The sequence below is a fragment of the Ranitomeya imitator genome, chromosome 1, assembly GCF_032444005.1.
Source record: "Ranitomeya imitator isolate aRanImi1 chromosome 1, aRanImi1.pri, whole genome shotgun sequence".
Lineage (NCBI taxonomy): Eukaryota > Metazoa > Chordata > Amphibia > Anura > Dendrobatidae > Ranitomeya > Ranitomeya imitator.
The window spans coordinates 1,138,376,890-1,138,589,674 of NC_091282.1; the positions used below are offsets into that span (position 1 = coordinate 1,138,376,890).

Below are 212,785 nucleotides of genomic sequence, written 5' to 3' on the forward strand. Positions count from 1 at the left end.
TTCAATTCCAAGTTGTGCGGTGCGCCCTAACAGTGGTTTACCCCCACATATGGGGTATTGGCGTATTCAGGAGAAATTGCATAACAAAATTTATGGTTACATTTCTGTTTTTACACTTGTGAAAATAAAAAATGGTTCTGAATTAAGATGTTTGCAAAAAAAAGTTAAATGTTCATTTTTTCCTTCCACATTGTTTCAGTTCCTGTGAAGCACGTAAAGAGTTAATAAACTTCTTGAATGTGGTTTTGAGAACCTTGAGGGGTGTAGTTTTTACAATGGTGTCACACTTCATTATTTTCTATCATATAGACCCCTCAAAATGACTTCAAATGTGATGTGGTCCCTAAAAAAAAATGGTGTTGTAAAAATGAGAAATTGCTGGTCAATTTTAACCCTTATAACTCCCTAACAAAAAAAAATTTTGTTTCCAAAATTGTGCTGATGTAAAGTAGACATGTGGGAAATGTTATTTATTAACTATTTTTCGTGACATATCTCTCTGATTTAAGGGCATAAAAATACAAAGTTTGAAAATTGCAAAATTTTAAAAATTTTCGCCATATTTCCGTTTTTTTCATAAATAATCGCAAGTAATATTGAAGAAATGTTACCACTACCATGAAGTACAATATGTCACGAAAAAACAATCTTAGAATCAGCGGGATCCGTTGAAGCGTTCCAGAGTTATAACCTCATAAAGTGACAGTGGTCAGAATTGCAAAAATTGGCTCTGTCACTAAGGGGTTAATAATGGATAGGTGTCATAATTGATGCCTCTCCATTATTAATTTGGCTTAATGTCACCTTACAATAGCAAGTTGGCACTAACCCTTCATTACCCCATATCCCACCGCTACACGGGAATGGGAAGAGAGTGGCCAAGTGCCAGAATAGGCGCATCTTCCAGATGTGCCTTTTCTGGGGTGGCTGGGGGCAGGTGTTTTTAGCCGGGGGGGGGGGGGCAATAACCATGGACCCTCTCCAGGCTATTAATATCTGCCCTCAGTCACTGACTTTACTACTCTGGCGGAGAAAATTGCCCAGGAGCCCACGCCAATTTTTTCCGCCATTTAACCCTTTAATAGCTAGAATGCCCAAATTTTGCACATACACACTACTAACATTAGTAGTGTGGAATATGCAAAAAAAGGGGGATATGAGATGGTTTACTGTATGTAAACCATGTCTCATACCATGTCGGGTTTAGGAAGGAGAGAGCAAAAGCCGATAATTGAATTACCGGCTTTAAAGTTATCTAGCGCTGTATGAAGTAATAATATATATACATATATGTGTCTCACTGACATATATATATATATATACCTATTCTATGTGTCCACATTTATTCTACCTATTCTACTGTAAGCTGTCAGTGTGATTTTACTGTACACCGCAATGAATTGCCGGCTTTTCTCTCTAACACCGCTGCGTATTTCTCGCAAGTCACACTGCTGGTCCGTGTGTAATCCGTATTTTTCAGGCTTCCATAGACTTTCATTGCCGTATTTCTTGCGCAGTACGGTGACAAACGCAGCATGCTGCGATTTTCTACGGCCGTAGAAAGCCGTATAATACGGATCAGTAAAATACGGCAGATAGGAGCAGGGGCATAGAGAATAATTGTGCCGTTTGTTTTGCGAGTTTTACGGACGTATGTTCTGCGCTCATACGTCCGTAAAACTCGCTAGTGTGATGCCGGCCTTAACTGTTTACTCACTGCAGGGCAATATGGCAGAACACAGTCAGCCTGGACCTTGTGATAGTCCAGAGGCCATTATCACTATTCTGGGAGCCGCACTGGGGGTAGGAACTGATGTGACAGTAAAGGGAGTTTTTCACCTCCCAAATGACTTTTAGACAAACTGTAGAATGATATAAGGGACTTCACCGCTTATAGAAATCGTACTAACTCTCTGCTACGGTGGATGTGAAAATAACTCTTGATCCATAAGCAAATGAGGGTGTTTCGGTGCACCCATGCCCATTGCCATAAGCTGGGTGCACCGTTATGCCCCCTCAATTTGTCTATTGGAGACTGCCCTACCTTGTGATGGACAGCGCTAATTGTGGGGGCATAATCGTGTACCCAACTCATGGCATAGGGTGCACCGAAAACCCCTTGTTTGCATCTGGATTAGAAGTCATTTTCGAAAGCCCTGTACCAGTAACAGGAAGAGAGTTCTTAGTATGATTTGTACACAGGTCAAGACCCCTGTTATGAACAGGTAATTCAGAACCACAATGGACCTTGAAGTTCAGAGCACACAAAGTGACCTGACATTTACCAAAAACATAGGACGAGCTCTGAGACGTGGAAACTCTGCTGACCGCAATCCCTAATCCTATCACACCACACTAGAGGTAGCCGTGGATTGCGCCTAACGCTCCCTATGCAACTCGGCACAGCCTGAGAAACTAACTAGCCCTGAAGATAGAAAAATAAGCCTACCTTGCCTCAGAGAAATTCCCCAAAGGAAAAGGCAGCCCCCCACATATAATGACTGTGAGTAAAGATGAAATACAAACACAGAGATGAAATAGATTTAGCAACGTGAGGCCCGACTTACTGAATAGACCGAGGATAGGAAAGATAGCTTTGCGGTCAACACAAAAACCTACAAATAACCACGCAGAGGGGCAAAAAGACCCTCCGCACCGACTAACGGTACGGAGGTGCTCCCTCGGCGTCACAGAGCTTCCAGCAAGCAAGAAAAACCAAAATAGCAAGCTGGACAGAAAATATTGCAAACAAAAGTAACACAAGCAGAACTTAGCTTATGCAGGATAGACAGGCCACAGGAACGATCCAGGAGGAAGCAAGACCAACACTAGAACATTGACTGGAGGCCAGGATCAAAGCACCAGGTGGAGTTAAATAGAGCAGCACCTAACGACTTAACCTCATCACCTGAGGAAAGAAACTCAGAAGCTGCAGTACCACTCTCATCCACCAAAGGAAGCTCATAGACAGAACCAGCCGAAATACCACTCACGACCACAGGAGGGAGCTTGGCCACAGAATTCACAACAGTACCCCCCCTTGAGGAGGGGTCACCGAACCCTCACCAGAGCCTCCAGGCCGACCAGGATGAGCCACATGAAAGGCACGAACCAGATCGGCAGCATGGACATGAGAGGCAAAGACCCAGGAATTATCTTCCTGACCATGACCTTTCCACTTAACCAGATACTGGAGTTTCCGTCTCGAAACACGAGAATCCAAAATCTTCTCCACTATATACTCCAATTCCCCTTCAACCAAAACCGGAGCAGGAGGATCAATAGATGGAACCACAGGTGCCACGTATCTCCGCAACAATGACCTATGGAACACGTTATGGATGGAAAAAGAAGCCGGAAGAGTCAAACGAAAAGACACAGGATTAAGAACCTCAGAAATCCTATATGGATCAATGAAACGAGGCTTAAATTTAGGATAGGAAACCTTCATAGGAATATAATGAGATGACAACCAAACCAAATCCCCAACACGAAGTCGGGGACCCACACAGCGCCAGCGGTTAGCGAAACGTTGAGCCTTCTCCTGGGACAAAGTCAAATTGTCCACTACATGAGTCCAAATCTGCTGCAACCTATCCACCACAGTATCCACACCAGGACAGTCCGAAGACTCAACCTGCCCTGAAGAGAAACGAGGGTGGAACCCAGAATTGCAGAAAAACGGCGAAACCAAAGTAGCCGAGCTGGCCCGATTATTAAGGGCGAACTCGGCCAAAGGCAAAAAGGACACCCAATCATCCTGATCAGCAGAAACAAAACATCTCAGATATGTTTCCAAGGTCTGATTGGTTTGTTCAGTCTGGCCATTTGTCTGAGGATGGAAAGCCGAGGAAAAAGACAAATCAATGCCCATCCTAGCACAAAAGGCTCACCAAAACCTCGAAACAAACTGGGAACCTCTGTCAGAAACTATGTTTTCTGGAATGCCATGTAAACGAACCACATGCTGGAAAAACAATGGCACCAAATCAGAGGAGGAAGGCAATTTAGACAAGGGCACCAAATGGACCATCTTAGAGAAGCGATCACAAACCACCCAAATGACCGACATTCTTTGAGAGACGGGGAGATCCGAAATAAAATCCATAGAGATATGTGTCCAAGGCGTCTTCGGGACTGGCAAGGGCAAAAGCAACCCACTGGCACGAGAACAGCAGGGCTTAGCCCGAGCACAAATCCCACAGGACTGCACAAAAGAACGCACATCCCGCGACAGAGACGGCCACCAAAAGGATCTAGCCACCAAATCTCTGGTACCAAAGATTCCAGGATGACCAGCCAACACCGAACAATGAACCTCAGAGATAACTTTATTCGTCCACCTATCAGGGACAAACAGTTTCTCCGCTGGGCAACGGTCAGGTCTATTAGCCTGAAATTTTTGCAGCACCCGCCGCAAATCAGGGGAGATGGCAGACAAAATTACCCCCTCTTTGAGAATACCCGCCGGCTCAGGCAAACCCGGAGAATCGGGCACAAAACTCCAAGACAGGGCATCCGCCTTCACATTTTTAGAGCCCGGAAGGTACGAAACCACAAAGTCAAAACGGGAGAAAAACAGCGACCAACGAGCCTGTCTAGGATTCAACCGTTTGGCAGACTCGAGATAAGTCAAGTTTTTGTGATCAGTCAAGACCACCACGCGATGCTTAGCTCCTTCAAGCCAATGACGCCACTCCTCGAATGCCTACTTCATGGCTAGCAACTCTCGATTGCCAACATCATAATTTCGCTCAGCAGGCGAAAATTTCCTGGAAAAGAAGGCGCATGGTTTCATCACCGAGCAATCAGAACTTCTCTGCGACAAAACAGCCCCTGCTCCTATTTCAGAAGCATCAACCTCGACCTGGAACGGAAGCGAAACATCTGGTTGGCACAACACAGGGGCAGAAGAAAAACGACGCTTCAACTCCTAAAAAGCTTTCACAGCAGCAGAAGACCAATTGACCACATCAGCACCCTTCTTGGTTAAATCAGTCAATTGTTTAGCAATACTAGAAAAATTATTGATGAAGCGACGATAAAAATTAGCAAAGCCCAGGAACTTCTGCAGACTCTTCAGGGATGTTGGCTGAGTCCAATCATAAAAGGCCTGAACTTTAACAGGGTCCATCTCGATAGTAGAAGGAGAAAAAATGAACCCCAAAAATGAAACCTTCTGAACACCAAAGAGACACTTTGACCCCTTCACAAATAAAGAATTAGCACGCAGGACCTGGAACACCATTCTGACCTGCTTCACATGAGACTCCCAATCATCCGAGAAGACCAAAATATCATACAAGTATACAAGCAGGAATTTATCCATGTACTCTCGGAAGATGTCATGCATAAAGGACTGAAACACTGATGGAGCATTAGAAAGCCCGAATGGCATAACCAGGTACTCAAAATGGCCTTCGGGCGTATTAAATGCTGTTTTCCATTCATCGCCCCGTTTAATATGCACAAGATTATACGCACCACGAAGATCTATCTTGGTGAACCAACTAGCCCCCTTAATCCGAGCAAACAAATCAGACAGCAGCGGCAAGGGGTACTGAAATTTGACCGTAATTTTATTTAGAAGGCGGTAATCAATACGAGGTCTCAGCGAACCATCCTTCTTGGCCACAAAAAAGAACCCCGCTCCCAATGGCGACGATGACGGGCGAATATGACCTTTCTCCAAAGACTCATAGCATAGCGGCGTGCTCAGGTACAGATAAATTAAACAGTCGACCCTTAGGAAACTTACTACTAGGAATCAAATCGATAGCACAATCACAATCCCTATGCGGAGGTAGTTCATTGGACTTGGGCTCATCGAATACATCCCGGTAATCAGACAAGAACTCTGGGACCTCAGAAGGGGTGGATGATGAGATAGACAGAAATGGAACATCACCATGTACCCCCTGACAACCCCAGCTGGACACAGACATTGATTTCCAATCTAATACTGGGTTATGGACTTGTAGCCATGGCAACCCCAACACGACCACATCATGCAGATTATGCAACACCAAAAAGCGAATATCCTCCTGGTGCGCAGGAGCCATGCACATGGTCAGCTGGGTCCAATACTGAGGCTTATTCTTGGCCAAAGGCGTAGCATCAATTCCTCTCAATGGAATAAGACACTGCAAGGGCTCCAAGACAAACCCACAGCGCCTAGCAAACTCCAAGTCCATCAAATTCAGGGCAGCGCCTGAATCCACAAATGTCATGACAGAATAGGAAGACAAAGAGCAGATCAAAGTAACGGACAAAAGAAATTTCGACTGTACCGTACTAATGGTGGCGGACCTAGCGAACCGCTTAGTGTGCTTAGGACAATCAGAGATAGCATGAGTGGAATCACCACAGTAGAAACAGCCCATTCTGACGTCTGTGTTCTTGCCTTTCAGCTCTGGTCAAAGTCCTATCGCACTGCATAGGCTCAGGTTTATGCTCAGATAATACCGCCAAATGGTGCACAGATTTACGCTCACGCAAGCGTCGACCGATCTGAATGGCCAAACACATAGACTCATTCAGACCAGCAGGCATAGGAAATCCCACCATGACATCCTTAAGGGCTTCAGAGAGACCCTTTCTGAAAATAGCTGCCAGCGCACATTCATTCCATTGAGTGAGCACGGACCACTTTCTAAACTTCTGACAATAAATCTCTATCTCATCCTGACCCTGACACAGAGCCAGCAAATTTTTCTCTGCCTGATCCACTGAATTAGGTTCGTCGTACAGCAATCCAAGCGCCAGAAAAAACGCATCAATATTACATAATGCAGGATCTCCTGGCGCAAGGGAAAATGCCCAGTCTTGAGGGTCGCCACGTAATAAAGAAATAATGATCTTAACTTGTTGAACTGGGCACCAGAGGAGCGGGGTTTCAAAGCCAGAAATAGTTTACAATTATTTTTAAAATTCAAAAACTTAGCTCTATTTCCAGAAAATAACTCAGGAATAGGAATTTTAGGTTCTAACATAGGATTCTGAACCACTAAATCTTGAATGTTCTGTACTCTTATAGTGAGATTATCCATCAAAGAGGACAGACCCTGAATGTCCATGTCCACACCTGTGTTCTGAACCACCCTGATGTAATGGGGAAAAGAAAGACAGAACACAGTGCAAAGAAAAAAAAATGGTCTCAGAACTTCTCTTTTCCCTCTATTGAGAAGCATTAGTACTTTGGGCCTCCAGTACTGTTATGAACAGGTAATTCAGAACCACAATGGACCTTGAAGTTCAGAGCACACAAAGTGACCTGACATTTACCAAAAACATAGGACGAGCTCTGAGACGTGGAAACTCTGCTGACCGCAATTCCTAATCCTATCACACCACACTAGAGGTAGCCGTGGATTGCGCCTAACGCTCCCTATGCAACTCGGCACAGCCTGAGAAACTAACTAGCCCTGAAGATAGAAAAATAAGCCTACCTTGCCTCAGAGAAATTCCCCAAAGGAAAAGGCAGCCCCCCACATATAATGACTGTGAGTAAAGATGAAATACAAACACAGAGATGAAATAGATTTAGCAAAGTGAGGCCCGACTTACTGAATAGACCGAGGATAGGAAAGATAGCTTTGCGGTCAACACAAAAACCTACAAACAACCACGCAGAGGGGCAAAAAGACCCTCCGCACCGACTAACGGTACGGAGGTGCTCCCTCTGCGTCTCAGAGCTTCCAGCAAGCAAGAAAAACCAAAATAGCAAGCTGGACAGAAAATATTGCAAACAAAAGTAACACAAGCAGAACTTAGCTTATGCAGGATAGACAGGCCACAGGAACGATCCAGGAGGAAGCAAGACCAACACTAGAACATTGACTGGAGGCCAGGATCAAAGCACCAGGTGGAGTTAAATAGAGCAGCACCTAACGACTTAACCTCATCACCTGAGGAAGGAAACTCAGAAGCCGCAGTACCACTCTCATCCACCAAAGGAAGCTCATAGACAGAACCAGCTGAAATACCACTCACGACCACAGGAGGGAGCTTGACCACAGAATTCACAACAGTCCCCGATATCATTGTACAAATACTGATGTAAATTACTGACCAAATACTAAATGTGTGAATGTGGCCTAAAAAGTGAGGGTGACAGACGGCTCAGCCATAGTATAATGTCAGGATCTCTCTTGTATTATTTGTATGGCTTTATATAAAATGTTTCCTGCCTAGCGCCAGCTACTGCGGGGGTGGTTTGTTGGCTGGTGAGTGGCTGTAATGCCGACTACTTATTTAAGGTCAGTACCAGTTATCTAACCTGTTATGAAAGGCAATTCAGTACCACAATGGACATAGCGGTCAGAGCACATACAGTGATCTGACAATAACCCAAAATCATAGAACGAGCTCTGAGTCGTGGGAACTCTGCAGACCGCAATCCCTAATCCTCTCCAAACAACACTAGAGGCAGCTGTGGATTGCGCCTAACTCTGCCTATGCAACTCGGCACAACCTGAGAAACTAACTAGCCTGAAGATAGAAAATAAGCCTACCTTGCCTCAGAAAAATACCCCAAAGGAAAAGGCAGCCCCCCACATATAATGACTGTGAGTTAAGATGAAAAGACAAACGTAGAGATGAAATAGATTCAGCAAAGTAAGGCCCGACTTTCTTAACAGAGCGAGGATAGAAAAGGTAACTTTGCGGTCTACACAAAACCCTAAAGAAAACCACGCAAAAGGGGGCAAAAAGACCCTCCGTACCGAACTAACGGCACGGAGGTACACCCTCTGCGTCCCAGAGCTTCCAGCAACAAATTAGACAAGCTGGACAGAAAAAACAGCAAAAAAATAGCAATGAAGAACTTAGCTATGCAGAGCAGCAGGCCACAGGAATGATCCAAGGAAAAGCAAGTCCAACACTGGAACATTGACAGGAAGCCAGGATCAAAGCATTAGGTGGAGTTAAGTAGAGAAGCACCTAACGACCTCACCAGATCACCTGAGGGAGGAAATTCAGAAGCCGCAGTACCACTTCCCTCCACCAACAGAAGCTCACAGAGAGAATCAGCCGAAGTACCACTTGTGACCACAGGAGGGAGCTCTGCCACAGAATTCACAACACTAACCCTGATGGTGGCCCTAACTAAATATGTATAAGCCTGGGATCACCCCACCCCCATCCGACATCCAGACCTGAAAAAAATCAGTCTGTACTCAGATGTCATCTGAGTGCGGTCCAAAGTTTTCCACAGTTCTACACACTGTGTGTAGAATCATTAGGCAAGTTGTATTTTAGAGGATTATGTTTATTATTGATCAACAACTATGTTCTCAATCAACCCAAAAGACTCATGAATATCAAAGCTTAATATTTTTGGAAGTTGGAGTGTTTTTTTTTAGATTTGGCTATCTTAGGAGGATATCTGTTTGTGCAGGTAACTATTACTGTGCAGAATTATTAGGCAACTTAATAAAAACCAAATATATTCCCATCTCTCTTGTTTATTTTCACCAGGTAAACCAATATAACTGCACATAATTTAGAAATAAACATTTCTGACATGCAAAAACAAACCCCCCAAAAATTAGTGACCAATATAGCCCCCTTTCTTTATGATGACACTCAATAGCCTTCCATCCATAGATTCTGTCAGATGCTTGATCTGTTTATGATGAACATTGCGTGCAGCAGCCACCACGGCCTCCCAGACACTGTTCCGAGAGGTGGACTGTTCCCCCCCCCTGTAGATCTCACATTTTATGAGGGACCACAGGTTCTCTATGGGGTTCAGATCAGGTGAACAAGGAGGCCATGTCATTATTTTTTCTTCTTTGAGACCTTTACTGGCCAGCCACACTGTGGAGTAGTTGGAGGCATGTGATGGAGCATTGTCTTGCATGAAAATCATGTTTTTCTTGAACGATATCGACTTCTTCCTGTACCACTGCTTGAAGTTGTCCTCCAGAAACTGGCAGTAGGTCTGGGAGTTGAGCTTCACTCCATCCTCAACCCGAAAAGGTCCCACAAGTTCATCTTGATGACACCAGCCCACACCAGTGCCCCACCTCCACCTTGCTGGTGTCTGAGTCGGAGTGGAGCTCTCTGCCCTTTACTGATCCAGCCTCTGGCCCATCCATCTGACCCATCAAGAGTCACTCTCATTTCATCAGTCCATATAACCTATGAAAAGTCAGTCTTAAGATATTTCTTGGCCCAGTCTTGACATTTTATCTCATGTTTCTTGCTAAAAGGTGGTCGTTTTTCAGCCTTCCTTACCGTGGCCATGTCCCCGAGTATCGCACACCTTGTGCTTTTTGTTATTCCAGTATCGTTGCAGCTCTGAAATATGGCAAAACTGGTGGCAAATGGCATCTTGGCAGCTTCACGCTTGATTTTCCTCAATTCATGGGCAGTTATTTTGTGCCTTTTTTGCCCAACACGTTTCTTGCGACCCTGTTGGCTATTTACCATGAAACGCTTGATTGTTCAGTGATCACGCTTCAAAAGTTTGGCAATTTCAAGACTGCTGCATCCCTCTGCAAGACATGTCACAATTTTGGACTTTTCGGAGCCCGTCAAATCTCTCTTCTGACCCATTTTTGCCAAAGGAAAGGAAGTTGCCTAATAATTAAGCACACCTTATATAGGGTTTTGATGTCATTAGACAACACCCCCCCTCATTACAGAGATGCACATCACCTGATTTACTTAATTGGTAGTTGGCTCTCAAGCCTGAACAGCTTGGAGTAGAACAACATGTATAAAAAGTATCATGTGATCAAAATACAACTTGCTAATAATTCTGCACACGGTGTAGGTATGAACAGGCAAGTGCTATACAATTATCAGAGGCAAATTGTGCATACTGCATTTTTCATCCATCAGTCAACCCGGTCTGAGGAAAAAATCGGACATGTGCATGACGTCATTGAATAAAATGGGGAGAATTTATACGGTTGTGTGCACGAGCCCTAAGAGTGGGGTATGTGTAGCCATGTGTCTGATCTCAGGAACCCATAGGTTTAAAGTCAGTATATGACAAAATGTTTTAAATAGTCCCTTGCCTATATGTGGCTGTGTCAGACTGTGTTCCGGCTGTTATGCCCCACCTGTGGGTGTCCTAACTAACAGCTTCATAGATACCCCCAAAAAAAACGGCCAGCATTTATTTAAAGGGATACTCCCAAATAGACTATAAAACTGATAAATAACGGAAGAAAAACACCCAAAATAATATATTCCATATAACCTCATATTCAGCCGACCTGAATATAAACTGAGGCACCTAATTTTGCCAGAAAAAACTGTGAAAACATATTGACTCGAGTATAAGCCTAGGGTGGGAAATGCAGCGGCTACCGGTATGCATAGTCAACACTGGGTTCAGATAATTATTAATAAAAAATAAAATATAGCAGACTAAGTACTGTAAATAAACATCCTGTATATCCAAGACCAGTGATATACCGGTACTTGTATTCAGCAATGCGTGGGCGGAGCAAGGGGGTGACCAAGCATGGTTAGGACTATAAAGGCTACAAAGCCCTGGAGAAGAAGAGCCGCCACATCCGACATCCATCTGACAAGATGCGGTGCACCCCAGCGGCACACGGAAGCGGGCAGGTTCTTGCCCAGTACAGCACAGACAACACAGAGGCTGCGAGCGTGCAGGAGAAAAGAAGAGCGGTGATATCGGCAGTCATCGGACCACCAATAAAGGCTGCAGGCGCCCGCAGATGAGTGGGAGAGACCGCAGAAGACCCGCACTGCACCGGAGAACCGGTAAGTAGGACACTCAATTGAGTATAAGCCAAGTGGTTTTTTTAAGCATAAAAATGTGCTGAAAAACTCAGCTTAGGCTACTTTCACACTAGCGTCGTTTGGCCTCCGTCGCAATTCGTCGTTTTGGATAAAAAACGCATCCTGCAAAGTTGCCCGCAGGCATTAGCGACGGATGGCCACACGTCGCATCCGTCGTGCGACGGATGCGTCGTGTTTTGGCAGACCGTCGGCACAAAAATACGCTACATGTAACATTTTTTTGTGCGTCATGTCCGCCATTTCCGACCGCGCATGCGCGGCTGGAACTCCACCCCCTCCTCCCCGGACCTTACAATGGGGCAGCGGATGCGTTGAAAAACTGCATCCGCTGCCCCCATTGTGCTTTTACTTCACAGCATGCGTCGGTACGTCGGCCCGACGCACTGCGACGGGCCCGTACCGACGCTGGTGTGAAAGTAGCCTTACACAGAAGTATATACGGTATATCTTTATTGATAAGTTAAAAATATATCTAAAAGTTAGTGTATAGAACTAAGGATAATAAAACACTTCCCCAATAATCAACTATATGTACAGCTCAGCCCAGGGGGAAGTGATGTACAGACACGAAACGCGCATTGGGGTCTGTGCGCCACTTTTTCCTGGGCTGAACCTTTGTTTTCATCTTCTGCAGTTTGTGACCTGCCGGATTGTTCTAGTGTTTGCTGGCAAATCTGGAAGTCACCAGTAAGCCACCAGTAAGCAGCACTGTGAGAATTGTGCCCAATATAAAATGTGATTGCTGTAAATAAAAATCTGCTTTTTTAGTTTTCATAAAACCCTGATACGTTGGGAGATGTAGATAATCCACATACACGGAAAGCGGAGAATGTAGGTGTCATCTGGGTGAAGCAAATCTGATCACAGTTTTGATTCTCATTTCTGTATAAGTAATTACAAGCAGCAGGACACATTCTATTTTTTCATACAGTAATACATTCACATCCCGGTAGTCTATATCCGAGGATGCCTTCTGGTGAGATATGAGCCAGCAAGAGAAGATAAATCAGGACATCGTACAGCAAGATCCAGACTGGCATGGCCGGTGGCTGAATTATTGCAGGATATTATTTAAGGAATGCAATTTTTGTCACCTCATAAAACATCACCTTTCACATGACTTTATAAATATTTCATCACAGGGAAAATTGTAGTTACTAATGGACGAACAGTGAAGCTCCAGGCAGGGCTCCGTCAGGAAGCAGGCGGTTGATGCAATCAGTCCATCAGTAGTAAATTGACCGGCTTGCCTTCTGACGTATGCTCTCGGACATGTCGTATATTTAATCTAAGGCTGATGGGTTCTGGAATATAGGTGCCGACATGATGGAGAGCAGAGCAATAATGAATATGGCGATCTTATCATATTTATTGGCAAGGATGTTATTTGTCTCTGACGTGAAAGGCATCATTATGTAAAAGATGTAGAGCATCAAATAAAAGTAGAAAGATATATAGCTGCCACGCCTTACATGTGCTACTTCAGCCAAGTATCCAATCTTAAAGGAGTTGTCCAATTTAAAAAAAAAATGATACATAAATGTGGTTAAAGGGGTTGTCCAGTCTTGGGGTACAAGTCTGCAGTCGCTCTGTCACTCTGTGACTGCTGACGTGTGAATCTTCACATTGCATGCACTGCGCGCTGTAAAGGTTCTCCGCTGCTCGGAGGTGCAGGTGCACAAGTATGTAATTTGCATACAAGCGGTTACATGTCAACAATATTGGCACGGCCTCTCAATGAAAGTGTATTCAGCAACGCGGGATACAGTCTAGTCAGAATGTGGCCAGGAGTATGTAAATCACATACTTGTGGTCTCATGACCGCCTGGCGCCGGCACGAGAGAATCCTCACAGCGTGCACTACACGCACTGTGAAGATTCACAAGTCTGCAGTCACATAGAGAAACTGCAGACTTGTAGCCTAAGGCCGGACAACCCCTTTAGCCTCCAAAAGGGAACCCCTCATTAGATTCATGCTGCCTGAACCACAGATAACATGAATCAGAGTCTGCCTGCACGATTAAGGCCAGGTATGCTTTACTCTAAAATGCTCCAGTTGATTGACAGGCATTGTATATATCTGTTTTGCAGATAACAAGGGCATTAGTGGAATGGACGAGGTCGTGAGCATGATTTAATTAACATTTATTAAAGGAGTCTGTGTCATTCTTTCAATTAAAGGACTGTTTTCTGTGTGTGTGTGTTTTATACGATATGACTATGGAGTTAGTAATGGGGGCATCTTATTGACTCCATTACTAACCTCGGGGCTTAATGTCACCTGATAATACAAAGTTGACATCCACCCCCCAACCATCATCCCACTTGCCACCGCTAAAGGGCAAGTGGGAAGAGCAAGGCTAAGTACCAGAATTGGCACATCTTAGAAATGCGCCTTTTCTGGGGTGGCTGAGAACTGATGTTTTTAGCCTGAGGGGGGCAGAATCCATGGCCCCTTCCTAGGCTGTTAATATCATCCCACAGATATCAAGATAGCCTTGTCATGTCGGACGCTGTTCACACTAGGGCGTCCAACAGACAGCGGTAATTCCACATTTGTCCACTATACGCTCAGTGGCGCCGGCTAGATTTTATCCAGGTTATCCAGGGTTAATCTGGCTGGTAATCTGGTTGGAGGCTGGGTCGTGCCCGTGGCCTTTAAATAGTCATTCTGGACTTTGGGCGTCGCCGATTATAGCTTGTGTTTTGTGCCTGGTGATCTCGGTCTGGAGTGGTGGTCTAGGAGTTGAAGTATCGTATCTGGTGGTGTATTATCCTTTGTCATATTTCTCCTTCCTATATTTGTGTTTATTTTTGCCCTGTGCACATTATAGTGTTTTCCTGTGTGTCTGCGGCGAGGTGCGTTTTTAGTTTTCCCTGTCTGTACTTTCTGTGTAGGTTGGTGTGTGGTCTTATCACTGGGTGGCGGGTGGAGGTTTCAGCATAGGGCTGAAACAGGAGTCAGGGTCAGGCCTGGCAGCCCAGACAAGCACACCATCAGTGTAAATTCTGGGAGAGGGACAGACAGGGTTTTCCCTAGTCTGAGAGATATCGCAGGGGCCCGGGCAATCAGCTTTAGTCTACTCAATACCCCCCTGACAGTAAATGACTTAGAGAATTGCTCTATGTAAAAGCTCATGTTAAAAATCGCACTGCATTCGGATGTAAATCAGATGCTAGGTGTGAAAAATCAGATTGTACTCACATGCCACTCGAATGACACTTGCATTACACTCTTTTGACTCTCGGCAGGGAGACAAGGACCGATTTTCATACGTTTAGTATGATTCCAGCCTAAAACAACTGTCAATACAGTATGCCCTAAAAAGCTCAAAGAAGTCCTTGCTCGGACTTTCCTATAGGAGCCATACTGGAGGTCAGATAGACTCGGGATTTTGGTGTATTACATTGGTGACCATAATCTGGTCACCTTGCTGACCACTTTTTCCCTAGGTAGAGGCAGCTTTGTCTGCGGTTGATGCCAGGGGTGGGCACCAATGAAAACAGTTGATCTCCATCTTATAAGACCATCAGATTTCTAGCTCTATCTGCTGCCCCTGTGCCATGTTCTTGTTATCGTGGGTATGATCACCAATAGTGTTGAGCATTCCGATACCGCAAGTATCGGGTATCGGCCGATATTTGCGGTATCGGAATTCCGATACCGAATTCCGATACTTCCCGCGTATCGGATACCGGAATCGGAAGTTCCCAGAATTCAAACTGAACGCAGCAGCCAATGAGGAATGATTGGAAGTGTGGGCACATCCTGTTTAGCATGGTGGGCATGTAAGTACTGGCAAGGCTTGGATTGGCTGCTGAAATGATGTCACTCTGCACTATAAAAAACGCTGCCGCCATTTTGCGCTCACTCTGCTGTGATTTCAGTTAGGGACAGGACGCTGTGTTCTAACTGAGGGCCAGTCGAGCTAGCTAATTGCTTTATTTTCCTTTCCAAAGGCTAATTTAGCAAAACGCTGTGTGTTCTTCACTGTTCACCTTGCTCTTGCCTTGCAGCGCTGTTTTAACAGCGTTCTGCAAGGTCTCTGTGTGTGTGTCTGTGCAGCTCACTCTGTAGTCTGTGTGCAGCCATATACCCGGTTGTATTCAGCTCAGGGGGGGTTCACACTGCCTCACACAGTTGTCCTTTTTTGCTCTTAGTGCAGCCTGCTGCACATTTTTTCTCAAATTTCCTATTAGTGTTTTTCCACCAGTCTCCAGCTCTATTGTGGAAAAACACTACATAGGATAACCTAGAGGGGGGTTTTTGGGCCTTGCAGCGCCGTTTACGGCTGTCTGCACGGTCTCCGTGTGAGCCCAGCTCGCCCTGTAGTCTGTGTGCAGCCATAGCCGGTTGGATTCAGCTCAGGGTTCGTTACTGGCTCATACCTTGAGAAAAATTTTACTTTTTTTCAAATAGTGCAGCCTGTTTAACCCCTTCATGACCCAGCCTATTTTGACCTTAAAGACCTTGCCGTTTTTTGCAATTCTGACCAGTGTCCCTTCATGAGGTAATAACTCAGGAACGCTTCAATGGATCCTAGCGGTTCTGAGATTGTTTTTTCGTGACATATTGGGCTTCATGTTAGTGGTAAATTTAGGTCAATAAATTCTGTGTTTATTTGTGATAAAAACGGAAATTTGGCGAAAATTTTGAAAATTTCGCAATTTTCACATTTTGAATTTTTATTCTGTTAAACCAGAGAGTTATGTGACACAAAATAGTTAATAAATAACATTTCCCACACGTCTACTTTACATCAGCACAATTTTGGAAACAAAATTTTTTTTTGCTAGGAAGTTATAAGGGTTAAAATTTGACCAGCGATTTCTCATTTTTACAACGAAATTTACAAAACCATTTTTTTTAGGGACCACCTCACATTTGAAGTCAGTTTGAGGGGTCTATATGGCTGAAAATACCCAAAAGTGACACCATTCTAAAAACTGCACCCCTCAAGGTGCACAAAACCACATTCAAGAAGTTTATTAACCCTTCAGGTGCTTCACAGCAGCAGAAGCAACATGGAAGGAAAAAATGAACATTTAACTTTTTAGTCACAAAAATGATTTTTCAGCAACAATTTTTTTATTTTCCCAATGGTAAAAGGAGAAACTGAACCACGTACGTTGTTGTCCAATTTGTCCTGAGTACGCTGATACCTCATATGTGGGGGTAAACCACTGTTTGGGCGCACGGCAGGGCTTGGAAGGGAAGGAGCGCCATTTGACTTTTTGAATGAAAAATTGGCTGCACTCTTTAGCGGACACCATGTCACATTTGGAGAGCCCCCGTGTGCCTAAAAATTGGAGCTCCCCCACAAGTGACCCCATTTTGGAAACTAGACACCCCAAGGAACTTATCTAGATGCATAGTGAGCCCTTTAAACCCCCAGGTGCTTCACAAATTGATCCGTAAAAATGAAAAAGTACTTTTTTTTCACAAAAAAATTCTTTTAGCCTCAATTTTTTCATTTTCACATGGGCAACAGGATAAAATGGATCCTAAAATTTGTTTGGCAATTTCTCCTGAGTACACCGATACTTCACATGTGGGGGTAAACCACTGTTTGGGCACATGGTAAGGCTCGGAAGGGAAGGAGCGCCATTTGACTTTTTGAATGAAAAATTATCTCCATCGATAGCGGACACCATGTCGCGTTTGGAGAGACCCTGTGTGCTTAAACATTGGAGCTCCCCCACAAGTGACCCCATTTTGGAAACTGGACCCCCCAAGGAACTTATCTAGATGCCTAGTGAGCACTTTAAACCCTCAGGTGCTTCACAAATTGATCCGTAAAAATGAAAAAGTACTTTTTTTTCACAAAAAATTTATTTTCGCCTCAATTTTTTCATTTTCACATGGGCAATAGGATAAAATGGATCCTAAAATTTGTTGAGCAATTTCTCCCGAGTACGCCGATACCTCATATGTGGGGGTAAACCACTGTTTGGGCACACGGCAGGGCTCGGAAGGGAAGGCGCGCCTTTTAACTTTTTGAATGGAAAATTAGCTCCAATTGTTAGCGGACACCATGTCGCATTTGGAGAGCCCCTGTGTGCCTATGCAATGGAGCTCCCCCACAAGTGACCCCATTTTGGAAACTAGACCCCCCAAGGAACTTATCTAGATGCATACTGAGCACTTTAAACCCCCAGGTGCTTCACAGAAGTTTATAATGCAGAGCCATAAAAATAAAAAATAATTTTTCTTTTCTCAAAAATGATTTTTTAGCCTGGAATTTCCTATTTTGCCAATGGTAATAGGAGAAATTGGACCACAAATGTTGTTGTCCAGTTTGTCCTGAGTATGCAGATACCCCATATGTGGGGGTAAACCACTGTTTGGGCGCACGGCAGGGCTCAGAAGGGAAGGCACGCCATTTGGCTTTTTAAATGGAAAATTATCTCCAATCATTAGCGGACACCATGTCGCGTTTGGAGAGCCCCTGTGTGCCTAAACATTGGAGATCCCCCACAAATTACCCCATTTTGGAAACTAGACCCCCAAAGGAACTAATCTAGATGTGTAGTGAGCACTTTGAACCCTCAAGTGCTTCACAGAAGTTTATAACGCAGAGCCATGAAAATAAAAAAAAAAAATTATTTTCTCAAAAATGAATTTTAGCCCGCAATTTTTTATTTTCCCAAGGGTAACAGGAGAAATTTGACCCCAAAAGTTGTTGTCCAGTTTCTCCTGAGTACGCTGATACCCCATATGTGGGGGTAAACCACTGTTTAGGCACATGCTGGGGCTCGGAAGTGAAGTAGTGACGTTTTGAAATGCAGACTTTGATGGAATGCTCTGCGGGCGTCACGTTGCGTTTGCAGAGCCCCTGATGTGGCTAAACAGTAGAAACCCCCCACAAGTGACCCCATTTTGGAAACTAGACCCCGAAAGGAACTTATCTAGATGTGAGGTGAGCACTTTGAACCCCCAAGTGCTTCACAGAAGTTCATAACACAGAACAGTGAAAATAATAAATACGTTTTCTTTCCTCAAAAATAATTTTTTAGCCCAGAATTTTTTATTTTCCCAAGGGTTACAGGAGAAATTGGACCACAAAAGTTGTTGTCCAGTTTCTCCTGAGTACGCTGATACCCCATGTGTGGGGGTAAACCACTGTTTGGGCACACGTGGGGGCTCAGAAGGGAAGTAGTGACTTTTGAAATGCAGACTTTGATGGAATGGTCTGCGGGCGTCACATTGCGTTTGCAGAGCCCCTGGTGTGCCTAAACAGTAGAAACCCCCCACAAGTGACCTCATTTTGGAAACTAGACCCCCAAAGGAACTTATCTAGATGTGTGGTGAGCACTTTCAACCCCCAAGTGCTTTACAGAAGTTTATAACGCAGAGCCGTGAAAATAATAAATACGTTTTCTTTCCTCAAAAATAATTTTTTAGCCCAGAATTTTTTATTTTCCCAAGGGTTACAGGAGAAATTGGACCACAAAAGTTGTTGTCCAGTTTCTCCTGAGTACGCTGATGCCCCATGTGTGGGGGTAAACCACTGTTTGGGCACACGTGGGGGCTCAGAAGGGAAGTAGTGACTTTTGAAATGCAGACTTTGATGGAATGGTCTGCGGGCGTCACGTTGCGTTTGCAGAGCCCCTGGTGTGCCTAAACAGTAGAAACCCCCCACAAGTGACCCCATTTTGGAAACTAGACCCCCCAAGGAACTTATCTAGATATGTGGTGAGCACTTTGAACCCCCAAGTGCTTCACAGACGTTTACAACGCAGAGCCGTGAAAATAAAAAATCATTTTTCTTTCCTCAAAAATGATGTTTTAGCAAGCAATTTTTTATTTTCTCAAGGGTAACAGGAGAAATTGGACCCCAGTAATTGTTGCGCAGTTTGTCCTGAGTATGCTGGTACCCCATATGTGGGGGTAAACCACTGTTTGGGCACACGTCGGGGTTCGGAAGTGAGGGAGCACCATTTGAATTTTTGAATACAAGATTGGCTGGAATCAATGGTGGCGCCATGTTGCGTTTGGAGACCCCCTGAAGTGCCTAAACAGTGGAAACCCCTCAATTCTACCTCCAACACACCCCTAACCCTTATCCCAACTGTAGCCGTAACCCTAATCACAACCCTAACCCCAACACACCCCTAACCACAACCCTAACCCCAACACACCCCTAACCCTAACCACAACCCTAATTCCAACCCAACTCTAAGGCTATGTGCCAACGTTGCGGATTCGTATGAGATTTTTCAGCATCATTTTTGAAAAATCCGCGGGTAAAAGGCACTGCGTTTTACCTGTGGATTTACCGTGGATTTCCAGTGTTTTTTGTGCGGATTTCACCTGTGGATTCCTATTGAGGAACAGGTGTAAAACGCTGCGGAATCCGCACAAAGAATTGGCATGCTGCGGAAAATACAACGCAGCGTTCCCGCGCGGTATTTTCTGCACCATGGGCACAGCGGATTTGGTTTTCCATATGTTTACATGGTACTGTAAACCCGATGGAACACTGCTGCGGATCCGCAGCGGCCAATCCGCACCGTGTGCACATAGCCTAATTCTAAAGGTATGTGCACACGCTGCGGAAAACGCTGCGGATCCGCAGCAGTTTCCCATGAGTTTACAGTTCAATGTGAACCTATGGGAACCAAAAATCGCTGTACACATGCTGCGGAAAAACTGCACGGAAACGCAGCGGTTTACATTCCGCAGCATGTCACTTCTTTCTGCGGATTCCGCAGCGGTTTTACAACTGCTCCAATAGAAAATCGCAGTTGTAAAACCGCAGTGAAATGCGCAGAAAAACCGCGGTAAATCCACGATAAATCGGCAGCGGTTTAGCACTGTGGATTTTTCAAATCCGCTGCGGAAAAATCCGCATAGGACCAGAATACGTGTGCACATACCGAAACCCTAACCCTAGCCCTAACCCTAACCCTAACCCTAGCCCTAGCCCTAGCCCTAACCCTACCCCTAACCCTACCCCTAACCCTAACCCTACCCCTAACCCTACCCCTAACCCTAACCCTAGTTCTTACCCCAACCTTAGTGAAAAAAAAAAAAATTCTTTATTTTTTTTATTGTCCCTATCTATGGGGGTGACAAAGGGGGGGGGTCATTTACTATTTTTTTTATTTTGATCACTGAGATAGGATATATCTCAGTGATCAAAATTCACTCTGGAACGAATCTGCCGGCCGGCAGATTCGGCGGGCGCACTGCACATGCGCCCGCCATTTTGGAAGATGGCGGCGCCCAGGAAAGAAGACGGACGGACCTCGGGCGGCCAGGTAAGTATAAGGGGGGGGAGATCAGGGCACGGGGGGGGCGTCGGAGCACGGGGGGGTGGATCGGATCATGGGGGGTGGTGGATCGGAACACGGGAGGGAGGATTGGAGCACGGGGAAGGATTGGAGCACGGGGTGAGGGATCGCTGTGCGGGGGGGGTGGATCGGAGCACGGGGGGGGTCGCTGTGTGCGGGGGGGGGATCGGAGTGCGGGGGGGTTTGATTGCAGCACAGGGGGTGTGATTGGTGCACGGGGAAGCGGACAGGAGGACGGGGGAGCGGAGCACAGGACGGAGGGGAGCGGACCACAGATCGGGGGGCTGGGGGGGCGATCGGAGGGGTGGGGTGGGTGCACATAAGTGTTTCCAGCCATGGCCGATGATATTTCAGCATCGGCCATGGCTGGATTGTAATATTTCACCAGTTTTTTAGGTGAAATATTACAAATCGCTCTGATTGGCAGTTTCACTTTCAACAGCCAATCAGAGCGATCGTAGCCACGAGGGGGTGAAGCCACCCCCCCTGGGCTAAACTACCACTCCCCCTGTCCCTGCAGATCGGGTGAAATGGGAGTTAACCCTTTCACCCGGCCTGCAGGGACGCGATCTTTCCATGACGCATATGCTGCGTCATGGGTCGGAATGGCACCGACTTTCATGACGCAGCGTATGCGTCAAAGGTCGGGAAGGGGTTAAAATTTGAAAAAAAAAAATTCCTATTAGTGTCTTTCCACTCGTATCCAGCTAAATAGTGGAAAAACACTATATAGGATAACCTAGAGGAGGGTTTTTTGGCCTTGCAGCGCCGTTTACGGCTGTCTGCACGGTCTCCGTGTGAGCCCAGCTCGCCCTGTAGTCTGTGTGCAGCCATAGCCGGTTGGATTCAGCTCAGGGTTCGTTACTGGCTCATACCTAGAGAAAAATTTTACTTTTTTTCAAATAGTGCAGCCTGTTTAAAATTTGAAAAACAAAAATTCCTATTAGTGTCTTTCCACTCGTATCCAGCTAAATAGTGGAAAAACACTACATAGGATAACCTAGAGGGGGGTTTTTTGGCCTTGCAGCGCCGTTTACGGCTGTCTGCACGGTCTCTGTGTGAGCGCAGCTCGCCCTGTAGTCTGTGTGCAGCCATAGCCGGTTGGATTCAGCTCAGGGTGCGTTACTGCCTCATACCTTGAAAAACAATTTCCTTTTTTTCAAATAGTGCAGCCAGTTTAAAATTTGAAAAAAAAAATTCCTATTAGTGTCTTTCCACTCGTATCCAGCTAAATAGTGGAAAAACACTATATAGGATAACCTAGAGGAGGTTTTTTTGGCCTTGCAGCGCCGTTTACGGCTGTCTGCACGGTCTCCGTGTGAGCCCAGCTCGCCCTGTAGTCTGTGTGCAGCCATAGCCGGTTGGATTCAGCTCAGGGTTCGTTACTGCCTCATACCTTGAGAAAAATTTTACTTTTTTTCAAATAGTGCAGCCTGTTTAAAATTTGAAAAAAAAAATTCCTATTAGTGTCTTTCCACTCGTATCCAGCTAAATAGTGGAAAAACACTATATAGGATAACCTAGAGGAGGGTTTGTTGGCCTTGCAGCGCCGTTTACGGCTGTCTGCACGGTCTCTGTGTGAGCGCAGCTCGCCCTGTAGTCTGTGTGCAGCCATAGCCGGTTGGATTCAGCTCAGGGTGCGTTACTGCCTCATACCTTGAAAAACAATTTCCTTTTTTTCAAATAGTGCAGCCAGCTTAAAATTTGAAAAAAAAAATTCCTATTAGTGTCTTTCCACTCGTATCCAGCTAAATAGTGGAAAAACACTATATAGGATAACCGAGAGGAGGGTTTTTTGGCCTTGCAGCGCCGTTTACGGCTGTCTACACGGTCTCCGTGTGATTTAAACTAGCTCTGTAGCCCGATCTGCACCAAAAAAAAAGTTAAGTTCACCAAACACAACTTAACACTTGTGTAGGCCACATTTGAAAAATAATAAAGTTTAGTCCACAATTTACAACATTAGTGTTTCTTACACCTGTTAGGAGGAGCATTTCAGGAATAAGCACACTAAGGCCTTAGTACTTTTCTGCTTATCTTTATCTGTCAACCAAGATGAAGAGGGCAGGGAGTAAGGCACGTGGGCGTGGGCGCGGAGCAGGGAGAGGAGCAGGGAGAGGACGTGGTGATTCTGTGCCTGCTGCGGGCGCCGGTGACTCGTCGTCACTCAGTTTCAGCAGGGAACAGTCCTTCATGCGCAGCTTTGTCGGAGAGCGCCGTGCACCGCTGCTACGTGAAGACCAAATTGAAGCCGTTGTCGGGTGGATGGCAGCTAACGCCTCGGCATCGACTTCAGTTAGTGCCACATCCTCTCAGGCACAGAGCACTGGAGAGCAGCCATCTGTCTCTTCACCACCTGCCAAATTGGCCAGGCAGTCAGAGAGCCCAGGACAGGAGCCGTCTCTACTTCTGTTCTCTGAATCTCTTGGCTTGGAAACAGGGGGCCAGCCAAGCAGCATTGGAGAAATGGAAGAAGAGGCAGTGTGCAGTGATGCCCAAAAGCTTTATCTCTCTGACTCTGAAGAGGCAGGTGGGCCAGTGCCTCCGGTGACCACAGCGCAGTACGCATCTGATGATGAAACTCAGGTGCCGCTTTCTGATGCGTACTGTGCTGCCGAGACTACCCAGGAGGAGCAGTTGGTGGCAGAGGGTAGTGGAGATGATGAGGTCCTTGACCCATCGTGGCGTGAGGAACAGGAAGGTGGTGGGAGCAGCTCTGAGGAAGAGCTTCCCCTTACGGGCCAAAGAGGGAGAGGGAGGGGGAAGACTGCGGAGCCTGTAGCCTCCACTTTGGCACCCGTTAGGAGCCTGTCTCTTTCCAAAGCCAAAAAGGGCGCTCCCAAGACTTGCAGTGCCTGGTCCTTTTTTGACACAGTTGCAGATGACATTTGTTTTGTCAAATGCAAGCTGTGTCATCAGAAAGTAAAAAGAGGTAAAAGTGTCAGCAACCTCAATACCACAAATATGTGGAAACATGTGCGGAACAGGCACGCGGTGGAGTTACAGAAACACAGTGAAGACGTAGGCCAACCAACAGCGGCAGCTACCACCTCTTCATCTCGTGTTGCCTCTTCCTCCACTGTTGTCCAGAGACCTAGTGTAATTCCACCCACAGCACCACCTTCCCAGTCATCCTCACACTCCCAGTCTACTCTACAGCCATCGGTAGTCCAGGCATGGGAGAAAAGGCGGGCATTCTCGGCCAACCACCCCCGAGCACAGGCTCTGAATGCAGGCATTGCCAAACTGTTGTCCCTGGAAATGCTCTCGTTCAGGCTGGTGGAGACTGACAGCTTCCGTGACTTGATGGCATTGGCAGTCCCACAGTACAAGGTGCCCAGCCGCTTTAACTTCAGCAGGCAGGCTGTCCCTGCCCTGCACAGGCATGTTGAGGCAAACATAAAACATGCGCTACTGAACGCCGTCAGTAGCAAGGTCCACCTCACCACCGATGCGTGGACCAGTCAGCATGGACAGGGGCGATATGTTTCCCTCACTGCCCATTGGGTTAATGTTGTTGAGCCAGGTACAGATCGTGCGAGTGGCGCAGGACGTGTCCTGCCCACTCCAAGGATTGCAGGAATCCAGTCTGTATGCATCGACTCCTCCTCTTACAACAGTTCCTCTGATTCCTCTCTGCAGGATCCGTCACAGTCCACCTCCACATGGACCCGTGAACGTTTACCTATGACCGACATGAGCACAGCCGTGGCCAAACGTCAGCAGGCCGTCTTGAAACTAGTTTCATTGGGGCATCGAAGCCACACAGCGCAGGAGCTCTGGAATGCCATCAAGCAGGAGAGCGATGTGTGGTTACTGCCAGCGAATCTCCAGCCAGGCATGGTAGTGTGTGACAATGGCCGAAATCTGGTGGCAGCTTTGGCCCTTGGCAACCTCACTCACATCCCATGTCTGGCACATGTGCTCAATTTGGTTGTGCAGAGTTTTCTGAGGGACTATCCGGATCTTGATGCCCTGCTGCACAAGGTCCGCCTAGAGTGTGCTCACTTGCGGCGTTCCAGCTTGGCCAGATCCCGCATTGCTGCTCTGCAGCGCCGATTCCGCCTTCCGGAACACCGCATCATATGTGACCTACCTACCCGGTGGAATTCCACGTTACATATGTTGGAGCGGTTGTGTGAGCAGCTGCAAGCAGTTATGGAGTACCAGCTGCATCAGGCGCAAAGAAGTCGCAGTCAGCGCCGATCAGACTTCACAACCACAGAGTGGGCCACTATGAAGGACGTCTGCCAGGTTTTGCGTCCTTTTGATTATTCCACGCGGATGGCAAGTGCAGATGATGCACTAGTCAGCATGACTGTCCCCCTTATCTGCCTGCTTCAGCATACTTTGCAAGGGTTAAGGGATGATGTGGTGGAAGAGGTGGAGGATGAGGAGTCACCTTTTCCATCAGCTTCTGGAGAGTCAGCGCCACGTGGTTCCTCACAAAGGGGAACGCAGGGGCCAATTTGTGAGGAGGATGAGGAGGAGTCAATGGAGGAGGAAGAGCTCCGTCCAGAGGAGGGAGCGACACAATTGTCCAGTGGTCAGTGTGTACAGCGAGGGTGGGGTGATGACGAGTGGGCAGAGATCATGTCTCAAGCAGGGGACAGCGTTTCTGGGCCAGTTGGCACTCTGCAGCACATGGTGGATTTCATGCTGCAGTGCCTGAGAAACGACCGCCGCATCGACCACATTCTCAACATGCCTGATTATTGGGTGTTCACCCTCCTCGATCCTCGCTACCGGGACAACGTCCAAAACCTCATCCCTGCGTTGACCCGGGAGCGTAAATTGCGGGAGTACCACGACACACTGGTGAATTCCATCATCTTCTCCTGTCCAACTGAGAGGAGTGCTGCTAGTGCTTTACAAAGCAGCTCAGTGCGTCGAGGCAGTGGGGGAGGCTCTGCCCAAAGAGGGAGCAGAAGCAGTGCCTCTGCCCAAGGCAAGCCCAGTATGGCACAACTCTGGCACACTTTTGTGTGCCCGCCCCAAATGTCTACACCATCACCGGCGGCTCCAGTCAGCAGGAGGCAACGGTTCCGTCAGATGGTGACAGACTACATGGCTTGCCCTCTTACTGTACTCCCAGACGGCTCTTCCCCGTTCAAGTTTTGGGTCTCTAAGCTGGATACATGGCCAGAGCTAAGCCAGTATGCATTGGAGGTGCTGGCTTGCCCTGCGGCTAGTGTCTTATCGGAACGTGTCTTTAGTGCCGCAGGTGGTGTACTAACAGACCGTCGCATGCGACTATCCTCCGATAACGTTGACCGGCTTACTTTCCTGAAAATGAACCAGGCCTGGATCTCGCAGGAATTTGCCACTCCTCTGCCTGATTAAGTAATTGGGTGTCATCCAGGTCTCCTGCTGTGTTCATCTTTCTAACACCTGAACTGCTATTCCTGGGCTCCAACACCGCCAGTTGCGGCTCAGAAGTGCAGGCTGCACAGTAAAAACATACGACCCAGTGTTATTGGGTTTCAGTAACGTCAGCTGATCCCCAGCTGTGTAGCCGGCAATGTGTCCTGCGACCGCCACGCTGGCACAACAACCTAAATGTAAGGGAACCTGTCCCCCCCCCCCCGTCGTTTGTTACTGAAAGAGCCATCTTGTGCAGCAGTAATGCTGCACAAGGAAAAGGTAGCTCTTTTTTTTTAGCTCTTTGCACACGCAGAACTTAACACTTATAAAATGTGTTCACTGATACCGTTATACCGTCCCGGAGCTGGGACTTTCCTTCGTAATGTGACGCAGCACAGCCGTCATTCCTTCCCCCTTGGTGCCATGCGCTGCCTCCTCAGCGTTGTTTTAAGCTGTCACGGAGCCTGCGCTGTTCTGTTATCCCTTGGGCATGCCCTATTTGCGCTGCCTGTCTTCTGATATAATTTGGTGTCAGGCTGGCTGCGCCTGTGCGGCCGCGCTGCCCGAGATCCCGCCTCGCAGTGTCTTCTGATTGAGTCACACTGCGGGCCGGGGATCCATCGGCATGCGCAGTGCATATCTTCCCCTCGGGCTCTCGCTCATTTCCCTCCGCCTTCTTTAGACTGTGCGCCGTCAGCTGATCCCTAGCATGCCACGGCCGTGACACCGCACAGTCTGAAGAAGAGGGAAGGAGGGGAGTGAGAGTCGAGGTTATGCACTGTGCATGCCCATGGTTCCAAGGCCCGCAGTGGGATTACGTTAGACGAGACTGCGAGGTGGGATCTGGAGCAGCGTGGACGCACAGGCACTGACAGCCTGACACCAAATTATGTCAGAAGACAGGCAGCGCTAATTGGGCATGGCCAAGGGCTAACAGAACAGCGCAGGCTCCGTGACAGCTTAAAACAACGCTGAGGAGGCAGCGCACGGCATCAAGGGGATAGGAATGACAGCTTTGCTGTGTCCCATTACGAAGGAAATTCGCACCTCCGGAACGGTTTAACGGTATAAAGGGACACATTTTTAGTGTTTACTTCGGTGTTTGCAAGGAGCATAATTAAAAGAGCAACCTTTTCCTTTTGCATCCTTAGTGCTGCACAAGATGGCTCTTTCAGCTACAAACGTCTTGGGGGGGGGGGTTAAAGGTTTCCTTTCAACTTGCTCCAATCAGGCTTCGGCCTACACTCTGTTCCTCTGCTCCTCCTGCTGTCCCTGGGCTCTAACACCGCCAGTTGGTGCCTGGAAGTGCTGTGTGCACAGTCAACAGTCGCTCCTCTGTTATTGGGGTTCAGTAACGTCAGCTGATCCCCAGCTGTGTGTGCGGCAATACCTCCAATCTGCTCCTCCTGCTGTCCCTGGGCTCTAACACCGCCAGTTGGTGCCTGGAAGTGCTGTGTGCACAGTCAACAGTCGCTCCTCTGTTATTGGGGTTCAGTAACGTCAGCTGATCCCCAGCTGTGTGTGCGGCAATACCTCCAATCTGCTCCTCCTGCTGTCCCTGGGCTCTAACACCGCCAGTTGGTGCCTGGAAGTGCTGTGTGCACAGTCAACAGTCGCTCCTCTGTTATTGGGGTTCAGTAACGTCAGCTGATCCCCAGCTGTGTATCCGGCAACGTGTCATGCGACCGCCACGCTGGCACAACTAAAATGTAAGGGGACCTGTCCCCCCCCCCCCTAGGCGTTTGTTACTGAAAGAGTCACCATGTGCAGCACTAATACTGCACAAGGGAAAGGTCGCTCTTGAAATTATGCTCCTTGCAAACGCTGAACTACACACTCATGTAATGTGTCCCCTCACACCGTCCAACCGTCCCGGAGGTGGGACTTTCCTTTGTAATGTGACGCAGCACAGCCGTCATTGCTACCCCCTTGGCACCGTGCGCTGCCTCCTTAGCGTTGTTTGATTCCGTCATGGACCCTGCGCTGTTATGTTATCCCTTGGCCATGCACAGTTTGCGCTGCCCGTCCTCTGACATCATTTGTTGTCGTCCTGGCTGCGCCTGTGCGTCCACGCTGCCCGAAATCCCACCTCGCAGTGTCGTCTAATGTGATCCCACAGTGGGCCTGGTATCCATGGCCATGCGCAGTGCATATACTAGCCTCTCACTCCCCTTCTTCACGCTTCTTCAGACTAGGCGGCGTCAGCTGATCCCTAATAGCATGCCACGGCCGTGACGCCGCACAGTCTGAAGAAGCAGGAAGGAGGTGAGTGAGAGGCGATGATATGCACTGCGCATGCCCATGGATCCCTGGCCCGCAGTGGGACTACATTAGATGACACTGCAAGGTTGGATCTCGGGCAGCTTGGACGCACAGGCACTGCCAGCCTGACACATACATGATGTCAGAAGACGGGCACCGCTAACTGTGCATGGCCAAGGGATAACATTACAGCGCGGGCTCCGTGACAGAACCAAACAACGTTGAGGAGGTGGCGCCCGGCACCAAGGGGGTTGGAATGACGGCTGTGCTGTGTCACATTACAAAGGAAAGTCCCACTTCCGGGATGGTTTGACGGTGTGAGGGGACACATTATATGAGTGTGTACTTCAGCGTTTGCAAGGAGCATAATTTTCGGAGCCACCATTTTCCATGTGCAGTATTACTGCTGTACAAGATGGCTCTTTCAGCAACAAATGCCTGGGGGGGGGGGGTTAAAGGTTCCCTTTCAACTTGCTCCACTGCAGGCTTCGGCCTACACTCTGCTCCCCTTTGATTCCCTGGGTTTCAACACTGTCAGTTGCCACCTGGAAGTGTTGTCTACACAGAAAAAACACTAGGTGATGTGTCAGTGGGGTTCAGCACCGCCAGCTGTTCCCCTGCTGGCACGCTGGCACAACAGAACAAAAGCTGCCACCAGTGCAGGCTTCGGCCTACACTCTGCTCCTCTCCTCCTCCTGCTGACCCTGGGCTCAAACACCGCTAGTTTTTGCCCGGAAGTGCTAGCTGCACAGAGAAAAACACCAGCCAATGTGTTAGTGGGGTTCAGCAACGCCAGCTGTTCCCCTGCTGTGTAGCCGGCAACGTGACCTGCAAACGCCACGCAGGCACATGAACTGAAATTAAAGGGAACCTGGCCCCACCCCCCCAGGTGTTTCTATGTATAACAGCCACCTAGTACAGCAGTACTGCTGCATTTGTACAAGGTGGCTGACTTTTTCTCCTTGCCCACGTGGAACTCAACACGTACAAAATGTGTCTCATTGAGACCATTCCACTGTCCCTGAGGTGTGACTTTCCTTTCTAATGATACGCAGCACCCCCCTTGGTAGCGTTTCCCGTCTTTTGTCATCATGGTTAGCTGGCTGCGCCTGTGCATCCGCCCTGCTAGAAACAACGCCCCTCGTTGTCATATTTATTTTGTCAGCGAGGGTGTGGTTTATGGGCACGAGCAGTGCATATGTTCGCCTGTGTTAACTCATCTCCTTCCGCCTTCTTCAGACTGTGCGGCCTCCTGGCCGTGGTAGGCGATAAGGGATCAGCTGAGGCCGCCCAGTCTGGAGCAGGTGTAAGGACATGTGTAAGCGGCAAACCTATTTACTGCACAAGGCCACGAATCACAGCCACGCAGTGTGATTTTTTGAAAACACACTGTGGGTCTGGGATTCATGTCCATCGCTAACCGCAACGGCAGAAATGAAATGAGGTCAGAAGACAGGAAGCGCTCACAGCGCATGGCCAAGGGATCACAATAGCGCAGACTCCTGTACAGCAAATAACAACGCTCAGGAATCTGCGCCCAGTACCTAGGTGCAAATTTTGACACCTGTGCTGCGTCTCCTTAAAAAGACAAGTCACGCCTCCACAACTGTTTGACAGTATAATGGGCTAAATAGTGTACGTGTTTTAGTCAGCGTGTGCAAGGAGCAAAACAAATAGAGCAACCTTTTACTTGTGCAGCATTAATGCTGCACAAGGTGTGGCTCTTGTACCTTGCAACACCTGAGGGGGGTTAAAGGTAACCTTTGAAATTGGTTCAACTAGGCTTCGGCCTACACTCTGCTCCTCTCCTGCTGACCCTGGGCTCAAACACCGCTAGTTTTTGCCCGGAACTGCTAGCTGCACAGAGAAAAACACCAGTCAATGTGTTAGTGAGGTTCAGCACCGCCAGCTGTTCCCCTGCTGTGTAGTCGGCATCGTGTCCAGCACAACTGACCAAAAGCTGCCACCAGTGCAGGCTTCGGCCTACACATTGCTCCTCTCCTCCTCCTGCTGACCCTGGGCTCTAACACCGCCAGTTTTTGCCCGGACATGCGAGCTGCACAGAGAAAAACACCAGTCAATGTGTCAGTGGGGTTCAGCACCGCCAGCTGTTCCCCTGCTGTGTAGCTTGCAACGTGACCTGCAAACGCCACGCAGGCACATGAGCTGAAATTGAAGGGAGCCTGCCCCCCACCCCCAGGTGTTTCTATGTAAAACAGCCACCTTGTACAGCAGTACTGCTGCATTTGTACAAGGTGGCTGACTTTTTCTCCTTGCCCACGTGGAACTCAACACGTACAAAATGTGTCTCATTGAGACCATTCCACTGTCCCTGAGGTGTGACTTTCCTTTCTAATGATACGCAGCACCACCCTTGTTAGCGCTGCCCGTCTTTTGACATCATTGGTTAGCTGGCTGCGCCTGTGCGACTGCCCTGCTCGAAACAACGCCCCTCGGTGTCTTATTTTTTTGAACAGCGAGGGTGTAATTGATGGGCATGTGCAGTGCATATGTTTGCCTGTGTTCACTCATCTCCTTCCGCCTTCTTCAGACTGGGTGTCCTCATGGCCGCGGCAGGCGATAAGGGATCAGATGAGGCCGCCCAGTCTGAAGCAGGTGTAAGGACATGTGTGAGCGTCAAACATATTTACTGAACAAGGCCACGAATCCCAGCCACGCAGTGTGATTTTTTGAAAACACACTGTGGGTCTGGGATTCATGTCCATCGCTAACCGCAACGGCAGAAATGAAATGAGGTCAGAAGACAGGAAGCGCTCACAGCGCATGGCCAAGGGATCCCAATGGCGCAGACTCCTGCTCCTCTCCTCCTCCTGCTGACCCTGGGCTCAAACAACGCCAGTTTCTGCCCGGACATGCTAGCTGCACAGAGAAAAACACCAGCCAATGTGTTAGTGGGGTTCAGCACCGCCAGCTGTTCCCCTGCTGTGTAGCTGGCAACGTGTCCTGCAAACGCCACGCAGGCACATGAACTGAAATTGAAGGGAGCCTGCCCCCCACCCCCCCAGGTGTTTCTATGTATAACAGCCACCTTGTACAGCAGTACTGCTGCATTTGTACAAGGTGGCTGACTTTTTCTCCTTGCACACGTGGAACTCAACAAGTACAAAATGTGTCTCATTACAGACCATTACAATGTCCCTGAGGTGTGACTTTCCTTTTTAATGACACGCAGCACCCCCATTGTTAGCGCTGCCCATCTCCTGACATCATTGGTTGGCTGGCTGTGCCTGTGCGTCCCCCCTGCCCGACACAACGCCCCCCGTTGTCTCATATATTTTGACTGCGAGGGTGTGATTGATGGGCACGAGCAGTGCATATGTTCCCCTGTCTTCACTCCCCTCCTTCCGCCTTCTTCTGACTGTGCGGCCTCATGGCCGCGGCATGCGATAAGGGATCAGCTGAGGCCGCCCAGTCTGAAGCAGGTGTAAGGACATGTGTGAGCGGCGAACATATTTACTGCACAAGGCCACGAATCCCAGCACCGCAGTGTGACTTTAGGAAAAGCCACTGTGGGTCTGGGATTTATGGCCATCGTTAACCGCACCGGCCAACATGAAATGAGGTCATGAGACGGCCTGCACTAACAGGGTATTGCCAAGGGATAACACAAGAGCGCAGTTTCCTGTACTGCAAATAACAACGGTAAGGAATCTGCGCACAGCACCTAGGTGTAAATTTGTACACCTGTGCTGCGTCTCCTTAAAAAGACTAGTAGTCACGCCTCCACTACTGTTTGACAGTATAATGGGCTAAATAGTGTACGTGTTTTATTCAGCGTGTGCAAGGAGCAAAATTAAATAGAGCAACCTTTGACTTGTGCATCATTAATGCTGTTCAAGGTGTGGCTCTTGTACCTTGCAACACCTGAGGGGGGGGTTAAAGGTAACCTTTGAAATTGGTTCAACTAGGCTTCGGCCTACACTCTGCTCCTCTACTCCTCCTGCTGACCCTGGGCTCAAACACCGCTAGTTTTTGCCCGGAACTGCTAGCTGCACAGAGAAAAACACCAGTCAATGAGTTAGTGGGGTTCAGCAACGCCAGCTGTTCCCCTGCTGTGTAGTCGGCAACGTGTCCAGCACAAGCCACGCTGGCACAACAGAACAAAAGCTGCCACCAGTGCAGGCTTCGGCCTACACTTTGCTCCTCTCCTCCTCCTGCTGACCCTGGGCTCAAACAACGCCAGTTTCTGCCCGGACATGCTAGCTGCACAGAGAAAAACACCAGCCAATGTGTTAGTGGGGTTCAGCACCGCCAGCTGTTCCCCTGCTGTGTAGCTGGCAACGTGTCCTGCAAACGCCACGCAGGCACATGAACTGAAATTGAAGGGAGCCTGCCCCCCACCCCCAGGTGTTTCTATGTATAACAGCCACCTTGTACAGCAGTACTGCTGCATTTGTACAAGGTGGCTGACTTTTTGTCCTTGCCCACGTGGAACTCAAAACGTACAAAATGTGTCTCATTGAGACCATTCCACTGTCCCTGAGGTGTGACTTTCCTTTCTAATGATACGCAGCACCCCCCTTGGTAGCGCTTCCCGTCTTCTGACATCATTGGTTGGCTTGTTGCGCCTGTGCGTCCGCCCGGCCTGAAACAATGCTCCTCGTTGTCTTATTTTGACTGCGAGGGTGTGATTGATGGGCACGAGCAGTGCATATCTTCACCTGTCTTAACTCATCTCCTTCCGCCTTCTTCAGACTGTGCAGCCTCATGGCCGCGGCATGCGAGAAGGGATCAGCAGAGGCCGCCCAGTCTGAAGCAGGTGTAAGGACGTGTGTGAGCGGCCAAAATATTTACTGCTCAAGGCCACGAATCACAGCACCGCAGTGTGACTTTATGAAAAGGCACTGTGGGTCTGGGATTTATGGCCATCGTTAACCGCAACGGCCAACATGAAATGAGGTCATAAGACGGGCAGCTCTAACAGGGCATTGCCAAGGGATAACACAAGAGCGCAGACTCCTGTACAGCAAATAACAACGCTCAGGAAGCTGCGCCAAGCACCAAGGCGTTATTTGGGACACCTGTGCTGCGTCTCCTTAAAAAGCCAAGTCACGCATCCACTACAGTTTGACTGTAGAATGGGCTAAATTGTGTACGTCTTTCATTCAGCGTGTGCAAGTAGACAAATTAATAGAGCAACCTTTCACTTGTGCAGCATTAATACTGCACAAGGTGTGTCTCTTGTACTTTGTAACACCTGAGGGGGGGGTTAAAGGTTTCCTTTGAAATTGGTTCAAATAGGCTTCGGCCTACACTCTGCTCCTCTACTCCTCCTCCTGCTTCAACACGGGCTCTAACATCGCTATTTTTTGACCGCAAGTGCTAGCTGCACAGAGAAAAACACTCGCCATTGTGTTAGTGGGGTTCAGCAACGCCAGCTGTTCCCCCACTGTGTAGCCGGCAAAGTGTCCTGCAAGCGCAACGCAGACACAAATCTGCCTCCAGTGCAGGCTTCGGCCTACACTCTGCTCCCCCTGCTTACCCTTAGCTCCAACACCGCTAGTTGGGGCTCTAGGAAGACAATCTTTAATAGGCAACGCATCTGGGTTCCAGCACCGCCAGCTGGTTCTCGGCAGTGTTCTTGTCACAGGTACTCCCTCGTGCCAAGCCTGGTTTCAGCACCGTCAGCTGTTTCCGGGTTGTGTCAAGCTCACTGAGACGCCTATGCTTGCCCCATCGTGGTGCGGTCGGGTTAGCCAACTCCAGGGTGCCTCCAGTTTAGGAGCTTCCTATGTGGGCTGCGTGAACTGGCAGTCAAGGCTGGTTCTGTAGTGCCAGTAGGCCCAGCTCCCCCTGTAGGACTGTTGGGGTTCGGTAACTGCGGCTGCCTCGCGGCCTAGCTGTTCTCTCCTCTCCTGTGGGCCTTGGGGTCCACCACCTGGTTCCAGCACCGTCAGCTGGTTCCGGGCCGAGCCTTTGGCTTAGGTGCCTCCTCCTGGGTATCCGAGTTCCGCCAACGTCAGGCGGTCCTTGGTAGTGCTTTTAAGCGCGGGCACCTACAGCTTAGTAACCGGGTTCCAGCACCGCCAGCTGGTCCTCGGTCGTGCCATTGGCTCTTGCACACTGGGGCAATGCATCTGGGTTCCAGCACCGCCAGCTGGTTCTCGGCAGTGTTCTTGTCACAGGTACTCCCTCGTGCCAAGCCTGGTTTCAGCACCGTCAGCTGTTTCCGGGTTGTGTCAAGCTCACTGAGACGCCTATGCTTGCCCCGTCGTGGTGCGGTCGGGTTAGCCAACTCCAGGGTGCCTCCAGTTTAGGAGCTTCCGATGTGGGCTGCGTGAACTAGTAGTCAAGGCTGGTTCTGTAGTGCCAGTAGGCCCAGCTCCCCCTGTAGGACTGTTGGGGTTCGGTAACTGCGGCTGCCTCGCGGCCTAGCTGTTCTCTCCTCTCCTGTGGGCCTTGGGGTCCACCACCTGGTTCCAGCACCGTCAGCTGGTTCCGGGCCGAGCCTTTGGCTTAGGTGCCTCCTCCTGGGTATCCGAGTTCCGCCAACGTCAGGCGGTCCTTGGTAGTGCTTTTAAGCGCGGGCACCTCCAGCTTAGTAACCGGGTTCCAGCACCGCCAGCTGGTCCTCGGTCGTGCCATTGGCTCTTGCACACTGGGGCAACGCATCTGGGTTCCAGCACCGCCAGCTGGTTCTCGGCAGTGTTCTTGACACAGGTACTCCCTCGTGCCAAGCCTGGTTTCAGCACCGCCAGCTGTTTCCGGGTTGTGTCAAGCTCACTGAGACGCCTATGCTTGCCCCATCGTGGTGCGGTCGGGTTAGCCAACTCCAGGGTGCCTCCAGTTTAGGAGCTTCCTATGTGGGCTGCGTGAACTGGCAGTCAAGGCTGGTTCTGTAGTGCCAGTAGGCCCAGCTCCCCCTGTAGGACTGTTGGGGTTCGGTAACTGCGGCTGCCTCGCGGCCTAGCTGTTCTCTCCTCTCCTGTGGACCTTCAGGTCCACCACCTGGTTCCAGCACCGTCAGCTGGTTCCAGGCCGAGCCTTTGGCTTAGGTGCCTCCTCCTGGGTATCCGAGTTCCGCCAACGTCAGGCGGTCCTTGGTAGTGCTTTTAAGCGCGGGCACCTACAGCTTAGTAACCGGGTTCCAGCACCGCCAGCTGGTCCTCGGTCGTGCCATTGGCTCTTGCACACTGGGGCAACGCATCTGGGTTCCAGCACCGCCAGCTGGTTCTCGGCAGTGTTTTTGTCACAGGTACTCCCTCGTGCCAAACCTGGTTTCAGCACCGTCAGCTGTTTCCGGGGTGTGTCAAACTCGCTGAGACGCCTATGTTTGCCCCGTCGTGTTGCAGTCGGGTTAGCCAACTCCAGGGTGCCTCCAGTTTAGGAGCTTCCTATGTGGGCTGCGTGAACTGGCAGTCAAGGCTGGTTCTGTAGTGCCAGTAGGCCCAGCTCCCCCTGTAGGACTGTTGGGGTTCGGTAACTGCGGCTGCCTCGCGGCCTAGCTGTTCTCTCCTCTCCTGTGGACCTTCAGGTCCACCACCTGGTTCCAGCACCGTCAGCTGGTTCCAGGCCGAGCCTTTGGCTTAGGTGCCTCCTCCTGGGTATCCGAGTTCCGCCAACGTCAGGCGGTCCTTGGTAGTGCTTTTAAGCGCGGGCACCTACAGCTTAGTAACCGGGTTCCAGCACCGCCAGCTGGTCCTCGGTCGTGCCATTGGCTCTTGCACACTGGGGCAACGCATCTGGGTTCCAGCACCGCCAGCTGGTTCTCGGCAGTGTTTTTGTCACAGGTACTCCCTCGTGCCAAACCTGGTTTCAGCACCGTCAGCTGTTTCCGGGGTGTGTCAAACTCGCTGAGACGCCTATGTTTGCCCCGTCGTGTTGCAGTCGGGTTAGCCAACTCCAGGGTGCCTCCAGTTTAGGAGCTTCCTATGTGGGCTGCGTGAACTGGTAGTCAAGGCTGGTTCTGTAGTGCCAGTAGGCCCAGCTCCCCCTGTAGGACTGTTGGGGTTCGGTAACTGCGGCTGCCTCGCGGCCTAGCTGTTCTCTCCTCTCCTGTGGGCCTTGGGGTCCACCACCTGGTTCCAGCACCGTCAGCTGGTTCCGGGCCGAGCCTTTGGCTTAGGTGCCTCCTCCTGGGTATCCGAGTTCCGCCAACGTCAGGCGGTCCTTGGTAGTGCTTTTAAGCGCGGGCACCTACAGTTTAGTAACCGTGTTCCAGCACCGTCAGCTGGTCCTCGGTCGTGCCATTGGCTCTTGTACACTGGGGCAACGAATCTGGGTTCCAGCACCGCCAGCTGGTTCTCGGCAGTGTTCTTGACACAGGTACTCCCTCGTGCCAAGCCTGATTTCAGCACCGCCAGCTGTTTCCGGGTTATGTCAAGCTCACTGAGACGCCTATGCTTGCCCCGTCGTGGTGCGGTCGGGTTAGCCAACTCCAGGGTGCCTCCAGTTTAGGAGCTTCCTATGTGGGCTGCGTGAACTGGTAGTCAAGGCTGGTTCTGTAGTGCCAGTAGGCCCAGCTCCCCCTGTAGGACTGTTGGGGTTCGGTAACTGCGGCTGCCTCGCGGCCTAGCTGTTCTCTCCTCTCCTGTGGACCTTCAGGTCCACCACCTGGTTCCAGCACCGTCAGCTGGTTCTCGGCAGTGTCTTTTGCTCTTGTACCTTCTGCTCCCCATCCTGGTTCCAGTACCGTCAGCTGGTTCCGGGCAGAGCCTTTGGCTTAGGTGCCTCCTTCTGGGTATCCGAGTTCCGCCAACGTCAGGCGGTCCTTGGTAGTGCTATTTAGCACGGGTACCTCCTGCTTAGTAACCGGGTTCCAGTAACGTCAGCTGGTCCTCGGTAGTTCCATAGGCTCTTGAACCTTCGGGTAGCCATCCGAGTTCCAGTTCCATCAGCTGGTTCTTGGCATTTTCTCAGCCTTCTTGTACCTTCTGCTACATTTCCAAGTTGAAGACCCTAAAGTCGACGACCCGGAAGACCACCCCGATGACGACGACGACGACCCGGAAGACCACCCCGATGACGACGACGACGACGGCGGAGACGACGACGGCTGAGACGACGACGGCGGAGATGACGACACTGGAGACGACGACCCTGGAGACGACGACATGGAAGACCGAGAAGCAGAAGAACAAGAGGCTGCAGAACAAAGAGCAGAAGAACATTAAGCATAAGACTTAATATCAGAGCAAAAGATATTATCTAAATTATATGCAGAAGAAGACTAAGCAGTGTATGGGGGTGAGTCCGTTCCTCCTCGTGGTGCCCCTGGATAAAGCCTGATGCTGCAGGCCAAACTGAACGCGGACAAATGTAACTTTTGTGACTGGCAGAACGGAAGGTGTAATCTTCCAACTTTTATAGATATCAACTACGGGAATGCCTGTCACAAATGAGAATATGATGAAGAAGTAGAATAGGAAGAATAATAACAGTGGAATAAAAAGAATATGTAGAAAAGGAAGAATAATAATAGTTGAATAAAATGAATATGAAGAATGTAATAAAAAAAAAAATAGGTAGAAGATGAAGAAGAAGATGAATAAGGTGAAGAAGAAGTTGATGTCAAAGATGCTGATGATGATGAAGATGAAAGTGTGGGAAAAGTAAAAAAAAAAAAAGAAAAAAAAAGAAGGGGAAGGGCGTGGAATAGTGAAACATCAATATCTGACAAAATAAAAAAAAATTTACATACTCAATATCTTTTTCACTCCGAACGTCTTAAAAAAAACAAAAACATGCTATTCTATTTGATTGGGCTAAACCTCATTGCCTTTAATGTCTCCGCCACCTCCCACAATACATCCTACATTATTCTTAGTTGTTTTCCTTCATGTAGAATGAACCTACAAGGCAAGAAAGGGTTTATTTTAATTCCGATATTTTGGTCCCATTGACTTGCATTGGGATCGGGTATCGGTATCGGCGATATCCGATATTTTTTGAATATCGGCCGATCCTATCCGATACCGATACTTTCCGATATCGGAAGGTATCGCTCAACACTAATCACCATATATCCAGATAGGTCACCGTGTGATCAGATGATCCTTCTGGCTGGAGCATGTGTACTGCAACCAAATATAACCCAAGTATAAATAGCTCCCAGCTCCTCGGCCTCATCCAAACTGATAAACAGCACTTGTGTTTCTGTAACTTACATTAATTTAAGGTATGTGCCCATTGTAATCTTGTTCTGCAATTAACCCTCTACTCTGCTGGGGCCACCCTGTACTAATAGACCTGCGGCAGTGCAGGATGTGTAATAGTATAATAAGTCACCCCTCCCCTCCTCATTTTATGCTCCGTAATCTACGTCTATGAAATGTGACTCTCACCAATGAACAATCGTACATTTCGTAAACTACTTTATGACTTTTATTGTTACTTTTTTCAGCAAATAATGTTGACAATTAGGGTTGAGCGAAACGGGTCGTTCATTTTCAAAAGTCGCCGACTTTTGGCAAAGTCGGGTTTCATGAAACCCGATCCGACCCCTGTGCGGGGTCGGCCATGTGGTACGCGACTTTCGCGCCAAAGTCGCGTTTCAATGACGCGAAAAGCGCCATTTCTCAGCCAATGAAGGTAAACGCAGAGTGTGGGCAGCGTGATGACATAGGTCCTGGTCCCCACCATCTTAGAGAAGGGCATTGCAGTGATTGGCTTGCTGTCCGCGGCGTCACAGGGGCTATAAAGGGGCGTTCCCGCCGACCGCCATGTTACTGCTGCTGATCTGAGCTTAGGGAGAGGTTGCTGCCGCTTCGTCAGAAGCAGGGATAGCGTTAGGCAGGGTCCATTAACCACCAAACCGCTTGTGCTGTAGCGATTTCCACTGCCCAACACCACCTTCGGTGTGCAGGGATAGTGGAAGCTACATTTTTTTTTTTTCCCCTCAGCGCTGTAGCTCATTGGGCTGCCCTAGAAGGCTCCCTGATAGCTGCATTGCTGTGTGTACGCCGCTGTGCAAACCAACTGCTTTTTTCAAAGCACAAATCCTCTTGTTCCTTCCTTTCTGCACAGCTATCTTGTTTGTACACACTTTTTATTTAATTTGTGCATCAGTCCACTCCTTATTGCTGCCTGCCATACCTGGCTGAGATTACTGCAGGGAGATAGTAATTGAAGGACAGTTCCTTTTTTTTTTTTTTTTTGTGGGAGATTAAGATTGGCATTTCTGCTAGAGTGCCATCCCTGACTGTGTCATCTCTCACTCAGTGGGCCATAGAAACCTATTTATTTTTTTGCTTGATTTGGGTTCTAAAATCTACCTGAAAAAATCACTACATCAATCAGTGGGAGAAAAATATTGGCCTCAGGGCTTGTGTGCCACTCCTTACTCCTGTGTGTGCCATCTCTCACTCAGTGGGCCATAGAAAGCCTATTTATTTTTTTGCTTGATTTGGGTTCCAAAATCTACCTGAAAAAATCACAACATCAATCAGTGGGAGAAAAATATTGGCCTCAGGGCTTGTGTGCCACTCCTGACTCCTGTGTGTGCCATCTCTCACTCAGTGGGCCATAGAAAGCCTATTAATTTTTTTGCTTGATTTGGGTTCTAAATTCTACCTGAAAAAATCAATAAATCAATCAGTGGGAGATTAATATTGGCCTTTGGGCTTGTGTGCCAGTCCTAAGCGTGCCATCCCTCTCTCTCAGATAGTGGGCCATAGAAAGCCTATTTATTATTTTTTTTATTGGGTTTATAAATTTTCCCTGGAAAAAAAAAAAAAAGTGGGAGATTAATATTGGCCTCTGGGCTTGTGTGCCAGTCCTGAGCGTGCCATCTCTCTCACAAATAGTGGGCCATAGAAAGCCTATTTATTTTTTTGGTTGATTTGGGTTCTAAATTCTACCTGAAAAAATCAATAAATCTATCAGTGGGAGATTAATATTGGCCTTTGGGCTTGTGTGCCAGTCCTAAGCGTGCCATCTCTCTCTCTCAGATAGTGGGCCATAGAAAGCCTATTTATTATTTTTTTTATTGGGTTTATAAATTTTCCCTGGAAAAAAAAAAAGTGGGAGATTAATATTGGCCTCTGGGCTTGTGTGCCAGTCCTGAGCGTGCCATCTCTCTCACAAATAGTGGGCCATAGAAAGCCTATTTATTTTTTGGGTTGATTTGGGTTCTAAATTCTACCTGAAAAAATCAATAAATCAATCAGTGGGAGATAAATATTGGCCTCTGGGCTTGTGTGCCACTCCTGACTCCTGTGTGCGTCATCTCTCACTCAGTGGGCCCTAGAAAGCCTATTTTTTGTTTTATTTGTTTTCTACATTCTCCCTGAAAAAATCATTTTATTTTATTTGGTTTCTAAATTATTCCTGAAAAAATCATTTTTTTTTTATTTTTTTTTTCTAAAGTCTCCCTGAAAAAAAAAAAAAAAATCAAATCAGTGGGAGATTAATATTGCCCTTTCTGCTTGTGTGCCAGTCTTGACTCCTGGGTGTGCCATCTCTCTCTCTCCAATTGTGGGCCATAGAAAGCCTGTTAATTTTTTTGCTTGATTTGGGTTCCAAAATCTACCTGAAAAAATCACTAAATCAATCAGTGGGAGATAAATATTGGCCTCTGGGCTTGTGTGCCACTCCTGACTCCTGTGTGCGTCCTCTCTCACTCAGTGGGCCCTAGAAAGCCTATTTTTTTTTTATTTGTTTTCTAAATTCTCCCTGAAAAAATCATTTTATTTTATTTGGTTTCTAAATTATTCCTGAAAAAATCATTTTTTTTGTATTTTTTTTTTCTAAAGTCTCCCTGAAAAAAAAAAAAAAAATCAAATCAGTGGGAGATTAATATTGCCCTTTCTGCTTGTGTGCCAGTCTTGACTCCTGGGTGTGCCATCTCTCTCTCTCTCCAATTGTGGGCCATAGAAAGCCTATTAATTTTTTTGCTTGATTTGGGTTCTAAAATCTACCTGAAAAAATCACTAAATCAATCAGTGGGAGATAAATATTGGCCTCTGGCCTTGTGTGCCACTCCTGACTCCTGTGTGCGTCCTCTCTCACTCAGTGGGCCCTACAAAGCCTATTTTTTATTTATTTGTTTTCTAAATTCTCCCTGAAACAATCATTTTGTTTTATTTTGTTTCTAAATTCTTCCTGAAAAATTCATTTTTTTGTATTTTTTTTTCTAAAGTCTCCCTGAAAAAAAAAAAAAAAAATCAAATCAGTGGGAGATTAATATTGCCCTTTCTGCTTGTGTGCCAGTCTTGACTCCTGGGTGTGCCATCTCTCTCTCTCTCCAATTGTGGGCCATAGAAAGCCTATTAATTTTTTTGCTTGATTTGGGTTCCAAAATCTACCTGAAAAAATCACTAAATCAATCAGTGGGAGATAAATATTGGCCTCTGGCCTTGTGTGCCACTCCTGACTCCTGTGTGCGTCCTCTCTCACTCAGTGGGCCATAGAAAGCCTATTTTTTTTTTATTTGTTTTCTAAATTCTCCCTGAAACAATCATTTCATTTTATTTGGTTTATAAATTCTTCCTTAAAAAATCATTTTTTTTAATTATTTTTTTTTTCTAAAGTCTCCCTTTTAAAAAAAAACAAACAAATCAGTGGGAGATTAATATTTACATTTGCGCTTCAGTGACAGTCCTGCGTGTGTGGCATCTCTCTCATTTGTTGCCACCAACAACAGAGTGTGTAACATTGTGCCTGATTTTCGTTGTGGTCTCACTCACCTGTAAAGGGGTAGCTAAATCATACTGAAGTTATAGCTCACCGTGTAAGTTGTGTGACAGCAACAAATACCGTTAGTGTGGTAACGTTTTTAAAACAATGAGGAAGTCTGGTGGAAGAGGTCGTGGCCGGGGGCGTTCATTGTCAGCTGGTAATGAGGGTAGTGGTAGTGGTGGAGCATCAGGTGGTCGTGGGAAAAAAAAATATTGCACCTAAGTCGGGAGCTGTGGAGCCAGGTTCGTCGTCTGGCTACACAAGGCCTCGAACGCTCCCTTTTCTGGGAGTAGGAAAACCGCTTTTAAAGCCGGAGCAGCAAGAGCAAGTTTTGGCTTATCTTGCTGACTCAGCCTCTAGCTCTTTTGCCTCCTCTCGTGAAACTGGTAAAAGTAAAAGCAGCGCGTCGTTAGTGGATGTTCACGGTCAGGGACAAGTCGCTTCCTTGTCCTCTTCAGCAAAAACAACAACAGAGAAGAATGCAGCAGGCGACACAACGGGTTACTCCATGGAGCTCTTTACACATACCGTCCCTGGCTTAGAAAGTGAAGCAGTTAACAGTCCATGCCCATTACAAGTTGAATCTGACATGGAGTGCACTGATGCACAGCCACAGCCAGACTACTATGCTGGTCCTTTGACTCAGACCACAACATTGCCCTCGCAGGGTAATGATCAAGAATCAGACCCTGATGAGACTATGTTGCCCCATCACGAACGCTATACCACCGACCGACACGGTGACACAGACGAAGTTGCACACGAGCTACAAGAAGAGGTAATAGATGACCCAGTTCTTGACCCCGATTGGCAGCCATTGGGGGAACAGGGTGCAGGCGGCAGCAGTTCTGAAGCGGAGGAGGAGGGGCCGCAGCAGGCATCAACATCGCAACAGGTTCCATCTGCCGGGCCCGTATCTTGCCCAAAACGCGTGGCAAAGTCAAAACCTGTTGGAGGACAGCGTGGCCATCTGGTTAAAGCTCAGTCTGCAATGCCTGAAAAGGTATCCGATGCTAGAAAGAGTGCAGTCTGGCATTTTTTTTAAACAACATCCAATTGATCAGCGCAAAGTCATCTGTCAAAAATGTTCAACTACCTTAAGCAGAGGGCAGAATCTGAAAAGTCTCAATACAAGTTGCATGCATAGACATTTAACCACCATGCATTTGCAAGCTTGGACTAACTACCAAACGTCCCTTAAGGTTGTAGCACCCTCGGCCAATGAAGCTAGTCATCAACGCAACATCCCTTCCGGCAGTGTAGGGCCACCATTTTCTGCACCACCTGCAGTATCTGTGCAGGTTTCTTTGCCAGGCCAAAGCAGTCAGGGTCAGGGAATCACCAGTTTCGTAGTAGGAAACACTGCATCTAGGGCACCGGCGGCAACAATACCATCTCCCACCGTCTCTCAGTCTGCCATGTCCACCGGCACCCCCGCTAGTTCCACGATCTCCAGCTCTCCAGTCCAGCTCACCCTACATGAGACTATGGTTAGAAAAAGGAAGTACTTAGCCTCGCATCCGCGTACACAGGGTTTGAACGCCCACATAGCTAGACTAATCTCGTTAGAGATGATGCCCTACCGGTTAGTTGAAAGCGAAGCTTTCAAAGCCCTAATGGACTACGCTGTACCACGCTACGAGCTACCCAGTCGACACTTTTTTTCCAGAAAAGCCATCCCAGCCCTCCACCAGCATGTTAAAGAGCGCATCGTCCATGCACTCAGCCAATCTGTGAGCACAAAGGTGCACCTGACAACAGATGCATGGACCAGTAGGCATGGCCAGGGACGTTACGTGTCCATCACAGCACACTGGGTAAATGTGGTGGATGCAGGGTCCACAGGGGACAGCAAGTTTGGGACAGTTCTGCCTAGCCCACGGTCTAGGAAACAGTTGGCTGTAGCCGTTCGCACCCCCTCCTCCTCCTCCTCGTCCTCCTGCAGAAGCGAGACCTCGTCCACAGACCGCAGTCGCACAACCACTCCATCCGCAGCTGCCACTGTTGCACACCAGGTCTCCCATTATGGGGCAGCTACTGGCAAACGTCAGCAGGCTGTATTGACTATGAAGTGTTTGGGCGACAACAGACACACCGCTGAAGTTCTGTCCGAGTTCTTGCAGAAAGAAACGCAGTCGTGGCTGGGCACTGTAGATCTTGAGGCAGGCAAGGTAGTGAGTGATAACGGAAGGAATTTCATGGCTGCCATCTCCCTTTCCCAACTGAAACACATTCCTTGCCTGGCTCACACCTTAAACCTGGTGGTGCAGTGCTTCCTGAAAAGTTATCCGGGGTTATCCGACCTGCTCCTCAAAGTGCGTGGACTTTGCTCACATATCCGCCGTTTGCCCGTACACTCCAGCCATATGCAGACCTATCAGCGTTCTTTGAACCTTCCCCAGCATCGCCTAATCATAGACGTTGCAACAAGGTGGAACTCAACACTACACATGCTTCAGAGACTGTGTGAACAGAGGCGTGCTGTTATGTTTTTGTGGGAGGATACACATACACGGGCAGGCAGTAGGATGGCAGACATGGAGTTGTCAGGTGTGCAGTGGTCGAAGATTCAAGACATTTGTCAAGTCCTTCAGTGTTTTGAGGAATGCACACGGCTGGTTAGTGCAGACAACGCCATAATAAGCATGAGCATCCCCCTAATGCGTCTGCTGATGCAAAGTTTGACGCACATAAAGGATCAGGCGTCTGCAGCTGAGGAAGAGGAAAGCCTTGATGACAGTCAGCCATTGTCTGGCCAGGGCAGTGTACAGGACGAGGTAGCGGGCGAACAGGAGGAGGAGGACGAGGAGGATGATGGGGATGATTATATTTTTAATGAGGAAGCTTTTCCGGGGCCAGTGGAAATTGTTGGCGCGGCAAGGCCGGGTTCTGGTTTTTGGAGGGACACAAGTGACGTGGATTTGCCTGAAACTGCCCCTCAACCAAGCACAACCACAGATTTGAGAACTGGAACTTTGGGCCACATGGCGGATTATGCCTTACGTATCCTCAAAAGGGACACACGCATAACAAAAATGATGAACGATGACGATTACTGGTTGGCCTGCCTCCTTGATCCTCGCTATAAAGGCAAATTGCAAAATATAATGCCACATGAGAACTTGGAACTAATATTAGCAACCAAACAATCAACTCTTGTTGACCGTTTGCTTCTGGCATTCCCTGCACACAGCGCCCGTGATCGTTCTAACACGAGCTGCAGGGGCCAGCAGACCAGAGGTGTTAGAGGGGCAGAAATCAGAAGTGGCGTTGGCCAGAGGGGTTTTCTGACCAGGTTGTGGAGTGATTTTGCTATGACCGCAGACAGGACAGGTACTGCAGCATCAATTCAAAGTGACAGGAGACAACATTTGTCCAGTATGGTTACTAACTATTTTTCATCCCTTATCGACGTTCTCCCTCAACCGTCATTCCCATTTGATTACTGGGCATCAAAATTAGACACCTGGCCAGAATTGGCAGAATATGCATTGCAGGAGCTTGCTTGCCCGGCAGCTAGTGTCCTATCAGAAAGAGTATTCAGTGCTGCAGGTTCAATACTAACAGAAAAAAGGACTCGTCTGGCTACCCAAAATGTAGATGATCTAACCTTCATTAAAATGAACCACAACTGGATTTCGAAATCTTTTGCCCCACCTTGCCCGGCTGACACCTAGCTTTCCTATGTAAAGGTCTTGCCTGTGGACTATTCTGAACGACTTTTCCAATCTCGTAATTTGCAGCACCTGATTGTCCAGCATCCGACATGTTAACACCTCCCTAAATGGCCAAAGTCCCCACACGGGGCCGTGGTATCGCCACTTGGCGCCAGCACCCGTGAGAGTACTGTTTGTCTGAAGAGGTGGGTGTGCCCGCTTTTGGTCGACGGCACTGCCACTAGGTCCCTCATAGTACAATAAAGTGTCTGGCGGTGGTGGTGCGCACCCAACGTCAGACACACCGTTGTAATATGAGGGGCCCTGGGCCTGTACCGCCGGCCACAAGACAGTCCCCCCCCCCCCCAGGTCAAACAGTGCTCTACGACTTGCAAAATTTTCTCTCACAGCTCCACCAATGTTTAGTCTATGCGCTGACATCCTTCAATGCCTGGCACTGTCAATACCATTGTATTGACATTTTTCTTATGTTAGGCCTTCGAAGCCTGTCTGCGGTCACTCCTTCCACTAGGCCTCCACTGACCTGTCTACTGCTGCCCGTGTTCCCCTGGAACCAATTTTAAATTGCCTACAGCCAGCCCAATTTATTATGTTAGGGCTTCGAAGCCTGTCTGCGGTCCCTCCTTCCACTAGGCCTCCACTGACCTGTCTACTGCCGCCCGTGTTCCCCTGGAACCAATTTTAAATTGCCTACAGCCAGCCCAATTTATTATGTTAGGGCTTCGAAGCCTGTCTGCGGTCCCTCCTTCCACTAGGCCTCCACTGACCTGTCTACTGCTGCCCGTGTTCCCCTGGAACCAATTTTAAATTGCCTACAGCCAGCCCAATTTATTATGTTAGGGCTTCGAAGCCTGTCTGCGGTCCCTCCTTCCACTAGGCCTCCACTGACCTGTCTACTGCCGCCCGTGTTCCCCTGGAACCAATTTTAAATTGCCTACAGCCAGCCCAATTTATTATGTTAGGGCTTCGAAGCCTGTCTGCGGTCACTCCTTCCACTAGGCCTCCACTGACCTGTCTACTGCTGCCCGTGTTCCCCTGGAACCAATTTTAACCCCTTAGTGACCGAGCCAAATTTTTGAAATCTGACCAGTGTCACTTTATGTGGTAATAACTCTGCAACGCTTCAACAAATCCCAGTGATTTTGAGATTGTTTTTTCGTGACACATTATACTTTATGATAATGGTAAATTTAGTTCAACATTTTTTGTGTTTATTTATAAAAAATATAAAAAATTTGAGAAAAATGTTAAAAAATTAGCAATTTTCTAAATTTGAATGATTATCCCTTTAATCCAGATAGTCATACAACAGCAAACCATTAATAAATAACATTTCCCACATGTCTGCTTTACATCAGCACCATTTGTAAAATGTTATTTTATTTTGTTAGCATTTTAGGAGGTTTAAAAATGTAGCAGCAATTTTTCATTTTTTCAAAGAAATTTACCACATTTATTTTTTTAGGGACTTATCCATGTTTGAAGTGACTTTAGGGGTCCCATATATTGGGAAACCCCCAAACGTGATACCATTTTAAAAACAGCACCCCTAAACATATTGAAAATTGCTGTCAGGTAGTTTATTAACCCTTCAGGTGCTTTACAGGAATTAATGCAAAGTGGCATGACAGAAATAAAAATGTGTATTTTTACCACCTAAATGTTGCTAACTTCTAAACAGATTACTGTAGCCGTCAGACTCTAAGGCCGCTATTTGGTCATGAATTGCCATCGCAAACATCAGGACAACAAAATCATGATCTGAGGGCACCAATTGGGATAAAGAGGAAGCCCCCACACTCTGCTAACCATTTATAATGATGTAGTCACTATTGACAGCAGCATCTAAGGGGTTAAACAGATTTAGAAGGTGCAAATACTGATCGTGGCTGATACAGCAAGTTGTCAGCTATAGTGTACAACCAACAGATGCTGGATTGTCATCTGTATGGGGAGGCTATTCTCTTATATCTCAGGTCAGTTAAAAGACGTATTGGCGGTCATGCCTACAGCCAGCCCAATTTATTATGTTAGGGCTTCGAAGCCTGTCTGCGGTCCCTCCTTCCACTAGGCCTCCACTGACCTGTCTACTGCTGCCCGTGTTCCCCTGGAACCAATTTTAAATTGCCTACAGCCAGCCCAATTTATTATGTTAGGGCTTCGAAGCCTGTCTGCGGTCCCTCCTTCCACTAGGCCTCCACTGACCTGTCTACTGCTGCCCGTGTTCCCCTGGAACCAATTTTAAATTGCCTACAGCCAGCCCAATTTATTATGTTAGGGCTTCGAAGCCTGTCTGCGGTCCCTCCTTCCACTAGGCCTCCACTGACCTGTCTACTGCTGCCCGTGTTCCCCTGGAACCAATTTTAAATTGCCTACAGCCAGCCCAATTTATTATGTTAGGGCTTCGAAGCCTGTCTGCGGTCCCTCCTTCCACTAGGCCTCCACTGACCTGTCTACTGCCGCCCGTGTTCCCCTGGAACCAATTGTAAATTGCCTACATCCCAATTTTTGTTATGTTAGGCCTTCGAAGCCTGTCTGCGGCCCGTTCTTTCCACTACTACTACACTGACCAGGCCACTGCTGCCCGTGTTCCCCTGGAACCAATTTTAAATTGCCTACAGCCAGCCCAATTTATTATGTTAGGGCTTCGAAGCCTGTCTGCGGTCCCTCCTTCCACTAGGCCTCCACTGACCTGTCTACTGCTGCCCGTGTACCCCTTGAACCAACATCAGAAAATATAAAAATAAGTATTTTGCTTATAAAAAAGAAAATACTGGAGAGATATCAAATGCAGACATTTTAACATTAAAAACAAACACATACAACAAAAATCTGGTACAGTACTAAAAATGGCCACCAGCTACAATAACTTTCTCCTGCAAGTAGTTAACTGAAAGTTTTTTTCAATTTAAAACACAGATATGGCATCCACCGAGTGTTGTCCTGTCGCGTCTTCTTTATATTATTGCCAAGAAGATGCAAAACAATGAAAATAATAAAATCATTATTTACCAAAAAAATAGAGTAAGTCAAAACCACATTGCAAATAAACATTCATTACAAATAAAGAAGCAGGGCGCGTCCGAGGGTGAGTATATACCTAATAAGAATATAATCACCCTCGGACGCGCCCTGCTTCTTTCCGACAGCCTTCCTTCCTAAGAATCAGCCCTTCCGTGGTGTAGAGAGAGGGTGTGTTACACTCCAAGGTGTTCCCCAGGTTGCCTTTCCTGAGCTTCGATCTTCATGCTCTCGTTTAGTAGTTGTAGAAAACTACACTGCATTAGGCCTACAAAATGGGTATCGGGTGGAGAGAGATGGTGTGTTACACTCCAAGGTGTTCTCCAGGTTTCCTTGCCATTGCTTCGGTCTTCCGACTCTCGTTTAGTAGTTGTAGAAAACTACACTGCATTAGGACTACAAAATGGGTATCGGGTGGAGAGAGATGGTGTGTTACACTCCAAGGTGTTCCCCAGGTTTCCTTGCCATTGCTTCGGTCTTCCGACTCTCGTTTAGTAGTTGTAGAAAACTACACTGCATTAGGCCTACAAAATGGGTATCGGGTGGAGAGAGATGGTGTGTTACACTCCAAGGTGTTCCCCAGGTTTCCTTGCCATTGCTTCGGTCTTCCGACTCTCGTTTAGTAGTTGTAGAAAACTACACTGCATTAGGCCTACAAAATGGGTATCGGGTGGAGAGAGATGGTGTGTTACACTCCAAGGTGTTCCCCAGGTTTCCTTGCCATTGCTTCGGTCTTCCGACTCTCGTTTAGTAGTTGTAGAAAACTACACTGCATTAGGCCTACAAAATGGGTATCGGGTGGAGAGAGATGGTGTGTTACACTCCAAGGTGTTCCCCAGGTTTCCTTGCCATTGCTTCGGTCTTCCGACTCTCGTTTAGTAGTTGTAGAAAACTACACTGCATTAGGCCTACAAAATGGGTATCGGGTGGAGAGAGATGGTGTGTTACACCCCAAGGTGTTCCCCAGGTTTCCTTGCCATTGCTTCGGTCTTCCGACTCTCGTTTAGTAGTTGAAGAAAACTACACTGCATTAGGCCTACAAAATGGGTATCGGGTGGAGAGAGATGGTGTGTTACACTCCAAGGTGTTCCCCGGGTTTCCTTGCCATTGCTTCGGTCTTCAGACTCTCGTTTAGTAGTTGTAGAAAACTACACTGCATTAGGCCTACAAAATGGGTATCGGGTGGAGAGAGATGGTGTGTTACACTCCAAGGTGTTCCCCAGGTTTCCTTGCCATTGCTTCGGTCTTCCGACTCTCGTTTAGTAGTTGTAGAAAACTACACTGCATTAGGCCTACAAAATGGGTATCGGGTGGAGAGAGATGGTGTGTTACACTCCAAGGTGTTCCCCAGGTTTCCTTGCCATTTCTTCGGTCTTCCGACTCTCGTTTAGTAGTTGTAGAAAACTACACTGCATTAGGCCTACAAAATGGGTATGGGGTGGAGAGAGATGGTGTGTTCCACTCCAAGGTGTTCTCCAGGTTGCCTTTCCTGAGCTTCTATCTTCAGGCTCTCGTTAAATTGTGGTTAAATGGAACAACTGCATTTGGCGTACTAGTTGGTTTGGGGCCTACTAACAGTGTCTGCCGCTCCTTGCTGTTCTCCTGGTTTCCTGTCCTGAAATTCCGTTTTCAGGCGCTCGTTAAGTAGTTGTTAATGTTAGACTGCATTTGGCCTACTAGTTGGGTTGGGGCCTACTATCGGTGTCTGCCACTCCTTGCTGTTCTCCTCCACTGAACAAAGCTGTGCCGCCTGTTTACTACGGTTGCCAATTTTGAACTGCATTTCGACTACTTACTGATTTGGGCCTACTCTCTGTGTCAGCCTCTCATTCCAGTTGTCCTCCACTGCAATGCCCCCTGGTTATTCCTGTGTTACCAATTTTGAACTGCATTTAGCCAACTTTATTCTTTGGGCCTATATCTGTGTTTCCTCCTCATCCTGCCCATTGCCCAGCCAGTGATAGATGAGTCTGCTGGTACATTGACCCATAACGCAACATTCCCCGTGCACGCTACACAACAACATTGTGACCCTGCTGAAAGTCAGGTTGCTCTTCCCGCATACCATACCACCTTACACGGGGACAAAGAGGAAGGTGCAGATGAAAGTGCAGGTTCATTCATCAGGTGGGGGGAGGAATACTAGTTGGCGACGTCACTGGCACAGGGCCTCTCATAGTACGCAAAAGTGTTGCTGCCGGTGGGAGGCGCCCCCGCTGTGCAAACACACCGCTGTACTTTGAGGGGCCCTGTGCCAGTGCCAATGCCAACGAGTGGGCCCCCCTGTTGTGAATTCTGTGGCTGAATTCACTCCTGTGGTCACAAGTGGTACTGCAGCTTCTGAGCTTCCTCCCTCAGGTGTTCTGGTGAGCTCGTTAACTGCTTCATTACTTAACTCCGCCTGATGCTGCTATCCTTGCTCCTTGTCAATGTTTCAGTGTTGGATCTGAGCTTCTCCTGATTGTTCCTGTGTCCTGCTGCTCTGTATAGCTAAGTGCTTTTTGCTTTTTTGTTGTTTTTTTTCTGTCCAGCTTGTCTTTTGTTTTGCTGGAAGCTCTGAGACGCAAAGGGTGTACTGCCGTGCCGTTAGTTCGGCACGGTGGTTTTTTTTTGCCCCCTTTGCGTGGTTTTGCTTTAGGGTTTTTTGTAGACTGCAAAGTTCGCTTTACTGTCCTCGCTCTGTCCTAGAATATCGGGCCCCACTTTGCTGAATCTATTTCATCCCTACGTTTTGTCTTTTCATCTTACTCACAGTCATTATATGTGGGGGGCTGCCTTTTCCTTTGGGGAATTTCTCTGGGGCAAGTCAGGCCTATTTTTCTATCTTCAGGCTAGCTAGTTTCTTAGGCTGTGCCGAGTTGCCTAGGTAGTTGTTAGGCACAATCCACAGCCGCTTTTAGTTGTGTTTAGGATAGGATCAGGTGTGCAGTCTACAGAGTTTCCACGTCTCAGAGCTCGTTCTTGTATTTTTGGGTATTTGTCAGATCACTGTGTGCGCTCTGATCGCTAAGCACACTGTGTTTCTGGATTGCCTTCATAACACCTGTCATTAGCAAACATAACACCCCCCCTGCTTGCTCAGGTTCACAGCACTTGCAAAGTTGAAATACTTACCTCTCCCTGCTCCACTGCCGTGACGTGGTCCAGATTTCCTGGGCCCACTAATTACTTGAACCAGCCCTACCCACCACAACTTTAGCCAAATGACCCCCAATTTCAAATGCCTTCCAATTATTATAAGGTAAATTACGCTTGACAAGCTTCATTAAGAAGAATGGATGGTTTTGACATTAAAATGGGCACTCTAGGTGTTTTCCTGGCCCCCACTCACTGCCGACTATGCTGCCCCATTGACTTGCATTGGGTTTCGTGTTTCGGTCGATCCCGACTTTACGTCATAATCGGCCGATTTCACTCGACCCGACTTTTGAGATAGTCGGGTTTCGCGAAACCCGGCTCGACTCTAAAAAGGTCAAGGTCGCTCAACTCTAGTGACAATGTTAATTTTTGCTCATTTCTGTTCTTACTTTGATTTGTGATTGTACCAATTATATAAGTTTTTCTCTAGTCACCTTCCACGACGGCATATGGAGGTTGTCTCTTTGCCCTAATGGGGAACAGGAAACACAGAGAGGTTTAAAAGGACCTCTCACCTCCCACCTGCCAGTGTCTTTCCTGTTCCCCATGGGACAGGGAGAGGTCTCCAGGTGCTGTTGTGGCCGGCGACTGCGGTACCTTTGTGCAGGCTCTGCCTGTTATAGCCGGGCAGCTGATGGTCGCGCTCCGCCTCCTCCCCTGCTGCTCCCGTCGTCCTGCTATGCAGGTGCCTCAGGGACCCCCTCCCGGCCTTCCCGCGCCCCCACGAGGGCAAAGCAGGCCTGGGATCCCTCGCCGGGCTCCTCCATGAGCTGCTCGGCGTTCTCCCCCTCCATTGCCGGCTCGGCGTTCCGGATGTGACGTCGGCGGTCTCGCGCGTCACTTCCGGTCCTTCGTTCTCCTGGAGGCCGCTTCTTCCGGGTTCGCCGGCCGGCGTGTCGGACTGATGGCGTCCCCTCACATGGATCCCAGAGGGGGAGGGGGAACTGTTGATTGCTGGAGGCAGGTGCGGACAGCGTTCTTAAACCCTGTTGAACCACCACTGAGGTAAGACTATTTTTCCCAGTATGGATGGTTCCTTGTGCCCTGCATCTGCGGAGCCCAGCGCTACCCCTGCTACAGTAAGTGTTTTGCAGGGATAGGATCCGGGAGGTAGTACCTATAGGGGGTTTAATGTCCTCACTCCCCTCTCCCTTGTCATTTCAGGGAGAGAAGTCTGCCCCTAAAGCCGCTATTAAAAAGAAGTGCCCAGTCTGTTCTACTAAATTCCCTCTTAACTGGGACAAAAGACTCTGCCAGCCATGTACTGACAAGATTGTAAAAGCTGAGCAACCATCTCTGCTGGATGAAATTCGCTCCTTAGTAAAACAGGAGGTGCAATCTTCGTTAGCAGCTTTTACTACTCCTCCACCTCCGCCACCACATTCCCCAGCTAAAAAGAGAAAAATTCAGGTGGTCGAATCGGACTCTGATTCAGACCTCTCCCATACTTCATCTGTGGGCTGGGAAGATCCTGTATCACCTAAAGCTGAGGTCAGGAAATACCTCTTTTCCTCAGATTATATTGAGGATTTAGTATCTGCTGTCCGTAATACTATGGGCCTAGAAGAGGAATATGAACCACAGTCCGTACAGGATCAGATGTTTGGTGGACTCAGATCGGAGAAGAGAGTGGGGTTCCCGGTGCACGCTAACATCGTTAGTATGATTAATCAGGAATGGGAACAGCCTGAGAAACGCCTCACTACCCCTGCAGAAATGAAGCATAGATTTCCTCTAGAGGGTGAAGTAATCAAATTGGACATTCCAAAGGTTGATGTGCAGGTGGCTAGAGTCGCCAAAAGAACAGCACTCCCTTTTGAGGATTCTTCACAATTAAAGGATCCTATGGACAGAAAGATTGAAAGTCTCCTAAAGAAATCTTGGGAAACTTCTACGTCTATCCTTAAGGCCAATGTCGCTTCCACTTGTGTTGCCAGGGCCCTCTCCTGCTGGTTGGAGAAATTAGAGTCTCATATATCTCAGGGTACCCCGAGAGGTGAGTTATTAGATTCACTTCCCATCCTGCATAGAGCCTCTGGGTTTCTGGCTGACGCTTCTCTAGAATCTGTTAGAGTGGCTGCCAGATCTCTCGTACTCTCCAACTCTGCTAGAAGAGCCCTCTGGCTTAAAATATGGAGCGGTGATATCACCTCAAAGGCCAAGTTGTGTGCTATACCCTTTAAGGGAGATTATGTTTTCGGTCCGGCCTTAGACGATATTCTTGACAAGGCTACTGACAAGAAAAAGGCACTCCCGGAGCAAAAACAACCGAGAAAACGGTTTTTTCGTGCCCCACAGTCTCAGCCCCCTCAAAGAGGGAAAGGCAAAACCGGCAGGTGGAGTTACGCAAAAGGTAGAGGGAAAAATATTTTTGTCCCCCAGCAGCAGCAGCAACAGTCCCAACAGGACAAGCAATGACTCCGACCCGGTAGGGGGGAGACTCTCGAAATATGTGGGTCAGTGGGAAAATATCACCAGTTCCCACTGGGTCCTCAATGTCATCAAGGAGGGCCTATTAATAGAGTTAATTTCTTCCCCCCCTCAGGGTCTAAAAATTACTACCCTGCCGACTTCAAGAGATCACAGTTTATTGACTCTAGGTCTCAGGGATCTTATGAAATCAAATGTGATCTCCCCAGTTCCACTTTTGGAACAGGGAAAAGGACATTATTCCCGGCTGTTCTTAGTACCCAAACCCTCAGGGGATGTAAGAATTATTATAAACCTAAAGGGTCTAAACCAACATGTGAAATATCGCAAGTTCAAGATGGAGTCTGTAAGATCTGCAATTCCTCTGATAGGACATCACTCCTTTATGGCAACCATCGACCTAAAGGATGCATATTTTCACATCCCTATCCACCCGAGACACAGAAAATACCTCAGGTTTGCGATACAGGGGAGTCATCGTGTGGAGCACTATCAGTTTGGAGTCCTTCCCTTCGGCATTTCCTCAGCACCAAGAGTATTCTCCAAAATCATGGCAGAAGCAGTGTCATTTATCCGGAGTCAAGGTGTCTGCATAGTGCCCTACCTGGACGATCTCCTGATAGTAGCCCCCACCGAGATGACCCTGATGTCCCATGTGTCAACCACTTTGGAGATATTGAAGTCTCTGGGTTGGATTCCAAATATGAAGAAATCACAGCTTCAACCCTCAAAAACCAGAAAGTTCTTGGGTGTGGTTCTGGACTCAGCAAAACAGATGTCCTTTCTCCCAGACGATCACAGGCTACCATTAGTAGCAAAAGTCAGAAGATACAAGGAGACGAGATTTCCTACTCTTCGGGAGGGAATGTCTCTCTTAGGCTCCATGACAGCCTGCATACAATCAGTGGCTTGGGCTCAAGCTCACTCGAGAATTCTTCAAACCCACATTCTAGACAGATGGGATGGTCGTCCTGGCACTCTAATAAAAAGGATTCACACACCCGGTCGAGTGAAAGCATCCTTAACATGGTGGATGAATTCCACAAACCTCCTGAAAGGTGTAAGTTGGATTCAGCTTCCGCTAGTCACAATCAAGACAGATGCCAGCAGGAGGGGCTGGGGAGCCATAATAAATCATGTTCCTTACCAAGGTCTTTGGAACCAGTCAATCAGCAACAAATCGTCAAATTTCAGAGAACTCAAAGCGGTGGAAGAGGCCCTGTTGGCAGCAAGCCGTCAGATTTCTGGTCAACATGTCCAGATCTATTCAGACAATATGACCACGGTGGCTCATATCAAGCACCAGGGCAGTACAAAAATCCTCAGTCTGAAAAAGATCTCCGCTCGAATTTTTTATTGGGCCGAAAAACACTTGCTGTCCCTGACGGCAATTCACCTAAAAGGGACTGCAAATATTCAAGCAGATTACATGAGTCGCCAGGACATTCATCCTGGCGAATGGAGCCTGGATCTTCAGACGTTCAATATGCTAGTTCAAAAGTGGGGTCTTCCAGAGGTCGATCTCTTTGCCTCTTACCAGAACACAAAAGTCAAAACCTTCTTTTCCTTGAACCCAAGAGGCAATCCCAGAGGTCTGGATGCCCTAGTCCAAGATTGGCACTTCCAGCTTGCCTACGCATTTCCGCCAATCCCAATCCTGGCAAAGGTTCTAAGGAAGATACGATCAGAAGGGACTCCGACTATCTTGATAGCTCCTTTTTGGCCCAAGAGAAGTTGGTTCAACTTGGTCATCCAACTACAAGTGGATGGACCGGTAATATTACCTCAAAAGAACAATCTCCTCTCTCAGGGTCCTATTCTCCACGCAGACCCTCAGAAATGGAACTTAGCAGCGTGGTTACTGAAGCCCACGTGTTGAAAGCAAAAGGTCTATCGGACCCCGTCATAGCTACTCTCCAAAAGTCGAGAAAGCCAGTAACCAACGCCATATACAACAAAATATGGAAAAAGTTTTCGTCTTTTTGTTTACCTAACCTTCCAGACCCTCTCAAGCCTAATATACCTAACATCTTAGATTTTTTACAAAAAGGCTTAGAAATGGGTCTTAGGCCCAGTACTCTCAAAGTCCAGGTCTCGGCACTTAGCTCCTTTTTTGATCAAGATCTAGCAGGTCATCGCTGGATCAAAAGATTCTTAACATCAGCAACTAGGATGAATCCTAGAAAACAGATAATAGTTCCCCCATGGGATCTTAATGTGGTGCTTCAAGGTCTTACAGGCCCGCCTTTTGAACCTTTGTCCTCCTGCTCTCTTCAAAATCTTGCCTATAAAACTGTGTTTTTGGTAGCCATTACTTCGGCTAGAAGAGTGGGTGAACTACAAGCCTTATCTATAAGAGAGGCGTATCTTCTAGTGAGAGATGACTCAATAGTACTTCGTCTAGATCCTTCTTTTCTTCCGAAGGTAGTCTCTGATTTTCATCGTTCCCAAGAGATTGTTCTACCAACCTTTTGCCATAATCCTGCAAATTCGGAAGAAAGAAGATTCAACACTCTGGACGTCCGACGTATTGTGCTGCAATACTTAGATCAGACCCGTGCTTTCAGAATCGATCATAACCTCTTTGTCCATCCCTCTGGGCAAAATAAGGGTAAAAAAGTAGCTAAAAGTACCATTGCTACATGGATCAAAAAGGCTATAACGGAAGCCTACCTTGCTCAAAACAAAATACCTCCAGTAGGGATCAAGGCCCATTCAACAAGATCTACGTCAGTCTCCTGGGCAGAAAGAGCAGGTGCATCCCCAGAGCAGATCTGCAGGGCAGAAACGTGGTCTTCACTTCATACTTTCTCTAAACATTACAGATTAGATGTATTGTCCAATAAGGACTTAGTCTTCGGCCGTAAAGTTCTGCAGGCCGTTGTCCCTCCCTAGTGCCAAATTAGTTGGTATTCCTCCATATGCCGTCGTGGAAGGTTACTAGAGAAAATAGAATTATTCTTACCGTTAATTCGGTTTCTAGGAACCTTCCACGACGGCACTAATTTCCCACCCGATACATATTCCTGGACTAGTTCTGGGATTCAGAAGGTAAACCGGTGCTATGGTTTCAGTTGTAAGTCACTGGCAGGTGGGAGGTGGGAGGTCCTTTTAAACCTCTCTGTGTTTCCTGTTCCCCATTAGGGCAAAGAGACAACCTCCATATGCCGTCGTGGAAGGTTCCTAGAAACCGAATTAACGGTAAGAATAATTCTATTTTTTCCTATTGATAGGACACTATTTATTGATTGCTTGGGGTCCGACCACGTGGACCTCCACAATCCCTGTGTACCTGTGATACTGGTCACTGTCTCACAGGGGGCAGGTCAAGCATGTGCACCTAAGCTCTATTTATTCTTTATGGAACTGCAGAAGATAGCAGAGAGCAGTACTAGGCAATCTTCTACAGTCTCGTAGAGAATGAATAGAGCAGGGTGCACATGCTTGATCCATTCAGACGGGCTCTTCATTGGTGCTACTCTCAGTGCTACTCCTCAATAAGGAATTATCTCCTATCCTATAGGAATGACTTCAAAATTTTGTGCAAACTCTTTAAGAATGAAAGCAGATAATGCAATACAATACACAATTCACATCTAGCTAAAAGTTATCAGTGCATGCTGTCAGGGGCGTACATAGAAATAATTGTGCCCCATAGCAGAAGTCCTAGTTGGGCCCCTTCCCCACCACCCAACAATAAAATAATATTACGCAGGTCAAAGAAGAGAATATCTCACAACCTTGCTGTCCATACCAAGTAATTTTCTCCTATTCAAGCCCTAGATTCCCCTCTCATTGCTCCCGTAAAGTATGATGACAACAAAAGTGCACCCCAAACACAGTATGATACCACCACAGTGATTTCCTCCACAGTACCCGCCACAATATCCTCCACATGTAAAGTATAATGCCCCTACTGTGACCACAACACAATCCTCCACACAATATGATGGCCCCCACACAGCCATTCAAACAGTATAATAGTGCCCACATCCCTCCACACAATAAGGTGACCCCTGCACAATCCTCCACACAGTATGGTGGCCCCAACATAAAAAATCCACACTGTAAAATGGTCCCAACTTGTCCTCCATGTAATGGCCCCACTAAGCCTTCCAAACAGTTTAATGGCCCCCACACAACCCTCTACACAGTATGATGGATCTCATACAAACCTCCACACTGTATAGTTGCTCGCATACAGTATAATGGCCCCCACATAGCCCTCCAAACAGTATAAGGTTCCCCACATAGCCCTCTATATAGTATAATGGGCTTCATATAGTCCTCCATATAGTATAATGGGCTCCACATACGGTAGCTTTACATATAATATCATGGCCTTCACGTAGTGCTTTGTGTAGCATAATTGGACCCGACAATGTACTGACTCACAGGCCTCGTGGCGGCCATGTAGTCTACTACTATTGGCGGTACGCCACTGCATATTATTAATTCTCCATTATGTTGTGGAAATGTTGTAGATTTCACTCTTTGCAATGTAATGTGCTGCAAAATCGATGCTGCTACGTTAGTTTTGCCATTGAGCTCTTCCAGCGTAGCGACATAATTCATAGACATTACGATGTAGAAAGTTCTGATACAAATAAACAAAAAACAAAAAAATGGACCGGCACATCTAAGGTAGTGTGAACAGATGCCAACCAAAAAACATATTGCAAAACTATAAGGTTGCACCATACTAAGAATAATTACTCTAGAACATTGAAACTGCATTACTGCTGTAGAAAATGTGAAAAAGTTAAATAATGTATACATGAAATATTAATCTGCAAAGTTGCTATAAAAAATTACCTTAAAAAAGAAGGAACTTAGCGCATAGATGGGCCAATATATGTGAGACCAACAGCCAACTTCAAGGCGTCCTTCAAAGTTGGGTCCCTGCCCTGATATGTCACCTCTCCTGGGCAAAAAAGCCTACAATTTATGTAGCAGTATGTAGCCTCGAAGTTGGCAGTTGGGCTCACATACTGTATATTGGGCAATCTATGCGCTAAGAACCTTCTTTTTTTACTGTACATTTTTACAGCTACTTTGCAGATTAATATTTCATATATACACTATATAGCATTTTCCCATTTTCTTTGATGTAGAAAGTTCTACAGTCCTATGGACAACAGCAATGGATTTCACAAGCACCTTTTTAACAAAATGCTACAAACTCATTATTGGAAATGGCGGAATATCATGAATTCTGGTATCTGTGACATCCAGCTTTCAAACATAAACTTTATTTACACAAGGACAATGATGGCCGAGTGAAGGAACCCTTTCTCCATGTTCATTTCAATGCCATATCATAAATTGTCATCATGGTAAAAATGTATAAGAGTATAATTCCATGTGTTCACCGCAGCGCGCCATTTCTATGGTTATTCCAGAAGCTTGCAGTCACTGTACTTGAGATGACATACAGAGTCCATTCAGCAAGGAACGACACACTTTAAGCATCAAGAAAGAATGCCATCAAAGCGCCCTAGATGTATCGCCCCTTGTTTGATCCATTCTGTGCAGCGTCTCAGAAGCGGTGGATGGTCTGTAAACCGTCTGTACGGCAGACTTCTGGCAATACCCATACAAATGTCAGGTAGTACTAGCACCACCAAGAATTGTGCTGTACGACACTTATGTAATGTGCACAATGAACCTGTAAGCAGGAGAAATGTCCTATTAAGACTCCGCTTGATCATCAGGTCTCTCCCTATACACCAAAATCTAAATTACACCAATATGATGTGGATGAATTGTATTCTAATCTTTGAGAACTCCTATGAGCTTTCTTGATACATAATAGAATAGAAAGACCTTATATATTTCAATGATAGACACTATTTGGAACAGTATATTTTGTGGTTTGCTCAGCAGCTCACCACCTATAGGGGGAGACCATACAGAACGGCTGTTTCCCTGCAATGACCAAAGACTACATGTTTTTGTCTCAAAGTCTCACAGTCTTGCAGGCATTGACCTCCGCAGGTTAACACAAGTTAGGCTATGCCCCTCTTTTCGATTTCAACCTTAAGGCTATGTGCACACGATGCAAATTTAGTGCGGATCCGCAGCGGATTTTTCCGCGCAGAAACTGTACAATGTAAATCAATGTGGAAAAAAAAAGCTGTGCAGATGGTGCGGAAAGATCCGCGCGGAAACGCTACGTATTTAATAGAAGTGCATGTCACTTCTTTTGTGCGGATCTGCAGCGTTTCTGCACCCCTCCATTATAGAAATCCGCAGTGGTTAACCCCTTCATGACCTTGGGATTTTTCGTTTTTCCGTGTTCGTTTTTCGCTCCCCTCCTTCCCAGAGCCATAACTTTTTTATTTTTCCATCAATATGGCCATGTGAGGGCTTATTTTTTGCGGGACGAGTTGTACTTTTGAATGACATCATTGGTTTTACCATGACGTGTACTAGAAAACGGGAACAAAATTCCAAGTGCGGTGAAATTGCAACAAAAAGTGCAATCCCACACTTGTTTTTTGTTTGGCTTTTTTGCTAGGTTCACTAAATGTTAAAACTGACCTGCCATTATGATTCTCCAGGTCATTACGAGTTCATAGACACCAAACATGTCTAAGTTATTTTTTATCTAAGTGGTGAAAAAAAATTCCAAACTTTGCTAAAAAAAAAAAAAAATGTGCCATTTTCCGATACCCATAGCGTCTCCATTTTTCGTGATCTGGGGTCGGGTGAGGGCTTATTTTTTGTGTGCCGAGCTGACATTTTTAATGACACCACTTTTGTGCAGATTCGTTCTTTTGATCACCCGTTATTGCATTTTAATGCAATGTCGCGGCGACCAAAAAAACTTAATTCTGGCGTTTCCAATTTTTTTCTCGTTACGCTGTTTAGCGATCAGGTTAATGCTTTTTTTATTGATAGATTCTGAACACGGCGATACCAAATATGTGTAGGTTTGATTATGATTGTTTTATTTTAAATGAGCGAAAGGGGGGTAATTTAAACTTTTATATTTTTTTTATTTTTTTTCACATTTTTTTTACTTTTTTTTAAACTTTTGCCATGCTTCAATAGCCTCCACGTGAGGATAGAAGCTGGCACAACTCGATCGGCTCTGCTACATAGTAGCAATCATGAGATCGCAGCTATGCAGCAGAAATGCAGGTGTGCTATGAGCGCCGACCACAGGGTGGTGCTCACAGCTAGCCAGGATCAGTAACCATAGATGCCTCAAGGACCTCTATGGTTACTATGCAGAAGCATCTCTGACCCCCGATCATGTGACGGGTCGGCGATGCGCGCATTTCCGGCCCAATGGCCGGAACCGTCGGTTAAATGCCGCTGTCAGCGTTTGACAGCAGCATTTAACTAGTTAATAGCGGCGGGTGAATCGCGATTTCACTCGCCGCTATTGTGGGCACATGTCAGCTGTACAAAACAGCTGACATGATCCCGGCTTTGATGTGGGCTCACCGCCAGAGCCCGCATCAAAGCGGGGGTTCTGATCTCGGACATACTATCCCGTCCGAGGTCAGAAAGGGGTTAAAAACCGCAGAAAATCCGCATCAATTCTGCATAAAACCCACACAATATCCGCAGCAAATCTGCACCTGCGGTTTCTGCCAGGAGATGCGGATTTTGTGCAGACAATTCTGCACCCCATTCCGCAATGTGTGCACATAGCCTAAAAAGGTAGTCTGTCAGCAGGATTTCACACCCCACACTACTTATATGCATATGCAACTCTTTCAAAGACAAGTTCTGTTCCTTTGTTACTGAAAAAATCAACATTTGCATTGATATGAAAATGGGGCTGTTGATCTGTAGCCTCTGTCACTCCAGCTCTATTCACCGCCCAGTGCCTCCTCGTGCTTTACAGACAGCTCCTTTTCCTGAAGTTACACAGCATAAAGGCTGTCAGTCAAGTGGGAGGAGACAACTCTGCTGCGAGAATAGAGCTGGAGTGACAGAGGCTTCAGATTTACCATAGTCATTTTTCATAAGGTAATTTCTTAGTAAAGGAGGAACTGACTCGCCACATAAAAGTACAGCTGGATGCATCTTTGAAAGAAATACATGCACATATACGATAAATAGTTTGGGGTGTGAAATCCTGCTGACTGATTCTCTTTAAACAATCATCACAAATTCTTTATGCAAAATATCTATATATATACTTGTCTAAGGGTCACTTCCGTCTGTCTGTCTGTCCTTCTGTAACGGTTATTCGTTCGCTGATTGGTCTCGGCAGCTGCCTGTCATGGCTGCCGCAACTAATCAGCGACGGGCACAGTCCGATTAGTCCCTCTCCTACTACCCTGCACTCACTGCCCGGCGCCCGCTCCGTAATCCCCACCGCTCACACAGGGTTAATGGCAGCAGTAACGGCCCGCGGTGTAACGCACTCCGTTACCACTGCTATTAACCCTGTGTGTCCCCAACTATTTACTATTGATGCTGCCTATGCAGCATCAATAGTAAAAATATGTCATGTTAAAAATAATATAAAACACAAAAAACCTGCTATACTCACCCTCCGCCGCCTTTCCTGCTCCTCGCCACGCTCCCGGGACCGCTCCATTGCAAGCGGCAGCTTCCGGTCCCAGGGCTGATGTGCGACAAGGACCTGCCATGACGTCACGGACATGTGACCGCGACGTCATCATAGGACCTGCTCATACCAGCCCTGGGACCGGAAGCTGCCGCTTGCAATGGAGCGGTCCCAGGAGCGTGGCGAGGAGCGGGAAAGGCGGCGGATGGTGAGTATAGCAGGACTTCCAACGGGCCCTCGGAAGGTGAGTATATGTTTATTTTTTTTAAAGTCTTTATACTACGTGGCTCTGTGCTGGGCAATATACTGTAACTACGTGACTGGGCAATATACTAAGTGACTGGGCAATATACTACGTGACTGGGCAATATACTACGTGACTGGGCAATATACTACGTGACTGGGCAATATACTACGTGACTGGGCAATATACTACGTGACCGGGCAATATACTACATGGCTGGGCAATATACTACGTGACTGGGCAATATACTACGTGACTGGGCAATATACTACGTGACTGGGCAATATACTACGTGACCGAGCAATATACTACGTGACTGGGCAATATACTACGTGACTGGGCAATATACTACGTGACTGGGCAATATACTATGTGACTGGGCAATATACTACGTGGCTGGGCAATATACTACGTGACTGGGCAATATACTATGTCGCTGGGCAATATACTACGTGACTGGGCAATATACTACGTGGCTGGGCAATATACTACGTGACTGGCCAATATACTATGTGACTGGGCAATATACTACGTGGACATGCATATTCTAGAATACCCGATGCGTTAGAATCGGGCCACCATCTAGTATCAGATAATCACTAAACAGTATTTTCTGTGGGTATGTTGTAGAAGAACTGGTGCCAAATATTTTCCATTGTTCAGGGTCATGTATCAATACTTTCCTTTTTTTCAGGCAATAAACAGAAAAAATCCCACATCAATGGATCAGTTTGATTCCGATTTTTATCAGTCTGATTACGTTATTGAAGACACTGATCAAGGACTTTATGTTAGTGGGCAGAGCAGTGTGTATGGAGGGAATAGGTGAGTGCAGTTCTCAAGTGCAAATTTGTTTGAAATTAAGGGGAAAATTCACGTAAATCCATTTCCGGTCTCATCTTATAAATCATCTCTGGTTTAATCTTTGCAATAGTGGCAGTCCCAGCCACCAAATTGCTGATATAATTTTTGCCATGCAGAACGATCAAAGACAGAACTAAAAGACAGGCATCAAGGTAAGGAGGCTTATTCGCCATGCAATGCTCCTCTGGGAAATGGAGAGGAGCATTGCACGGCGAATAAGCCTCCTTACCTTGACAAGCCAGAGCTGGTATGTCACTCTCCATAAGGAGAAACGATACCCCTTAGACCCCAGTCCAGAGCCTCTCACCTAGCCAAATTAGTTCTCATGCTTCGCACTGACGAGGGCCAACAGCCCGAAACACCGTGTCTGCGAATTGAGATACTGATTTGGCTTTTATCCTAAGTCATATTGCACGACTCGTTAAAGAGTTGATTGTGACTTGTAGGATCGCTACTTCCAACAGGTGGCGCTATAGAGTTTAAGTCCTCTTTTTCTCAGAAGAGGCAATTTGCATACCTCTGGGAAATATATGTGCTGGTGGCGCTATAGATTTAAAGGGACACTGTCACCTGAATTTGGAGGGAACAATCTTTAGCCATGGAGGCGGGGTTTTTGGGTTTTTGATTCACCCTTTCCTTACCCGCTGGCTGCATGCTGGCTGCAATATTGGATTGAAGTTCATTCTCTGTCCTCCGTAGTACATGCCTGCACAAGGCAATCTTACCTTGCCCAGGCGTGTACTATGAAGGACAGTGAATGAACTTCAATCCAATATTGCAGCCAGCATGCAGCCAGCGGGTAAGGAAAGGGTGAATCAAAAACCCAAAAACCCCGCCTCCATGCCTAAAGATTGTTCCCTCCAAATTCAGGTGACAGTGTCCCTTTAAGTCCTCTTTTTCTCAGAAGAGGCAATTTGCATATTATATTTCCCAGAGGAGCATTGCACGGCGAATAAGCCTCCTTACCTTGACAAGCCAGAGATGGTATGTCACTCTCCATAAGGAGAAACGATACCCCTTAGACCCCTATACACAGCTGATAACGCAGGATCCACCAAGCAATCAACAAAGGCAATGTCACAGCGTAATAGAGAGGGGTTCTGGGAGGGAAGCGTCACACTATTACATCCATTAGGGCATATAGGTAGAAGATGTCTAAAGCAGACTACTTCTTCAGGCAAACACAAGGTGTTAGATGATACTCTTTGAATGCTATCGTTAGGCTTATGAGGATCCAGGTTGTGGGTTGCTGTTGACAGATTTTCAAGGCAATGAATGGGAATTTCAAATCTTCACATCCCTGCTTGGTTTTCTGTTGCTTCTGTGTGTAAAATGGATTACTATATTATAGTTTGCTTTATTATGCTGTATTTTTTATATACTGCTGTTACTTGGTTAAATTGTAAAGGTCCCACTGGCCGAGGTGTCTTGCTGCAAACATAGACAAGCGGTGGACTCCGCGTCTGGTGGTATACACGCCTGCACCTTATTCTCCTAAAGTACCTCTCTCCGCATATCACGGCTGCACCTTCCCTTCATAGATTTATTCTAGCCCGTCGACCAGGGCCGGTTTTAGGCAAAGTGGGGCCTTAGGCAAAAGTTTAAAATCGGGCCCCAAATGCTAACAAATTGCACCATCACACAGAAACATTTCGGTTGCAGTTACATGCGCCGATTTAAGGCCACTAAACAAGTGTGATTAACAATGTTGAAGTCATTCGCCGCTTGTTTCCAGCCACTTTACACCAGCTGAGGAATAATGATGGGGACAGAATAATCACTAGTAGATCAATCTGTCCACATACAGTACCATCTTAGCAGCATATATGCACATTTCACCGGGCGATGTGCTGCTGAGAACAATGATTTTTGTTGCGGCATAACCGATTCAATCACTCGATGAATATCTTGCATTTTGCACTCCCCCTAGTTCTCCATATAGTATAATACACTTCCATAGTCCTCCATATAGTATAATCTACTCCCCCTAGTCCTCCATATAGTATAATAGATCTCCATAGTCCTCCATATAGTATAATGAACTCCCTCTAGTCCTCCATATAGTATAAAGTACTCCCTCTAGTCCTCCATATAGTATAATGTACTCCCCCTAGTCCTCCATATAGTATAATAGACTCCACATAGACCTCCATAAAGTATAATGTACTCCCTCTAATCCTCCATATAGTATAATGTACTCCCTCTAGTCCGCCATATAGTATAATATATCATAAAGTTAGGGCCAGAAATACTTGGACAGTGACACAATTTTCGCGAGTTGGGCTCTGCATGCCACCACATTGGATTTGAAATGAAACCTCTACAACAGAATTCAAGTGCAGATTGTAACGTTTAATTTGAAGGGTTGAACAAAAATATCTGATAGAAAATGTAGGAATTGTACACATTTCTTTACAAACACTCCACATTTTAGGAGGTCAAAAGTAATTGGACAAATAAACATAACCCAAACAAAATATTTTTATTTTCAATATTTTGTTGCAAATCCTTTGGAGGCAATCACTGCCTTAAGTCTGGAACCCATGGACATCACCAAACGCTGGGTTTCCTCCTTCTTAATGCTTTGCCAGGCCTTTACAGCCGCAGCCTTCAGGTCTTGCTTGTTTGTGGGTCTTTCCGTCTTAAGTCTGGATTTGAGCAAGTGAAATGCATGCTCAATTGGGTTTAGATCTGGAGATTGACTTGGCCATTGCAGAATGTTCCACTTTTTGGCACTCATGAACTCCTGGGTAGCTTTGGATGTATGTTTGGGGTCATTGTCCATCTGTACTATGAAGCGCCGTCCAATCAACTTTGCAGCATTTGGCTGAATCTGGGCTGAAAGTATATCCCGGTACACTTCAGAATTCATCCGGCTACTCTTGTCTGCTCTTATGTCATCAATAAACACAAGTGACCCAGTGCCATTGAAAGCCATGCATGCCCATGCCATCACGTTGCCTCCACCATGTTTTACAGAGGATGTGGTGTGCCTTGGATCATGTGCCGTTCCCTTTCTTCTCCAAACTTTTTTCTTCCCATCATTCTGGTACAGGTTGATCTTTGTCTCATCTGTCCATAGAATACTTTTCCAGAACTGAGCTGGCTTCTTGAGGTGTTTTTCTGCAAATTTAACTCTGGCCTGTCTATTTTTGGTATTGATGAATGGTTTGCATCTAGATGTGAACCCTTTGTATTTACTGTCATGGAGTCTTCTCTTTACTGTTGACTTAGAGACAGATACACCTACTTCACTGAGAGTGTTCTGGACTTCAGTTGATGTTGTGAACGGGTTCTTCTTCACCAAATTAAGTATGCGGCGATCATCCACCACTGTTGTCATCCGTGGACGCCCAGGCCTTTTTGAGTTCCCAAGCTCACCAGTCAATTCCTTTTTTCTCAGAATGTACCCAACTGTTGATTTTGCTACTCCAAGCATGTCTGCTATCTCTCTGATGGATTTTTTCTTGTTTTTCAGCCTCAGGATGTTCTGCTTCACCTCAATTGAGAGTTCCTTTGACCGCATGTTGTCTGCTCACAGCAACAGCTTCCAAATGCAAAACCACACACCTGGAATCCACCCCTGACCTTTTAACTACTTCATTGATTACAGGTTAACGAGGGAGACGCCTTCAGAGTTAATTGCAGCCCTTAGAGTCCATTGTCCAATTACTTTTGGTCCCTTGAAAAAGAGGACGCTATGCATTACAGAGCTATGATTCCTAAACCCTTTCTCCGATTTGGATGTGGAAACTATCATATTGCAGCTGGGAGTGTGTATTTTCAGCCCATATTATATATATAATTGTATTTCTGAACATGTTTTTGTAAACAGCTAAAATAACAAAACTTGTGTCACTGTCCAAATATTTCTGGCCCTAACTGTATACTATAACGCAACCCCCATAGCATATAATGCAGCCCCCCATAGAATAAAATGCGGTCCAACAGAATATAATACTGTGTATTTGTAATAAACATATATATGTGTTACACCGTACATACATAGATACACATATATATATTGTACATGCAAACACACACATACTGTACATACATGCACACAGATACACATACATATACTGTACATACATAGACACAGATACACATACATATACCGTACATGCAAACACACACATATACCATACATACACACAGATACACATACCGTCATACATACACATACTGTACATACACACATGCATATACTGAACATACACACATATACCGTATATACACACACATATACTATACATACACACAGATACACATACATACAGTGGGGCAAAAAAGTATTTAGTCAGTCAGCAATAGTGCAAGGTCCACCACTTAAAAAGATGAGAGGCGTCTGTAATTTACATCATAGGTAGACCTCAACTATGGGAGACAAACTGAGAAAAAAAAATCCAGAAAATCACATTGTCTGTTTTTTTAACATTTTATTTGCATATTATGGTGGAAAATAAGTATTTGGTCAGAAACAAAATTTCATCTCAATACTTTGTAATATATCCTTTGTTGGCAATGACAGAGGTCAAACGTTTTCTGTAAGTGTTCACAAGGTTGCCACACACTGTTGTTGGTATGTTGGCCCATTCCACCATGCAGATCTCCTCTAGAGCAGTGATGTTTTTGGCTTTTCGCTTGGCAACACGGACTTTCAACTCCCTCCAAAGGTTTTCTATAGGGTTGAGATCTGGAGACTGGCTAGGCCACTCCAGGACCTTGAAATGCTTCTTACGAAGCCACTCCTTCGTTGCCCTGGCGGTGTGCTTTGGATCATTGTCATGTTGAAAGACCCAGCCACGTTTAATCTTCAATGCCCTTGCTGATGGAAGGAGGTTTGCACTCAAAATCTCACGATACATGGCCCCATTCATTCTTTCATGTACCCGGATCAGTCGTCCTGGCCCCTTTGCAGAGAAACAGCCCCAAAGCATGATGTTTCCACCACCATGCTTTACAGTAGGTATGGTGTTTGATGGATGCAACTCAGTATTCTTTTTCCTCCAAACACGACAAGTTGTGTTTCTCCCAAACAGTTCCAGTTTGGTTTAATCAGACCATAGGACATTCTCCCAAAACTCCTCTGGATCATCCAAATGCTCTCTAGCAAACTTCAGACGGTCCCGGACATGTACTGGCTTAAGCAGTGGGACACGTCTGGCACTGCAGGATCTGAGTCCATGGTGGCATAGTGTGTTACTTATGGTAGGCCTTGTTACATTGGTCCCAGCTCTCTGCAGTTCATTCACTAGGTCCCTCCGCGTGGTTTTGGGATTTTTGCTCACCGTTCTTGTGATCATTCTGACCCCACGGGGTGGGATTTTGCGTGGAGCCCCAGATCGAGGGAGATTATCAGTGGTCTTGTATGTCTTCCATTTTCTAATTATTGCTCCCACAGTAGATTTCTTCACTCCAAGATGGTTGGCTATTGCAGATTCAGTCTTCCCAGCCTGGTGCAGGGCTACAATTTTGTTTCTGGTGTCCTTTGACAGCTCTTTGGTCTTCACCATAGTGGAGTTTGGAGTCAGACTGTTTGAGGGTGTGCACAGGTGTCTTTTTATACTGATAACAAGTTTAAACAGGTGCCATTACTACAGGTAATGAGTGGAGGAAAGAGGAGACTCTTAAAGAAGAAGTTACAGGTCTGTGAGAGCCAGAAATCTTGATTGTTTGTTTCTGACCAAATACTTATTTTCCACCATAAAATGCAAAAAAAATGATAAAAAAACAGACAATGTGATTTTCTGTATTTTTTTTTCTCAGTTTGTCTCCCATAGTTGAGGTCTGCCTATGATGTAAATTACAGACGCCTCTCATCTTTTTAAGTGGTGGAACTTGCACTATTACTGACTGACTAAATACTTTTTTGCCCCACTGTATATGTTATGAATAGGTAATTCAGAACCACAATGGACCTTGAAGTTCAGAGCACACAAGTGACCTGACAAAAACCACAAAACATAGGACGAGCTCTGAGACGTGGGAACTCTGCTGACCGCAATCCCTAAACCTATCAAACCACACTAGAAGTAGCCGTGGATTGCGCCTAACGCTCCCTATGCAACTCGGCACAGCCTGAGAAACTAGCTAGTCCTGAAGATAGAAAAATAAGCCTACCTTGCCTCAGAGAAATTCCCCAAAGGAAAAGGCAGCCCCCACATATAATGACTGTGAGTTAAGATGAAAATACAAACACAGAGATGAAATAGATTTAGCAAAGTGAGGCCCGACTTACTGAATAGACCGAGGATAGGAAAGATAGCTTTGCGGTCAACACAAAAACCTACAAACAACCACGCAGAGGGGCAAAAAGACCCTCCGCACCGACTAACGGTACGGAGGTGCTCCCTCTGCGTCTCAGAGCTTCCAGCAAGCAAGCAAAACCAAAAAAGCAAGCTGGACAGAAAATATAGCAACAAAAGTAACACAAGCAGAACTTAGCTTATGCTGAGCAGACAGGCCACAGGAACGATCCAGGAGGAAGCAAGACCAATACTAGAACATTGACTGGAGGCCAGGATCAAAGCACTAGGTGGAGTTAAATAGAGCAGCACCTAACGACTTAACCTCATCACCTGAGGAAGGAAACTCAGAGGCCGCAGTACCATTCGTGACCACAGGAGGGAGCTTGATCACAGAATTCACAACACAAATACTGTCATACATACATGTACTATACATACAAACACGCATATACCATACATACACAGACATACTGTACATACATATACCGTATATACAAACACACACATATCCTATACATACACACATACACATACATATACCGTCATACATACATATACTGTACTTACACACATATACCGTACATTCATACACACATACTTGTACCGTACATACATATACACACATACCGTACATACACACATATACCGTATATACATACACATATACTGTACATACACACACACACAGTTATATACACATAGTATACACATACAGTTCACACATATACATACACATACTGTACATACATGCACATAAAGATACATATATACCATATACACATGCAAATATATCGCATATACACAGATACACACATATTATATACACTGTAGCATGGCTAAAGGGTTTGTGGTCGATGGGAGGTATGTGCCACATAAGTGCCTGATTGCTGTAATGTAGCCCAGAGTATTCCTTTCTTGCACATAATCTTGTATATGTGTTTCAGGACCTGTGGTAATGTCAGACCACATGGCTAATCATGTGATGGGTTACTGGGTGGGGTTAGCTCTTTATAAGACTGGCTAATCCTTTACACAGCAGATATGTGTGGAGGTGAAACCCTCCTGAGTGTGTTACGGCTTCAGGACTGAGCCAGATGAACTGGACACTTGCTTTTCTTTGCCTGAACCAAAGGCCCATTTTGCTTTCTGTTATTTGCCACATGGTTTATGAAGCAATAAACCCAGTGAACTTTAAAGGAACACGTCTCCTGAGTGTCAGCCGTCGCAGCTGAGTGAGTGAAATCCTTACAATTGGTGGAGAATGCGGGCAGCGTTCCCAGCGGAGACGTGAGTTTATTTTTGAATGTCCTGGGTCAAGGCTGTTGCAAGCCAGCAAGCATTGCCGGAGAAAATGGAGGACCTGCTGAAACACTTGGTCCAGATGCAGTCACAGCAGGAGCAAAGGCAGCAAGAGACCAACAGGCTGTTGATGCAGCAGATACAACAGAGCCAGCAGGAGCAACGGCAGAGTCAGCAGGAGCAACGGCAGAGTCAGCAGGAGCAACGGCAGCAGATGCAGCAGAGCCAGCAGGAGCATCAGCAGCAGATGCAGCTTCTGGCAACCGCCATCCAGGGCAAGGCGAGCGCCCCAACCCCAGGTTTGGCTGATGACACCCACGTCCGGAAGACGGTAAGACGCGCATTGCAGAAAATGACTCCCGGGGATGATGTTGAGGCCTTCCTGACGGTGTTTGAGAGGGTCGCTGAGAGGGAAAAACTTCCGCCAGAGCAGTGGGCAGAGGTACTTGCGCCATACCTGACGGGAGAACCCCAGAAGGCGTACTATGATTTGACCTTGCAGGATGCCAAAGAGTATCACAAATTGAAAGCCGAGATTCTCGCACGTTTGGGGGTGACACTGACTGTCAGGGCACAGCGAGTTCACTCCTGGGGCTATCACCGGGACAAACCACCTCGTTCCCAAATGTTTGATCTGTTGCACCTGGTCCAGAAATGGCTGCAGCCAGAATCCTCTGCGCCTGCACAGATGGTAGAACGGGTGATGATGGATCGGTTTGTCCATTCCCTCCCGAGGCCTATACAGTCTTGGGTTGCCCAGGGTGATCCCCAGAATGCCGACGAGCTGATCGGACTGGTTGAGAGATACCAAGGGTTGGAAGGCTCCTTCGGGAGGCAGCCCATGCCGTACTGGGGGTCCCAGAAGGCAGCTGAGTCCCAAAAAGGGGTGGTGCGTCCAAGGTCACAAAGGGCGGGGGAGGTGGTGCCCAAGGTCCCCACGGGTGATATTATTTGTTGGAGGTGCCACAAGCCAGGACATATAGCTGCCCGTTGTTCCCAAACCACTGAGCAGATGGACTGCAGCATGGGACGCCGTTGTTCATACTATGCGTATCCAGCCTGTAGTGTGAACTCTCCATCCAACGAGGGACCTCAAGCGTGTCCCGTAAAGGTGAACGGTCGAGCAGTAACGGCACTGTTAGACTCGGGGAGCCTAGTGACCCTGGTGAGGGCCACTTTTCCTCTCCACCTGCTCCCAGGAAAGAAGGTCGGAGTGCGGTGCATACATGGTGATGCAAAGGACTACCCTATGGCCAGGGTGGACATTGAAACGGCATGTGGCACTGAGTCCCACATAGTCGGCGTGGTTCAGGACTTGTTGCACCCTATAATTATTGGCCGGGATTTCTGTTTGTTTTGGGATTTGTGGGGAAATGGTTCTGAGCTCCCTGGCAGGGAACCAGTGAACCCTGGAAGGGTATCGCCACACCCAGAGGCAGACAGTTTTCCTTTTTGTGTTCTGGTTGGGGATGAGGAGGAAGTATCCCCTACATCTGACATTCTGGAGTTAGAAGTTACCGGTGAAAATTTTGGGACTGCCCAACATAGGGACCCCACTCTGAGGGAAGCCTTTAATAATGTCACAGTTATTGACGGGGTGGTACAGGAGCCGGGGGCAGACACAAGATTTCCCCATTTTCTGTTGAGGGGGGAGTTGTTGTACCGTGTCACGAAAATACGGGAGGAGTTGGTAGAGCAGTTGATAGTGCCGGGTCCGTATAGACGGAAAGTGTTGGACATGGCCCATTCACACATCTTGGGTGGACACCTGGGGGTGGAAAAAACGCAGGAACGGGTTGTGCAGAGGTTCTATTGGCCTGGGTGTCACCGGGAAATAGTGAACTATTGCAGGTCCTGCCCTACATGTCAGCTAACTGCTCCTACTCCTCATTTCCGGAACCCCCTTGTGCCACTGCCCATTATTGAGGTACCGTTCGAGAGAATTGCCATGGACTTGGTCGGTCCCTTAGTTAAATCAGCTCGGGGCCATCAGTATATATTAGTCATCCTGGACTATGCCACACGCTATCCTGAGGCAATTCCCTTGAGAAATTCTTCCTCAAAAAGCATAGCCCGCGAGTTGGTCCATGTCTTTTCCCGGACAGGTCTGCCAAAGGAGATCCTGACTGACCAGGGTACACCTTTCATGAGCAAGGTGATGAGGGAGTTATGCAAAGCCCTGAAGATCTCCCAGTTGAGGACCTCGGTGTACCATCCCCAGTCAGATGGCCTTGTTGAGAGGTTTAACAAGACCCTAAAGAGCATGCTGAGAAAAGCTATAGAGAAAGACGGTAGAGACTGGGATTGTCTCTTACCCTATCTGATGTTTTCCATTCGTGGAGTTCCACAGGCCTCCACAGGGTTCTCACCGTTTGAGCTTCTATATGGCCGACATCCACGAGGACTCCTGGATATAGCCAAGGAAACCTGGGAGGCCGAAGTCACACCCCACAGAAGCGTCATTGAGCATGTGGCCCTGATGCAGCAGAGGATTGCAAAGGTGATGCCTATCGTGAAAGAACACCTTCTCCAAGCACAAGAAGCTCAAGCCAGGGTCTACAACCGGTCTGCAAGAGTGAGGCAGTTCAATCCGGGAGACCGAGTTCTTGTGTTAGTTCCAACGGTGGAAAGCAAGTTCTTGGCCAAATGGCAAGGGCCATATGAGGTTGTCGAGAAACTTGGTGAGGTAAATTATAAAATTCACCAACCAGGAAGACGGAAACCATTCCAAGTTTACCATGTCAACCTCATCAAGCCATGGCAAGATAGAGAGCCGACAGCAACTCCATCATTGTTAAGCAACCCAGAAGGTGAGGTTGGAGCGGTTACTATAGCAGAGATGCTATCAAAGACCCAGAAACAGCAGTGCCGGGAGTTACTCCAGAAAAACAGGAACCTGTTTTCAGAATTGCCAGGATACACGAAGGTCATAGAGCACGAGGTCCTAACAGAGCCACATGTGCGGGTGAATGTGAAACCTTATCGTATTCCTGAGGCTCGTCGAGAAGTTATCTCCAAGGAAGTGGAGCGTATGTTGAGGCTTGGGGTCATTGAGGAATCCAAGAGCGGTTGGTCGAGCCCAATTGTCCTGGTCCCAAAACCTGATGGAGAGTGGAGGTTTTGCAACGACTATCGGAAGTTGAATGAAGTCTCCAAGTTCGACGCTTATCCCATGCCCCGTATTGATGAGCTCATCGAAAGGCTTGGGCACGCCAGATATATATCCACCTTGGATTTGACAAAGGGGTATTGGCAGATCCCCATGGCACAGGAAGCCAAGGAGAAGACGGCCTTTTCGACACCTGATGGATGCTTCCAATATGCCCGGATGCCGTTTGGCCTACAGGGAGCTCCGGCGACCTTCCAGAGGGCTATGGATAGAGTCCTTGCACCCCATAAGGCCTACGCTGCTGCGTACCTAGATGATATCGTCATCTTTAGCCCGGACTGGGAGAGTCATCTGGAGAAAGTCCAAGCGGTGTTGGATGCTATAAGAGAGGCCGGATTTACTATAAACCCGAAGAAGTGCGCCTTGGGTAAAGAAGAAGCTAAGTACCTTGGATACATAGTGGGTCATGGAGAAATAAAACCCCAAATCAATAAAGTGGAGGCAATCCAAACATGGCCAAAACCAGTTTCCAAGAAACAAGTTAAAGCCTTCCTGGGAATCGTGGGATATTACAGGAGGTTCATCCCAAACTTCGCCACGATGGCTGCGCCTCTGACTGACCTGCTAAAAGGGACAAAATCAGTAATGGTTAAGTGGTCCGAAGAAACAGAGTCAGCCTTCCAAGAAATGAAAAACGCTTTGTGTAAGCAACCCGTTCTGATGGCCCCAAACTTCAAGAAAGAGTTTATTCTTCAGACAGATGCCTCAGATGTTGGGGTGGGAGCAGTCCTTTCCCAAGAACTACATGGGGAGGAGCATCCTGTTCTCTATCTGAGTAGGAAGCTGTCCTCATCTGAAAAGAACTACTCAGTCGTTGAGAAGGAGTGCTTGGCCATAAAATGGGCAGTGGACACATTGCGGTACTATCTGCTGGGACGTAAATTTAGACTGGTATCTGACCATGCTCCGCTTAGGTGGATGAGAGAAACGAAAGGAAGAAATGCTAGAGTCACACGTTGGTTCTTAGCCCTGCAGGACTTCAGTTTCCATGTGGAACATAGGGCCGGAAAGCTGCACGGTAATGCGGATGCCCTATCGAGAATCCCTTGTTTAGTGAGGGAAAGTGCCAAGCCCCACGGCTTTAGGCAGAGGGGGGAGGTATGTAGCATGGCTAAAGGGTTTGTGGTCGATGGGAGGTATGTGCCACATAAGTGCCTGATTGCTGTAATGTAGCCCGGAGTATTCCTTTCTTGCACATAATCTTGTATATGTGTTTCAGGACCTGTGGTAATGTCAGACCACATGGCTAATCATGTGATGGGTTACTGGGTGGGGTTAGCTCTTTATAAGACTGGCTAATCCTTTACACAGCAGATATGTGTGGAGGTGAAAACCTCCTGAGTGTGTTACGGCTTCAGGACTGAGCCGGATGAACTGGACACTTGCTTTTCTTTGCCTGAACCAAAGGCCCATTTTGCTTTCTGTTATTTGCCACATGGTTTATGAAGCAATAAACCCAGTGAACTTTAAAGGAACACGTCTCCTGAGTGTCAGCCGTCGCAGCTGAGTGAGTGAAATCCTTACAACACACATACACACACATACTGTATATTGTACATGCGTACACATAGATACACACACTGTACATACACAGATGCACATACATACATCTACAAGCATATACAGTTCGGTCCATATATATTTGGACAGAAACAAGATTTTTTTCATTTTGGTTATAGACATTACCACAATGAATTTTAAACAAAACAATTCAGATGCAGTTGAAGTTCAGACTTTCAGCTTTCATTTGAGGGTATCCACATTAAAATTGGATGAAGGGTTTAGGAGTTTCAGCTCCTTAACATGTGCCACCCTGTTTTTAAAGGGACCAAAAGTAATTGGACAATTGACTCCAAGGCTATTTCATGGACAGGTGTGGGCAATCCCTTTGTCATGTCATTCTCAATTAAGCAGATAAAAGACCTGGAGTTGATTTGAGGTGTGGTGCTTGCATTTGGAAGGTTTTGCTTTGAAGTAAACATGCGGTCAAAGGAGCTCTCCATGCAGGTGAAACAAGCCATCCTCAAGCTGCGAAAACAGAAAAAACCCATCCGAGAAATTGCTACAATATAAGGAGTGGCAAAATCTACAGTTTGGTACATCCTGAGAAAGAAAGAAAGCACTGGTGAACTCATCAATGCAAAAAGACCTGGGCGCCCACGGAAGACAAAAGTGGTGGATGATCGCAGAATAATCTCCATGGTGAAGAGAAATCCATTCACAACAGCCAACCAAGTGAACAACACTCTCCAGGAGGTAGGCGTATCAATATCCAAATCTACCATAAAGAGAAGACTGCATGAAAGTAAGTACAGAGGGTTCAGTGCACGGTGCAAGCCACTTATAAGCATCAATAATAAAAAGTCTAGACTGGACTTTTGCTAAAAAACATCTAAAAAAGCCAGCACAGTTCTGGAAGAACATTCTTTGGATAGACGAAACGACGAAACCAAGATCAAGATCTACCAGAACAGGGCCGGCGTCAGCACCCGGCGCACCTGGGCAAATGCCGGGGCCCTGGGAAGAGAGGGGGGCCCACTCACGCTGTAATAGATACAGCTGGGAGAGCAGAGCAGGAGATAACATGCTCTCTCCTCCCACAAAGTCACTGCTGGCTGCGTTCTCTTAACCCCTATGTGCCAGCTCTGACACAAGCATCTTCTCATTCAGTCAGTGCAGCCAGGCAGGCACACATAGGGGTTAAGAGAAGGCAGCCAGTGTGATGTTGTTTGTGGGCGGAGAGAGCACATTGGCTGGCTGCAGTGCTGAGCTGAACTTATCAGGCAGATTCCGGAGGAGCTGCTACCAGCAACTAAGTGAGTGCAAAGGTATCCAGCAGTGATTGCAGTTGGTCTTATGGCTCAGTATGCTGCTGTCTGTCTCCGCTGCCTAAAAATGTGGGTGATGTCTGGAGGAGAAGCTGGTGGGGTGCAGCCTGCAATCTGCAGCCGCCCAGCTCACCAAGAACCCCAGAATACATGCATGCCACACCGAACCTGCACCAGTGGGGTAGGAAGAAGCTTAACCCCTTCCCATCTGTATGAAGGTTATTGCTAAACCTTAAAGATAACAATCCGACCCGCATAAATGGGGTTAACCAGATGCCAGGAGGAAGGGGAGCTGCTGAAATGGATAAAACTGAGCTGTGGGCTGTATGTTGGGGCCCCATGGCCCCAGGCTGGTGACTGGAGGGACTCTGCCCAGTGCTGGCATGTGGGTGATTTCTGCTCCGGAGTCTCAGCTTCTCTCCTCCACATCACACTGTGCAGTCACAGCAACATTGGTTGTCTCTGTCCAGGTCCCAGCAGCTGCCACTGCTCCCACCAAGGACATGGCATCACTTAACCCTTCCCCTGCAGCCACCGGGAACAAATCCACATTATTCCTTGATTAAATCAGGTTCCAACCCAATAGAGGAGCAGACATTTCCTGCTGCCATTAGGGTCCGGGAGGGGGTGACCTGTGACATTGGCTGCCCTGCTACTCTGTAGTGGGGGGGGGGGGGGGGGTGACAAGTGTAACATGGGGTAACGATGAAGGAGAAGTGCACAGGATAATAGTGAGCGCGACAGAGGGCAGTGTATGGTATGGAGCAGCCAGGGGGTGGGCTGCAGGATCCCCCCATACTGTACATGACTGCTCGGGACAGGGAGGCATTTAATGAGCTTCTAATGACGGGGCACTAATTGGGTCATTAGGGTTTGTGGAAAAGATTCAGCATCAGGTCCCTCATTAATGCCGGAGCCGCCTGTTACTTTGTAGCACAGATCTGTTAGGGCCGCAAAACCAAACAACGTTGTTTATGTAGAAAAGTCTTTGTTTCATAGAAAAACTCAAAACAGAAAAGATTTTCTGATACAACAACGCCCTGCTCACGACACTGCACAGCACCTCTCCTGTATATATAAACTGCACAGCACCTCTCCCCCTGTATATATACACTGCACAGTACCGCTCCTCCTGTATATATACACTGCACAGCACCTCTCCCCCTGTATATATACACTGCACAGCACCTTTCCTCCTGTATATAGACACTGCATAGCACCTCTCCTGTATATATACACTGCACCTTTCCTCCTGTCCTATATATACACTGCCCAGCACCTTTCCTCCTGTATGTATACACTGCACAGCACCTCTCCTGTATATATACACTGCACAGCACCTTTCCTCCTGTATATATACACTGCACAGTACCACTCCTCCTGTCCTGTATATATACACTGCAGAATTTACAATAGCTGTCACTCATGTAAGAAGTGAAATCTGGCATTGTAATATACATTTCTCTGCCGTATCTGTGCATCATAAAGCGGGGTATGTGTTAAAGGGGGGGCCCACTGAGACTCTTTCGCCCGGGGCCCTCGAAAACCTGGAGCCGGCCCTGTACCAGAATGATGGAAAGAGAAAAGTATGGTGAAGGTGTGGTACAGCTCAGGATCCAAAGCATACCACATCATCTGTAAAACACGGCGGAGGCAGTGTGATGGCTTGGGCATGCATGGCAGCCAGTGGCATTGGGTCACTAGTGTTGATTGATGATGTGACACAGGACAGAAACAGCCGAATGAATTCTGAGGTATTCAGAGACATACTGTGTGCTTAGATCCAGCCAAATGCAGCCAAACTGATTGGTCGCCGTTTCATACTACAGATGGACAATGACCCAAAACATAAAGCCAAAGCAACCCAGGAGTTTATTAAAGCAAAGAAGTGGAATATTCTTGAATGGCCAAGTCAGTCACTTGATCTCAACCCAATTGAGCATGCATTTCACTTGTTAAAGACTAAACTTCAGACAGAAAGGCCCACAAACAAACAGCAACTGAAAACCACCACAGTGAAGGCCTGGCAGAGCATCAAAAAGGAGGAAACACAGCGTCTGGTGATGTCCATGAGTTCAAGACTTCAGGCAGTCATTGCCAACAAAGGGTTTTCAGCCAAGTACTAGAAATGAACATTTTATTTAACCCTTGTCAGGCTGCATAATTTTACAACCTTAACAGGCTGCATAGGTACAATTGTACCTTCACATATACCTCCACTGTGGGAAGACTTTACTTGGTTTCAGAAACTAAAGTTCATTCAGCTACAAATGTTATGCTGATATCTATTGTTCAGTGTTGTTACTGGTCACTTATGTTGCTGTCAATTAAGTTAATTCAAACTGGGAGTGGCTTCTACTTGTCTTCCTGCCTCCCTCCTCTCATTAGCCATTTTGCTGTTCATCTCATTGCTGTGAGCACACATTTCTAGGCTTGTGAAGTCTTCAATTTCTTGGAAACGAAGGTAGGAAAGTCTCACAGCATCTAACAGCCAGTTATACCTTTATTCTCATTATGTGGGGACAGAACAGTCAAATTGTCTTTCAGCCTGGACTTGGCTTACATATATTTTGTATGAAACTTATCACTATAGGTATAATTTTTATACGAAAAATGGATAATAATTAGTATCTACATATTGTTTTACGATGTTTTATTTATATTCAGCACAAAATACGAAGCCAAAATTCATCTAGCAAGTCATCATGAGTGATAGTAATGCTGGATCTAGTTTCCGCCATAATCCAAGAAAACGTGTTTGCAGGTTAGTATAATTTTGTGAAAAGCCAATAATGTAGTATTTCGGAAAATTATTTATTTTACATTTTTTCATATTTACAGATTTACGTCTGACGAAATAATGCGAATGCTAGAAGAATCTGATTCTGAGCATGAGGATGAACCATATGTTCCATCTGATGATGAAAACTATGTACCACAAGTGGATGTTACTGAAGAAGATTCAGACATTGAACAAGAAATGGTCATAGAGCATGAAAATGAATACGAATCAGACGAAAGTGTTGAGGATGATTCTGTGCCTCAAAGTGCAGGCGACATTTGGACTGCTGAGGATGAAACTCAATGGTGCAGTAATCCACTGCCAAATGCACAAACAAAATCTCGTAATGTCCTACGACAAAGAGGTGGCCCTGCAGCAATCAGCAACCTATATACAGCAAAAGAGCTATTCAAGTCCATCATGACTCCCGAGATGTGTGACATCATATTACGGGAAACGAATCGAAAGGCCAAGAGAGTTTGTGATGCTTACAACAACGAACTGGTACAACGTTTTCCTGATTCTTCCAAACGGCCACCACAAAAAACATTCAAGCAATTTACTGAAACTGAACTTCATGCATTTTTGGGCATACTGATTGCTGCTGGTGTGCACAGAGCCAACAAAGAGAATCTGGAGGAAATGTGGAATGTTGCTGCTCTGCCTCTTATACGTGCAGCCATGTCTCGTGACCGCTTCAAGATGATACTCAGATTTATCAGGTTTGACAACGAAAATACACGTGCAGAACGTGTGCAAACAGATAAAGCTGCACCAATACGGGACATCTGGACAATGCTGAACAGTAATCTGGAGAGAGCCTACAAGCCATATCATTGTATCACCGTCGACGAGCAATTATTTCCATTTAGAGGTCATACTAAATTTACCCAGTATATACCTTCAAAACCAGCTAAATATGGCATAAAGATTTTCTGGGCTTGTGACTCATCAAATGCCTACCCTTTACAAGGTCAGCTCTACACTGGGAAACCAACTGATGGTCCTCAACAAGTAAACATTGGAGAACGAACAGTATTGGACCTAGTGAGCTCGTATAAAGGCTCTGGAAGAAATGTCACCACCGATAACTTCTTTACAACCATGGAACTAGCTAAGGTATTGAACTCCTGGAACATGACACTAGTTGGTACAGTGAGAAAAAAACAAAAGGTTCCTACCTAACAACATGCAGCCTGCCAAAGAAAGGCCTGTATACTCGACAAATTTTGCCTACAATCATGATGCAACAGTCTGTTCATATGTACCAAAGAAGAACAAATCAGTCGTGCTTCTATCATCTATGCACATGACGGGAGAAGTTGAAGAGACACTAGCAGCCAAGCCAGAGATAATAAAATACTACAACATAACAAAAGGTGGCGTTGATGTTATGGATAAAATGTTGGGAGAGTACACTGTGAAACGACGAACATCACGTTGGACTTTGGCATTTTTCTACAATATGATTGATGTCAGTGGGTTAGCATCCTACATCATCTACAGAGAACACAATCCAAGCTTCAGGGCAAAGGATCAACGAAGAAAGTTCCTGAAAGATCTCGCAAATCAGCTGTGTATGATTGCAATTGAAGATCGTAGTACAAACAAAATGATAATGAGAAACCATTTTCTTCGAGGTGCAGTAGAAATGGTGCTTGGACGATGCATTGTGGTAGCATCGCAGCCAGCAGCTGGCCCCAAAATACCTCATGGTAGTCGTGGACCCTCCCCTGTTGTTGGTAGTTGCTATGTCTGCAGAGACCTGAGGCGAAAACAACGCAAGACTAGAAAGTCTTGTGTGGTTTGTGTGAAACCCATTTGCGATGAACACTCTGTAGCAAAGCCAACATGCATTACTTGCAAAGAAAATCAATAAAAAAAAGTTTCTTACATTTTCTTTTATAATGTAAATGAACAGTTTTTTACTTGTTTATAATAGTTAAATAGCATTATCATTAAAAAAAAATTTATGCTTTTTCCCTTGCATTATCTTCATTCAAAATATATGAGGTACATTTGTACCTATGCAGCTTGTTATGGATGCAAAAAGATCTCGACCCCTTATCTCGGAAGCGGGTGGAGATATTTTATTGAAATTTGGCCAATATATTCTGGACCAAAAATGTAGAGATGTCACGAAATTTCAGCCCTCTACGTCTTTTCAAAAAAAAGTTATTGCAATTTTAAAACGGAATAGTTACAATTGTACCTATTCAGCCGGATAAGGGTTAAAATTATTTAATCTGTCCAATTACTTTTGGTCCCTTTAAAAATTGGGTGGCACATGTTAAGGAGCTGAAACTCCTAAACCCTTCATCCAATTTTAATGTGGATACCCTCAAATGAAAGCTGAAAGTCTGAACTTCAACTGCATTGGAATTGTTTTGTTTAAAATTCGTTGTGGTAATGTCTATAACCAAAATTAGAAAAACTTTGTCTCTGTCCAAATATATATGGACCTAACTGTACATACACACATACTAATCTTGTATATCAGGTGATCAGATGAGCCCTGGAGGAGGTCAGTTCATCTGGAGAGGGCTGCAGAACTCACTGTGGGGGATGGGCACAGAGCAGACAGGAATGATATCAGCCCCCTGGTGCTGCCCTGCTGTCCCGTGCAGTGAGCCTCCTCCCCCATCCCTTCACAGTGAGGAGATGCCGCAGCCTGCTGAGAACAGAACAGTGGAGGAAGCAGATATACAACTTAAGTCCTGCTCTTCCTCCACTGCTGTCCCTGACTCCCTGTGTGCTGTGCGGCGGGGCCCCTGACTGTAGGCGAGTACTCACCAGTAGGGTTGAGCGAAACGGATCGGCCAATTTCAAAAGTCGCCGACTTTTGGCAAAGTCGGGTTTCGTGAAACCCGACCCGATCCCACTGTAGCTATTAAATTTAAGGTTTAAATCGTGTAAAAAATTGGCATGGGCTCCCACGCAATTTTCTCCGCCAGAGTGGTAAAGCCAGTGACTGAGGGCAAATTTTTAATAGCCTAGAGAGGGTCCATGGTTATTGGCCCCCCTCTGGCTAAAAACATCTGCCCCCAGCCACCCCAGAAAAGGCACATCTGGAAGATTGCCTATTCTGGCACTTGGCCACTCTCTTCCCACTCCCGTGTAGCGGTGGGATATGGGGTAATGAAGGGTTAATGTCACCTTGCTATTGTAAGGTGACATTAAGCCAGATTAATAATGGAGAGGCGTCAATTATGACACCTATCCATTATTAATCCAATAGCATGAAATGGTTAAAAAAACACACACACAATATTGCAAAGTATTTTAATGAAATAAACACACAGGTTGTTGTAATATTTTATTGCACTCTCAATCCACCTGAAGACCCTCGACCTGTAACAAATTAAAAATAATAAACCAATAATATCTCATACCTTCCATCGATATGTCCCACAATGTAAATCCATCTGAAGGGGTTAAAATATTTTACAGGCAGGAGCTCTGCTATAATGCAGCTGTGCTCGTGCCTGTAAAACCCCAGGGAATGAAGGTAATGTAGGTCAATGACCTGTAGTTACCTTCATTCACGGTGATGCGCCCTCTGCTGGATGTCCTCATATGAACTCGAGCCTGGGAACTTTTCTGAATATTTTCCCACGCTCAAGGTCATATGAGGACATCCAGCAGAGGCGCATCACCGCGAATGAAGGTAACTACAGGTCATTGACCTACTTTCCATTCATTCGCTGGGGTTTTACAGCCACGAGCACAGCTGCATTAGCAGAGCTCCTGGGTGTAAAATTATTTAACCCCTTCAGATGGATTTACAGCGTGGGACGTGACAGATCATCGGAAGGTATGGGATATTGTTGTTTTTTTATTTTTCCTTTGTTACAGAGCGAGGGTCTTCAGGTGGATTAAGAGTCTAATAAAATATTACAACAACCTGTGTCTTTATTTCATTAAAAGACTTTGCAATAATGTGTGTGTGTTTTTAACCATTTCATACAATTGGATTAATAATGTGTTGTGAATTCTGCTCTCGGGCTCCCTCCGGTGGTTATAAGTGGTAGCGCTGCGGTCTTTGGATCGCAGCAGCCATCAGGTGTGTCCACTGATTGCAATTCTAACTGGGCTATTTAGTCTTGCTTGACCCTTTAGTTAGTGCCAGTTGTCCATTGTTCCTGGAGGATTCACATTCCTGCCTGGTCTCTGCTGCTTGTTGTTCATTTCATCTAAGCTAAGTTCTGGCCTTTATTTTTGCAGTCCACATGCTGTGGGCTTTATTGTTCAGTGCTTCCTCACGTTTTGTGTTTTGTCCAGCTTGGTCTGTATAAGGATTTGTTTATCCAAGCTGGTATCTCTGGAGATGCAGATATACCCTCCATGCCTTTAGTTAGTTGTGGAGATTTTTGTATTTTCTGTGGTGGATATTTTCTAGTGTTTTAATACTGACCGCATAGCACTCTGTCCTGTCCTTTCTATGTAGCTAGAATGGCCTCCTTTGCTAAATCCTGATTTCAGCCTGCGTATGTTATTTCCCTCTCCTCTCACAGTCAATATTTGTGGGGGGCTGTCTATTCTTTGGGGATTTTCTCTGAGGCAAGATAGTTTTCCCTTTTCTATCTCTAGGGTTAATTAGTCCTCCGGCTGTGTCGAGATGTCTAGGGAGCGTTAGGTACATTCCACGGCTACTGCTAGTTGTGACGTTAAGTTCAGGTCTGCGGTCAGTACAGGTGCCACCTTCTCCAGAGAAAGTCTCATGTTGCTCCTGGGCCACCAGTTCATAACAATAATGGATAGGTGTCATAATTGACGCCTCTCCATTATTAATCTGGCTTAATGTCACCTTACAATAGCAAGGTGACATTAACCCTTCATTACCCCATATCCCACCGCTACACGGAAGTGGGAAGAGAGTGGCCAAGTGCAAGAATAGGCGCATCTTCCAGATGTGCCTTTTCTGGGGTGGCTGGGGGCAGATGTTTTTAGCCAGGGGGGGCCAATAACCATGGACCCTCTCCAGGCTATTAATATCTGCCCTCAGTCTTTGGCTTTACTACTCTGGCGGAGAAAATTGCGCGGGAGCCCATGCCAATTTTTTCTGCGATTTAACCCTTAAATTTAATAGCTACAGCGCCCAAATTTTGCACATACACACTACTAACATTAGTAGTGTGGAATATGCAAAAAAAAAAAGGGAATATGACATGGTTTACTGTATGTAAACCATGTCTCATATCATGTGGGGTTTAGGAAGGAGAAATGAAAAGCCGGCAATTGAATTACCGTTTTTTCTGCTATATCGCGCTGAAGTAAATATAAATATATAGAGATTTCCCATTGACTTGCATTGGGTTTCGTGTTTCGGCCGATCCCCCGACTTTTCAAGATAATTGGCCGATTTCACTCGACTCGACTTTTGAGAAAGTCGGGTTTCACGAAACCCGACTCAACCTCAAAAAAGGAAAAGTCGCTCAACCCTACTCACCAGTCTCCATTGGGACGCGCCATGCAGGAGAACAGAGAGACAGCAGCCAATGAGCGCTCTCCTCAGTCTGGTGAGGAAAGCGTTCATTGGCCAGCGTCTCTCCCTGCATGACACGCCCCCCCTTTTGAACTCCTGCACTCCGCGCGCCACTCTCTCCCTGGCACTGGGTGTTAGCATGATTACAGGAGGGAGTCAGAGGGGCCCGATGCTACATGATACGGGGCCTGCCTGCAGCGGCCCCACTCCACCTCTCGGCCCCAGAGCAGTGGCACCAGCAGTATGTCTGCCCCTGGCTGGGGGCCCCTAGGGCAGTGGGGGCCCTAGGCAGCTGCCTAGTCTGCCTGCCCTTAACACCGGCCCTGCTGTCGACTTCTGGGCACATTCATCATATGAATCCCGCATACGTAACTGAAGAAGGTTCATGTTGAACCGAAACGTTTTGAGTGTACTGCAAAATAAAATTCTTCTGTTCAAGCATCCCAAGTTGAGTGCTAAGTTCTATGTTAATTTAGTATATGGCGTGGGAGCCTAACTACAGCACCACTTAGTAGCTGTGCTCAAGGTGTTGTTTCACTTGCTGCAAACATAGACACCAGTGAAGCTGGTTCCACTTTACAAAAATAAAATTATCTGTGAAACTTGATGGAACTTTTCCACCTTCATCCATGCTGGTCTCTTTTAATGCTGCCAGTTATTCCTTCTCTTTTGTGATTGTTACCGATTGTGCAGTGAGAATTTCATTTAGCAAAATCTCCCATCCTTCTTGGACATTTCTGTCCTTTGGAACATCCAGCCATTGGACCTTTCCTACCCTCGGTATGAATTCATTATATTCTGGTTTTGTGACGTCCAACCTTAAAGTCTGAGGCCTCTCTGGTCTTCCTCCTCTTGTAAACCAAAATTCGAGGATAGCATGATCACTGCCTCCTTAATTTCCTGACACCTTTACCTCCTCAACCATTTCCTCCCTGTTGGTAAGAAGTTGGTCCAAGATGGCAGATCCTCTTGTTCTGTCCTGGTCACTGTCCTAGTCACGTTTTGCCAGTTGTCCTCCAGTTTCTCAGCCATAGATTGGTATCAACATCAGTGTCAGTTTGGAAGTATGCTATCCTCATCCTTCCTTATTACGCCCTTGTGTGGTCTTGTCCTTATTTCTCAGTTTCACTAGCCACAACTCATTACTAACTAGGAAGCATCTTCCTTTTCACTCCTCAAACAATTCTCAGTTGCCTGGGTTGCCTAGCTGTAACTTCTTCCTGCCCAGACACTCCTCTGTAAATTTCTACTGTAAAACTGTGGGAAATGCATCAATCTAAGAAGGGATTGCAGTTATATAATATAATTCAGCAATATATCAACAATAGCGTTATCCATATTCCTCTTCTTTACAGGATCACAGCTTACAGGGAACCTGTCACATGAAAGAACCTGCAATTAACCCGCAGATATTGGGTTAATCTCGCAGGTTAATTGCATTCTGCACCTACCCAGTGCCAGCACTTAGACTCTAGCACTGACTCACAGCAGCTCAGCATTAGGGTTGGCATTGACTGACAGCAAGCTCTAATGCAGAGTTGCTGTCAGTCAGTGCAGGGGGCGTACTTACAGCCATCGCTCTCTATACACAAAGCAGTGACTAAACCCGTGCCGGTGCCACCAAGTTACTTTACTGACGGCAGCCGGGGCCTAAGTGTTGGTACCGGGCAGGGTCAGAATGTTATTAACCTGCAGATTAACTGCATATCTGCAAGTTAATAAAGTTTTTTTACCCAACAGGTTCCCTTTAATTTAGCTTAACTTTAGTGAAAACTGTCCTGCTAATGGTTGTGATGGGGCAACATGGGCCTTATTGTCTTAATATTTACAGACTCATCTTGGGCAATGCACTTTGAAAAGTAGAATGTCATAACATTTTGTTCTTGGATTTTATACTTTCTCATAGTACTGTAAAAAATGTTTTTATTCATTGGCTAAACGTGTGTCTTTTGCTGCACAGGACAAATAAATCAGAAGAACGTTTGCAGTCTAGAATGATGACCTCTACTCTGGATCAAATGGGCTATGTGTATGAAGAGCCCTCATATCCATCATATAACTTCCAGACAAATGACAATTTTGACAATGAGCCACCATTGCTAGAAGGTAATGATCACTCAGTTGGAAGAACTCAAAGAATGGTTTTGCCCCTAGATGCTATTATAATAGTTGCTACCAGTACAGCTGCATATTTTTACTCGTTGTCAGACCCAGAATAGTTGTGTAAAATGACTTTTCATATCTAAAAATATATCCATAGTTGTCATTAATTGTCTCATGGCACATGAAAATACATCTCCCAGTATCAGGGGCAGACCCAGACAGCCTGTGGCACCTCTGCCCCCCCTCCTTTTAAGGCGACAAAGTATATATATATATATAGCCACACACACATACATGTATATATTACATTGTCTCCTTTATTATGTATATTGCTGTCCCTTATACAGTGCCCTCTCTTGTTATGTACAGCACCGTCCCTTACATATTGGATTTTATAGAGCCCTGACTTTTATTACGTACTGTCCTCTCTTGTTAGCTGTATAATGCAATGACGGCTGATGGAGCATGGGAAAGCTTCTTTTCTAAGGGAGAAGCTGATGGGCTGGTCGTCTGGTCACTGCCTCCTCCATCAGCAGTCATTTTATATCTAAAAAGAGAGGGGACTATGTAATAAAAGAGGGCGCTGTGAATAACAAAATCAACAAGAATGCACTATGTAAGGGACAGCACTATACATAACAGCAGAGGAAGCTATATCATAAGGGATGGCACCATATATAACTAGAGAGGATGGTATGTAATAAGGAAGGGTGTTATACATGATAAAAGAGGAAACTATGTAACTAAGGATGGTGTTATACATGATAAAAGAGGAAACTATGTAACTAAGGATGGTGTTATACATAATAAGTGAGTACACTATATACTAAGAGACTGTGCTATACATAATAAGTGAGTACACTTTATACTAAGGGGACTGTGTTAGACATAATAATTGATAATAACATCTTCCTCCACCTTCCCCGTTCCTAAATCCATTAAATATCCCCCTTCCTTCCATCCCAATTCCCCACCCCTCTCATAGTCCTCCTCCCCCCGCATCACATTATTGCCCTCTCCCGCACTCCCATGATTGCCCTCTTCACCACCTCCATCATTGCTTTCTCCCGACCTCCCAATTATTGCCCATTCCACCACCTCCATCATTGCCTCCTCCCCACCACCCCATCATATCATTGTCTTCTCCCCCACCCCCATCATTACCCATTCCACGACCTCCATAATTTCCTCAATAATTAAACACGTTACTCCGTAGTCCACAATCAGAGTGCACAAAAAAGGATACCAATCCCAGCAGTATGTAGAAGAAAATTCTGGCACTCCCATTCAGCATAAAAAAATAGATATTTATTCAGAAAATAAATGTCCAAAAGGTTATATGTAATGTTTTGGTCTTTACTCAGACCTTCTTCAGACAATATACTGTATAAACCTTTGGAGGGACCCTATATGTTTGTATTAAGGGAGATGAGGAAAATGTTGCTTATTAAAGCAGTGCATATATAAAAGTGGTGTGGGGGTCCGGTGGTAATAGTGCTATACATCTAGTAATATAGTCTATTCTCAGAGAAAAGAGTGCTCTTTAATACAAACATACGGGGTCCCTCCAAAGGTTTATATATTGTCTGAAGAAGGTCTGAGTAAAGACCAAAACATTACATAAGACCTTTTGGACATTTATTTTCTTAATAAATATCTATTTTTTGCTGAATGGGAGTGCCAGATTTTTCTTCTCCATCATTTCCTCCTCCCCACCACCCCCATCATTACCCTTTCCATTACCTTCATCATTGCCTCCTCCCCCACCATCCCCATCATTGTCCTTTCCACTGCCATCATCATTGTCTTTTCCCCATCATTACCCATTCCATCACCTCCATCATTTCCTCCTCCCCACCATCCCCATCATTGCCCTTTCCACCAACACCATCATTGTCTTTTCCCCCTACCACCATCATTGCCCATTACACCACCTCCATCATTTCCTCCTCCCTACCACCCCCATTATTGCCAATTCACCACCTCCATCATTTCCTCCTCCCTCACCACCCCCATTTTTGCCCTTTCGCCACCTTCATCATTTCCTCCTCCCCCACCACCCCATCATTGCTTTCTCCCCCAACAACCCTATTATTGCCCTCTCTGTCAACCCAGTCATTGCCTTCTGCCCCATCACCCCATCATTGCCCTCTCCATCAACCCAGTCATTGCCTCTGCCCCATCACCCCATCATTGCCCTCTCCGTCAACCCAATCATTGCCTTCTGCCCCATCATGCCATCATTGCCTTCTCCATCAACCCAATCAGTGCCTTCTGCCCTATCACCCCCATCATTGCCCTCTCCTCCACCTATACACACACAGCACCATTCACCTCTCTGCATACACACACACACCTCACCTCTGCGCACGGTATCCTGAAGCCGCACTATTATCGCCGGCAGCTTCCTGCCTCGCACAACCGTGGTGCTGAATTATGATGTCATTCAGCCGCTGCTGTGTGAGACAGGAAGCACGGGCAGGAAGGAGGACGGATCCATTCCCTGTAGCTCCGATCCACTGCAATTTTCTCTTGTAGGCAGCGGAGCTGGAGGGATTGCTCCCTGCCCGCCGCACATGAGGGCAATCTGGCCAGGGGCCCCCCGGAGCCTTGGGGCTGGATAAACTGGCCAGATTGCCCTCATTATTAGCCACCCTGCAGAGGCCCCCTGGGGTCAACAGGTCCTGGTGCAGATGCAGCAGTTGAACAGGCGGTATGTCCGCCCATGCCCAGTATTGAAAGATATATAAAACCTGTCATCTAACCAAGTTATAATGTGAGTAAAATATGAAATCGTCAGAGATGAGATGGATCTTTTGAAAATCCAATTTTGGATTGGATTGGATTTGACAAATTTTCCCTAAAAATTTGATTTGCAGCGTATAAATTTCAACAAATCTAAATACTGGAAAGCTTATGATTGCTTGGAAAACATGGAGGAGAGAGAGAGAACTTTGCTAACCATAAAAGTTTACACTCTACAGGAGAGACAAAGGGCCCCAATGACAAAAAGATCTTACACTCTGCAGTAGAGAGAGGATCCCCCTAACCATAAGACCTTAAACTCTACAGGGGAGAGAGAGAGGACCTCGCTGACCATAAGCGCTTACACACTATAGAATAGTGAAAGAGAGGACTCCACTGACCATAAGAGCTTACACTCTACAGAAGAGAGAGGACCCTGCTGACCATAAGCTTACACGCTATGGAAGAGAGAAAGAGAGGGCTCTGCTGACAATAAAAGCTTACACTCTACAAGAGAGAGAGGACGCTGCTGACCATTAGCGTTTACACACTGTAGAATAGAGAAAGAGTGGACTCCACTGACCATAAGACCTTAAACTCTACAGGGGAGAGAGAGAGGACCTCGCTGACCATAAGCGCTTACACACTATAGAATAGTGAAAGAGAGGACTCCACTGACCATAAGAGCTTACACTCTACAGGAGAAAGAGGACCCTGCTGACCATAAGCTTGCACGCTATGGAAGAGAGAAAGAGAGGGCTCTGCTGACAATAAAAGCTTACACTCTACAAGAGAGAGAGGACGCTGCTGACCATTAGCGTTTACACACTGTAGAATAGAGAAAGAGTGGACTCCACTGACCATAAAAGCTTACACTCTACAGGAGAGAGAGGACCCCTTTGACCATAAGCTTACATGCTATGGAAGAGAGAGAGGACTCTGCTGACCATAAGAGCTTACACTCTACAACAGAGAGAGGACGCTGCTGACCATAAGCGCTTACACACTATAGAATAGAGAAAGAATGGACTCCACTGACCATAAGAGCTTACACTCTACAGGAGAGAGAGGACCCTGCTGACCATAAGCTTACACGCTATGGAAGAGAGAAAGAGAGGACTCCAATGATCATAAGAGCTTACACTCTACAAGAGAGAGAGCACCCTGCTGGCCCTAAGCTTACACGTTATGGAAGAGAGAAAGAGAGGACTCCACTGACCATAAGCATTTACACTCTAGAGGAAAGAGAAGACCCCTTTCACCATAAGCTTACACGCTATGGAAGAGAGAAAGAGAGGATTCTGCTGACCATAAGAGCTTACACTCTACAAGAGAGAGAGGACCCTGCTGGCCCTAAGCTTACACTCTACAGGAGATAGAGGACCCCGTTGACCATAAGCTTAAACGCTATGGAAGAGAAAGAGAGGACTCCACTGATCATAAAAGCTTACATTCTACAGGAGGGAGAAGACCCTGCTGACCATAAGAGCTTACACACTACAGGATAGATAGGACCCTCTGACCATAAGATCTTTCACTCTAGAGGAGAGAAAAAGCGAGGACTCCATTGACCATATGAGCTTCCAGTCATCAGGCGTACAAGACAGCCTGACATGCAGTCATGGATCGGATGTTCATCCTCTGTAACTTTTAGATTTCTGTCTAGATAAAATTGTAACAGAAAATGTTATAGAAGTAGGTGTGCATCTATTCGGACCTGACATTTAAAGGGACTGTCTCATTGACACAATTCCATCCATATATCCTAAAGAATTTGCTTATTATAAATCCTCTGCATTCTCAAGAATGGAGGCATTATAACTTCTATAGATTACTGCTCAATGCTCATTGCTTAGTTTACTGGCTGCAGGCTAAAGCAGTGACTGGTCTCCTAAGCAATGAGTACAGCGCTTACAAGCTCTTTCGATGAGATCTTGTAAACACTGCTCTGAAGCTGGTTCAAACAAGCTTCATTAGCACAGTGCAACCATGCCACTGGTCTGAAATGTCAATCATATTGAAGGCACTGCCCTCGGCAAGCAGGAAAAATGGGTTATGAGACAACCCATTTAAGATAGTAAGACAAACAAAGTGGACGTAATAATTTAAATAGAGAGGGAATCCATCTCTGAGCATCAACCATAAATGATAGTGACATGTACGTCCTAAGTAATGAATGGCAGACCATTCAGAAATGAAGAAACCGAGAAAAACTTAGGAACATGGGTCAAAACAGAAAATACATAGGGACAATATGAATAATAAAAGAATGCCTTTATTAAACAGTGGATTGCAATGGGCATTGTATACAAGAGTGCCCACACACAAATGTGATAAAAAATGGAGAGCAATAAAAAAGATGACAAATGTGTGCAGCATGCAACATATACTTAGTACGTATGAATGGGGGACCACTAACTGATGTTATAAGAAAATTGTTAAATAACCCATGTAAGCTGGTATATTAAAAACATTTTTTTATGAAAAAGTTCCTTTGTATATATAGGTGCACACTATTCCTTAAAGATGAAAAAATCTCCAGATAATTCAATACACTGAGGAGTGATTTCTGGAAATAGGTTCCTGGGGCATAAAAAATGCAATAAAAATAAGAAACACATTTTTAACAATCAGATGACAATTTATCCAAGATAATAAGCATAGCACCAGGAGATGCTGCCCTATAAGCACCCATGCAACACACGATCAGCCACAGTGTCAGGAGAATAGAATAATAATAAAAGCTGTAAATAGAGATAATGCATATGACCTGAGGCTGTTACCTGGAGGTGGTCTAGTGGTGGTCCTCGGTTTGAGGCGCGGCGCACACCCAATGGGTGTTTTGGAACTTCGTCCTTCTGTAAGGAGGTTGCTGTCCCTGCTCCTTACCTGGAACCACTTAGTCAGACAGCTGGGTTGTCGGGGGGGAAGACTTTCTGCTCGGGACACTAGGGACCATGTGACGGCTGGGGCAGGGAGGAAGAGATGGAGGTGTGGTCAGAAAAGTGCGGGAGAGCAGAGTGCGCCAGAGAGAGGGGACAGCTGCACAGAGAGAGGGCAGGCTGCAGCGTCGCGCTCCCCATTACAGAGTACTCCCCGTGAGGGCACTAAGGCTGGAGTGAGAGTGGGGACTTGGAAGCCTCCATAATCTGAGAAGACTATTTCCCTAACAGTGCAGAGACAGTGACTCGAGGGCAGCCCTGGTGACCACAGCCCTGGTGACCGCAGTGACAAGCAAAGATCCCTGAGTGTGATAAGTAACTGCCCAGTGTGTGTGTGACATCGTTACTACAGAGAAGCTGCCAGGGTTACAGAGACTCCTGCAGCAGTGACAGCCGGGACTGTGCTACTTCCTGGTTCCAGTTTCACTTTGAGAAGAACAGGCTGCAGAGACTTAACCCCGGAGTTTCCAGGAGATAGAGAAGAGACCAGGATCTCAAGCCCTGCTGGTGACTGTATCCACATTGGAAAAAGGACCCTCCAGTCAGGATCTCCCTGGGCTGATAAGTTACAAGAACACTCGTTAACCCTTTTGATTCCGCTTAACTGTTTACTGTTTGACTTGACTCTATTAAACCCCTGTTTACTCCCTGCGAGGAGAATTTTACCCCTGTTAATAAATCCCCTTCAACAGTTGGTCTGTCTGTTCCGTGGTGACATACTCCGTACCTGCATGCTATTACACAGGATGTCACACGGTAGCGTGGAAGGGGCAGACCAAGCAGTTGGGGGAGGCCCCAGGTCTAGCATTTCCCTGGGAGCCATGTTAGTTAACTTGCCAAAATTCTCGGGGAGTGATGTCATGTTGTGGAGTTGGACGGAACGCATCCGAGGGATGATGCGGATGCATCCTATGACACCGGCTCTGCAGGTGGAAATAGCTGTGATGGCCCTAGAGGGGGATCCATGGGACTCTGTTATGCTCAGACCCCCCCAAGCGAGAGATACCCTGGACAAAGTATTACGTATACTTGAGGAGGTGCATGGGGACCCCACTGACGTAGGGGAACTGCGCATGCGACTGTTCCGCTCGGTACAAAGAGAGGGGGAGACCGTGACGCAATATATGAACGCACTGCAGGAGCTTCATACTGCCATTATATGGAAGGACGGCGTAGGTGTGGGGTCAATTGACGTTGTGCTGCGGGACCAACTGGTGACAGGCTTGCGAGATGTGTTGGTGAAACAGGCCCTGCGAGAGCGCATGCGCGTAAAGCTAGATATGACTTTCTCTGAGGTCGGAAGTGAGGCACGCACGTGCGAGCAAGAGCAAGGGGTGGTAGTGCCAGTGGGACAGGTATGGAGCGGGGAGGTAACAGCCCCTCAATGGGTAGAAGACTTAGAGAAGGAGGTTAAGCGAGTCCATGAGGAAGTAGCTGAATATAAGAAGACCCCTGCTGCAGAGTACAGCCCTCCGGTGCGAGAACGAGAGACCAGCCGCCACAGTGAGACTAGTGCCACTCGGCGAAGAAGACTGCCTACATGCTACAACTGCGGAGCACCCAGTTAAAATGAAGAGGAGGCGATGTGGACCTGAGATTCCCAGCTGAAGATAAGAAGAATCTGGGAGGAGATTGAGAGTCTGGGGAAAGCCCTTACTGCCATTTTGGAGACCAGCGGCATACCCCGAGGTAACATGCGGAAGCCGCCAGAAAGAAATCGAGGAGAGGTGCGCAGCATGAAGAATGCTTCGGTGGTGGCACCAGAGTGTAACTCCGTATCCTGGGGTGAAGAGCAACTGCAGATGAGAGATGTCCCCAGCCGAGGTCGACGATCCAGACTGAAGCGCCCTCCAGACAGACGCAGACGTGAGTGCTGGTCGTGCAGAAAGGTGGGACACATGTCCAGAAATTTCCCTACCCGAGAAGAGCGGTGGCAGAGATCCGCTCACCCCTCTGAGGGTCCTGCTAACTGGAGAGAACATCGCCCCTGGAGAGAATGGTACGGCCGGAAGAGAAGAGTTCCACCTAAGGCAAGGCAGTACCACAATGTCGGACACCAAGAAGAGGTGGAGAAGGTGTCGAGCATCTCCGGTGGAATGACTTCGCTGTCCCAAGGCGTGAAGGCGAGCCTGGTGGATCTCCAGCCTGGGCCTGAAGGTTCTGAGAGACTCAGTTGTGAGACTCAGCCCGGAAGAAAGGAACGGACGTTCACTCGAGAAGACCACCGAAGTACTTTACTACCTTGCACAGCACGAGTTCCCGAAGAAGGAGAGAAAGTGCCAAGTGTTCCGGCGACACTCGTTTTCAAGGTCCTAGCCGAAGAGAAGGAGGAACCACTGATGTCGTCCCCTGAAGTGAAGAATGTGCTGGCTGTCAGCTCACCAGTTCCTGATCGGACAGGGGAAATGGAACAGCTGTGTGAGACAGGGCGTGTGGCCCGAGAAGCCCTGGGAAGTGATGCCCGCAGAGCCCGGCGCAGATGACAAAGACTCCGGCCTGCATGGTCTTAATTCATCTGACTCAAGTTTTGATGGGAATGCTCCTGTCAAAGAGAGGGGGAGCTATGGAGAAGAATTGCTTGTACTAAGCCCCCAGACTGAGGAACCCGAGCAAGAAGCCCCTACGCAAACACCTGCTACTGGCAAGGCTAAGAAGAAGAAGAAAAAGAAGAAAAGGTCAGCAGTTGTTGATGAAGCAGAGAAAGCATATCTCAACCTGACTGATGAGCAGCTCCTAAACCATTTAGTTTGGGAGTATGTACAAGAAGAAAGGCAGAAGGAGATGCGAAAATCGCTAGTATCTGACTCCCCTCAAAAGAACAAAGAGAAGCACGAAGAGTCCTCGCCCGTGGAATGGCGAGCTTTAAGAGAGGGGGAAATGTAAGGAGGTTGCTGTCCCTGCTCCTTACCTGGAACCACTTAGTCAGACAGCTGGGTTGTCGGGGGGAAGACTTTCTGCTCGGGACACTAGGGACCATGTGACGACTGGGGCAGGGAGGAAGAGACGGAGGTGTGGTCAGAAAAGTGCGGGAGAGCAGAGCGCGCCAGAGAGAGGGGACAGCTGCACAGAGAGAGGGCAGGCTGCAGTGTCGCGCTCCCCATGACAGAGTGCTCCCCGTGAGGGCACTAAGGCTGGAGTGAGAGTGGGGACTTGGAAGCCTCCATAATCTGAGAAGACTCTTCCCCTGACAGTGCAGAGACAGTGACTCGAGTGCAGCCCTGGTGACCGCAGCCCTGGTGACCGCAGTGACAAGCAAAGATCCCTGAGTGTGATAAGTAACTGCCCAGTGTGTGTGTGACATCGTTACTACAGAGAAGCTGCCAGGGTTACAGAGACTCCTGCAGCAGTGACGGACGGACGGGACTGTGCTACTTCCTGGTTCCAGTTTCACTTTGAGAAGAACAGGCTGCAGAGACTTAACCCCGGAGTTTCCAGGAGACAGAGAAGAGACCAGGATCTCAAGCCCTGCTGGTGACTGTATCCACGTTGGAAAAAGGACCCTCCAGTCAGGATCTCCCTGGGCTGATAAGTTACAAGAACACTCGTTAACCCTTTTGATTCCGCTTAACTGTTTACTGTTTGACTTGACTCTATTAACCCCCTGTTTACTCCCTGTGAGGAGAATTTTACCCCTGTTAATAAATCCCCTTCAACAGTTGGTCTGTCTGTTCCGTGGTGACATACTTAGTACCTGCATGCTATTACACTTCGTCAGGGGTATAGTGTACACCTACTGCATATATACAGGAATTTTTTTTTCAAAATTTTTTTTTAATATACCAGGCTGACACCTATTTTAACTAAGGTGGTTAGTAAAGGGTTAATGACAAACATTAACGTGCGGGGTGTCAAAGTACCTCTGATTTTTTTTTTTTTATCAGAATCCAAGCATTTTCTATTTGAGACATTTCTTTTTTGAGCTGCTAATCTCAGCTGACTGTAAAAATGTTTGCAGAAATGGAAAATAAATAAACAGACATTTAGGGAACAAATGATTTTCTAATTAGAGAAAATTAAGATAATTTAAAAAAAGAAATGAATTTTTTTTTGCTCAAATATTTTTCCCAATGTGAGAAACCTTTCTTTTTTTTTCGATCAAATTCAATTACTATATTATACAATTTACTTACCATGGATTTTGCTAAATATTTGAAAACCTTTTTTTATTTTCTTGCAGAACTGGGTATTAATTTTGATCACATATGGCAGAAGACTTTAACCGTCCTGAACCCGTGGAAGCCAGCAGATGGCAGCATTATGAATGAAACTGACCTGACCGGCCCTACATTGTTCTGCTTTGCCCTTGGATCCACACTCTTGCTGGTACAGTTTTGCATTTCATAATGATAATTACTCAGTGTATCAGCTATGGCCGTTCATCACAGATAATTGCGACACGTGTAATATTATATTCATGTTCGATTTAAAATAATGCAGCTGCGCTGAGATCCAGCCTGGGTTCTTCATGCTGTCTGCCTCCCCTTCATCTGAGAAATATTAGTTTATCTTAAGAATGTGCCTTTGGAACGGCTCTGTAATTCACAAAACAATCACATCGAAAGGGAGAAAATAAGAATTATTAACCAATTTAGAGTGCAAGGATTTTTCAAAGGCACATATGAAGCAAATAAATACTTTCCAATTAGGAATCGCAAGCTGTAATTATAGGTGATGGATGGTGTAAGTCACAATGCGTTTTAGACCCTCTTTGGCATAACAAAGTATAATATTAAGCAATATTGCAAGCTCTTGTGTTATAATCATTTCGTCTCTATTCAATGGCTGCTTAAAGCAGAGCCGTCAATATAGTTTTCATGAAAAACGAGCATTAATTAAATAATACATTTTGCCTATATGGCTAAATATTAACAACATGGAGAATCGGTTCATGATGAGGTTTTTGTCATTTATGGGGCTGGGCTCACAAAGCGTATATATCCAACAAGGGAAAAGACAAGTTTTACAAAAGAAAAAACCCCGTAAAATTGTATACTTTATTAAATAACAAACAAAATAAAACAAAATATATAAATTATTTTATACCCAGAAAAAATAGCCCATGTTATGAACAAATACTAATATAATAGGAGAACCGAGAGTCAAAACTGTCCAAAAGGTTCACAAAAGGTTATATTTATTGAAAAAATCCATTACATAAATACAAATATAATAAACAGTGATAAGTAGTTTATAAAAAAACATAGCAACTGCATCCATGAATACATCCGGTCATCCAGGTGCACAAGACAGGACCGGGGTAAGTATAAAAAACAGTGTTTTAAATTATAAGTATCAGAACAAGTACTACCCACGCATGAGCTCTGCTAACTCAGGTGTGTGGCGATCAAACTAAATGGTGTACTCCCAGTGGCCGTATTGTAAGGATCACCACATACCATAAGTGCACCCACAGGTGCTGGGCCTCTCTGACCTTTCCCGGCGCCTGCGCACTGCAGTACTTTGCTCTACCCTCAACAAGGCAGACAAAGTATGCCTGCGCCGGAGCTGCGGTGTGAAGACAAACGAGAACGTGATCGTAAGAAGATGGGAGACCCCGGACCGGACCGCGATGCCCGTCGGATCGGACCGCCCGCCCAGGTGAGTATAATCTAACCTCTTTTTCTCATCTTTCAGGTTACATCGGGGGCTTATCTACAGCATTCCAGAATGCTGTAGATAAGCCCCTGATGCTGGTGGGCTTAGCTCATCTTCCATTTTGGGGGTGACCGGTTCCCTTTAAAGGGTTGATTGTGACTTGTAGGATCGCTACTTCCAACAGGTGGCGCTATAGAGCTTAAGTCCTCTTTTTCTCTGAAGAGGTAATTTGCATATGGATTCCGTCATTTATGCCATAAGTTGTGCAATCAAATGGTAAGAGAGGGTGTTTTTATACCTACCCTGGTGACATGTATTCTCAAAACCTTTGGCTCAGATGAGTAGATTGAATGCAACATGGATTGATGGCATTTATGCAGTGAGGAGATTGGAGCAAAGGAGGCTGCATGGCAGCTGGAGTAACACTGGCTAACATGGCTCCAGAGAAGTCGGAGACTCAATGAAGTTGTAGAGTAGTGGAACAGCAGAGCTGGATGCGAATTAAGACTTTATATGGTGACACGCACATCACCTCTCTTGTTCTAAAAGTTCTCTCTCATCGCATTGCAAACTAATATACTCAAAGGGGTGCCCTCAAGCTCCATTTATCGCGCATGTGCACCCCTACTGTTTGTCAAGAGCATTGATGGTCTATAGGATGCTCCCTATGGAGGTGTGATTCACTCAGGGCTGCTACTTGTTTTCTACACTTGGGAAACATCACACTCTTATGGTCCAAGTCAATGCATGTTTCTAATTAATATAACTATGGGTCACAATTTACATATTAGCCATCACTGGCATGATGTTTTGATTGTGATGTAGCTTTAATTTCGAATATACTATTTTCCTATATACTGTTGTATTATTGACACCCATTTTTACTCAATTTTATATCTGCATTTAAATTACCTTCACTTTTAATTGAAAAGGAGATCTGCGAGTCCTAAAATATGTTGTACTTTGAGACTTTTGAGTAAACCTTTCCTGTTTCCGTTTTTTGTGGTGTTCAATGGGTTTGAGGATCCATTCCATACATGTCCAAAACCTCACGAGAGTACGGAGGTACACTTGTCAACCAATGGAGTTTGTCAGGAGACACAATTTAAGTGATCTGGCACAGTTTGGTGGTATACCAGAGGTTCTAAGTATCAGGAACAGTCGCTGCCCTGTCATTTCTTCCCAGCATTGTGAATGAACCAATTTTCCTTGTAGTCATCAGGGACAATGACACAGTGGGTTATATAACAACTGTGAAATACATATAGACGATTTAATTAAGCATAAATGAGTATTTTTCCCCGGTTGGCACAGTTCTGCGCCTACAGAGGAATTCAGATTTAGTAAACCGCTCCCACATTTACAATATTTTTGGATCCACACTGAAAAGTGTTTAGTTGAAACCCCATGAAAAATTGTATCCGTGTCACATTGGCCCACTCCTTTACTCATTTATGTTGTTTCATTGCATCTAAAGTATAAAAAAGGAAGTTTTGCAAATATATTAAAACTCTATTGTCTTGTGCCTACAGCTCCTATGCAGCCGACTGCTCTGTTTTCAGGAGAGTAACCTATAAACTTCCACCTTTTAGGGCTCATTCAGATGTCAGCGGTTTTTCTCGTACACAATAAACATTCCGAGTGTCATCAGTAACATGAGAGTTTGATCAGTTTTTCTCGGATAAAAACAGGTTCTCCAGCTTCTTTTATCAAATAGTTTGTCATCCGAGTGCTATCCGATTTTTTTTTCACGCACACATAGACTTCTTATGATATAGTTTGATCTGAGAATCAAAATTAGACATGTCTTTGTGATTTTGTGGGAGACATAAAAATGTGATGTAAGGGTTCACTTTCTCAGGTAGCCACTTGCAATACAAAGCCACAGGGATTTTTTTTATATCACACACAGAATAGTGTTTATTTCCACTGGTTGTGCAATAGCAAAACAAAACCCCTAAAATAAATAAAATCCCAGACACTAACTATACAATACAAACCCTGGCTACGCCGACTGTTTTTTTTAGTGTGTTTTCTGCAGCGGAGTCGCACTAAAACCACATACGTGTTATTTATCGCATCTAATGCAAATCTATGGGGAAAATCAGCACAGAAGTCTCAGTGTGCCCCCAAGAGAAATTGACATGTTACACTTAACATGATGCTACACAAAGAAGCAGTGTGTTTCAGGTGTGCATTAACCCCTTAGTGACACAGCCAATTTTGTACTTAATGACCAAGGCAATTTTTACAATTCTGACCACTGGGGTTGAGGGACTTTTACTTTTTTAGGATCGAGTCGAGTCGAGTGAAATCGGCCGATTATCGCGAAAAGTCGGGGATCGACCGGAACACGAAACCCAATGCAAGCCAATAGGGAAGCATAATCGGCAGTGAGTGGAGGCCAGGAAAACACCTACAGTGCCCATTTTAATGGCAAAAACATCCATTCTTGTTACTGAAGCTTGTCAATCTTAATTTACCTTATAATAATAGTTAGGCATTGGAAATTGGGGGTCATTTGGCTAAAGTAGTGGGGGGTATGGCTGGTTCAAGTATTTAGTGGGCCCAGGAAACGTGGAGCACGTCACGGCAGTGGAGCAGGGAGAGGTAAGTATTTCAACTTTGCAAGTGCTGTGATCCTGAGCAAGCAGGGGGGGCCCACTCGTTCGCATTGGCACTGGCACAGGGCCCCTCCAAGTACGGTGGTATGTTTGCACAGCGGGGGCGCCTCCCACCGGCAGCGACACTTTTGCGTACTATGAGGGGCCCTGTGCCAGTGACGTCGCCAACGAGTATTCCCCCCCACCTGATGAAGGAACCTGCACTTTCATCTGCACCTTCCTCTTTGTCCCCGTGTAAGGTGGTATAGTATGCGGGAAGGGGAACCTGACTTTCAGGTTCAGGGTAAAATTCTGGCTGTGTAGCATGCAAGGGGAATGTAGTGGTCTGGGTCAATGTACCAGCAGACTCATCTAGCACTGGCTGGGCAATGGGCAGGATGAGGAGGAAACACAGATATAGGCCCAAATAATAAAGTGGGCTAAATGCATTTCAAAATTGGTAACAGGACTAACCAGGCGGCATTGCTTTGTTCAGTGGAGGACAACTGTAATGAGAGGCTGACACAGTGAGTAGGCCTAAATCAGTAAGTAATCTAAATGCAGTTCAAAATTTGTAACGGTAGTAAACAGGCGGCACTGCTTTGTTCAGTGGAGGAGAACAGCAAGGAGCGGCAGACACCGTTAGTAGGCCCCAACCATACTAGTAGGCCCCAACCATACTAGTAGGCCAAATGCAGTGTAATCTAAAAACTACTTAATGAAAGCCTGAAGATAGAAGCTCTGGAAAGGAAACCAGGAGAACACCTTGGAGTGGCAGACACCGTTAGTAGGCCCCAACCAAACTAGTAGGCCAAATGCAGTGTAATATTAAAACTAATTAATGAAATCCTGAAGATAGAAGCTCAGGAGAGGAAACCAGGAGAAAACCTTGGAGCGGCAGACACCGTTAGTAGGCCCCAACCAAACCAGTAGGTCACATGCTTTATATTATTAAAACTACTTAATGAAAGCCTGAATATAGAAGCTCTGGAAAGGAAACCAGGAGAAAACCTTGGAGCGGCAGACACCGTTAGTAGGCCCCAAACAAAGTAGTAGGCCAAATGCAGTTCAATATTAAAACTACTTAACGAAAGCCTGAAGATTGAAGCTCGGGAAAGTAAACCAGGAGAACACCTAGGAGCAGCAGACACCGTTAGTAGGCCCCAACCTAAGTAGTAGGCCAAATGCAATTCAATATTAAAACTACTTAACGAAAGCCTGAAGATTGAAGCTCGGGAAAGGCAGCCAGGAGAACACCTAGGAGCGGCAGACACCGTTAGTAGGCCCTAACCAAACTAGTAGGCCAAATGCAGTTTAATATTTTAAAAAACATAGGACAAAAGCCTGAAGATTGAAGCTAATGAAAAAAAAACCAGGAGAACACCAAGGAGCGGCAGACACCGTTAGTAGGCCCCAACCCAACTAGTAGTAACAATGCAGTTTTCAAATTCCTGACAATTGAAGCTCAGCTTTTTTAAGAGGAGGACAGCTGTATTGAGTGGCGCAGACAGACAGGTAGTAGGCCTTAAACCAAAAAGTTGGCTCAAAGCAGTTTAAAAAAGGTTACAGGGGTACACGGGCAGCATTGGTGTGGTCAGTGGAGGACAATTGGAAGGAGGGACCGCAGACAGACTTACTAGGCCTAAAATAAAAAAAGTTGGCTCTATGCAGATTTACATAGGTTCCATGGGTACACAGGCAGCATTGGTGTGGTCAGTGGAGGACAATTGGAAGGAGGGACCGCAGACAGACTTACTAGGCCTAAAATAGAAAAAGTAGGCTCTATGCACTTTTAAATAGGTTCCAGGGGTACACGAGCAGCATTGGTGTGGTCAGCGGAGGACAATTGGAAGGAGTGTCTGACACAGTTAGTAGGCCAAAATAATAAATTGAGGTTAATGTCTGGCAAAAAAAAAATTAACAAATAAACAGGTGGCATACCTAGGTACAGGGGTGGGCTCCTCTGCTGACTTGCAGACAGTGGTATTTGGGGCAAAGTATTAACTGGTGTAAATGTAGGACAGGGTCCCTGAATATTTTTACTAGCATCATATATGTCAACAAATTGGTATTGGCAGTGCCATTGAAGGATTTAACCGCATAGACTAAACAGTGGTGGAGCAGTGAGAGATAATTTTGCAAGTGGTAGAGCACTGTTTGAGCTGGGGGGGGGGAACACTCTCTCATTGCCGGTGGTACTGGCCCAGGGCCCCTCATGTTACAAAGGTGTGTCTGACGTTGGGTGCGCACCACCACCGCCAGAGACACTTCATTGTACTATGAGGGACCCTGTGCCAGTGCCGTTGCCCAAAAGTGGTCACACCCACCTCTTCAGACAAACGGCACTCTCACGGGTGCTTGCGCCAAGTGGTGACCACGGCCCCGTGGGGGGAGTCAGCCCATTTAGGGAGGTGTAAAAATGTCGTATGCTGGACATACAGCAGGTGCAAATGGAGAAATTGGAACAGTCAGTAAGACCAGTCCAAAAGTAAGACCTTTTTACAGGAAAGCTAGGTGTCAGCCGGGAAAGGTGGGGCAAAATAATTAGAAATCCATGATTTGTACATTTTAATGAAGGTTAGATCATCAACATTTTGGGTAGCCAGACGACTCCTTTTTTCGGTCAGTATTGAACCAGCAGCACTGAATACTCTTTCTGATAACACACTAGCTGCTAGGCAAACAAGCTCCTGCAATGCATATTCTGCCAATTCAGGCCAGGTGTCTATTTTGGATGCCCAGTAATCAAATGGGAATGACGAGTGAGGGAGAACAATCGATAAGGGAGGAAAAATAGTTAGTAACTATACTGGACAAATGTTTTCTCCTGTCTCTTTGAATTGATGCTGCAGTACCTGTCCTGTCTGCGGTCATTGCGAAATCACTCCACAACCTCGTCAGAAAACCCCTCTGTCCAATGCCACTTCTGATTTGTGCACCTCTAACACCTCTGCCATGTTGCCCCCTGCAGCTCGTGTGAGAACCATCACCGCCGCTGTGTGCTGGGAATGCCTGAATCAAATGGTCTACAAGAGTTGCTTGTTTGGTTGCCAATATTTGCTCAAGGTTCTCATGTGGCATGATATTTTGCAAATTCCCTTTATAGCGTGGATCCAAGAGGCAGGCCAACCAGTAATCGTCATCGGTCATCATTTTTATAATGCGGGGGTCCCTTTTTAGGATGCGCAAGGCATAATCCACCATGTGGGCCAATGTTCCAGGTGTCAATTCACTGCTTGAGCACTTTCTGGCAAATCAACGTCACTTGTCTCCCTCAAAAACCCTGAACCTGACCTTGCAACGCCACCAGTTTCTATTGCCCCCTGAGAAGCTTCCTCATCCAAAAAATATTCATCTCCATCATCCTCCTCATCCTCCTCCTCTTTGCCCGCCACCTCGTCCAGTAGACTTCCCTGACCAGACAATGGCTGACTGTCATCAAGGCTTCCCTCGTCCTCGGCTGCAGACGCCTGCTCCGTTATGTGCATCAAACTTTGCATCAGCAGACGCATTAGAGGGATGCTCATGCTTATGATGGCGTTGTCTGCACTAACCAGGCATGTGCATTCCTCAAAACACTGAAGGACTTGACACAGGTCTTGTAGCTTCAACCACTGCACACCTGACAACTCCATGTCTGCCATCCAACTGCCTGCCCGTGTATGTGTATCCGCCGACAAATACATAACAGCACGCCTCTGTTCGCACAGCCTCTGAAGCATGTGCAGTGTGGAGTTCCACTTTGTTGCAACGTCGATGATTAGGTGATGCTGGGGAAGGTTCAAAGACCGCTGATGGTTCTGCATACGGCTGGAGTGTACGGGCAAACGGCGGATATGCGAGCAAAGTCTGCGCACCTTCAGGAGCAGGTCGGGTAACCCCAGATAACTTTTCAGGAAGCACTGCACCACCAGGTTCAAGGTGTGAGCCAGGCAAGGAATGTGTTTCAGTTGTGAAAGGGCTATGGCAGCCATAAAATTCCTTCCGTTATCACTGACTACCTTGCCTGCCTCAAGATGTACACTGCCCAGCCATGACTGAGTTTCTTGCTGCAAGAACTCGGACAGAGCTTCCACGGTGTGTCTGTTGTCACCCAAACACTTCATTGCCAATACAGCCTGCTGACACTTGCCACTAGCTGTTCCATAATGGGACACCTCGTGTGCAACAGTGGCAGCTGCAGATGGAGTAGTCGTGCGACTGCGGTCTGTGGACGAGCTCTCGCTTCTGCAGGAGGACGAGGAGGAGGAGGGGGGCGAACGCCTACAGCCAACTGTTTCCTAGACCGTGGGCTAGGCAGAACTGTCCCAATATGGCTGTCCCCTGTGGACCCTGCATCCACCACATTAACCCAGTGTGCCGTGATGGACACGTAACGTCCCTGGCCATGCCTACTGGTCCATACATCTGTTGTGAGGGGCACCTTTCTACTGACAGATTGCCTGAGTTCATGGACAATGCGGTCTTTTACATGCTGGTGGGGGGCTGGGATGGCTTTTCTCGCAAAGAAGTGTCGACTGGGTAGGTTGTAGCGTGGTACTGCGTAGTCCATCAGGGCTTTGAAAGCTTCGCTTTCAACTAACCGGTAGGGCATCATCTCTAACGAGATTAGTCTAGCAATGTGGGGCGTTCAAATCCTGTTTACGTGGATGAGAGGATGAGTACTTCCTTTTCCTAATAAGAGTCTCTCGTAGGGTGAGCTGGACTGGAGAGCTGCATATGGTGGAACTAGCGGGGGTGATGGTGGACATGGCAGACAGAGAGACGGTTGGTGATGGTATTCTTGCAGTTGGCCTACATACAGTGTTTCCTACCACGAACCTGGTGATTCCCTGACTGCTTTGGCCTTGCGACGAAACCTCCACATTTGCTGCAGGTGGTGTCGTAAACGGTGGGCTTACAGTGAGGGAAGGAATGTAGCATTGCTGACTAGCTTCATTGTGAGAGGGTGCAACAACATTACGGGACGTTTGGTAGTTAGTCCAAGCTTGCAAGTGCATGGTGGTTAAATATCTACGCATGCAACTTGTATTTAGATTTTTCACATTCTGACCTCTGCTGAAGGTCCTTGAGCATTTCTTACAGATGACTTTGCACTGATCATTTGGATCTTGGTTAAAAAATTGCCAGACTGCACTCTTCCTACTATCGGATACCTTTTCAGGCATTGCACACTGAGCTACTTTAACCGGATGGCCACGCTGTCCTACAACTGTTTGTGGTATTGACACATGTTTTTGGCCAGAAATGAGGCTGCCAGATGAAAGCTGTTGCGATGTTGATGCCTGCTGCAGCTCCTCCTGCTCCGCTTCAGAGCTACTGGCGGCGGCACCCTGTTCCCCCATGGCTGCCAATCGGGGTCAACAACTGGATCATCTATCACCTCCTCTTCTATGTCCTGTGCACCTTCCTCTGTGTCACCGTGTAAGCCGGTGATATAGCGTTTGGGACAGGGCACCATAGTCTCATCAGGGTCAGATTCTGGCTCAGTACACTGCGAGGGCAATGTTGTGGTCTGAGTCAAAGGACCAGCTTAGTAGTCTGGCTGTGGCTGTGCATCAGTGCACTCCATGTCCGATTCATCTTGTAATGGGCATGGCCTGTTAACAATTTCCCTTTCTAACCCAGGCACGGTATGTGTAAAGAGCTCCATGGAGTAACCTGTTGTGTCGCCTGACGCATCCTTCTCTGTTGTTCTGGGTGAAGGACACAAGGAAGTGACTTATTCCTGACCGGGAGCATCCACTGACGATGCGCTGCTTTTAAATATTGCACTTTCCGAAGAGGAGGCGAAAGAGCTAGAGGCACAGTCAGCAAGGAAAGCCAAAACTAGTACCTGCTGCTCCGGCTTTAAAAGCGGTTTTCCTACTCCCAGAAAAGGGAGCGTTCAAGGCCTTGTGTAGCCAGATGATGACGCTGGCTCAACAACTCGAGACTTAGGTGCTATATTGCTTTTCCCACGACCACCTGATGCTCCACCACCACCATTACCAGCTGGCAATGACCGCCCACAGCCACGACCTCTTCCACCAGACTTCCTCATTCTTAGAAAAATGTAACCAAACTAACAAACGTTATACGGCACTGTAAAACCAGTTAGAAGGTGTACGTAAACTTGTTGTGAGTTTAAATCTCCCTTTATAGGTGTGTGAGACTGCTGGGAAAATCAGGCCCACTGTATTACACTACACAGTTCGAGTGGCAGAAAGTGGATGACAGATATGCCACAAACAGGACTGATGCAGATGCACTCAGTAGCAATATAATTCTCCCTTTTTTATGTGTGGGAGACAGCAGGAAAAAAATCAGGCCCACTGTATTACACTACACAGTTTGAGTGCAGAAAGTGGATGACAGATATGCCACAAACAGGACTGACGCAGATGCACTCAGTGGCAATATAAATCTCCCTTTTTTATGTGTGGGAGACAGCAGGAAAAAATCAGGCCCACTGTATTACACTACACAGTTTGAGTGCAGAAAGTGGATGACAGATGCCACAAACAGGACTGACGCAGATGCACTCAGTGGCAATATAAATCTCCATTTTTCATGTGTGGGGGAATGCAGGAAAAAAATCAGGCCCACTGTATTACACTACACAGTTTGAGTTGCAGAAAGTGGTTGGCAGATATATCAAAAAATACAAGGGCTGTAGTAGAATTTCAATCTCCCTACAATGATCAAAGGACAAGTATGGCAGCAATAAAAAGGACTGCTGCACACAAGAGTGTGGACAAAGAAACAAGATAACTGTGCAGAAAGGAAGGAGTAACAGGATTTTTGCTTTGAAAAAAGCAGTTGGTTTGCACACAAACAGCAATGCAGCTATCAGGGAGCCTTATAAGCTACAGAGCTGATGCACAGAAATCTAGCCTCCACTGTCCCTGCAAGGAAAAGGTGGTGTTGGACAGTGGAAATTGCTACAGCACAAGCGGTTTGTGGGTTAATATTCCCTTCCTAACTATATCCCTTCTTCTGACGAAGCGGCAGCAACCTCTCCCTATGCTCAGATCGGCAGAAGTAAGATGGCGGTCGGCGTGCACGCCCCTTTATAGCCCCTGTGACCAATCACTGTAATGCCCTTCTCTAAGATGGTGGGGACCGAGAACTATGTCATCACGCTGCCCACACTCTGCGTCCTTCTTCATTGGCTGAGAAATGGCGCTGAACGCGTCATATGAAACGCGACTTTGGCACGAAGATCGCCGACCGTGTGGCCGATCCCACACTGGGATCGGCTCGGGTTTCACGAAACCCGACTTTGCCGAAAGTCGGCGACTTATGAAATTGACCGATCCGTTTCGCTCAACCCTACTGACCACTGTCACTTTATCAGGTTATAGCTCTGGAATGCCTCAACGTATCCCACTGATTCTGAGATCGTTTTTTGTGAAATATCGTACTTCATTTTAGTGGTAACATTTCTTCAACATGACTTGTGTTTATTTATGATTTAAAAAAAAACAACAGAAATTTGGCAACAATTTTGAAAATTTTGCAATTCTTAAACTTTCAATTTTTGTACCCTTAAATCAGAGAGTGATATCACATAAAGTAGTTGATAAATAACATTTCCTACATTTATACTTTCCATCAGCATAATTTTGAGAAACATTATATTTTTTGTTAGGATGTTACAAGGGTTAAAACTAGCTGACCAGCGATTTCTAATTTTTACAACAAAATTTACAAAACCATTTTTTTAGGGACACCACACATTTGAAGTGATTTTGGGGGGTCAATATAACAGAAAATACCCAAAAGTGACACCATTCTGAAAACTGCACCCCTTAAGCTGCGCAAAACCACATTCACAAAGTTTATTAACCCTTCAGGTGCTTCACGAGAACTAAAGCAATGTGGAAGGAAAAAATGACCATTTTACTTTTTTCACAAAAAATTTAATTTGGAACCAAACTTTTTTCATTTTTACAAGGGTATCAGGAGAAAATGGACCATAAAATTTGTTGTGCAATGTCTGATGAGTACGCCGATACTCCATATGTGGGGGAAAGCCACTCTTTGGGCACATGGCAGGGCTCAGAAATGAGGGAGCACCGTTTGACTTTTTGAACGCAAAATTGGATGGAATTAATGGCGGGCGCCATGTCACGTTTGGAGACCCCCTGATGTACCTAAACAGTGGAAACTCTCCAATTCTAACTCCAACCTTAATACAGCCCTAACCACAACCCTAACCACAACACACTCCTAACCCTAATCTCAACCCTAACCATAAGTTTAACCACAACATTTACCCCAACACCACCCTAACCCCAACATCACAACCCTAATCCCAACACAACCCTGACCCTAAAACAACCCTAACACTAGCCCCACCCTAGCCCAACCCTAACCCTAGCCCCAACCCTAACACTGGCCCAACCTTAACCCTAGCTCTAATCCTAGCCCCAACCCTAACTCTAGATCTAACCCCAACTCTAGCCCCAGCCCTAATCCTAGCTCCAACCATAACCCCAGCTCTAACTCCAACCCTAACCCTAGGCCCAACCCTAACCCTAATGGAAAAATGGAAAAAAAATATTTTTTATTTTATTATTTGTTACCTAACTAAGGGGGTGATAAAGGGGGTTTGATTTACTATTTTTTATTTCGATCACTGTGATAGACCCTATCACAGTGATCAAAATTAATCTATAGGAAAAATCTCCTATTGTTGCCGAGTGCCGGCCAGCAGATCTTGGCGGGAGCACTGCTCATGCGCCTGCCATTTTCTTCCCAGAAGAAGACACTGTGGGCCGTGGAACAGGACAGGGGGATGCAGGAGGTGCTGGAGAAGCTCGGGGGACCCCATTTCTCTCTCCTCTGATGTGTTAGATCATATCAGAGGAGAGAAAAATTTATGGGAAATTTGACTTTTTTTGCAGTTGCCGTTATTCTGTGAATAACGGCGATCGCAACACTTGGGATGGTAAAAACTGACTCGAATCATGTTCTCCGGGGTTTCAGCTACCCACCTGTAGCCAAGAACCTGAAGATTTTCCAACACTGTGAGGAGATATAACCTTATTTCCCAGTGCTTAGGAATAAGTACCCTTAACTGCCGCCGTTAATAGGTGTATTAGTGGTCATTAAGGGGTTAAAATATATCCACAGGTGTATCCTAATTAGCTCAGATGCTTCAAAAAAACAACAGAAGCTTCTAAATCTAAACACATGACATCATCATATGGGCAGTCCAGAATAGCTTAAAGGCATAGTAATCTTAGTGTATGTAAACTTTTGACTTTGCAGTAATAAAAGTTCCTTAAAGCATTCTCTCTCTCTCTCATTATTCCTGCATTTGGCAATTATTAATAATTATGGTAATTCTAATTGGCCTAAAACGAGAAAGTTTTATTCTGATTTCATGTGATTTCATGTCAGATATTGAGAAAAAACCATGCATGTGTGTCTTTTTATATATTGCATTTAAACTTCTGGTTTCAACTATATATATATATATATATATATATATATATATATATATATATATATATATAATTAGGATGGGGGTCTGGTAGCTACGACTATGAATGTTGGAGCAAGAAATGAATCCATAAGTCCTAACTAGAGATGAGCAGGACTCACAGATGATGTCACGACAGTGACGCTAATCAAAGGTAGTGATGGGGACACGTGGAAGAGATTTGCGGTCTTCCATCCAGCTGCCAGTTACCACTGATCTACTCACTGGACCAGATTCCTATGAATCAACACTAGAAGTCCCAGAGAGGGGTCATTTAACATTTCTACCTTTGAAACCTTTGGAGCTCGAAATTTCTGGGACTTCTAGTGTTAATCTGCTCATCCCTAGTCCCAACCGTCCTGGACACAGCGGACAGTCCTGGATTTTGGTCTGTGGCCCGCAGTTTTGGGCATCTGCTAATTGTCTCTCACTACCATTGCCAATCTGACATTTCTTCCTGCCAGGGGAGAAATAAATGGTTAATGGGCAGAGATTTGGGCTGTGGCCAGGGGTGGGGCCATAATTTGCACTCTGCATAATTTGGCCCTCATTCTGTGCTTCAAAGATTGGGAGTTATGATGTTAGAGAGCATGATATTTCTATGTATTTCATCCACTTTTCTAGAACGGTAAGTCTGTGTCCCCACGATGAGTTTTTGTTGCTGCATATTTTTGCTGCTTCACAAATGCAGCATCTTTCAGTTCCAAAAAACAGATGGGATCGATAGAAATCTCCTGACACTGTGCAACCACCACTTATTTTGGTGCAACCTCACCTGCAGTGCGTGGTTCAAATTCACAATATGTCATTATCTCTTGCTGGTGCGCTGAGTTGCAGTGGAAATGGGCAGTCAAAAATTCAGCAAAAACTCATTGTGGGCACACAGCCCAAAGGGCCCATTTAGTATTCTTGCATGGGGCCCTCTCCTATCTGTGTCCACCAGTGGCATTATTGATGACCAGTGGTTTGATTCACTGTAATTTCCATATTTTAAACCAATGTGATGTTAAGCACAGGTTCACTTCTGGAACAACATACACTTAGACTGTGAAATAAGGAATCTCTAGAGTATAACGAGTATTGGAATGCAATGAAAAGTACAGAAATTATGGTTGCAAACAGGGCCGGCTCCAGGTTTTCGAGGGCCCCGGGCGAAAGAGTCTCAGTGGGCCCCCCCTTTAACACATACCCCGCTTTATGATGCACAGATACGGCAGAGAAATGTATATTACAATGCCAGATTTCACTTCTTACATGAGTGACAGCTATTGTAAATTCTGCAGTGTATATATACAGGACAGGAGGAGTGGTACTGTGCAGTGTATATATACAGGAGGAAAGGTGCTGTGCAGTGTATATATACAGGAGAGGTGCTGTGCAGTGTATACATACAGGAGGAAAGGTGCTGGGCAGTGTATATATAGGACAGGAGGAAAGGTGCAGTGTATATATACAGGAGAGGTGCTATGCAGTGTCTATATACAGGAGGAAAGGTGCTGTGCAGTGTATATATACAGGGGGAGAGGTGCTGTGCAGTGTATATATACAGGAGGAGCGGTACTGTGCAGTGTATATATACAGGGGGAGAGGTGCTGTGCAGTTTATATATACAGGAGAGGTACTGTGCAGTGTCGTGAGCAGGGCGTTGTTGTATCAGAAAATCTTTTCTGTTTTGAGTTTTTCTATGAAACAAAGACTTTTCTACATAAACAACGTTGTTTGGTTTTGCGGCCCTAACAGATCTGTGCTACAAAGTAACAGGCATCTCGGGCATTAATGAGGGACCTGATGCTGAATCTTTTCCACAAACCCTAATGACCCAATTAGTGCCCCGTCATTAGAAGCTCATTAAACGCCTCCCTGTCCCGAGCAGTCATGTACAGTATGGGGGGATCCTGCAGCCCACCCCCTGGCTGCTCCATACCATACACTGCCCTCTGTCGCGCTCACTATTATCCTGTGCATTTCTCCTTCATCGTTACCCCATGTTACACTTGTCACCCCCCCCCCCACTACAGAGTAGCAGGGCAGCCAATGTCACAGGTCACCCCCTCCCGGACCCTAATGGCAGCAGGAAATGTCTGCTCCTCTATTGGGTTGGAACCTGATTTAATCAAGGAATAATGTGGATTTGTTCCCGGTGGCTGCAGGGGAAGGGTTAAGTGATGCCATGTCCTTGGTGGGAGCAGTGGCAGCTGCTGGGACCTGGACAGAGACAACCAATGTTGCTGTGACTGCACAGTGTGATGTGGAGGAGAGAAGCTGAGACTCCGGAGCAGAAATCACCCACATGCCAGCACTGGGCAGAGTCCCTCCAGTCACCAGCCTGGGGCCATGGGGCCCCAACATACAGCCCACAGCTCAGTTTTATCCATTTCAGCAGCTCCCCTTCCTCCTGGCATCTGGTTAACCCCATTTATGCGGGTCGGATTGTTATCTTTAAGGTTTAGCAATAACCTTCATACAGATGGGAAGGGGTTAAGCTTCTTCCTACCCCACTGGTGCAGGTTCGGTGTGGCATGCATGTATTCTGGGGTTCTTGGTGAGCTGGGCGGCTGCAGATTGCAGGCTGCACCCCACCAGCTTCTCCTCCAGACATCACCCACATTTTTAGGCAGCGGAGACAGACAGCAGCATACTGAGCCATAAGACCAACTGCAATCACTGCTGGATACCTTTGCACTCACTTAGTTGCTGGTAGCAGCTCCTCCGGAATCTGCCTGATAAGTTCAGCTCAGCACTGCAGCCAGCCAATGTGCTCTCTCCGCCCACAAACAACATCACACTGGCTGCCTTCTCTTAACCCCTATGTGTGCCTGCCTGGCTGCACTGACTGAATGAGAAGATGCTTGTGTCAGAGCTGGCACATAGGGGTTAAGAGAACGCAGCCAGCAGTGACTTTGTGGGAGGAGAGAGCATGTTATCTCCTGCTCTGCTCTCCCAGCTGTATCTATTACAGCTTGAGTGGGCCCCCCTCTCTTCCCAGGGCCCCGGCATTTGCCCAGGTGCGCCGGGTGCTGACGCCGGCCCTGGTTGCAAAGTTATTAAAATGTTCAGGTAAATTATACCTATATGTAAAATGGTAATAATTCTATTTTTTTATGCAGATCTAATACTTGCTGTCTGTACTATGCATGGTAGGAGTCTGGCCAAGATTCTGTCTAGACTACATGCTCCGAAATGAAAGAGTTAAACCCTGCAGATATGTAGAGATGGTGGAAAGTCATTTTTACCTTAACTTTTCCCTACATGGGAAAGTCTGCACATATTCCTCCTACCTTATACATGTCATTCACGTCCATCATATTTTGCCAACCGGAAAACTTTTGTTTGCAAGTCTAAATTCTTGATTATTTTGATTCCATGCAGGGAAAAATGTGGAGACCCTATGGACCAATTTATTCTTTTTGCTGTCAAATTCTATCTCTTTATCACTCTCTGGAAATAAATTTGGTGATTGTAAGCAGTAGAGGAGGAAATAACAATTCAATGATCGAAGTGTGAAGCTGTTATATATCCCAAAGAAACCAATTATTAAATGGTTTTAATACTGATAGAAATCCAATATTCCATGTTAAACATTTGTAGTTGATTCAGTCAAAATGTAAACTAAAGGGAACGTTAATTGGGATGTATCAGATTTCACAATGCAAATTGCATACCTTATTAAATAGATCTCTTAGACTTGATGAAGCTGGTGTATGCATTTTGAAAATTCATGTCTGGATGTACAGTATAAACCCTATTTAATAGTAAAATAAATATTTTAAGAATCCAGTTAGAGCATAAAAAATGTTCATTGTATTCTGAATATTATACGGCAATTATGACATACATTTTCAAAGTAAATATACCAGCCTCTTGAGTCTAAGGGTATGTTTCCACGTTCAGGAAACGCTGTGTGTTTGACGCTGCTTAGCGCCGCAGCATCAAACACGCAGCGTCAAGATGTCACAGCATAGTGGAGGGGATTTTATGAAATCCCGTCTCCACTATACGGTAAAACACGCAGGCGGCAGACCCGCGTAAACAGACATGCTGCGCATCTTTTCAGAACGCAGCATGTCTGTTTACAGTGCGGCAACGCTCCGTCGCCACGCTGTATATTTCCCATAGACAATCATTAGATGCAGTAAAACCTGCGTGTCTAGAACTCCCTCCTCACTGTCCATATGACTGCACCATTAATTTAATATCTGGAGCCAAATTACCTAAAAGCAGTTTAATATTATGTTTCAAGTCATCAGACCTTCCTCATCTCCCATTGCAGCAGGGTTTTTCTTTAAGAATAACTTGTATTGTTTAAGATTATTGTACTTGTTTTTATTATGTATACCCCTCCTCACATGTAAAGCGCCATGGAATAAATGGCGCTATAATAATAAATAGTAATAATAATAATAATAATAATAAATAACTGTGAACTAAATTGGATCACGGTTTGGGATCAATTCTCTCTCTCATTCCGGACCTCTTTAATCAGATCATTGGGACTAAGTGGTTTTCTAAACTGGACCTCACTGGGGACATATAATGTAATTCGTATTAAGGAGGGGTATAAGTGGAAGACTGCTTTTAATACACCAGGGGGGCACTACAAAAACCTTGTTATGCTATTTGTGTTGACAAATGCTCCTGGCATTTTTCAGCACTTTGTAAATTACATTTTTCGTCATCTGGCAGGTAGATTTGTGGTAGTCTATCTGGATGACATATTGATTTATTCCGCGGCCCTTGATCACATCATGTACATGTCAGTCAGTTCTTACAAATTCTCAGGGACAATAAATTAAATGTCAAACCAGAGAAATGTATGTTTTCGATTCAGGATATCCTTTTTCTGGGATATCTGTTATCATCCACCGGTTTTCACATGGATCCTGTGAAAGTCCTTGCGGTACTGGATTGGGATTGTCCTGAAAACTTAAAACTTTATAAAGGTTTTTAGGGTTTGCCAATTATTACCATAAGTTCATCAATAACTTTTCGGTAGTGGCCAAATCACTAAGGGATATGACCAGGAAAGGGATGGGCTCTTCTAAATGGTTCAGTCTGGCCAGTGAGGCATTTGTTACTTTTTGCTTCTGCGCCGATTCTTCTACAGCCTGACATCACTTAGCTGTTCATTGTAGAGGTTGACCATCAGAGGTGAGGTTTGGGGCTGTACTGTGGCAGACTTAATCTCCAAGTAAATTGCGTCCGTGTGCATACTTTTCTAAGAAATTGACATCTGCGAGAGAAACTATGACATTGGTAATAGGGAACTCTTAGCAATAAAGTAAGGCTTTGAGGAATGGCATAATTTTTTGGAGGGGGGCAGTTCATCCGGTCAGTAATCACTGATTCATAAGAATCTATTGTGTTTGGAATCTACCAAACATCTGACACCTAGACAGGCAAGCTAGTCATTGTCTTTTACCAGATTCAACTTTTTTGTGACTTATAGGTGGGGGCATGAGAACAGTCAGGCGGATTCCTTATCTCGTTGTTTTCTGGGGAGAGGAAGTAATTGCGTGCCAGTCCTTATAGTACAGAAAGGGGTAGTTATTGCTACTATATGTTCTCATCTGGAGAAGGAGGTTGTGGAGGCACAGGAAGGGGGATGCAACTGCTGCCTGCCTGTACATCAGGTAAACTTTTTGTCATTGTGAACTTCTGTCTTAAAATTTTAAATGAACATCATTATTTGATCCTGGCTGGACATCCAGGCAGTAAAGGCACCACTCATAATTTTTGATAGTCTGAGGTGCACAAGGATATTCGGGAACATGTAGCTGCCTGCAGTACTTGTGCGCATTCTACGACCTCATATACTTGTCGGTCTCACCTCATCACTTGTATCCCACATGTGCATTCTGTCTTCATCATTCCGGTAAAGGTTCTCATCTTTTCCATTAGCATCTATCTGCAGATTTCATCACTGATCTACCAACGTCAGCAAGTAACACTAATATTGGTGGTGGTGGATAGATTCAGCAAGATGTCCCATTTCAATGCCAAGACTTTGACATAAATGTTTATTAAAGAAATCTTGGAAATGCATGGGATTCCATCTGCTATTGGTGCCAAACGAGGGTTCAAGTTACCATCTCCACCACCACCTTGTCAAGTCATTGTATGCCAGTCTCTTAAATATTTGATACATTGGATTGGTTACGGTGCTGAAGAGAGAATATGGGTAGCAGTGTCTGATGTTCATGCGATCAGGTTGGTCCGGTCTATTCACGCTTCACATCCAGACAAAGTCTGAGGTTCTGGAGGTCCCTCTTAGTATGGCGGTACTGCCAAGGGGATACCGCAACAGAGAAGGGGCAGAAGATCATGGCATCTGGTTACACAAACTCCTGCACTGATTAGAACTGCTTCACCATCCTATTAATTAAACAGTGCAGATTTTCCTTTCTCTGTCACTGCAAGGATTAATCAGTTCAGTTGATGTCCTGGAGCTCTCCATCTTGAATTGTCTCAGCTTTTCAGTGTTGGCCACTCCCATCTGGTATTTATTCTCACCACTGGCACTTGGGCCTTGCCAGTGATATTTACAACTTTCTGGTTTGGCAGTGAAGGAGAGCTCTAAATTGGAAGCAGTCAGTTGGTGTCGTTTACAGGAGATATCTGCGTGTATTTGATATTGTGCGTTCATCTAAATCCTCTCCCATTTGGTTTACCCCTCCCACTGTTCCCTTGATTTCCACTCTGTTGATTTGTGAGTGTATTTAGTGTAGTTTTCTTTTATCCCTGTCTGTTTAGACATGTGTCTGGTTAGTGTTTCCCAATACACTATTGCCTCACACCTCCCTGGGTGGCAAAGGGAACAGATAACGATTAAGATAACAGCATAGCAAGGTACGAGACTCTGGCGTCTCCACCATCAGGGGTAATCTGGGGAACAGGGATAGCCTAGGGTGCCGCTAGTTTGAGGGATCGGATAGGTGCCTACAGTCCCTTGTCACTCCATGTCATTATCCTTGCCCTTTTCCCTTTTTGTAGTCTGTGGGCGCATTGCGTAAGTCTCTCTTCTATAAAGCATAGGCTCTCATGGTCATCGGAGTCCTCTCATTCTTATGGTCAGTGGGGTCCTCTCTTTTTTGTAGAGCATAAGCTCTCATTGTCAGTGGGGTCCTCTTTCTATTTTTCTTTTCTGTAGAGTGTAAGCTCTTATGGTGAGCTGGGTACCCTCTTTCTATCTCCTACAATGTGTAAGTTCTTATAAATAGTGGGGCTTTCCATTTCTCCTTTGTAGAGTGTAAGCTTACATGGACAGTAGGACCCTCTCTCTCTCCCCTGTAGAGTAAGTACTTATGCTCAGCCGGGTCCTCTCTCTTTAGTAGAATGCAAGCTCATATATTCACTGGGATCCTCTCTCAATCCAGAATGTAAGCTCTTATGATAAGCCGGGTCCACTTTTTCTTGCTCCTGTAGAGTATAAGCTGGTTTCTCTTTCTTTCTCTCTCTCTCTCTCTCTCTCCTGTTTATTGCAAGCCTTTTTAGTATTGAGGTGCACACAAATATTTTTACTGCAAATTAAATATTTTTGGCAAATTTAGCGAGGATGAGGAATTCGAATATTAAAAGATCCACTCATCTCTAGTTTGCAGACATGACCGGGGAATTGATCAATATGACATATATATATATTTTAATGTTTGCAAGTTTGTATTTTATTTTATTTCCCCCCCCCAAGTTTAATATTCTTTTGTTTCATTTCTTGCTGGAATGTGTCCTCCAACCATCACTCACAGTTACATGTACTGTAGCTACTAAGGTTCAATGGGTTCGGGTCCTTGGCAGTGTAGTTTAGTACAACCCCTGTAGGCATACATATACACTATCTACTATATAATTGTCTAAGGGTCACTTCCGTCTGTCTGTCTTTCCTTCTGTCACGGTTATTCATTTGCTGATTGGTCTCGGCAGCTGCCTGTCATGGCTGCCGCGACCAATCAGCGACGGGCACAGTCCGATTAGTCCCTCTCCTACTCCCCTGCACTCACTGCCTGGCGCCCGCTCCATAATCCCCTCCACTCACCACTCACACAGTGTTAATGGCAGCGGTAACGGCCCGCGGTGTAACGCACTCTGTTACCGCTGCTATTAACCCTGTGTGTCCCTAACTATTTACTATTGATTCTGCCTATGCAGCATCAATAGTAAAAATGTCATGTTAAAAATAATAATAATAAAAAAAATGCTATACTCACCCTCCGCCACCTTTTCCGCTCCTCGGGAAGCTCCGGTGACTGCTCCATTGCAAGCGGCAGCTTCCGGTCCCAGGCCTGGTGTGCGACAAGGACCTGCTGTGACGTCACGGTCATGTGACCGCGACGTCATCATAGGTCCTGCTCACACCAGCCCTGGGACCGGAAGCTGACGCTTGCAATGGAGCGGTCACGGAGCTTCCCGAGGAGCGGAAAAGGCGGCGGAGGGTGAGTATAGCAGGACTTCAACGGGCCTTCGGAAGGTGAGTATATGCTTATTTATTTATTTTTAAGTCTCTATACTACGTGGCTCTGTGCTGTATACTCCATCGCTGTGCAATATACTATGTGGCTGGGCAATATACTACGTCACTGGGCAATATACTATGTGGCTGGGCAATATACTACGTGACTGGGCAATATACTACGTGACTGGGCAATATACTACGTGACTGGGCAATATACTACATCACTGGGCAATAAATCCTACAGAAAAAACTCTACGGAGTATCAAAGAACCCAAAAAGATGTAAAAAACGTAACAAATTTTATTAAATATTATATTCTCACAAATAAATGACAATATTACAGACAAGGGAAACGTATAATACATGTACGGCCGACCACTAACACTGCAAGTAACACCACGGGTATAAAGAAAGGGCAATAGCTCAACACTGGCTATGAGGAGCACATAGGTCCATAACTAACTCATAAATAAAGTGCATAGTGCTCCTAAAGTGCATACATATACCTCATATCGCCATATAGCTGTCTTAGTCAAACCTAAAATAGGTAAACATAGGTAAACATAGAAATAGTCACGGCTCTGCCCATCTTACCCAAAACTTGATGGTGCCAGTGTGTGTCCGGAGGCCCCGACGCGCGTTTCGCGTAAGCTTCCTCGGGGGGTCATATACTACGTGGCTGGGCAATATAGTATGTGACTGGGCAATATACTATGTCACTGGGCAATATACTACGTGGCTGGGCAATATACTACGTCACTGTGCAATATACTACGTGGCTGTCCAATATACTACGTGACTGGGCAATATACTACTTGGCTGGGCAATATACTACGTCACTGGGCAATATACTACGTGGCTGTCCAATATACTACGTGACTGGGCAATATACTATGTCGCTGGGCAATATACTACGTGGGCTGTGCAATATACTATGTGGCTGTCCAATATACTACGTGACTGGGCAATATACTACATGGCTGGGCAAACGTGACTGGGCAATATACTACGTGGCTGGGCAATATACTACGTGGCTGGCAATATACTATGTGGCTGGCCAATATACTACGTGACTGGGCAATATACTACGTCGCTGGGCAATATACTACGTGGCTGGCAATATACTACGTGGCTGGCCAATATACTACGTGACTGGGCAATATACTACGTCACTGGGCAATATACTACGTGACTGGGCAATATACTATGTGTCTGGGCAATATACTACGTGGCTGGGCAATATACTACGTGGCTGGGCAATATACTATGTGGACATGCATATTCTAGAATACCCGATGCGTTAGAATCGGGCCACCATCTAGTATATGTATAATATTCCAGAATTAATTGGTTTGGGCTAACTTATTTTATACATTTGTATTCAGCAGAATCATTTGAAGCACATACTGCGGCTCTAACTAAAACTACTGAAACCTCATAAGGAAAGCAATAGCTCCAAACAATAAAGAGAAAATCAATACATAAAGTTGTTCTCCTTTTGCATTTTCATTAAAAAAAATAACAATTTCGCATTCAGTCTAAAATTTTGCTTTTGTCTGCAGGCAGGAAAGATCCATTTTGGCTATGTGTACACAATGAGTATTCTTGGCTGTGTGGGAATTCACGCTTTATTAAATCTGATGAGCATCACAGGTGTCTCTCATGGATGCGTTGCCAGTGTCTTGGGTTACTGCCTTCTGCCTATGGTGATACTTTCTTGCTTTGCCATTTTGTTTTCTCTACGGTAAGTAACAATGCTGTATATAGAAAATAAGCTCATTACTGTTATATTCTTTTGTTTGTTTATAGTTTGCTTTTAGGATTTGCAGTTATTATCTAAAAAATAAGTCATCCCATTCCAAATGAATCCTCAATAATATAAAATATGGACCTCAATATCAAGGTATATGTCTAGAATATCATTAATAACCCCTATGTAAAATGTTATTTAATGCCAGTAAGGATGATTACGGCGGCTGTTTGGACAATAAATCCCTGTTTGTTGGAAAGATCCCTGATCGCAATGTCCCTAGTGCTTACATACCTATAGGCAAATGTTCATTATACTGCAGCGCTACCACTGGGGAAATAAAGAATTGCACAATTTCTGCTGAATTAAATAGGTTATATGGGTCCTCCAGACATAAACTCTTTGTTGCTGTTCTCTGCTTTGTAAAATAAATGAGATTCCTGGTTAGGGACCCCCTTAATTGGTTGAAGGATCTAACTAGCGTGAAGTTGTTTTATTTATAAAATTAGACTTTACGGGATTGGTAGCAGAGGTTTATAAAATTCTTTTAAAAGGTAATGGGGCATTAAACACATCACATAGAGCAAAACAACAATTGGCAAATTAGAAATTAGCAAAGAAAGTCCAAACACCAACATAATTTGCATTTAAATTGTTCTGGAAAAAATACTTATGTTATTTGACACCTTACCCAGAAATTGGGGGTGCGTCTCCATATGGGTTATGGACATATCGTGTACAAATAACCAGAACATATTGTGACTAAGTATAATTAATATACTGTCATCAAACCGCACGTCCAAACTCTTGCCACCTCCTGTCGCCTCCAACTCAAAAATATTGCCAGAATTCGTCCCTTCCTCAGCCCCCAATCTCCCGCCTCGATTACTGCAACACCCTTCTCTGTGGCCTCCCCGCAACTCCCCTGCTTCTCCCCTCTGCAAATCCCTCCACTGGCTCCCAATTCCCCAACGAATCCAGTTCAAACTACTAACACTGATCTACAAAACCATCCACAACCTGTCCCCTCCCTATATCTCTGAACTAATCTCCCAATATCTTCCCTCACGTAATCTTCGATCCTCCCAAGATCTCCTACTCTCCCCCACACTTATTCGTTCCTCACACAACCGCCTCCAAGATTTCTCCCGAATATCCCCCATCCTCTAGAATTCCACACCTCAACATGTCCGATTATCCACCACCCTCAGATCCTTCAGACGGAACCTGAAAACCCACCTCTTCAGAAAGCCTACAGCCTGCAATAACCATTCTGCCGCCTCACCACCACCCGAGCTGCCGCGCCACCACCACCCGAGCTGCCGCTTCACCACCACCAGAGCTGCCGCTTCACCACCACCAGAGCTGCCGCACCCCCGACCTTCTGTCTCTTCCCCATTATCCCATAGAATGTAAGTCCGCAAGGACAGGGTCCTCTCCCCTCTGTACCAGTCTGTCATTGTAAATTTGTTTACTGTAAACGATATCTATAACCCTGTAAGTAACCTCTTTCTCATGTACAGCACCATGGAATTAATGGTGCTATATAAATAAATAATAATAATAAATACTGTATGGCACCCAAACAATGGAGCCGCCATACATTCTATCGCTAGGTGCACATGGCGTCCTTTAGACGCAGTCACAGAGTTTTCTTGTGAAAATGCTGACGGTCATCTTCCTAAAGTGGTTTTGCTTGTGGCTCCCCCATAATTTTTGGAGTGGTTGAGTTGCCTGCATCTTATATTTTATACTGTAAAGTATAGAGAGCAGGTGGCTTCCGGTCAAAAGCCACCTGAAGAATGAGCATATCACTTCTTCTAACTACCTAAGGTTTTCCAAACCTTGATGCAGTGACATAAAAAGGAACATGTGCACAGCAGTGTCGTTATGACATCGCTGCGCATTATGAAAATTTTGTGGCGCTTTTTCAGACAAAATCCCCCTAAAAAGATGCCTTGTGCACATATCTACAGTACAATAGATTATATGTAGTTGTTTGGGGTTTTTTTTAGTGGATTTTGAAAAAGAAAAAGCCATCAGTGTGATACTTCATCTGGGTAGGTGAAATGTGTGTCTGGAGGAACAATTGTGTCCTTGATATGGTGTGGAGGTGCACTTAAAGTCTTGACCTGCCGTGAATCACTGCTCCATGTGAAAAGTAATTGAGAAACATTCAGATTTGTGAGGGTCTCAATGTTTTCTGCATTATAAATAGTATATTTTAGCACTTTTGGTTTTATTGAAATTTTGGGTTTTATAGAAAAGTATCTTCTTCTGAAACAGTTACATCAAAGAAGTTAACATAATGATTCACCTTTCCTTATCTTAGTATCCATATGTTCTGTAGAAACAGAAATGATTCTGATAAATAAAAAGTCATGTATCATTATGACAAAGCGATCCCATCAAAGTAAGGATTGCTACTTGTATCATTTGTCCCAATTTCACATCCCATGAAGTTGATAGAATTGTCAGGTGCAACCTTTTCATCGGAAGTGACAAAAAATGTGACTGATTTATGTTCTTTTGGCTGCCAGCCTAACACGTGAAGCAGACGGTTACAGATATAATAGTTGGAGAGTAATATGAATCGGTTGGCCCATTACTGAAAAAATATGTTATTGCTTTTCAGTCTAAAAAGCTCTAAACCACATCTGTGAGCTGGAAGAGAAATTAACCCCCTTCATTTTACGTTTATCTTTTTACATTTAAATTGTAATATGTGTTGATGCAAGGTATCACTGGACATCTGTGGGTTTAAAGCACCACTCCAGTGATTTTCTTTATTTGCCCTTTTGTTAGGTATTATGTACAGTGTGGAAAATAAGTGTTTGATCCCTTGATGATTTTGTAAGTTTGCCCACTGACAAAGACATGAACAGTCTGTAATTTTAACAGTGGGGTTAATTCTAACATTGAGAGATACAATATAAAAAATAAAATCCAGAAAATCACAATGTATAAATTATATAAATTTATTTGCATTTTGCAGTGAGAAATAAGTATTTGATCCCTCTGGCAAACAAGACTTAATACTTGGTGGCAAAACCCTTGTTGGCAAGCACAGCAGTCAGACTTTTTTTGTAGATGATGATGAGGTTTGCGCCTTGTCAGGAGGAATTTTGGTCCACTCCTTTTTGCAGATCATCTCTGAATCATTAAGATGTTGAGGCTGTCGCTTGGCAACTCGTAGCTTTAACTCCCTCCATAAGTTTTCTGTGGAATTAAGGTCTGGAGACCGGCTAGGCCACTCGATGACCTTAATGTGCTTCTTTTTGAGCCACTCCTTTGTTACCTTGGCTGTATGTTTTGGGTCATTGTCTTGTTAGAAGACCCAGCCATGACCTATTTTAATGTCCTGGCAGAGGTAAGGACGATGTCACTCAGGATTTTACGGTATATATGTGGCACCCCAGTCCAGTTACCACAGTGGAATTGCCTCCCTCACAGGGATTAAAGTCATGCCTGGAAGCAAGGAGAAGTCCCCTTACCAGCTGTCAGAAGGAGAGAAGTAGAGCAGAACCTGGGGAGTGGAGCTGTGATTAAACTCGCCCCAGAGCTGAGTGCTAGGAACCGGATACCGGAGTCCATGGTTGCGTGGGTACTGAAGTCCCGGCAGCTAAATCCGGAGGGCAGGGGACTGCAGGTCTCCTGGCCCGATCTAATACCCGGCAGCACAGCAGCATACCAGAGCCTGGAGCCAACACAAATGAGCGGCACCTGTGATAGGTTCGAGCTGCCTGCCATGCAAGCAATGGTGAGTTTTTTTTTAAAAAAAGACAGTTTGGATCAGGGGGTGAGCTGTTAGGCTGCAAGAGAAAAGGGAGGACAGCGCAGAAGGAAGGCCACCGTACCCACCTGGCCAGGTGTTTCCAAAAATTGCTTCCAGGCTGCCCAGCTCTCCTTTACGATCTGTTACCAGTACCCCAGTCTGTACTGCCAACCATCAAGTAAAGGAAAACAAAACTACAGCCCTTGCGTCATTCAGTGATCTCTTACGTCCTGAGTCCTGCACCACAAGGTATACGAAGCCTGACATAAACGGGACCGGTAGCCCTGGGGCCCCACTCCACCTGTGGGGAGCAGAACCACCCCAGCTGTAACATCAGCCCCAGCAGTCTCCTTTAGCAGCGTCTGCCACCCATTGCCGAACACCACAAGCGGAGTCATGCTAAACCCCATATACATATTCCCCATTTTACGGCACAGCCAGGGCCACCGAGTTGGGTCACAGCCCCATTACTTCCCCAAAGAACTGTCCAACCCAGTTCCCAGTACCCCACAACCCTGGTGGGCGCATCACATGGGTCCAGCCATTCTCCCATTGATGCAGTGAAGTAGTCCTGTGCCCTTAGCAGAGAAACACCCCCAAAACATAATGTTTCAACCTCCATGCATGACAGTGGGGATGGTGTTCTTTGGGTCATAGACAGCATTTCTCTTCCTCCAAACACGGCAAGTTGAGTTAATGCCAAAGACCTCATTTTTTGTCTCATCTGACCACAGCACATTCTCCCAATCACTCACAGAATCATCCATGTGTTCATTGGCAAACTTCAGACAGGCCTGCACATGTGCCTTCTTGATCAGGGAGACCTTGCGGGCACTGCAGGATGTTACATTTTTACGGTGTAATGTGTTATCAATGGTTTTCTTGGTGACTGTGTTCCCAGCTGCCTTGAGATCATTAACAAGTTCCCCCCGTGTAGTTTTAGGCTGATCTCTCACCTTCCTCATGATCAAGGATACCCCGCGAGGTGAGATTTTGCATGGTGCTTCAGATCGATGTCGATTAACATGTCATTTTATATTTCTTCCATTTTCTTACTATTGCAGCAACAGTTGTGTCCTTTTCACCCAGCGCCTTACTTATTGTTTTGTAGCCCATTCCAGCTTTGTGCAGGTCTATGATCTTGTCCCTGACATCCTTACAAAGCTCTTTGGTCTTGCCCATGTTGTGGAAGATAGAGTCTGACTGATTATTTGAATCTGCGGACAGGAGTCTTTTATAAAGGTGACTATGTAAGACAGCTGTCTTTAATGCAGGTAACGACTCATTGATTAGGAGCATCTAACTGGTCTGTAAGAGCCAGAACTCTTAATAGTTGGTAGGGGATCAAATACTTATTTCTCACTGCAAAATGCAAATAAATTTATATTATACAATGTGATTTTTTGGATTTTATTTTTAATATTCTGTCTCTCAATGTTAAAATTAACCTACCCTTAAAATTATAGAGTATTCATGTATTTGTCAGTGGGCAAACTTACAAAATGAGCAGGGGATCAAATACTTATTTCCCCCACTGTACTGTAAGTATCATAAAGTTAGTAACATATTCAGTGGTTGCTGTCTTCTCCCGGCTTGATTGGTGCTCCAGTCATCCAGCACCACTTGACCCATATGTCATCTGCCGGATCTGTATGTGTATCGGCGGTTACTCTCTCTCAATGTAAGTCTATAAGACTCAGAAGAAGGTCCTCTGGCCACGTTCTGAGGTCCCCTGGCCACGTTCTGAGGTACTGTGGCCTCCTTCTGAGGTCCTGTGGCCTTGTTCTGAGTCCAATAGGCTTTTATTGAGAAAATTCAAAAAGTGACCACCTTTGCTTGCTTCACAGCAAGCGTTGTGTGATTTGGCAGTTCACAAATGCAGTCACATGGTGCAGAAACAAACCGGAGCACCTCTGAAGCCAGGAGAAAACTGCGACCTGTGAGTATTTTGCTACCTTCATGACACTTATATTAATGATAACTAACAGGGTCAAATATATAAAAAAATCAATTTAGTGATACATTAAGGATGGCATCTTAGTTATTGTCCCCTTTATAGGTATTTTTAAATGGTGTAGAACTTACAAAGAGAATTCAACTTTGTCTTTTTGATCACTACTTATACGTAGATAGGTGAATTGAATAGCATACTATGATTTTTTAATAAAATCATGGAATACTTGTGCCTCTTAATTAGTGCAGAGGGACATGTAAAAATCAGAGTGCCTACAGTCATGCTAACTGTACTCTTAACGGGGAGACAGTAGGCAGTTCTATCTGTGACTATATCATTTATAGAGACAGTAGGCAGTATAATAATCAATACACCCCACTGATTCTCATGTGGCCGGAGACTTCACACAAATTATGCTGGAAAATAACAGTACAAGAATAGTTTATATTTTCTGAAACAATCACTAAATTAATACTGAACCCTTTTAAATCTCCCCTAAATATTCTTGAGTAGAGGAAGTTGAGCTCCTTTTCGGGGAGTAATCCCTCCGTGACTACGATGAGTTTGAATTTGGCACTTTGCTATAGGTCACAGGCGTAGCAATTGTGCTTCATCTGAATCTACTGATCAGTAAGGGGCTAAACGGATTATTTATATACGGGGTTCTTGAGATTTGTAATTTATGAATTTTTTAATGATATTGAGAATGAATGACTAAGGATTCAGGAATAGTTTCTCTTTCCTTCCAAAAATGTAAAGGGGGACATGATGATGGGACCCAGTTGTAGTAGTTGTGTCCCTGTCCGTGATCAGTACAAGCACGAGAAGTGTTGCGGTAACATATCATAATGTACACTGTGTGTCTGTTAGAGACATATTGGAGGAGGACACAGCAGAACAAGAAGCGATGAGTGACCACAACATTGAAGAATAATCACAGACAACAGCTGGAATCAGAAGCAGATTATCCATTAAAGTGCAGGAAAGATCAGACCCGGCAGCCTTAGCAGGGAACACCATCTGTCCTGCTAAACAAGGTTTGAGGATAAAATATTTTCTAAACTCAAGACGACAAGAAGTCTTGTAATTCCAAGCTCATGAAGGGCCGGCCCGGGCTACCGTCTGTCTGGAGTCTCAGGGCGCAGGATATGGAGCTGATGTTTACACTTCAATAGTCTGGATTAAAAAAAGAAACTCAATATAATTCACTATCCTTGTATGGAGTTTGTATGTGTCACAACGGATATGTCAATACTATGCAGCTGTATTTTCAAAGACATATGTGAGTGCATATCTGGAGAAATTTGTGCCCGGGGCCATCAGCTGTGTCACCGCTGCCGTATGTCGTCTAGATGTGACCGTGCTCATCTGTAACTGTGCCGAAACACATCCAGGAGACCATGCTGCAGATAACATGTATATTGTACATTTGTGTAATCGTTAGCTAGTAGGTGTTAGGGCTAGCGGAACGCACCAAATAATAAGACAGATAGTGTATGGTGCGTTCGCAGCCCGGGGTCCACCGTGCAGAGATGGAACCTGCTGCTAAGTAATGACGGACTATATGGCGGTACTCATAAGTATACACACGTGGGTTAAACTTCACCCAGCGTGAAGGAAGCGATCCTGTTGCGTCACAGGATCGCGGTACCGCACCTAGAAGGCGAGCAAGTAGTCAGCGAACTCAACCCCAACTAGGATTGAAGTCCGATTAGACCCTTGCTGGCACAACACCGCAACTGGGTGTGTAAGGAAGCTGAATAACAATATTAGGGCACAAGAGTGCATGCGGTGCCGCACTGACGAACGCCACTAACCACCCAGGCTTGGGTAAGGAAAGCACAGAGGAAGTGCACGGCGCCGTACTGGCGGTCACAGCAACTGGACGCTGTAATGTGTGATTCGTGCAGTAGGATAAGTCGGGCGCTAGATAGCAGCCATACACCTTCCGCGAACAGACATTCAATAGGGAAGGGGTATCCAAGGACGACTTGCACTCACAACAAACACACGTAAGCAAATGTACACTAGCGTTGCCGAGGAGTCTTGTTCTTGGCGCAAGAGACACACGCCCGAACATACTCTGCGACATCACGAGCCATATGCGGCCACCAGTACGTCCTCGCCAGTAACTCAGATGTCCTTTTGGTACAGAGTGAGACTGAGCAAGACGCTGGGACCGACGTCCCTGCTGAGCAGACTCCACTGCGGCTGGATAAGAATGGGAGACCGCAGCGGAGATGGCTCGAGATTCCCCCTGTGCAGAAGCGGGAACTCGAGACCTAACATTACCCCCCTTCCTAGGGCCCCCCCCATCCTTGGGCCTCGCTACGCTCGAAGGCAGCTGTGGGGCCCGAATGTTTTCAGCAGGCTCCCATGACCTGTCCTCTGGGCCATAACCCTTCCAATCCACCAGATAGAACTTTTTGCCGCGTACCACCTTGCACCCCAAAATAGCGTTCACCTCGTAATCGTCCATAGACGAACCCGATGTCCCGGCAGATGACTCGGAAAACCGGGACATGTATACGGGTTTCAAGAGGGACACATGAAAGGTGTCGGTGATACCCAAGCGTGGAGGAAGAGCCAAACGGTAGACCACAGGATTAACCTGTTCGAGAACCTTGAAGGGACCCAAGTAGCGAGGAGCAAACTTAGTGGACTCAACTCGCAGCCTGATGTTACGGGCGGAGAGCCACACCAAGTCGCCAGGAGCAAAGGTCGGAGCGGGGTGCCGATGAACATCGGCGGAGGACCTCATTCTCTCCTTGGAGGCCCGAATGGCATCCTGCGTGCGGTGTTGTGAATTCTGTGGCTGAGTTCACTTCTGTGGTCACAAGTGGTATTGCAGTCTCTGGGCTTCCTCCCTCAGGTGTTTTGGTGAGCTCGTTGGCTGCCTTGCTATTTAGCTCCACCTGAGTCTGTCTTCCTTGCTCCTTGTCAATGTTCCAGTGTTGGATCTGAGCTACTGCATCTTTCCTTGGGCCTGCTGCTCTGCTAGATAAGTGCTTCTAGTTTGTTTTCTGTTTTTTCTGTCCAGCTTGTTATTATCTTTTGCTGGAAGCTCTGAGAAGCAAAGGGGTGCACCGCCGTGCTGTTAGTTCGGCACGGTGGGTCTTTTTGCCCCTTTGCGTGGTTTTCGTTTTAGGGTTTTTTGTAGACTGCATAGTTCTCTTTGCTATCCTCGCTCTGTCTAGAATATCGGGCCTCACTTTGCTGAATCTATTTCATTCCTACGTTTGTCTTTTCATCTTGCTAACAGTCATTATATGTGGGGGCTGCCTATTCCTTTGGGGTATTTCTCTGAGGTAAGTCAGGCTTGTATTTCTATCTTCAGGCTAGTCAGCTCCTCAGGCAGTGCCGAGTTGCATAGGTAGTTGATAGGCGCAATCCACTGCTGCTTCCAGTTGTGTGAGGATAGATCAGGTACTGCACTCTACAGAGATTCCACGTCTCAGAGCTCGTCCTATTGTTTTGGGTTATTGCCAGATCTCTGTATGTGCGCTGATTACTGCACGCTGTGTTGCCTGATTGCCAGCCATAACAGTACAAGGAGCCATTCAATGATTTCCAATAGAGGGAAAAAAGAAATCCTGACATCATTTTTTTTTCTTAGCTCTGTCTTCAGTCTTTTTTTTCCCCTAGACATTAGAGTGCTTCAGGACACAGCTGTGGACATGGATATTCAGGCTCTGTGCTCCTCAATGGATAATCTCGTTGTAAATGTACAAAAGATTCAAGATACTATTGATCAGAAATCGATGCTAGAACCAAGAATTCCGATTCCTGATTTGTTTTTTGGTGACAGAACTAAGTTCCTGAGCTTCAGAAATAATTGTAAGCTATTTTTGGCCTTGAAACCTCATTCTTCTGGTAATCCTATTCAACAGGTTTTGATTATTATTTCTTTTTTGCGCGGCGACCCACAGGACTGGGCGTTTTCTCTTGCACCAGGAGATTCTGCATTGAGTAATGTTGATGCATTTTTCCAGGCGCTGGGATTGCTTTACGATGAGCCTAATTCAGTGGATCAAGCTGAGAAAAATCTGCTGGCTTTATGCCAGGGTCAGGATGATGTAGAAGTATATTGTCAGAAATTTAGAAAATGGTCAGTACTCACTCTGTGGAATGAATCTGCACTAGCGGCTTTGTTCAGAAAGGGTCTCTCTGAAGCTCTTAAGGATGTAATGGTGGGATTTCCTATGCCTGCTGGTTTGAATGAGTCTATGTCCTTGGCCATTCAGATCGGTCGTCGCTTGCGCGAGCGTAAATCTGTGCACCATCTGGCGGTATTGTCTGAGAGTAAGCCTGAGCCTATGCAGTGCGACAGGACTATGACTAAAGTAGAACGGCACGAACACAGACGTCTGAACAGACTGTGTTTCTATTGTGGTGATTCTACTCATGCTATTTCTAATTGTCCTAAACGCACTAGGCGGTTCGATAGCTCTGCCGTTATTGGTACTGTACAGTCCAAATTCCTTTTGTCCATTACCTTAATGTGCTCTTTGTCATCATATTCTGTCATGGCGTTTGTGGATTCAGGCGCTGCCCTGAATCTGATGGATTTGGATTATGCTAAACGTTGTGGATTTTTCTTGGAGCCTTTGCGGTGTCCTATTCCGTTGAGAGGAATTGATGCTACACCTCTGGCCAAGAATAAGCCTCAGTACTGGGCCCAGCTGACCATGTGCATGGCTCCTGCACATCAGGAAGTTATTCGCTTTTTGGTACTGCATAATTTGCATGATGTGGTCGTGTTGGGGTTGCCATGGCTACAAACCCATAATCCAGTATTGGATTGGAACTCTATGTCGGTAACCAGCTGGGGTTGTCAGGGAGTACATGGTGATGTTCCATTTTTGTCTATTTCGTCATCCATTCCTTCTGACATCCCAGAGTTCTTGTCGGACTTTCAGGATGTATTTGAAGAGTCCAAGTCTGATGCCCTTCCTCCGCATAGGAATTGTGATTGTGCTATCGATTTGATTCCTGGTTGTAAATTCCCTAAGGGTCGTTTATTTAATTTGTCCGTACCTGAACACACCGCTATGCGCAGTTATGTGAAGGAGTCCCTGGAGAAGGGACATATTCGCCCATCGTCGTCACCATTGGGAGCAGGGTTCTTTTTTGTAGCCAAGAAGGATGGTTCGCTAAGACCGTGTATTGATTACCGCCTTCTTAATAAGATCACTGTTAAGTTTCAGTATCCCTTGCCATTGATTTCTGACTTGTTTGCTCGGATTAAGGGGGCTAGTTGGTTTACTAAGATTGATCTTCGTGGTGCGTATAATCTGGTGAGAATCAGGCAGGGAGATGAATGGAAAACGGCATTTAATACGCCCGAGGGTCATTTTGAGTATCTGGTGATGCCGTTCGGACTTGCCAATGCTCCATCTGTTTTTCAGTCTTTTATGCATGACATTTTCCGTGAGTATCTGGATAAATTCTTGATTGTTTACTTGGATGACATTTTGATCTTCTCAGATGATTGGGAGTCTCATGTGAAGCAAGTCAGAATGGTTTTCCAGGTACTGCGTGCTAATTCCTTGTTCGTGAAGGGATCAAAGTGTCTCTTCGGTGTGCAGAAAGTTTCATTTTTGGGGTTCATCTTTTCCCCTTCTACTATCGAGATGGATCCGGTTAAGGTTCAGGCCATCCAGGATTGGACTCAGCCGACATCTCTAAAAAGTTTGCAGAAATTCCTGGGCTTTGCTAATTTTTATCGTCGCTTCATCTGTAATTTTTCTAGCATTGCCAGACCATTGACCGATTTGACCAAGAAGGGTGCTGATTTGGTTAATTGGTCTTCTGCTGCCGTGGAAGCTTTTCAGGAGTTGAAGCGTCGTTTTTGCTGTGCCCCTGTGTTGTGTCAACCTGATGTTTCTCTTCCGTTCCAGGTCGAGGTTGATGCTTCTGAGATTGGTGCAGGGGCGGTTTTGTCACAGAGAGGTTCTGGTTGCTCAGTGTTCAAACCATGTGCTTTCTTTTCCAGGAAATTTTCTGCTGCTGAGCGTAATTATGATGTGGGCAACCGAGAGTTGCTGGCCATGAAGTGGGCATTCGAGGAGTGGCGTCATTGGCTTGAGGGTGCTAAGCATCGCGTGGTGGTTTTGACTGATCATAAGAACCTTACTTATCTTGAGTCTGCCAAGCGCTTGAATCCTAGACAGGCCCGTTGGTCGTTATTTTTTGCTCGTTTTGATTTTGTGATTTCATACCTTCCGGGCTCTAAAAATGTGAAGGCGGATGCTCTGTCTAGGAGTTTTGTGCCCGACTCTCCGGGGTTATCTGAGCCGGCGAGTATCCTCAAGGAAGGAGTCATTGTGTCTGCCATCTCCCCTGATTTGCGGAGAGTGTTGCAGAAATTTCAGGCTAATAAACCTGATCGTTGTCCGGCCGAGAAACTGTTCGTCCCTGATAGGTGGACTAGTAAAGTTATCTCTGAACTTCATTGTTCGGTGCTGGCCGGTCATCCAGGAATCTTTGGTACCAGGGAGTTGGTTGCTAGATCCTTCTGGTGGCCATCTCTGTCACGGGATGTGCGTGCTTTTGTGCAGTCCTGTGGAATTTGTGCTAGGGCTAAGCCCTGCTGTTCACGTGCCAGTGGGTTGCTTTTGCCCTTGCCGGTCCCGAAGAGGCCTTGGACACATATTTCGATGGATTTCATTTCTGACCTTCCCGTTTCTCAAAAGATGTCTGTCATTTGGGTGGTCTGTGATCGCTTTTCTAAAATGGTCCATCTGGTGCCCTTGGTTAAATTGCCTTCCTCCTCTGATTTGGTGCCTTTGTTCTTCCAGCATGTGGTTCGTTTACATGGCATTCCTGAGAATATTGTTTCTGACAGAGGTTCCCAGTTTGTCTCGAGGTTCTGGCGAGCCTTTTGTGGTAGGATGGGCATTGACCTATCTTTTTCCTCGGCCTTCCATCCTCAGACTAATGGCCAGACCGAACGAACCAATCAGACCTTGGAAACATATCTGAGATGTTTTGTTTCCGCTGACCAGGATGATTGGGTGTCATTTTTGCCGTTGGCTGAGTTCGCCCTTAATAATCGGGCCAGCTCGGCTACCTTGGTCTCTCCATTTTTCTGCAATTCTGGGTTCCATCCTCGTTTCTCTTCAGGACAGGTTGAGTCTTCGGACTGTCCTGGTGTGGATTATGTGGTGGACAGGTTGCAGCAGATCTGGACTCAGGTAGTGGACAATTTGACCTTGTCCCAGGAGAAGGCTCAGCTTTTCGCTAATCGCAGACGCCGTGTGGGACCCCGACTTCGTGTTGGGGATCTGGTTTGGTTATCTTCTCGTCATATACCTATGAAGGTTTCCTCTCCTAAATTTAAACCTCGTTTTATTGGTCCGTATAGGATTTCTGAGATTCTCAATCCGGTGTCTTTTCGTCTGACCCTCCCAGACTCCTTTTCCATACATAATGTATTCCATAGGTCGTTGTTGAGGAGATACGTGGCACCTATGGTTCCATCTGTGGAGCCTCCTGCCCCTGTTTTGGTGGAGGGGGAATTGGAGTATATTGTGGAGAAGATTTTGGATTCTCGTGTCTCTAGACGGAAACTCCAGTATCTGGTCAAATGGAAGGGTTATGCTCAGGAAGATAATTCCTGGGTTTTTGCCTCTGATGTCCATGCCCCAGATCTTGTTCGTGCCTTTCATGTGGCTCATCCTGGTCGGCCTGGGGGTTCTGGTGAGGGTTCGGTGACCCCTCCTCAAGGGGGGGGTACTGTTGTGAATTCTGTGGCTGAGTTCACTTCTGTGGTCACAAGTGGTATTGCAGTCTCTGGGCTTCCTCCCTCAGGTGTTTTGGTGAGCTCGTTGGCTGCCTTGCTATTTAGCTCCACCTGAGTCTGTCTTCCTTGCTCCTTGTCAATGTTCCAGTGTTGGATCTGAGCTACTGCATCTTTCCTTGGGCCTGCTGCTCTGCTAGATAAGTGCTTCTAGTTTGTTTTCTGTTTTTTCTGTCCAGCTTGTTATTATCTTTTGCTGGAAGCTCTGAGAAGCAAAGGGGTGCACCGCCGTGCTGTTAGTTCGGCACGGTGGGTCTTTTTGCCCCTTTGCGTGGTTTTCGTTTTAGGGTTTTTTGTAGACTGCATAGTTCTCTTTGCTATCCTCGCTCTGTCTAGAATATCGGGCCTCACTTTGCTGAATCTATTTCATTCCTACGTTTGTCTTTTCATCTTGCTAACAGTCATTATATGTGGGGGCTGCCTATTCCTTTGGGGTATTTCTCTGAGGTAAGTCAGGCTTGTATTTCTATCTTCAGGCTAGTCAGCTCCTCAGGCAGTGCCGAGTTGCATAGGTAGTTGATAGGCGCAATCCACTGCTGCTTCCAGTTGTGTGAGGATAGATCAGGTACTGCACTCTACAGAGATTCCACGTCTCAGAGCTCGTCCTATTGTTTTGGGTTATTGCCAGATCTCTGTATGTGCGCTGATTACTGCACGCTGTGTTGCCTGATTGCCAGCCATAACAGTGCGGTCCCAAATGTCCCGTGCCTCCACAGCCCAGTCTGCCACCCTGGAGTCAGCAGAAGACACAGGCATGGGCACAGGAACACACGGATGCTGGCCGTAATTTAGGAGGAATGGAGTCTGACCGGTGGAGTCGGCTACGGCATTGTTAAGTGCAAACTCTGCCCACGGTAGCAAGGATGCCCAGTCATCCTGCCTGGCAGAAACAAAATGTCGTAAATATGTGACCAAGGTCTGGTTGGCCCTCTCTACCAACCCATTCGTCTCGGGATGATATGCCGAAGAGAGATTCAACTCAATACTGAGTAGATGACAAAGCTCTCTCCAGAATCGAGACGCAAACTGGGGACCCCGGTCACTAACAATTTTGTCTGGCATACCGTGTAGGCGAAAGATATGCTTGACGAACAAGACAGCCAACGCCCGTGCAGAAGGTAGCCGTGGAAGAGGCACCAAGTGCACCATTTTGGAAAAATGGTCGGTGACCACCCAGATAATGGTGCAGTTACAAGACTTGGGTAAGCCCACCACAAAGTCCATCCCGACCATCTCCCAGGGCCTGTCCGCCACCGGCAGAGGAAAAAGCAAACCAGCTGGCCGTTGCCGAGGAGTCTTGTTCTTGGCGCAAGAGACACACGCCCGAACATACTCTGCGACATCACGAGCCATATGCGGCCACCAGTACGTCCTCGCCAGTAACTCAGATGTCCTTTTGGTACACCCTGGACGAGTGTGCCCAAGAGAGAACCTCCGGTCGCAAATTGGATGGAACAAAAGTCTTGCCCAGGGGCACAGACTCTAGCTAAACCGGGGCCACAGTTCTCAAGCTCTCGGTGGGGACAATAAGCCGAGGCTCCTCCTCCTCCGCAGATGGCACAACGGAGCGAGAGAGAGCGTCGGCCCGAATGTTCTTCTCCCCAGAAAGAAAATGGAGGGTGAAATGAAACCGGGAGAAGAATAAGGACCATCCATCTGGCCTGGCGAGAATTCAACCGCTGGGCTGTCTGCAGGTACACCAAATTTTTATGGTCTGTGAAGACTTGGAAGGGAAAACGTGCTCCCTCCAAGAGATGTCTCCACTCCGAGAAAGCCAACTTCATGGCTAGCAACTCCCTGTCCCCGATGGAATAATTCCTCTCTGCTGGTGAGAAGGTCTTGGAGAAAAAGAAGCAAGGATGCTTCCAACCTTGAGCATCCTTTTGGAAGAGGACTGCTCCAGCACCAACAGATGAGGCATCCACCTCCATGATAAATGGCTTATCAACATCGGGGCGATGTAGGATGGGAGCGCTAGCGAAGTGTGACTTTATAGAGTTAAAGGCCTTGGAGACCTCCTCAGACCACAATTTGGGATTCGCCCCCTTCTTGGTGAGGGCAACCAAGGGAGCTACCAAAGTTGAGAAGTGCGGAATGAACTGGCGATAATAATTAATGAACCCCATAAAGCGCTGCACCGCTTTAAGAGAATGGGGTTCCTGCCAGTCCATCACAGCCTGTAGTTTGGCAGGATCCATAGCCAATCCCTGGGCGGAGATGATGTAGCCTAGGAAAGGTAGGGACTCCTGCTCAAACATACACTTCTCCAACTTGGCATAGAGGGAGTTTGCCCGTAGGAGGTCGAAGACTTTGCAAACATCTCTCCGGTGGGAGTCAATATCTGGAGAGTAGATGAGAATATCATCCAGATAGACTACGACCGAGGTGGAAAGCATATCCCGGAAGATATCGTTCACAAAGTCTTGGAAAACGGCTGGGGCATTATAGAGCCCGAAGGGCATCACCAGATATTCATAGTGCCCATCCCTGGTGTTAAAAGCCGTCTTCCATTCGTCCCCCTCACGGATGCGAATCAGGTTGTAAGCACCCCGCAGATCTAGTTTAGTAAATACCCTTGCTCCCCGAAGCCTATCGAAGAGCTCAGATATCAAGGGCAAAGGATACTTATTTTTAACGGTGATAGCGTTAAGACCTCTGTAGTCTATGCATGGACGCAATTCCCCATTCTTCTTCTGCACGAAGAAGAACCCTGCCCCAGCAGGTGACACTGACTTCCTAATGAATCCTCTTGCCAGATTTTCCTGGATGTACTGTGACATTGCCTCCGTCTCCGGGAGAGATAGCGGATAGACTCGACCCCGGGGAGGCTCAGCACCAGGCAAGAGATCAATAGGACAGTCATAGGGGCGATGGGGCAGAAGGATCTCCGCCGCCTTTTTGGAGAACACGTCTGCATAAGACCAATACTGCTTGGGGAGAGAGGAAAGATCTGCGGGTACCTCTGTAGTAGCAACCTGAACGCACTCCCTCTGACACCTACCCCCACAAGATTCACCCCATCCCAGGATTCTGCCAGAGGACCACTCGATATGAGGAGAGTGGTACCGTAGCCAAGGTATCCCCAACAGGACCTCATCAATTCCCTCTGGAATGACGAGCAGAGATATAATCTCCTGATGAGATGGCGACATGGACAGAGTAAAAGGGATGGTCTGGTGTGTTATCTGTGAGGGCAGTGTCGACCCATTCACCACTCGTACTGTTACTGGTTGAGCTAGCATAACCAGGGGTATTGCGTGACGTTGGGCGAAGGCAGAAGACATAAAATTGCCCTCCGCCCCAGAATCCACGCAGAGCTCTACCGAGTGGGAGAATGAGCCTATAGTAATTGTCCCCTTAAAGGACAATTTAGAGGCAAACGTCGCCGTGTCTAGTGTACCTCCACCTACTACCACTAGACGCTGACGTTTCCTCGACCGCTGAGAACATCTGGTGGCTAGATGTCCTGACTGCTGGCAAACATGACAGACCTTGAGTGCACAAGCGGTCCGAGACTTAGATCCCGCTTGTGACACTTCCCTGGCCTCATGTGACTCAGGAACCAGGACCGGAGATTCCAGAGGTTTGGCGAAGGTAGGAGCCAGCCGAAACCTCTGCCTACACTGGGCTCGCTCTAACCTCCGCTCGTTAAAACGGAGGTCAATTCGAGTGGAGACAGTTATTAACTCCTCCAGTGTGGCAGGAATCTCCCTAGTGGCCAGAGCGTCCTTAACGTGGTCAGCCAGGCCCCTCCAAAATATGGGGATAAGAGCTTTATCCGACCAATCCAGCTCAGAAGCTAAAGTGCGGAATTGGACGGCAAAATGACTGACCAAGGACTCACCCTGAGTTAATGCCAGCAGTTGGAGCGCAGTATCATGGGTGACTTGAGGTCCTAAAAAGACCTGTTTCAGAGTGCTCAGAAACAGCGGAGCACTCTGCACCACATGATCACCACGCTCCCACAGCGGCGTAGCCCATTCCAACGCCCTGTCCGACAAAAGAGACACTATAAATCCCACCTTAGCCCGCTCTGTGGGAAAACGTGCAGCCAGGAGCTCGAGGTGAATAGAGCACTGACTCACAAATCCCCTACAAAATTTGCTATCAGCAGAAAATTTTTCTGGCAGCGGGAGGCGAAAAAATGTCGGAGCAGGGGTGGCAATGGACAGGGTTACTGCAACCACGCTAGCAGCCTGTACAGCAACTGCGGTAACATCCACAGCTGAGGTTGCGCTCTCAAGAGCTGCCAACCTACCCTCCAGCTGCTGGATATACCGCAAGGATTGCTGTTTGTCCGTCATTACTAGCCAGACCCTGGCGCTAGTGTAATGTTAGGGCTAGCGGAACGCACCAAATAATAAGACAGATAGTGTATGGTGCGTTCGCAGCCCGGGGTCCACCGTGCAGAGATGGAACCTGCTGCTAAGTAATGACGGACTATATGGCGGTACTCATAAGTATACACACGTGGGTTAAACTTCACCCAGCGTGCAGGAAGCGATCCTGTTGCGTCACAGGATCGCGGTACCGCACATAGAAGGCGAGCAAGTAGTCAGCGAACTCAACCCCAACTAGGATTGAAGTCCGATTAGACCCTTGCTGGCACAACACCGCAACTGGGTGTGTAAGGAAGCTGAATAACAATATTAGGGCACAAGAGTGCATGCGGTGCCGCACTGACGAACGCCACTAACCACCCAGGCTTGGGTAAGGAAAGCACAGAGGAAGTGCACGGCGCCGTACTGGCGGTCACAGCAACTGGACGCTGTAACGTGTGATTAGTGCTGTAGGATAAGTCGGGCGCTAGATAGCAACCATACACCTTCTGCGAACAGACATTCAATAGGGAAGGGGTATCCAAGGACGACTTGCACTCACAACAAACACACGTAAGCAAATGTACACTAGCGCATGGCCGTGCGGTCATGCGCAGTTTATATAGTTGCAGCACAGGAAGTGGCCACAGAAACTTTGCCCTTCCAAGACCTGCCAAGAGGACCAATGGAATGTGCTGCAGAGCCTGAGCACATGACCCTCGATCTCCAATGGGAGATCTTGCCCTGGGCATGCTCAGTGTGTGCAGACAAGGACTTAGTCCCAGAGAAGTCCGCTCGCTGCTGACCAGCACTGGCTTTAATGGCAGAAGCTGAAGAAGCAGCAGTAACTCTCTGTACAGAGTGAGACTGAGCAAGACGCTGGGACCGACGTCCCTGCTGAGCAGACTCCACTGCGGCTGGATAAGAATGGGAGACCGCAGGGGAGATGGCTCGAGATTCCCCCTGTGCAGAAGCGGGAACTCGAGACCTAACAGTAGGGATGAGCGAACCCAAACCCAAAAGTTCGGGACAATACCAAACCCTATGTTACACGGTCCCGAACACGGGTTTCCATGGTAAACCATGTTACAGTTCGGGTCCAGTTCGGGCTGTAAAAAAAAACAGAAAATTAATAATCTACTATATAATTGTCTAACGGTCACTTCTTCTGTCTTTCTTTCAGTCACGGAATTCCCAAGTCGCTGATTGGTTGCAGCAAAACGGCCACGACCAATCAGCGACGGGCACAGTCCACTCGGCAAAATGGCCGCTCCCTACTCCCCTGCAGTCATTGCCCCCTCCATACTCCCCTCCAGTCAGCGCTCACACAGGGTTAATGGCAGCATTAACAGACCGCGTTATGCTGCGGTGTAACGCAGTCCGTTAACGCTGCTATTAACCCTGTGTGACCAACTTTTTACTATTGATGCTGCCTATGCAGCATCAATAGTAAAAAGATCTAATGTTAAAAATAATTAAAAAAATAAAAAATCAATATATACTCACCTTCCGGCGCCTTTCCCACTCCTCACGACGCTCCGGTGACCGGACAATGCATTGCGGTCTCGCGAGATGATGACGTAGCGGTCTCGCGAGACCACTACGTCATCATCTCGCAAGACCACAAATCACTGTTGGGACCAGAGCGTCGCGAGGAGCATCGGTAAACGCCTGGGCTGGATCCGGGGGGCCGACAGAAGGTGAGTATATAACTATTTTTTATCTTAATTCTTTTTTTAACAGGGATATGGTGCCCACATTGCTATATACTATGTGGGCTGTGTTAGATACTACGTGGGCTGTGCTATATACTACATCTCTGTGCTGTATACTATGTGGGCTGTGCTATACACTACGTGGCTGGGCAATATACTACATCAGTGTGCTCTATACTACGTGGCCTGTGTTATATACTGCATGGGCTGTGTTATATACTACATCTCTGTGCTATATACTACGTCTCTGTGCTATATATTACGTGGCTGTGCAATATACTACGTGGCTGTGCAATATATTTCGTGGCTGTGCTATATACTACGTGTCTGTGCTATATACTATGTGGCTGAGCAATATACTACCTGGCTGGGCAATATACTATGTGGCTGGGCAATATACTACGTGTCTGTGCTATATACTAGGTGGCGCCTGGCCGCGAACAATCAGTGACAGGCGCAGTCTGGCCGAATCCTGTGTATAAATTGCATTATTCTGAAAACTTTATAAATAAACTACATACTTATTCTAGAATACCCGATGCGTTAGAATCAGGCCACCATCTATTAAACATTATAATTATACTTACCTATCAAACGAAGCGTCCTCCCGTCCCGCTGTCTCCAGGCCGCATCTGTTTCTGGGGCCGCGCATTACCTTCTGCCGGTATTCACTGCACTTGGCAGTCTTCATCTTTTTTCGGCACTGTTTGTGCAGTGACATCACTGCAAGAACACTGCCGGAAAAAGCCGAACGCTGCCGAGTGCAGTGAATACTGCTTGCAATTACAGTAATGAGCGGCCTGGAGACAGCGGAACGGGAGGACGCGTCACTGGACAGTTAAGTATAATTCTAATGTTTATTATTAATTTTCAGCTTTTTTACAGCCCCTCCGTCCCATCCCATATATGTTAAGTCCAAGTTCGGGGTTCGGACGCAAGTTCATGTCATGTCTGGCCCCGAACTCGAACTTTACAAAAAACTTGGGCAAACCCGCCGAACCCGAACATCGGGGGGTTCACACATCACTATTAGAAAGAACTACCTGTTTTATTACTTTGCTCTGCTGCAATGCTGTTCACAAACCTACAAGTATCCTGAGCTGTATTTACATTACTTTTATTGTTTAAGATTACTCTACTCATTTTTATTATTTATACCCCTTTTCACATGTAAAGCATCATGGAATAAATGGCGCTATAATAAAAAATAACAATAAAGTAATATTAACATGTATGACAATGAAAAGTCCCCTGCCAGGTATTGTTACATTGTAACTAGTGATGAGCGAACGTGCTCGCCACTGCTCATTACTCGCCCGAGTATCACTATTTCATAGTGTACTCAGCGAGCATCGAGTATTTCCGGGATTATTCGGCAGTAACTGGTGTCTCCACCCAGCATTTTTGGCGGACTTTCATGCTGCAGGGATTGTCTGCCAGGCCATGAAACGCCGCAGCCATCTTTGTTGTGGTCGTGCAGTGATTGGCTGGGCCGCACAGCATCATACCAAGTATAAGAGACCTGGCGCCGCCCTGCTCGCCGCATTCATCTCCGGATTCAGCGAGAGGAGGGAGAGATGGTGAAGAGATAGGGTCAGAATCATGGTTTTAATGGTTAGTGTAGGTCTGCAACTGTTAATTTCACAACTCCTGATAAACCAACAGTCCTTTTTAGGGCTAATTTTTGGGTCCCGAGAATGCAGTGCCAGGTTGGCAGGGCACAGCATATCCACATCACTGCAAGGCTTGCAGGCACTGTATTTGCGTACATAGCTCCCACTGCATCCCTCCAAAAGCTCCATAACTGTCTGCTGCTGCTTATTTACTCTGTGACTCGACTTATACACAGCACTATTTTGCAGACCCCCCAAAAAGTACAGGCCACATATTTGGCAGTGTGATATTTCAGTGACATGCCTCAAATATCTGCGTGCTGCAAGTTTGGGCATTTTAAGCCATTAGTCCATTTTTTTCCTGTCTGTGACTCTACTTATATAGAGCACTATTTTGCATTTAGAAAAATTCTACAACCCCCCCCAAAAAAATTAAGACAGTCTGCTATGTCAGACTGAGGCCTGTTGTATCTGGTTTAGATAAATTGTGTTTCAGCAGGCATACGTAGCACAGTTCTGTCTGCTAGCCTCGGTCAATTTTTTTTTGTTCACATTCACCAAAAAGAAAAAAGACATTAATACAGTCTGTTAAGTCAGACTGAGTCCTGGTGTATCTGTTTTTGAAAATCTAATTTCCGCAGTAGCATAGTTCTGTGTGGTAGCCTTGTGCCACTCTTTTTTTTTGTTTTAAATTCACCAAAAAATCAAAAAAGGCCTCATAAATCTGCGTGCTCCAAGTTTGGGCATTTTAGACTGGTTTTCCACTGTTTTTGCTGTCTGTGACTCTACTTATATGCAGCACGAATTTGCATTTAAAAAATACAGGCCACATATTTGACAGTGTGGTATTGCCATGACAGGCCTCGTATATCTGCGTGCTCCAAGTTTGGGCATTTTAGGCCAGTTTTCCACTGTTTTTGTTGTCTCTTACTCTAGTTATTTACAGTACTATTCAGCATTTAAAAAATACAGGCCACATATTTGGCAGTGTGGTATTTCCGTGACAGGCCTCATATATCTGCGTGCTCCAAGTTTGGGCATTTTAGGCCGGTTTTCCACTGTTTTGGTGTTTGTTTCTCTAGTTATATACAGCACTATTTTGCATTTATAAAAATTCTACAAAACCCCCCAAAAATTTAAGACAGTCTGTTATGTCAGACTGAGGCCTGTTGTATCTGTGGTTGAAAAATCTTAGCTTGACAGGCATAAGTTTCATAGTTCTCTCTGCTAGTCTTGTTCTTTTTTTTTTAATTATACAAAACCCTAAAAAAAAGTTAATACAGTCTGTTATGTCAGGCTGAGTTCTGTTTTATCTGGTTTAGAAAAACAGTATTTCAGCAGGCATACGTAGCATAGTTCTGTGTGCTAGCCTTGTGCCACTCTTTTTTGGGGGGTTTTAAATTCAGCAAAAAGCCCCCCAAAATTTAATACAGTGTGCTGTGTCAGGCTGAGGCCTGGTGTTTGTGTTTGAAAAATCGTAGCTTTGCAGGCATACTGATCAGATATCATTTAGCTCCAAATAAATACATTTGTTTTGAGCTTTTGAAATAGTGCAGTAGTCCATTTAAAATGGGTAAGGCAAGGTACGGGTAAGTGAACGTGATGCTGATGGTGTATGCAGAGGATGAGGCCGTGGCCAAGGTAAAAGTGGGCCATAACAAAGACCCACATCTTCTCGCTTGACCTTCCGGCCCCAGTCTCTAGGGGACCGCAGCACACCACTATTGAAGCCAGAGCAGTGTGAAACTGTTGTTGGTCGGATAGCGGATAATGCTTCCAGTCACTTAGCCACCACCACCACCATGTCTTCCACACGGTCAAGTCTGAGTAGCCATGAGTGTGGCCCGGATATTCCTCACCCTGATCCTCCTTCCTCTCACCATGTCGAGTGCCCTGAGGCAACTGATCCCACACTTGGACACACTGAAGAGCTGTTCAGTTTTCCATTTCAAGATTCCGGACTATCGGCCGGTCAACTTGAAGTGGGGTCAGATGAGATCGGATGTAGAGCTGCCCAAAGCTTTGACCAGCCCCGGTCACATGAAGGCGATGGTGGGAAAGTGTCAGAAGAGGTGGATGATGATGAGACACAATTGCCAGAAAGTCAGGAGGAGGAGTAGGGTGCTGATGTGGAAGATGAGTTGGTGGATGACATAGTGACTAACCCAACCTGGCAGGAGGACATGCATAGCGAGGACAGCAGCACAAACGGGGAAGGAGGCATATCCCCCCAACAGACAGGAAGAAGCTGTGTGGTGGCCAGACACAAGGCGTGCATCCATTCCCCGTAACACCAACATGAGTGAAGTTGCCATTCCAACTGTTAGACCCCAAACAGGCCATTTGCAGTACCTGCCATGCCCGCATCAGCAGGGGCAGCAAAACAACCAGCCTGACCACCACCAGCATGATCAGGCACATGGCAGTAAAGCACCCGACTTTGTGGGCCGAACCCCAGGCTCCAGGAACACTGTCTGCAGATGACACCACTGCTTCTTCCACTGTTTTGCATAGAAGGCGAAGCCGATCCCCAGTCCACCATGCATGTGAAGATGCCTCTAGCCTTGCACCTGTTACCCACAGTCAAGCAGCACAATCATCAAGCCCATCCATGTCCTTGTCCCAGAACAACCTTCAGTTGTCTATACCCCAGTCTTTGGAATGCAAGCGAAAATACCCAGCCAACACCCCACATGCCACAGTCCTAAATTCTAACATTTGTCTTGTACTTGCGCTCGAAATGTTGCCTTTTAAGATCATTGAGATGGAAGCTTTCCACAACCTGATGGCGGCGGCTGTCCCAAGGTACTCTGTCCCCAGTTGCCACTATTTCTCCCGGTGTGCCATACCGGCATTACACCAGCACGTGTCCCACAACATTACCCGTGCCCTCAGCAATGCTGTTACAGGGAAAGTCCACCTAACCATGGACACGTGGACAAGGGCTTGTGAGCAGGGACGGTACATCTCACTGGGTTAACATAGTGGAAGCCGGGACCCAGTTGGACCTTGGGATGGAACACATTCTCCCCATGCCGAGGATTGGTGGCCCTACGTCAATCAGGGTTGCCCACACAGTCTACAGCTCCTGCACCTCCTCCTCCTCTTCATCCTCCATTTCTGAAATCAACACATCAGTCAGAAGCTGGAAGCACTGCAGCACTGCCTCAGCCAAGCGGCAACAGGCTGTGCTGAAGCTAATCTGCATAGGTGACAAACCGCACAATGCAGAAGAGTTGTGGACAGTGCTGAAAGAGCAGTCAGATATTTGGATGACACTGCTGAACCTATAGCCAGGCTAGAGATGAGCGGGGTTTGAGTCGAACTGTTCACCAATTTCAAATTCGAGCTGTGTTGGGTGGTGTTCAAGTCATTCGACGAACTCGAACAATTTGCTTAAAATTCGGCTGTTCGAGTTTCTGTTCGATAACTGTTTGTTCACAAAAGCCTAACTTGATTTTCACATTAAAACTGTTTATCAATGCTAATAGACTGTTTCAGTGTATATTGTGTGTGGGGGGGATAGACCTGTGCTGAAATAATGCCGATCTCCATTTTTTTTTCTTTCCTGCATTTACAGTGGGGCAGTGCAGTCTCTCAGCCTGTCAGCCGTGCACACACACACAGCAAAGAGCATGTGATGCACACAAGCAAGGGCATGTATCATTGGCTGTGTATGTCACATGTCCTTGCCCTCTAAGAACCAGCCATTTTCCCCATCGCCACCATTTCCTCACTGCTGCAGCTTAGTATTAGACGGCACCGCTGCTGCTATGGGTGCTATACAGTGTATAAGAGTGTGAATTGCTAGCGAATTTGCAGTTAGATAGAGAGAGAGAGAGAGGTTTAGGGAGTCGGGACTAGTTGTAATATCAGCCCTTTTCAGGGTAGGTTACAGCAGTTCATAGCACTTTTTGCCAGGCAGGTCTGTGCAAGTGTTTCTCACAGCATTTGGTGTAATCTAGCTCAGCCAATCCTTTTGGGCTAGTAGCATTGTTTGGTAGTCATCTGAGTAGCCCGCCTGTGAAGCTAGCTACACTGCCTGTGTATCTAATAATTTTTTACTGCATCTAAAACAGTAAATCCTTTGGGGCTTCGTAGCAGTGTCTGCACATCAGCGGTGTAGCCCGCCTGTGAAGCTAGCTACACTGCCTGTGTATCCAAATTTTTACTGCATCTAAACCACTAAATCGTTTTGGGCTTAGTAGCAGTGTCTGCGTGTCAGCGGAGTAGCCCGCCTGTGAAGCAAGCTACACCGCCTGTGTATCTACTAATTTTTTACTGCATCTAACCCAGTAAATCATTTTGAGCTTAGTAGCAGTGTCTGCACGTCAGCGGAGCAGCCCACCTGTGAAGCTAGTGCAGCGCCCCAGAGTCCTGGTCGTTGCAGTAATGTCATTCTTCCACTAGGGGGAGCGATGTTACGTCTGATGGCACCAAAGGAGTTCACCCTGCCAGGTACCACAGTCACACACACACTTCACATGCCGGCAACCAGGGGGAGCAAAAGGTTCTATCTATTAGGCCACTCCTCACACTTGGGTAAAACTGGGGGTTTGGTTAGGAAGTGAGGTCAGTTGGAGGAGAAGGAGAAGCTGACTGGAGGGAGAAGGAGATAGTCAGAAGGAGAGGAGAGGAGCAGACTGGGCTCAGCCCAGGGAGAAAAGAAGGACACCAGGCTGCGCCTGCAACCCATGCGGCAGACTCCTAAGGAAGGACAAGAAAGGAAGTGTGCCGTAGTGAGTGAGCACCAAAGTCGTAGCAACAGGAGTATAACACCAGTGGGAGACCAGCTAGAAGCAGGCTGCCTCCCACTGAGCGCAGATCCGGTAGCCGGAACACCAAGGCAGTAATAGACTCTACGCTTTACTTCAGACACCGGCAGGACAGTCGATTCCAAGTTGGCTGCCCGACCTAAGAACCTAAGCAGACAAGGTGGCAACGTGGAGGAGGGGCGACACTAGGGTCCCTATAAAATAGCCTCAGGCCACCACCGTCATACGGGTTTGTCCTATCCATCTGGGGGACAGAGAGAAGAGTAACAAGAGTGAGGACCCTATGGGAGCTAATGCACGTAGGGACCTACTACGTTACTGTGCGCAAGGGGAAGGCTACTGATTTCCACCTGGATAAGGGGACTCCGGAGTTGCCATCAGACCGGCTGGACTCTGCCTAACTTGTGATCCAGCACTCTGGACTGTGGATGCTGAAGCCTTCAGTAAAGGTAAAGAGACTGCACCCATTGTGTCCTCGTTAGTCACCGTGCCTTGCACCACCCACCATCACCATCTACACCTCTGGGAAGCCCTGTGGATATGCTTCACCTGTGGGAAGGTATACCATCTAGCTGCCATTCCATCACCCCAGCGGACCCCTAAGCAGCGTCGGTCACCTTGACCAAATACCACAGGTGGCATCACGAACACTACCGTTATCTACAAACTCTAAACCCCTTTTATTGGACGCCCCTCATAGGGCCACGGTCCGGGTCGGGCCACCGTGACATCCCAGCTGGGGGAACTGAAGGACCCGGTACTGAGTACCCCATTGCCCTTACGTGGGGGCGATCCACTAGCTACACCGCCTGTGTATCTAATAATGTTTTACTGCATCTAACCCAGTAAATCATTTTGGGCTTAGTAGCAGTGTCTGCACGTCAGCGGAGTAGCCTGCCTGTGAAGCTAGCTACACCGCCTGTGTATCTAATAATTTTTTACTGCATCTAACCCAGTAAATCGTTTTGGGCCTAGTAGCAGTGTCTGCACGTCAGCGGAGTAGCCCGCCTGTGAAGCTAGCTACACCGCCTGTGTATCTAATAATTTTTTAGTGCATCTAACCCAGTAAATCATTTTGGGCTTAGTAGCAGTGACTGCACGTCAGCGGAGTAGCCCGCCTGTGAAGCTAGCTACACAGCCTGTGTATCTAATAATTGTTTACTGCATCTAACCCAGTAAATCACTTTGGGCCTAGTAGCAGTATCTGCACGTCAGCGGAGTAGCCCGCCTGTAAAGCTGGCTACACTGCCTGTGTATCTAATAATTTTTTACTGAATCTAACCCAGTAAATCGCTTTGGGCTTAGTAGCAGTATCTGCACGTCAGCGAGTAGCCTGCCTGGTAAGCTAGCTACACCGCCTGTGTATCTACATTTTTTTAACTGCATCTAACCCAGTAAATCGTTTTGGGCCTAGTTGCAGTGTCTGCACGTCAGTGGAGTAGCCCACCTGTGAAGCTAGCTATACTGCCTGTGTATCTAATAATTTTTTACTGCATTTAGGCCAGTAAATCATTTTGGGCTAGTACCACAGTTTGGCCACTCAGCTCTGCTCAGTTTCCATCCATCACTTTTTGTGCCAACAACTACAGAGTTGCCAATTAGTTAAGCACCAAAATGAGTGGCAAAAGGCCTGCTGTTGGTGGAAAGGGGAATAGGCGTGTTGGAAAGGGAAAAAATGTTGCGTCCGTGGGGTAGGTGGTAAAGCAACAGTAAGATCTGCAGAAGAAAAACCATCTTCCAGCCAAAGTAAGATGTCTACTTCTTTTCGTGGACAATCTGATATGATCCCTTTCTTACGACCATCACTATGAGCATCGCTACAAATTCCAGATGAGGCACAAAATGAGCGGGTGCTTGAACGGATATCAAGTGCTCCTTGAAGTGGGCTCTCCTCCACCTCAACTTCAACATCACAAATATTCCAGTCCTCAGAGGTGTCACCCCAATCGCACTTGATTCCTCACAGCTCCCAAGTCTCCAGCCGCCCATCTGAGTATGGGGTAACACAGATGGTTGAGTCTGCAGAGCTGTTTGCTAATACTATAGTCTGGGAATCAGAGGTCTGCTCCAGAGCTTCTGTGAATCCAGACAAGGAAATGATCTGCACTGATGCCCAGAATCTTTGTGAGTCAGATCCAGGCCCAGATGAAGAAGGTTCTGAGCATAATGTAAACCCTCGTTCCCAAACTGTAACTCCTGTTGGTGAAGACAATGAGGAAGATGATGATGATAAGACTGAGATACCTGATTGGAATGAAAACTTGACTTTTCGGTCAGGGCAGGAAGAGGTTGGCTCTGAGGACGATGGGTGTGAGAACACACAGGGTGATGATGACGAGGTTGGAGTTCCCACGTACTGTCAACCAACAGTCCACCAGTCCATGAGGTCAGCAGAGGAGGTGGAGGAGGATGTTAGTGACGACGAGGTTAGGTTGCACCTTCCTGGACAGAGACGGAGTACTGGAAGCACATCAACAACTACATCCTCAACCACAACTGTGCTTCTGAGCACAAGTCGTGGTGGCTCTTCAGGTCACATGGGCTCCAAGCCTTGCATAGCCGGGGCATTTTTTGAGATTGCAAAGGATGACCCAACTCATGTTGTCTGTAGGATTTGTCACCAAAATCTCAGTAAAGGCCAAAAAATGAATAGTTTGTGTAATTCATGCATGAACCGTCACATGGATATGAGGCATAAGTTGCAGTGGGAAGTTCACTGTGTTACAATGCGGCCTAGTGGGCCGGGCCAAACACTGTCTGCCCCATCAAGTGTATTCGCAGCCTCTTTATCCTCTGTGACTGTGGGGACAGCAGTCTCACATGGTTTTGGATGCAGACCTTTCACCTTTTTACCCGCAACAGCCAGTGTGATTGGCAGGTCGTCAGTACATTTGCAAGTGGAAACACCTGCTGGTGTTGAGCGCTCTCGGACATCGAGACCACCTCATTTTGATCAAGGCAACATAATATTTCTTCCTGCACCTTCCTCAGAGACCAGCAGTTTGCCGGGGACACCCTACTCAACCCCGTCTAAGCACGGCAGCCAGCCCTTGGTCCCTCAGATGTGGACACGTAAAAGACCATTTCCTCCTAGCCATGACAAAGCTAAGAGGTTGAATTTCACCATCTGCAAGCTGTTGGCTACAGAAATGCTGCCTTTCCGCCTGGTGGACACAGAGGATTTTCGAGACCTTATGTCCGTCACAGTGCCCCACTACCAGATGCCCAGTCACCACTACTTCTCAAAGAAAGCTGTGCCTGCGCTACATCAGCATGTCGCACACAACATCACTGCTTCCTTGAGAAACTCTGTGTGTGACAGGGTGCATTTCACCACAGGCACTTGGACAAGTAGACATGGACAGGGTCGTTACATGTTGGTGACTGGGCACTGGGTAACTATGGTGACAGCAGGAGAAGGGGCTGCTGTCCAAGTCTTGCTGTCCCCACAAGTTGCGCGTCGATCCTCTGTATCTATAAGTTCTTCCACTGACTTCTGCCTCCTCACCCTCCTCTCGGTCCTCCACCTGCACCCAAAGCCTGTCTGGTAATGCCACCCGCGTTCTAACTGCGCAGAAGGAATTATTAGGCAATTTGTTTTTTGAATCACATGATACTTTTTATACGTGTTGTCCTATTCCAAGCTGTTCAGGCTTGAGAGCCAGCTACAAATTAAGTAAATCAGGTGATGTGCATCTCTGTAATGAGGGGGGGTGTTGTCTAATGACATCAAAACCCTATATAAGGTGTGCTTAATTATTTGGCAACTTTCTTTCCTTTGGCAAAATGGGTCAGAAGAGAGATTTGACGGGCTCTTAAAAGTCCAAAATTGTGAGATGTCTTGCAGAGGGATGCAGCAGTCTTGAAATTGCCAAACGTTTGAAGCGTGATCACCAAACAATCAAGCGTTTCATGGCAAATAGTCAACAGGATCGCAAGAAGCATGTTGGGCAAAAAAGGCGCAAAATAACTGCCCATGAATTGAGGAAAATCAAGCGTGAAGCTACCAAGATGCCATTTGCCACCAGTTGTACCATATTTTCAGAGCTGCAACGTTACTGGAGTAACAAAAAGCACAAGGTGTGCGATACTCAGGGATATGGTAAGGTAAGGAACGCTGAAAAACAACCACCTTTGAACAAGAAACATAAAATAAAATGTCAAGACTGGGCCAAGAAATATCTTAAGACTGACTTTTCAAAGGTTTTATGGACTGACGAAATGATAGTGACTCTTGATGGGTCAGAGGCTGGATCAGTAAAAGGCAGAGAGCTCCACTCCAACTCAGACGCCAGCAAGGTGGAGGTGGGGTACTGGTATGGGCTGCGATCATCAAAGATGAACTTGTGGGACTTTTTCGGGTTGAGGATGGAGTGAAGCTCAACTCCCAGTCCTACTGCCAGTTTCTGGAAGACTTCTTCAAGCAGTGGTACAGGAAGAAGTCGGTATCGTTCAATAAAAACATGATTTTCATGCAGGACAATCCTGCATCAGATACCTCCAACTACTCCTCAGCGTGGCTGGCAAGTAAAGGTCTCAAAGAAGAAAAAATAATGACATGGCCCCCTTGTTCACCTGATCTGAACCCAATAGAGAACCTGTGGTCCCTCATAAAATGTGAGATCTACAGGGAGGGAAAACAGTACACCTCTTGGAACAGTGTCTAGGAGGCTGTGGTGGCTGCTGCATGCAATGTTGATCGTAAACAGATCAAGCAACTGACATAATCTATGGGTGGAAGACTGTTAGTGTCATCGTAAAGAAAGGTGGCTATATTGGTCACTAATTTTTTTGGGTTTTGTTTTTGCATGTTGGAAATGTTTATTTCAAAATTTTGTGCAGTTATATTGGTTTACCTGGTGAAAATAAACAAGTGAGATGGGAATATATTTGGTTTTTATTAAGTTGCCTAATAATTCTGCACAGTAATAGTTACCTGCACAAACAGATATCCTCCTAAGATAGCCAAATCTAAAAATAACCCACGCCAACTTCCAAAAATATTAAGCTTTGATATTTACGAGTCTTTTGGGTTGATTGAGAACATAGTTGTTGATCAATAATAAAAATAATCATCTAAAATACAACTTGCCTAATAATTCTGCACGCAGTGTATGCTGTCACCACAGGGCTCAACGGCATCAGGCAGTGTTTACCTTGAAATGTCTGGGAAATGTGAGTCACACAGCTGAGGAGTTGTGGTCAGCTCTGGAGACCGAGTTCCGTCAATGGTTGTCTCCACTGAGCCTGCAGCCAGGGAAGGCAGTGTGCGACAATGCTGCAAACCTGGGTGCGGCCCTTCGCCGGGGCAATGTCACACACGTGCCTTGTATGGCTCACGTTTTGAACCTGGTTGTCCAGCAATTTTTATCCCACTATCCCGTACTAGATGGGCTTCTGCAGAGGGCACGGTCGCTGTGTGCTCACTTCTGCCTTTCTCATCCCGCAGCTCAATGATTTACATCTCTACAGAAATCGTTGGGCCTGCCAGTTCACCGGCTGAAATGCGAGGTGCCCACACGGTGGAATTCAACTCTGCACATGTTGCAGTGACTGTGGCAGCACCGACGAGCCCTGGTGCAATACGTTATGACGTGTAGCCTGGGCCAACGAGATCCAGAGGTGGGGCAAATCACGCTGCAGGAGTGGTCTCAGATCAGGGACCTATGCACCCTTCTGCACAGTTTTGAAATAGCGACGAAGATGTTTAGTGCTGACTAGGGTTGAGCGACCTTGACCTTTTTAGAGTCGAGCCGTGTTTCGCGAAACCCGACTATCTTAGAAGTCGAGTGGAATCGGCCGATTATCGCGAAAAGCCGGGTATCGCCCGAAACACGAAACCCAATGCAAGTCAATGGGGGAGCATAGTCGGCAGTGAGTGGAGGCCAGGAAAACACCTACACTGCCCATTTTAATGGCAAAAACATCCATTCTTGTTAAAGAAGCTTGTCAATCGTAATTTACCTTATAATAATTGGAAGGCATTTGAAATTGGGGGTCATTTGGCTAAAGTTGTGGGGGGTAGGGCTGGTTCAAGTAATTAGTGGGCCCAGTAAATCTGGACCACGTCACGGCAGTGGAGCAGGGAGAGGTAAGTATTTAAACTTTGCAAGTGCTGTGATCCTGAGCAAGCAGGGGGGGCCCACTCGTTGGCATTGGCACTGGCACAGGGCCACTCAAAGTACAGCGGTGTGTTTGCACGGCGGGGGCGCCTCCCACCGGCAGCAACACTTTTGCGTACTATGAGAGGCCCTGTGCCAGTGACATCGCCAACTAGTATTCCTCCCCCCACCTGATGAAGGAACCTGCACTTTCATCTGCACCTTCCTCTTTGTCCCCGTGTAAGGTGGTATGGTATGCGGGAAGAGGAACCTGACTTTCAGCAGGGTCACAATCTTGCTGTGTAGCGTGCACGGGGAATTTTGCGTTATGGGTCAATGTACCAGCAGACTCATCTATCACTGGCTGGGCAATGGGCAGGATGAGGAGGAAACACAGATATAGGCCCAAAGAATAAAGTGGGCTAAATGCAGTTCAAAATTGGTAACACAGGACTAACCAGGGGGCATTGCAGTGGAGGACAACTGGAATGAGAGGCTGACACAGAGAGTAGGCCCAAATCAGTAAGTAGTCGACATGCAGTTCAAAATTGGCAACCGTAGTAAACAGGCGGCACAGCTTTGTTCAGTGGAGGAGAACAGCAAGGAGTGGCAGACACCGATAGTAGGCCCCAACCCAACTAGTAGGCCAAATGCAGTCTAACATTAACAACTACTTAACAAGAGCCTGAAAATGGAATTTCAGGACAGGAAACCAGGAGAACAGCAAGGAGTGGCAGACACCGATAGTAGGCCCCAAACCAACTAGTACGCCAAATGCAGTTGTTCCATTTAACTACAATTTAATGAGAGCCTGAAGATAGAAGTTCAGGAAAGGCAACCTGGAGAACACCTTGGAGTGGAACACACCATCTCTCTACACCCCATACCCAATTTGTAGGCCTAATGCAGCATAGTTTCCAACAACTACTAAACGAGAGCATGAAGATCGAAGCTCAGGAAAGGCAACCTGGAGAACACCTTGGAGTGGAACACACCATCTCTCTACACCCCATACCCAATTTGTAGGCCTAATGCAGCGTAGTTTCCAACAACTACTAAATGAGAGCATGAAGATCGAAGCAATGGAGAGGAAACCTGGGGAACACCTTGGAGTGGAACACACCATCTCTCTACACCCCATACCCAATTTGTAGGCCTAATGCAGCGTAGTTTCCAACAACTACTAAACGAGAGCATGAAGATCGAACCAATGGCGATGAAACCTGGGGAACACCTTGGAGTGGAACACACCATCTCTCTACACCCCATACCCAATTTGTAGGCCTAATGCAGCGTAGTTTCCAACAACTACTAAACGAGAGCATGAAAATTGAAGCTCAGGAAAGGCAACCTGGAGAACACCTTGGAGTGGAACACACCATCTCTCTACACCCCATACCCAATTTGTAGGCCTAATGCAGCGTAGTTTCCAACAACTACTAAATGAGAGCATGAAGATTGAAGCTCAGGAAAGGCAACCTGGAGAAGACCTTGGAGTTGAACACACCATCTCTCTACACCCCATACCCAATTTGTAGGCCTAATGCAGCGTAGTTTCCAACAACTACTAAACGAGAGCCGGAAGATCGAAGCTCAGGAAAGGCAACCTGGAGAACACCTTGGAGTGGAACACACCATCTCTCTACACCCCATACCCAATTTGTAGGCCTAATGCAGTGTAGTTTCCAAGAACTACTAAACGAGAGCCGGAAGATCGAAGCTCAGGAAAGGCAACCTGGAGAACACCTTGGAGTGGAACACACCATCTCTCTACACCCCATACCCAATTTGTAGGCCTAATGCAGTGTAGTTTCCAAGAACTACTAAACGAGAGCCGGAAGATCGAAGCTCAGGAAAGGCAACCTGGAGAACACCTTGGAGTGGAACACACCATCTCTCTACACCCCATACCCAATTTGTAGGCCTAATGCAGTGTAGTTTCCCAGAACTACTAAACGAGAGCCGGAAGATCGGAGCTCAGGAAAGGTAACCTGGAGAACACCTTGGAGTGGAACACACCATCTCTCTACACCCCATACCCAATTTGTAGGCCTAATGCAGCGTAGTTTCCAACAACTACTAAACGAGAGCCGGAAGATCGAAGCTCAGGAAAGGCAACCTGGAGAACACCTTGGAGTGGAACACACCATCTCTCTACACCCCATACCCAATTTGTAGGCCTAATGCAGTGTAGTTTTCTACAACTACTAAACGAGAGTCGGAAGACCGAAGCAATGTGGACGAAACCTGGAGAACACCTTGGAGTGGAACACACCATCTCTCTACACCCCATACCCAATTTGTAGGCCTAATGCAGCGTAGTTTCCAACAACTACTAAACGAGAGCATGAAGATCGAAGCAATGGAGAGGAAACCTGGGGAACACCTTGGAGTGGAACACACCATCTCTCTACACCCCATACCCAATTTGTAGGCCTAATGCAGCGTAGTTTCCAACAACTACTAAACGAGAGCATGAAGATCGAACCAATGGCGATGAAACCTGGGGAACACCTTGGAGTGGAACTCACCATCTCTCTACACCCCATACCCAATTTGTAGGCCTAATGCAGCGTAGTTTCCAACAACTACTAAACGAGAGCATGAAGATCGAAGCAATGGAGAGGAAACCTGGGGAACACCTTGGAGTGGAACACACCATCTCTCTACACCCCATACCCAATTTGTAGGCCTAATGCAGCGTAGTTTCCAACAACTACTAAACGAGAGCATGAAGATCGAACCAATGGCGATGAAACCTGGGGAACACCTTGGAGTGGAACACACCATCTCTCTACACCCCATACCCAATTTGTAGGCCTAATGCAGCGTAGTTTCCAACAACTACTAAACGAGAGCATGAAAATTGAAGCTCAGGAAAGGCAACCTGGAGAACACCTTGGAGTGGAACACACCATCTCTCTACACCCCATACCCAATTTGTAGGCCTAATGCAGCGTAGTTTCCAACAACTACTAAATGAGAGCATGAAGATTGAAGCTCAGGAAAGGCAACCTGGAGAAGACCTTGGAGTTGAACACACCATCTCTCTACACCCCATACCCAATTTGTAGGCCTAATGCAGCGTAGTTTCCAACAACTACTAAACGAGAGCCGGAAGATCGAAGCTCAGGAAAGGCAACCTGGAGAACACCTTGGAGTGGAACACACCATCTCTCTACACCCCATACCCAATTTGTAGGCCTAATGCAGTGTAGTTTCCAAGAACTACTAAACGAGAGCCGGAAGATCGAAGCTCAGGAAAGGCAACCTGGAGAACACCTTGGAGTGGAACACACCATCTCTCTACACCCCATACCCAATTTGTAGGCCTAATGCAGTGTAGTTTCCAAGAACTACTAAACGAGAGCCGGAAGATCGAAGCTCAGGAAAGGCAACCTGGAGAACACCTTGGAGTGGAACACACCATCTCTCTACACCCCATACCCAATTTGTAGGCCTAATGCAGTGTAGTTTCCCAGAACTACTAAACGAGAGCCGGAAGATCGGAGCTCAGGAAAGGTAACCTGGAGAACACCTTGGAGTGGAACACACCATCTCTCTACACCCCATACCCAATTTGTAGGCCTAATGCAGCGTAGTTTCCAACAACTACTAAACGAGAGCCGGAAGATCGAAGCTCAGGAAAGGCAACCTGGAGAACACCTTGGAGTGGAACACACCATCTCTCTACACCCCATACCCAATTTGTAGGCCTAATGCAGTGTAGTTTTCTACAACTACTAAACGAGAGTCGGAAGACCGAAGCAATGTGGACGAAACCTGGAGAACACCTTGGAGTGGAACACACCATCTCTCTACACCCCATACCCAATTTGTAGGCCTAATGCAGTGCAGTTTCCAAGAACTACTAAACGAGAGCCGGAAGATCGAAGCTCAGGAAAGGCAACCTGGAGAACACCTTGGAGTGGAACACACCATCTCTCTACACCCCATACCCAATTTGTAGGCCTAATGCAGTGTAGTTTCCAAGAACTACTAAACGAGAGCCGGAAGATCGGAGCTCAGGAAAGGTAACCTGGAGAACACCTTGGAGTGGAACACACCATCTCTCTACACCCCATACCCAATTTGTAGGCCTAATGCAGCGTAGTTTCCAACAACTACTAAACGAGAGCCGGAAGATCGAAGCTCAGGAAAGGCAACCTGGAGAACACCTTGGAGTGGTACACACCATCTCTCTACACCCCATACCCAATTTGTAGGCCTAATGCAGTGTAGTTTTCTACAACTACTAAACGAGAGTCGGAAGACCGAAGCAATGTGGACGAAACCTGGAGAACACCTTGGAGTGGAACACACCATCTCTCTACACCCCATACCCAATTTGTAGGCCTAATGCAGTGTAGTTTCCAAGAACTACTAAACGAGAGCCGGAAGATCGAAGTTCAGGAAAGGCAACCTGGAGAACACCTTGGAGTGGAACACACCATCTCTCTACACCCCATACCCAATTTGTAGGCCTAATGCAGTGTAGTTTCCAAGAACTACTAAACGAGAGCCGGAAGATCGAAGCTCAGGAAAGGCAACCTGGAGAACACCTTGGAGTGGAACACACCATCTCTCTACACCCCATACCCAATTTGTAGGCCTAATGCAGTGTAGTTTCCAAGAACTACTAAACGAGAGCCGGAAGATCGGAGCTCAGGAAAGGTAACCTGGAGAACACCTTGGAGTGGAACACACCATCTCTCTACACCCCATACCCAATTTGTAGGCCTAATGCAGTGTAGTTTCCAAGAACTACTAAACGAGAGCCGGAAGATCGAAGCTCAGGAAAGGCAACCTGGAGAACACCTTGGAATGGAATACACCATCTCTCTACACCCCATACCCAATTTGTAGGCCTAATGCAGTGTAGTTTCCAACAACTACTAAACGAGAACATTAAGATCGAAGCAATGGCGAGGAAACCTGGGGCACACCTTGGGGAGGCAGACACCATTAGTAGGCCCTACCAAAGTTGTACCCCCAATGCAGTTTTAAAATTCCTAGAGGCTGAAAACAAGACTATTGACGCTCAGCTTTTTTCAAAGGAACACAGCTGAATTGAGTGGCGCAGACAGACACAGGTAGTAGGACTTAACCCAAAAATGTGGCTCACTGCAGCTTAAAAAAGTTACAGGGGTACACAAGCAGCAGTGCTCTGGGCAGTGGAGGACAATTTCAATAGTGGACCGCAGACAGACTTTGTACGCCTACTATTAAAAAAAGGATGCTCTATGCAATTAAAAATAGGTTCCAGGGGTCCACGGGCAGCAGTGGTGTGGTCAGTGGACGAGTATTGGAAGGAGGGACCGCAGACAGGCGTAGTAGGCCTAACATAACAAAATTAGGCTGTAGACACTGTAAAATTGGTTCCAGGGGTACACGGGCAGCAGTGGTGTGGTCAGCGGAGGAAAATTGGAATTAGGGACTGCAGACAGACTTTGTAGGCTGTCCCCTGTGGACCATGCATCCAATACATTAACCCAGTGCGCCGTAATGGACACGTAACTTTTTGTGGACATGCCTACTGGTCCATGCGTCTCTTGTCAGGTGCACCTTTCTACTGTTTGATTGCCTGAGTGCTATGACAATGCAGACTTTTTCATGCCGGTGGAGGGCTGGGATGGCTTTTCTCGCAAAAGAAATGTCGACTGGGTAGCTTGAACCGTTGCACAGCGTAGTTCATCTGGGCTTTCTAAATATAAAACAAAGAAAAAAAGGAGGCTACATGCACTTTCAGCTGGGTTCCAGGGGTACACGGCCAGCATTGGTCTGGTCAGTGGAGAACTATTGGAAGGAGTGACCGCAAACAGGCATCGAAGGCCTAACATAATAACACATTGCTGTTGGCAATTTTAAATTGGTTCCAGGGGAACACGGGCAGCAGTGGCCTGGTCAGTGTAGTAGTAGTAGAAAGAACGGACCGCAGACAGGCATCGAAGGCCTAAAATAAAAAAATTGGGCTGGCTGTAGGCAATTTTAAATTGGTTCCAGGGGTACACGGGCAGCAGTGGTGTGGTCAGTGGAGGCATATTGTAAGGAGTGACCGCAGACAGGCATCGAAGGCCTAAAATAATAACACATGGCTGTAGGCAATTTTAAATTGGTTCCAGGGGTACACGGGCAGCAGTGGTGTTGTCAGTGGAGGCCTAGTGGAAGGAGTGACCGCAGACAGGCATCGAAGGCCTAAAATAAAAAAATTGGGCTGGTTGTAGGCAATTTTAAATTGGTTCCAGGGGTACACGGGCAGCAGTGGTGTGGTCAGTGGAGGCCTAGTGGAAGGAGTGACCGCAGACAGGCATCGAAGGCCTAAAATAATAACACATGGCTGTAGGCAATTTTAAATTGGTTCCAGGGGTACACGGGCAGCAGTGGCCTGGTCAGTGTAGTAGTAGTAGAAAGAATGGACCGCAGACAGGCATTGAAGGCCTAAAATAAAAAAATTGGGCTGGCTGTAGGCAATTTTAAATTGGTTCCAGGGGTACACGGGCAGCAGTGGTGTGGTCAGTGGAGGCATAGTGGAAGGAGTGACCGCAGACAGGCTTCGAAGGCCTAACATAACAAAAATGTCAATATAATGGTATTGTCAGTGGCAGGCATTGAAGGATGTCAGCGCATAGACTAAACATTGGTGGAGCTGTGAGATAATTTTGCAAGTGGTAGAGCACTGTTTGAGCTGGGGGGGGGAACTGTCTTGTGGCCGGCGGTACAGGCCCAGGGCTCCTCATATTACAACGGTGTGTCTGACGTTGGGTGCGCACCACCACCGCCAGAGACACTTTATTGTACTAGGAGGGACCCAGTGGCAGTGCCGTCGACCAAAAGCGGGCACACCCACCTCTTCAGACAAACAGCACTCTCACGGGTGCTGTCGCCAAGTGTCGATACCACGGCCCCGTGTGGGGAGTTTGGCCATTTAGTGAGGTGTAAACATGTCGTATGCTGGACAATCAGGTGCAGAAAATTACGAGATTGGAAAAGGCATTCAGAATAATCCACAGGCAAGACCTTTTCATAGGAAAGCTAGGTGTCAGCCGGGCAAGGTGGGGCAAAAGATTTCGAAATCCAGTTGTGGTTCATTTTAATGAAGGTTAGATCATCTACATTTTGGGTAGCCAGACGAGTCCTTTTTTCTGTTAGTATTGAACCTGCAGCACTGAATACTCTTTCTGATAGGACACTAGCTGCCGGGCAAGCAAGCTCCTGCAATGCATATTCTGCCAATTCTGGCCAGGTGTCTAATTTTGATGCCCAGTAATCAAATGGGAATGACGGTTGAGGGAGAACATCGATAAGGGATGAAAAATAGTTTGTAACCATACTGGACAAATGTTGTCTCCTGTCACTTTGAATTGATGCTGCAGTACCTGTCCTGTCTGCGGTCATAGCAAAATCACTCCACAACCTGGTCAGAAAACCCCTCTGGCCAACGCCACTTCTGATTTCTGCCCCTCTAACTCCTCTGGTCTGCTGGCCCCTGCAGCTCGTGTGAGAACGATCACGGGCGCTGTGTGCAGGGAATGCCAGAAGCAAACGGTCAACAAGAGTTGATTGTTTGGTTGCTAATATTAGTTCCAAGTTCTCATGTGGCATTATATTTTGCAATTTGCCTTTATAGCGAGGATCAAGGAGGCAGGCCAACCAGTAATCGTCATCGTTCATCATTTTAGTTATGCGTGTGTCCCTTTTGAGGATACGTAAGGCATAATCCGCCATGTGGGCCAAAGTTCCAGTTCTCAAATCTGCGGTTGTGCTTGGTTGAGGGGCAGTTTCAGGCAAATCCACGTCACTTGTGTCCCTCCAAAAACCAGAACCCGGCCTTGCCGCGCCACCAATTTCCAGTGGCCCCGGAAAAGCTTCCTCATTAAAAATATAATCATCCCCATCATCCTCCTCGTCCTCCTCCTCCTCTTCACCCGCTAACTCGTCCTGTACACTGCCCTGGCCAGACAATGGCTGACTGTCTTCAAGGCTTTCCTCTTCCTCAGCTGCAGACGCCTGATCCTTTATGTGCGTCAAACTTTGCATCAGCAGACGCATTAGGGGGATGCTCATGCTTATTATGGCGTTGTCTGCACTAACCAGCCGTGTGCATTCCTCAAAACACTGAAGGACTTGACACATGTCTTGAATCTTCGACCACTGCACACCTGACAACTCCATGTCTGCCATCCTACTGCCTGCCCGTGTATGTGTATCCTCCCACAAAAACATAACAGCCAGCCTCTGTTCGCACAGTCTCTGAAGCATGTGCAGTGTTGAGTTCCACCTTGTTGCAACGTCTATGATTAGGCGATGCTGGGGAAGGTTCAAAGAACGCTGATAGGTCTGCATACGGCTGGAGTGTACGGGCGAACGGCGGATATGTGAGCAAAGTCCACGCACTTTGAGGAGCAGGTCGGATAACCCCGGATAACTTTTCAGGAAGCACTGCACCACCAGGTTTAAGGTGTGAGCCAGGCAAGGAATGTGTTTCAGTTGGGAAAGGGAGATGGCAGCCATGAAATTCCTTCCGTTATCACTCACTACCTTGCCTGCCTCAAGATCTACAGTGCCCAGCCACGACTGCGTTTCTTTCTGCAAGAACTCGGACAGAACTTCCGCGGTATGTCTGTTGTCGCCCAAACACTTCATAGCCAATACAGCCTGCTGACGTTTGCCAGTAGCTGCCCCATAATGGGAGACCTGGTGTGCAACAGTGGCAGCTGCGGATGGAGTGGTTGTGCGACTGCGGTCTGTGGACGAGCTCTCGCTTCTGCAGGAGGACGAAGAGGAGGAGGAGGGGGTGCGAACGGCTACAGCCAACTGTTTCCTAGACCGTGGGCTAGGCAGAACTGTCCCAAACTTGCTGTCCCCTGTGGACCCTGCATCCACAACATTCACCCAGTGTGCCGTGATGGACACGTAACGTCCCTGGCCATGCCTACTGGTCCATGCATCTGTTGTCAGGTGCACCTTTGTGCTCACAGATTGCCTGAGTGCATGGACGATGCGCTCTTTAACATGCTGGTGGAGGGCTGGGATGGCTTTTCTGGAAAAAAAGTGTCAACTGGGTAGCTCGTAGCGTGGTACAGCGTAGTCCATCAGGGCTTTGAAAGCTTCGCTTTCAACTAACCGGTAGGGCATCATCTCTAACGAGATTAGTCTAGCTATGTGGGCGTTCAAACCCTGTGTACGCGGATGCGAGGCTAAGTACTTCCTTTTTCTAACCATAGTCTCATGTAGGGTGAGCTGGACTGGAGAGCTGGAGATCGTGGAACTAGCGGGGGTGCCGGTGGACATGGCAGACTGAGAGACGGTGGGAGATGGTATTGTTGCCGCCGGTGCCCTAGATGCAGTGTTTCCTACTACGAAACTGGTGATTCCCTGACCCTGACTGCTTTGGCCTGGCAAAGAAACCTGCACAGATACTGCAGGTGGTGCGGAAAATGGTGGCCCTACACTGCCGGAAGGGATGTTGCGTTGCTGACTAGCTTCATTGGCCGAGGGTGCTACAACCTTAAGGGACGTTTGGTAGTTAGTCCAGGCTTGCAAATGCATGGTGGTTAAATGTCTATGCATGCAACTTGTATTGAGACTTTTCAGATTCTGTCCTCTGCTTAAGGTAGTTGAACATTTTTGACAGATGACTTTGCGCTGATCAATTGGATGTTGTTTAAAAAAATGCCAGACTGCACTCTTTCTAGCATCGGATACCTTTTCAGGCATTGCAGACTGAGCTTTAACCGGATGGCTACGCTGTCCTCCAACAGGTTTTGGCTTTGCCACGCGTTTTGGGCAAGATACAGGCCCGGCAGATGGAACCTGTTGCGATGTTGATGCCTGCTGCGGCCCCTCCTCCTCCGCTTCAGAACTGCTGCCGCCTGCACCCTGTTCCCCCAATGGCTGCCAATCGGGGTCAAGAACTGGGTCATCTATTACCTCTTCCTGTAGCTCGTGTGCAACTTCGTCTGTGTCACCGTGTCGGTCGGTGGTATAGCGTTCGTGATGTGGCAACATAGTCTCATCAGGGTCTGATTCTTGATCATTACCCTGCGAGGGCAATGTTGTGGTCTGAGTCAAAGGAACAGCATAGTAGTCTGGCTGTGGCTGTGCATCAGTGCACTCCATGTCAGATTCAACTTGTAATGGGCATGGACTGTTAACTGCTTCACTTTCTAAGCCAGGGACGGTATGTGTAAAGAGCTCCATGGAGTAACCCGTTGTGTCGCCTGCTGCATTCTTCTCTGTTGTTGTTTTTGCTGAAGAGGACAAGGAAGCGACTTGTCCCTGACCGTGAACATCCACTAACGACGCGCTGCTTTGACATTTACCAGTTTCACGAGAGGAGGCAAAAGAGCTAGAGGCTGAGTCAGCAAGATAAGCCAAAACTTGCTCTTGCTGCTCCGGCTTTAAAAGTGGTTTTCCTACTCCCAGAAAAGGGAGCGTTCGAGGCCTTGTGTAGCCAGACGACGAACCTGGCTCCACAGCTCCAGACTTAGGTGCAATATTTTTTTTCCCACGACCAGCTGATGCTCCACCACTACCACTACCCTCATTACCAGCTGACAATGAACGCCCCCGGCCACGACCTCTTCCACCAGACTTCCTCATTGTTTTAAAAACGTTACCAAACTAACGGTATTTGTTGCTGTCACACAACTTACACGGTGAGCTATAACTTCAGTATGATTTAGCTACCCCTTTACAGGTGAGTGAGACCACAAAGAAAATCAGGCACAATGTTACACACTCTGTTGTTGGTGGCAACAAATGAGAGAGATGCCACACACGCAGGACTGTCACTGAAGCGCAAATGTAAATATTAATCTCCCACTTTTTTTTTTTTGTTCCAGGGAAAATTTATAAACCCAATAAAAAAAATAATAAATAGGCTTTCTATGGCCCACTATCTGAGAGAGAGAGATGGCACGCTTAGGACTGGCACACAAGCCCAAAGGCCAATATTAATCTCCCACTGATTGATTTATTGATTTTTTCAGGTTGAATTTAGAACCCAAATAAGGCAAAAAAAAAAAAAAAAGGGCTTTCTATGGCCCACTGAGTGAGTGATGATGCACACAGGAGTCAGGAGTGGCACACAAGCCCTGAGGCCAATATTTTTCTCCCACTGATTGATGTAGTGATTTTTTCAGGTAGATTTTAGAACCCAAATCAAGCAAAAAAATAAATAGGCTTTCTATGGCCCACTGACTGAGAGATGGCACACACAGGAGTCAAGAGTGGCACACAAGCCCTGAGGCCAATATTTTTCTCCCACTGATTGATGTAGTGATTTTTTCAGGTAGATTTTATAACCCAAATCAAGCAAAAAAATAAATAGGCTTTCTATGGCCCACTGAGTGAGAGATGGCACACACAGGGATGGCACTCTAGCAGAAATGTCAATCTTAATATCCCACAAAAAACAAAAAAAACAAAACAAAAAAAAAAACAGGGAGTGTCCAACAATTACTATCTCCCTGCAGTAATCTCAGCCAGGTATGGCAGGCAGCAATAAGGAGTGGACTGATGCACAAATTAAATAAAAAGTGTGGACAAACAAAAAAGATAGCTGTGCAGAAAGGAAGGAACAAGAGGATTTGTGCTTTGAAAAAAGCAGTTGGTTTGCACAGCGGCGTACACACAGCAATGCAGCTATCAGGGAGCCTTCTAGGGCAGCCCAATGAGCTACAGCGCTGAGGGGAAAAAAAAAAAAAAAATGTAGCTTCCACTGTCCCTGCACACCGAAGGTGGTGTTGGGCTGTGGAAATCGCTACAGCACAAGCGGTTTGGTGGTTAATGGACCCTGCCTAACGCTATCCCTGCTTCTGACGAAGCGGCAGCAACCTCTCCCTAAGCTCAGATCAGCAGCAGTAACATGGCGGTCGGCGGGAACGCCCCTTTATAGCCCCTGTGACGCCGCGGACAGCAAGCCAATCACTGCAATGCCCTTCTCTAAGATGGTGGGGACCAGGACCTATGTCATCACGCTGCCCACACTCTGCGTTTACCTTCATTGGCTGAGAAATGGCACTTTTCGCGTCATTGAAACGCGACTTTGGCGCGAAAGTCGCGTACCGCATGGCCGACCCCGCACAGGGGTCGGATCGGGTTTCATGAAACCCGACTTTGCCAAAAGTCGGCGACTTTTGAAAATGAACGACCCGTTTCGCTCAACCCTAGTGCTGACGATGCCATTATCAGCATGACTATTCCGGTCAATTACATGCTAGAGCACACCTTAAACAGTATTCGGAGTCAGGTGGTGGGACAAGAGGAGGAGGAGGAACAGGAGGAGTCGTATGCGGGAGGGAAAATATCTCCAAGGTCCAGATAGTCAATAGCACTAAGGCAGCTGGCATTGGAGGGTGGGGGTGAGGGATTATCGAGGGCACATGGTAGCAGCCAAACTGTTGAGGAAGGTGCAGGAGCCAAGGAAGAAGTGGAGGATGAACTGGCGCTGGGCATGGAAGACTCATCAGATGAGGGAGACCTTGATCCATTTTCTGTTGTGCGAGGTTGGGGGGAGAGGGCAGAGGAAGGAAGCATGATTCTCACCTTGCCGCCACCAAGACAACAAGGACTTGGCCTCCTGGATGCGCAAGACACATGAGTGCCTTCTTGGTGCACTACCTGCAACATGACCCTCGGATTGTCAGAATCCGAAGCAATGCAGACTACTGGGTTGCCACACTCTTAGATCCCCGATACAAAAGTAAATTTGGTGAAATAATTCCTGCCATAGAAAGGGATTCACGCATGCAGGAGTATCAGCAGAGACTGTTACAGAATCTTACATCTGCTTTTCCACAAAACACCAGTGGTGCACGTAGTGAATCTCTGAATTCTAACTTGCCAACCGTGGGACTGTCGAGTCATCACTCAAACCGTAACATCGTATCTGGTGGTAACAGCAATTTTTTCCAATTGTTTCAACAATTTTTTAGACCATCCTTTGCAAGGCCACAGGAGACAAGAAGTCTGACGCATAGCCAACGTCTAGAGAAGATGGTACAGGAGTTTCTCCAAGTTAACATCGATGCCATGACTGTGGAACTGTAAAATGCAAGTGACTAGCACACTCCAAAAGTGTTGTGATGCAAAGTGGGGGTTTTATTTACATACAGTATTCACAAACGTTTCAGTCATTACTGGACCTTCATCAGTGTGCTAATATACTAGCATGCTTAGAGAAGCCCCAAGTAGCAAAGTTAGATTGCATCAATAAGAAGCCTGAAGACATATAGGTCGCTGGGGTAGGCACAAACCGCAGAGACACAATGGTGTGTCACAAGTGACACTAACTGCTGGATGCAGCAGGAGCCACACAGAATGTACTGCCAGTATGGGCTGCAAAATAGTGCGCATGAGGTAGAAACAAGCTACTGAGATAGGGTAGTGTGTCACGGACTGACACTATCTGCGGAATAAAGCAGGAGGCACGTGGTATGTATCGCCAGTATGGGCTGCAAAATAGTGCTCAAGGGGTAGGCACAAACTGCTGAATGAAGCAGGGGCCACACAGTGTACACCGCCAGTCTGGGCTGCAAGAATAGTGTGCACTATCCGCCTCATCAGCAACAGGAAGCACTTGCGGTGTATTCACACTGTGGCAAATCTTTTGGGCCCAGGCATAAGAAGTTGTCGAGGTAATGGATAATATGTGCCCCCTTAGAAACATCCGTGACGACCCAATTTGAGGAAGCAGATAAACGCCTCAAATAGTGAGCAGGATATGGAGCACCCTATGGGCAAACAGCGATCTATATAGTATGCTCCTTCACAGAAGCAGCCCAATAGGCGGACACTATTCGGAGGCACAGGTAGTAGCCGGAACGCCCCCTCAATGTCTGTTTTGGCCATTAGGGTGCCCCTTCCCAACTTCTTGACCCACCTGATTACCTCGTCAAAGGAAGTACAGTATACAGTACTGTACTTGGTGCTACGTCGATGTTGTCGTTTACTGACCTGCTTCTTGCATATGACAAATGGTGGTTTAGTCTGAATGTATTGGTTCCTTTCTTGGCATAACTCCCAACGGGGATACCACTACGTCTTCTAAGGAAAGTGTTCTGAATGGACCCACCTGTTGTGAATTCCGCTCTTGGGCTCCCTCTGGTGGTTGTAAGTGGCACTTTTGTGAGTTCTGCTCTTGGGCTCCCTCTTGTGGTTTCTAGTGGTATGGCTGCTCCTTGGAGTTAGCTGTCATCAGCTGCCTCCACTTATCGTCTCTTCTGCTCTGCTATTTAGGCCTGGCTCTTTCTTCAGCCAGTGCCACTTGTAAATGTTTCCTGGTTGGATTCACATCTCTTTGGAGTTCCCTGTTGTCCTGACCAGTTCAGCAAAGCTAAGTTTTTGCTTGCTCTTTTCTGTCCATAGATTGTGGACTTATCCATTCTGTGCTTTCTATGTTTGTCCAGCTTATCAGTGTGAATTAATTCTGACTTGCTGGAAGCTCTGGGAGGCAGATTTGCCCTCCACACCTTTAGTCAGGTGTGGAGATTTTTTGTAAACTCTGCGTGGATTTTTGTAGTGTTTTATACTGACCGCACAGTATTCCATCCTGTCCTATCTATTTAGCTAGACTGGCCTCCTGTGCTCATCCTGGTTTCATTCTGTGTATGTCTTTTCCCTCTCCACTCACAGTCATTATTTGTGGGGGGCTAATCTATCCTTTGGGGATTTTCTCTGAGGCAAGATAGCTTTCCTGCTTCTTTCTTTAGGGGTAGTTAGCTCTTAGGCTGCGACGAGATGCCTCGGGAGAGTTAGGAGCATTCCACGGCTACTTCTAGTGTTGTGTTGAGCTTAGGGACTGCGGTCAGTACAGTTACCACTTCCTTCAGAGCTCGTTCCATGTTGCTCCTAGACCACCGTATCATAACAGTACAAGTGGCCAAAAATGAATTAAATGCATCTCAAAAGAAGGAAAAGAAAGTTCTTAACCATTTTTTTTTCTGTGCTCTGGTTTGTCTTTTTTTTCCTCTTGATATCTGGGTGATTCAGGATATATGCTTTGGCATGGATGTTCAGGGTTTGTTTTCTCGTGTGGATCAACTTGCTGCAAGAGTACAGAGTATCCAGGACTATGTTGTCCAGACTCCGGCTTTAGAGCCTAGAATTCCTACTCCTGATTTGTTTTTTGGGGACAGATCCAAGTTTTTGAACTTTAAAAATAACTGCAAATTGTTTTTTTGCTTTGAAACCCCGTTCTTCTGGTAATCCCATTCAGCAAGTAAAAATCATCGTATCCTTGCTGCGTGGTGACCCTCAAGACTGGGCTTTTTCTCTTGAAACAGGGGATCCGGCATTATTGAATGTAGATGCATTTTTTCAAGCACTCGGATTACTGTATGATGAACCTAATTCTGTGGATCATGCAGAAAAAACCCTGTTGGCCTTGTGTCAAGGTCAGGAAACGGCAGAGTTATACTGCCAGAAATTTAGAAAATGGTCTGTGCTCACTAAATGGAATGAAGAGGCTCTGGCTGCTATTTTCAGAAAAGGTATTTCTGAAACCCTTAAAGATGTGATGGTGGGCTTTCCTACGCCTGCTGGTTTGAGCGAATCTATGTCTCTAGCAATTCAGATTGATCGGAGTCTGCGCGAGCGCAAAGCTGTGCACCATATGGCAGTATCCTCTGAGCAAAGTCCTGAACCTATGCAATGTGATAGGATTTTGACTAGAATAGAACGGCAGGAATTCAGACGTCAGAATAGGCTGTGTTTTTACTGTGGTGATTCGGCTCATGTTATCTCTGATTGCCCTAAGCGTACTAAGAGAGTCGCTAGGTTTGTTACCATTAGTACTATACAGCCTAAATTTCTCTTATCTGTGACCCTGATTTGCTCATTGTCATCCTTTTCTGTCATGGCATTTGTGGATTCAGGCGCTGCCCTGAACTTAATGGACTTAGAATTCGCCAGGCGCTGTGGTTTTTCCTTGCCGCCTTTGCAGAGCCCTATTCCTTTGAGGGGCATTGATGCTACACCTTTGGCCAAGGATAAACCTCAGTACTGGACACAGATGACTATGTACATGGCTCCTGCACATCAGGAAGATTGCCATTTTCTGGTGTTGCATAACCTGCATGATGTTGTTGTACTGGGATTTCCATGGTTACAGGAACATAATCCGGTGCTAGATTGGAAAACTATGTCGGTGACTAGTTGGGGTTGTCGAGGAGTACATAGTGACGTTCCTTTGATGTCAATTTCCTATTCCCCCTTTTCTGAGGTCCCTGAGTTTTTGTCGGATTTCCAGGATGTATTTGATGAGCCCAAGTCCAGTTCCCTTCCTCCGCACAGGGACTGTGATTGTGCTATTAACTTGATTCCTGGTTGCAAGTTCCCTAAGGGCCGACTTTTCAATCTGTCTGTGCCAGAGCATGCCGCCATGTGGAGTTATGTTAAGGAGTCTTTGGAGAAGGGGCATACTCGGCCCTCTTCGTCACCATTGGGAGCGGGTTTCTTTTTTGTTGCTAAGAAGGATGGCTCCTTGAGACCCTGTATTGATTAACGTCTTCTTAATAAGATCACGGTCAAATTCCAATACCCCTTGCCTTTGCTTACTGATTTGTTTGCTCAGATTAAGGGGGCTAGTTGGTTTACTAAGACTGACATCCGAGGGGCATATAATCTTGTTCGTATTAAACAGGGTGACGAATGGAAAACTGCATTTAATATGCCCGAAGGCCATTTTGAATACCTTGTAATGCCATTTGGGCTCTCTAATGCTCCATCTGTGTTCCAGTCTTTCATGCATGATATTTTCCGCAATTATCTTGATAAATTCATGGTCGTATATTTGGATGATATTTTGATTTTTTCCGATGATTGGGAGTCTCATGTGAAGCAGGTCAGGATGGTGTTCCAGATCCTTCGTGATAATGCTTTATTTGTGAAGGGGTCTAAGTGCCTATTCGGAGTTCAGAAGGTCTCTTTTTTGGGTTTTATTTTTTCTCCCTCGTCTATAGAAATGGATCCTGTTAAGGTCCAAGCTATTCATGACTGGATCCAACCCACATCTGTGAAGGGTCTTCAAAAATTTTTGGGCTTTGCTAATTTCTATCGCCGTTTCATTGCCAACTTTTCCAGTGTGGTTAGGCCCCTTACTGATTTGATGAAGAAAGGCGCTGATGTGACGAATTGGTCCTCTGAGGCTGTTGAGGCCTTTCGGGAGCTTAAACGCCGATTTTCTTCTGCCCCTGTGTTGCGTCAGCCGGATGTTTCTCTTCCTTTTCAGGTTGAGGTCGACGCTTCTGAGATTGGGGCAGGGGCCGTTTTGTCTCAGAGGGAGTCTGATGGTTCTTTGATGAAACCGTGTGCCTTTTTTTCCAGAAAGTTTTCGCCTGCGGAACGCAATTATGATGTCGGCAATCGGGAGTTGTTGGCTATGAAGTGGGCGTTTGAGGAGTGGCGACATTGGCTTGAGGGAGCTAAACACCGTGTTGTGGTCCTGACCGATCATAAGAATCTGATTTACCTCGAGTTGGCCAAGCGGCTGAATCCTAGACAGGCTCGATGGTCCCTGTTTTTCTCCCGTTTTGATTTTGTGGTCTCATATCTTCCGGGATCTAAGAATGTTAAGGCTGATGCCCTCTCTAGGAGTTTTTCGCCTGATTCTCCTGGAGTCCTTGAGCTGGTTGGCATTCTTAAGGAGGGGGTGATTCTTTCTGCTATCTCCCCTGATTTGCGGCGGGTGCTTCAGGAATTTCAGGCTGATAGGCCTGACCGCTGTCCAGTGGGGAAGCTGTTTGTTCCTGATAGATGGACAAGTAAGGTAATTTCTGAGGTTTATTGTTCAGTGTTGGCTGGTCATCCTGGGATTTTTGGTACCAGAGATTTGGTTGCTAGGTCCTTTTGGTGGCCTTCCTTGTCGCGCGATGTGTGTGCTTTTGTGCAGTCCTGTGGGACTTGCGCCCGGGCCAAGCCTTGCTGTTCCCGCGCTAGTGGGTTGCTTTTGCCTTTGCCGGTCCCTGAGAGGCCCTGGACGCATATTTCCATGGATTTTATTTTGGATCTTCCTGTTTCCCAGAAGATGTCTGTTATCTGGGTTGTTTGTGACCGGTTCTCTAAAATGGTCCATCTGGTACCTTTGCCTAAGTTGCCTTCCTCCTCAGATCTGGTTCCATTATTTTTTCAGCATGTGGTTCGTTTGCATGGCATTCCGGAGAATATTGTGTTTGACAGAGGTTCTCAGTTTGTCTCTAGATTTTGGCGGGCCTTTTGTGCTAGGATGGGCATTGATTTGTCTTTTTCTTCGGCGTTTCATCCTCAGACTAATGGCCAAACTGAGCAAACTAATCAGACCTTGGAGACCTATTTGAGATGCTTTGTGTCTGCTGATCAGGATGATTGGGTGGCTTTCTTGCCGTTGGCCGAGTTTGCCCTTAATAATCGGGCTAGTTCGGCTACTTTGGTTTCACCTTTCTTTTGTAATTTTGGATTTCATCCTCGTTTTTCTTCTGGGCAGGTTGAGCCTTCTGATTGTCCTGGTGTTGATTCTGTGGTGGACAGGCTGCAGCAGATTTGGACTCATGTGGTGGACAATTTGACGTTGTCTCAGGAAAGGGCTCAACGTTTTGCTAACCACCGTCGGTGTGTTGGTCCCCGGCTTCGTGTGGGGGATTTGGTTTGGTTGTCTTCTCGTCATGTTCCCATGAAGGTTTCTTCTCCTAAGTTTAAGCCTCAGTTTATTGGTCCTTATAAAATTTCTGAAATTATTAATCTGGTGTCTTTTCGTTTGGCTCTTCCAGCCTCCTTTGCCATTCATAATGTTTTCCATAGATCTTTGTTGCGGAGATATGTGGTGCCCGTTGTTCCCTCGGTTGACCCTCCTGCCCCGGTGTTGGTTGAGGGAGAGTTGGAATATGAGGTTGAGAAGATTTTGGATTCTCGTTTTTCGAGGCGGAGGCTTCAGTATCTTGTCAAGTGGAAGGGTTATGGCCAGGAGGATAATTCTTGGGTTGTTGCCTCCGATGTCCATGCCACCGATTTGGTTTGTGCTTTTCACTTGGCTCATCCTGATCGGCCTGGGGGCTCTGGTGAGGGTTCGGTGACCCCTCCTCAAGGGGGGGGTACTGTTGTGAATTCCGCTCTTGGGCTCCCTCCGGTGGTTGTAAGTGGCACTTTTGTGAGTTCTGCTCTTGGGCTCCCTCTTGTGGTTTCTAGTGGTATGGCTGCTCCTTGGAGTTAGCTGTCATCAGCTGCCTCCACTTATCGTCTCTTCTGCTCTGCTATTTAGGCCTGGCTCTTTCTTCAGCCAGTGCCACTTGTAAATGTTTCCTGGTTGGATTCACATCTCTTTGGAGTTCCTTGTTATCCTGACCAGTTCAGCAAAGCTAAGTTTTTGCTTGCTCTTTTCTGTCCATAGATTGTGGACTTATCCATTCTGTGCTTTCTATGTTTGTCCAGCTTATCAGTGTGAATTAATTCTGTCTTGCTGGAAGCTCTGGGAGGCAGATTTGCCCTCCACACCTTTAGTCAGGTGTGGAGATTTTTTGTAAACTCTGCGTGGATTTTTGTAGTGTTTTATACTGACGGCACAGTATTCCATCCTGTCCTATCTATTTAGCTAGACTGGCCTCCTGTGCTCATCCTGGTTTTTTTCTGTGTATGTCTTTTCCCTCTCCACTCACAGTCATTATTTGTGGGGGGCTAATCTATCCTTTGGGGATTTTCTCTGAGGCAAGATAGCTTTCCTGCTTCTTTCTTTAGGGGTAGTTAGCTCTTAGGCTGTGACGAGATGCCTAGGGAGAGTTAGGAGCATTCCACGGCTACTTCTAGTGTTGTGTTGAGCTTAGGGACTGCGGTCAGTACAGTTACCACTTCCTTCAGAGCTCGTTCCATGTTGCTCCTAGACCACCGTATCATAACACCCACCATTCTACCTAAAGATATTTCTTTTTTTTTAAATTTTGTCACGACGTCTGGGTGCTGGTAGGCTGATTTTAGATTTTTACTCCAGCCTTTCTTGAACATTCATCGAACACGCCCCAATTCCACGAACCGAACTGAACTCGAACACTAGGGGGGTGGCTCAACACTAAGCCAGGCATTGTCGTGTGTGACAATGGCAGTAACCTGGTGGCGACTCTGTGAGCTCACACATGTACCTTGCTTGGCCCATGTGCTTAACCTCGTGGTTCAACTTTTTCTGAAATGCTACCCGGAGCTGCCGAATCTGCTAGTGAAAGTTCGCCGTCTTTCTGCCAGTTTTAGAAAGTCAGCTACAGACAGCTTCAGCCGCGTTTGCAGTTTCCAGCTCTCCGACTGGTGTGTCATGTCCCCACGAGCTGGAACTCTACACTGCATATGTTGGAAAGGATTTGTGAGCAGAAGAGGACAGTTGTTGACTACCAACATCAACAAGGTCGTCTATATTCAGTTCAGACTCCACACATAAGATCTCAGAAGTTGACGTCAGACATATGTACCATCCTCCAAAACTTTGAGGACTGCACCAAGATAGTGAACGGCGATTACGCCATAATTAGCATCCCCATCCTGCTTCTCAGCATTCTGAAAACCTCTGCTCACAATTAAAGAGGATACATTGCAGGCAGAGCACGAGTACATGGAGCAAGGAACCATATAGGGGGATTACACTCATCCCAGCCTCATGTCTTCTCAATATGGATTGGTAGGCAATGAGGAGGAGTAGGAGGAAGAACAGGAGCTACTTTCATGCGCTATAGAAGGTGAGGACAGGGAGGAGGAGGATGAGGAGGAGGAGGACTTCATGGTCAGCCGTCCTGTTGGTGAGGACACGGAAGTCTTGCCTGTTAGCAGTCTGGCACGCATGGCTGACTATGTTGCGCTGCGTTTCACGTGACCCTCACATTATAAAAATTTTGGGTGACACTCATTACTGGTTGGTGACACATCTAGACCCATGCTACAAGGAGAACTTTCAATCTCTTACTTAGAAAATTCCCATGTGAGAACGCTGGCAGGAGACGTCAGAGTTTGTTGTGCAAATCAAGGAGTCCAAGCGAGACAGACAGAAGTACAATCCATCTCAGGCAGGGGAACAATGGCAAAGTTCTGGGACAGTTTTCTCAGACCCTCCCATCGTCCATTGACAGAGGCAAGGGGTGCTGTCACAAGAAGTGCAATGTTTGGGAAGATGCTGAGGGAGTACCTTGCAGATCGTACAAACGTCCTCCGGGATTCCTCTGTGCCTTTTAATTATTGGGTATTAAATCTGGACACGTGGCATGAACTGGCTCTCTACGCCTTGGAGGTCCTGGCATACCCTGTTGCTAGCGTTCTGTCAGAGCGGGTTTTTAGTGCCGCTGGTGGAATAATAACAGATAAGCGCATCCGCCTGTCAACTGAAAATGCTGACAGGCTGACTCTTATAAAAATGAACAAGGGCTGGATTGGGAAATACTTCTGTACACCACCAAGTGAAAACAGCGAAACATAACCTCAAATACAATCTCTGTTTTGGGGAGGTGTATTCTCATGCATCTCTTCACAACCACACATGGGTATACGCTTCCAGATTTGGTCTGTTTGTTCTTATCCTCCCCCTTATCCTCATGCTCATCATCCAGAACCACTAGATGACCAGGGTGAACGTGCTCTGTACTGTTATAGGCTGGTGAATTTTGGGCAAGGGGGCTGAGATGGCATTATTTTATTCAGTAAAAAAAGGACCCCACATTAGAGAATTGTTTGTCAGCTCATGCCCTCCATTACAAGGCTCAGAGACCCACACCCCTACATTGGGCCTACTTCTTAACTCTGTCTCCTGCAATGTCTCCTTTAACTGCCACTAAATCACCAGGGTCAATATGCTCTGTACTGTTATAGGCCACTGAATTTGGGGCAAAGGGGTTGTGATGGCACCAGTTTATTTATTAAAAAAGGACCCCCATTGGGGAAATGTTTGTCAGTTCATGCCCTCCATTACAAGGCTCAGAGACCCACACCCCTACATTGGGCCTACTTCTTAACTCTGTCTCCTGCAATTTCTCCTTTAACTGCCACTAGCTCACCAGGGTTAACGTGTTCTGTACTGTTATAAGCCACTGAATTTTGGGCAAGGGGGTTGTGATGGCACTAGTTTATTTATTAAAAAAGGACCCCCCATTGGGCAATTGTTTGTCAGCTCCCTACTTCTTAACTCTGTCTCCTGCAATGTGCCCTTTAACTGCCAGTTGATTACCAAGGTGACCATGCTCTGTACAGTGATTTTTTGGCAAGGGGGCTGTGATGGCACTATTTTATTTAGTAAAACAAGGACCCCCACTGTGGGGAATTGGGCATTTCATTACATTGGGCCTACTTCTTAACTCTGTCTCCTGCAATGTCTCCTTTAACTGCCACTAGATCACCAGGGTTAACGTGCTCTGTACTATGCTCTGTACTGTTATAGGCCACTGAATTTTGGGCAAGGGGGTTGTGATGGCACTAGTTTATTTATTAAAAAGGACCCCCCATTGGGGAATTGTTTGTCAGCTCCCTACTTCTTAACTCTGTCTCCTACAATGTGTCCTTTAACTGCCAGTTGATTACCAAGGTGACCATGCTCTGTACGGTGAATTTTTGGCAAGGGGGCTGTGATGGCACTATTTTATTTAATAAAAAAGGACCCCACATTGGGGAATTGTTTTTCAGCTCATGCCCTCCATTACAAGTCTCAGAGACCCACACCCCTACATTGGGCCTACTTCTTAACTCTGTTTCCTGCAATGTCTCTTCCTTATCTCTGACGACATGACCTGGGTGAACATGCTCTGTACTGACAGTCTTGAGAATTGTTTGTTTATTCACTTCACAAACAGTTCTAAACCTCTATATGTTTACTGTTTGTCATTGTAAAACATTAAGGTTTACTGAAACTCTGCCTGTGGTGGTTTGATCTAAATCCTTGTGGCTTTTATATTCTAGGGGTTTATGGCCCCTCGTCTGATGATTCCATGATATCTCAGTTTCATACAGCGTTGAAAGATGGCCACTTGAAGGGCTGGGTGAAACTAGCGTTTCTACATAGTGTAAATCACTATATAAGACCAGAGAAACATGACTAAGACAGATGCCAAAACTGGGGTACCTGTACATGTACAGTGTGCTGATACCTGCATAATTGGGGACGCCCTTGCAGTGTAGGTAATCTCCCAGGGGTTCTCTGTCTTGGTGTTGCTTCTCTGATATTCCAGACGGATGATGTTTAAAAGCCTCTTGTGGATGATGTAAGTATACTGTATGCAGTTAATCTTTATATATACAGTACGTAATCACTATATGTATTTAATCTTTATATGTACTCATTAACCTTTGTATGTTAACATATACAAAAGTGTACGCACTCACACTATTCAATCATACTATTCCTTGAATTTTGTAGTTTGCAATAAAATTGCATTGTATTGCAAGTATTAGCCTTATTTAAAGCCGTATCTGAACCTTAGTGTTAAAAACACGGAGAGTAAAATTGCCAAATTCTCCTGGAAATAATTCTGCAAAGAGGGAACCATAATATCATTAAAAGATACAAGTGGATTTTCATGGGCCCATCTAGTATGTGGGTTCCAAGGCATAATGGGGTGCATATGACTGACTATGCAGCAGAGCTGGCCTTGCTGCCAATGTGTAAAATAAAGGAGTACGGGAGTGCAAAATGAATATTGTGAAATGGATTTTCATGGGCTCATCCAGTATGTGTGTTCAAAGGCTTATTGGGGTGCATATGAATTGGTAGCAGAGCAGGCCTTGCATTCAATGCAACATTTTTTCAGGAGGTCCTCCTGGACATCTTATGAAAGGGGTATTGTGGTGCGTTGTAATTCTTGGCAGGTCACTCTCTCATAGCATAGGCTACAACAGTTTAGGAGAACCACTGTTTAATAATGGCCCTTTAAGAAGATTAATGCCGCCTGGTGCACCAGTAATAGGCTCTGTGACTTTAGGAGTCCCTCCTTCATAAATGAAACAAGATGGGTCTGCTTATGTGTCACACACCACATGGCCAGCTAGGGTTGTTAAATGTTACAATGACATTTCCCAGTGAATGCATTTGTAGTGGTTGAAAGCAAAGTTAAAGTTAAAAAACACTTCCAAAACGCTGCGCCTGAACTAAGCCCAAGTGGGGGAAGAAATTTTCAGTCTGGGGTCAATTATTTGGCCTTACAGGCAAGTCATTAACCTGCAAAGGATGTACCTTAAAGGGAACCTGTCACCCCGTTTTTTGAGATTGAGCTATAAATACTGTTAAATAGGGCCTGCGCTGTGTGTTCCTATAGTGTATGTAGTGTACCCCGATTCCCCACCTATGCTGAGAAATAACTTACCAAAGTCGCCGTTTTCGCCTGTCAATCAGGCTGGTCAGGTCGGGAGGGCGTGGTGACATCGCTGGTTCTTCCTCAGCTTTACGTTGGTGGCGTAGTGGCGTAGTGGTGAACAAGCAACGCGCGATCTGCGCTGTCATCCCTTTCGTCGGTGGGGGCGGCCATCTTCCTGGGGCCGCGCGTGCGCAGATCGAGTGCTCTGCTGCACGGGGCTTCAGGAAAATGGCCGCGGGATGCCGCGCGTGCGCATTAGAGATCGCGGCGGCCATTTTCCCAAAGCCGAGATGCAAACTCGGCTTTGGGAAAATGGCCGCCGCGATCTCTAATGCGCATGCGCGGCATCCCGCGGCCATTTTCCTGAAGCCCCGTGCAGCAGAGCACTCGATCTGCGCACGCGCGGCCCCAGGAAGATGGCCGCCCCCACCGACGAAAGGGATGACAGCGCAGATCGCGCGCTGCTTGTTCACCACTACGCCACTACGCCACCAACGTAAAGCTGAGGAAGAACCAGCGATGTCACCACGCCCTCCCGACCTGACCAGCCTGATTGACAGGCGAAAACGGCGACTTTGGTAAGTTATTTCTCAGCATAGGTGGGGAATCGGGGTACACTACATACACTATAGGAACACACAGCGCAGGCCCTATTTAACAGTATTTATAGCTCAATCTCAAAAAACGGGGTGACAGGTTCCCTTTAACATATTTCCCAGCAAAATCCGTTTTGGTTTAGTTTTAGTGTGTTTTTTGTGGCTCCGGGAAAAATGGCATGAATCTCAGAAAAAATTGTTTAACCCCTCTGTGACCTTAGACGTACTATCCCGTCGAGGTGCCCTGGGCTTATCTGACCCTGGACGGGATAGTACGTCATAGCGATCGGCAGCGCTCACGGGGGGAGCTCCACCGATCGCGGCCGGGTGTCAGCTGCTTATCGCAGCTGACATCCGGCACTATGTGCCAGGAGCGGTCACGGACCGCCCCCGGCACATTAACCCCTGGCACACCGCGATCAAACATGATCGTGATGTGCCGGCGGTGCAGGGAAGCACCGCGCAGGGAGGGGGCTCCCTGCGGGCTTCCCTGAGCCCCCCGCAGCAACGCGATGTGATCGCGTTGCTGCGGGGGTCTTACCTCCCTCCCTCCCTGCTCGAGCCCCGGATCCAAGATGGCCGCGGATCCGGGTCCTGCAGGGAGGGAGGTGGCTTCACAGAGCCTGCTCAGAGCAGGCACTGTGAAGGCTGCAGCACTCTGAGACAGATCAGTGATCTGACAGAGTGCTGTGCAAACTGTCAGATCACTGATCTGTGACGTCCCCCCCTGGGACAAAGTAAAAAAGTAAAAAAAAAATTTTCCAAATGTGTAAAAAAAAAAAAAAAAAAAAATTCCAAAATAATGAAAAAAAATATATATATTATTCCCATAAATACATTTCTTCATCTAAATAAAAAAAAAAAAACAATAAAAGTACACATATTTAGTATCGCCACGTCCGTAACGACCCGACCTATAAAACTGTCCCACTAGTTAACCCCTTCAGTAAACACCGTAAGAAAAAAAAAAAAAACGAGGCAAAAAACAACGCTTTATTATCATACCGCCGAACAAAAAGTGGAATAACATGCGATCAAAAGGACAGATATAAATAACCATGGTACCGCTGAAAACATCATATTGTCCCGCAAAAAACGAGCCACCATACAGCATCATCAGCTCTGCGTTATAAACTGTAGTGAAATACTTGGGGGTTCAAAGCTCTCACAACACATCAAGATGAGTTCCTTAGGGGGTCTACGTTCCAAAATGGGGTCACTTGTGGGGGGTTTCTACTGTTTAGGTACATTAGGGGCTCTGCAAACGCAATGTGACGCCTGCAGACCATTCCATCTAAGTCTGCATTCCAAATGGCGCTCCTTCCCTTCCGAGCCCTCCCATGCGCCCAAACGGTGGTTCCCCCCCACATATAGGGTATCAGCGTACTCAGGACAAATTGGACAACAACTTTTGGGGTCCAATTTCTCCTGTTACCCTAGGGAAAATAGAAAACTGGGGGCTAAAAAATAATTTTTGTGGGAAAAAAATTTTGTTTTATTTTTATGGCTCTGCATTATAAACTTCTGTGAAGCCCTTGGTGGGTCAAAGTGCTCACCACACATCCAGATAAGTTCCTTAGGGGGTCTACTTTCCAAAATGGTGTCACTTGTGGGGGGTTTCAATGTTTAGGCACATCAGTGGCTCTCCAAACGCAACATGGCGTCCCATCTCAATTCCTGTCAATTTTGCATTGAAAAGTCAAACGGCGCTCCTTTCCTTCCGAGCTCTCCCATGCGCCCAAACAGTGGTTTACTGCCACATATGGGGTATCAGCATACTCAGGGCAAATTGGACAACAACTTTTGAGGTCCAATTTCTTCTCTTACCCTTGGAAAAATAAAAAATTGGGGGCAAAAATATAATTTTTGTGAAAAAATATGATTTTTTATTTTTACGGTTCTGCATTATAAACTTCTGTGAAGCACTTGGTGGGTCAAAGTGCTCACCACACCTCTAGATAAGTTCCTTAGGGGGTCTACTTTCCAAAATGGTGTCAATTGTGGGGGTTTTCAATGTTTAGGCACATCAGTGGCTCTCCAAACACAACATGGCGTCCCATCTCAATTTCTGTCAATTTTGCATTGAAAAGTCAAACGGCGCTCCTTCCCTTCCGAGCTCTCCCATGTGCCCAAACAGTGGTTTACTGCCACATATGGGGTATCAGCGTACTCAGGACAAATTGGACAACAACTTTTGGGGTCCATTTTCTCCTGTTACCCTTGGTAAAATAAAACAAATTGGAGCTGAAGTAAATTTTTGGTGTAAAAAAGTTAAATGTTCATTTTTATTTAAACATTGAAAAAATTCCTATTAAACACCTGAAGGGTTAATAAACTTCTTGAATGTGGTTTTGAGCACCTTGAGGGGTGCAGTTTTTAGAATGGTGTCACACTTGGGTATTTTCTATCATATAGACCCCTCAAAATGACTTCAAATGAGATGTGGTCCCTAAAAAAAAATGGTGTTGTAAAAATGAGAAATTGCTGGTCAACGTTTAACCCTTATAACTCCCTAACAAAAAAAAAAATTTGGTTCCAAAATTATGCTGATGTAAAGGAGACATGTTAGTTATTAAGTATTTTGTGTGACATATCTCTGTGATTTAGTTGCATAAAAATTCAAAGTTTGAAAATTGCGAAATTTTCAAAATTTTCGCCAAATTTCCGTTTTTTTTACAAATAAACGCAGGTACTATCAAAGAAATTTTACCACTATCATGAAGTACAATATGTCACGAGAAAACAATGTCAGAATCACCAGGATCCGTTGAAGCGTTCCAGAGTTATAACCTCATAAAGGGACAGTGGTCAGAATTGTAAAAATTGGCCTGGTCATTGACGTGCAAACCACCCTTGGGGGTAAAGGGGTTAAAGCTGTGAACTAGGAGTCAGGAATGCTTCCACAGGCGATTCACATGATGTTCCTGTGTCATTTGAGCAGTGTTTCCATGATTTTCAGACTTTTTAGACCTTAAAAGGATCCCTGGGGGGGATCGCGGTAAAAATACTTGGGTCTCCCATAGACTTACATTGGGCTCGTTGTCCTGGCCGAGTACCCGAGTATTCCAATCTGCTTGAACCGAGAAATGAGCACCCGAGCATTTTAGTGCTCGCTCCTCACTAATTGTAACCCCTTAATTATTAAACAAAATCACAGTAAGGGTATGTTCACACTGAGAGTTTTTTTCTGTATTTTTTTTTGTTTTTTAATGCAAAACACTGAAAAAGCGCCGATATCAGGTTTTGCTTCGTTTTCTTGTGCCAAAACCTTATGAAGTAGAATATATATTTTTTTGTCACTAAACTTGTTCAGCATGGACAAGAGACACGTATATACACGTGTTTGTGTACCGTGTGTGTGATGACATGATAATTAATTCCATAAATGTTGATTTTTTTTGGTTGAAGAATAAATATAGATTGTAGTTCATGGAAAAAAAACGAGATCTCCTGAAAATAAGCCATATCTCATCTTTCATAGCAAAAAGGAACATAAGACACCCTGTCTTAACAGTGTATATGTAACGCTGCTGCTGGCACCCCTGCATGGTGTCCCATTCCCTCTCCATGCAGGGACGCTGGCTTACTCACTGCCCCAGCCCCGTGGCATAGTCCCCTGCTTCCTTGTACTTCCTGCTTTCGATGTATGTGCGCCGTAGTCTGGTAACGTGCTTATGACGCGAGTGCCCGCTTCCTTGTTCTTACAGGAGCAAAGTCTATTATCCTAAATGCTCTCAGCAAGTTGCTGAGAGGCATGAAGCATAAGTAGTACACCTGCAAGATGGCTCCAAGCCAATGGCTTGGAGGCATCTTGTTTAAAAAACTTTCTCTCCCCTAGGGAGTCATCAAGCAACTTAGTGAATTATTAGTTAGTAAGGTGTACTGCTAGTGAGTTGTGAGGTCCGTTGGTCCCGGTGTGGCCAGTCCTGTGTCCATAATCCCCTGGTCCTTGTGTGATCAGTCCTATATCCATAATTCCCTGGTCCCAGTGTGGCCAGTCCTATAGACACGTCCTCTGGTCCCAGAGCGGCCAGGGCCTGAACCTTGTCCCCTGGTCCCAGAGCGGCCAGTGCCTGAACCTTATCCCATTGTCCTAAAGCGGCCAGTGCCTGAAACTTTTCCCCTGGCCTCGGAGCGGCTAGTGCCTTAACCTTGTCTCTTGGTCCTGGAGCAGCCACTGCCTGAACCTTATCCCCTGTCCCCAGAGCGGCCATTGTCTGAACCCTTTCCTAGGAGTGGTCAGTGTCTGAACCTCGTCTCCGGGTCCCAGAGTGGCCAATGCCTGAACACTGTCCTCTGGTCCTGGAGCGGCCAGTGCCTGAACATTGACCCATGGTCCCGGAGCTGCAAGTCCTCTTCCTGAAGTCCCCTGTTTCAAATGCGGCCAGTGCATGAACACTATTTCCCGGTCCATGAGTAGCCTAAGGGCTCCTTTCCATTTGCGAGATAAACATCCGTGTCTCGCATGTTAAAACCAAGCTCTGGCGCCGGCACTTGGGAGCGGAGCGTGCAGCTCCATGTATTGTTATGCGGCCGCACGCTCCGCTCTGGAGTGCCGGTGCCAGAGCTTGGTTTTCACATGCGAGACACGGACGTGTTTCTCGCAAATGGAAACAAGCCCTAATCCTGATACTGAATCCTAGACCAGCATGTATGAAATAAGCCCTTAAGTAGTGTGAGCATACCTGACCCCTGAGGTTAGCAGCTGCAGTACCGGGTTCTGCCCAGGAGTGGTACCTGGCAGCTACCTGCCGCACAAACCTTATCTCACCATTAGAAGCTAGAGTGAGCACTAAGGTAGCCGCTTAGCTATGCCCCTTCCTGGGTAGGCCCGGCGGGTCCACAAATCCACGCGCGCCATGGCTGGCGCACTGGTGGATGCCACTAACCACCCAGACTTGGGTTTGGAAAGCGCAGTGATAGCGCACGGCGCCGCACTGGCGGTCACAGCAATAGACGCTGTTTGTGTACCAGTGTTGGTTACAAGTCGGGCGCTAGATTAGAATCATCCTCCTTACCTGAGCATTCAAACACAAGGGAGGGGATGATTAAAGAGCGACTTTCACTCACAACACACACTCATAAACAAGTGTATACTAGCGCATGGCCGTGCGGCCATGCGAACCTTTTATAGCTGCAGCAAGTTCAGGACCTTCCTAGAGGACCAAAGAGAACTGCTACAGTAACTGAGCAGCTTCAGGACCTTCCTAGAGGACCAACAGGAGCTACTGCAGTACCTGAGCATGTGACCCCAGACCTCCACTGAGAGGTCACAGGTTGTAAGCACCCCGCAGATCTAACTTAGTAAATACCCTTGCTCCCCATAGCCTATCAAAAAGCTCAGATATCAGGGGTAGTGGGTATTTATTCTTTATTCTTAATGGTGATGGTGTTAAGACCCCTGTAGTCTATGCCTGGATGTAGTTCTCCATTCTTCTTCTGCACAAAGAAGAACCCAGCCCCTGCAGGTGACACTGACTTCCTTATGAATCCTCTTGCCAGATTATCTTGAATGTACTGGGACATTGCCTCCATCTCTGGGAGAGATAATGGATAGACTCGACCCCGGGGAGGCTCTGCACCAGGCAAGAGGTCAATAGGACAGTCATAGGGGCGGTGAGGAGGAAGCGTCTCCGCAGCCCTTTTGGAGAACACGTCCGCATAGGACCAATAGTGCTTGGGGAGAGACGAAAGATCTGCGGGTACCTGTGTAGAAGCAAACTGAACGCACTCCCTCTGACATCTACCCTCACATGATTTACTCCATCCCAAAATTTTCCCTGAGGACCACTCTATATGAGGGGAATGATAGCGAAGCCATGGTATCCCCAACAGGACCTCATCAATTCCCTCAGGAATGACTAATAGAGAGATAATCTGATGTGATGGAGACATTGAAAGAGTGAATGGAATGGTCTGATGTGTAATCTGTGAGGGTAGTGTCGACCCATTTACCACTCGAACGGTCACAGGTTTGGCGAGCATCACCAGGGGTATAGCGTGACGCTGGGCGAAAGCAGATGACATGAAATTTCCTTCCGCCCCAGAGTCCAGGCAAAGCTCTACCATAAGAGTGGATGGGCCTATGGTTATTGTCCCCTTGAAGGACAATTTAGAGGAAAACGTCTCCGTGTCTAGTGTACCTCCTCCAATGTTCCCCTGACCGCTGAGAACACTTGGAGGCAAGATGTCCTGACTCCTGACTGCCGGCAAACATGACAGACCATAGGTGCACGAGCGGACTGGGACTTAGATCCCGCACCGCCTCTATGGCCTCATGTGACTCGGATGCCTGGACCGGAGATTCCTGAGGTTTGGCGAAAGTGGGAGCCAGCCGAAACCTCTGCCTACACTGGGCTCGCTCCAACCTTCACTCGTGAAAATGAAGGTCGATGCGGGTTGATATAGCTATGAGCTCCTTCAGTGTGGCGGGAATCTCCCTAGTGGCCAAAGCGTCCTTCACATGGTCAGCCAGCCCTCTCCAAAATACCGGGATAAGGGCTTTATCCGACCATTCCAGCTCAGACGCTAATGTCCGGAAGTGGACGGCAAAATGGCTGACCATGGACGAACCTGAGTCAATGCCAGCAGTTGGAACGCCATATCATGGGTGACTTGGGGTCCTAAAAAGACCTGTTTCAGAGTGCTCAAAAACAGAGGAGCACTCTGCACCACATGATCGTCACGCTCCCACAGCGGCGTAGCCCACTCCAATGCCCTGTCCGACAGCAAAGAAATTATGAATCCCACCTTTGCCCGCTCTGTGAGAAAACATGCAGCCAGGAGCTCGAGGTGTATACCGCACTGGCTCACGAAACCCCTACATGATTTACTGTCACCAGAGTATTTCTCTGGCAGCGGGAGGTGAGATAAGGTCGGAACAGAGATGGCAGTGGGTAAAGCTGCTGCAGCCACGCTAGCAGCCTGAGCAGCTATTGCAGTAATATCGACTGCTGAAGTTGCACGCTCGAGAGCCGCCAACCTGCCCTCCAGCAGCTGGATGTACCCCTGCGATCGCTGTTCGTCCCTCATTACTTAGCCAGACCCTGGTGCTAGTATAATGTTAGGGCTAGCGGAACGCACCAAATAATTAGAGAAAACTAATAAGGTGCGTTTGCAGCCCAGGGTCCACCGTGCAGAGATAGAACCTGCTGCTAAGCAATGACGGACTATATGGCGGTACAATAAGGATACACACGGGTTAGCTTCACCCTGCGTGAAAGAAGTAAACCCTGTTGCGTCACAGGGCCGCAGTACCGCACGTAACAGAAATAATAATTAAATAGCACAAGAGTGCATGTGATGCCGCACTGGCGGATGCCACTAACCACCCAGACTTGGGTTTGGAAAGCGCAGTGATAGCGCACGGTGCCGCACTGGCAGTCACAGCAATAGACGCTGTTTGTGTACCAGTGTTGGTTACAAGTCGGGCGCTAGATTACAATCATCCTCCTTACGCGAGCATTCAAACACAAGGGAGGGGATGATTAAAGACCGACTTTCACTCACAACACACACACATAAACAAGTGTAAACTAGCGCATGACCGTGTGGCCATGCAAACCTTTTATAGCTGCAGCAGCTTCAGGACCTTCCTAGAGGACCAACAGGAGCTACTGCAGTACCTGAGCATGTGACCCCAGACCTCCACTGAGAGGTCTTCCTTTGGGCATGCTCAGAAGGGAAAAAGCAGGACTTAGTCCCAGAGACGTCTGCTCGCCGCTGATCAGTACAGGCTACAATGGCAGAGCCTGGAAAGGCAGCAGTAACCCTTTGCACAAAATCAGACTGAGCGAGACGCTGGGACCAACATCTCCACTGAGCAGGCTCCACTGCGGCTGATGCAGAATGAAAGACCGCAGCAGACATGGTTCGAGATTCCCCTGTGCAGCAGTGGCAACTCAACTCCTAACACTAGATACATGTGCTGCTGTGTTCTTTTTTTATCTATATGATGCAGTGTAGCAGCGTGCATGTGTTCACATTAGGAGTGCTGATTGTTTTTTTTTCTCTATTTAGTCACTGGATGCGGCTGCCTCCAGACTGATTTTGCACTCCTCCCATTGACCTTGCAGGTGGTGGTAATCAGCTCTACCTGCCCAGAAATTGTAGGCTTAGCCCGAGAGTGACATGTTTTGTCCATAGTTGTAGGCTGGTGGCCTAAGGGTGGCATGTACGGTAGAGTAGAACCCATCAGAGGGAGATCACCTTGCCATGGTTGATGGGCACACATGAATTGGCCAATTTATGCGCTAAGAATCTTCATTTCATCTATTACTGTAAGTTTTATGAAAAAAAAGTTTTAAAATTTATGAAAAATATTTTTGAGAAGTATAATTCATATTGAATATTTGTTTGTGTTTTGACATGGCCTAGATTTATGCACATGTGCTGCTGTGTTCTTTTTTATCTAGTAGCTATCTATTTATCTATCTATCTATCTATCTATCTATCTATCTATAAATTGCAAAAAAGTGAGAGCAGCACAGAAAAGAAAAACAAAAATCAGGGTGCAGGGCCCCTCAAGTATGTACCAAACCTTGTCATAGAAGTCCAAAAATCAGAGGCAGCACACCATTCTGTATAAGGTTATCAAGGTATTCAAATTTAATAGCCCATCATGGCAACGTTTCAGGCCGTGGAGAGCCTTTCTCAAGCCTTTTCTCTATCTATCTATCTATCTATCATTATAAATATATATATATATATATATATATATATATATATATATGTGTATATATATATATATATATATATATATATATATATTTGTGCTCAAAAGTTTACATACCCCTGCAGAGTTTTTGCTTTCTTGGCCTTTTTTCAGAGAATACGAATGATAACACCAAAATTTTTTCTCCACTTAAGGTACCGTCACATTTAGCGACGCTGCAGCGATCTGGACAACGATCCCAATCGCTGCAGCGTCGCTGTGTGGTCGCTGGAGAGCTGTCACACAGACAGCAGCTCTCCAGCGACCAACGATGCCGAAGTCCCCGGGTAACCAGGGTAAACATCGGGTTACTAAGCGCAGGGCCGCGCTTAGTAACCCGATGTTTACCCTGGTTACCAGCGTAAACGTAAAAAAAAAAAAAACACTACATACTTACATTCCGGTGTCTGTCTCCCGGCGCTGTGCTTCTCTGCACTGACTGTGAGCGCCAGCCGGAAAGCACAGCGGTGACGTCACCGCTGTGCTCTGCTTTCCGGCCGGTGCTCACACAGTGCAGAGAAGCACAGCGCCGGGGGGCAGACACCGGAATGTAAGTATGTAGTGTTTTTTTTTTTTTAACTTTTACGCTGGTAACCAGGGTAAACATTGGGTTACTAAGCGCGGCCCTGCGCTTAGTAACCCGATGTTTATCCTGGTTACCAGTGAAGACATCGCTGAATCGGCGTCACACACGCCGATTCAGCGATGTCTGCGGGAGTCCAGCGACGAAATAAAGTTCTGGACTTTCTGCTCCGACCAACGATGGCACAGCAGGATCCTGATTGCTGCTGCCTGTCAAACTCAACGATATTGCTAGCCAGGACGCTGCAACGTCACGGATCGCTAGCGATATCATTTAGTGTGAAGGTACCTTTATGGTTAGTGGTTGTGTGAAGCCATTTATTGTCAAACTACTGTGTTTTCTCTCTTTAAGTCATAATGACAACCAAAAAAACCAAATGACCCTGATCAAAAGTTCACATATCCTGGTGATTTTGGCCTGATAACATGCACAGAAGTTGACACAAATGGCTTTAAATGACTACTAATGGAACCACATCCTCACCTGTGACCTTTTTGCATGTAATCAGCGTGTGTGCATAAAAGCTGAGTGAGTTTCTGGTATCCAAACAGACTCTTGCATCTTTCATCCAGCCACTGACGTTTCTGGATTGTGAGTCATGAGGAAAGTAAAGGAATTGTCAACGGATCTACGGGAAACGGTAGTTAAACTGTATAAAACAGGAAAGGGATAAAAAAAGATATCCAAAAAATTGGTAATGCCAGTCAGAAGCGTTCAAACTGTGATTAACAAATGGGAAATCAGGGTCTCTGTGAAAACAAAACCAGGGTCAGGTAGACCAACAAAAATGTCTTCCACAACTGCCAGGAAAATTGTTTGGAATGCAAAGAAAAACACACAAATAACATCAGCTAAAATACAGGACTCTCTGAAAACTAGCTGTGAGGCTCTTTGAAGATGCACAATAAGGAACCATTTGAAGAAAAATGGGCTGCATGGTCAAGCTGCCAGAAGAAAGCCATTACTGCACAAATGTCTCAATGTATCTTGCCTATAATACGCAAAACAAGATAGAGACAAGCCTCAAAACTTCTGGAACAAGGAGTGATGAGACCAAAATTGAACTTTTTGGCCACAACCATAAATATTACACTTGTAGAGAGGTCAACAAGGCCTATGATGAAAGGAACACCATTCCTACTGAAAAGCACAGAGGTGAATCGCTGATGTTTTGGGGATAGTGGAAGAAGGAGATCAGGGAGCTGCACGTTAACACAATCCATCCAAATTAGGCTGAGTTCAATGAATCACAGGTGAGTGCTGATCTCGCTGAGAAACACAACCAAAATACTACTTGATAAATTAACCCTTTCAATTGCACCAAAACCAAAATGCTTCAATAATTCAAAGGGATTACTGGCATTTATATAGTTGCTGTCCTATAAAATATTTTCTCATTCGCACTCGTAGAGAATATGTGTTGCAACCTACGTACTGTCTTCTACAGATAGTCAACGTTATCACATGCAACACACATGATGAATTGCATTTAATCATCTATATATATGTAATTGTCTAAGGTCCACTTTCTGTCTGTTTGTCTGTCTGTCTGTAATGGAAATCCCGCATCGCTGATTGGTCGCGCCCAGCTAGCCGTGACCAATCAGCGACAGGCGCAGTCCGGCCGCAAATTGGCCCTTCCCTACTCCTTTCCAGTCACTGCCCCCTCCATACTCCCCTCCAGTCAGTGCCCCCTCCATACTCCCCTCCACTCGGCGCCCACGTAGCATTTTAGCAGTCCGATAAAAACGGACTGAGTTACACCGCGGCATAACGCTGCCATTAACCCTGTAAGTGTGATCAACTTTTTACTATTGATGCTGCCTATGCAGCATCAATAGTAAAAACATATAATGTTAAAAATAATAATAAAAAAAATCATTATATTCTAACCTTCCGGCGTCCACGGCAGCCTTTCCCGCTCCTCGCGACGCTCCGAACCCAAGAATGCATTACGGCAATGACCCCTGATGATGTAGCGGTCTGGGAACGGAGCGTCGCGAGGAGCATTGCTAAAGGCCTGGGCTGGATCCGGGGGCTGCCAGAAGGTGAGTATATAACTATTTTTTATTTTAATTCTTTTTTTAACAGGGATATGGTGCCCACATTGCAACATACTACATGGGCTGTGATGTATACTACGTGGGCTGTGTTATATACTGCGTGGGCTGTTTTAAATACTGCGTGGGCTGTGTTATATACTACGTCGCTGTGCTATATACTACATGGGCTGTGCAATATACCACGTGGCTGTGCAATATACTACATGGCTGTGCAATATACTACGTGGGCTGTGCTATATACTACGTGGCTGTGCAATATACTACATGGCTGTGCAATATACTACGTGGCTGTGCAATATACTACATGGCTGTGCAATATACTACGTGGCTGTGCAATATACTACGTGGCTGTGCAATATACTATGTGGCTGTGCTATATACTACGTGGCTGTGCTATATACTACATGGGTTGTGTTATATGCTACATGTTCTGTCAGACTCTTTCGCGCGGGGCCCTCAAAAACCTGGAGCTCACCCTGGCTTCACTGATTGGTCGCGCCCGGTCGGCCGCGAACAATCAGCGACAGACGCAGTCCGGCGGCATATTGACGCGTGATTTGAACCACGCTTCGCTAATTGGTCGCGCTCTGCCGGCCGAATCCTGTGTATTCATTGCATTATTCTGAAATCTTCATAAATAAACTACATACATATTCTAGAATACCTGATGCGTTAGAATCGGGCCACCATCTACTAGTACTGATAAGAGGGGATAAACTAGGTTTTCATTTCAGTGGAACAAGAAGGGTTAATTTATGAAGTAGAGTGGGGGCGATAGAAAGCACTTGTTACTAAGCCGTGAAGCATTCTGGAGTTTTTCTATTTTCTAGCTGGTTTGAATGATAGACGCGACTTAGTATGTCATTATCAGTGTAAGTCACTTTTTTATTAGCTCCTTTGTGAGAATATTTTCTTGATTAACAGTTTTTCACATGGTTGTTTCATTTGTATAACTAATAGCATGTTTTTGTTTTTAACCTGTGCAAAGACATATGGTGATAGGCTCAGCCTCAGTGTGTGTTATAAGGAAGTGAGTTTGGTACAATTGTTCTAGCCATGATCAAAGAGGTTGGCCACTACGTTTTTGATGACCTGTTTTTGGATAGGTCATCCGATTGGTGAGGGATGCGACACCCAGCACCCACCATTCAGCTATTACCCGTGCCAGCTGGAAGTTCACAGATGCTGCTGCAACACAGTAGCTCCGTTATTTCTATAGTGACCAAGGCCTAGTGTTGCAGATCCAATAGGGGGTGGACCTGTCCACCGCCACTATAATTTTAATGCAGCTGCTGTGATCCACCATCATCTGAGAACTTCTGACCACCGCTGGTAACAGCTGATCTGTGGGATTCTCAGGGTCGTACCACCACCCATGAGATATTCTTGGGATAGGCCATCAATAATAAAGTACCACTTTAAGACCATAAGACCGCACTCCCGAAACATGTCGAGTAAGAAACTGGAGATGGCCATCTTATGCATCCATGTTTCATGAATAGAGCTGGAAGCTCTGAAGGTCTGAAGATGGAGTGCTGGAATTTTAATTTCTCATTTCATATACAGTATCTACATTTGCTCATGTGTCCGTGCAGCTGTGATGTAAGGAGAATGGATGGAAAATGCCAGGAGATGGCAGCATATGAACCTCTAAGTTATTGGTGAGAGTCTTCACTCCAAATGTGACTTTGAGCCCTTGGTTTCTGGTTATGCCCACTGTCACACTTTCCTTGCGGCTTTATTTTGCTTTTCAGAATTGGTACAAAAACCATTGGCATCTTCTGTAACACTTCCCCACCGAGCTCACGTGCAGCCATTTCAATTAGAGGATAAAGATCTACTCTCACATTGCAGATTGAGTTCACATGATGCCTGATAGATTTTTAAATAAAGGAAATGGACCAAAAGAGATTGTTTAATGAGATTTTATGTCAGAGGATTGCAGCTATAGATCCATGCTTTCTGATAGAGGGATTAACCTGCATCTTAGAGGAAAGAAATGACATTTATACCAGGGTAAAACAGATTACGGAGGTATTAAACTGTGTGATTCTGGATATTGGCTTTCCACGTGTTTGCTCCTTGTAATTGACACTGATTTAACTTTTTTTTTTTTCATTAATGCGAAATATCCAGGATATGATTAGCTAAGAAATACATGGAAACACATTACCGTGCAGTTATTCTGCCTAGAATATCAAGTAATTAAAACTCATAACATTATGATGATTATGTGTTTAACCTCTAGCAATGCTGAAAATAAAGGTTCCTTCCCCATTTTACCCTGCACAGCGGCGCTGCCAGCCACCCAGTGCGCAGGAAACTGCCAAACTGCTCCATTCAAGTGCACTTGTAATCATACGTGAAACCCAGTGATCAACGTGGCCCTTCACCAGCTGTACATCACAATCATATTTTTAGAGACATCTGCAAGAGTATGTGCAGACGATCAGGAATGGATCCGTGTTTGCTCAGGATTTGACGCAGGTGCAACTGCAGAGAAATCTGCATCTGAGGTCACTATAAGGCTAGGTTCATATTGCGTTAATGTGACCGCGCTAACGGACAGCGTTGCACGGCAAAATTAACGCCGTGCAACGCGTCCGTTAGCGCGCCCATTAACAGCAATGGGGACGCGCATCACTAGCGCGTGCCATTTTCGGCACGCGCTAGCGATGTGCCGGTGTTTTGTGGCGCGCCGCGGACGCTGCTTGAGAGATCTGCGAGAGCGGGGACGTTTAACGCGACCCCATAAAACAACATTGCGTTAGCGCAATCTGCTAGCGCTAGGCGCTAAACGGATTGCACTAACGCAATATGAACCTAGCCTAAGTAGTAATCTGCCTAGGAAACCTGAGATACTGCAGGATGGGGCAGGGACACATATTTCCAAAGTTACCTACTGTATTCCTTCATTTTCCAGCACTTTTTTGTGATTTATTCATATGCAATTTAGGCTTGCAAGTACAGTGTTGGGTATTAATAAAAGAAAGTTTGTAGATACAGCTCACCCCTCCAATATATGTATGTTGTTCAATCTGGTTCGTGGGCAACCCTGAGCATATAAGTATATGGGTACATGTGAAACGTATGGGTACGTGTTAAACATCAGACTGTACAAGTAAAAAAAAATGCCGGTGGCCACCGCAGGAGATGACCAAAGATACGCCAGGAAACGCTATTGAGGAAAAACAGCACCGTCATTTTTCTGAAGAGTATTCCTCTTGTAATACTCTGTCTAAAAGACATTGTGTGCACATACCCTTGGCCAGCATTCAGACATCAGGCTTTTTCACGTAAATTAAAAAAAGGGACCAATTTTCATCAGTTTTTTTTGGATCAGATTTTAAGGCGGCTGTGATTTCTTTTTGAAGCTTAAGAAATTTACACAGATTTTTTTTTACTTTAATTATCATCATTTTACAGTTTACAGTGAATGCAGCTCATTTCTTGATATAAGAATTCTGGGCGGTAGACATCATACTGATTTATTACTGATTTATCGCACTGATTTATTATGATTTTCCAATGAGTCCATAATAAATATATAAAGCTGAATGTGTGTGTGTGTGTATGTCCGGGATTGGCATCTGCACCGTCGCAGCTACAGCCACAAAATTTTGCACAGTCACACGTCTGGACCCCGAGAGCGTCATAGGCCATGTTGTGAGGCGAAATTTTAACGTCGCGCGTTCCAATTCACTGAACAATTTTGCCCCTATCTACATAATGGTGAAAAAGTGAAAGGAAAAGTGTTGGAGGCAAATTGACAGCTGCCAGACGTGAACAAGGGGGACTTAAAGAACGAGAGCGATGGCGCCAAAGAGTATATACCGTACAGTTGCTAAGGTGGGGCCCCGACATGGGATACTCACCACACACGGGGATATGAACACACACACAAAATGCGCCACACACTATCACGTGCTTGAACACATATACCACCCTCAGCACACATTTCACCACACATACACCAACCTCGCCACATAAAAGTCGAAACACAAAAGTCGCCACTCAAATCTCGCCACGCGCAAAATTCGCCACATGCAAAACAAGGCTCACGCAAAACTAGGCTCACGCAAAACTCGCCACACGTGCATAACTCACCTCATGGAAAACTCGCCACACGCAAAACTTGAACAGGCGGAAAAATTGCCACATGCACAAAAGTTGCAACACATGCAAAAGTTGCCTCACGCAAAACTTGCACATACTCAAAACGCACCACACATAAAACTCGCCACGCGCAAAACTCGCCATGCGCAAAACTTGCTGCACACAACTTGCTACACTAACCTGACACATGCAACTCGACACACAAAACGTTGCTACACGCATATCGCCACACAAAACTCTTCTCACAAAAGTCACTACATGCATGTTGCCACACTCAACTCAACACACATAACTTGACACATGAAACTCGCCCTAAAACACACACAAATCTGGTATTATTCTTCAAAAATAATAATCTGATTAATAAGCAGACAAACTACAAGAGCAACAAATGTACCATATAAGAAATACGGCAGCTGTCAGTCACATGACCTATTATGTGTATGTGTGAGCTAGTATACTGTATACTGCCAGGGGGGAGGGCTTTCTGTTGGCTGGGGTTTATCAGACTGCCAATAGCAACCAATCACAGCTCATCTTCTATTTTGCTACAGTTAATTCATCTGAGCTCTGATTGGTTAATATAGGCAACAAAGGACATTCTCCGTATAACAAAGCTTGTGTGAGGTAATAGCATGTCAGGGTGTGTTGGTGGAAAGGCTGATGTCAGTCACATTACCTCTATGTGAGAGGATATAGAAACTGCCAGTTACAGACTATTTTTACCACAATAATGCCTCATAAGAAAAGGAATTCCATGGCACGAATGTCAGCTGATGGGAAAAGAAAAGCTGCATTATGGGCCAATGAAAAATGTGAAGACCGAGAAACATGGCTGACACACATGAGAACAGCAGCTGCTTCCTCAAGAGCCATATCCAACGAAGTTCCTCAATTCCTTGGAGCAACAAGGACTTCCTCCTCACAACCTCTTTCTAAAACCTGGAGCACCTATTCTGCTATTGAGAAATTTGGATCCACCAAAGCTGTGTAATGGAACAAGACTCTTGATTAAGAACCTGTCTCCACATGTAATTGAGGCAACCATTTTGACAGGATGTGCCACAGGAGAAGATGTTTTCATTCCAACAATTCCTCTCATTCCATCTGATTTGCCTTTTGATTTTAAACGCCTTCAGTTTCCTGTTCGACTGGCATTTGCTATGTCCATCAACAAGGCTCAGGGACAGTCCTTAAAAAATAGTTGGAATCGATTTACAATCTCCATGCTTTTCTCATGGTCAACTTTCTGTGGCCTGTTCAACAGTTGGAACAGCCAAAAATCTGTTCGTCTTTGCACCAGAAGGAAAAACTAAGAATGTCATTTATCAAAAGGCTCTCGAATAAGTAGTAGATTACTTCACATTACTTGGCCAATTTAGTTAAATCTGTGTTGAAATATAGGTTCTGAAATGCTAATTAGCTTAGTTTTTGCCTTTTAATAAGTACATTTATATCTATTTGAATTGTGGTTTTTGTGTCCAGAATAAATTTTTAACACATGTTATTTTGCTAACAGCAGTTATTAACCTGGGCGAAACTAGTAATAAATATTGTCTGTCTGTAATTTTTTGGTATGTTGTCCAGAAAAAATTAAGTCATGTTGGCAACTCTGATTGGATATGGATGTATCCATGTTTTTCATGAACTCATGGCTTTGTATGAGTAATTTCAAACCGAGTCTCAGATAAAAAAAAATGGACATGTCTCTGTTTTGGGGGGCTCTTTTGCAGCCTCACAACCTGCAAAGCAACGATGGTGTGAACATCTGCTTAGAATACATATTCATTATATCCTATCTATAAAAAAACACAGATCAAACACAATAGAAACAGAGAAATAAAAGTCTGAATAAGGCCTTACTGACATGTATTTTATATATTTTGCCATCTTGTGCCCATACATGTTTCAATCCTACAGCAATGACGTATTCAATTCACATGTACCTATCTTTTCTGTTATAACGATAGCGAATACATAGAATATGAAATACGATTTTCTATATAAGTAGCTAATTTTGATCCGTGCTAAGGGCATTAAGCAAAACCCAAAAGAAATATGGTCCTGACAGTTGTGTAGTAACTGGCGCTGCCACGCTATATCAATCTGCTGATTTATGCTCCTCACTATATTCACAGGATTATGGTCATGTGGAAAGAAGAATAATGATGAGGCGCATAAAATATTAAATATACAATTCCACTTTGGTAACTTTAGCTTAGAGATGTAAAGTTTAGTCATTAACCATAAACGCCTTCCATATGGCATTAGCATAGATCTCTCCATAACAATAAATGTTAGACACCATAAATAATATCAGTTTAAGACCTCAATTATCTTGATTTTTAACTGATGAACATTTCTCACAGCAGATCTTGAAGATCGTAAAGAATCCAAATAAAAGAAATATCAGGAAGACACATGGATTGCGTAGAAAATCTATTGTATTTAGGTGACTCTTACCATAAAGCTGGAACAGGTTCTGAGATTATGACAATTCGAACTTGTTTTAAAGAACTCCCATCAAAACATGTATCCTCTTAAAAGGAATGTCAGCAGGTTTTTGTTATGTAATTTGAAGACAGAATGAGGTAGGGGTTAAAACACAAATTTCAGAGATGCCTCACTTATCAAGCTCTTACTTGCAATGATTATTTTAGCACCAGGAGCTTATCATTACTGGTAAACTGCAGGGCGCTCCTCCCGGTCCTGCTCCACCCCCTTCTGTGATAAGCAGCTCACTGTCTATGGACATTGTATATACAGAGCCTGGTGTGGGTAGGTTTAGCTTTCTCAGTTCTGCTTCATTGCTAAATCTAAAAACTCTGATTGTGTCAGAATCGCTGCATCCAGTAATCTAAGTGATGCATCGTTGGCTTCAGGGTCTTTTTGCCTACATCAGGCTGATCTCACATGAGGTGGCAACAACCTGCTGACAGATTCCTTTCTCATACAGTATATTGCAATCAACATATTATATAATATAATCATAGAATGTTAGATTTGGAAGGGACCTCCAGGGTCATCGTGTCCAACCCCCTGCTCAAAGCAGGACTCACTAACTCATCCCAGACAGATGTCTGTTCAGCCTCTCTTTGAAGACTTCCATTGGAGGAGAACTCACCACCTCTCGTGGCAGCCTGTTCCACTCATTGATCACCCTCACTGTCAATTTTTTTTCCTAATATCTAATCTGTGTCTTCTCCCATTCAGTTTCATCTTACAAATATACAAATATACAAATATCTCGCTGAGGATCTGTTTATACCAAGGAAGGTGACGGGCACAAGGGGGCATTCTTTGCGTCTGGAGGAGAGAAGGTTTTTCCACCAACATAGAAGAGGATTCTTTACTGTTAGGGCAGTGAGAATCTGGAATTGCTTGCCTGAGGAGGTGGTGATGGCGAACTCAGTCGAGGGGTTCAAGAGAGGCCTGGATGTCTTCCTGGAGCAGAACAATATTGTATCATACAATTAGGTTCTGTAGAAGGACGTAGATCTGGGGATTTATTATGATGGAATATAGGCTGAACTGGATGGACAAATGTCTTTTTTCGGCCTTACTAACTATGTTACTATGTTACTATGTTATTGCTTCTAGTCTTTCCTTGTGCAAATGAGAATAATGATGATCCCTCTACATTGTGACAGCCCTTGAGATATTTGTAGACGGCTATTAAGTCTCCTCTTAGTCTTATTTTTGGCAAACTAAACATTCCCAAATCCTCTAACCGTTTCACATAGGACATACTGTATATAGCGCTTTGTAGAAGAATTAGCTGGGTAGAAAGGCAAAATGAGCAATTGTTAGTACGCAGTGCTGTATAGTATAATGATTGCAATATATTAAGAGAATAAAAACTTTAATGGGAGAAGTGCTTCTTTAAAGCACCACTCCAGCATTTTTTTTATTGCACTGATGGAGTGGGGCTTTAAATGTAATTTCCCTGCCCCTGTCTCATACTCACCTGCCACCGCTTTCATCCTTTTCCAACGTCGCCCCCGTCGGTCTGAGGCAAAAAGTGACCTGCCGGCAGCTCCAGAGTAGTCACTTTTCAATTCATCTTTATGAGAGACTTGTTCTGAATCTCATAGATTTGCATTGAGCTCTTGTGATGTGACTTCTGGCCAGTCAAGATACAGGCACAAGATGGTGCCCAAGAACGGAGCAGCGTTGGCAAAAGAACTGATATAAGAACTGGGGCAGAGGGCTTATATTTCAAGCGTCACTCCAGAGCTGGAACAAAATGTTGGAGTGGTGCTTTAAGGGTTATTCAGACAAAATAACCAAGTTATCCCATATCAGCTGGGAACAACTTACTGGTCGTTGGGGTCGATCTCCTGTGAACCTTAGCTAAACCCACGATTGAAGCTCTGGAACTCCGAGGATAGTGTTCTGTAGTGGGGATGTGCATGCTCGACCTCTACTCCATTGTCTATGGGACTGCTAGAGAAAACCGAGTACAGTGCCTGGCTATCTCCATCAGTCCCAAAGACAATGAAAGGAGCTGAGGTCGAGCATGCGTGCCTCCATCCCATTAAGATTAAGGCTCCAAAAGTTCTAAAGTCCAAATCTCGGGATCGATCGGGTTCCTGCCGTCAGACCCCAGCGATCAGCCAGTTATATTCTATCCTTCTATAAGGTAATACATATATTGTTTGCCCAGTAACCCTTTAAGAGGTTGCTGGTCAAAAGCCTAGATTCACACTAGCAATCTGAATCGTGAAAAAAACAGTGCCATCAGATGACAGGCTCATGTGAGAATGGTGCCAAAACAGATCACAATGGGTACTCCTGCTGGCATTCTCTACAATCTGAAACCTGGCAATTACTCTTGAGTTTTTGTGCAGCGCCATCATGGGAGGTATGAAGTATTACACATTTAATTAAATGGGTTGTATGTGTTATGCAGGACAAAATATGTCATACTCTTTGTAGCTAAACGGAACAGTGGGCGCCCTTTATTAACCCATTGCCTGTGAGCAGCTACTGTCTGATAGTGATGCAAATGGTAAATGAGAGCGCTTGAAAGGTTTATTCCCATCTCCAGTATGTGCCAGGTATAATAATATTATCAAATACCTGCAATTAGTAATGTAGTATAGTTCTTCTTATTCACTATAATGTGTCGCGACTGTGTGATAGTCACAACAAACATGATCTCCATGAATGTATTGTGTCTGTCACACAGCCGTGACACATGCAGCTGCAGTGCCAGACACCTGATTATCAGGAGCGCTCCCGATAATCAGGTATCCGGTGTCACAGCTACGTGTGTCACTGCTGTGTGACAGTTACAACACACAGGCTCTCCATGCAGCTGCAGTGCCAGACACCTGATTATCGGGAGCGCTGTGGGTTCCCGCTGCAGCTATTCAGTAAGCGCTATACCTTGCCGAATAAGGAGGGAGCCGGCGATGTTTGCTTATCCCTAGTTATGACCACAACTAGTCAAGAGGAAGATTTTTCTCGTTGCTTTTCTCTGTTGATTTTTAGCGATTTGTCCGTTTCCTGGGCCCTTTTGCTGCAATTGTCGCCACCAGTATTTTATTTTTCTTTAGTGTTTTCCCAGCATTTTTTGGGGTGTTTTTTTAAGGGCATTTCTGGACATTGTTTTATTCTATTTAAAAATGATAAAAGCACTAGCGGTTTTGAAGCAAAGTCGCTAGAAAGACTCTCAAAAAGATGCCTTGTCGTCTTCCAGTTGCCTTTTGAGCCTTCCCATTGACTTGTGCAGTAAAGTACAGAGTGTTTTCAGAGAAAAAAAGCTGGAGAACAGTCACTTCACTTTTTTTTTTAACTGCTTGGTGTCTATCCAATCGGAAGTGCTTAAAACTCACTCGGTAGACTGAACTTATGCACAGCAAATCGTTTTTGCATAGAGATATATATAGAGACATATATGTTCATTCTTTTGAGTGTTTGTTAGCCCTTTTTTAGGCGGATTTCAGAGTGGATTGGCCTTAAAATAACGTTGTTTGCATATGTCATATTGAGTCATAATCAGATTGTGTTATTGCATAGCAGCCAATCAGAAGAAGCAGAGCTGCAGTCGGGAGGTTGGGAACATCAGACTGGACCAATGATGAGACAGGAGGCGTGACTCAGACTCACAAAGCTGCCGCCACAATTCTCCCTGATGGAGATGATGGAGAACCACAGACAGCCAGATAGCAAGCCATCTCCAAATTTCTGTAATAATGGAGTAGGTCCTGAAAATATCACATGCCTACCGTATATATTGAGGAGCATACTCTGCAGAGGTTGCCTTATTAATAACCACATTGCCTTTATATTAACTCTGATTGGGCTGTAAGTGTGGGGTCAAGTTCCTGAGACCCAACTCATAAGATCATACAATAAAGGTGGATCTCCTCTACATGCCTTATCGCTAGGGTGAGAATATTTGTATAGTTTTAGCTCATCTTGTATTTATTTATGTTTTTGTTTTTTTTAGGGGAATCACTGGATCATTCTTAGCGGCCGCTGTAATTGGATGGTGCAGTTTTTCAGCTTCAAAAATATTCATTACTACATTGGCAATGGAAGGACAGCAGCTCCTTGTGGCTTACCCTTGTGCCTTGCTTTATGGACTTTTTGCATTGCTAACTGTATTTTAAAATATACATATATCATTGGATCCAGACATTGAAACCCAAGCACCCCATCTGCTCTCTATGTATACAGTATAACATTTCTCCCCCCATGGCATGCAGTAAAGTAATGCTGAAACATATGTGTCAATCTAATGTTGTTAGAAACTTTAATGGAGAAAAAAGGAATACTTTAGGTTTGTGGTCTAAGTATCTGAAGTTCTCACACTAGTTCTTTATAAAGCTTACTCTGAAATAATCTTTAAAGAAAAGAACAGGTCACTAAGCCTCGTTACTGATGTCTGCCATATGTCTACACTTTATTACAAGGTTAGATTATGAATAAAAAATATAAGATTAATAAAGATTTTAATTAAAATAGAGCACTCTGAATCGTGCATGCCAATGCTGTATATGTGTTTTCCATGTGTGCAATTACCAATGTACCAGGCATGGAAATTAGTACAGAGTCCAGGAGATATACAAGTCTGCAGAGACTTAAATGGGATGTCCAGTTACAACAAGTTATCACCTATGCATTGGATGGGAGATAATTGAATGATCGATGGGGGTCTTAGAGGTTGGACCCCCACCAATCAACACCTATCCTGTGGATAAGTTATAACCTTTGCTGTAACTTGTGGTAATAATTTATAACCTGTTGTAGATCGCTCACTCAACTGCACACGGAGGTATACATGGGACCACTGCAGCTTTAAGACCTTACTTTGGTTTGGTATTATGGACAGCATAAACCAAAGTATAATAAAACAAATACAGCCCTCTGGGCAAAACAGGTAAACAAGCAAAAATGGCACAGTCGTTCTGAGAACGGGGTTCCTTTGGCTCACCGCTAGCAGAACACACACGGTTCAGATTGGTTCCAGCAGAACAGTTCTCTGGAGTGTTCCTCCACTGCTGCCTTTGGAGGCCAGCTACTTAAGCCCCAGACAACACCCTGGGGTGAAAATAAGGTGGACATCCTCCCATCTGCTCTATGGATGTCCACATAAAGCCAGCCCATTATGTAAATTAGCTTAACCCCTTACAACACTTAGTGCACTGGAGGAAAAGCTCTGGGTTTTATATCATATCTCCCCTCCAGCACGTTACCAGTGACTTATTCACACTTGTTTGTCTCTTTCCCTATGTAATATCATCTGCAGTGGTAAGGCTAGCATCCTTGTCAGCTAGTGCACTAGCCAGGGTAAGTAGAGGTGACAGTCAGAGACTAGGCATGTGACGGTGACGGGGGTGGAGGAAGGACCCACATAGGGCATTAAGCAAGCTCAGGAACAGGCACAGGTTGGTGTCAGGAGGTATCACTCCCAACCGCTAGGGCCTTACTTCTTTTTTCTTTTAACTGAACCTGCATCTTGCAATTAGGCATGGTGATTCCGTTTTCTGCACTGTAATGTCATTTGCAAAATGTTGCCTTTCTGGTATGCTGCGTGAATACTGTATTTGTGTAAAATAACATAATAAAGGATTATTAAGAGACATGGAGAAATTTGCATCTTTTTTATGAACTTCTGCTTCCTCCCATAGATGTTAACAGCCGCATCGTGTGCGCCGATATGTTATAAAGACAGGAAGGAAAGGTCAGGGCTGTCCGCATCGCACCTTTATGTATAGGAAAAATTACACATTTCTCGGCTCTCTTTAGGTCACATCTGCTGTTAAAATGTGATTCTACTTTCAATTTCCCTTTTTTCATTGACCTTTTCAACAGACTACATGAGAACTTTGCAGTTTGTACAAAGGTTTTTTTGCGAAATCTGGTTGAAGTTTTAATGGGGGTCAATGAATAAAGTGGATTTTACTAGTACTTGCCCCAGTCTTTGCAGTCTTTGGGTATGTGCACACGTTCTGGAATTTTTGCCCTTTTTTTGCGTTTATTTGCACGTTTTTTCACGATAAAAACGCTATAAAAACGCATAAAAAACGCATGCATATGCATCCTATCATTTAGAATGCATTCTGCAGTTTTAATGCACATGATGCATTTTTTTCTGCAAGAAAAACGCATTCCGGAAAAAGAAGCATCATGTTCATTATTTTTGCGGATTTTTTTGCGGATTTCCCATTATATTCATTGTCTGGGAAAAAGCGCAAAAAATCCGCATAAAATCCGCAAAAAAAGCGCAAAAAACGCAAAAAATCCGCATGCAGAATTCCTGCGGAAAACCTCAGGTTTATCTCAGGAAAGTTCTACATGCATTCCGGACGTGTGCCCATAGCCTCAGGGTTTTATAAACCTGTCTAGTTCATCAAAGTGGATCTATCAACAGATTTCACAACACAAGCCACATAAATAACAGATTTCTTAGACTGATGTAGCTGATGTACTGTATTTACTTTGATAATCTGGCTCAAAACAGCTGTAACCCATGTCAATCTCCAAACGTTAAGACAAGGGAAAAAAGGATTAAAAAGCTCACTGATTCTGTTTGTGAAAAAAGAGAGGCTCTCCCTCCTCCTTGTGTCATCAAGCGGGAAAATACAAATAAAAGCCACATTGCATCCTCATGCAGTAAAAGAATTGTGTGTTCATATATTTATAAAGTTTCAAGCAATAAAATGCAAGACATAGAAAACTTGCATGATAAGGCTGGTTTCCCACTTCCTGATATTTCTGGTACCGGAAAAAACAGTAATGGAGATATCCATGTGTGTGTGCCTGTGGGTGTAATACTTGTGGCACATGTGTGACAATCGTGTGCCGCATGAGTACCACAAGTACCGGTAACAGGGAAGCAGTGGTACAGTTAGTGCTGTTCTCCTGCGCCAGGTGCTGAAGATGTCTCTCATCATTCTCCGCTGCTCTGCCAGCCATCAGCGCAAGCAGGGGAGAATGATGAGAGTTATATTCAAGTCAGAACAACGAGAACAAGCGGCGGCTGATGGAACTATTACTTCAATCAGCCTACACCTGCTGCCGCTAATAACAGTGAATGCAGGTGGCAGCTGATGGGCATATTCATCAGCCGCCACCTGCGCTATAAATATAAAAAATGCTGTGAGTTCTCTTGTATTTTTTATAACCAGCCAGGCAAAACTGACAGCTGCAGGCTGCACCCCTCAGCTGTCAGCGTTAGCAAGTACTGTTATCAAGAATAGAGGGATCCCCCCACTATTTTTTTTTATTTATTCAATAAATTTAAAAAAACAGCTTGGATCATCCTCCTTTCTTGATAACTATCCTGGTTGAAGCTGACAGCTGAGGGATGCAGTTAAGAATGATGAGAGCCATCTTCAGCACCAGGCCCCGGGGAACAGTGCTAACTGTACCCCTGCTTCCCATGCACTGGTGCGTGTCACAGAGATGACATCCCTGCATATCATCAGTGTGCACGCGAGCGAAACGCTTTGCGGCCCATGCTGCTGTTACAAACGGACATGTCAGTGTATTTTGCCCATGGAAGCACGCTGACTTGTGCACAGACCCAATCACAGGAATGTCTCAATGTGAGTAATAAATGCATATGGCTATGCTGACTACATAACTGTGAACATGATGTGCCTGTTCCTTATTCCAATGAATAAATTACTGACACTCGGACTTTTTTGAATATATGATGATTACACCAGATTGCTATGACTTGCACATTACTGCATGAAACTTTGTAGAGATGTGAATATACATTTTTTTTTCTACCACATTAGGACCCAATGTGGGTTTCTTTTTGGATTTTTCCACGCGATAAATTAAATAACTGCCCATATTGCCTGATTGACAGTTCCTCAGCGTCCTCCTCCCTGCTGAGATCTCGAACTACTAGTACAAGCTACAACTGTCAGACAATTAGATTTAAGAGCGATTTCCTTCTATAGCTGGATTCATAAAATAAAATGCTCATCCCAATGTCAGGTTTATACATCTAATATGGAGTTTCAGATTAAAGGGAACTTGTCACCATGAATATGCAGGCACCATGGTATATAACAGGGGGAGCTAAGAAGATTGATATATAATTTTGTGAGAAAAGAATCAGGAGATGTGTTTTCATCATTTAATCCTCTGCTCTTTCTGAGGTTTTGGGTCCAGTGGGCGGTCCTATCAGTGACTGACAGCTTCCTTTGTATCAATGTGTGTACAGAGATAGCTGTCAGCCACCGATAGGACCGCACACGAGACCGAGAATTCCAGAAAGAGCAGACGAAGAAATGATTAAAACAGGTTATACTGAATCTTATTTTACAACACTATATATCAATTCACTCAGCCCCCCTGCTCTTTATGATGCCTGCACATTAAACTGCATTTTCACGGTGACAGGTTTCCGTTGCGCACATCAGCCTCATCAGGACTGAACAGTATAGTTAGTTGTATGCAATTTGTGATGTGATATCTGTTGACAGATTCAATTTCAGAGGCGGAGGACATCCCATATCTACAGTATCTAGCTAAATGGAGAAAATTTAGAGCAGCACAAAAATACAAAAGAAAAGAAAGAAAAATTGAGTGCAGAGCCCCCCAGGCATAGACCAAACCTCAGTTATGGGTATCCAAAAAAATGGAGGCAGCACACTATTCTCAGGGGCTACTTTTATTAGCCCATCTCAGCAACGTTTCGGTTCAAATAGTTGTGAACCTTTTTCAAGCAGTGAGTGAATACATGTGACAAGTATACAAAGGGTGTACATAATTGCAATATTTAACAATAATTACATTAAAAAGAGCATGTCCAATCATACAAAATGACATACAAAATGTGGTACATACCAATTGATATATTATAAAGTGCAGTGCTACAAAGTACATGTGACAGACATCATACAGGAACATTTTTATGTCAAACTAGCTGAAGAGCCCGTCGTTGCCTGGGCATAGTAAATATCTGTAGTTAGTTATAGCTGAAGAAAAGGATCACAGTTCCAGCTCCTTAAAACGATTAGTTTATTAAGTTCAAAATATAAAATCCAAATATCCAAAGTGAGTAAACTCCCAGCGGTTGGTGCTGGTTGAATTATCCAGGATTTTTCAGATGCGGCATACAAAATTGTGGCACATGTAAAGTGGCTGCCATTGCTAAAACTTTCCATAATGCGGATAGAACTATGGAATTTGATGTAAAGCAATATATTAATTGCAACTCGTCCAACGTAGTATACAACATCAGATGCACAGAATGCAATCTAATGTATGTTGGATGTACATCCAGAAAATTAAAAATACGCATTAGGGAACACCGATATGATATAAAAAATACGGATAACCAAAATAGAAACATGTCAGCGGCATCAAAACACTTTGTCATTCATCATGCACGCAGCATAAGCTGTCTTCAGGTCCAGGGAATAGAAAGGGTTAATCCCTCCCCCCGCGGCGGTGATATCAGACGCCGACTTCTCACACGGGAAGCGTATTGGATTCTACAATTAAATACCCGGGCTCCAATGGGACTAAATAAGAGAAATGAAATTATGCTACACTATTGCTAAAGATGATTATTTTTATTTTTACTGTTTTATTGCATTTCTATTGTAATAGTATTTGGTTTTAGACAGGACCTTCGAGGTAGTCATATGACTTAAATCTGTGTCATGGTTGGACAAGTCTCCCTATATAGGAAAGACGCAACCATACTGACATGTGGCTCGGATAAAGATCAATGTGATCGAAACGCGTTGCCAGTCAGTCTTCGCTATCTTAGCACCAACCGCTGGGAGTTTACTCACTTTGGATATTTGGATTTTATATTTTGAACTTAATAAACTAATCGTTTTAAGGAGCTGGAACTGTGATCCTTTTCTTCAAGTATGAACATTTCGCCTGTCTGCAGCGGAGTTCCGTGCACCTGCGGTGATTACTGGTGAGCTGGTTACATACCCCTTCTCTATGTTATATTTATTGCTGGACTACCGTGCTACCAGTACTGCTCCCTTGAAATTGGACTTGGGTACTGTTGTACTTATATATTCGGTTGGATTGCCTATAGATGCGGAGTTTTGTTATTAATCATCTTGCATATAAGTGTGGCTATGGATTTATCCAGAGAAAGACTGCGGAAAGCAGCACAGGTGTTCTCCACGCAATCAGAGGGAGATTCGGGTGTATTAACCCTTAATGAGAGTATGAACAAATTAGAAACACTCATGACACAAGAGACTAAAATATGGTGGGATCAAACCACATTAAACAACTATGTGTCAAAAGACATGATCCCGAGAGGATTGCGGATCAAAAAGCTGCCCACAACCACCTATTCGGCAGAATTTACTGAGGAGTGGAATTCCATACTAAGTAACTGCTCTTTAAACTTGATGAAACTTATCATCAAGTATGAGGACAATAAACTTAAAAATATACAGCAGGAACTGGAGGAAGTAAACTGCCATAAGTGAATATAAAACAGCTGCACAGTTTGAGAATTTAATGGCGAAAATCAACGAAAGGATAGCTGCCCTGGAGGAACAGATTATGGATCGGAAGAAAAGAAAATTCATTAGAGATTCCAATGATTATTCTATGAATAAAGTTTATGACTGGGGTAATTGGACTAATATAAACAAAAATCCGAAGTCAATATTGAAACAAAATCAATTCCAACATAAAAAGAAAAGTTTTAAAAAAAGAACAAAGTCACATGTATATTTTACATCATCAGATCCGGAATCTTCAGATAATCAAGGTTGCGCTTCAGATGTTTCTCTGAATGAAAATAGAGCATGTACCTCGAAAGATGGTCACCGCCAGGCAAAAAACGTAAGAGGCGGGGGGGGAGAAAGCACAGACGAAGGGGGGATGGTAACACGCAACAAGAAATTACATGCGAAGTAAATGAATATACTAATGTGTTGAACTTATCGTCAAAACCCCTATCATCTGATCAAATCCAAGTTTTATCGTTGGGATTAAATTTTGTCCCTGATCAGGACTTTGATTTATTTACTACCATTATGGATACCAACAAATTCGTGAGAAATTTAACTATCAGGAAGCACTTTCGGAATGAGGACAACTATATGGAGGACTCTAATCAAGAGGAAACTAGTGCTCCAAATAGACTAGAAAATGAATTTTCGTTTATGGACTTTAAGGAACAAGTAGCTCTAATTGCCTTACAGGATCTCGGTGCCTCAGCATTGCCAGATCATGATAGGGTGCATTTCTCTCAAAATTTTACGACTAAAAATCCATACTTTTATCCAGTCCAGACTAGATCTGAATGTATGGACAGATTCCAAGAAAGTGTCGAAAAAGAATTAAAACGATTATATGAGGACACAATAAGTAAAAGGAATAGTAGTCAAAAAAATATATCTATAAAACATCGCAAAGCAATAAAAGAACTTCAAGACATGTCAGACTTAACTATTAAGATGTCAGATAAAGGGGGAGTAGTTGTGGTACTCAACACAACGGATTATCAGAAGAAGATGGTAGAATTATTATCTGATCATACAATATACAAAAAATTGAAATATAATCCCTCTCAGGAAATCATTGACAAAAGAGATCAAATCATAAAAGAAGGACAGAATTTGGGGGTATTAACTAAAAAGCAAATAGAATACCTTACAGTGCGAAATCCGGTTATCCCCATCATTTATGGGGTACCAAAAATACACAAAAAAGAAGGTATTCCCCCCATGCGTCCCATTGTGTCCGGAATCGGATCATGTAACGAAAAACTTTGCCAGTGGGTCGATTCTCTCCTCCAACCACTGGTCAAACGCACTCCAGGACACATCAGGGATTCCAAAGAGGTCCTATGTATCTTTGAGAATAAAGTCTGGCAGTCTAATTACTCATGGCTTTGTTGCGATGTGATATCCATATATACGTGCATTCCGCATGATCTGGCAATGAGGGCTATACAATATCATCTTGAGAAACATAGTAATTATTCTGTGGACCTGATTGAATATTTGCTTATGGTTATACATTTTCTGATGACTAATAATTATTTTTCATTTGATGGTCAGTTTTTTGTTCAGCAAGCAGGAGTGGCCATGGGTGCTAAGTATTCACCCTCCCTCGCAAATTTAGTCATGGCCTTTTGGGAGATGGAGTATATATTTTCTGTGGCTAATCCTTTTCTGGAACATCTGGTGTGGTATGGTAGATACATAGATGATACCCTCATAATTTGGGAGGGGGATGTATCTACCATACCACACTTTATGGAGTACTTGAATTGCAATATGTATAACATTGGATTTACGCACAAAGTGGATAAAAATAATATTTATTTTTTAGATCTGGAACTTACAGGACATGTCGATCAGGGAATTGCAACTAAAACACATCATAAACCAGTTAGGGGAAACACAATTTTGCATGCCCATAGTAGCCATAGCAAGCACACAATTAAATCAATACCTGTGGGCGAACTCACCAGGATCAAGCGTAATTGTAGCTCATCAAAAGATCTAAATGGTGAGTTCAATCAGATAACGAAAAAACTAAAATGCCGTAAATATCCTCAATGGACAATTGATCGGGCTAAGGGAATTGTTAATGAAAAAAATCGAAAAGAGCTAATTGCACCGCAAAAAAATAAAGATAATGTACAAATAAATAAGAAACCATTTATATGTTTTCAATATAGTCCCCAGTTCCCTAAAATTAAAAATATTATTTACAAATACTTGCCATTATTGTATGAGGATGATCAATTATACGAAATTTTGAATTCGGGTATTAATGTTGTGTCCAGGAGGGCTCCAACGATTGGCAGCAAAATAGCTCCTAGCATGTTCAGTTCGGAAAGAAATAAAAAAACCTGGTTGAATTATCCAGGATTTTTCAGATGCGGCATACAAAATTGTGGCACATGTAAAGTGGCTGCCATTGCTAAAACTTTCCATAATGCGGATAGAACTATGGAATTTGATGTAAAGCAATATATTAATTGCAACTCGTCCAACGTAGTATACAACATCAGATGCACAGAATGCAATCTAATGTATGTTGGATGTACATCCAGAAAATTAAAAATACTCATTAGGGAACACCTATATGATATAAAAAATACGGATAACCAAAATAGAAACATGTCAGCGGCATCAAAACACTTTGTCATTCATCATGCACGCAGCATAAGCTGTCTTCAGGTCCAGGGAATAGAAAGGGTTAATCCCTCCCCCCGCGGCGGTGATATCAGATGCCGACTTCTCACACGGGAAGCGTATTGGATTCTACAATTAAATACCCGGGCTCCAATGGGACTAAATAAGAGAAATGAAATTATGCTACACTATTGCTAAAGATGATTATTTTTATTTTTACTGTTTTATTGCATTTCTATTGTAATAGTATTTGGTTTTAGACAGGACCTTCGAGGTAGTCATATGACTTAAATCTGTGTCATGGTTGGACAAGTCTCCCTATATAGGAAAGACGCAACCATACTGACATGTGGCTCGGATAAAGATCAATGTGATCGAAACGCGTTGCCAGTCAGTCTTCGCTATCTTAGCACCAACCGCTGGGAGTTTACTCACTTTGGATATTTGGATTTTATATTTTGAACTTAATAAACTAATCGTTTTAAGGAGCTGGAACTGTGATCCTTTTCTTCAAGTATGAACATTTCGCCTGTCTGCAGCGGAGTTCCGTGCACCTGCGGTGATTACTGGTGAGCTGGTTACATACCCCTTCTCTAAGTTAGTTATAGCACCTCACTTCTCTTATTTTCCCATCACGCCTCTCATTTTCCCCATCACATCTTTCATATTCCCTCTCACATCTCTCATTTTCTCCCTCACACCTCTCATTTTCCCCTCACTCCTCTTATTTTCCCCCTCACTCCTCTCATTCCCCCCTAACACTTGTCATTTCGACCTCACATCTGTCATTTTCCGATCACTCCACTATTTTCCCTCACTCCTCTCATTTTGCACTCACACCTTTTCATTTTCACCTCACACCTCTCATTTTCACCTCAGTATATACATGTTTGTCATCTCCCTTATATATAGTATACACCTGTATGTGATCTCCTGTATATAGTATATACCTGTATGTCATCTCCCCTGTATATAGTATATACCTGCTGTGTGTCATCTCCCCTGTATATAGTATATACCTGTATGTCATCTCCTCCTATATATAGTATATACCTGTATGTCATCTCCTCCTGTATATAGTATATACCTGTGTATCATCTCCCCTGTATATAGTATATATCTGTGTGTCATCTCCTCCTATATATAGCATATACCTGTATGTCATCTCCTCCTGCATATAGTATATACCTGTAGGGTAGGTCATCTGCTCCTGTATATAGCATATACCTGTGTGTCATCTCCTCCTGTATATAGTATAAACCTGTATGTCATCTCCTCCTGTATATAGTATGTACCTGTATGTCATCTCCTCCTGCATATAGTATATACCTGTATGTCATCTCCTCCTATATATAGCATATACCTGTATGTCATCTCCTCCAGCATATAGTATATACCTGTATGTCATCTCCTCCTATATATAGCATATACCTGTATGTCATCTCCTCCTGCATATAGTATATACCTGTAGGTCATCTGCTCCTGTATATAGTATATACCTGTGTGTCATCTCCTCCTGTATATAGTATATACCTGTGTGTCATCTCTCCTGTATATAGTATATACCTGTGTGTTATCTCCCCTGTACATAGTATATATCTGTATGTCATCTCCTCCTGTATTAGACCTCGTTCACACGTTATTTGGTCAGTATTTTTACCTCAGTATTTGTAAGCTAAATTGGCAGCCTGATAAATCCCCAGCCAACAGGAAGCCCTCCCCCTGGCAGTATATATTAGCTCACACATACACATAATAGACAGGTCATGTGACTGACAGCTGGCGTATTTCCTATATGGTACATTTGTTGCTCTTGTAGTTTGTCTGCTTATTAATCAGATTTTTATTTTTGAAGGATAATACCAGACTTGTGTGTGTTTTACGGCAAGTTTCGTTTGTCAAGTTGTGTGTGTTGAGTTGCGTGTGGCGACATGCATGTAGCGACTTTTGTGAGATGAGTTTTGTGTGGCGACATGCGTGTAGCAACATTTTGTGTGTCGCATTGCATGTGACAGGTTAGTGTAGCAAGTTGTGTGCAGCAAGTTTTGCGCATGGCGAGTTTTGCCTGTGGCGAGTTTTATGTCTGGTGCCTTTTGAGTATGTGCAAGTTTTGTGTTAGGCAACTTTTGTATGTGCTGCAACTTTTGTGCATGTGGCAATTTTTCCGCGGGTGCAAGTTTTGCGTGTGGCGAGTTTTCCCATGAGGTGAGTTTTGCACGTGTGGTGAGTTTTGTGTGAGCCTAGTTTTGCATGTGGCGAGTATTACGCGTGGCGAGTTTTGAGCGGCGACTTTTGTGTTTCGACTTTTATGTGGCGAGGTTGGTGTATGTGTGGTGAAATGTGTGCTGAGGGCAGTATATGTGTTCAAGCACGTGGTAGTGTGTGGTGCATTTTGTGTGCATGTTCATATTCCCGTGTGTGGTGAGTATCCCATGTCGGGGCCCCACCTTAGCAACTGTACGGTATATACTCTTTGGCGCCATCGCTCTCATTCTTTAAGTCCCCTTTGTCCACATCTGGCAGCTGTCAATTTGCCTCCAACACTTTTCCTTTCACTTTTTCCACATTATGTAGATAGGGGCAAAATTGTTTGGTGAATTGGAAAGTGCGGGGTTAAAATTTCACCTCACAACATAGCCTATGACGCTCTCGGGGTCCAGACGTGTGACTGTGCAAAATTTTGTGGCTGTAGCTGCGACGCCTCCAACACTTTTCCTTTCACTTTTTCCCCATTATGTAGATAGGGGCAAAAATTTTTGGTGAATTGGAACACACAGGGTTAAAATTTCACCTCACAACATAGCCTATGACGCTCTCGGAGTCCAAACAAAAATTGGCGCGCACTCGGTTTAATGGGGGAGCGAGGTGCTGGTATAGTGGGCTGTGCAAGCCCTACGTATATGATAAAATATAGTACACCGCACACTCTATGTGTATATTTGCAAGGTGATGGAAAGTTTATTAACAAGTATAATTATAGTACAAGGAAAGCGACCAGAAGTAACTATGACGTTTCGGCCCAACCAGGGCCTTAATCATATAATCGC

General features: G+C 45.9%; 1 protein-coding gene across 1 annotated transcript; it reads left to right on the forward strand.

Moving 5' to 3' along the window:
- The first annotated feature begins 88,032 nt into the window (after positions 1-88,032).
- Positions 88,033-202,225, forward strand: YIPF7 (Yip1 domain family member 7). The gene is made up of 4 exons (XM_069744525.1): positions 88,033-88,172; positions 98,034-98,179; positions 121,535-121,716; positions 200,585-202,225. Exons 1-4 carry the CDS (start codon positions 88,061-88,063, stop codon positions 200,745-200,747), a joined length of 603 nt encoding a protein of 200 aa, XP_069600626.1. The 5' UTR covers positions 88,033-88,060; the 3' UTR covers positions 200,748-202,225.
- The last annotated feature ends 10,560 nt before the right edge of the window (positions 202,226-212,785 follow it).

What these genes read in the sequence shown, in the direction of transcription:
- YIPF7 (XM_069744525.1), top strand. Translation starts at nt 88,061, where the DNA reads ATGATGACCTCTACTCTGGATCAAATGGGCTATGTGTATGAAGAGCCC. An exon ending in TGAGCCACCATTGCTAGAAG is followed by an intron (nt 88,173 to 98,033) that starts GTAATGATCACT and finishes ATTTTCTTGCAG; the next exon opens with AACTGGGTATTAATTTTGAT. An exon ending in TTGGATCCACACTCTTGCTG is followed by an intron (nt 98,180 to 121,534) that starts GTACAGTTTTGC and finishes TTTTGTCTGCAG; the next exon opens with GCAGGAAAGATCCATTTTGG.